This window comes from Chionomys nivalis, chromosome X (genome assembly GCF_950005125.1).
Source record: "Chionomys nivalis chromosome X, mChiNiv1.1, whole genome shotgun sequence".
Lineage (NCBI taxonomy): Eukaryota > Metazoa > Chordata > Mammalia > Rodentia > Cricetidae > Chionomys > Chionomys nivalis.
In genome coordinates this window covers 70,995,868-71,228,709 of record NC_080112.1, presented here as the reverse complement: position 1 = coordinate 71,228,709, position 232,842 = coordinate 70,995,868, and the positions used below count along the sequence as shown (strand labels likewise).

At 41.8% G+C, this 232,842-nt stretch overlaps 1 protein-coding gene across 4 annotated transcripts; it reads left to right on the top strand.

Moving 5' to 3' along the window:
* The first annotated feature begins 6,248 nt into the window (after positions 1 to 6,248).
* Positions 6,249 to 226,393, top strand: Hdac8 (histone deacetylase 8). 4 transcript variants are annotated; one of them, XM_057759660.1, is made up of 11 exons: positions 6,249 to 6,628; positions 7,152 to 7,204; positions 11,360 to 11,490; positions 13,445 to 13,586; positions 76,812 to 76,924; positions 80,702 to 80,779; positions 81,324 to 81,432; positions 104,143 to 104,315; positions 107,380 to 107,474; positions 203,364 to 203,469; positions 225,939 to 226,393. In XM_057759660.1, the coding sequence occupies exons 1-11, from the start codon at positions 6,404 to 6,406 to the stop codon at positions 225,959 to 225,961; spliced, it is 1,248 nt and encodes a 415-aa protein (XP_057615643.1). In that variant the 5' UTR covers positions 6,249 to 6,403; the 3' UTR covers positions 225,962 to 226,393. The 4 variants fall into 4 exon arrangements, with proteins under 4 accessions (XP_057615643.1, XP_057615644.1, XP_057615645.1 ...); XM_057759661.1 differs by lacking the exons at positions 203,364 to 203,469; positions 225,939 to 226,393 and adding exons at positions 116,170 to 116,208; positions 118,439 to 118,814; XM_057759662.1 differs by lacking the exons at positions 104,143 to 104,315; positions 107,380 to 107,474.
* The last annotated feature ends 6,449 nt before the right edge of the window (positions 226,394 to 232,842 follow it).

Below are 232,842 nucleotides of genomic sequence, written 5' to 3'. Positions count from 1 at the left end.
TCATGCTGGTGCATGTGTATCATGCTGGTGCATGTGTATCATGCTGGTGTATGTATCATCATGTCAGGTGCATGTGTATCATGCTGGTGCATGTGTATCATGTCAGGTGCATGTGTATCGTGTCAGGTGCATGTGTATCATGCTGTATGTGTATCATGCTGGTGCATGTATCATCATGTCAGGTGCATGTGTATCATGGCAGGTGTATGTGTATCATGGCAGGTGCATGTGTATCATGGCAGGTGCATGTGTATCATGCTGGTGCATGTGTATCATGTCAGGTGCATGTGTATCATGTCAGGTGCATGTGTATCATGCTGGTGCATATGCATGTGGAGGCTAAAGGTCAACCAGGGTGTTATTCCTCAGAAGGCCTCCACTTTCATCTGTTTGTAGCAGTCTCTCACTGAATCTGGGACTCACCAGTTAGACGAGGCTGACTGGTCAGTGAGCCTCAAAGATCATTCCGCCTGGGTGCCCTGCACCGAGGTAGATACCAGACATGTGCCAGCACCATGCCCTGCTTTGGCTATGGCTTCTGGGGTTCCAGTGCAGATACTCATGCTTACGTGACAAAGCATCTCCCCAGCCCCTTAGTCTTTACTTTTTGTCCTGTTGAAGTAACTGCAGATCTTGGTTTGCTCAGTAGAGCCCTTATTTATACTTCCTTCCTTGGCATAAATGTTCATATCACTTTATGTCATTCTCATAAGTGTTCTAGGGTCAATGATAAGACCACCTTATATTTAGTAGAAGTCTGATTTCTTTTAAGGCTGTACCTCAAAGCCAAGAACTTGTCCTCAAATCACTAGAAGTACTTTACATCCATCAATTTAGGATAGCAGGTAAAATTTGGCATGTGTATTAAAAAATGGTTGACATAATAGTCCTTAAAACAAGTAGTATGTGAGTGCTTGCCAAATACAATAGAGCAGCTTCCCTTCACAGTCAACACTAGAGGTGGGGGAACTCACTCTAATAGTTGAAGCAAATTGCACAAGGTAAATTAGCTAATAAGTCACTCTTCTGGAATTTGAACCCTTGTACTAACTTTAGAGTTCTCATTCATAACAATTGTGTTCTTCAAGGAAGATATGTTAGGAGATGATGGGAAATCAGGTCAGTATGTTGAAGCATCAAAGCCACTGGGGAAGTGCTTTTCCTGCCTCTTCCAGCAAAGGGAGGCAAGGGAGACCCACAAAAGAAACTGCCCTATCCATTCTGACCTTGCAGGTTCAAACAGTACCTTTGGCAATAGCAGGAGAAAGCCAGTCAAGTAATTGTATAGGGCCATCACCCAGGCAAACCTCAGAGCCAGGCTTCACCCTCCTTTCTCTTCCCTTGAGTCCAGTGACTCCAAATTCAGTGTCTTGAGAAGGTCTCACTCCCAGTTCCAGGACAGTATAGGCACTAAACAATTAGACTTATGGAATGCTTTTGAGCTGAGTTAACCATAACCAAGCATCCAGTCACCCTGTGGGACCACTGCAGGAATTAACTGTCAATTCCGGAGCATTAAGCAACACTTCACCGTGCTCCACAGCTGCATCACCTGTGGCTTGTTTACCACAAGCCGTTTCCAGTTGGGAAGAGCTTGTGTGCTGGAGAGTGCAGCTGTCTCTGGATGGGAAAGCATATAGAACAACCCATTTCCGTGCCATCCGATTAGAGCTTAGAATGTAGGGCTTCAGTCAGCCAGTTTTTCCTTCCCTTGCCTAGCCCTGAAGGCCCAGAGCAAGAGTCACTTCCTCCCTACACTACCAGACTGTCAGTTTTACCTCTTAGTCGCTACAGCCTCAGGCTCCTTCCGTTCTGTGTGCGAACTGTGTGCTGTTCTCTCTCTTCCTAAAAAGGCAATTGTGGACTTGAAGATCCTCAGCCTGGTATGGGAAAGGTCTTAATGACATCCCCTTTCTCCTTCTCTCCTCCTCGCTCTGGAGGGGGGGTTGCACACACATATGCATGGATGGAGGCCAGAGAGCAACGTCAGGTGTCCGTTTCAATCACTCTCCACCATTTTTAGAGACGAGCTCTCTTACCGACCCCGCCCTCAAGGAGATCCACCTGCTTCTGCCTTCCGAGCACCTAGATGGCAGGCAGCCGACTTTTCTGTGGGCGCTGGGGATCTGAGCTCAGGTCACCATGATTGTACAGCAGATACTTTACTGACGGAGTTAATCTTCAAGTCCTAGTTTACTTTTTAATTTTTTAAAAAGAAAATGTCTCTGCTGCTGAATCTAATAGGCCGCTGGGCAGTAAGACCAGGAGAGGACTGAGACACAGTTCAGTCAGTAACATGCTCGTTGTGCCTGAACTCAACCTCAGATGCACATTTAAAAAACTGGGCACAGCCGGGTGGTGGTGGCGCACACCTTTAATCCCAGCACTTGGGAAGCAGAGGCAGGTGGATCTCTGTGAGTTCGAGGCCAGCCTGGTCTACAAGAGCTAGTTCCAGGACAGGAACCAAAAGCTACGGAGAAACCCTGCCTCGAAAAAAAAAAAAAAAAAAAACTGGGCACAGTGACACACACAATTCACAGAATTCACAGTTCCACTGATGGGGACGGGGATGTGGATCCTGGGGAATTGCCACCCAACCAGCGTAGACTACTCAGGTTCCAGGCCAGTGAGAGACTATGTCTCCAAAAACAAAAACACCCCTGAGAAGTCATACCTGAAGGTATGCACATGTACCCTTGTTGCGTGACATACTTTTCCTGGGAAGACAACATATAGTCTACTCACCCCAGATAGGGAGCCCACAGCAGACCGAAGTACGGATACCACCAATGTCCAACTTTGGGAGCCATCGAGGTTTTTGAGGTTACTTACAGGAGTAGAAATGACTCAAAGAAAACTGCATCATCAGCAAAGTCTACCCCATCATGGGTGACAGCTCACAAAAGCTGCTGAAAATCTGGAGCACACAAGTTTGAGAGTGTCCTACCAGGAGCCTCAGCAGGCTCAAGCCTCTTCCAGGCCACTCTACTGGTCTTTGATTCATCTAGGCAATTGGGCTGGTCTCTGCTGCTTTCAAGAAACTTGACTTGTGGGAGACTCAGCAGTGTTTACTCTTGGGGAGTGGGCAGCAAATTGATCTGGTCAGTTTCAGGGAGTACCTGAATCATTTTGACTTGCTTGCTTTTTGTCTTAAGGAACTTCCCTGCAGGATAGAATGTTTCCATCTCAGAGGAAACTTTTACGCAACAACCTTGCATACACACACACACACACACACACACGTAGAAGGAAAAATCAGATATATAGTTATGTAAGTTCAGACCAGAGGTAATGGTTGCCAGTCTGGGGTAGGAACTGTGGGAGAAGCAGGTGCCTTTAAGGTTGTCTTGGAGATGGAGCTGATTGAAATTGCTGATGGATTGAATCTGCAGCTGAAGGAATAGAAAGGTACAGAAATAGCTCTTAGGTTTCTGGCTTGTGCAATAGGGACAGGTGTAAAAATGGGGAAAGGGTGTAAAAAGAGAAATAGAAGTTTAGTTTTGAAAACATTAAAGTTATATCCAGATGTTCTGTTATATCCAACTGTTTCATTCATATTACCCTGGCTACTTTAGCCACTCATAACTTCTTAATTTTTTTTTATTTTTTGACACAGGGTTTCTTTGTGTAACAGTCCTGGCTTTCCTGGAACTCACTCTGTAGACCAGACTGGGCTCAAACTCACAGAAATCTGCCTGCTTCTACCTCCCAAGTGCTGAGAATTAAAGGCGTGCGCCACCACCGCCTGGCTCATCTTTATTTTTATATGGAAGTGTGTGTGTGTGTGTGTGTGTGTGTGTGTGTGTGTGTTTGAGACAGAGTCTTGACACATAAACCAGTAGACCAGGCCAGCCTTGCCCTCACAGAGATCTGCCTGCTTCTGCCCCTGGTGCTGGGATTAAAGTCGTGTGCCACCACAGCCAGGTGACCCATTGCTTTGTGAGATTTAACACTTTTTAACATTCCTTCTGTATACTCCAAAGTCCATCCTGCCCCACCTTTTCATTTCTTCTTCCTTATGGCCCTTTTTCTTTTTGGTGCTGCACAGATTAAGCACACACTCTTCCACCGAACGAAGGCCCTGATTTCTTCTACCCAGAATCTTCCACTTTTCCAGGTTTCAGCTGTTCTCTTTCATCCCCTCACTCTCCGCCATGATCCAAGTAGCCAAAAAGTCCTGTTGAGCTCCTTCCCTATGCACTGCAGCTCCCTTTCTCTTCCCACTGCTGCCAGCCTAGCTTAAATCGGTGACTACTCCTTATCTGGACTTGCCAGTCTTTCAAATAACCAATTTTCATACACACTACTGTTGTAGAATTTTTTCTGAAGATTCTAAGGGCTTGGGGTCTAGCACACTTTCCTGGCAGCCCCCACCCCCACATTTCCAAGAGAATGAAGTGTGTGTGTGTGTGTGTTTGTTTGTTACTCTAATACTTGAAGCCTTTCATGATCTGATCTGTTCTGCTAAAATAGAGTTACCTTTATCCACTGAGCCATCTTGCCTGTCACACTTTATTTATATTTAAAAAAATAATTTGTTTTATGTGCATTGGTGTTTTGCCTGCATGCATGTCTGTGTGAGGGTGTTGCATCTCCTGGAACTGGAGGTATAGACAGCTGTGAACTGCTGGGAGGGTGGGTGCTGGGAATTGAACCAGGGTCCCCTGGAAAGGCAGCCAGCGCTCTTAACTGCTAAGACATCTCTCCAGCCCCAGTTCTTTGTATTTTTATGTAAGCTGTTCCTTCCAGTCAGCATGGCGTCCCATCCTCACCAAGCACAATATTGTACATTCACTAAGATTGTCTCAAATGCTACTAAGAACCCTACTTAACCATTTATGGAATACTCATTATTTAAGTACTTAATGCTTATTTTGTTAGGTAAGTTAAGCACCTTACATTCATTATTGTATTGACATGGTTTCTTTTACAGTTCCCTTATTTTCTGTATAATAATGCCGATTCCTTGAGAGTACATACATCTTTGAGTCCATAGAGTTGATGGAAATACTTGAGTAACTGAGCGATGACCGCGCTTTGAACTAGTTCCTATGGAAGAAGACAAAGGAAGCATGACTGGATCCATTCTAACTGGAGAACACATGTACACACCCCAAGATTGCAAGAATATTAAGTATCAAGGAGATAATAAATGGAATACTGACCACAAGTGTAGCACAAAGTCCACCTGGAAGAATCAAGTTCATGTAGTAAAAGGAGTATTTCGATTTTCATTGTCAGGTAGATCTGATTTTGGATTGTTTTCCTACTTCAGTGTGTGGCTAAGAATGACGTTTTCTCTTCAGAATATGCTGTAAAGTAAGCACATTACAGCTTCCTTCACAGAACTGTTGAAAGGATTCACTAAGATAATAACCAAAGTGCCTATCACAAAACATGTTTAAAGCAAGCTAGAATTTTAAAGAAGTTACACACGTGGACTTGTTTCAGAGGCCTCAGTAGGTCAGTTCAGGATGGTGTGAGTGTTGGGAGGTCTGGGAACTGACCAGCTAGGCTCAGATCATGGAGGCATCCAGAAACCCAAAACTACACTACCTGAAGGCACACTAACACCCTGCATGTCAAACCGAAAACATTCGCCCTAAGCATTGTTTAGCTGCAGAAGCGAACGAAAGGAAATGTGGGAGGGAGCTGCGTTTTCCAAATTTTGGGGCGACGTCCCGCACTTTCCGTCACGCGAAAGATCCAGGAAGATGCTGTTATTTTTCTTTGGTTAGATTCTACCTTACAATTTTCACAATCTCAGTCAATTTCAGGAAGGGGTTAGCTGATTTGTCAGAGTAGATTACTGGTAAAATTGTTAGCTCTTAACGGATAGTGAGGAAAAGTAGAAATAAAGGTGCAGCACGAAATTTGCTGTGTAAATTTTCCAAAGCAGTCAGTGAGTTAACCCCACAGCCCCTCAAAGCCTGTTCTTAGTACAGGTAGCTGATGTAGCTGGATAGTGGTGGGTCTTATGTGGCTATTAAAAATGTATTTAAACCTCTAAACATTTAAATGGCTCTATTTACAGACTGAAAACTTAAAAGAGTTGAAGTTCCTTTTTAGCGCCAAAACTTGAAATCGCAGCGTTTAGTGTTCAGCTGTGACTCTTCCGTTACCTTACTCCCTTAAAACTACATCTCCCAGCATGCTCTGAAGCTATTCTGACCTCATTTCAAATGGCCCCGTAGGGCAACAAGGCTGGTTAGTTTTGACCGTGCTGCTTGTGCCTTGAGAAAAATCGATCCCAATTGGCAGCCATTTGTGCTTTTATATCTGTCAAGCTCTTTTTCTGAACTGTAGTCATTAAATGAAGGGATTTGGTCTGGGAGGGCCCATCCATTCCCTCAGCTAGGCGAGGGACCAGGCAAACTGTCTCCGGCAATCTAAATAAGAGGGAATGTTGAACAGGGAACACCGCTGGGGCCGAACAGAGGAGCAGGAACCGGAGCCCAGGCTGTGTCCGCAAACTGTAGGATCCGGACTTTGGCTCAGGGACGGTCGGAAGTGGGAGATGGAGATGCCAGAGGAACCGGCCGATAGTGGGCATTCGCTGCCCCCGGTTTATATTTATAGTCCCGAGTATGTCAGCATTTGCGACTCTCTCGTCAAGATCCCCAAACGGGTAAGAGGTCTGGATGAAAGACCATCGTTTTGGGGGATGGGAGTGGGAGGGTGTGAAAGGGAGTATGTTCGGAAACCAGGAAAACTAGACTTGAGGGATACCTTAAACAAAAAATTAACTAGCCGTTTCAGGTACACCAAGCTGAGGCAGAAGGAAGTGGTTTGTTACCTTTGGGGAGCACAACGGGACATCCGAGCCGAGGGTGAGGGCGGGAGGGCTGAAGGCGGGGGAGAGAAAGAAACGGTGAAGAGGTGAGTGGAGTTTCTAATAGGATGGGTTCATTGAAGTCCTTGACCACATGCTGTTGGAGGACAGTATGCCATCACTTGTGTTCAGTATACTGGGTAGCCTGGCGATTTTAAAGCTTTGTATTGTTTTGTCTTAAGTTTTTCCCAACTGATTAGTGACAAGAGAGAAGATATAAAGTAGTTAGTTCTTCATGCAGGATGTTGTTAATGGGATTTCAGTAAATTGAGCCTTGAAGAGACTGTTTTGCCTTTCTTTTTCCATGCTGATATTTCAGGCCAGTATGGTCCACTCTCTGATTGAAGCATATGCCCTGCACAAACAAATGAGGTATGTATGTTGACCTTTCTCAACATTGTCACCCATGAAGCCATAATAAATACCCGATCACGTAGTGGGACTAGCCAGGGAGAAATGGGCCTTTAAAAAAAGCTTTTGTGGGAGTGTTCATGATATGTCTGTAACTCGGGAAAAGTGTTTGAAGAATTGAGAACACTTGGGAAAGGCACACAAGCAGTCAGGATCCACTAGAAGGGACTTTGCTGCTGGATAAGCACTCGCCAGATGCTAAGATCTTTTTGATGCGGGTGGGGAGGGGTTAAGCAGGGAAGTGTTCAGTGTGTTTTATATTTGCTTTGGGTTTTGTTTTATTTGTTTTCTAAAGCTGGATTTGAGGATGTGGGCTCAACTTGAGACTTTTAGATGTACTACCCTACTATCATCGCCAAACTTTACCCCAAGCAATCTGTTGAAAAAAAGCCAGAACTTAAAAGCTAGCTACATGCTTCTCAAAAACAAACCAAAACCAACTTTCCATTGATTTCCCATTCTTTGTATAATATCATAAATGCAACTCTTACGGACGTGGCACATGCAAGTCAGGTTTTCTCATGACTGAGTGAGTGACTGTATCATCTAATGCTTCATTTCCCTCCCAGAAAGTAATGTAATACGTTTTTAGATTTTATCCTTAGTATTATTAGTCATTTTAATATGTACATTTATTGTGTGGTTTTTCAAGACAGGGTTTCTCTATGTAACAGTCCTAGCTCTCCTGGAAGTCAATTTGTAGACCAGGCTGGCCTCGAACTCACAGAGATCCACCTGCCTCTGCCTCCCAAGGACTGCGCCACTACCTCCTGAGAGCGTGTACATTCTTTAGGAATGTTTTGCTGTTTGCTCTGGTGTAGCTCTGTCTGGCTAGGGACTGTTAGATTCACTAGACTGGCCTTGAACTTATTAAGATCCACCTGCCTCCGTCAAAAGGTGTGCATCACCACATCTGGCTAGGAATGTTTTTCTACCATTGCTTAACTCCTGTGTTTGTCAAGATAATGCTTTGCCTTTCCTTAAAGGATTTTAACACTTTTCTAAGCCAGGTGGTGCTGGAGGGATGTCACAAATTCTAAGTCAGGCTTTGTGACTTAGCCAGAATCTGTCTCAAAAATTTTAAAGAGGTTTGGGATATTGTTCAGTGTGTAGAACACTTGTCTAACATACCTGAGGCCTAGATTCCCCCCCCCCAACACAACTAACACTTAAAAATATTTTATTGCAAATAAGATGTTAAAGCAAGACTCGTTAGCTTGCTGGTCAGGAGAGGCTGTCAGTATTCTTTAGTCTTAGGATTCAGGGAAATAAGTAATAAATGTAAGAGAAAACATTTGGAGAAGCTGGGAAACATAATCCAATATGATTGTAGTTGTGAAAAAAATTGAAACTGGCCCTCTTACATAGTCTGTCCCGAAACTAGCTCTGTTTGAACTCCCAGAGATCTGCCTGCCTCTGCATCCTGAGTGCTAGGATTAAAGGCGTGCGTCATTACACCAGGCTTCTTGATATTTTTATTTTAAACATTTTTATTAACATTGCATTTATTTACTTTGAGTGTGTGAGGGAGTGGTCAGCCAAGTGCGTATGCGGAGGTCAGAAAACAACTTGGCGGGAATTGATTCTCTCTTCCCCCGTGTGGGTCCAGGAATTGAACTCAGGTCATCAGACTTGGTAGCAAGTGCTTGCACCTGCTGAGCCATCTTGCTGGCCCTGAGATTTTTATTTTAATGGACAGCTTTTTCGCCTCTCATGGTATAGATGAGTACTTGAAAAAAAAGCAAGAATCCTTGATTTTGACTCTAACTTTTAAAGTTGAACGACAGGATTTCAAACACCTTGATTATACTAGTTGCCTAAATATCCTACCTGTATTAGTTCACGATAACCTCATGGCTCTACTCTCATTTGAAAAATATACACAGCTAGAGTGGTGCTCCTTCAATTTAAATGGGCAGTCATCAGGTTAAGAGTGATATTAAGCCAGCAGTAATGGTGCACACCTTTAATCCTAACACTCTGTGAGTTCAAGGCCAGCCTGGTCTACAGAAGGAGTTCCAGGACAGCTTACACAGAGAAACCCTGTCTTGAAAAACCTGTGTGTGTGTTCTTGTTAGAATACAAATTGTGGTTCATTGGGCCTAGATTCAGACTTGAGCTTTGCTTTTCTAAGAAAGAAACACCATGCTGCTAGTGTGTTCACTACCTACCCATTCATTGGCAAGGGTTAGAGAACTTAACTGCTGCGGAATCCAGAAGTGAAGATGGAGACTCAGCAGGTTCGAGGCCAAAATCCCCATGTAACTTGCTTCCTTTATTCTCTCCTTTCCTCCTTTTCTCGCTCACTGTGGGGAGCAGGTTGAGAGGTTCTAGCCGTTTGCTCCTTCTGTCCTTCCTTGGGAGACAGAGGGAAGAGAACAAGTAATAGAAACTTTATGTTTGAGGACACTGGAAGGATGAAGCAGAAAGTAAGAGCACTTGCTATGCAAACACTAGGACCCAAGTTCAAGTCCTCAGAATCTAGAGGAGAAACTGGGTTGTGTCACACATCCATGTAGCCCCAGTGTCTTGGCAGGGATAAACAAGAGTCAGAAAAATTGCTGGGGCTTGCTGGTCACCAGTCTAACTCCAGGTTCAGATTCAGTGAGAGAGTCTGTCTCAAGGGAATACGGTGAGAGTTACAGAGCAGGATGTGTGGCCTCCTTTGCTGGCCTCTGTGCATGTATGGGCTTGCAAAACCCCATGCGTTTGTGCCCATACAGCCCCCCATAAATAAACACTTTTTACATTTGACTTCTCATTTTTTTTTGAGACACTGTCTTATAGAGCTCAGTCTGGTGTAGAACTTGTTGTGTAGCCTAGGCTAGCCTCACACTCATGATTCTCCTGCCTCTCAAGTGCTATGATTACAGACATTTGCCACCATATCTAACATATTACCTTTTTCTGCAGCTTTTGGCATCAACCATAGGGCCTTGCCCATGTCAGGCAGATGTTGTATAACTGCCCTGCATCCCCCGTTCAGTTTCCCGCCTTTTTACTCTAATATTAATGCTAGTTGTCCATGAAGTTTTAAATATGTTATTTCATCTCCACATAAGTCCACTAAGCTGAGATGAGAAAGCTGAGGTATAGAACAGTCAACTCACCTGAAGTTAACAGAACTAGTAAGTACAGAGTTAGGAAAGGAATTCAGTTCTCTGTTTTCAAATTCTGCTTGATAACCCAGCTGCCTATTCAAATAAAGACACAGAGGGATGCAGGGTAGGGGAGAGGGGGACAAGGCTCAGCACCAAAACTAAAGCAAGTGACTACACTGAAAGAATTGCCTGGTCCAAGCAGAAACTGATTCAAACGTGACTAGCTTTCCTGCTTTGTCATGAGATGTAACTTACAGAGTAAAGTTTATATTTCAGCCTTCTAGACATATAGTTTTATGATTACTTATTTTATGTGTATGAGTGCTTGGCTTGCGCGTGTGTGTGCATGTGTGCCTGGTACCTGTGGAGGTCAGATCTCGAACTGGAGTTCCACGTGGTTGTAAGTCACCATGTGGGAGATGGAAACTGAACCCCAGTCCTCTGCCAAAGCAACAAATTCTTTTAACCCCTGAGTCATCTCTCCAGCTCCAGAGCTCTTTTAATTTTTTTCAAAATGATATGTATTTCTTTAGGGGATGTGTGTACCACAGAGCACACATGGAATTCAGAGGGCAACTTGCCAGGGCAGTTGGTTCTCTCCTCTACAATGTGGGTCCCAGGGATTAAACTCAGGTTGGCAGGCTTAATGGCAGATGCCTTTACCCCCGGAGCCATCCGGCTGGCCCCGGGTTAATGGGTTCTATGTGGCTAAACCAGGGACCTTGATCCATGATTATCTATTTGAGTTAAATATGGTTTTTCAGTATGATCTCCTACCTAAAAACCCAAAAGGAAAAAAATCTGTCCTCTTGTCTCTTATTATGGGGTCAGTATCATAGATGGAGGAAGTGAAGGCTGGACAGTGCAGTGGAGCGACAGAGTGTGTTTATGACTTCGGCTCACTGGAACCAGAAGCTGGGAGTTGTCTTTTCTGTTCACGTGTTGGCTGCTGTTTCCAGCTCCTTGCGTACTCTGAGTCTCATGTACTTCTGTATGTCCACGCTGTTATTATTAGGATAGTGAAGCCCAAAGTGGCCTCCATGGAGGATATGGCCACCTTCCACACTGATGCCTATCTGCAACATCTCCAGAAGGTCAGCCAAGAAGGTGATGAGGACCATCCGGACTCCATAGAATACGGACTAGGTAAGGGTCCCTCGCGCAACAATGGGACCCCAGCTTGTAGATTATGGTACTTAATTTGTCTCTCTGTGTTTATGTAGAAGGATGTGTGTATGTGCAGTAGTGTGCTTGTGTCTGCTGGTACACACGTGGAACCAAAGGTCAGCACTGGGTGTCTTTTGTTTTGTTTTGTTTGAGACAGGGTTTCTTCTGTGTAGCCCTGACTGTCCTGGACCTCCCTCTGTAGACCAGGCTGGGCTTGAACTCACAGAGATCCACCTGCCTCTGCCCCTGAGTACTGGGATTAAAGGCGTGCGCCACCACCACTTGGCTCTGGGTGTCTTCTTTAATCACTCCTCACCTTATATTTTGAGTCTCTCACTGAACTTGAACTTCACCGTTTTGACCAGGTTGGACGGCCAGTGGTCTCCAAGCATCTACTTGTCTCCACCTGTCCAGTGCTGGGGTTACACATTCATGCCTCGTGTGCCGGCTTTTACATGGATGCTAGGAATCTGAACTCAGGCCCTCATCCTTGTGTGCCAGGCATTGTACTGACTGAGCTACTTCCCTAACCCTTAATACTTGTTTCTTTTCTTTTTAATCTTTATTTTAAATTTTATGTGTATGCCTGTGTGCCTGGGTGTATGTATGTGTGCCACGTGCATGCAGTGTCAGTGGAGGTCATAAGAGGCCTTAGATCCCTTGGACCTAAAATTAGAGATGTTTGGGAGCTGCCATGTGGATTCTGAGAATTGAACCCAGGTCCCCTGGAAGAACAAAAGATGCTCTTAACTGCTAGCCACCTCTGTGGCCTGATACTTTTAAGTTAAGAAATAATATAACTGATGCATGTGTGCGCATGTGTATGTGTGTGTCTGTCTGTCTGTCTGTGCCTGTGTGTGTTATTGAGGGTGGAACCCAGGTCCTGGAATATGCTAATGAGGTACTCTGCCTTACCTACATCTCAAGCCCCAACTGTTCATTTTAATCCCTCAGTCTGGTCATATTGTGAACACTCTATGAGCTGAACACAAGAGAACCATGAGCCTGATGGAGAAGAATCGCTCCGTGCTGAGATTCTAACGGCAGCACTTGGGGCTGCTCTGGCTGTTGTGATCATATATTTTAAGTATTGACTTATTTGGTTTGAGTTTTTTTTTTTAATTTTTCCAAGACAGGGTCTCACTCTAAAGCCCTGGCTGTCATGGAACTCACCTGCCTCTGCCTTCCAAGTGCTGGGATTAAAGGTGAGCATCACCATGCCTGGCCTTAGGTAAATGTTTAAATTCTGGCTAAGTTTCCTGCCTTATCCTTCATCAACAGATGCCTTAAAAAAATCACACTGCCGGGCGGTGGTGGTGCACGCCTTTAATCCCAGCACTCGGGAGGCAGAGGCAGGCGGATCTCTGTGAGTTCAAGACCAGCCTGGTCTACAAGAGCTAGTTCTGGGATGGGCACCAAAGCTACAGAGAAACCCTGTCTCGAAAAAAAAAAAATCACACTGAATTGTCAACAGCATGGTCTAGTGCAGGTGTGTCCAGCTTGCAGCTCATGGGCCGCATGCCTCCCACGATAGCTATGAATAGGGCCCAACACATTTGTAGGCGACAGCAGCATACTGCGATGTCAAAGGCACCGCTCTTCTAGAGAAACTGCATGGCTTAAAGAAAGATACTAGATTGGCTATCAAAAGACCCAGTCCCAGGCCTGGCTCTGTGTGACCACTGGCAAAATACATCACCTCTCGGGCCTTGATGGACTGCTGGTGGGATATGAGAAGTTCATCTTGAAGGCTTTACCCTTTCTATCTCTAACCTTTGAAAGCCTTCCCTGTCTAACATTGGAGATGCTTATCTGTCCCCATTGGAGCTGGTTTTAGCCCAGAACCTTCTTTAGGCTGTGCTGTTGTTACAGCTTAACCTATTCTTCCTTCCCCAGATCTTCTTTAACAGATTTTTCTGGGTTCTGCCCCCAGGTTATGACTGCCCAGCCACAGAAGGAATATTTGACTATGCGGCCGCTGTAGGAGGAGCTACGATCACAGCTGCCCAGTGCCTGATTGACGGGAAGTGTAAAATAGCGATTAACTGGTCTGGAGGGTGGCATCACGCAAAGAAGTAAGGAAATGCCTTTCTGCCTTCTTACTCTTTCCCTGGTCAATCTCTCAGTTAGATAAACTTGTACACTTGTTATACTGACACTCAAGGGAACCACGAATGTGTCTAGCGTTTTGTAAGGTGTTCTGAAAAGATGCAAGGAAGATAAATGACCTAAGACAGAGAAAAGCACTCGACTGAAAGTCAAGGCATCTGCGCTGTATGCCTAGTTTTCCTGCAAACTTGCCCAGACCTCCCTAGACCCCAGTTTCTTCATCAGTGAAGGAACAGGGAAAAGGAAATAGCTAGACAACCTACGCATTCCTTGGAAATTCCCTGTCTCGGGGATCTGGCTCTAGGAACAGGAACAGAATTAGAATAGTTAGAAGATAATATAAATTATGGTACTAAGGGAATATGTGTAGTATATAAGATAGATTGGCAGTCGGGAGAAGTTGATCATGGAGGTGTTGGGAGAGGAGCATGTCAGAGCCATTACTTGACAGAAGTGTTTGAATAAGTAGCTAATTGATGAGACTAGACATAGAACAAAAGGCTTCAAAAGAATAGAGGAAAGTGACAAGAACGACAAGGTCTTCTTCCACATCTGCCATCTCTTTTGCTCTGTTAGTAGTACTTAATACTTGCAAGGGAAGGGGGGTTTTGAACTTACCAGTGTGCCTGCCGTCTGAGTGAAAGAAAGCGGCTGTCTTTCACAAATCGGGGTGCAGCCAACCAAGACCTTGATCTTCAGTAAAAAGAACCCAGCATTTGATTCCTTCAGACTGGAAGGCACTACAATTGTAGCATGTGCAAATCTGCATAATAGTATGCGATACTATTCTTTTCCAGATGGACAGATTTCTTGGCCAAAGAAGTCCTTATAAAACTAAATAACTACAATCTACTACCTAGACAATAGAAAACTGACGTCTTAGTAATGATTTCACATGGTCTTAAACAAAGAGAACAGCCCGCTTTTGTTAGCTTTTTTTTAAGTTCAAAATTAAAACAGGATCTTTTCTTATTAAAGCCAAAGAATAAAAAAGAAGAGCAAGATTTTCTACATCCAGGACTTCTCTGTCCTTTGGGCACAGGGAGTAAGGGAGCCCTGTGGCTTCACAGAGCAGACTTGCTCTGGCAAGTGCGCTGTCATTTCCCTGTTTCCATTTGCTGCAGAAGACCTGCTAGGAGTTGGGGCACTTTCATACCTTACCACTTCTCACCGCTGTGTTTCTGCCAGAGGCTGTACTTCTAGTGGAGTCAGTTGTGGCTGCAGGTGTGAAGGTGCTCGTGTCATTAACTGCTGAAGACAGCTTTCTGCTGATCCTGTCTGGAAACAGACAGACTATAGTGATCGTAAATTAGTTTTTGGGTATTGACTTAAGTCAGGTCCGAATTCCAAGGTGTTCTTGACACCCCTAGAAGCTCTCTGAGCTGGGGCTACAGGCTTATTAGTTTAGAAGCTAGGCGCTACCTATTGTTGTTACTAGGAAATTTTGGGGAGCCCAACCTGGAGTGCCACATGTTACTGGGCAAATTGAGGTTTCCTCTTGAGTTTTAGTCCCACTAATTAAAGAATTTAAGAAGAAACTCAGGCCCCTGTGCCTAGGAGACAGAACAGGCAGACCTCCTAGTTCTGGTCTTGCTAGAGTTGCTTTGTGAGACTCTGTCTTTAAAAAAAGACTCAGTAGGAAGCCCAAGGACAATGACAATTTAATTAGTCTTTAAAAGAAAACCCTTAGGGCTGGAAAGCTGTAAATCTTGGTAGCTGCCAGGGAGCAGGATAAAAAGGAAGAGAGAAAAATCATGCCTTTTGTAAACCACCACATGGAAGAAATCAGGGCTTAGGAGTCAGGGGTAGGAATAACTTCAGAGAAAAAGAGTGAGAAAGCCCAGAGTATCAGGAGAAGCATGTCTAGATTATGGCCAGCATCTGGGTGTATATGTGTATGTGTGTATACATATTTTCTCTCTCTCTCTCTCTCTCTCTCTGTGTGTGTGTGTGTGTGTGTGTGTGTAGAGGGAGGTGAGGGGAGAAAAAGGAACAGTTATACTTGTCTAAGTAATTCAGAAAAGCAAGCAGGCTTAACCCAGGGAAGGCTCCAGGAGCAATCATACCCAAGTGAGGTGGGAGGGTGTGATTTCTGGGATGGAAAAGGAAAAGTACATCTTCTCATTAAGGGTGGGAATTGTTCCTCCCATTTGTTCAGCATGCCTTTAGGTGGGCTCTAGGCCTTACTTAATTGCCTCTTTCGTTTTAGTAGCTTGGACTGTTAAGTCTCGTCCCAGAGCCAGAACTTCTGGTTTCTTATCTCCACCAGATATCCCAACAGTCTCTGCTCTGAAGATGAAACCCTGACATCATTTAGGAGATAGACTGAAATTAAGGACTGGGTAGACCCAATATTTCCATCCTGAAAATCCAGAGCTCCAGTTCCAGAGCTGTCTGCCAGAAGCCCTTTATAGAGTTCTGGAGTTCTGCTCACACCCACATGAAAGCAAGGGCACTCACTAAGAGGAGATAAGAAAGCAGAGCTCCCTGCCAGCATCTGGGCATTCCTGGAACTGCTGCTCGAGGGTCCCTGCCCTAAGCTGCCCGTCAGGTTTCCACGTGCTCTTCTCTCCATGGCGGTCACACTGTTTAAACGTCCCGGATACACGCAGCACAGATTCCTAGATCCCATTCCTTAAACCAGCATTGACTAAACCGTATGTGGCAAGCACATGGTTTTTCTCTTTAGTAACGGGAGGTAGGGAAATTGGAGCAAAGTCTATCCCCCCCGCCCCCACACCCAACTGAAAAAAAAACTTTGATTTGAAACTATTCAGGTGCTGACAGGGTTCTGTTGTAACTGGCTTCGTGAAAACTTTACTACTGTTGAGAGTGGGAAATATGTTCATACAAAATTCTTAGAAGTCTATTCTGAGGAAATAACCCAATCCTGTCATCGAGAAATTGATATCTTGGGGATGATACAAGAAATCACTGCATTTGAAAGTTAAATAAGGGTTCTTTTAGAAAATCCTGCAAAAAGACTAGTGCTACCAAATATTCAGTGTACAAAGCCAGAATAATGGAAACACTGGCATAAGATAGTATGCCCCTCTAAGAGACCAAGTCTGACTAAGTTTAATAGGTCGTAAAAGATGCCTTGGGAAGGTCCAGGTTAGCGCCTGATGAGGCTGAGCTGCTGCTAAACTCTTTCCTGTTTCTCATTTTCTCTCATTGTCGACCTAGGGCAGCTGGCCAAGTCCAGTCAGTCAGTTGATACACAAATCCAGGCCCTTTGGCCACAGGGTAGAGCACACAGCAACAGTATCTAGGAGGAAGCGAGGGGCTCGAGGCATTTTCGCTATTTGCCATGTGTTTTCTCCCCTCAGTCCCCGTCACATGTCTCCGCCATTCCCCCAGAAACTCCTTATTCAGTAGCTCTGGAGGCTATGTCATCGTCCGTCATCTGGGCTTCTCAGTCTCGTTAATAATAAGGCGCCAATGTATATATGAAAATGAATAAAATGATTTTTCTCTGGTTAATCAATTATTATGCTAACTCGTAGCCCAACCTCAACACTAGAAGGGGCCTTATTCCTTGCCCAACACAGACAGCTGAACAGACTGTCGCTGTTACAGACTACTTCCCTCTTCCTTAAATGTCTGCAGTCCCAGCTTTCTGTGTGAAAGACTCATCTACCTACGGTGTCCTGGGAATTTAGTAGCATTCTTTGATTTCAGAACTTGGTTTTTCCTCCATACTTTGCTGTGGGTCAAGTGCCACCTGCTGGCAGTCAACTGTTATGGCACTCCTCCCCTCCCCCCCCCCTTTTCTGAGTAGCCCTGGCTGTCCTGGAACTCATTCTGTAGACCAGGCAGACCTCGAAGTTGGAGATCCACCTGCCTCAACACCTCCCAAGTGCTGGGCTTAAAGGCACGCACCGCCACTGCCCAGCTGCATATATTTTTGATTGATTGATTGATTGATTGCCTCAAGCTCTCTTTGTAGGCAAGAATGACCTTGAACTACTGATCTACCTCAAGTGCTGGTGTTACAGCAGGTCTGGTTTGTGCAGTATGGAGGGTTGAACCCAGGGCTTCCTTCATGCTATGCAAGTACTCTACTGACTGAGCTCTAAAAGTTTCCTTGCTGGGAACTGAACCTAGCACCTCAAGCATGTCAGGCAAGTGCTCTACCACCGAGATACATCCCCGACCTGATATTTCATCTTTATATGCCTGAAGTCTGTCCATTTAAGGTGCTCAGTCTTGTCTAAACACAGTTTAGTATTTTATCTATGCATTTGATGATGTACTTTACTTTGTTTTCAAAGAGGCATTTCTACTGGAATCTCTTTACTAGTTAATAAACCTGTACTGATATTTTCCCTCACCTAATGACCACTGTCAAATTATAGTCTGTAAAGTATGCCTCCATACATTCTTTTCAAAGGTCATTTTAAGGGCTATCCTTCACTTGTTCTGTCTCCTCGCAATCTAATGTGTACATAGTTTCTCCAGGATCTGGAGGACAGGGGAGCTTTAAGAACTTTGAGATTATGTTCTGTTTTGAATAAAGCCTGAACAGGGTAGGAATGTATAGCTAAGAAGCAGTATGGAGATCACAGGTGGGAACCTAACGTTGCAAAGGGGTCTAAAGAGGTAGGTCCGCGGATAAAGAGCTTGCTGTGCAAGCATGAGAACCCAAGTTCCGATCCACAGATCTCAGTCAAAAGCTTTGGCAACTATGGTGGCTTCCAATAATCCCCGCACTAAAGAGGCCGAGACGCAGGACTGCATTCCCAGGGCAAGCTGGCTAGCTTAGACTAGCCAGAATCGATGAGCTCTGGGTTTGAGAAACCTTGCCTCAAAAAATGAAGATAGTGAGTGATCGAAGCCTTGCAGGGTCCAGCTGTTTCCACTTTCACCTTGCGCTCATGAGCAACGCTTAATCATGTGTGGAAGAATGAAGAACGTTAAGACCAAAAATTCACTTGTCCTTGACACAGGACCGGAGTTTTAATGGGGATCAGTGTGTACTGATAAACATACTTATCTTGCTGGTATGACACAAATGATTCTTTCCTTTTGTTTTTTGAGATGGAATTCCACTGTATAGCCAAAGCTGCCCTAAAACTTATGGTCCTCCTGCCTCAGCCTCCTTAGAGCCAAGATTATAAATGAACATCATGATTGGAGCCATAATTTCTTGATCTACTTTGCATTGGAGGATGCATAGTAAGGATAGAAGGGCTGTTCATCAGATCACGCTGTGACAGCTCGTGGCACTTACATGCTCATCTCCTGTTGTAAAATAGGTGGCAGTTGGACTGAAGAGTTAAATATAAAAAAGCAAGTTACAAAACTATGATGAATGAATATCAAGCTTCTAACAAGGACTAAGTTTCCAAGTTCAGGAGGTAATAGGAAATATTTTCAAGGGAAAAGATCAAAATTTTATAATTTAAAATTTAAAAACCAATGTAACAGAAATGTTTTTTAAGCCACAGTAAAAATGAAAGATAAACACAAACGGACAAGGTCCATGTGGCCTAAAGATGACAAAGTGCGATGGGCTTGTGTCATTTAAGGCACACATGCATTGCGATGTAGAAGCAGAGACATGGAAAAGAGCACCGACAGACAGTTTACACAAGAGTTTGAGTGCAATCAGAAGATAGGAGATGTTCATTACTAACCAAAAATGCAAATTTAAACAAGCTGCTACCGGGGCTACAGGTCAGTGCAGAGCCTGCCTTCTGTCCCCAGGACTATGGACAAGCAAGCCCAATGCAGAAAGCCACTTTAAGCCTGTATGTAAAAATGTAAAAAAATCGAGCATCTAGCAAGACAGAATAAAGGAATGGTGAATTTACTCCGTGAAATATTATGTATGCTATGCTTTTTTTGCTTTGTTTCTGTGTGTGTGTTCTTTTGTAAGGACTGGACCCGAGGCCTACGTGCATCACATGTGCTCTACCGCTGAGTTACATATATCCCAGGCCCTCGTGCTATTATTTTTAATGGCGGTTATGGAAATGATAGGGTATTTCAAAAATGATTGTATATATTTTAAAAGCAGTATTTAAAATTGTATGTATATGGTAATTAGCTCGCTCATTGTACACATGAGGAAAGCAGTGGGGATGAGTTCACTGGTCATCTTACAGTGGCAGAGGTACTCCTAAGTTTTGTTGATTTTGAGACATCTTCTCCCTTTGTGGCTCTGGCTGGCACAGGACTAACTCTGAAACCCAGGCTAGCTTCAATTTGGCAGAATTCCTCCTGTGCCTGCTTTTCAAGCATTACAACTACAGGCATGCACCGGGATGCCTAGCTCATGATTTAAATGTGTGTGTGTGTGTGTGTGTGTGTGTGTGTATTTCTCTACAAAGTTTCGTAGCTATAACTGCTGTGAAAGCTGAGATTTACCAAAATAAAAAGAGGCAAAAGTACACTTTAAGCCTGTATTTAAAAATGTAAAAAAATCGAACATATAACGAGGAGTTAAACTCATTATTCTAATTACTTTAACACTGGTACTCTCATAGATAGACAAAAAAGACACAAATATACAAGTGATAGAAAAAAGAATACTTAGCACCACATAGAGAGACTGAAATATGTATTTTTCCTTCCTGCCAAATTTCAGATGACTCTTGATAATCTATTCTAAAAATAGATATTCTAAAATAGATAATCCAAAATATGATATTTTGTGTATGACTGTGTATGACAGTGATACTTTCTCACTTATTTAAACCACCCCAAGTCAATAATAAGGCTAGCTAAACATTCAACAATAGCAGAATGGTCAGGTAGCATTCTCTCTGGAATATTATATAACCATTAAAAATGCTGGTTAGAGCTGGGTGTGGTGGCAATTCCAGTACAGGGTAGGTGGAACTCTGTTAGTTTAAGGCTAACCTAGTCTACATAATGAGTTCTAGAACAACCAGGACTATATAGTGAGGCCCTGTCTCAAAAAAGCAGAAAAAAAATGGTGGGTGGATGACTGCATAAGTAGGGAAAAATGCCTTTCATATAATGTCAGTTTTGTTTTTAAAGGGCAAATAGTTATAGCATACATTCATTTAGATTAGACTCATAAAAAATTTTGTACACCTGGAAAAATCTTAAAATATAACAAAATAGCTGACTTCGCAAATATAATATGGGTATGCTTTATATGTATATGTATGAGATCAATTTTACTTTTTCCTTTTAATATTTTTTATTTTATTGATTTTATTGAGCACTACATTTTTCTCTGCTCCCCTCCCTACCTCTCCCCTCCCCCTCAACTCTCTCCCAAGGTCCCCATGCTCCCAATTTACTCAGGAGATCTTGACTTTTTCTACTTCCCATGTAGATTAGATCTATGTAAGTCTCTCTTCGGGTCCTCATTGTTGTCTAGGTTCTCTGGGATTGCAGTTTGTAGGCTGGTTTTCTTTGCTTTATGTTTAAAAACCACCTATGAGTGAGTACATGTGATAATTGTCTTTCTGTGTCTGGGTTACCTCACTCAATATGATGTTTTCTAGTTCCATCCATTTTCTTGCAAAATTCAAGCTGTCGTTATTTTTTTCTGCTGTGTAGTACTCCCTTGTGTAAATGTATGAGATCAATTTTAAAACCAATACAAAATACAAGTTTTCAAGGCACTTTATGTTTGTGTGCATATACACTTATCCCCACATCTATTTCTGTCTCCTCTCTTTTCTCTGATGTACGACGTTATTTTTATGAATGGGAGGCAGTGCTAATGTGGGGTAGTGAGTGTGTGTACTTGTAATCAGGTACAATGTAACGAGAAAGGAGTCAGTTTCTCTCTCATTTGGTAGGGAAGGAATTGCCAAGCAGAAGGATTGATGGCAGCCTAGCAGCAGTATGCTGCAGCTGGAGAGCCACAGTAGCGAGACGGCCAGAGGATGGGGACAAGTCAGGCCAGCGTCACTAAGTTTTGTGATTCGTGCTAAGGAGTAGGGCTTTTTTCCTGGTGTTGGCGAGGACTTATTGAAGAATTTTGGTATATTTCAGTATGCTATTGAGTCAGGGGCAGTCATTCATTTAGCAAACAGTAAGCCCTTGCTGTATGTCATACGCTAAGGAAACAAGCATATGGGAGGTTCTTATTTTTCAAGTGAGACTAGACAAGTGGTCACCTAGTGAAGCCATTTTCAAGGGGTACTAATGTGACATGGCAGTGCATACCTGTACCCTCAGAATTTTGGAGACAGAGACAAGAAGATTGCGAGTTTGAGACCAGCCTGAGCTACATAGTGAGACTGTAGCTGTAAAAAGGGGGAGGTGGGTGTGGAAAGATGGCTCAACGGAGCACCTGCTGTTCTTGCACAGGACCTGGGTTCAGTTCCTAGCACCCACGTGGTGGCTCAAGACTGTCCATAATTCCAGTTATAAGGGATATGGTGTCCTTTTCTGACCTTCACTGGCACCGGGCACACATGTATACACATGCGGGAAAAACACCCTCACACATAAAATGGACACAAACATTTTTAAAGGAGGGCTGTTTGGAGCCTGATTAGGCTGCGAGGCCGAGTAAGGAGAAAGCTCCGTTAGTTTGGTTTCCTTGTTTCGTACAACTGAGCGTGGATAAAACTATGCACTAGTTCCCCCAGTAAACAAGCAACATGTCAAGGGTTGGTGGATTTTGTTTAAGGTCTATTTTTTTAAACAAAATTGCATGGTATTTCAAGGTGATGCATTGAATCCTGTGAGATTCTTGCAGCATGGTTATTAAGAGCTGATTTGGGCCAGGATATTCAAGGATTTCACCTGTTTTCCTGCAAGCTTCTCCTTAATCTTCTTAGTATTCACAACAGCTTCTTCCAAACTACATTTAAAAATCATGATCCTGGCCGGGCGGTGGTGGCGCACGCCTTTAATCCCAGCACTTGGGAGGCAGAGGCAGGTGGATCTCTGTGAGTTCGAGACCAGCCTGGTCTACAAGAGCTAGTTCCAGGGCAGGCTCCAAAACCACAGAGAAACCCTGTCTCGAAAAAACAAAAAAAAAAAAGCATGATCCTTATTTATTTTCTTCTTTTTCAATTATGAATTATCTTACCATACTGATATTTTCAATTTTGTGTGCTCACTCCCTGATATCCTGCATTTTATACAAGATTTATAGCTTTACTTGGTGATAAATTAGTGTTGAATTGCTAGGTGATGGTTTTGATGAAATGAACAGCTGGAGGGGCTGGGTGTTCGTGCACAGTTAAGAGGGTTGCTTGAGTCGAAGTCAGTGCACTAGCAAACACATTCATAGCTTTTGCATTCCTAGGAAGTCCCGAAATCTTGCAAATGCTAGGACTAAGATAATAGCTGCACAGAAATGAGAACTCCCTGTATCAGCAAAAGACTAGTGCAGCATTTTTAATACTGATGGTGGTAACTCATTAATGGAGCATTATAACTTAGTGGACTGCAACACTGGTATACATATCTATGATATATGAGATCTACACATGAGAATTGCAGGAAACTTGTTTTGGGTGGGAATCTGGTGTACTTGTGAGTACTAAGAATGCAAAATGTCATGGCACTGTAGAATTGACTGTGAGCTCTGAAGTAAGACCTGGATGCACATCCAGACTCTACCACTTAGAAGGTATGTGCAACCACAAGGTTGTTTCAGAAAGGGAGTGCAGAAACAGAGAGATGGAAAAGTCATAGGAACTGCTGTGTCTATCCTTAAGCCTGGAAGCGTGGGCTCCTGCAGACAGGTGTGTGTGTGTGTGTGTGTGTGTGTGTGTGGAGAGAGAGAGAGAGAGAGAGAGAGAGAGAGAGAGTCTTTATATGCCAAACTAAATAGCTTGGATTTTGTCAACTTGGTCCTTTCTTTAGTGGTTCTTAACTGACTTTGTCCTTGAACACCTCAGAAAATCTAATGAAAGCTGTTTCTTTGTTCCTTGAAAATGTAAATAACACAAATTTTCCTTATAGTTTCAAAAGATTTCCTAAACCCTGTTCTGGATGCCAGAACCCTCACTTCAACATTGAAGAGTCACTAAAAGGAATTTAGCCAAGAGTTCCATCTCTTTCAGACTTGTAGCTTAGAAATACATCTCTAACTGTAGTTGGCCAACAAATTCAGGGGAGAGAGACTATGACTCAGGAAATCTGCTAGGCCTTCAATGGTAATCTACCTCAGAGTGGATGAAAGCAATAGTGATTAGCATAGAAGAGGAAATAGAGTCAAGAGCCATCTTCTAGTAGAACAGCTAGGAATGTGACCAGGTAGATAGAAATGACATAGAAGAGGTGGGTGGCGTGGACTCTGTGTGTAGACGACTCTTCTGTTGAGGTACATGAGGATTAATGTGCTTATATCTTATTAATAGTGTCCATTAGAGAGCTGGTAATAGGACACAGCCCTGGGCCTTCTTTATCTTTAGCATGCATACAGAATATCTTAGGAGCTTGTTAAAATGCAAACTCTGGTTCAAGAGGTCTGGGACAAAACCTGGGAATCTCCATTGACAGAAACCCTCAGTGAAGCTGCCCACCGCTAGCCTATAGACCATGCTAATAACAGCAAGAGACTGGAGCTAAGGGCAAGCACTTTAGTGAAATGATAGGCTCGGACTTAATAGCATCATAGATGGTTATTAAAACTACGGAAATAAACCATATCTGGAAAGAATGCATAAAATAGAGGAGATAAAACAAATATTGAGCCTTGTAGAATGGCAGTTATTAAAGGAAACTAAGGTTTATCTCAGTGTAGAGCACATAGTTACCATGTGTGAGGCTTTGGACTCCATCCCCAGAGGACACACACATGGGGCAGGGCATAAAAGACTATGGTAGGATTTTGAGAAGGGATGGTCAGCTGGGCATGGTGGCACACACCTTGAATCCCAGCACTCAGGAGGCAGAGGCAGGCGGATCTCTGTGAATTTGAGGCCAGCCTGGTCTATAGAGGGAGTTCCAAGACAGACCGGACAACAAAAAGAAACCCTATCTGGGCGGGGGGCTGGGTGGTGTCAAAGAAATAGGAAGTCTCAAGAATGACTTTCCCCGCAGAAAGCAACGGTGAAAATGAGCTGCAAAAAGACACATTCGAATAGTCGTGTTTGACCCTGTTTTGCATACATTTACCACATGGGTGATGGTGTCCCGGAGGAGCAAAAATTCATTACTGAAGGTGAACTAACTTTAGTGTTAGAGTAATTTATAGTCATCCAGAGGGACTCAGTACATAAACAGATGTACAGTGTATCTACGATATTAAAATTTCATGGCAGGAGGAGGTGATTAAGGAAAGCTGTCTTAAAGGGATCCTGGAGTGGGAGCCAGGCACAAGTAATGAGAAAATGGTTGAGAAGCAGTACTGTGGAGAAGATCTGTAAGGGGGTAGATGAAGCTTCAGAGGGTGAAAAGAATCGGGCCGGGCATCTAAAGAGGTAGGGAAAGGGTACGTCAGGAAGCCTCAACAACATTTGTAGAGGCAGAGCAGCATAAAATAAGACGTGAAATCAACATCAATTGAATGTGAAGCAGTACCTCAAAAAGCAGGGAGGCCTCAGGTCCAGCTTAGAGCTCATATTGCCGGAGGTGGGGGCGGGCTATAGTGTAAACTGAACAGTGACAGAAGATGAGGTAGGTTCGTGGAAAACAGAATCACACAGTTAAACAGTGCTAATTTTGCCAGGGAGAGTCACCACTGGTGACACAAACCAGTAATCTCAGCTATTTGGGAAGCCAAAGCAGGAAGTCTGCAAGTTCAAGGCCTGCCTGGGCTGTCGTCATAGATGACTGTGGCAGAAATGTGGGGGTTACCTATGAGCAAGGGGAGAAGCCTGTCAGGCTGCCTGCTTCCGTGTGAAATGACTCACTTTTCTATTTCATTTGCCCATGAACCTCTTTGAGTCATTGGATTCTTCTGAGGCCAGTCTATTAGGAACTTACTTTGTTCCATCCAGATTTTCTTAAAATGGAGCTCACCCTACCATTGTAAACAGCGCTAGAGGATTATTAGAAGCTACCACAGGACAGTGACTCAACTTCCTCAATTTGTCTCGATGACATTGGGATGGTCCCTTTAGCTAGTCCTCATCCCTTCACCTGCCTGGTATGTCTGTCTCCATTTGGTTCTAAATCTCAGCTCCCAACATCTCCCTTCATCCTGTTCTGACAGCACACATAAGACCTGCATCTTCAGCTCAGCTACACTTTTCTCCAGCCCTCAGTTCTGTCTTCTTCCCTCTCACTGCATGGCATTGCAGCCTTCCACCTGGCCACATAGAGCATCTTTGCCTCCTCCCCTGTAGGAAAAAGAGATCATTGTCCAGGCAATCGTTCCGGATGTTGTTGTTTCCCGTGTGTTCCACCAGGGGGCAGTGAATGATAGACAGAAGGCTTTGTTGTGTGCGGCCTGGCAAGCTATACAGGACTGTGCAGAGCCAGGCTTCTAGCTTGTACTTACTGTCTAGTTAAGGTCAGTCTGCAAGAGTTGGAGTCCCAGGAGCCCCCATCTTTTTATACATGAGATGGAGAAAATCAAAGTGACTGTACTAGAGGCCCAGTTCCCTGAAGAGCTCTGTACATAGCAGAACGTGTTACCGTGGCAGCCAAACGTTCTCCTCCACCCACCTGTCCTCAGCTCCAGCCTTACCAACATGTAGATAACTACATGAAAAGGAGACCTGGATCCCAAGACAGCCACGTCATCTCACCACCAAGGCAGACACCTCATTTCATCCGTGGGTCCTTGTCTCTTGCTGCTCAGACCTTTCCCATGCTGGCACCTACAAAACAAGCACAGTACCAGGGAAATCAGTGGGAAGCCCAAACTGTTCTGTTGATACATGCCAACTGATCAGGGGCCAGTTTCTCCATAACAAAACTGTCACCTGGCCACCAGAGCAGTAACCAACTAAGTCCCTATGCACTCTCCCCTATCCTCCAGTGGACGAGGTATGTTCCTATAGTCGCTGTAGAGCTGGAACAGACACTATCATAGTGGATCCAAGTTCCATTAGTTCTGAACACAGCACCTAAGAATTCCCAGCCATTCTGAGCCTCAGTAATTCTTAGATCCATCAGTTACTACCTCTCTGGGCCTCCACGTCCTCATAAATTACAGGTAGTAATAATATCCACTTCATGGGATTATAAGGATTAAATGCGATAATCACATTAAAGATCATGGTATTTAATAAGTGTTGGTTAAAAAGTCATTTACCATACCCACACTGAATTCTACCCTGGCATCTCAGGCAACCTCTCAGACAAAGCCCTTGGTTCAGTAGCTCTAGCTGCTTGCTCAGCTGAGACCAGGCCTAGTACACTGGCATTTCCCTTTCTGATTATACCACTTTGGTCTGAAATTTGACTATTGTATTACCCATATCTGAGTTTTATTTCAGGGTATGGCTACCAGCAAGCCTCCACCCTCCTACACCATGCCTACTCTTGCAGAGAGTCCCCTTTTAACCAACCTCTCACTCTGCTACAGTTCAGCTCACACCTTTGAAGCAAATAAAGAAACTGACAGCAGTGATGACTTAGAAGCCTTGATGTTCAAGATTTACCAGCAAAGGCGCTTGCTCTCTCAGCTTCATATCAAGGCGTTCTATAAAACCAAAGTCTGGTCAGTACCTTGGAGCAGGTTTTATCAGATCCTCTATCTCTTCATCTTGATCTTGAGCTGCTTTCTGAAAAAAAAATGGGGAGGGAGGAGGGGAATCTTTCTGTTGGTATAATCCTGTCAGTGTAATTACTATCCAGAAAATCCTTTCCATGATCTGAAACCTTCTAATCAATTCCTAACTTTATGGTCTTCACAGACCTTACATAGATCAGGAACGGTAATGAACAGAAAGTTCCTGTACAGCACTCCCGCCTCCCTGCAGCAGATGAGATGTTGAGCCCCTCGTAGAGTAGGTGTGATTCTCTTGGCAGTGTTTTTATAAATTCACCTAATGTGATGCTAGGCTCTCTGGGCGAGGTGCTAATGCAATGATTACAGCGGCACTTTTCCCAGGCTCATTCCGCAGAAATGAACAGAGCGCCTCCCTCCAAACTACATTTTTGTGTGTGTGCCAGAGTTTGCATGAGCTGGATGTGAACCTTTGTGAAATGAAGTTTCCTAGGTGCCTGAAAACGGCAGCAGCTCCATGGTCCCTCTGCATCTTTAGCACCCCAGTAACTATCCTCTTAAGATAAAGTTATTTAGTTCTCAAGCACGCATACGTGTACACACACACACACACACACACACACACACACACACAAGACCTTCCAGTAACTTAAGGTCTCCATTTACTTCTGCTCAACTTTGGGCTGTGTGGTGGTTTGAATGAGAATGCCCCCCGTAAGCTCATATGTTTGAGTCCTTGGTAGAACTGTTTATGAAAGATTAAAAGGTGTGGCCTTGTTGGAAGAGATGGGTCACTGGGGGCAGGTTTTGAGATTTCAAAAGCCCGTGCCATTCTTTGTTTTTGTCCCATGCTTGTATATCAGGTATAAGCTCTCAATCTCTGCTTTAATGCCATGCCTGATTACTGCCATACTCCCTGACACAATGGTCATAGACTAACCTTCTAGAACTGTGTGCCCACATTAAATGCTTTATAAGTTGCCTTGGTAATGGTGTCTTACCATGGCAATTGAAAAGTAGCCAAGACAGCCTGTAGTCTTCACTGTCATCAGCTTGCAGAGGTAGGGGTACTGTCCCCTCTTAGAAGGATCAGGATATTCTGATCCCTGTCCTTGTACCAATTCTTTAGGAAGCTGGACCCAACCAAGGTCTTTTGCCCCAAGTAATAACCAGAGCTCTTAGTGATCAAGGCCACTTGGAAGATAGGGAGGTACTTCCTTAAAGGGAAAGAGGCAGCTTGTTATTAGGAGTCCAAACCATTACCTTCTGGAGCGGCCAGGGCAGACTTGGAGACTAGATTATCAGGAAGCAATGGAACTGGTTCCAGCCCAACATTGTAGTCATTCGCCTCCAGCAATAGCATAGACAGCAGGCAGATGTTATAGTACTCAAAGATTCAAATCCATCGTGGTATAGCCCAAAGGTTTATGTTCCTAGATGCACCATGCCCAACCATGGTTCCTCTTCCATCAGGCCCGCACAGCCTATTCACACTTTGCATATAAACTGATGGAGTATCAGCAAACTACCTGTGCATTCATCCTAAAGTGAATACTCTCAAATCAGACCTGCTAGGGCTGTAGCATAAACGCATTCAGTTGGAACCAGTTTCTCTCTGGGTTCTTTTGAGGGTCAATACTATTTGAGAACTCTGGATCCAAAGGATCTTTTTATCTGCCTTGTACCTGGCCTAACCTCTCGTATGCCTCTGTTATCCTTCCAGTTGAAATAAAGCAGACTAAGGGTAGCCTCCAGGCCCTTGGACCGCTGTTAGAATGAACTTCATTGAGGATTTTCCTCTCCCCACATCTATAACGTCTTTAAACTACTGTTCGCCCAGAACAAACTAGGTGCTGCTACCTTCTTCCCCGGAGAGTTCCTTCCCTTTCAGCAGTACCCGAGCACTGCTCTGTAGTCCAACTGGATAAGCCAGCAGGCACACCACGATCAGACTCCAGAATTTATCCTTAACCACTCCCTCCAGCACACTTCCCCAGCAAACGTCCTTCATGTCTGCTCTAAGCATCAGTAACCAGGGTTTGTTAAGTTCCTAGACAACTCGTGCGTGTGCAGTCCCCAAGGACACGTTCAGTTGGTCTTTACCAACAAGGCATAAGGCTTAAACATAGGGGACTCTGAAGCCACACTGTCTAGGTTTAAATCCCAGCGCTGTCACCTCCTACACTGACCTTGAACAGCTTAGGAGTTCTTTCCTCAGTTCCCTCACATCTAAGCGGTGATGATAGTCCCCATCTCAGGAATACTAACCGTGGACTGTGAAGAACAGCAGCTCCTGTTCCACACTAACCCCCAGACAGTGCGTGCTGTTAAGTTCTATATGAATTCTGCCGACTGGAGTCTCTAGCTGTGTGACACCAGATACATTGCCTTTCAGCACAGATCCACTTCCCCAAGCCCAAACTTGAAGGACTCTTGCCCAGAAATCTTTGAAATGAATTTTAGTCGTCTACCCACTGCCCTCCTACCGCAGAACAACTCCTTTACCTTTGTGCCCTTCCTCCGCCATGGTCTCTCCTCTCAGTTCTCACTATCCCATGGTGTAGTGCAGCTACATTGTACTCTGCAGTGTGCTCCAATAGACCTGAAATCTGAGAGAGAGCAGTTCTTTTATTTTTCCTATTAATTTGTTTATTTTAGTAGGATATTAAGGGAACAGTTGTATCATCACAGAGAGCCAGATTTCTAGCAGGTTCACAATTGGCCTACTGCCTGATTGACTGGCAGAGCTGTTGACCAAGAAAGGTTGGTGGACCCAGGGGACACTGTTCTGATAATCCTGTTACAGCTATGCTCACCCCAATCAAGTGTGAGTCTGGTAGTCCCTTTATTTAAGGCCCAAGTACCAGGACTGGGAGTGAATTATACTCTTACTTGGGCCCTGCCCCTTCCTCCACCCCTACTTCCTGACCCTGGAAGAACTGAACTCCTCTATCCATCCCTACTGATGAAGGCGGAAAGATCACAGTGTTCTGCTCAGTGGCCAGCTCAGGGGTCATGAAAGCAGGAACAAGGATAGCAACGGCAGATGTGAAAAGGAACGAGTGCTGGAGCGGTCTTGTCGGCATCGCCAGCAGAACTCAGTGACGGAGCCAGTCTCCTTGGCACATGCTTGTCCTCCCAGTATGTGGGGAATGAGGCAGGAAGATTGCCATAAGGGTGGCACCAGCCTGCAATATTTAGCAACTAAATAAACAACCCTTGGTGATTAATTGGCTGCTGAGCATAAAAAAAAGGGGGAATGGCAAAAATATCGAGTTCCTTGCCCAAGTAGGTGGAAAATGTTGTTTTCAGCTGAAACTGGAAACTGATCTAAAAGCACATTGAAGCTAATGGCTCAGTGGATAAAGCACTTGGTGTCAAAACATGAAGATCTTGAGGATCAAGGTTTAGATCCTCAGAATCCATGTAAATACAACGTGGAGGTGGCAGCCCGTTTGTAATTCTAGTGCTCAGAAGGTAGAGACAGGATCTGCAGAGCAAGTTGGCTAGCCTGTATCACTGAGCTCCTGGGTTCAATTTAGAAACCATGCTTCAGTGAGTAAGGTGGAGAAGAATGAGGAAAACTTCAGATGTCAACCTTGGACCTCCATATGTGTTGTCCACACACATGCATGCATACATACTTACACATCAAAATAGAGAGGTGCTGTAATGGTTAACGTTTTAACACTTTATCAGTTTGACAGGAAGTAGACTCATCTGGGAGATAGACGGGCTTCTGACATGCCTGTGTGAGGTTATCTTGGTTACATTAATTGACGTAGGAAGACCTCTCTTACCTGTGAACAGAACATTCCCAGAGGATCTTGAACTGTTACCTGGAGAACAGGAACTAGGAAGCAGCCATGCGTTCATTCCTCTTCTGATAGGGTGTAAGGTGACCAGATGCTTCAAGCTCCTGATGCCTTGGCTTTCTTTCCCACCGTGATGGTCTGTGACATGGAATTTAAGCTAAAATAACCACCTCCTTCCCTTTTCATTGATTTTGTAAGAGGATTTTATCACAGCATCGGGAAAAGGAACTAAGGCAGAAATTGGTACCAGGACATGCTTCGTGGCTGGGATAAACCTGACTGCTTGGTCTTTGGGTCTTTGCAAATGTTTGTGGCTGGAATGTGGACACGTCCAGTGCTTTGGGTTTAGAAAGGCCATTCGATGCCGGAAGTAGAACTTAATGGGCTGTTCCGGTAACTTGGAACACAAGCATGCTAAGAGAAATGTGTTCTGTGAAGGCCTGGTTCATGAAGTTTCCGAGGGGAACAAAGACTATCTGTAAGCCAGATAGAGTGCATTTGTGTGATACTCTGGCCAAGTATCTGGCTTCATTCTGCCCGTATCCTGAAAGCTGTAGAGAAGCTGAGTTGAAAGATAATGTCCTAGTTAGTTAGTTTGACAGGTTGGTGCTGAGAAGGCAGCAGGAGTTAGTAATATGACTAGACGAGAAACCCCCTGTACTGTGCTGAGGTAACCGGCAAAGTGCTCCAAGGGGACCCTAAGCTAAGGGAGTCCCCTGCCCCTCAAAAGTGACTGCCTAGGACAGAGAATGGTCAAGTGTAAATTGATTGTTGGGTATCGAGTTGACATCCTGAACTCAGTATGTTCAAAATAAAACTACCCCATCCTTGAGGCGGTAGAAGCCAAATATGTTGGAGTCATTCTTGACTCTTTCTATTCATGATTCACATCCAATCTCTTAGATGATTTTTCAAAGGAAAGTAATTCTGTCTTCAGATGTCCAGAATCTGTCATGTCCTTCTACCTCCTGCCTGACATCCCTCATGCGAGCTCCTAACGTTCCTCTTGGTTTATTGCAGCAGCTCCCCAGCTAGTGAGTGTTCTTGCTTCTAGCTTTGTCCCTTTTGTCTGTTCTCAGGACGGCCACAGTGACCCTTTTACAAAATAAGTTAGATTCCATCACTCCTCTGCTGCATTGGCTGGCTGCCTCCCTGTTTGATGTAGAGTAAAAGCAAAAAAAGCCCATCATGCTGTGGTCTGTTCATCCCTACGAAATACTCCTGTCTCCGTTCCTTGGTAAAACTATTAATCTCTTCCTTCCTTCAGTGCTGTCTAGCCACTGGACTCCTTGTGCTCACCCCCAGGCCTTTCCCCTTGCTGTCCCCACTTCCTCCTCATTCAGAGAATGCCACCTCATTCCCTTAAGGTCCTCTCATAGCATTTTCTCTGTGTGGCCTTTCTATTCGTGCCTGTAGCTCCACTGCCTAGAACTGTACCTAGGATATAGCAAATCCCCAATAAAAATGCTTGCAGAGACAAATGAGCGTGAAAGTTGGAATAGACGGCAGAAAGAAAGGGAGGAAATACTAATTTCCAGCCATTGGTGCGAGTGCTACCAGTCAAGTTATTGATTGTCAATGTTTAGGATAAAGAAAATAAAGTAATTAAACTGGTAAGATTAGCAAATGCCTCATCATCGTAGGTTCTCAGTATGTGTTGACTGAATCAATGGTAATCTCTTAACAGACTGAATGAAATTATCAGAACAGAAAGAGTGGGGAGGGGAGGAAAGGGAGGTTGAGGTTGGGGAGAGGGGCAGGGGTGAGAGAGAGATTAGAGAGATTATCCCAAAGTTAGATAAGCAGTCGGAGTGTAGTTGAGTTCATGAAACATTAACCCGCTGAGCTGTTACATAAGTGTTGCATTTTAATGAAGGAACCACTAGAGGGAGCGCAAGGTTCAGCAAGAGTGTTCTCGATGAACTCATACTCCAGTCATTGGCTTTTCTATGTATCCATCCCTTCTTCATCTGCGCTCTTTCATCAGTTTGGTCTTCTCCTGAACTGATTTCTTTCATGTGTCTTTAATAAATAGTTATAATTTAAATGGAAGTATGACTGTTTGGAATCAACACATTGTCACCTTGAAATCTGTTTTACTAATTACTAATTACTAATTTACTAATTACTGTGGCCGGAATTTCCCTTGAGAATTCATGCATCAGTTCCTAAGCTACCGGTAGATATGCTATTCGTGGAACTTTGTTCTTAAATAATAATTAGGCAAGAAGAGCAATGGTCATGGAGTTTGTTTACTTGCAAGAATGCTAGTGTCAGACCATTGGGTAAATTGGGTACTTGGGCCGAGAGTCTTTAAAGCTGGGCTGACCTGTGCACACCCTCCCCCTGCAAGGGCAGACAGCTGATAAAGGCCCTGACTCCCTGAGCTTGTTTGAGTCCATGGAAATTATTAGCTCTACTTCTGCACACAGAGATTGCATTGCTTGAGAAGCCTGCTGTCTACGATGCGCTTTAGGGCTAGAGAGTTGTTTGGGATGAGCAAAGTTTAACAGCCTGCTTTATTGTCTTTATAATCATTGATCCCATTGAAATTTGCAGAAAGGATTTCAGTTTCTGGATTTGTGGCCGAGCTGGATTCCTGAGGAATGTAGAGTCCTTGACCTGTTGGCAGCTCATGGTTGAAGTCTTTGACTGCCCTTAATCTAGGCCTATGAATTAAGCCCTCAGTATTGTGGATTTTTTATTAATAAAATAATTTCAATTGGGCTAAGAAATAGAACTTTTTAATAAACTTGACTTACTAGAAAAAATAGTATTTTAAAAATGAACAGCTACTACAGACTTCCTGAACACGCCACAGTTTCTTTTGCTTGTCACATGCTTGACACAAACATGACACACTTGGTACAGCAAAGGACCAACACTACTGCGTCTGTGTGACCTGCAATCAGGAGCTGCTTCAGATCTCAGCTCGTTTTCCCTCGTGCCCTTTTCTTTCGTGCTAGGAGCGCACTCCGGCCCCCTGGGCGTCGTCAGGTCTGCCCAGGCTCTACTTGGCTGCCAATGCATCGCATACTTCGTTTTCATGATTTTCAGTTTTCAGAAGTACTGGTCATAATCTTTAATACGGTATAGTTTTAGTTTATCTGTTTTATTTTATTTTTATCAAATATTTTTATCTATCACATAGTCTATTTAATGGAATATTTTCAAGGAGAACAAGAAATACAACTATTCTTTTTTTTTTCCTCTTAGTACCTCTTTTTATTTTAATTCGGAGCAGTTCCTGAAGCTGCTCCTTGCAAAAGGAGGGTGAATATCCTTCAGTTTGTGATTTGTAAATCCGGTGTTCCCTCTAGAGAAAGCCCTTCCCTTATCCACAGTCTGTAGACTCATGCTACCGCCTTGTCTCAGGAAAGTTAAATGGAAACTGTAGATGCATATTCAAAATATATATTTCTAATTTGTTGATCGTTTACTTTCTATATTTTCTAATGTCAGAATAGTAAGAACCCTTGTTTTCTATTTTTTTGGTGGTGAGGGGTGTTTGAGATAGGGTTTCTCTGTATAACAGCCCTGGCTGTCCTGGACCTCCCTCTGTAGACTAGGCTGGCCTCAAACTCAGAGATCCACTTGCCTCTGCTTCCTGAGCACTTAGATTAAAGGCATACTTCATTGCTATTGGGCTTTTATTTTTATTTTATGCCTATGCATATTTTGCCTGCATATTTTTGTGCATCACATACATGCAGTACCTGAAAGGGCCAGAAGATGGCATCAGATTCCCCCTCCCGCCCCCCAGGACTGGAGTTACAGATTAATTGTGAGCTGTCATGTGGGTGCTGAGAATTGGACCCGAGTCTTCTGAAAGAGCAGCCAGTGCTCTTAAAGTCTGAGCCATCTCCCCCGCTCTCCTCAAAGCTGAGTTTTATCTTACTGATAATATAGGGAATATTGAAGGCAAGTTAGAGCAGAATATTACGTAAAGGAAAGCTGTGGGACAACACGTGGCTCTGTCCAATATATTCTTCTTTGTAAGAGATAGACCGTTTAATGTAGGTCAGCAGATCTCAACCTGGGGGTTGGGGACCCTTTCACAGGAGTCTCCTATCAGATAGCCTACAGATCACATATCTACATTATGATTCATATGTAGCAAAACTACAGTTATGGGGTAGTAATGAAATAATTTTATGGTTGGGGTCACCACAACGTGAGGAAGTCTATTAAAGGGTTTCAGCATTCAGAAAGTTGAGAACTACTGATCACGGCAATATCATGGAGGTTGCTAAATGCTTATTTTTAATGTCCTGACCAGAACTCTCTTACAGTAAATTTACTAGAAGGTGTATTTATATCCATAAAGAAAGTGATGTCAATTAACTTCAAAGACTTCTGTTTGCCCTCAAAAGCAAAGAAATTTTATAATAAGCAATAGCAAAATTTAAGAAAACTTAAGAAATGCATGCTAATCACAAGAATTATGACATAAATCATTGGGATTCAATTCCCAAGGAAAAAATTTTATGGATGTTTCTGAATGCTCAGATTAATAAAGGATATTTGACTCTTATTGGGTGCAACTTGGAATAGGCTCAATATTGAACGCAGGTCTGAGATTGAATGATTTATCTGTGTTATGTCCTTAATTGCATTTTTTTATTTCTGATTAAAAATTGGTTTTCTTCCAGGGATTATCTGTAACTCGGGCAGTTACAATATATTACAAATAAAGGCCAAACCATGATTTTCATCCTTGCATAAACCCATTAGTTTTCATATGCTAGAATGACACTACTGGCCACACCATTTCCCTTGGCCAGCCATCTCTCTAAAACTAGATCCTCAGTCTCAAGGAAGGTCAAGCCAGTGGGTGTACTGATAAATGCAAGTCTGCTGTAAAATAGCTGGGGGAAAAGCCAAACAGCCGAAAATCCTCTTTGTGCAGGTGCTGTGCCAGTGGTGTGCCTTTCCACGCTGCTTTGCCTCACTGTGTTGTTGAGTACCCGGAAATGCAGAACTATGGCCATTGCCTACTCTGTTTTATATTCTAATAGCTCAGGGAAGATTTTCATTCCATTGAGCACCAGACTGTGGGGTATATTTTTGGAAGCAAGTGTAGGTGTACCAGAGCCAAAAAAGGTTGGGAACAACTGTAGACAGACTGATCTCACTGTTCCTAGGGCTGCCAATTCTAGGCACGGAGCCCTTAAAGTGGACTATAAATGTCGAGTGGGTGGTTAAAAGAAAACCCATTATGTGGGGCTAATTTCTAATTTCCCATAATCAGGTGCACGTGTTTTGTGTACATGTGTATTTTGTGTGGTAAGAAGCAGGTGTGCATATAACTGATTATTTAGCTGTATTAAATCAGAATTGGGGTCTTATTGAAAGAAAAATATGAAGTATATAATTAGAATAGGTAATATTTTATTTTTATAAATGCCTTTTAGATATATTGTGCTAACATTTGTGTTGAAGGCAGTAGGTTCGATTAGGAATTTTATGGTAGAAAAGTAAATGAAGCAGAGACCTAGGTTTTTTGGTTCCTATCCCAGTTTTTAGCTTACGTTTGTAGAACATGTACACCTCTAAGGCTTGCTGAGCATAAATGGGAACTAAAGTAACAGAACGAGCTCTGGTTTTTCATTCGCCTTTGGTAGAGGAAACAATCAGTTGTAAATATTAAAAACTGATGTGTAAAGGCCATTGAGTCAGTTCCCACAGTGCTGTGCATTTGACAGCCATGTCAACTGCCCTGCAGGGGTAGTGAAGAGGGGTCAGGAAAGAGTCCTTAAAAAATAGCACAGCAAGGTTTGGACATTAGATATGGAAACACTGGAAATTTTAATATATTAACCATTCCTACCTTACAACGATACATTCCCTTATCTTTCCTTCTATAGATCCTGAGTGGGGCAGGGTGGGTGTGTAAGACAGGGTCTCTGTATATAGCCTTGACTGTCCTGGAATTCACTTTATAGACCAGGCTGGCCTTGAACGCACAGAGATCCAGCAGCTTCTGCCTTCTGAGTGCTGGGTTTAGAGGTGCGACAGTGCACACAAGACCTGCACAGCTGTAAACCGAAGTCCCAGCACTGGAAAGGGGGAGTGGACACAAAGTCCCACCACTCACCAAAAAGCTGTTTGCAGATGGTATCTTCTGGTCAAGGGAAAGGCCGTTTTCGCCAATGAAGTGCCTTTGGACCCATCAACCACACTCCAGGGCAGACCCAGGAATGTTGGCCAACCCAAAATGGACTTCATGGTTTTTTTGTGTGTATTTTGGTATATTTTCGTCTTACTGGGTTGTTTGTTTTGATTTTAATTTTTTGTTTTGTTTTGTTTTTATGGCTGTTGTGCCTTACCGTGGGGAAAATATTTATTATGCAGGAAACAGTGATTACTCTCAGTTCATCGAACAAAAACAATAAAGCTTATTATGGCATAGATGTTTCAAGAGACAAGGCTAATATAGTATCCACCAGGTAAGAATGTGAAGATGGATGAGGAGACAGGGCAGGAAGAGCTAGGAGGAGTTGGGGGAAAGGAAATAATATGATCAAAATATATTGTATGAAAAACTTAATTAAAAATTTTAAGACATGCACTACCACACCCAGCCCCATTCTCTAAACCCTTATACCTGGTAGCTAGGAAAGCAAGCAAGTGTGCTCCTGTGGTGGTTTGGCACTGTCTTTAAAGACCAAGTGCAGGTGTGCTTCAACTTAAGAAAATTCTGGAAATAAAATGATGTGCTGCTTGCCAAAGGATAGATACAAAAATATGATTGAAAGCATTCACTTTATAGAGGGACTTTCGTTGTGACTGCACGCCCCTACTGACTACCTTAACTTAACATCCCTGACTAGTTCAAGATTGATAGACAGCATCAGCTATCGCCTGATTCTTCAGCAATACATCTATCACGAAGCATATCTTGGTATTACTACTTGAAAAATGCAGATATCAAATAACTAGTCTATACACTCACATAAACTAAAGAGAGGATTTCAGGGAGTTTGGTTTCCGTGTTTTGTGTAATGCCACCCGAGCTGTGTGGATGTGCGTGTAGGAGAAAGCATAAAAGCAGGATAGCAAGCACTATCTAGAGAGAAGAGCCAGGCACTACATATTAGAATTAGATGGGCAAAGGATGTTTTTAAAAGAGCAAATAACAGAGAAAAATTGGCCGTTGCTAATTTCTGGGAAAGCCATCTTACTTTCCATCTCTGGTACGCCTCACCCCTGACCAATCAGTTGAGTTTTCCCCGCTGCTGATCTCTTGTAACCATTCCTGCTCTCAAGCAGAAATTACCCATAATGGCACAAATGGCATCATTTAATGAAGCAACAATAGAAGTACCAATACCATATTCCCAGAACAGCTTAAGAGGTTTAATCAGCTGCTACTGGAAGTAAACGGAATAAAATGTACCTTGTTTGAAAATGCGAGTGCACCTTATTAAGCACAACCTTGGATGGGGTGGGGGTTCTCTCCAATGCCACGGCTACAGCTAGGAAAGTGGCTTTGTTCTGACCTGGCAATGGCCATGGAAATTCACAGGAGGTTCAACAACTGCAGTTCTGTAGAAAATGGTAGACAGAAATATTAAAAGGGTTACAGAGCTTCTAGCTCATTAATTACAGCTAAGCACCCAAAACGTCTGATGTGCATGCACTTCTAAAAGGGCATCCTCCTCATCAGAGAAAGCAGCGGCAATTCTCCTTATCTTTTCAGATCATAATCCACATCCACCAAGTTCTGGAACTACCATCCCTAACTGCAAGTGCAGGCCGTTTGAGAATGTGCGTTCAGGAATTATAACTTTCCCCCATTTATTTGGATTATAGTTTCAACATTTGTAATTTTCATATTATATCCTTTCCCTTTTTAAGATGTAGACCCATGGATTTTATTCTTTTGGCACTATTGTAAATAGGATTTTCTGATTTTACTCTTGCTACTGTACAGAAATACTATGAGCTTTGGGGTTTTAATTTTTTACATATATTCTTTCGGGGGTGTGCTGCCACATTTGTATGGAGACTAGAGGACAACTTGTGAGAGTTGGTCTTCTACTTAGTGGGACCCAGGGGTTGAACTCAGGTCATCAGGCCTGGCAACACATGTCTGCACCTGCTGAGCCATCTTGCTGGCCCTGGTTTTCTTTTTCTTGTCTAATTACCCTGGCTAGATCCAACAGGGCAGTCTTGAGCAGAAGTGGTGAGTGCGGGCATCCTTTGTCTGCCCTGTCCTGTGAAGAAAGTACCCAGTCTCCCGTCGTCTTAAGTACAATGCTAGATGCGAGTTTTGTAGGTTCCTCTTATCTAGCTAAGGATATATCCCACTCCTAATGAGTATTTGTAATGTGGATTGGATTGGATTTTGTCAAATGCTTTTTCTGGATCTACTGAAATGATGACTTGGTTTCAGTCCTTGATGCTATTGAAATGGTAAATTTTGTTGTTTTGCAGATGTTAAACCAAACACTTTCCTGGGATATGTCCCACTTGCTTAAGGAATATAATCATCTCCCAATACTTGTTGAGGATTTTTATGTCTATAAGGGACATCAGTCTGTGTGGGGTTTTTTTGTTTTTGTTTTTGGTTTTTTTTTTGTGTGTGTGTGTGTGTGTGTGTGTGTGATGTCTTTGTGTTACCAGGATAATAATACTGACCTCATGAATGAGCTGGGATGTATTTCCTTTGCTGCTTCCACCTTCTGGAAAATATTTTAGATAACTGGTATATCTTTTCTTTAACTGGTTAGCAGTGAATCCTGGTCTTCCTTCCAAAAATTAGCATGATCTTCAAATGCATGTGGGCTTATAGAGGATGCAGAATATCTAAAATGATCCTGAAAAGAACAAAGGGGGAAAGACTGCGCACTGCAGTAGTAAGAGCGGCCTGCCGCTGGCATATGAATAGAGGGGACACAGCTGCACAAAGCTCACCTAGGCGTGTCGGTGCACTCCTCTCAGGAGGCTGTGACAGGGAGATTAGACTTGAGAACTGCCTGGGCTACATAGTGAATCCCAGGCTAGCCTAGGCTAGATAGGAAACTGCAAACCAGCCTGACTACTTACCAAGGCCCCGTCTCAAAACAATAAAAGAAACCTATACATGGCCAGGTAAACAGCTCAGATGTAGAATACTTGAATAACATGCAGAAGATTCTGGGTTCAATCTCTACCACAAAAGCCAAAAACTAAACAAACCTCCTCCAAAAAACACATATCCATGGTCATTTGATATTCGTCATAGTATTGAGACCATTGAATGAGGAAAATCAATGTCTCTTGAACACACAGTGCTAGAATAACTAGATATCACATGAAAAAGAATGATGTTGAATCTTAATTTACACTTTATATTAAAGTTAACTTGAAATAAATCAAAGACCTAAGACCCAAACCTAAGACTCTCTGCAAATAACTTAGGAGTAAATCTGCATGACCTTGGGAGGGAAAGTGGTTTCTCAGAACACAAAAACAAACAAACAAACAACAATACCCTACAACTAGCAAAAGAAAAAGATTGCCATGTATAGTGGCGCAGACTTGTAATTCAAGCTGCAACTTAGCAAGACCCTACCTCAAAAAATAAAAGACAGGGTTATATATAGCTCAGTGGTAGAGCATTTTCCTAGCACATGCAAGGCCCTGGGTTCAATCCTTAATATCATAAATAAATAACAAATTTTGATGGCCATGATAATGTGGGCCTGTAGTCCTAGCTCTGGGGATGCTGAGTCAGGAGGATTTCCAGTTCAATACCTGCCTGGACCACAGAATGATACTCTTTCTCAAGAGTAGAAGAAAAACTTTGGAACTACAAATGATATCTTTAAATAAGTAGAAAGATAATCAATATAGTGGGGGTGGGAGAAAACATTTGCAAGTTCTTATAGCCAAGAAAATTATACATAACTGATACAACTTAACAACAAAAAGAATAGTTGAAACATATACAAAGGACATGAATAGATGCTTTTCCAAAGATGACATGCAGGTCACCAATAGTGGCATAAAAGATGTTTGACATAGTAAGTCATTAGAGAGATGCACTACTTCATGCCCACTAGGATAGTTGCAATTGAAAAAAATTATCGACAGGCATTCACGGGAGCATGGAGAAGTTGGAACCCTCACATATGAATGGTGTGGCTCTAAAATAGTATAGGCACTTGGAAAACAGTTTGGTAGTCCTGCCAAAGTTAAATACAGATTATTGGCCAAGCAGTGGTAGCACATGCCTTTAATTCCAGCATTCAGGCAGGTGGATCTCTGTGAGTTTGAGGTCAACCTCGTCTACAGAGCGAGTTCCAGAACTGTTATACAGTGAAACCCTGTCTGAAAAGAAGAGAACTATTAAATATAGATTTATCATATGACCCAGAAATGATATTCTTAAAGGGCTCTCTTCTCCCACCCCACCTCTCACTGTAAAAGCACAAAAGATAGATGTCCATGCAGTTTATATGCCAGTGTTCATTGTGGCCAAAATGTGGAAACAGCTCAAATGCATATTAACTGGCAATATGAACATAATGAGCTATATTCACACAGTGGGGTATTTGTTTCGCAGTCAAGGAATGAGGGGCAAGAGCCATCGCTCAGTGGTAGAGAACACTGTGTTAAGAAGAAGCTAACCAGAAAGACTACAAATTATAGGCTCTGTTTGTATGAATTATCCACAAGAGATACATCTATCCTGGCACCCAGGGCAGTGTTGGGTACTGGAAGAGACAGAGAGTAGTGACTACTGAGGAGTGGAGAGCTTCTCTGCATGATGGTAAGAATCTTTTAAAATTGGTTGTGTGGATAAGCAGTAGAGCTGTTTTCTAAAAAAGAGGATCAGAACTAGCTGCTCTCATAGTGGACCCACTGTGTATTTTTAGTCCAGGAAGGATAATGATTTGTTTCCTGAATAATCAGCATTTGGGTTGCTTCTAATCAATGGAAGAAAAGAATAGGAAAACAGAGTTGGCACTGCAATTTGTCAAATTCACATTTTTATTCTTCTAGATTTATAATATGTATATGATTGTTGTCCCTACATGGATGTATGTGTACAGTGTGCATGCCTGGTGTCCTCAGAAGTTAGGAGGAGGCATTAAATCCCTTGGAACTGTAGCTACAGATGGTTGTGAGACACCATGTGGATGCTGGAATTGAACCAAGGTCCTCTGCACAAACAACAAGTGCTCTTAACCACAGAGTCATCTCTCCAACCCCCAATTCACAGGTTTCATAAAACTCATTTTGTTTGTTATCATTATTGGCGTTTCTGACACAGGGTTTCACTCTGTGGCTCAGGTTGGCCTCAGATGCACAGGCCTCCTCCTGCCCTAGTCTCCTGAATACTAGGATATGTACTATCACACTGGGCTATACAACTGAGGGGTTTTCCCTTTTTCCTTTTAATTTATTTAATTAAAATATAATTACATGCCAGGTGGCAGTGGCACATGCCTTTCATCCCAGCTCTCTGGAGGCAGAGGCAGGCAGATCTCTGTGAGTTCAAGGCTAGCCTGGTCTACAAAGTGAGTTCCAGGACAGCCAAGGCTACATAGAGAAACCCTGTCTTGAAAAACCAAACTGAAACTAGTGTGTGTGTGTGTGTGTGTGTGTGTGTGTGTGTCTGTATACACATATTTATTTTTACACACCATCCCTTCCAAACTAATATTGATCATTGTTTTTTAGTTCCTTATTGGTGTTTTGCCTGTATGTTGCCTGTAAGAGGGTGTTGGATCCTGGAGTTGCTGACAGTTGTGAGCTGCCATGTGGGTGCTGGGAATTGAACCCATTTCCCCTGGAGGAGCAGTCGGTGCTCTTAACCGCTGAGCTATCTTTCCAGACCCCCATTTTTAGTTCTTTGTGTAATAATTCCATAACAAACACATTCTCTTTGCATTGCAGATTTTCAATGTGGAGGTGTACTTCACATGTATTATATATAAACTAGGCGCCCTTTGCATATAACGTACAAGTCCAGACACTCCTGCGTTCAGCCTCACAGCCTAGACTTACTCCTCCCCACCAAGCCCCCAGCCCTTCCCTGCCCTCACTCATTCTTCCTTTTACAACTCCCGAGCTTTCCCACGCTTTTCTAGAATACCCAGTACACCTCTTCTCCTGGAAAGCTGCTTCTCCTTTGAGGAACAGTTTAACTGTCACCTTCGTAGTGTTCTTGGTATTCCTCCTACTCTGTAGCAGAATTAATTATTTTTGCTTCCTTTTCCCCAGTGCTGAGGATGAAACCCACATTCCAGGCAAGTATACTATCACTGAGCTACTTTCTAAGACTTTGACACTGTTGTAGTATATTTTTGCTTATATATATGTATAGACACACATACATACATGTTTAATATATGTTGTCTACTATACAATTTCTTAAGTTTTTAGTAATCTTTGGCCATTGAAAGTAGAAGGTAGAAAGCACATATTCTCATTGTTCTGTGTTCATTGACTGTATCAAATATGAGCATGACCGTGGTAATATCCCAGTCAGTAATCGGTAGAGCTAGACAGACAGGTTCACCTAGCTGTTTATGGCCTGAAGAGGAAGCACAAGGAAACACTCCTTGCCTTCCTCTACCCAGATGGCTGATGTTTGGTTGATTGGTTAGTCGGTTGGTTTTTCTAGACAGGGTTTCTCTGTGTAGCCCTGGCTGTCCTGGAACTCACTCTGTAGACCAGGATGGCCTCAAAGTCACAGACATCTGCCTGCTTCTGCCTCTGCCTCCTTGAGTGCTAGGATTAAAGGTGTGTGCCACTACCACCTGGCTCTGGGAATGTCTAGTATCCTAAAAAATTCAGAGACATAATATCACTACCATTAAAGATTTTAAGAGATTGGTGCTAAGACTCCAATATATGCTATGATTATAAAAGAACACAAAACAATATACAGTAAAGGACTACAGTTTAAAGCGGCTTCTAATTGCTGTCAGAATTCCATGAGGAGGCCCTCTCTCCTCCTGTATGACATGCAGGAGGGCTGCAGGGGACTGCACTTCAGCAATCGACAGCCCTGGCTATGTCCCCCATAGAGAGTTCCAGTGTGACAACAGGAGACTAACAGCTTTCAACACGCCTTGGACAAGCGGTAAATGGCATTGCCACTCCCCAAGGTGGCCCAAGTCAGGGAGAAAGCGAAGCAAGGGGAAAATGAGCCAAGGCTCCTTGGAGCGCTTTCAAGGCTTTTAGGCTTTTTCCACTCTGTAGGGAATTTCTGTGTCTTTATCTCTTTCATGGAACTGTAAAAGAATATCAACCATTCAAAAATGTTTCTTGAATATTAGTTTCCCATCGCTGCTTTAACAAATCACGGCCAGGATCCTGGCTGAAAGCCACCGAAACTTATCCTCACACAGGTTTGGAGCCCAGTGTCTGACTCCTCTCTGGGTATGGGGGAAAGCCTGCTTCGCTGCCTGTGCTAGGCACTCGAGCTATTCTTTTCCCCAGCCTCTTTCCCCAGTGCCACCAATGCAGCCTCTTTGCTTAGTTCTCTCACTCCGCTTCTGTCCCATGTTGAATCCCCCTCTGCCTTCCTCCTTAACGATGCTTTTGATTGAATTTAGGACCCACCTGGATAATGCAAAATAATTTCCCCATCTCAAGACCATTAACATAATCACACACAGAGTTCTTGCCACATGCACCACACTAAAATAGAGTCCAGGGATGGAGATATGGACACCTGGACTGGGGGATAGTGGAAGAGCGCTTGCCGACCACATGCTAATCCTAGCACCATGCATAGCTGTTTAGCCTTCTGCGGGTATTTACAGGCCTGTGCTCGACCTGTGCTATCCTTTCTGTATTCACAGCGTCACTGTCCTGCTACACTGTAAAGTCCTGGAACACAAGGCCCATGTTGGTTTTCCTTTCTAATTGCCTTGTTTGTGACCTTGCCTGCTGTGTATGAGAGCTACCATATGAATCATTAATGAATAGTATAAGCCAAACCTTGTCCGTGAACATGAGGAACGAGGTTTGGTATCTGACTAATCAGATCCAGGTAATCAGACAGCCACTCTGCTCCTGCTGTGTGCCACGCATCGTCCCACTCAAGAGACGGTTGTGAGGCAGGAGCAACCAAGTGAGCCTAGGCTGGCCGAGAATGGTGGAAGATGGCAAAGCAGTGGTCCAGGGCACAGGTACCACTGCAGGGATTGATGACTGTTCATTCATCCATTTATTCGTTCACTGAATGCTTCCTGAACATCCTTTGCATAGTGGGCACTGTGTTCATGATTTTAAAGAGAGTCGAGCGGACAAAATTCCATCGTCAAGGGCATCCCAGTCTAGAAGAGGAGTGGTCACGTAGATAGTCTATTGCACCACTGTTCTGGGAGAAGGAGAGGATGCCTAGTGGTAGGCAGCAGTAATGCCAAGCAGCTCTAACTAAGGCTAAGAGGTCATGAAGGAGCTGCCTCTGTTTGGCTTCAGTCAGTCATTCAGTACTTATTGAATACCTACAATGTCCTGGGCGATCTATTAGTCACCTGGAATTTTTACCAGGCATAGGCTGCTAGGCAGTGATCAACATTTGTCAAGTCAAAATAAATTAAGTTGCTGTGTTTATGTTCCAGACAGTGATGTCAGATACTAGAATACATATAGGACATGTTGGTTAGGCTATCTTTCACTGCCAGAAGCTCCTGGTTGGCTGGCAAAGACTGAAACATAAACTAACATGCTGTCATAATGTGACGGTCACCATGGGGAGATGGTCCAAGGGAAGCACAGACAGAAAGGCACTCGAGTCTCAGCTGCAGCTGTGGGATCTGTGTGAATTTTTGGAAGTTCTCCCAGTGTCGTGGTGCTTGGACTGAGTCTTAAGGGGCGAAGAGGCCTTTTTCAGGCAGATGCAAAAGGAAAGGGTTTTTTAAAGGGCAGTAGACATCCAAAGGCAGGGAGATACAAGAAAACAGGACCTGCATCAAGAGTTTAGTATGTCTGGGTCAGCGGCACGAGATACAGCTGGAAACTCAGGGGAGGGCTGGCTCCCCAAGGACTTTGTGTACTGCATTAAAGTGTTTGGACTTCTCCTGAAGGCAGTGGGAAGCCAGAGAAGATCATTAAGTGGGGGAAGTGACACAATCAGATGTTTCTCTGACAAAAATAACTCTGGCAGGAGTGTAGAGGATGAAATTCAGGGGTGGGGAGCTCAGGGGCAGGAAGACTGGTATAGTCTGCCAGGGGGCAGTAATGAGGAGGAGAGGCTAGAGGGAGCCCTGCTGCAGCAGACTCAGGAAGGCAGGCAGTCCAAACTACATTCAGGTTGCTGGCTTGAAAAGTAATGGTAGCAATACAGGAGGAAAAGCATGTTAGAAAAGTGACAATGAGGGCCTTGTTGTTTGTGGCGTCTGTTACCCATTTGATAGAACTGTTTGTTGCTCTGACAGAAGTGGTCAAACAACTAACTTAAAACGAGAGTTATTTTGGCTCACAATTTCAGAGGGGTCAATCCACAGTCCTTGGCTTTATTAATCATGGACTTGTGATGGACAGAGGCAAAGTGTCACGGCAATGGGAATGTGACAGAGGCTACGCACTTAATGGAAGACAGGAAGCAGAGAGGGGTCCGGGACAAGGTGCAACACCAAGGAAATTCCCCTGGTGATTTACTTCTGCTACCCAGACCTTAAAGTTTTCAAAACCTCTCCAAATAGCACACCACGTGAGGGCCAAGCATTCATTGAGCCTCTGGAGGGGGAAACTTCTGAACTAAACCAGAATGCAGCAGAGAGGTGGCGGAAGCAGAGTGCAGAGCAGTTAGAGCAGGAGGAGGCATGACATGGAAACAGCAGCCCAATAGTGCTGAGTGCCTAGCATGCATTGTCCACTGGTGGGAGTTTCTGAGGCCCTCAGATACAGAGATGCAAGGGACTGTGTTTGCTCTTCAAGAGCATGGCCTGGGAGTAAACAGAGGCTGCAGAGGTAAGGCTGGAGTACCGTGAGGGCTGCGTGCAGAGATAAGGCTGGAGTACCATGAGGGCCGCGTGCAGGGGTAAGGCTGGAGTACCGTGAGGGCCGCGTGCAGAGATAAGGCTGGAGTACCGTGAGGGCCACGTGCAGGGGTAAGGCTGGAGTACCGTGAGGGCTGCGTGCAGAGATAAGGCTGGAGTACCGTGAGGGCCGCGTGCAGAGATAAGGCTGGAGTACCGTGAGGGCCACGTGCAGGGGTAAGGCTGGAGTACCGTGAGGGCCACGTGCAGGGGTAAGGCTGGAGTACCGTGAGGGCTGCGTGCAGAGATAAGGCTGGAGTACCGTGAGGGCCGCGTGCAGAGATAAGGCTGGAGTACCGTGAGGGCCGCGTGCAGAGATAAGGCTGGAGTACCGTGAGGGCCACGTGCAGGGGTAAGGCTGGAGTACCGTGAGGGCCACGTGCAGGGGTAAGGCTGGAGTACCGTGAGGGCCGCGTGCAGAGATAAGGCTGGAGTACCGTGAGGGCCGCGTGCAGAGATAAGGCTGGAGTACCGTGAGGGCCACGTGCAGGGATAAGGCTGGAGTACCGTGAGGGCCACGTGCAGGGGTAAGGCTGGAGTACCGTGAGGGCTGCGTGCAGAGGTAAGGCTGGAGTACCGTGAGGGCTGCGTGCAGAGGTAAGGCTGGAGTACCGTGAGGGCCGCGTGCAGAAATAAGGCCGGAGTACCATGAGGGCCACGTGCAGGGGTAAGGCTGGAGTACCGTGAGGGCCCCGTGCAGAGATAAGGCCGGGGTACCGTGAGGGCCACGTGCAGGGGTAAGGCTGGAGTACCGTGAGGGCCACGTGCAGGGGTAAGGCTGGAGTACCGTGAGGGCTGCGTGCAGAGGTAAGGCTGGAGTACCGTGAGGGCTGCGTGCAGAGGTAAGGCTGGAGTACCGTGAGGGCTGCGTGCAGAGATAAGGCTGGAGTACCGTGAGGGCCGCGTGCAGAGATAAGGCCGGAGTACCGTGAGGGCTGCGTGCAGAGATAAGGCTGGAGTACCATGAGGGCTGCGTGCAGAGGTAAGGCCAGAGTACCGTGAGGGCTGCGTGCAGACTGCTGAAGTGGCCTAGCTGAGAAACCCCTAACCCAGGTGCAAAGAGGGAGGTTTTCCAGAACAAGGGCAATCTCAGTGGAGTCTTCAAGAAACACGAGCTCACTATGGAGTAGAGAGGGCAAGGCATTCTACACAAAGGGGACAGCAAAAGTCACAACAGAGAGGAAGGAAAAAAGCACAGTGGGGGCCTTTTCAGTATTACTACTGCCCCGGAGACAGAAGATGGAACTTGGCAGGTTGTCCCAGGGAGGCCTTTGATGCCATATTGTGGTGGTTTAGATTGGTAGGCTAGTAGATTGGTAGATTGATAAATTCTAATAGATGTGGAGATAGCATTTTGAAGGGTAACATTTGGCTACATAGAAATAGTCCAGTCAGATGGACCCACTTCCCCCTCCTACAACATACACAGGATCCAGGAGAACAGGGACTTCATTGCAGAGTTTAGAACACAGCCAACCTTCCGAAGGTATTTGTTGAGAGTGAAAACTAAGATCAGGGCTAATGTGAGAAGCCAAGATCAGACTCAAGAAGCTTGTAACAGCAGTGCGCAAGGCAAACTCTGGAGCCGGCCCCGCAGTGGTAGGAGAAGGCACAGAGGTGTTCAAGTCCAGAATATACCAAGTATCTGTCTGGGCCAATGATGATTACTGCGATAAATGTATCTGTGCTTTAAGTATCAGAATGGCAGCCAGCTGTCCTGGGCACTTCTGGACACCAGGGATGCAAAGAGAAATAAGGCACGTAGCCTGTTCCTAAGAAGCTCTCACCTCATGGGGCAGACAGACAAACGTATGAGAAGATAAATATAGGAAGTGTGAGAGCGCAGAGCCGGCAGAGCCCATAGAGGAAACAGCTACTTCACATGGAGGTGTGGGGGAAGGCTTTATGGTAGTGACATCGGAGCTGTTGTCAGACACGGAAAGTGGAGCTGGTGGGCAGAAGAGGGTGCAGACTCGCATAAAGGAATGTGGGGTTTTGAAATGGCTTGGTGAAAAGCTCAGTGTGGCCCAGCTACAGGGACGAGAACTAGATAGTGGATCAGTGCACATCCGCGTGCCCCATAGTAGCTGGCTGCAGGTGAAATGAATGATGAAACCCGCTGAAATGTAGACGCACAGACCTCCATTCTCTCCACATTCTGCTGCTTCTATCTCCTAAATAGCCTTGACGCCAGCTCCATAGTGTCTTCTCCGCCAGCGTCAGGCCAGGCCTTCAAAAAGGCTGTATTATGAAAGAATTCAAGGCCTCGTCTGGGCTTAATGGGCAAAAGTAATGACAGCTGCCGTGGGTGGGAAAGCCACATCCCAAGGCTAGAACATAGGGTGCAAGATAAAGAATGACAGGGGCTGCTGCCTTCAAGTCCGCTTTTGAGTGTACGAAGATGAAAGGAGTGGAGGCAGGAATACAGGTCAGTGACAGGACATTTGCCTGATATGCTCAAGATCCCCACTCTAAACCAAACCAAACAGATCTGGCTGGAAATACTTAGTCAATAGAGGAAGTGGATTATAGGTCAGTGCTACAGATGTAGCTATTAGCAAAGGTCTCTATACACATCAGAGGTAGACAAAGTCCTTTCCTAAAACTGTCCAGTTAGCGTTTTAGGCTTTGTAGACCATAAGACATCGGTATTCCAATAAAACGTTATTTGTAGAGCTCGCCATGGTGGCACATGGCTTTAATCTTAGCACCTGGGAGGCAGAGGCAGGCAGATCTCTGGAATTCTAGACAAGATTGGTGTCCAGCAAGTTCCAGACCAGTCAGAGCCACATAGTGAGACCCTGTCTCAAAAACTTAAAAAATGGCATTTGCAGAAATATGTGATAGGCTGGATTTGGCGTGTGAGCCATGTTTTGCTGACTGTGGAAGAGATGGCATGCTGCGTGCAGCCATAGGGTCTAGAACTTGAGTTTCATCTCTTACACACTAACGTCATGACCTCGAGTGAGTTGTTCCAACCTTCCTGCCTCCTTTCGTCATGTAGAAGAAATTCATAATAGCACCTCCTTGTGGGCTAACTGAAGGAACAACTGGCCTGTTTCCCATAATCCCGACATAGCAAATGCTCAGCAATGGCGGTGGATTACTAATAGCACCATCACCATCGAGACTATTAATGTTGTTATAGGTTTAATTTTAATTAAGATCAGAAGAGTAGGCGAGCTCACTGGAAAATGAGTCACGCAGCTAAGGGGCAAGTAGGTCACAAAGCTGTGGAAAGCTGAGCACGGGCTGCAGCACTACAGAGTGTCCGGATGTAGCAGTGTAGTGCTTCTAAGGAAAGAAACTGCTAAACAAAGAGACTAAGGTCTTCCATATTTACCAAGCAGGCCAAGGACGGGAAGAAAAGGCAGCTATTCAAAGGCCTATGCATGGCCTGTAACTACGAAAAGAGGGGCAGTTTCCTTAACAGTCAAGCAAAGACGTGAACATCAACCACATGTTCCTGGCCTGCCACAGTGTTATGTCATCGGTGCAGATGGGAATGTAAATTCTTTGGACTTCCCAAAGGACAGTTTAGCAATATGTATCAGAACGAAAACTAAGAGAGTCTATTAGATTTCATCTTCTGAGAATTAATAAACCTCAAGGATACAGAAGATGATACAAATGTGTTTTTAGAGGCATGTAATGACATTGTCTTCAGCATCATGATAGCAAGAGCAATCTGTGGTATTCAACAACAGAATTGCTTACAGCTGATAAATACAGCAGCGTTCTATACAGACATTAACGTGATGCCACTGCTCTGAACTTAGGGAGGGACTACCATCTGGACATAGCATGGAAGGGTTATAAAACAGCTTCCTAGCAAATACTTTTTGCTTGTTTGTCATCCTGGTGGTGGGATTTCAGATAACTGTGTTTCTTGTTAGAAGTCTGAATGGCTGAATATTTTCTCCTGAGTGTGTGTTGCTGTACAGAAACAGTAACAAGTACTATAATGACAACGTAGCTTTCAGAGAAAGATAAAGCTCCAATTTAGAATAGTTGCCAATTTGGGTGTTTTAAATACTCCCAAGGACATGCAGAAATTCTTTAATATTTAGTAACCAGCCATCAGCCAGTTCGGCACACCAATGGCATGAACTCTGTTTCAAACAAAAGAAAGAATTCATATATGTTGGCTGGTGCCAAATGCTAATCAAGTGAGGGGAAGATAAAGCTGCCCAGCACTGGTGAGGTTAAGAACAGTGGAACCAGTAGGACAATTGCAGGAGAGATCAGAAACCAGTGGAATGCCAGGTATTGGTGTCTTGTAGCACACAGAAGGGAGGAAATGGGGAATTGCTTGTGGGCAATCCCCAATCAAGAGTAGTTGAATTTGCATTGGAGGGGGGAATACCAAACAGAAACTGGTTGTGATGGTGCCTGCCTGTACCTGGAAGAAGAATCTGGGAAGCAGAGGCTGAAGGACCAGAACTGAAGGCCGTCCACTACTATATGAACTCTGCTCCAAAATATATAAAATAAAAAATACATACCAAATAGAGATATGAAATAAGCTTTTTTCTTTTAACTCTTGAATAAGCTTTTTAGTTCACAGTGTATAAATACAGAATATTATTTTTAATTTTCTTTAAATTTACATTTTTTGTGTGCATGTATATGGTGTGTGCACATGCAAAAAAATCCACTATTTTGCAAATCTCTACTTCTGTGTGCGTTTTGGGATTGAACTCAGGCCATCAGTCTTATTATAAATCCGTCTGGATGTATCTGAAACCTGAGGCTCTAAGGAGTGTAATGGCTTTCTGTGGGAGCCAGAGAGCGTAAGCCACATCTTTGTGTACCTACTGGTCCTCCACCCACTGAACCTTAAGATCACCAAGATGGATAGAATGTGCCCACTAACACACACACACACACACACACACACACACACACACACCAGCCATTCTCCAAACCAGATTCCCCTCTCCCATTAGCTTTTGGTTCCTTTCCTGCTTGTCCTGGCTTCACAGTGAAGCCAGATGTAGATTCATCCTGGGTCAGATGAGAAGACTGGAAGGGCAGTGGTTATGAGTGACAGTGAGGTTAGTGTGTTGAGGACTTGGGAGGTGGTCTCTTGGATTTGGCTGTCAGATTTCTAGTTCATTTTCAGGAGTATACAAGGAACAGACCAAGGGGCAAATAAATGATGAGGAAATAGAGAGAGGGAGAAAAGGAGGGGGAGAGGGAAAAACAGGAGAGGAAAGAAGAAGAACCTAAAGAAATCTGAGGCATATTCAAAGCACGTTTTACCGTTCGAAGTGTGGCAAATTTGGCCAAGGAGAGCCCCATCAAGCCAGCTCCTGTGTGTTTGATGCCAACCTTCTGCTTTTTGGGTTTTGTTTTTGCATCTTTCCTTGAGGTGAGTATGGTTGCCACAGCTCTCTAGCCCTGGACCTAACCATTTCTCTCAAGAGCCCTGGTTCCCCTCAGTAGGGAATGGCATGTCATTGCCACAGTCCAGACACTAATGATGTTCATTGCTGCTTTCACACGTTACTTTTAGGACTTTACTGTAGACCAGCCTAGAAAGTGTATGCATGTATGTATATGTGTGTGTGTATAAGAATCATGTAAATCAATAGATGGAAATGGATTGTATTGATAGAAAATCAATTACAGTAGTTTTTTTTATTTGTGTCAATAGTGATATTCTGAAGAAAGAGAAGGAGGGCTAATAAATGAGTAATGACGATAGGATAGAAAATCACTATTTTGCAGATCTCCCCCTGTATAATGATTGATTCTGGCAAAGATCGTTGAGTGGATGCTAAAGCCGTTGAGCAAAAAGTTCTTTAGAAACAGGAGATTCACACAGTCTCAAATAATCACCCCACGAATTCCATACTAATTACAGAGGGGAAATGCACATTTACAATGAGGATAGCTTCCCTCAGTGGGCCATACAAATGATTCAACCCAGTGTTGTCAATAGCAGGCCAGCTGATATCATGCCTCCTGGTGTGATGTAACAGGAAGCACACAGCACCACATAGAAAATTGGTGCGGGAGAATTGTCTGTATTCTGTCAATCATGGTATAAATAAACGCTGATTGGCCAGGCAGAAAATATAGGTGGGAAAACCAGACAGGAAGTAGAAATGATGTAATAAGAACAGGAGAATTCTGGGAAGGAGGAAGTTGATTCCTCCCACTCCTGCCCAGACCACCAAAGCAGCAGGATGTGATCTGCTCCACTGAAAAAGGTACTGAGCCACATGGCTAACATAGATCAGAGAAATGGGTTAATCAAGATGTGAGAGTTAGCCAGTGAGAGGCTAGAGCTAATGGGCCAATCAGCTTATAATTTATGGAGACCTATGTGTGATTTTTTGGGGGGCTAAACAGTTGAGGGGTACCAGGCGGGGCAAAAAAACAACAACAAACAGGACCCTTCATGTTACAGAAAATATCCTTCCCCAAAATTTCTACCCTGAATCTAAGTATGAAGAAAGAAGTGGAGAAAGTGCAAGTTTGCAACATTTAGTATGCAGTTGGAATGCACTACCCAAAGCTACTGTCCTGAGAGGCAAAAGGGGGTTGAGGGAGGGTCCTGGGTTTGATATTATTTTATGTGTGTAGGTGTTTTGTCTCTGTGTGTGTGTGTGTGTGTGTGTGTGTGTGTGTGTGTACAACGTGCATGCCTGAATCCCTTAGAGGTTAGAAGAGAGTATCAGATCCACTGGAACTGGAGTTATAGATGGTAGTGGCGTGCCTTGTCAGTACTGGGAACGAAACCCAGGTCCTCTGCAGGACAACTGATACTCTTAACTGCCCAGAGGTTCTGGATTTTAGAAACAGTGAGTGCTAATCAAATACAGTTGTCAACTTTGAAATGGTTCCAAATTGTGTGGAAAATCATAGACCACTAATATAGAAAATACTTTAGAACAACTGGAGGAGATATAGAAAATATAGTATTATTGAATGAATGTTTATTTTCTTACGTGTGCTAATCCTTTTTCCAAAGAGGTGTATGATAAAGTACTAAAGTGTACTATATTTGTGGATTTCAAATAATTCTGTAAAACCAGGGAGCATGGATGGGAATTAGTAGCAATTAGTGAATGCAAGAAGGTGTACATGGCTGGTTGTGGTTCTTTTCTCTTACCTTTTCTCTAGATTTGGTCATTTAAAAAAATAAAACTATTTTTTCAGAGTTCTTGTTAAAGTCCAGGAAAATGTGTGGTAAGAGACTACAGATGTACTGAGAGAACTGTAAAATAGATGAAATTAGATGTTCATCTCAAACCATGAAAAATGAACAAAAACTAAACACAAGAACTAAACCTATAAAACTTTTTTTTTTATTTTTTGGAGACAGGATCTTGCTATGTAGCCCAGGCTGGTCTGGAACTCTATGTAGACCAGGCTGGCATCAAACTCACAAAGATCCACCTGCCTCTGCCTCCTGGGTACTGGGATTAAAAGTCTGTGCTAAAACTTTTAAAAGAAAGTATAGGAAACAACCATTGAGACATTAATTGGGCAAACTTCTAAGGGCTAGCAACAAAAGTATGATCTATAAAATATGATGAATTGAACTTTATCAGAATTAAAATCTTGTACTTCAAAATGCATCATTCTGAAGATGAAAAGATGAGCCACCGACTATGAGAAAATATCTACAAACCGTAAATCTCTCATGCCTAGAATATACAGAGAACTATTGCAACTCAGTTATTAAAAGATATCCTAATTTAAAAATGAGAGAAATATTTGAGCAGTTATTTCACTAAATAAAATACATGATTGGTTAATAAAATCCATGAGATGTTCCATGTCATTAGCATTTAGGAAAATACAGATCAAATCCACCGTGGTATACCATTTCTCGTTCACTAGAATGGCTGTGATTAAAAAAAAAGTTATACTATAGAAGTTGGTGAGGATGCTGAGCAACATTTTCATATCACTCGTTGCTGGTAGGAATCTGCAGTGTTATAGATGTTGGAAAACAGTTTGGTGGGTTTTTTTTTTTTTTTAAGAAGGTACATATAGGCCGGGCGGTGGTGGCGCACGCCTTTAATCCCAGCACTTGCGAGGCAGAGGCAGGCGGATCTCTGCGAGTTCGAGGCCAGTCTGGACTACAAGAGCTAGTTCCAGGACAGGAACCAAAAAGCTACCGAGAAACCCTGTCTCGAAAAATCCAAAAAAAAGATTAAAAAAAAAAAAAAAAGAAGGTACATATAAATGTGTCATCTGTCCCAGCATTCCTCTCCTAGGAAATTCTCTCAATCAGAATACAAATGGACATGTTCACGAAGATTCACACACACATGTCCATAGCAGTTCTCTTCACTGCAGTCAGAAAGCTGGAGGAATCCTATGTCTGTTAACTAGCACAGAAACAAGGGGCAGTTTATACGGCGCAGTGCTGCTCAGGGATTAAAACTGATGAAACACTGATATACACACATGAATAAATGTCAACACCATTGAGGAAGAGGAGCAGATACACTCTTAGGTTGAAAACTTGCATCTATATAAAACCTACCCCAAAATATTAGAGCAGCTTTAATTATAATCGCCTAAATCTAGGGGCTAGAGAGGTGGCTCAGTGGTTAAGAACACTAACTGCTCTTGCAGAAGACCTGGCTTTGGTTTCCAGCACCAACATGACAGTTCACAAACATCTGCCACTCCAGCTGCAGGAAATCTCACAATCTCTTCTGGCCTCTTTGGGTACCAAGTACATACTTGGTGCACATACAGACATGTAGACAAAGTATTCATACTCATAACATAAAAATAAATGAATCTTAGCACACACCTGTAATCCTAGCACTTAGGAGACAGGTAATCCAATCATTGTGAGTCAAAGGGCGGCCCATGAATAGCAGAGTAGGTAAACACACTGTGTTATGTCCATCCAACGGGAAATATTCAGCAATTTAAAATGAACTATTAAGCCATGAAAAAACACAGCAAAATCTTAAATACACACTGTTAAGTAAATGAACACTACCTGAAACAGCTATATTTGGTATGATTCCCACTCTCTGACATTCTAGGAAAGGCAAAACTATAAAGACTGTTAAAAAGATTAGCGGTTGCCAAGGACTCAGAGGAGAAGGTGGGAGAGGAGAGGAGGGTGAGCAGATGGTACACCAAGACTTTCTAGAGCAGTGCAACTATTCTATATGACTCTGTGTCAGTAAACATATGGCATCGTATATTTGTGAAAAATTAAGGAACGTGTGATACTAGGCGTGAACCCTAATGTAAACTATGGGCTTTAATTAGTAATAGTGTCAATATCGCAATAAATGCACCATGTTAATGAAAGATGTGAGGAATACTGTAGTCTCCCAGGAGAAAGAGGTGTATATGGCAACTCTATTCTATCTACTTGGAATTTTTGTTTGTTTTCTTCTGTTTTGTAAGTCTAAAACTAGTCTATAAAATACTCATAATTTTAAAAAATTTTGTGCCGGGCGGTGGTGGCACATGCCTTTAATCCTAGCACTTGGGGGGTATAGGGAGGTGGCTCTCTGTAAGTTTGAGGCCAGCCTGCCCTATGGAGCAAGTTTCAGGACAGTCAGGGCTGTTACACAGAAAAACCCTGTCTTGAAAAAAATTATGCTAGGAAAAAAAGATCAGTTAGGAAAAATCAGATAGTCTATAATGGTATTTATAGGAAATGTACAGAAAGACAAATCCTATAGAGAAAGAAAGTAGATTGGGGATTTTCCGAGACTGGAAATAGGACTAGAGATTAGCTGTTAATAGGCATGAGGGATCGTACTGGAGAGCTGGAAATGTTCTAAATCTAGTTTATAAAGAGGATTGCACAGCTTAGTAAATTTATTAAAAATCATTATGCAATTCATATTACTGAATTTTATGGTCCTCAATAGTATTTCTCCAATTCAGCATGAATCCTATTACAATTCTAGTTCTCTGTTTTGGACAAGCCCACACGTAGCCCAGTCTAGCCTTGAACTCAATATATAACTGAAGCTGACTTTAACTGATTCTCTGGCCTCCGAGTTCCGGGAGTACAGGTGTGTGCCACTATACCTCACCAGCTGGCTTGTTGAACAAATTGACAAACTGGTTTTAAAATTCATTTGGAGTATCAAAACCTACGACAGTAAGGCATTCTTGGAAAAGAACAAGTTTGAAGGATTGGTGCTGGCCTAAGAACAGAAATGCAAACTGATGATATGGAATTAAGAATTGTATGCGTCTCTGCTTGTCTACTGGCTGGAATTTAGAATTAAGAATCCAGAAATAAGTTAGAGCATTTGCCTAACAAATATGAGGCCCTAGGTTCAAACCACAATACTGAAAAAGAAAAGAATCCAGAAATGCACCTTCACATTTATAATTAATTTTCTATAATAAATGATAAAGTTTTGATTAAAAGACAACAAAACCCCATACAATTCAAATATGGGCACAAGCCAAGTGCAGTTTGTGGTGAACACTGGTAATTCCAGCACTTTGGAGACCAGTAGGAGGATTTTAAATTCAAGGGCAATCTCCAAAAAATAAAAACAAAATATAGGTAAGGATTTGAATAAGCTTTTTTTCCTTTTTTTAAGATTGATTTATTTATTATGTACACAGTCTGCATGTGTGTGTCTGCAGGCCAGAAGGGGGCACCAGATCTCATTACAGATGGTTATAAGCCGTCATGTCATTGCTGGGAATTGAACTCAGGACCTCTGGAAGAGCAGTCAGTGTTCTTAACTGTTGAGCCATGTCTCCAGGCCCATAAACTTTTTTTTCAAGGAAAAGGCACAAATGGTCAATAAACACTTGAAGAGATGTTCAACATCATTAGTCATTAAGCAAATGCAAATTAAAATGACAGTGAGATCCCTCTTCACACACATTGGGATGTTAAATTCAAAGACATAATAATGACAAGTGTAGGTGAGGATAAAGAGAAGTTGGGACAACCGTGAACTGCGGGCAGCGGAACTGTGAAATGGTCCAGCCACTTCAGAGAGTGCTTGGGAGTTCCTCAGCAGCAGATGTAGAAGTTAGTTGCACAGCACCATCCCCTTGACATTTGTAAGACCAAAAAGTAGGCCAGTGTAGCTGGAGTAAGTATCAGGGACAGTGAGTGGTACAAGAGGCTAGGGAAATTGCTAGGAGTCATGCTGCAAGGACTTGTAGATCATGGCCGTGCTTTGGATTATTTTCTAGATGTGACGAAATTTTGAGCGGGGGGGGGGGGCTTTGGGTCTTGATAAGTTTATAATAGGCCCTGTACAGGATGAGAAAAGCAATCTGAGAGAGGTCAAAGAATTTCTGAGCATCCTTGAAGGCATACCCATGAGGGAGCCCTAACAGTTTGACGGTGCGCCTCCAGTTAAGTATTTGTTTTCTTTCCAGTGTCACTTGGCCATTTTAGCTTTGGAGCTGGGGGGAAAGAGGCAGCTACATTTAAGGCTGTGGTTTGAGAAAACTGACTGGGGTTGCTGAGTGTGGCCAAGTAGCTCATGAGTATACAGGTAGGCTCTGGCACAGAAATACAGAGGCACTCTATAGAAAGGAAACGATACTGCCTTTTGCCATCTCTTCCTGGGCGCAATTAGAAGCAATTAATTGAGTGAAAAGGACCTTCAGTAAGAAGGCTCAGCGTGAGCTCTCAGTGGCTGTGACAGCAGGGGTAAACTGGCAAAGCTGACAACTCCAAGTAATCTGGAGAAAGCCTCCTTCTGGCAGTTTCTTTGGCTTTATATCCTCAGGGAAACTCCTCACCCTTTCTCGGCAGTAGTTCCGTCTCCCGAATTCTCTGCCTCCCCTAGTTCTTTCCTGGCACACTTCAGTTCATTCTGCCCTGTACTGAGAACTTAGACAGTAACCCCGTGTGCCATGGTCAGCTTCCTTCAGAGCTTCCCCTTGCTCCTCACAAAGCCTTCCAAGGCCTTTGCATCTCCCTGGGGAGTCGAGACTCTTTGCTGCCTCCAAGCCCCATTGATTTGGTCCTGCACACTCTTGTACTGCTCTGCTCACCTTCATTTCCCGAGCTGCACTGGCTGTCTTCAGCCACCTATGCAGACCAGGAAGGTTCAAGAGCTTCCGAGCTCCTGCAGGCCCAGTCCCACTGACTAAGAGCCTATTCCATCTCAAAGCAGCTAGTTTCTTTCACTCTTCTCATCTTAGTCCTGGTTTCACCTCCTCAGAGAAGCTTTTCCTGACCAAGCTGCCTAAGCCCTACGTCACCCTGTTATTCTTCCATGTTTCTGCATTATTTTTCTCATCAGTGTCCTGTTTCCTTGTTATTTTTGTAACCTATTTACCATCTGTTCCATATTTCTCCTATATGATGAGGTCCTTGAGAAGAGGGCATTGGTCTCGCTTGTCCATCATTATTTTCAGAGTGCACTCAATACAGATTTGTGTGTTGAGGAAGGGAGCAAGGGGAGTGGTTCATTTGTTCCCCAGGCCCTACTGTTAAGTAACCCCAGTTTGCCTTCAAAATTACCCCTCAAATTTGTATATCAGTGTAATACAAGTAAGCCATAAAAAGAAGGAAACTCAGCCATCTGCAGCAAACATGGGTGGATTTGTAAAATTAGCCAGACACAGAAAGACAAAAGACAAATGTCACACGATCTAACTTAAATCCAAGAATCTGGGCTAGTGAGGCTCACTGGCAGTGTGCATGCCTAGTACATATGAAGCTCTGAGCTCAATCCCCAGCGCCATCAAAAAACCACTTAGAGTCTAAGTCAACCTGGCAGAAACAGAAAGTGGAATGTGGTTGCCAAGGGCTTAGGGAGTTGTTGGATAAGGGACAAAAAGCTGCAGTTTCTACAAGATGAGCAAGTTCTGAGATCTAATTCATAGCACATCGACTATAATTAATAATTTATTGTATATGTAACTTTCTTAGAGTACATCTTAATTGTTCTCATCACACAAAATAAGCGATAATTACTTCAAGTGATAGGCATGTTATTAAATTAATTGTGATGATTGTGTCACAATGTATATGTATTTCAAGCCATCAAACTGTATAGAATTTAAAAAAGTACTTCCCAACCCTTCTACGGGTAGAATAAAATCCTGATTTTTCAGACTGGTCATAATGAAGGGGGATTGTCATATCAATTTCAGAGTCAAAAAATAGCTTCAAGTTACCTGTTGTACCCTGTCCCACGTATCCAAACCTTTCCCACAGCGCCTGCTATAGGCATTCCTTGAAGGTGCCGCCATCAAGCAGTTGGAGAAAGTAAGGGACCGCTGAATAAATAGAGTTCTGGACCCGAAGTGTCCACGGACTTCTCACCAGTCCTACCTTTAACTGCCGATGCTGTTTTCTGTTTCGTGTGTCTGTGTGTTCGTTATGTATGTATGCACAGATGTGCTACCATGTGTGTGGAGGCCAAAGGCCAGTGTCAGGTATTTTCTCTACTTGCTCTCGGAGACCTTAAAGGGGTCTCTCGCTGAACCTGTAGCTCACTGATTGGCCAGACTGGCTAACCAGCACTGCCTTTCCAGTGCTAGGATTATGGTCACAGGCTGTGTTGACCAGCTATTTACATGGGCCCTGCGGATCCAAACTCAGGTCCTCCTGCTTACAAAGCAAATGCTTTAGTAACTGAGCCATGAGCCTGTCTGTTTCATTTTCTGTGTTGGAATTCCACATAAATTTTCTTCTGAAATACTTTTGTATTTATTTACTGGGTGTTTTTAAAGATTTGTTTTTATTTTAATTATGCGTATGCATGTGGGTGCATTCACATGAGGGCGGGTGCCCCCTGAGGCCAGAGACAAGTTAGAATTACAGGTGATTGTGAGCCACCCAACATAGGTGCTAAGAATCGGAGCCATCTCTCCAGCCCTGGGGGATGGGGTTTTATCTTTTTGTTTTGAAGCAGCAACTTGCTCTGTGGTTTAGGCTAGCCTTGAACTTGCTCCATAGCTTTGGTTGACCTGGAACTTAAGTTCCTCCTACTTCCACTTCCTTAGTACAGGTGTGTGCCATCACACGTGACTCTGTGCTACTTTTTTGTGTCTTCATCATCAACACAGGAAGTTGATGTGACTAATAGCCATAGCCTCATCTACCTTCGCCTGTCACTGCAGACACCAATATACCAAGAAGCGGTGCTTTCTGAGCTGCAAGCCTGACCATGGCATTCAGACAGCAGTGCTTAGTTGAAGCAGCTGATGATTTCAGAGATCAGCAATAAGCTGTTGTGTTCAGGCATCCAAAAGTTCATGCTGCGCTGTGGGTCAAGGAAGTCTTTCCAATATGGCTTTTCAGCTTAGTGCCAGCCCGCCCACACTGCTTCACTGGAACCTTTTGGGTTCTGGCATTAAGTTTCACCAGAGTGACATCCACTTGTTTCCCAGGTAACTTCAAATCATTTTCATTTTAAGTGTGTCTACCAAACAACACTGCTATAGCTAACTTATTTTTAGTGATATTTAATTAAACATGTCCTTGTCTTTCACTTTTTTTTCATTTTAAGGGTTTATGACATGGCCCTCCAGACCCGGCCAGCAGCTCAGCATTCTCGGCCTGGACAAGCAGCCGGATCAGGGTCTGCTAGGCGAGCATGGCAGATTCCCACCGCCATACACAGAGATACTTCCAGGCTGCTCAGTGTGCAGCATGGCAGGTTTAACTTTTACTCAGATAAAAAGGGTTTGTGTGGATGTAGTTCCCCCTGGAGCCATTTTGTAGTAGGAGACTGCTCTTTCATTTCCCCAGTGTCCAAAGCCAAATAATCACCCAGAAACTATATTAATTACAACACTTTTTGGCCAATGACTCAGGCATATTCCTAGCTAGCTCTTACATCTTAAATTCACCCATTTCTATTATTTTGTGTATTGTCACAAGGCTGTGACTTAACAGAAAGGTTCTAGGTCCTTCTCCTTCAGCAGCTACATGTTATCTTTCTGACTCTGCCTACTCTCTATATCTCTCCCAGCCTGGCTATATTCTGCCCTGCTATAGGCTGAAGCAGCTTCTTTTTCTAACTCATGGTAATAAAACATATTCACAGTATACAGAGGGGAATTGCACATCATCGGCCAGCTTCCACAAAAATCCATGCTTTGTTTCTCTACTTATTTGTTGTAAGGGGTGGGCATTTGGGCAGTGAGTCACAGCCCTTAAAATTTTCTAATCTGGGTACTGACCAGTCTATTTCTTAATGATCTGTTCCAGCATTTTCCTGGTTGGTCACATTTATACAGTGGAGGCTTTTTTTCTCCTTTATTGAAAGAAAACAATAGAAATAATTTTTATTTCTAAAATTTTTGTTCTGATAAATTCTTTGAAAGTAAGAGCCATTTGTTTCAGACTCCTCCAAGTGCCCAAGGACTGTTGTAGGTAATGAGGGTAGACACAGTCCTTCTTCCAAACAGTGTATGGTCCTAGTCGGGGAGATGGGGGCAGGAAGTAATTCCCGTAATCAGGTTTGAGAAGTGCTGTGGTAGATGGCCCAATAAATTCTTGAACCATGTACACAGAATCGGGGAGATCAGCTTCTTCTATCTGGGAAAAGAATGCGGAACTTCTGGGATGTGCTCACAGCTGGGTCTTCAAGGATGAGCAGGGGCTTCTCAGAAAACAGACTGTGTATGTACAGAGGCTCAGAGGCATGCTGTTATATTTAGGAAACAAAAAAAAATGGTGTGGCTAAAGTTTGGAACAGAGAGATCAGGGGCCTTCTTGAGAAATAATAAACCTAGGCAAAATTATGAAAGACCTTGTACTATAGGACCCACCGAGGGGCTTTTCAGCAGGGCGGTCACACTGTCAGACTCGTGCTTAAGAGGCTTTAACAGGCAGTGGGAAATATGTGTGCAGAGAGCACAGGGGAAAGAGGATAGGCCTGCTTGAGACTTTGCAACCTTAAGCCTATTTTTTAAGCACCCAGGGGCATAAATCATCTTGTTTTTCAATTGTAGAAGAAGAATAGCCTTTTCCTCCCTTACTTCAGTTAGAGCTAATGAGAATACATGAGACCACAAGTCCACAGAGACGCTTATAAGGGAGTTCCCAGGTTAGGGCCGGATGCTGGGAGGCTGAGAAAGCATGGTCTATTCCATATAGCTGAACACTCATTAACTATACATGTATGTATGTATATAGATAAATATTGTCTTTCAGCTCAATTCAACTTCATTGTCAACATTTTAAGAGCAAGATGCAGGACATGTGTTGTCTACAACCCCAGAGCATGGAGAAAGATGCAGGACATGTTGTGTTGTCTACAACCCCAGGGCATGGAACAAGTCCTCAGCATCTACCTGCAGTTTGATTGCCCGCCTCTTGGGCCTGCTGCCTGAGACTGAGCTATCATGACAGAGCCATAGTACTGCTGGGGACTAGTGGCCTATTCTCTAGGAGTAGCCAAAAGGATTTCAAGCCTTGTTCCATCAACCATTTGAGTACCAGGCAAAGCCCTTGACTTTCTGTCTAGAGCATGATGCCTCTCTTTAAATATGAGGCTACTCGGGAGAATTCCTTAACTGTTAGATTGAACTAATTACCATTTTTGCTAGGAAGTCACTATCTGTATATGAAAGATGGTAAGTAGGTAGGTGCAATATTATGAATATTCTTCTGGAATTTGGCTACTTATTTTCAGAAAACTTATGGAAAGAGTATTCATAAGTTTTAAGTTGGGCTTGGAAAATATATATTCAGTGGTGGTATGTTTACCTAGCATGCACGAAAATCTGAGTCAAGACCCAGTATCATAAAAAGGAAAGTTGTGGGGTTCAGAGCATTTTTGGATTTGAGGGTTTTAGGATCAGGGATACTTAACTAGTAGTCTTTAAAATATCCTCAAATGTGAAAAACTCTTAAGTCTGAAGCACTTCTGGTCTAAGCATTTTGAATAAGGGATGTTCAACCTGTGTTCCATCTAGCTAGTATCATAGTCCGTGTAGCTATAACAAGACCCTACATATTTTTAATCCAAGTCTTAAACAACTTTATGATCCGTGGCCAAACTTTGAGGAAGAGAATAGTCCTATGAGCAAAAGGATATATGAGGAGCATCCATATGTTTTTCTTGTATGTCAGAAATTACCCTAAATTTGCATCAACCAAAGCCAGAAAGTCTGAAAGCCTTCCCTGCATTTTTAAAGCAAGCGCTTTTCTTCCTCCCTTGACTCAGCAGAAGTTGTTATAAGTTCAGGGAACACAATGGCGTTTCCTCCTATCCACACCTAATATGAACTCCAGTCAGTTTAATTGGGTTTCTTATGTAGGTTGGGGGTGCAAGCACATAAAGTCTTTGGCTCTTGAGACAGCCATCTTGTGTGCCAGGACCAGGTGCAGAAGTACAAATGCATATGCATCGCACCTGGGACAGCTGCTTTGCCGATGCTTTTGTGTTTTCTCTAACTAGAAAGGTTAGCAGGCACAATTTCCATAAATTACACCAAAACGTTGTTTAAATCCTCCATCCAGTGCTCCTAGCTAAGCCCCTGAGTTGTTGAGTTCATTAAATGAGTTTAAAATAAAAGCTGATGGCTAGCGAGATGGCTTAGTGAGTGAAGCCTGAATACCCGAGTTCAGTCCCTGGAACCCACGTGGGAGTTATCCCATGACATCCACACGCATAGCCCCTCCCCAGCAAATAAGGGAATGTAATAAAATGTAAAAGCCATTAAAATAATAAGGTAAAATAAAAACTAAGAGCTGGAGCGAGAGCTGCAGTTTGTACTCACTTCACAAATGCGAGGGTCGGTACATTTGTGTTTTAGTAAGCGCAGCAGAGCGAATCTGGTATCATCTTGTTGCTTCTCTCACTGAGAGTTAGTTATATGGGCTTTCAGCCTCCTGGACTCTGCTGAACTAAGAGCATTAGAGGTAGGCATTGCTGAGTGAACAAGGATAAACTTGAGGTACATCCTAGGAAATGGCTTTAATGGATTTAGAAGCTGTGGGGGGTTCTTCTTTGCTTCTTTTTCTTTCTTTCTTTCTTTTTTTTTTTTTAAAAAAAGCAAAGTACATAAAAAAAAATTTCACCAGCCAAGTAAATACTTTGGATCTGCTAGTCTACATTTTATGAATAAAAACATGTTTTAGAGCAGGAAAATTCTATTTGCCATCTGAGGAAAATGTCCAAAAGAAGGTTAGAGCCAGAAAAACAAGACCTTCTGTGCCCAGTGAAAATGACTAGTAAGTTTCAGTTCACGATGACTCGTCTGCTCAATTCATTCCCTGGCCCACGTTCATCTTAGAGCAGTGTCCATGGACCCACTCAGCACTGCAACTCTTCTGTTTATGAACTATCTAAGCTCTCGGGTAGGAACTAGAACTGTTCACACCTTTGTATTGGATGGCATAATTATCCAAAGGGAAATATGGCCCAATTTTAAAGAGGACCTTCCGGCACTTCTCACTATAATGGATTCAGAGTCAGTTTTCTTGATACATTTCAGGCAAATATTACCTCCTTCCTACTCTCTCAAGCCTTCATTTGTCTTCAGTGGTGACTGCCTATCATACCAAATGGTACAGAAAGGAGGAAAGTGCAGAGAATTATGCTGCTGCCACATCTATTTTATTTTGTGGTCACATTTTCAGTAGTTTTCTCATATGTTTAATGAATTTGTTTGTATTCACAAGAAGGGCCTTCTTGACCTAATCATTTGTCACACATTCCTGTATAAATTCTAAATATGACGATTCTAGATCAGTGGCTCAGTTTGGTTTATAGAGGCAAAGATCACATGGAAGTTTGTGCAGATCTAGCCCTGGGTCATTTACCTGCCTTTGGGGAGAATTTCAACAACTCATTAATCTCAAATCCAAGTAGCTTACTGAAAGCTAAAGTGATTAAAACCTTGGTGGGAGGAATAGGCAAAACCTTGAGGTATAAGTTGCTGCTGAAAGATCAGTAGTTGGCCATTTCAGTAGTCAAAAAGCTCCAGGCATGCAGAAAATGGCCAAGGGCACAGAGACAAAAACCAAAAAAAAAAAAAAAAAAAAAACAGCAAAAATGTTCATCAGAAGGATAGTCCAGATCTTTGGGAAATCATAGGAAATGAATGAACTTGACCTACATTCACCAGACCGAAATGGTCAAAGGGAGTAGACACAAAGGAAAAGGCTCAGAATCACATGAAAGGAAATGAGCAAGAGCCGAGATAGAATGATACCAAAACTATTTATCACGATGACTATACATGTAGGCTAAAGATCCAGACTACTGAAACGTGGATTCAAGCATTTCCGCATTACCTTCTCCACCTGACTCCTGGCAGCCACCGTGCTACTCTGCTGCTAAGATTTGGGCCACAGAATTTTTCTGATATAAATGGTATCAAATAGTAGTTGTTCTTGAGCGTCTGGTTCATTTTACTAAGTATAATGTCCTACAAGTTCATCTATATTATTGCAAATGGCAGGGTTTCCTTTATTAAAGCCTGAATAACAACACTCTGCTCTCATATGTATACTACATTGTCTTTAAACATTTATCTACTGATGGACATTTGGAAATCTAATGTCCCACAAAACACCTATAGTTAACAACAGCAGATTGTATACTTGGAAAATTTGCTATGAGGATAGATCTTAAGTGTTCTGATCATAAATAATAAAGATGAAGATAGGAAATTTTAGAGACTTATGGCACTCATTCTAATTATTTTTCAAGTGTATGCTTATTTCCAAACTCAGCAAATGTATTCAATGAAACATATATAGTACAGCTCTCTATATGTCAATCATATCTCCATACAGTGTTTTCACAGTTTCAGTTTGAGCTCAGCCGCTTCCTAGCTGTGTGACCTTGGGCAAGTTACTTAATTTCTCTGTGCTTTACTTTCCTCATTTGTAAAGTAGAAATAATAATAGTCTCTACCTCACGTGACCGTTGTGAGAATTAATTGAGTCGACACCACTGAAAGCATTCAGTGCAGTTCTTGGCACAGGCTAACACTCAATAAATGTTGGCTGATATTTTTGTTGTATACCAACAGAGCCAAACTGTATTTTCAGCTGATTCCAAAATAGCTATAACGAAAGCAAAGAATGTTAGGCTGTATGCTAACACTAAAAGAGAAAACAGACATTTGACTAAGTCTTTTTAGAAAGGTTCAAATGGGAAAACACCACTAGAAGTCTATAATGCTAACTTTCCCCCCATTTTTCCACTTATTATTTTATTATATACATGAAAGTTTGCTAAAATGGTAGTCACAAGTATAGACTCCATGCAAGGTAGTTTTGCGATTTTAATTGAATTACAAGTGAAATCTTTGGTTCAGGGATTATTCATCTATTAACAGTCTTTGATATATATTTGTACATATTCAAAATGGCATATTTGAAATTCTCTGTTTTAGAATACTTACAAAAGGGATATATAGTGAATACTCTAAATGACCATCAATAAATGACAGCCCCCCAAAATTTATAAAAGATTGTTGCAGAATCTTTGAAGTGATAGAACAGTGTTGGCATGGGCCTTTGCCACAGGGAGAGAGCCACCTGATGTTTTACCTCAAAGTTTTCATGTCGTGACTCAGTGTCCCTGGCACTTTTTATTTTTCAGGGTTGTTTTTTAAGATACAGTCTCTCTGTGTAGCCCTGACTGTGCTAGAATTCCCTATGTGAATCAGGCTGGCCTTGAACTCAGAGATCCACCTGCTTCTGCCTCCTGAGTACTAGGATTAAAAGCATGAGCCACGATACCTGACTGTCCCTGACCTTTAATGGACATTAGAAACTAGCAAATGCAATTGCCTGAGCATTATGGTTCTGAGTCGCAGCTCATCCAGGCATTTAAACAGGTAGGTGGAGCTCTGTCAAGGCCTTGCATGTGTGTGCTTATTTTTTGAAGCAACTGCCTGATCACTAAACTGCATACTCATTCCTCAAAGTGTTCAGAAATACGTATGTTGAACCTGGTCTCTCTCCTGAACATGTGTGCCGGTGGTGTGAAAGAGAAAATGCAGGGGATAGCTAGGGGAGTTATTTCTTCAACCATCTCAGAGACCAGGAAGGGGGCCTGGGTGGTCGCAGTAGCAGACTAACAGTGAGTGATCTGGAAGTCCCGTGGGTACTCTAAGGGAGAATGAAGATGGATTTTATCCCGGAATAATGTGCCAAGGGAGAGTGAACCCTCTGGTTAATCTTACCTTGGAGAACAAAAGGTGGAAGAGATTTCATAGCCATCTCAGCCTTCTAGGGTAAACAGGGCTCAGAGAAACTTCAATACTGTCATTTCACCCCTTTGTTTAAGACAAATATCACTCATACCTAAGTACTTTAGGTAGTCATAATCCTGCTGAGTGGACCAAAGCAGACGTGTGAATGTCTGTCAGGTACTGTCATTCCTGTAAACTAAGTAAGTCATCTGTCAAGCAGTAATACCAAAGGTCAGTTGTTTTCGAGCCAGTAATTGAGGTGTCTAAATGATGAAAAGAATGAGGTATGGTGAAAACATAATCCCAGGACTTTTGGTGGTGGTGCTAAGAGTGGGTTCAATTTTTGGTTTTGGTTTTTGTTTGGTTGGTTTTTGGTTTTGAAACTATGTAGCCTGGGCTGGTCTTCAACTCATTATATTGTTCAAGTCCAGTCTGGACTTGAACTCATGGAGATACACTTGCCTCTGTCTCTGCTTCCTGAGTTCTGGGGCTAAAGGCGTACACCACCATGCTTTGCTATAATCCCAGGATTTTGGGGGCTGAGGCAGGAAGAGCACAAATTCAGATCCAAGCTGGAGTCAGGCATAGTAGTGAACACATTAATTCCAGCACTCTGAAAGCAGAGGTAGCCAGAGCTCTGAGATTTGGAGGCCAGCCTGGTCTACACAGTGAGTTTCAGAACAGTTAAAGCTACACAGTGAGACTGTCTCAAAATTCCAAATTAATAATAATAATAACAACAAATTTACGGTGGGTATCTAATGATACCCCATGTCAAACAAGCAAGCCAGATGTGGTACATAGTTGTAACCCTACACACTTAGGGACAAAATATTTAAAAAGAGATAAACTTAAATTGATCAAACATAAAACCCTTTTAATCTCTCTGTGTGTGTGTGTATGTGTGTCTGTGTGATGTGTGTGGGTATGTGTTCCACGGTGCATATGTAGAAGGGTCAGAGGACAACATTGTGGAGTCAGATCTCTTCTTCTTTACTTACATAGGTTTTGTGGATCAAACCTGGGTCACCAGGCCTACATGGAAACTGTCTTTAGACACTGACCCATGTCTCTGACCTCAAATTAAAAACTTTTATGTGTCAAAAGACATTAAGAAAAATGAAAAGAGAACCTACATGATGAGAAAATATTTGTCAGTCATTTGTCTGATAAGGACTTACTATGCAGAAGATGTGAATAATCCTCACTATTCGACAGCAAAAAGACAAATTCCAGACTACCCAGAGGACTTGAGTAGGCATCTTTCAAATACACACACATACACACAGAAAGAGAGAGAGAGGGAGGGAGGGAGGGAGGGAGGGAGGGAGGGAGGGAGGGAGAGAGAGAGAGAGAGAGAGAGAGAGAGAGAGAGCCACCAGAATCTCAAAAGATGTCTGGTATCAGTTATCAGGGAAACACAAATCAAATCCTCAATGAGATGCCACCAGCCCTGGACAATACCAAGTGGTAAGCAAGGTGTGGTGCCTCATACTTGTAAATCCCAACACTCAAGAGGCAGAGGCAGAAGGACAGCCACAAATTCAAGGCTAGCCTGCCCTATAATAGTGTGTTGCAGGCCAGCCATAAGACCTTGTCTCAAAAAACAAACAAATATTCCAAACAGAACTCCTTATCATCCTTCATCAGCTCCTTGAGGGGTCTACATGATTAATAGTTATGGCCTTCAGGCTGGAATTAGGCATATTATTAGCTCTCCTGCTTTTCAATTAGTTTTCAACATTTCAACTTAGTTTGCTATTTACTAGTGTGGCTTCAAACATGTTTAAATTTGTTCAATCAGGTCTAGGGGTGTTTCTCAGTCCTAAAGTGCTTGTCTCACATATGTGAGGCTGTAGGGTCTGTCCCTGAGGCTGAGAAAGAAAAAGAAAGAGAAAGAAGAAAAGAAAAAGGAAGGCAGGGCTGGGGCTATAGATTAGTGGTAGAGCATCTACCTAGCATGCATAGGGCCCTAGGTCCAATCCTCCGTATCACATAATAAAAGAAAGTAAACTACCCAACAGAAGCTTGTGCACAAAAGCACCCAGCACAGTTCTTTCCCGTGAGGCTGTCAGAGCTCTCAGAGGGTATTTTGTTGAGATGGAAGCCCTCTAGCTTATAGCTGGCGGTAGGTACTTTCAGGGAAGCATTGAAAGAAAACATAAAAAGCAATCTGTAGATGACAAAAGACTTACAATAGCTGTGGTTACCTTATTACTGCTCATTTTCAAAAGGGAAAAATCTGATGAGAGTTCATTACAAGAATAATAATGCAGCTGACAAGGAGATGTAGTTGTTTCTATGGCATGCAAAACAAGATAAAAGCCAATCCAAAAATTGTCAACAAAATATCTGTAAACATAATGATTAACTCTTTTCAAAGAAGACAGGGTATTGTGTCTAATTTATAAAAATGTATGAACATTATCTTTATAGGGAAAAGACTCAGAAATCGCATATGAAAATCTGGATCTAGTGTAAAATAAATGTATCAAACATTTAGTTAGATTATACACAGAATCTATCAGGGAAGGCTCAATAAAGAGATTCAGTAATCTAGACTACATCTTAAACATTTGTATTAGGTAAATGATATGAGTCCCCAGTTGAAAACCAGTGACTAGGAAGATCCAAGATTCAAAATCAAGAAGCACAGTTATGACCGAGTTAACACTGAACAAAAATCTCCTTAAATTTTGAGTGAAAACATTGTGCAGTAAGCCCCTGTGCTGGCTAGTGTTCGTCAATGTGACACAACCAGAGGGCACCTCAGTTGAAAAAATACACCCACCAGGTTCAGGTTCGCCTGTGGAGGGCCTACGCCATTACAAGTGGTGCCACCCCTGGGCAGGGGGTTCTCGATGAGCAAGCAGAAAGCAGGCTGAGCAAGCCATAATGAGCAAGCCAGTAAACTAAGCAGCACTCCTCCATGACCTCTGCTTTGGTTCCTGCCTCTAGGTTCCTGCCCTGACTTTCTTGGATGATGAACTACAAGCTATAAAATACAATAAACCTTTTCCTCCCCAAGTTGCCTTTGGTCATGGTGTTTTATCGCATCAGTAGAAACCCTAACTAAGACAACCCCCATTCATGATTCCACATTCCTGTGTTTCAGTTCCTCATAATGAACCATGATCAGTCCAGCACATTAATATATTTGGAGGGGGGCTGGAAAGATGGTTCAGTGATTAAGAGCACTGGCTGCTTTTCCAAAGGACCCAGGTTCAAGTCCATTACCCACATGGTAGCTCATAACTTTCTGTAACTCCAGTTCCAGGGGATCTGATGCCCTCTTTTGGCCTCCATATGTGGTGATAGGTATGTGGTACACAGACATACATGCAAGCAAAATACCTGTGCACATAAAATAAAAATAAAGGAGAAAAATGTTTAAAAATATATCTGGAGAGACAGAGAACCGGACTGCATTCATATAACTTTTATACTGCACATTTATCATTGTTTTGTTTTGATATTATTGTTAATCTTTTATTGTGCCTCACTTGTAATTTGGATTTTATCATAAGCTATGTATCACACACACATATGGTGTGTGTTTACATACACACATACAGAAAAACATGATTACAAATTGCTTTGTACCTTCCAGGGTTTCAGGAACCCACTAGGGGTGTTGGCAAGCAGTCCTCACAGATGGCTGAGGGCTGTGGTCCTCTAGTTGTCTAACATTTGACAGAGCAGCAAGCTGAACTCTGACAAATAGAAACATATCATGGCCTGTGGTGACATGGATGATCTCATACAGCATACAGCTTATGAAATATTTATATTGCTACCATTTTGCCATTTTAACCTAGGAGAGGCAAATCACGACTTCTGACCTGACAGCTCCACCTATGCGATGCTGCAGTAGTAACGCCACACAAAGCCAGCAGCCATAGGTGCCTCTTTCTTTATGAAGTCAGACAAAAATCCTTTGTGGGTTTTTCCTCCCGGCCCTCTGAGACTTGATTAAGATAGAGTGATGGGCTGTTAAAAATAATGCTTGGCTCTCTGTTCTAAGTAACAATAAAATATTTCCATATAAGCATAGAAGTAAGCCTAAAGCCCTTAGTTCCTTCCTAAGTGAGAAGACTTTGCTTTCTTAAGTAATAGAGAAATATGGGAATATATCCCAAAAAAGAGGGCTTGTTTACCATATGCGAGACCAGTGAGAGGGAAAAGGAGGGAACTAAGGAAGGTAATTCTGGGAAGACAGAATCTTTGTTATCTAAGAAGATCTTCCAGCAGGTAAGGCAAACCATTCCCAGCTTGCTGTAAGAACAGACTAAGAATTCAAAATCCTTTGTCTTTTAAATACAGAAATAACAAAACTGGCTTTTTCATCAATATGCTTGAAATTAAAGTTCTTGTCAGAAATGTGATAAATTACACACCAAAATTTAGCCATCTCTGATGTAAACAAATATAACTCTCTTTTGTGAAACCTCTACAACTTTCTGTATCCTTTTTAACATACTTATATATCGCTTCCTGTAACTTCCATAAATAAAAGCAGAGCTAGGGAGTGGATAAATGCTTACTACCTAAGCATCAGGACCAGAATTTGGATCGCCAGTCCATATAAAAGCCAGGTAGACTCTGTGGGTCGCCTGTAATCCCAGTGCTTAGGAGGTGGTGACAAAGGAGCCCTAGGGCAAGCTGGCTGCATCTATGAGGGCCAAGTTAAACAAAACACTTCTTTATTAAATAAGAGAAAGATTGACACACCCAACATTAACCTCTGACCTCCACATGCAAGTGCACACATGTGCAGCCACATGCATGTGATCACACATAAACACATAAATGTACCATATATTCATACACGCGTGCACAAATGCACATAAGCCCAAGGTTCTGTGCTAATGTGTCAACATTTCCTTAGAAATAATTAAATTAGGCATCAGCCAGAGTTTTCAGTTACCTTAAGATCTTACAAATTATCTTAAACTGGTAGAATACAAAACACAATTACTGTTGAAATTAGTTTGCCATAATAATGGCTCGACTTGGTTAAACAAATGTACATTTTGCATACTATTAAACATTTGTTAGAAGTAATGCTAGCTCATCCAGTCAATGAACCTGTAAATATTTAGGAAGAACATATCTAAGCAGACTAAAAATACTCCTGTATATTATACGTGCAAATGATAAATAAGATATAACTGATTTTAGTACGTAAATTATTAAATTAGTCTTAATTATTAACACATTTGCATAAATTATATGACCTTGAATTCTTAAAATATTTTTCTTTTCTTTTTAAGAGAGAGTCTCACTGCCCCCGTTGCCCCTCGACCCTCTCTACCTGTGGCAGATGAAGGAGCTGACCCTCCTGTGAGAGTGGGATAGCTGGCTATGCCCCTCCCCTGTCTGCCAGGTGGTGGTGAGGGCAAGGGAAAGATGCCCTGCCCCCTCATCCCTGCCATCTGCGGCAGGCACGGGGCTGAACCCACCCCCCCCACCCCCCCACCCCCCCACCCCCGTTACCAGCTGCAGCACTCAGAAAAGCTGGTTCTACACCTCGCCCAGGCAGCACAGTAGAGCGGACCCTGTTGGCAGGGTGTGGGTGAACCAGCCCGAGAATATGAGTTTGGGAGATCTGACCTGCCCCTCGACTTCCAAGGGAGGGATGCTCCCCCACCCCTTCGCTGCCCGTGGCAGCTAGGAGAGTTGGCCCTGAGGTCATTAGCACAGGAGTGCTGTCCTTGCTCTTCACCAGCTGCAGCACTCAGGAGAGTGGCCCCTGCACCTCCCCTGGGTAGCGCAGTAGAGCTGGCCCTGGTGATGGAGGTGGAGGTGAGCTGACCCTGAGAGCAGGAGAACTGGCCCAGCCCCTTGCTCGTTGCCTCACAGGACAGCTGGGGCAGTGCTGGAGAGTTTGGCCTGGTGGTGAGGACTGGGGAGAACTGTCAGGATGACCAACCCTGCCCAGAACCAGGGTTGTGAATTGGCTCACCTCAACATCCACCCCGTCTATGAACTGCTAGAGCATGCGAAAGGGCTGGACCTGCAGGTCCAAAGCTACAGGATCTCCACAACACAGGACAACAGGATATGCAAGAGGAGTCCCAGTGAGGGCCCAACATCCACAGTGTAGCAGAAGCCAGAGGCCTCAAACCAGACCCATGACTCTTTGCAATGAACGTTCGCAAGTAAAGGTATATGGGCTAAAGGGTTTACTGTGTGACTCACTGTCATACACTGCAGCTTCCACAGTGAGATTTTTCTTTTCTTTTCTTTTTTCTTGAATTTTCTTTTATTTTATTTTGGGGGGAGATAGTAAGGGCAGAGGGCGGATGTGAAGTGATGGGGAGATGAATGGGATTGAAATGTATGATGTGAAAGCCACAGAGGATAAATAAAAAGGAAGTTCTAAAAAAGACTATGTAGTCCTGAGTAGTCTGGAACTTGCTATGTAGAACAGGCTAGTCTTGAACTTACAAAGATCTTCCTGCTGGCATTAAGAACTTGCTCTACCATGCCTGGCATTTGGATGGAGTTTTTTAATATTATTTTTTAGCACTTTGAAAGTCTTGGAAGTTCAGTTTCCTCATTTTGTGGGAATTTTAGCAATCTTATCTAAATGTGTATTTATTTGTATAAGCCTATGAAAATAAATGTAAGCAGCAGCCCACTCCTCCCCCCACGCCTGCCCCATGGCCTCTGTCTGCATCAGCTCCTGCCTCCAGGTTCCTGTCCTATTTGAATTACTGTCCTGACTTTCTTCAGAGATGGACTGTGATGTGGAAGTGTAAACCAAATGATCAGCCCTCCACCCCCACAAAACTCCAAAACTCCCTTAATCTAAGAGCTTGCTTGCTTCTTGTTAGTTTAATACTAGGAATCAAACCCAGAGCTTTGCGATGCTAATTGCTCTACGTCTGAGCTTTATTTCCGCCCTTGGTTTTATGAGACAGGGTTTTGCTGTGTAACCCATGCTGGCCTACAAACTTATGATTCTGTGTCTGCCTACTGAGCGCTGGGATTACATGTGTATGGCATCACTTTATGAGATTTTGATAATCTAATATGGTAATTCCATCCAGAGGTAGGAAAAGATTACACATTGCTACAGAAAATAAAGAACTAGAATTGTCAGTGTTGTGGCCATCGTCATTCATGACCATCTTCTCTTTCCTCCTTTTACTAGCACTTACTGTTCCATCCCCAAACTGATGCTTATCAGGATAACACACTAACTCTTCCACATATTAAGACAGTAGATTTATAAAATGTAAACTTTCAGAACTAGAAAATAGCATGCACATGCAAGAACACTCAGAGCTACACATTTAATTCTCACAGAGAATTCATGCTTGAACTTATCCTTGCTCTCCTTGGTTTCTTCCCTGTTGCATACCTAATAACAAGCCAGTTAGCTAGAATAATTGCTGTATTCCCTCGGTGAAGCACAGGCAGTGTCCAGTGATTATTTTTTTTTAACCAACTCGCTGCTCATCATCTTCAGCATGTGAACCAGGGCATCATTTGGAGTGTGGAAGATTTCACGAAGCTTTCTACATTACGTAAACACTAGAAAGGTTTCTCACAGTAGCAATGGTGCCATTTCAAATGTCTATGTGTAGAATTTTGTGTCAAATAAAATCTCATGGAAATCAGAAAGGAGGCAGGGTCTGAATATTTGAAGTATCTATGGAAACAAAAGAAACTGGCGTTTGGAATGATGTTTTAAAATAAGTTCTAAGTTCTAATACACTCTTGATAAATAGTGTTCTTTTATATCTAATCAGAAAGGCTCCAATAAAAGTGTAATAAAAGAGCAAGTGAGCCGGGCGGTGGTGGCGCACGCCTTTAATCCCAGCACTTGGGAGGCAGAGGCAGGTGGATCTCTGTGAGTTCGAGACCAGCCTGGTCTACAAGAGTTAGTTCCAGGACAGGCTCCAAAACCACAGAGAAACCCTGTCTCGAAAAAAGCAAAAAAAAAAAAAAAAAAAAAAAAAAAAGAGCAAGTGAATGTTGATAAGAGGCTAAAGTGATAGCACCAATAGAGAAAAGTCACCGGGCGCCAGTGAGACCAGTGACAGTGGGTTTTGTGAGGCCAGATACCTTTAGTAGAGGCTTCTTCACTCCTCATTGTAAACTTGCCTTCTTAGAAAGGCAGCCACATCGCTGTGCCCCAAGTGTTGTGCATTTGTCTGTTTTACTTTGAGTTCTCATGACTAACAAGTGCCAAGGCATATTACAATAAAAAATAACCAACCTGTGGGGTATACATAGAGTCTGTTCAAAGAACCCAGTCTCCATCTTCTGTAAACTTGTCTTTAAGAACCCAGCGAGGTCTTAGTGAAATCAGTGCTTATTGGTATGACCTCAAGGGACCATAACCCCCGGGGACCATGACCCCAGGGGACTACAAGATTGTTTTTTTTTTTTAAATGATCCCCTAATTGTCATAAAAATATCGTCTTATTCAGTATGACTACGATAGTCTGATCTTTGGAAACCACTGGAGTTGTGAGTAGGAAAACACTACCAATCATTCTGAATGTTTACTTGTTGCAGCACTTCACTTTCTGATCATCCTGGGCCATTCACTATATAATCCTTATAGGTGAAATTTGTTTTTCTTAAAAGATGGGGGATTTTATGGGACTAGATCTCAAAGGTTAGATGCTTGGCTGTAAAGACTCCCTTGGACTGCTTCTTGGTTGTTGGCTGTAGCAACATGTTTTCTTGCAGAGATGAAGCATCTGGTTTTTGTTATCTCAATGATGCTGTGCTGGGAATATTAAGATTGCGACGGAAATTTGACCGTATTCTCTATGTGGATTTGGATCTGCACCATGGAGATGGTAAGCCCTCAGTTTCAAAGATACTTTACTACTAGGACAGCAGGCTTTGATCAATAAAGCTACTTCTAGGCAACTAATAAGAGGAGAATTGCCTAATGCTATTGAAATATCCCTAATTGTCATTTCTGGGCTAGGTGGTGCATAGATTCCTCGGACTGAAACCATTCCTTTCTCCTGCCCAAGCCGGGCAGGCTCCTGTCATTTCCTCTCTCCTGTCTCCTGAAGCTAAACTTTATAATAGAAAATGGAAGGATGGGAGGATCTCACTTGTGTTTACTCCAATGTCCAGGAAGCACTTTGGGGCCTTTGAATGGGTTTTTAGGGGAGGTCTTGGGTTAGAGGTGAGGATCTTCTCTCTCAAGGTACAATGGCTATAGGAAGGACCAACATTTGGGGGTTTTCATTGCAGGCTATCAGTTCACGAATTGATCACTTTCTTTGTGTTACCAACATATATATAATCCTGGGATAGGAGTACATTGCAGAAACAAAGAATTAAAGATAACAGAAAAGGATTAAAAACAAACACCACACACACTGAGAACCGTTCTCCATGAATTTCTCACTACTTGCCAGGGTGAGACACAGCCTTGATTTAAAATGTTCAAAGCCTCTTCAGTACCCATTACAGGGGGCAACATGTCACAATGGCTTATTTTTATATGACCAGTGAGCCAAAAATGGGTTTCCATTTTTATTTTTGTTGTTGTTGTTTGGGTTTTTTTTTTTTTTTTTTTTTTGAGACAGGTTTTCATTATGTAGTTCTGGAACTCACTCTGTAGACCAGGCTGGCCTTGAACTCACAGAGATCCGCCTGCCTCTGCCTCCTGAGTGCTGGGATTAAAGATGTGTGCCACCACCTCCTGGTGGTATGCATATGTCTATGTGTATATAAATGTGTGTAGGGGCCATAAATCATTTAGGGTGTCTAGGATGTTTACCGTCTAGCCACATGTACTTTGATGACTCCTAGCCTAGAGAAATGGTTCTCATGCATGATTGTGCATCTAGTGGCCTGGGGGAGTTTATGTGCTGACTGCTGTGCCCCAGGTATCACATACTCAGACTAAGTACGTCACTCACGTAGTCTGTACTCTGAAAGTACGTCATTTGTATTACAGATCACACCTTGAAAACCACGTTCTTTATGGAAAAGTAGACTTTTTTTCTTCATTTTGTTTTGTTTTGTTTTTCAAGATAGGATTTCTCTGTGTAGCCCTGGCTGTTCTAGAACTCACTCTGTAGACCAGACTGGTCTCGAACTTGATCTTCCTGTCTCTGACTCCCAAGTGCTGGGATTAAAGGTGTGCGCCAACCACTGCCTGGCTTGAAAAAGTAGACTTTCTTTATCTCACCCTTCAAGGCCTCAAATCGGCCTCCCCTCGTCTTTCTAACCATTTCTTGCAATTTTTCTGTTCAGCAAGCACATCTCAGTGTTCCAGATATGTTTCTCTAACTCTACCTCCTTGACTTTGCTTCCTTTTTCCCTAGTTTAGCCACCTCCTCCCTCACTGCACCCCTAAACTCTACCCTATTCATTCAGGTTCCAACAGCAGTGGGTTATCCTGACCACTCCAGCCCAAGAGCATGCTGTGTGGCTGAAGCCCTGTGTGTTCCTATTGCTAGTCACTGTTTCGTGTTGTACTCTTCTTATTATTCATTTAAAGTATCCTTTCTTCCTACAGAAAGCATAAGTTCTCCCAGAGCAGAGATCAAATTGTCTACTTCTTTCTGTCAGTACTGTACATATAGTAGCAGCTCAATAAAATATTTGTTTTGTGAATGAATAAATGCTTATGGAATTCAGGGTATTAGTACCAGAGTTCAAAAATAGACCCCACTCTGCCAAACCATGTAGAATGAAATAAGACTGTCACCTGAAACCGTTCTTTGCGTTCGCAGTGTTATTCCTACACCATTTCAAGTTTCCTGTTTCAGCCAACTTTTACGGGGTGTTTCATTTCACTTTATTTCCCCTCTTCAGCACCTCCCTTCCAGTGACCTTTGCTCTACCCCAGAATTCTTACACATTTGCTTTATTTTAAATCTCCCATGATTCTACCACTAGTATCCTGCGGGTGGCTTCACCGGCTCCTCCTACCCCCACCCTCACCTTTCCCTACCTAACCTCCCTCTTCTTTGATACCAGCTCCACATCCCCTGCCTCTCTAGGTCCTTTTTAAAGTCCATTCTTTTTAAAACCCCACCTGGTAGCTTTTAGTGTGAGACAAGATACAAATGGCCACTGAACACATGAAATGATGTGCAGTGCCCTAATACTAAGAGAAATGCAACTTAGAGCCATTCCTTTGCCTAGGAGTTAAAAGAAATAACAGCTGCCAGCGTTAGTCATCGCAGGAGAAAACAGAAATTTGCATACAGGATTGGTGCAAATGTAAATTGCTCCATTTCTGGGTGTATAAATCATTAGCAGTTTCATAAAGTGCTCTTGTTTAGTACTTCTGCCTCTGTTGAAATGGTCTTTTCATTTATTTTATTTTGTTTACTTAATGCTTTCTGCCTGGAGTCTTTAACTGGTTTTAACTACCTCCCTAGGGCAAAACACAAGGCTTGGGAAATTCAAACATACCTGTTATATACAAATAGAGTTCATATTTTTTTAAGGTCTCTGTTGGCCTCTAAAAAAGACTTAAATACATTTAAGTCAACACAGAGACAATATCTTTGTTTGAAATATAAAGGAACACAGTACCTGAATTCGCCAATAGTCCTTCCATTTCAGAGTGTCTGAGTATGAGTGTGCGACCCCGAGAGGAGAGGGTAGCACTGGGCAGCATGGCCAACACATAACTAGTGGCTTTGGAGGGTTACTTTGAATCTCAGCTTTTATCTCCCAGGCATCTAGTCATCTTCTGACTGTTAAAGAAGAAGGAAGACATCTGTCTACAAAAGCTCCCCCCACCATCTTCCTCCAGGCTTTAAAACGGTTTTAAAGCTGCTATTAACAACTGAAGGTGCCCCCTACTCTGGGCACACACCAAACCAGTTTGAAGTTGGCGAACAGCAAGCTCCTTTAAAGTTTTATTACTACCCTGGGTTTCAAGAATTTAATTGTATTTCTCTCACTTCCTTTAAGCAGTTCCAAAATACAAACATTTGTTTTAGTAAATAAATAAACAGAAGGCAACATCCTCCTATACAGGAGCTGTTAAGGGACAGGACTGTGACTATTTTTCAGCAGGAAGATGGAATGTAAGTTACTTGGTGCTCATGGGACTTTGGGTTACCCACTTTTATAACCAAGTCTATATTATAGAGAGGCACCTCATCATTAAGTTTTAACTGAATAAAGTTGAATCACTGATTTATTAGTTATATTTGAAAGGATTACCATATTATAGTTCTTTGAAAAAGTCCCAGGAATTTAACTAGAAACACTTAAACAGAACGGACCATGAACCTGCCTGGCTGGTGCGACTTTTCTCTACTCTGTTCTGTGGATAGAGCCTTAGTTCTGGACTCTTGGTTCTTTCATAGCGATTCGAATAGATGTCGGGGTGAACTTGGGCATTCTATTGCTTGGAAAGAGGAAGCTCAGTTCCAGTTTGTCATGGATTGGGGCTATATTCTACCTTGTCTGTAATTACTGAAATCAGAAACCAGCAGCTTGTGTTCTCTTATTTCTCTGTCATTATGTATGACTATAGCTGCCTTCTCCTCTCACCTCCTTCCCATAGCTACTTGTTTAGATTTGCAGGTGTTGAAAACAGAAGTTGCAGATCTGATGTGATCCTTTTGACTTTTTTCTCTTGGTAGGTGTCGAAGATGCCTTCAGTTTTACATCCAAAGTTATGACTGTGTCCCTGCACAAATTCTCCCCAGGATTCTTTCCAGGTAAGTCAACTGCATGCTTCCCGTACATTATATGTCTAGATTCTACAATTCCATTACATACTTCTTATATCTTATTTTTATATGTATCCATGCTGTTGGCACCTTATTTGTGCTAGTCTGTGTGAAATTTTAACTCATATCACTTCAAGTGACAGTGAGAAAGGGAATGACAATGAATAGATTTTTTTTTTAATTCCGGGTGATTTTTATGGTCTGTGAACAGACAGACCACTTATTATTTTATCACATACCACATGTAATTCTGATAACTGCAAATTACATGTGATATTAGCTCTTACTGTTTTATCTCACATAAATTACTATTTCTCAGTTTCCTTCCTGTTTTCCTGCTTCCCCAAACATTGTTTATAATAAATATTTCTCTAGATTGTTTTCATAGTTTCATCTCCTCAGGAACAACCAAGAAGTTAGATTGTTCTCCTAATTGACCATTTTGCTGCTCTAAATTGCTCTTGGACAGTCCTTTGTGTTTTCTAGTGCTCGTGTTCCTGATGCCTGATCATAGTGTTCCTGTCTTTCACAGGAACAGGTGACATGTCTGATGTTGGCCTGGGAAAAGGTCGGTACTACAGTGTCAATGTGCCCATTCAGGATGGCATACAGGACGAGAAGTACTATCACATCTGTGAAAGGTATGGCAGTGACGCCGAGCTAGTTGCAGGTAGATTGGATCTCAGAAATGTGCAATGTTTTTCAGTCTTCACAATTCTTGTTTTCAAGGAATAATTGGAAACTAAAAATCATCGTATGCTCACACACCTTTTACTTGGGTTTTTTTTTTGAGACAGAGTCTCTCTACATAGCCCTGGCTCTCCTGGAACCCTCTGTGCACACCAGGCTGGCCTCAAACTCAAACTCCCAAGTGCTGGGACTAAAGGCGTGCGCCATCACCATGCCTGACTCACATAGCTTGTAGATACTACTCACTATGCTTATTTAACATGCTAACCATGCTGTTGGAGAGCACTAAACAGTTGGGCCAGAGACCAGAGGTATGACATAACCTCCTTTACAGTATGATAAAGGCCATCCCAACATAAAAGCTTTTAGACTGTCGCATGGAATCCCTTCACTGGTCCTGTCTTGCATGTGTGTCATCTCATCAGACCGACAGGGTATGTTTCAGTTTCTCATGGAGACATGTGCTTTTCTCCACTGGCATGAATATTAGAGTTGACAGTAGTTAGTTACCATTGATTATTGCCTTCTACCTCTACACGCCCTTCCAAGTGTAATCAGAAAGCAGAGCAAGAGGAAGAGATGGGGGATTGGAGAGGAGGGACTGTTTCTGTGCCAGAGATAGAACCCAGGGCCTTTTATACACTAAGCTATATCCCTCCCCAGCCCAAATGTCTTTTTAACCTTGAGTTAAGGATCAAATAACCAGCATACACATATATAGGCAGACAGTTTGGTTTGAAGGCCATTGGGGTTCAGAGTCCTACAGAATGGAGAGAGGTTAAACTCATATTCATAAAAATTAAGACTGGCCAGGTATGCTTTTACTGCTGATAATGGGAGTGGACAAGGTAAATCTGACTAGAAGTCCACTAGGCAAGCTCACTGAAAGTAAGCAGTATGGATGGGAACACGTTTGATCCCTACCCCCACCCAGCTCACATTTCTCCCAATTGCTGGTGGAAAACAGGGACTTCCCAGAGGAGCCTGCCTGCGCTGGCCACCATCCCTGGCAGTTGTGTAAACAGAGTAGAACCATGAGAAATAAAAACTTCAAAGGCGCCTCTTAGCTCAAGAGATAGAGTGAGGCAAGGGATCGTGCATTCAGCAGCACTAGCCTCTTCCGCATCTTCATCGCGTCCCTTGTCCCTCGGATAACTCTGGATTGTCAGGCCTGTCACTGGTGATTTAATTGCCCTTCTTTGTTCCCCTTAGGCTCTGTTCTGTCCTTGAGATGTGCAGATCAGAACTGCTTATGTAACATTACCAGTGAAGATGTCCTGTGGTTCTCTGTAAAAGGAAATTTATTTTGTTTGTCTTTTAACCTCCTTCTTGACAGCGCCCAACATTTTGTTGGCCTTTTTTTAAAACCGTAGCAGGACACTAAGTTGTTCTCTTCGGGGGACTGTCCACATGGTTTCTTAGAGCTCTTTCCTGGGTCTTAATTGAAAGATCATCATTTTACCAGCCCGCAAGTATACTCTGGAATATCTGACCCTCTCTAAGTGGATCACCTTACATGTGCCCCTATTGAATCATCTGCCAATCATAAAACCTCCTGAGATTTTCCTTTGTCCCCCCATCAGCTTGGCATTTCACTGCCTAGGGGAAAAAATGGAATATGATGTGCAGACTTAAGGATTTCCCAGCATCTACTCTCCTGAAGGAAGGCTACTATTTATCCTTCAGTCATAAAAATGTCTTTTTCTCCTCTATATTTCTTTGTTTAGTACACCAATTCCCTCTAAATGATTTTTCAAAAAGTTAATGCCATGGCAATTCATGTTTAATATAGCCTTGGTATTAAACATAATTAGAAGCATTTTAAAAGTAAATATAGCCCCAAGGTTACATATGATTTCCCTTTACAGAGTCCATTCTGCCACAGGCATCGTGGTACACTGATGGCTTGCATTCATTAAAGAGTCTTCTGGCTTGTCAACTAAAGAACCAGACATTCATCAGTTTATAGAGGCAAGGATTGCCCTTTGAGCTTCATGAGTAGTATAAACAGTGATCACCCAGAATAACAGGCTCCAAGTTTTCATATGAATCATAATGATGATTTCCTTTGCCTTTCTTCAGAAGTCAAGTCTGTTGAGGGCACCATGTCAAGCCACCTTTCACTCCAGGGGTGCCAGGAAGACCGCCTATGCCAAATATCTGCCCTTCCATTGTTGGCTTATACCTGACATTCCTGTAACAGGAAGGAGACTTTCTATAATAAAAAAAACAAGCCCCTAAATGAGATTTTGGCACAGTCTCCTCCCCAAGCCCGCTTAGGATGAGGCATTTCATTTGATGGACAGCAGACTTGGCAAAGGTTGGAGTGTTGACCCCCTGGCTGTCAGGCGGTCAGATAATAGAGTACAAGGGGAAAAATATAGAGAAGGTGAAACTGTTTGACATCTGAATGGCTTTGCATAGTTTTGTAAATTCTAGTAACCATGCTTCTCAATCCCAGCAATTATCCTCTGAGTACTTCTACCTAGCGTGCTTTGGAACTAGAGTCCCTAACGCAGGCTATTGTTACAGCTGACCCTTCTGCCTACCCTAGGAAGAATCTTAAAAGGAATAGCTCATCTTTGGGGAAAACCATGCCACCTGTCTGTTCTGTCCTTGTCACCTGTTTCGTTCCGAAAGCCCACTGGTTCTCTGGCTCACCGCTCGCTCCAGAGATAAAAGAAGCTGATTAGCGGCAAACATGGATGGCGTCTCTCAATTGCTAGTTTGTTCCTGAGCTGGTTTTGTCTGTGGGATTCATTGAAACTCTTCCCCTTCCTTCTCTCCTCTCTCTTTTCTTTCCTCTTTTTCTCATTCTCTTTTGTCTGTTTCTTTCTTTCTTCCCTTCCTTTAAAATAAAACAAAAACAAGATAACCTTTTCTTGCTTCTAACCTTTCATGCGTTGCCAGCTGGTCAGGCAGGGACTTAATAGTTTCATCACAACACTGAGCCCCACATTTAAAATTTCTTCTTATAATAGACTGGATATGAAAATAGTACATGAATATTTTCTAATACCATCAAAAGATCTGGAGGTTTTTTGATTTTGTTTTTGAAATGACAATTTCTTATTAGATATCCCTGGGTCATTTCATAGTAACAACAGAGGTTCATTTCATAGTAACAACAGAGGTTTGTGATTTCCATAAGCTTCCTCTAGGTTTTATGGGAGTTAGTAGAGCTGGCATTGTAAGTAAAACCCTTTATCAACCAGCATAAAGGAATAGTAGCATTACTATTGCCAGCATGTCTCTTCCCTCAAATGGAAGCTTATGGCTCCAGTATAGAGATTTTATATGAAACAAGATAATAATAATCCCACCAAAATCACTCCTAACTCAGAAAATCCTGTATACCATACTCAAAAAGTTTGGAGGAAAGAAATATTAAATATTGTCATCTAGAAGTGCACATAGGGGTGTGGCTCTGTGGTAGGGCACTTATGAAGCATACATAAAACTCTAATATATATATATATTATACACATACACACACATATCCATGAAGCGTTGGACTTCATCCCCAGCAATGCGTCAAGTAGGCATGGCGGCACATGTTTATACTCCTAATACTCGGGAGGTAGGCATAGGAGGATAAGTCAAGTTATCCTTTACTACATAGGGAATTTGAGGCCATTCTGGATACATGAGACATGTAGGCTACATGAGACTACATGTCTCAAAGAAAAAATTGTTTTATTAAGAATATTCAAGTGTGGGACTGGAGAGGTGGCTCAGAGGTTAAAAGCCCTGACTGTTCTTCCAGAGGTCCTGAGTTCAGTTCCCAGCACCCACATCGTGTCTCACAACCATCTATAGCTGATTCTGGTACCCTTCTCTGGTGTGCAGGCAATACATGAGGACAGAAACACTATACACAAATAAATAAATCTTAAAAACAAAATATTCTTCAACTGCACTGCATAAATGTATTATCCAAAGGAGACACTGATGAACAAATTCTTCACTAAGAGGACTTAGGAAAGATTCTGTTAAACTAGAGTTCTCACTCAGCAGCAATCTCTATCTATATATGAGGATTTTTGCGAAGAAGAGATATCAACCTATCCTGAGAAATATTCTTCTTCTAGTAAGCTATGGTTTTTATGTTATTCAGAGTTGATCCTCGGGCTATTACTCTTTCCTATAGCTTATATTATGTAGTTCAAAACTGAAGTAAACCTTTGGTCACAGTCAAAGACCACCGACCTAAAGAAACTCAATCATTCAAAGACTGAATGAAATTTTAAACTCTTAATCTCTTTTAAATATGTATTTTTATTTCTAATTATGTGTATGCATTGTGTGGGTATGTGCATATGACTGCGGGTCCCTGTGGAGGTCAGATGTTGAATCCCCTGGAGCTGGAATTACAGGTAGTTATGATGTATGGGTGCCATCTTTCCAGCCCACCCCAATGTAATGTTTTTGCCTCTTTCCATTCATAAAAGAACATTAGATTTTTCTATTTTAATTTAAACTCTTTTTGCAGTGTGGGGGAATTAAATTATTTTTTAAAGCTTATCACTTGCTTTTCAAGAACATTTGTGGTCAGCCGGGCGGTGGTGGCGCACGCCTTTAATCCCAGCACTTGGGAGGCAGAGGTAGGCGGATCTCTGTGAGTTCGAGACCAGCCTGGTCTACAAGAGCTAGTTCCAGGACAGGCTCCAAAGCCACAGAGAAACCCTATCTCGAAAAACCAAAAAAAAAAAAAAAAAAAAAAAAAAAAAAAAAAAAAAAAAAAAAGAACATTTGTGGTCCTATTCTGGGCTAGATGGAGTAGCCAACCCAGAAAGTACTTGTTGTTCTTTAGGACAACAGCAGGGTCATTAAAAGAATACCATATTTCACCATAAGCTTTTATTTCTCATGTCACTCACATCCAACAAAAAATGGGGAAAAACACACACATCATTGATTCTTAATCTAGTATCTTTACAGCATGTGCTTACAGGATAAAAACTGTCCTCTGACTTGAGCATCAACTGGGAACTAAAAGTCCTTGGCGTTTTAAGTGCAGCATTAGTTCTGGGAGTCCAGGACCAACATCTACCTCTCCAAAGCCTCTCTGACCTTTCTGCAAAGGAACTGAGCAGCTCCTCACTTTATATTGTTTATGAAACATTAGTTAACATGAAGGAGGAGGGTGGGGTGAGGGGAAGTTGCCTGTGCATACAGGTGCTGTGCTAAACATCTGACCTGTATTTCTCTTGTGGGCATGTGTGCATGTTTAAATATGAAGAAACTTTTATTCGTTCATTCTACAAAAATGTACCATGTACTGTATAACAGATACTACAGTAGACACTGGGACAGGAAATAACGCAGAACCTTGCAACTTGTAGCTTGATCTCTAGAAGTGCACTTAACTGGGGCAGGAGTAGCTCTGAAAGTATGCATTGTATCATTTGATCTTTGTGACATTCTACACTCTCTGAAAGCAGGTATGATTATTCTCATTTTTATAAGGAAGAAAACTAGAGAAAGTATTGACTTCTCCAAGGTCATACATTCAGTAAGTAATGAAGCCTAAGTAATGAAGTCAGACTTTGAACCTGTGTCTTTCTCTAGCCATTGACTAAGTTGTCTCTAAAGTATCTCATGAAGTGTGAAATTCAATTGTTACAAGCATTGAAAAGGTAACATCCCTTTGATTTCTTAGAAAACTGTATTGTAGGCATTTGCAGAAAGCATTTTTAAAGATAAACCATTTAGCTTTATGCAAATTAGCCACATGACGTCTGCAATACACATCTATTGTGTATATGAACATGCAGCTGTGACTTTTGCCAGAAAAGAATCCTCAAGATTCAATTTCTAATTTTATGGACAGAAAACAAGAGTAAATGTTCCCAAATTTACATCTTCGCTATAGAATTCTTGATTTAGGTCTGAACATGGAGGCTCTGAGTTTTCCTTTCCCTTCATTTGTCTGACTTCCTCCTGTAGAAGGTGAATGGTGTCATCTGTCATTTTATAGAGCTCTTCCTAGGGAAGTGTATCCTTTTCATGTGCCTTTTTTAGACCAGTATTGTGAAAGATTGTTTACTTCTTTGCACTGAATGACAACACTTCTGACACCTCTCAGTCCTGGCGTATAGGGTAGAGATTCTCCAGCCACACCCTGAACTACCCCATCAGGAAGTAACCTACTAAATAAAATGAGAGAATCAAATGATATCTCCAAGGGAGATTTGATGGAAGTGTTTCCTTTCAATGTTGACTTTGGATGTTAATATTTAAAGAAGAGATGTTTCAATGATGATAGGTTTTTCGAGAAATTACCTTCCACTTAGACTTGCATCTGGCACTTGGCCCTCCGTATCATTGAAATTTAGAAACAGATAGATTCTCAGAGAAAAGAGGGCCCAGCAATTTTAATTTACTTCTTTGGGTTTCATGATGTGGTAACAGAAGTACATCACACAGATATTCACACATAAATATTTTAAGCAATACGAATTTTTTAAAGTCTCTTTAGTTTGATGAAAAGGGACAGACTCTCCAGAATTTGTATTTGAGTACAAATAATTACATAGACTTCCATCTTCATCTCCATTTTCATTACAATTGGAGAACTGGCAGAAACTCACCACGCAATTACCCTACCTCTCTCATCATTTGGGTCACAGCTATACTGCCTGGATAATCACTAGTCACTTTGGTCCAGTGACAAAGGTAACAAAAGCTGCCAATTCATTCTGTAAGCCTTGCATCTGGATCTTGGCCCTCCGTAAGTAAGGTATTTTTATTACATGCTTTTGTTCGATTTGATAAACTTCTATCCTGCCTCTCTGTAGTGTAGCAGATGTAAAATTGCCTATTGTTTCTGGAAAATAGATGAGTCAGACACTAATTAAATTCACTGATAATGTTAGCCACAGGTGGAAATGAGGCCAAAGTGGGCCGTTCATTTATTCTTCCTGGCTTGATTTATCTTTTAAAATATTACATTCAGAAGGCTTTAAGAGCCTCACAATGTAGGATAATTTGGAGGGGGGAATCCTGTGCTTCATTAGCTGAGTTGTCCTGAGCCAGTGAGCTAACCGTGCATGCCTGGAAGACTTGTATGAGAGCATAGTGGGAGCCGGCATCTGCCTTCACCTAGTCTTTAGGACCTGAAATGCATGCGGTTAGAGGGGCCATGCAATTTTCACTTCCTTCGCCTCTCATCCAGACTTCACCAAGTAGCCTAGCACACTCTGTGAAGCAATGAAATCTTCAGAGGTAATTGTAATTGTTTTTTCCATTTAAGTCAAGGAGGACAATGTTCTGAATTCTGTTGGGGGTCACTCTGCTACTCTGGTGCACATTGTCACTGTTCTTTCCTTAGTGATGACTGATCCCTGCCCCTGGAGAAAGTGATGTGATTCTTTGGCAAGAGTTTAATAGGTTCCGATGCTAGAACATATTCTGAAACTGCTCAGAGGCAGGAAGACCTTGTCCTAAATGGAATCTTGATAATCATACCCTTAAACACCGGACTTTTCTGAAAAGGATCCCAAAGGATCTGTACTCAATGGAATGTTCTAACGTCAAAATTCACTGCTCCCTCCACCATGTGACCCCTACTTCCATTGTAATTCTACCCTCCCCTTAGTCTATAGCCGATACCCTGCCCCTTCAGTCCTGCCTTGGAAAACTGTTTAAGCTGTACATTAATGGTACAACTTTGAATGACTGCATCTAACACTGCCTTATGCCTAATAGCTACTTTGATGCATGAGCTGTCTAACTGGCTTAGGTTTACTTGGACTATACAGAGGTTGAGTTAACACTGGATTCCTCTACCTGATGAAGAAGCCCGGGGCTGAGCTTGGGCGGACCTTCATCTGCGTACACTGTTGCCTATTATGCTGTCAGGAACAAGCCATATCCACTAGTACTTAATAAAAAGCCCTATCCACGAACCAACTGAGTTAACAAGTGAACAGGGGTGGGGGCTTAGGGGAGGAGCACAGAGAAAGGGCAGCGTTTGCCTGGAGATGCTCTGAGAGCAGTTGTGTGGGAGCTTGGGGTGACAGAGTTGTGTGCGCCAGCTCCATGCAGGAGAATCCTGAGGAGATAGGGAAATGGGGAGGGGATGGGGGCATCTTAAATGTATGAAGGGTGAAGTAGAAAAATATCTATCCTATTTAAATATAGGCAAGCCTCACTAACTCAGCCTAATTAGAGGAAAGCCAGTCTGAATCATGGAATATTTGAAATGCATTTTTATTACTTTCAAGCATTGGACATGCTAGTAATTCAAAATAGACTAACAGCATAGAACAGCACCTCAGGGAAGGGGTTTTAAGAATCATTTGTAATTAGCATATCAATTATTTGTATGTAAGTGGATGTGCACAAAGTGCATAAAAAGTTTATTCTCCTAAGTAGGACAAACATTCCCCAGTGCAATCCTGTTTACACTATTAATTTGCTTAGCCAGCCCTTTTTGTGCCAAGATAGATGTATGTAAGAAATGCTTATTTCCTCAGGGAAGAATGAATCGCTTCCCTGTGTTTAGTCCAGTAACTAAGAAGCTGAGCGCCACTTGATTGGTTTGGGATTTCCAGGATATGGAGTTTTAAATTTGCATACAGACTAGAGAGATTTCATATGGAGAAGATCTGGCAGCCATTGCCAGAGACCCAGTTTCCCCATCTGGATTTCATTGAAGTGATCTGGATTTCATCAAGCAACAGGACACTGATCCTAAATGATCCACCAGACACTCCAACATAGACATGTTTAAAATACATCCTGCCTGAGAAAAATAACTGCCAAAATATGATAAGTTGGAATTACTCTATGTGCAGTACTTAAAAGTAATAAAAATGCATTTCTTTTTAAGTCCCACAAAAAACATGCAATATCAAGTTAATGATGAAAATCAATCCCAAACTTTTTCTTGAACACCTCATTGTGTGACAGCATCGCACAGATTTCCAATCATCTGGGAGAAGATATTCTATTTTGAAGAGCTATACCAGGTGCTAACTATATGGTGGGATTTCGGCTTTGAATCTTAGTGAGGCCCTCCTGAGTAAAAACGGGTGAGGGAAGGGCTAGGAGCACGTTTATTGTTAACAAGTCATTATTGTCCACATAAGTTTGAGAAGCTGGGCAATTGCATCGAAAAAGAGGTTTTATAGGGCAGGAAGAAATATGATTAGGAAATGAGAAGCAGAGATATCTGCCTGTATTTTACCCTACACAGATTAAACTGTGCTCTGGGTAAATGGTGAATTTTCCAAGTCTTAGCTAGACAGTAGAAGCAAGTGTGGAGGACATAAGCATGAGCAGTAAATATACACACCAATGTTGCAACTACAGTTTGGAATGGCTCCAGCTCTCCCCTTTCCCCCAAGGGCATCACTAGCCAGGGTCTGCAAAGGCCAAATAGCTCTTTGGCTTCCAATCTGATTTTTTGCCTAAGAAATCAGAGAAGTTGGTCTCAATTTTAATAATATATTCTTCGAACCTCTATATAACAGAAAGGCACTTGTGTTTCTGCCCCCTCTTAAAGTGAATTTTGTGTTTGGTGAAAGGTAATAGATTGGCAACACTGGAAAATGAATTACTGTATTCCCAGAACAGGTATAACCAGGCAGTGACACTATGAAATTTCTCTCTGCCTTTGGGGACCATTAGAGTACTACTCAGGAAGTCACTGCTATAGTGTGCTGTGCTGAACTCGACAGTATCCTAGTGGGCTTTAAGAATTAACATAGCACTCGAAGGGCCTGACTCAAGGCCATTCATTTATTCATTCAGCGTTATACAGTGCTTACTATGTGCCTGGTGCTGGGAGAAGACGTTCACGAACGTTGTATCATTTAATCTCCACGATAACCTGTGAGCGGGAGAGTATTATTCTAGTTTTATAGTGGAGGAAAACAAGGTTCAAAAAGCAAAGTGGTCTGTCCATGTCGCCATGCACACACTAGATCCAGGCTTCCGACCCTGTGCCAGTGTTCTCCCTGAACTGCATGATGTGGAGGTTACAGAGGGGGACGGAGGAGACATGTTCAAACAATGTGACACACAGCTGAATGTCATTTGGTCCGTGAGCACTCCTGGTGGTTTCAGAGCAGTGAGCTAGCCCAGATCACATAAAGGGCTATTAGCACAGTGAGCTTTAGGATTCATAGCCTTTCAGTCTTCTTTAGACCCGCCTCTCCGCCCAGCCCACCACCTGCGAGATAATGTATACCTTGCTTGCTGGTGGGTCAGGCCTTTCGGGATGAAAAGAGCCTGAGAGTCCTGGGCCTTAGTGATGATACCATCGAATTCAAATTGGGATTTTTATACTAATTCTAGCTCTGACAATTCACTCCAGGCCACTAGTAGGTCCTTTAATTCTGTATGACTCACTTTCTCTTGTGTGAATGAGACTGGTTTACTTCCAAGAAGTAGAGAGAGAGATAAGTAATAATACCCTAAAAATAGTGCACTGCCCTTTCTGTTGCCAAGGTGAAATATATTTAATGAGTAGAATTGCTTACTACAAGGCCAGCTAGAAAAAGATGCCAATTAGAATCTACGTTTTTATGTAATGCTTCAGCGATAACAGAAAAGATAGCTCTTTAAAGTGCTACAAAATACGTCATGAAAGGTAAAAGAGCAGAAGTTCTGAGAGGTTGTGTGCTGCTTGGTGGGCTTGGGGAGTTTCAGGTTCAGCTTTTGTTTTATAGGTTGGGTGTTTTAGATGTCTGAGGAACCAGTGCAGCTTGTCTGATGCTAAAAGCAGAGAAAAAAAATCATAGGAAATTGAATGCCTTCTGGATGTGTTCAAGAGGCCCCTATGGCCCCCAATGAAATGACACATCACCTTCACTGCAGGGAGCCCCCACTCTAATTCCTTCCTCCCACAACTATTTGTAATAGAGCTGAAGTCCCTGAGGCATTTGCCATATGCTAAGTCCCCTGACAGCGCCGAGGCTTTGCAGAATGAGTCAGCAGGACCTGAGCCGAGATAGGGTGGAAAGAATGGAGAAAACACATACATGGAAGAAAAGTTGACTGGCCTGCCATTTGGGACTGATGAGTGACTCTTTGGGGCCTTAACACAGCCCTCTTCTGAATCCCATTAAATCAGTGAGTTTAGTGTTTATTTATAGCTCAGAGAGGAGCTTGGCTGCTGGCATGAACTTCTCTCAGGCTGACTGGGGAGAGCTCAAAGCATTGGGAATACTCTCCTCTGTGGTCAGAGCTTTTTCAACTTTTAAGTTTCTTGGTTTTTTTCATTTCTAGTGAGGGAGTCTCTACGGCAGAGGCTCTCCAAGTTTCTCATGTTGTGGTGACCCCAGCAGTACAGATATTTTCATTGCTACTTCATAAATGTAATTTTGCTACTGTTAGGAATTGTAAATATCAGATATGCAGGGTATCTGATAGGTGACCCCTGTGAAAAGGTCTTCTGACCCCAAGGGGTCATGAGGCACAGGTTGAGAACCGCTGCTCTAGAGGGTGTTGATAGTACTGGTTAGAAAACATGGGAGATACTTGGCTGGCTGAGCTGAGGTATAAACTAGAAAGTCAGGAGATGGAACCTGCTGACAGCCTGTCTCTATCACAGGCCTGGCTAGGCAGGCAAGTTAGGGTTACCATGTCCTGCCACCAGCCATGATCATGACTGTGACAGTCAGTCTAGCATTCCAAAGCCTGGAGATGAGATTTTAGATTCAAAATTCCTTAAGAAACTAATAATAAATACATATTCTCCACTCCTCCCCCCCCCGCAACACCGCCACCGCCTCTCACCCCATTTCCCCACCCCAGTGAATGATGTCAAGTGTTCAGAGCAGAAACTGTGGGTGAATATTTCCAAGCTTTTGAGGCTTTTCTTTTATCTCAAAGTATCACGCCTGTCATCAACCTTAGCTGTTTTCCTCCTCAGCCTCCAACACCCTCCCCCAGATTAAGGCCTGCTGAAGTCTCTGTGCCTGCTTCTCCTCATTTGCATAGCCCCCTCTGAAAACCAGACTGAAGACTGGGGGATCAGGTTTCTCATCAAGAAAACTGCATTTCAAATGAATGTCTTGTATGTTTATAAGGAAGTTACTAATGTAGTGTAATGAGATGCCTGTCTTCCCCCTCCTTTCTGGGGAAGAGATTTTATACTTTCATAAAAACCTAAAATGAATGATTTACAGTGTAAGAAGTAGCACTGTTACTGCCATTAGGAAAGGGTGGCATTTCATCCGGGTATCGTTTAATGACTATTTATTGAATGCCTACTATGTCTAAAGTCAATTTGATTCTACGTTCAAGAAAGTTAGGGGAAATTTTAAAATATTAGATAAAGATTGATTTTCATATTCATACACATTTGAATAAAATAAAACATGGAAAGTTGCAAGAACCATAAAATTTAGGAAGCTGCAGGCATTCAGAGGAAATAAATACTTCAGAAAAAGAATTAAGGAGGTAACATTTGATCTGGGTTCTAAAGGGTACCTAATTACTCTGTCTTTACAAAGTGTGCAAATGCATGTGCATATTTATAAAATCTGGGTCAAGTTTGAATATACAGAAATTGTAGGGAAGGATGTTCTGTAGAGAGGAAGCAGTAAGAACCAGAGTTGGAAGAAGCCGCCTTGTGCATGGAGGATAACAGTGGTTCAGTTTGACTGGACTGGAAAGTGAAGAAGAGGCAGAAGTTACAAAGACTGGAAAAGGAGGTACGAACTGCAGCCTGGATGAGCTCGAATTCATAGTTCTAAAAGCATTAGGCAAACCAGTGAATGTATTAAAATGAGGAAATAATAAAATCAGAGTTTAGTACGCAAAAGTAATATTGTATCTTGGCACTGCTATTACGTGAAACAAGGTGGGTGACATTGCTGGCACAGGACCTGCTACACCATCTAGTTCCGGAAGTCATGGTAGCAGCTAGACTATAAGAATTTAGAGGTTCTCTGCTGCCAAGCTGGAGCTATGCCACTTAACAGATGTATGACACTGTATAGACTTCTGAACTTCACTGTGCTGCAGTTTCCCTGCCTGCCTTGTAATTGTTATGAGGGTTAAATGTGCTAATACATACCAAGTATATAGAACTTGATATGTCTAGAACTCTGCTCTGGATAAAAATCTTCAAAAGAATGTTAGCCGCTCATATTTTCTCCATACATGGAAGAGATGGAATCTGAGATATCCTTCAAAGAATGACTATGGCTATAGACGTAGAGAAAGATGACTTGTAGCCACAGGCAGCATGTGACAAAGGGCCTGCCTGGATGGAGACGCAAAGTGAGTGAGGTAAGCATTTTGCCTGTGGGATGACATAGGCCAAGTGGCTATTGAGTAAGAGGTTCTTAAAAGTAAGCCAGAGGTAGATCAGGAGGGACCTTGAGTCATAAGCTAAAGTAGAGGGACACTGAAGGATTTGGGGAGAAAGCAAGTGACTTGTTCAAAAATTTCCCCTAAGGAAAATTAACTTATTGGCAGTTTATGTGAAAGATTGGACAAAGAAGAGACCTGATGTACGGCAAGATGTTAGGAAGGTATGGGCGGATCCCCTGTGGATTCAAGTGTTCAAGGCGAGTGAGAAGGATGCTAATGATGAATAATAGGAGAGGAGCAGGGTGGGGGACCTCACAGAGGTTCTTAACTCATGTACAGTTTTGTACATGAGAGGCTGAAGGTGTGGCCATCATTAATAGACACAGGAATTGCAGGAAATAAGATGGTAGGTTCAACAGGGTCCAAATGGAGCTGAAAATCACTGCGCCTCTGCACAAGCTGGCAGGCTGGTCCCAAAATTTATATGCAAATCCAACCAGGAACAGCCCAGACAGTCTTGAAAAGAAAGGAGAAAGTTGGGAAACTCATAGTTTCTCATTTTCAAACCTGACTACAAAGTTGCAGTAATCAAGAAGTGTGGTGGTGACTTCAGGGTAGGCCCATAGATGAACGGAACTGAGTTCAGAGAGGAGAAACCAGCCTCCAGATTTACAGTTGTTTGATTTTATATAGCGGGGCTGAGATCGCTGAGTGGGACAACTGGAAAGCAGCATGTAAAGCAATGACGTTATAACTTTACACCATATAAAACAGACTTAGATCCAATGTAAGTGTAAATGCTAGATACTGTAAACTGTTAGCATGAAACAGATTATGACCTTGGATTAAGAGATAGTTTCTTAGACATGACATCAAGAACATAAGCAACAACAGCAACAATGGGTAAAACCAGACTGTCAAAAGTTAAAACTGTTTGTTTAGATTATAATTACAACAATACTCCCTTCCCTTTCCTCCCTCCAACTTCCAACATCCCTCCCTTGCTCTCTTCCAAATTTATGGCCTCTTTTTTCACTAATTGTTATTACATGTATGTGTGTCCAGGTATATATAGAGATATTCCTAAATAGAACCTGTTCAGTCTGTATAGGTTACTCGTATGTATGTTTTCAGGGCAGATTTGTACTTCAAGTGGCACTATCACGGAAGTGCAAAGGTAATCCACAGAATGGGAGTGAATCCTTGTCGGTCATGAACCTGAACATGGACTGGTGCCTGGGATATACTACGAATTATTACACCTCAGTGGTAAAAAGCCAACCCACTTTAAAAATGGACAAAGGACTGGACTAGACACTGCTTTGATGATGTCCCCATGGCTGATAAACACAAAAATAGATACTCGACTTCATTAGTCATCAAGGAATTAATTACAAATGAGGCCACAGTGACAGGGCTGTTCTGTAGCTCCATGGCAGAGTTTAGGCAGGAGGCCTAAGGTCTCTGGGGTTGGATAAAATGGGATAGTATACCTTACCCATTAAGGTTGTATTTCTGTATTTAAGAATATATATTTATATGCATATATACATATATGCATATAACAACAGTTAATGAAAAAAAGAAGCCATGAATTTGAAAGAGAGCAAGGAGGGTTTGGAGGCAGAAATGGGAAGAGAAAAATGACGTAATCATATTATAATCTCGATAAATAATACAAAAAACTAAAAGAAAAATCTAAGTTTTGACAGAGAATCTTATAGTAAATAAATTAAAACAAAGCACAGGACAGCGTACATGAAATGCAAATAAAGTAAATACTAAGTATTTGCCTTATTTCTTTAAAAAATTTTAGTTCTTGAAAATGAAGAATAGCTATTTTAATTTAAAATAAACCAATACAGAAGATAAGTGTTGACAAGAATGTGAAGACGATTTGAGCACTCAAACAGTGCTGGTGGAAATGTAAAATGATGCAGCCACTGTGGAAAAAGTCTGGCATTTCTCAAATGCTTAAACATAGAGTTATCACATGACCCAGTAGATAAGCACACACACACACACACACACACACACATACTCGCACATATCTAGGAGAATTAAAAATATGACCACCCAAAGAATTAGGCTTGAATGACCAGAGTAGCGTTATTCATATTAACCAAAGAGTAGAAATTATCCAGATACCTATTAGTTTATGAATAGAGAAGCACACAATGAAATAAATATTTGTAGATTAAAAAGGAATTAAGAGCCAGGTGTGATGTTGCCTGCCTGTAATATCAGCACTTGGGAGGTAGAGGCAGGATCAGGAGCTGTTCAATGCCACCCTTGGCTACATAGTGAGTTTTAATCCAGCCTGAACTACACAAGACCCTGTGTCAATCCCTACCAAAGAAAATACGATACTAATTCATATAACACAGATAAACCTTGAAAACACTATGCTAAGTGAAAGAATCTAGACACAAAAGACCACATATTTTATCATTCTACTTTTATAAGGACAAAATTAGATAAACCTCTAAAAGTAGAAAGTAGAGCAGTGCTTTCCAGGGTTTGTGGTTTGGAGCATGGTAGAATGAGTAGTGACTGTGGTCACAAGGTTTCCTCTGTGCCTCATGGAAAAGTCCTAAGATGCCTTGTAGTTATGGCTACACAGTTCTGTGGTTACATTAAAAAATATTGTACACTTTAAGTGCAAGAATTGTACGATATCAATGTTTTAAATATACTGTGTGTGTACATGTTACATGTATATAGCTGTGTGTTTGTGTGCACATGTGCGTGCGTGCCTGCTAGAAGTCAACCTATGTGTCTCATGAGCCCTTGTGGTTTAGAGACAGGTTCGCGGTGAGCCTGTAGATTGAAAATGAAGCTAAGCTCCAGAGATCTTCCTGTTTCTGTTTCCCCAGCACTAGATGACAAGTACATGCCACCACTCCTGGCTTTTTCATGAGTTCTGGGGATCTAAGTCAGGTTCTCATCCTCACCCGCTAAACTGTTTCCTTAGCCGCTGTCTTAATTATACTTTCAAAATAGCTGTTACTGGAGCAGTCCACGCTTTAAGCCACTGGAGATCTTGGTAGAACCAGCTGCTAGGTGCTTTTAAGACATTTCGAAGGCTAACAGAGAAAAGGCTTTTGGACAGGTAACTCAGCCAGCTCTCTTCTGAGAACAGAAAGTAGACTGCAAGAAGCATAGGGGCCCTGACATGGGTAAAATTTTGACAGTGCTGACAGGAAGGAAGAAACACAAGCTATTTCTTATCCAAAATAAGTGAATCCTTTGAGATGCAGGGATAGACCATGAGAGAAGGAGCAACAGGAAAGAGAATCTAGAAACCAGAGAAGGTAGCCTCATGGAGAAGGGATCAAATGGAGGTCATTTTCCGGTAGAGACAAGAACTATGGGAATGTCCTCACTCACTACACAGAGCCTCAACCACTTACCTCCAGTATGAGTTTAAAAGATTCACCTCAAACTTTTTATCAGTGACGAGTTACCCATGGGGAGAAAGTGGAGGTGAAGGGGGAGGTTCTCATTTATTTAATAAATTTTATGTTTGATATTTGGGGGCGGGATGGTTTTGTTTTGAGACAGGGCCTTCCTGTATGCCTCTGACTGACCTGGTGCTCCCTGCGCACCCAGGCTGGCCCCACCCTGGCGTAGCTCTTCCTGCCTCTGCCTCCCACATGCTAGGATTACAAGTGTGCACTACTACACCATCTGGTGTTGGATTTTTTTTAATGTATCAAGAATATCCTTTCATCCCGGTTTGTTTTTCTTTTGAGGCAGGCTCTTACCACGTAGCTCAGGCTACCCTACATTCACTACCCTGCTGAGAGTTTTATTTGAACAGACAATGTAAGAAATGCAATTGTTTATCAATTGGAAATAAAGGATTGCCGAGTTATAATAACTGAGTGGTCTTTAGTAATCTATAAATGTTTATGGAATTTTATGATCTGGAGCTGTAAACATAAACTGTAGTGAAAGCAATTCTTTTGAATTCTCAGCTTGCTATAACAGAGGAAGACAGATAATGTGGATACCATGGTTTTAATTCAAAGGCCTTACTTATCTTGGCAAGGCAAAAATGACCATTTGTGAGGCAGTTAAGGATTCTTGTCAGAGTTTCTGAAATCATTAGCCATAGTCTCTGGAAGAAAACAGGTGGACTGTTGGCTTGAAAACAGGAAGTGATCAGGCAATCAGTTGTTTTGTTTGTGGTTTTTGTTTTGTTTTGCTTTGTTTGTTTTTGTTTTTTCGAGACAGGGTTTCTCTGTATAGCTTTGGAGCCTGTCCTGGATCTTACTGTAGACAAGGCTGGCCTCGAACTGCCTCTTCCTCCTAAATGCTGGGATTAAAGGGTGTACCACCACCGCCAAGCCAGAAATCAGTTTTAACTCGAATAAAGAGCAAGCACAAGCCAAGCAGTGTGACTCTGAGTTACAGACCTGCCAGATCTACAGCGTGAGTTCCAGGACAGAGAAGGCTGTTACACAGAGAAACGATGTCTTGAAAAACAAAGAGAGACAGAGAGAGAGAGGAAGGAGGAGGAGGAGGAGGGAGAGAGGAAGGAAAGTAGGGAGGACGAGGGAAAGCAAGCACAATAAGGACATGGGAAGACAAAAAACTGTAGCAGCGAAAGTCGTTCAGAGTCTTAAATGTAAAATCATTCCAAGAATTTGCTTTTCAAACCTCCAAAAGTGGCCATGCTTAGGAATAACTAAAATGGAGTGCAGACAGACACCGCTCTTGTTGTCAGAATGAAAGATAATGTCAGAGAATTAGGACAGTCCTTGGAGACAGTGAGGTGGGTTCTGTCTTTTTTTTTTTTTTCAACTCTGTAAACCCATTGCCAACCTTGTACCTGCCTAGCATATAGTAAGCATTCAATTAGCATTCATTTGTTGGATGAACGGACAGACGGACGAACATTATAGCACTTAGCAGTGTTTTGAACGTCCCTGTCTTCTACCCTTACTGAACCATCAACACCATCAGGTTTAGGTCTTTGCCTGTCTTCTTTTTACCCCCCTTGGTTTTGGGAGACGGGGGTCTCACTGTGTAGTTGCAGCTAACCTGCTAATTCACTGGTAGCCCAGGTTGGCCTGAAATATTGGGCAATCCTCTTGCTTCAGTCTCCTGTGTACTAGGGTTAGAAGTATATGTTATCACTAGTATAGGAAATAATAGGTACTTGACTCTGGGTTTAAGTGAGTGAACAAATCCTGAACCCCAGAGAATAATGACAAGGAAAGAAAAAAGTTAAAAAAAAAAAAGAACCAGAAGCTAAAAGCCTCAAGGGAGGTGAAAGACTATTTCATAGGTCTATAGACAAGAATTTTAATAGTATTTGTTTAATATAAGCAAATGATGTTGACTTCAAAGTGGAGATATGAAGGCAGGCATACTGGCACAAGCCTATAATTTCAGTGCTCAGGAAGCTAAAGCAGGAAGTTCCCAGACCAGCCTGGGCTACATAGTGAGACCATATCTCTAAAAACCAAACCAAACAAACAGTGTGTGTGTGTGTGTGTGTGTGTGTGTGTGTGTGTGTGTGTATCCCACACCAAAAGACAAGCAATGAGAGGAGGGGTATGAACTTGGAAATGGTAATTTGTCCACATAGCCCATTCACAGTCCCCCTCACCCCTAGCCATCTGCCTACCGCTCTCAAGTTTTTCCAGACTGACCTGGTCTTGCCTCGTTCTCATATTGTCCTCATGCCTAGAGAGCTTCCATGTCCCTTGTGCCATTCCCTCTGCTGCTAGGCTTTGTGATTTTGTTCTTACATGCAACATCAAAAATCAGTACAACTTTTAGCAAGATCAGTACTTATAGATCTCCAGGGCTCCCATTTGACCGTCAGATCAGATGAAAAGCTGCCTAGTTTTCCATGTCCACCATCCAGCTTTCTGTAAACTGAGGTGTGTCCAGTGTACGAAATGCCTTCCCTTTTTCAAAGCTTCTGATTACTGTTTTCTTTACCCATCCAGAGCCCGTTTCATCTGAACTCCCTGAAGACTCATTTTCCCTACAGCTCTAAGGAAGACAACTGTTCCAGACACACCTCCCTTCCTTTCCTTCCTCTCTCCTAATTACCAGTCATGAACATTATAGGTGTCTTCTTTTCTTGGGTATCGCTCCATGTTGCTCTATTAATTCTGGCATGGAAGTTCCTCTCAAGTCCCTGTCTTTCTTGTGGCCGTGGCCTGTGGATGGTTGTAAAATCAGCCTTCAGTGTATTCCACACTAGAGTTCACTTATCTCTAAGATGAACTTCTAATTGTGTCACCAACACACACAGCATGCACATTGCCTGTGTACATGCACACACATAATGTTTGCGACATTGCACACACTTTACATAAAAAGCCAGGCTCACTTATTTCTGACTTTCTGTACCTCCACTCGCAGTTTGTAGCCTGTATGACACATAGATTCTCTTCTCTGAACTCCTGTCCTCTTCGTGCCCTCCAGAACCATTCTGCAGCCAACTCCCCTAACTTTATCCCACCAGCCTTCAACTTCCTTTTTCTGCTGTGCTTTTTGTTTGAACATTTCTGGGGATCAAATTCAGGTCTTATATCTGCTACCTTCCATGCCTTAAAAAGATTTTTAAATTTTTTAATTAAATTTATTTGTGTTATTGGGGGGAGCACACATGTGCCATAACCGCTTGTAGAGGTCAGAGGACAACTTTCAGGAGTTGGTTCTCTTCTACTATGTGGGAACTGGGGATTGAACTCAGGTCCTCAGGCTTGGCTGCAAACGTCTTTACCCACTGAGCTACCTCACTGTCTTTAACAAAACATTTATTTCAAAATAATCACACATTCACGGGAGATTGTGAAGGGAAGTCCTGGGCACTTTCCTCTAGCTTTCCCTAGTGTGACAACTTGCACACAGTTAGAGTACATCATCAAAATGAAGAAATTATTTTGGTATAGTTTATTGACTTCATTCACACTCCACCAATTATGCATACATTCATGTATGTGTGTCTATGAAATTTTATCGTATCTGAAGCCTCACATGACAACTATAATCAAAATACAGAACTATGCCATCACATGGTTATGTCATCACACCCCTGTCCTATCATAGCCATCTGTCACTACTGGCAGTGACTAATCTCATCCCTCTGTAGTTAGGATTTTACAACATTTATGAATGGAATCACACAGTGTATATATATATATATATATATATATATATATATATATATATATATATACATACTATATATATACAATATATATATATATTAGATTGGCCTTATATACTCAGCATACTTTCCTTCTAATCCTCCCAAACTCTTTGCATATAATAATGGTTTGTTTATTCATATTGATGAACAGTATTCTACTGCTGTGGATGCTGGTTTGTTTAACCATTTGCCTATTTAAAAAGTACGTTTGGATTTTTTCCAGTTAAAGCTATTTTGTGTAAAGATGCTACACACATCCATGTACAAGTTCCTACATGAAAATCAGCCTTAACTTTCTGGAATAAATTGCCCAAGAGTGCAATTGCTAGCTCATATGGCAAGTCTATTTTTAGTTTTGACAGGAACTGCTAAATTATTTTCCAGAGTGGCTATACCATTTTACATTCCCACTAACAAGATATGTGTGATTTAGTCTCCACATCTTCACCAGGAATTATTATCACTGTTTCCTCCTAGCCATCTTGAGAGTTGGCTCATATGTGGCGCGTCTCATCTTTCAGGACCTAAAGAGCCATTATAGCTCCTGTAGAGCCTTTTCCAGCCTCACCTGGAGAAGCTCACTTCTCTCTCCCTTGTGCCAAAACTGTGATACTTCATTTATCATTGCATTTTAATTATTTATTGTCAGAGTTTATGTAATCCCCTCTTATGAGCTACATCTTATGATGATACAGATCATGCCAGATTCCTCTTGACTCTTGGAGCAGCTGGTCCAGTACCATTCTGGGCACCTAGTGGGTACTCAGTAAGTGTGTGCTAAGTGAAAGGAAGGAGTGGAAAGAATGGTAGCCCTCCCCTGCTAGAAACCTTTCTAAAACAGACATCACGCCTTCCGCTGTGTCTCCCAGCAACAGTTAATGGGGTGCTCTGTTTGTGTAGATGCTCAATAAATGTTGCCCAAACTCTTCAGGTGGCTTATCTTCCCTCTGCACCCATGAGATAAGCACATGAAAGAGAGAATAGACCGAAGAATCCTTGCATTAAGGATCATATGTCATAAATTTTGTAATATTCTTATAATCTTTACAATCACTCTGCATTCATCTGTGTGATGAGAAATCAAAAACAAAATAGTCCTTTAAGTCAAAGAATGCCTCTGTGACCATCATTTTCTTCCCTGGTTACATATGAATTGGGGAGGGCAGTGTTTTATGTTCCTGAATTCCTTTTGCCATCTCAGGAGGATCTGGGCTTTTTCTGTTTTTCTGCACTGGTGTAATTTGACATGTTGATTATGAAAGGGTCATTAACTTCAACATTTTTGATCACTTTTTGACTCTGTATTTTCTCAACTCTGAAGTCTGTTAATTTGCACTTGTTTATATGTCTCTGTAAGAGTCACTCCGGCCCTTAAGGACTGGACTATGTTTTGTCTGGAAAGTAGATTGTAAGCCCCTTGAGAGCAAGGACCTTATAATTCCTAGGAATGCATTCTGGATATTGTCAGTGTTCAATTAATGATAATATTGGAAGCCTGACTAAGGTTACCTGTCACATTGACATTTCCCTTTTCATCTGTAAGGCTGCATGCCCTCGGTAAATAGCAGTTAGGCTGATGTGATAGCACTGATTCTACTCAAAATTACACTATTACCCACCACAACTTGTTCTTTTGGGTACTTTCAAATTGTAGTTTTTGATCAGTTGATACTGTTCTCCTTATAATACTGTGAATGCATATGCACTGGGGAGGGCCATATTTCAGAGGCCTCAAGTCCTTTGCAGAACGAAAAGTAAGCTGATACCGTCTATGCTCTCAAGGCTTCTTGCCCCCACTGATAATAGGTGATAAACTCCAGGTGTGATTGCTGTCTGACATTATCAGAAGCAAACCTTCATAACTATTCAATGTATATGTTTTATTTCTCTAATTGTAAAATGGAATAAATGTGTATACTATGCCCCGTGGCTATGAGAGTTAACTAGATATATATGAAGTGTTCAGTGAAGTCTAAGTTCCGAAATAAAAAAGGCAAATTTGTTCATTGGTGATGGTGGAAGTAGAGGAATTGTCATTCTAAGTCAGGTTTATTAAAGTATGGCACACATACAGCCAGGCTCACCCTTTAAGGTCGACAGTTTGATGTGATGGATAATTCAGCTATCCCTCCAACACACTTCACTACCACCGCATAGCCCTAACTAAAGCAGATCTTTTTCTGACAATTTGTGTCCTTCCTCTTCCCAGTGTACTAAAGGAAGTGTACCAGGCCTTCAATCCTAAAGCAGTGGTTTTACAGCTGGGTGCAGATACCATCGCTGGGGACCCAATGTGCTCCTTTAACATGACGCCAGTGGGGATCGGCAAGTGTCTGAAGTATGTGCTTGAGTGGCAGTTGGCAACTCTGATTTTAGGAGGAGGTGAGTACAATGGAAAGTCACCAAGAGAACTTGTCAGTCCTCCTCCACACTTATTAGCATAGACGATAAGTCGATTTTTTGGATGGGATAGTACTAACCTGCCTATGGCCCAGAAGCCTAAGTCTATGAAATCGATTACTTCCCCAGTTGAGCATAGACTCTGGCCCATCCCTAGTCAGTTTGCCATGTGCTTTGACACCTAGGCACTCTGAAGTTTGTTTTAATTTGGAAGTAAAGGTTAAGAGTAGAACATTTGCCTAGCATACACAAGACTCTGTTCAAACCTGAGTACGGAATAAGAAAGAAGAAGCCAGACAGTAATGGCACACGCCTTTAATTCCAGCACTTGGGAAGCAGAGACAGGCAGGCTGATTTCTGTGAGTTTGAGGCCAGCCTGGTGTAAAGAATGAGTATCAGAATAGCCAGTGCCTCACAGAGAAACCCTGTCTTGGAAAAAACAAAAACAAAACAACAAAAACAAAACCAAAAGGAAGAAGAAATTATCTCAAATAGAGGATCAGTCCCTGAAGACTGTGAACCCTCTTCTGTCAGAGAAGCCATTATTCTCTTCTTACCCATTCTGTTTCAGAAACATCAATGAAATTCTATCTCTACTCATTCATGAATAGTAAATACATGAATTAATTGAATATCTAAGATGAAGTCAAGAATTACTCGTTTCCCCTAAAGCATGATTTTGTTATAAGGAAGCAAACTTGAGAGAACCATAGTCTCTTGAGCATTCTTGCACCCCTCTTACTGATGTTAACATTCTTTAACTAACAGAATGCTAGGTCTGTTTGATAGAAGCGTTGATGTGTTTGGAACCGTGCCCAACCTCAGTCACCTTTATAGATGCTTTAGGATGAGATCTTTCTTCTGTCTCTTCACCAGCCACAATATTGATTTCATTGGATCAATAAATTGGTGTATTAAAATATGGTCATGTGAATTGAGATTAAAATGCACATATATGTCACCAGGTATAGTGGCACATGTTGTATAATCACAGAACTTGGGAAATAGAATCAAGAGGATTGGAAGTTATGGGCTATCGTGGATTACACAAGACCTTATCTCAAAAATGTACCAAAAAAGTGCATATATGTAGGTTAGAGAGATTTCTCAGTGGTTACAGACGCTTGCTGCTCTTGGCAAAGGGCCAAGGTTTGGTTCCTAGCCCCCAAATGGTAGCTCAACCCTTCATAACTCCAGTTACAGGGTATCTAATACCCTCATCTGGCCCCTGTGGGCACCCAGCATATACATGGTATATGTACATACATGGAAGCAAAATACTCATGCACATAAAATTTTTGTAAAGAAATTAAATGCATAGATGATGACCAAGCTAATAGTTTTATCACCCTCTCGAAAACTCCAAATCCAGGTAAACTCTGGGCATGCCTTAGGTCAACAAGTGAGCATACAGCACAAATAAAGCAACCTGGTCCTTTGGCGTCTTCAAACCTCAGAGGGATCAAAATTAAAACTGATTACAAGAGACGCTCTCTTAGGAAAAGCTGGCAAGAAGCTTATTAACTTCACCTCCAGAAAAAGATAAAATTGATAAGCATTACATGGCATATTACTTTCCATAACAATACTAAGGATGGAGATTATGATACAGGTCCAGCTGGGGGGAAAGACCTTTCTCCAACAGATACCTGGAAGAATTTAACTTTTGTCTGAGGCTACAGCCTTCTCTTGAAGAGTCTTACCATTAGCTCAAATCCTTTTGCTTTTTTAACCGAAAGCTTGGCTCTTGAATATGTAAGTATAACTCTTCTTATGCAATATGTGTATTCCTGAAAATGCCTGCACATGAGTGGTGTGTTTGCAGATAAGTCATATCATGTGTATACTAGAGATAACATACTCCTTAAATAAAACCTATAGTGATTCTTTGTTAAATTAATAACTATGCCAAATAGGTCTGCCTTGCAGACTAATTTCCCATGCCAGGAATGTTTAAAGTAATATCTAAACCATACAGCTGAAATTCTCTGCTCTTAACACATAGACAATTAGCAGAGGTGGCTGCATTCTTAAGCTTCCTCAGATCAGTCCCACTGAGGCCGGAAGGACACGCTCCAGAAACCCTAGCCTCCCTAACTTTTGAAATAGTAGGAAAGCTCAAGAAAAGGGTAACAGCAGGTTCCAGTTTATATATGTTAGCCCGTTGTGACAATGACTAGTGTCCTCTATTGCTCTTCAAAGTGCATCCTTTTGGATGATAATGTATATGGGCACCCTACTTAAAATAGAGCTGATTTTATTTCCTGTGGTCTGCTCCGAGGTTAGGAAATCATTCCATTTTACCCTTAGACTCTTGGAATTCAGCTGAAGGCCAACGTGCTAATGCTTGCATGGCAAAGCACATCCATTCAGCACAAAAATATGCTGATTATTAACCAGTGTAATATGGCTGCTGGGTGACTGTGACAGGACCTGACGCAGCGGGTCAGGGTGTCAATCATCAGTCCCTTCCTCGGCTCACTTTCTTTGATCTCTGCCACCAGGCTTGCGTTTTGTGGTGAAAAGGACCGCTGATATTTAAAGAAGGAAGTCTGTTTCTGTCAGCACTTTCCTTTCCTTTTTCCTGGATGCCTTTAGGACTAGATCTGCCAATAGCTTTAAAATACAAATCACAGCCAGCAGTCACTTTATAGAATTGTTGCAAAATTCATCTGAGAACCCATCACATTGGGTAGGTCACCTCCAGACATCTGGGTTCCAGGGTTCTCAGTCTCCCTGATGTCTCTTGGTGGAACTGAGGTGCTTGCCTTTCTCAGGTGCATTATTGCTGCGAGATAAGAGCCGCTTTAATCTGTGTTGCCCTTGAAATTGTGAGTTCTACTCTGTGCATGATCTGGCTAGTCTGCTAAAGTCTACCCACTAGGTGGTTTACAAATACCATTAGGGGATGCTTAAGGAAGATTCTGCAAGTTGGAGTTGTCTTTTTAGACCTTTTATTAAAACAGTTTTCTCTCCTTCCTTACCCCCTTCCCTCTCCTGTTTTGTGGCTATTCTTTCCTAACTTCACAATTCTTGATGGAGACAGGAGGCTATAACCTTGCCAATACGGCTCGTTGCTGGACATACTTGACCGGGGTCATCCTAGGGAAAACACTATCCTCTGAGATCCCAGATCATGAGGTAAGTAAGGCTCTGACAAGTCCTCTCTTCTTTAAGGGGAAGAGCTGAGTCATTCCACCTAATCAAAATCACGTCCTCACGACTCAATACCGTTCTGTTGAGAGACACTTCAATAACAATAACACACTGTTTTGGCAGAATAGTGGACTCTTGTTCCAAAATAGCCAAGACCTTCTGCCTTTTTTTTTTTTTTACAAAAGCTCTCAAAGGCCAACCAACTTTAATTTCTCAATTAATTACAGAGACTGTGGGAAGGGGTCACCTGTTCCACAAAGAACTCTTTGGAATATGTGCATATTTTCAGCCCCTAGCCTCAAGAGGGAAGGGGCTCATTTTTAAATATAAAAGCTAGGTTTTGGTCTGATTTTAAGGGTGCCATAGGTGAGATGTGACACATATTCTGTTCTCTCAATTGTCTTTGACTAATATAGAGTTCAGGAAGTATAGTCACTAAGAAAGTCAGGTCTGGTGGGTTTCCAGCAATTCGAGGTACAGAGATTGGGGCTGGACCATCCAAACTGTGAAACGCGTCAGCTGAACCGTTGCCATTTTCTCTAGTCATATGAGATGGCCTTTACAAAGAAGAGATGTCTGTTTGAGTTTTCTCAAAACAAGCAATAAAAGCTGTCTGGGACCTGTGGGTGTGCTAATAATCAGTAATTCAAAGGTATATGCCATCTATGTACCCTATCGATTCCCATCTACTTCTCCCCCTGGTGGAGAGCACATTATCACTGATGAGGATGTAGCCACAAACCTTAGACTGTGTAGCTTAAAATAACAAAGCAGTCTGTGAAGCCCTCCTTCTCCAGCTGTTTCCCAAAGATGAGGGATAGTGCTTTGCTTGTAATGTTATGATTTCTGCCAAATGTATTGCTGTATACTTGAGAGCATTATGCTTTATGAAGTCACTATTATTTTTTTAAAATTAGAAGTAACTTAAGCTAATTTGCTTCCAATTTTCTTCTAACCATAGGTGAGGTATAATATGTAACTCAGAGAAACCACTCAATATGTCTAGAATACAAATAGAAGGCATGCTGTAATTTGAGACAATTTGCTAGTGTCAGGGTTAATGGAAGTCTCTTTTCTTGACTTGACTTACCTTTATTCAGTATTTGGAAGCTTAATGAAATATAAAGGTAAGTACTGTGAACAAATGTAATTGCTGTTATTGCTGTGGGAATATCTCAGATTGCATTGTAATTTAGAGCACCGGGACTCTAAAAACTGATCAGGTTATGTCAGAAAGCAGCCATAAGCTGTAGAAGTCTGAATTGAGAGTGAGTGTTGTGTTCCTCAGAAACAAAAGCAAATCTAATGATTCATCTGTATTAAAAGAGTGATAAAATTTTAATAAACACGAATATTGCCTTTGGTACCTGGAGAAGCTATGCGCAAGAACAGATGCAGGTTTAGCCTTATGGATTCATCCTGCAAGATGAAATGAGATGTGATGTGTGTCAAGTGCCTGAGACACAGTACGTGGCATGGAACAGACATTGCAGAAATGCCAGTTCTTACTTCCCTTTTGCGTGTTCCACACTTCTTATACCCAGACATTTATGACTCTGTCATTCAGAAATCTGTCCAAACCCTTTGTGAATCCCTTCTGTCATATTCTTCTGGTATAAGAGATATGAGTCATCCAAGAAGGAACAAAGAAGAAAATTGAAATGACAGTATTCAGGTACAATGAGATATCATTTTAATGAAAATTGCCAAAAATAGACCACACAGTATGAAGGCATATATAAGTTTTGTGTCACAATACACAATTGCGCACAAATATCCTTGTGGTCTTCTGCAATTGGATCAACAAATGGCAGATAAAAATACTCTCTGTGTATCCAGTATTTGCTAAGAACTGTATTACTCTGTGTCTTAAAAGATGCAAAGGTCAGGAAGACCTTATGCCCTATCTTATGTGCCTGGAGAAGGCAGCTATGTGCATGGGGAGCTGTGCCAGTGCACAGATATGATAATGCAGAACAGAGTGGGAGCTACAAGGTCAGACAGGCCTGTTCACACCCCCTATCATCTCAGCAGTCTGGCCACATAGCAAGTTCCAGGCCAGGCTCAGCCATTTAGGAGACCTTGTCTCGGTTTTAACAAATAAGTAAATAAATAAAAGGTAGGGACTGGAGAGATGGCTCAGTGATCCCAGCCACTGAAGACCCAGGTTCAGTTCCCAGACACCCATGTGGTCGCTTCAAGCCAGCTATAACTTCAGTTCCGGGGAATCTGACACATTTTTCTGTCATCCACGGACACCGGACATGTCAATGGTGCAGAGACATACGTGCAAGCAAAACATCCTTACACGGAATTTTTTCAAAGTAACCAGAAGGTAGTAGGAACGGTGACTATGGAGATGTGCGTCAACTGTGAAGGGCATACAATGGAGAGCACAAAGTACCCTGCCCTCCTGGAGCCAAAAGAGGGACTTGAGAAATACAGTCAGCACAGTCACAAGGTCAAGCTATTGCAATAGCCAGCTACGGCGCAGCTGACCTCCTCACTATCTCTGCTCTCATTCTTGGACTTTATTCTTCCATCTCCTAGGACAATAATCATCCTCATCCTCTAAGTGCCCTTTCCCCACTTCTGTGCTGTCTTCCTGGGTCTAGCTGCAATCCCCGTGATTTTCAAAACCCTTTAGCCTAAATCAGCCAAGCCCTTTTGACCTATTCCTTTACTTCATCATTCATTTAGCAATTCATGGGGCCCCTACTACCTACTACTTGCCAGGACGTTTTCAGATCAGGATTCATATACACAAACAAGGTAAACCCAGTGTCCTCAAAAATACTACCCTCTAATCAAGGCTGCAAAGCAGTGTATTCAAATCCCGGACAGGCATGGGGCAAAAGGGAACCCTTAACAGACCATTGAACTAAGTTGGGAGTTCTGGGGCACTCAGCAGGCTGAGTCAGGAGGAGCACAAGTTCAAGGGTAACTTGAGCTACCTACATAGCAAATTCGAGGACCAACCAGTGAGACGCTGAAACTTTGAACTGAATGTTCAGAATTGATTGAGAGTTTGCTAAGTGATGAAGACAGAGGTCTGTACAGTACACAAAGGGGACAGAAATGGAAAAGAACAGTAAGAAGTGTACTGTGTATAACAATATGCAAGCGAATGGCAACACTTGGGACTTGGGACCAGAAATGAAGAGTCTTAAATGCTGCACAAGTGAACCTACATTTTTTTTCTCTGGAAAATATGATGCACTTGGTTTTTAGAGAGATAATTTGGTGCCAGAGAGATGGTACAGTTCAGTGGTTTTAAAAGCACTTGCTGTTCTTAGAGAAGACGGAGGTTTGGTTCCCAGCATCCATATTGTAGCCCACAACTGCCTAGAACTCCAGTTCCAGGAAGTATGGCACCTTCTTCTGACCTCTACAGAACCCAGACATGCATGTGGTATACATACAGTACATACATGAAAACAAAACACATATATGTAAGTTATGATAAGTAAATCTAATATTTTAATTGAGAAAGCTTATTTCTTAGAAAATAGGAGGTAGGCTGCTAAGGGGATAAACCTGAAAGTCATACAACTAAGTTAAAAGGTTCAAGTATACCCCTAGCACATTTAGTCACAATGTTTGTGAGCAGAAGTATCACAGATTCGGGTTGTCTTGTTTTTTTTTTTTTTGATAACTAACAACTGTATATAAATAATGAGATTTCCCAGGGTATGGAAAAGGAATGTAAAGAATTCATTTGTTTCAAATATACCATCTACATAGAGTTTGAAGATAACTTTACTGAATATTTAATTGTTTTTGCATAAAACAATATAAGGTATGGTTATTACCGCATCTGATATCAGATTAACATTAAAAATATTTTAGATTTTGGAATATTTTGGATTTCAGATTGAAGATTCTCAAACTATACTCTTTTTCTGGTCACCTGTGTCTGGTTGTCTATTTTGGGTTTTTTGTGTGTGTGTGTGTGTGTGTGTGTGTGTGTGTGTGTGTGTGTGTGTGTTTAGCAAAGTATTAAGCACCCACCTAACTGATTTTCCATCATTAAATAATTAAAAATAAATAAGCAAGAAGGTATTTTGATAATTATCAGCAGTCACGTAAAAGATTTGTTTTCAAGATGAGAGGAATAGAAATATAATATAGTCTCTCTGGGAGTATAAGTCAACACCTAGCACCAACTTCCTGTCTTTTTCAAGAAGTGCCATGTATCCAAACCACGAGAAAGCCATCTATCCCAAGAAAATTCTGTATTGTCATGCAGGGAAGGGATCTGAGAAAGCAAGCCCAGCACAGATTCTCCAAGCTTTTCTGGGTGACTCTTGGCACACAACCCTATGAGATATAAAATGGGTGATGACATAAATCCAGCAATCAGGGAGCTGACATCAGTCTAGGAAATGGGAAACGAGGTTGGACAGACAAGCTAGGAGTAAAAAAACATCAGAACTGGGAAAGCTTAAGAGAAATGGAACATACGGGTATGATTGGGCCCTGAAACTCTACCATGGGAAGCCCAAAGATGACATGAACCCATAAAAAGGCCACTACATGGATAAGTAGCGCTATTACATGGAAAAATAGTCCATAATCTAGTTTTACTATTTAGATCCCATGGTCTATTTTTGAGTAAAGCAGTTTTATGTACAAGTTGGACATTTATAATCCAAAATTCTGAAATCTGAAGTAACTTTTTAAGCACAAACTTAATACACATAATCATCAAAATAATACACTGTTTCACCAGACTGCTTTTCATAAAATGGTTAGGAAACTACCTTGTTCATATTAAGAAATACATGTAACTATTAAAATAAATTAAATTGATTTATATACAAATTGATGTTACCAATGTAAAAGTCTTTTGATAAAGTCCACTGAATTTATATGTATTTATTTGGAAGTAATAATGTCTTCATAGTTAATCTAGTCTTTGAACCCATTTACTTATATAGTCTTAAATTTTGAATTTTAGTTTAAACTACAATAGACAGGCCTTCAACAAATTTTGTTAAATTTACTCTTAAGTCATTTCATGGTACTGATTTTTTGTGCATAGCATATCCTAAAAAATTTCTAAGTGTTGCCAGAATATAGATCTTAAGTAGAATATTGATATTAAACAATATAACCTTAATCTTTGTTTCTTTCTTGTAATTAAATAGCATGTCCCTTGTACATGAGCATGGCATCTATGAATTTAGAATTTTAAGTCCATTATACAATCTTTATACATTTTCTTTCTTTTTTCTTGTCTTACTGCACTGCTTGGAACTGTGGGTTAAGACCATCAGTACAGTGTTGAGTGGGAAAACTAAGTGAACATCCTCTTCTTTGCTTGTTTCTATTCAAAGAGAGGAAGCACTTAATTTTCTCCTGTAAAGTGTGATGTTAACGACAGTGCTGTTTTTCCAAGCATGTACTTTATTAGGAAAAGGAAGTTCTTCTCCATTTCTAATTAAAGATGTTTTTCTCACAAATGAACATAGAATTTTGTTAAATGTTTTTTCATCGTCTACTAAAATGATCATCTAGCATCCATTATTCTGTTTTAGTGACTTGCACTGACTTTTCTCTTGTAAAATAACTGCATTCCTGGGATAAGACCTACATGGTCATGATGCATTTGTTATCTTGTTGTTTATTTAGTTTGCTGAAACTTGGTCAAGGGTTATCATGTCTTTTTTTTTTTTTTTTTTTTTTTGTGGTGGGAAGATACATGCCTTTAATCTAGATCTTGAAACAGGAAGACATGCCTAGGCCACATACTGTTGGAAGCCTATATAAGGATATTGTTGCATAAATTCTTTTTATTATTTTTATTGATTTTATTGTATTTCCAATTTACTCAGGAGATCTTGTCTTTTTCTACTTCCCATGTAGATTAGATTCATATATGTCTCTTAGGGTCCTCATTGTTGTCTAGGTTCTCTGGGATTGTGATTTGTAGCCTGGTTTTCTTTGCTTTATGCTTTAAAACCACTTGTGAGTGAGTACATATGATAATTGTCTTTCTGGGTCTGGGTTACCTCACTCAATATGATGTTTTCTAGCTACATCCATTTACCTGCAAATTTCAAGGTGTCATTATTTTTCCCTGCTGTGTAGTACTCCATTGTGTAACTACCACATTTTCTTAATCCATTCATTGGTTGAGGGGCATTGCTCTGGCTATGATAAATAATGTCATATGTCCTTGTATTATGATTGAACATCCTTTGGGTATATATCCAAAAGTGGTATTGCTGGGTGTTGAGGAAGGTTGTTTCCTAATTTTCTGAGAAATCTCCACACTGACATCCAAAGGGGTTATACCAGCTTGCATTCCCACCAGCAATACAGAAGTGTTCCCTTTACCCCACATCCTCTCCAGCATAAGTTGTCATCAGTGTTTTTGATCTTGGTCATTCTTACAGATGGAAAATGGAATCTCAGAGCTGTTTTGATTTGCATTTCTCTGATGACTAAGAATGTTGAACATTTCCTTAAGTGTCTTTCAGCCATTTTAGATTCCTTTGTTGAGAGTTCTCTGTTTAGGTCTGTACTCTATTCTTTTATTGGGTTATTTGTTCTTTTGATGACCAATTTCTTGAGTTCTTTGTATATTTTGGAGATCAGACCTCTGTCTGATGTGGGGTTGGTGAAGATCTTTTCCCATTCTGTAGGCTGTTGTTTTGTCTCATTGACCATGTCCTTTGCTTTACAGACTCTTTTCAGTTTCAGAAAGTCCCATTTATTAATTGTTTCTCTCAGTGTCTATACTACTAGGGTTGTATTTAGGAAGTGGTCTCCTGTGCCAATGCATTCAAGTGTACTTCCCACTTTCTCTTCTACAAAGTTCAGTGTGGCTGGCTTTATGTTGAGGTCTTGCACTTGAGTTTTGTGCATGGTGATAGATATGGATCTATTTTCATTCTTCCTACATGTTGATATCCAGTTATGCCAGCACCATTTGTTAAATATGCTTTCTTTTTTCCATTTGATATTTATTGCTTCTTTGTCAAAAATCAGGTGTTCGAAGGTGTGTGGATTAATATCCGGGTCTTCGATTCAGTTCCATTGGTCCCCCTGTCTATTTTTATGCCAATCCCAGGCTGTTTCCAGTACTGTAATTCTGTAGTAGAGTTTGAAGTCAGGGATTGTGATGCCTCCAGAAGTTCTTTTATTGTACAGAATTGTTTTGGCTATCCTGGGTTTTTGGTTTTTCCATATGAAGCTGAATACTGTTCTTTCGAGGTCTGTTAAGAATTTTGATGGGCATTGCGATGAATCTGTCGATTGCTTTTGGTAAGATTGCCATTTATGTTAATTCTACCTACCCATGGGAGCAAGGGAGATCTTTCCACTTTCTGGTGTCTTCTTCAATTTCTTTCTTCACAGATTTAAAGTTCTTGTCATACAAGTCTTCCACTTGTTTGGTTAGAGTTTGGTTAGAGTTACTCTGAGATACTTTATGCTATTTGTGGCTATTTTGAAGGATGCTGTTTCTTTGATTTCTTTCTCAGCCCATTTATCATCTAAAGGAGGGCTACTTTTTTTAGTTAATCTTGTATCCTGCTACATTACTGGAAGTGTTTATGAGTTGTGAAGTTTCTTGATAGAATTTTTGGGGTCGCTTATGGATTTATCATATCATCAGCAAATAGTGAGAGTTTGACTTCTTCTTTTCCAATTTGTATCCCCTTGATCTCCTTCTGTAGTCTTATTGCTCTAGCTAGGACCTCAAGAACTATATTGAATAGATATGGAGAGAGAGGACAACCTTGTCTTGTTCCTGATTTCAGTGGGATCTCTGTGAGTTTCTCTCCATTTAGTTTGATGTTGGCTGTTGGCATGCAGTATATTGCCTTTATTATGTTTAGGTATGTTCCTTGTATCCCTGCTCTCTCCAAGACCTTAATCATGAAGGGATGTTGTATTTTGTCAAAAGCTTTTGCAGCATCTTATGAGATGATCATGTGGTTTTTATTTTTCAGTTTGTTTATATGGTAGATTACTTTGACAGATTTTCATATGGTGAACTATCCCCACATCTCTGGGATGAAGCTGACTTGATCATGGTGGATGATGGTTCTGATGTGTTCTTGGAATCAATTTGTCAGTGTTTTATTTAGTATTTTTGCATCAATGTTCATGAGTGAGATTGGTCTGTAATTCTCTTTCTTAGTAATTTCTTTATGTGGTTTGGGTATCGGTAATTGTAGCCTCATAGAAAGAGTTTGGCAATGTTCCTTCTGTTTCTATTGTGTGGAACAATTTGAGGAGTATTGGTATTAGTTTTTCTTTGGAAATCTTGTAGAATTCTGAGCTGAAACTATCTGGTCCAAAATGGTTGGGAGACTTTTAATGACTGTTTCTATTTCTTTGGCAGTTATAGGTCTGTTTGATTTGTTTATCTGGTCTTGATTTAATTTTGGTAACTGAAAATTATCCAGAAAGTTTTTTTATTTCCTTTAAGTTTTCCAATTTTGTGGAGTACACGTTTTTAAAATATGAACTAATGACTGGATTTCCTTCGTGTTTGTTGTTATGTCCCCCTTTTCATTTCTGATTTTGTTAATTTGGATATTCTCTCTCTGCCTTTTGGTTAGTTTGAATAAAGGTTTGTCTATTTTGTTGATTTTCTTGAAGAACCAACTCTTTGTCTTATTGATTCTTTGTTTTGTTTTCTTTCTTTCTATTTTGTTGATTTCAGCTCTCAATTTGACTATTTCCTGCCGTCTAGTTCTCTTGGGTAAGTTTGCTTCTTTTTGTTCTAAAATTTTCAAACGTTCTGTTAATTCACTAGTGTGGGATTTTTTCAGCTTCCTTATGTAGCCATTTAGTGCTATGAACTTTCCTCTTAACACTGCTTTCATTGTGTCCCATAAATTTGGGTATGTTGTGTGGTCATTTTCATTGAATTTTAGGAAGTCTTTAATTTCTCCCTTTATTTCTTCCTTGACCCATTGATGCTTCAAGTGAACATTGTTTAATTTTTATGTGTTTGTGGGCTTTCTGGAATTAGTGTTGCTGTTGAATTCTAGTTTTAAGCCATGATGATCCGATAAGATACATGGGGTTATTCCAGTTTTGGGGGGTTTTGTTTTGGTTTGGTTTGGTTTTTGTATCTGTTGAGGTTTGTTTTGTTACCGAGTATGTGGTCAATTTCTGAGAGGGTTCCATGAGGTTCTGAGAAGAAGGTATATTCTTTTATATTTGGATGGAATATTCTATAGATGTCTGTTAAGTCCATTTGAGTCATAACATCTGTTAGTTCCCTTGTTTCTCTGTTCATTTTTTGTCGGACAGACCTGTCCAGGGCTGAGAGTGGAATGTTAAAATTTCCCACTATTAGTGTGTGGAGTTTAATGTGTGATTAAAGCTTTAGAGGTGTTTCTTTTACATATGAGGATGCCCTTGTATTGGGGGCATAAATGTTCAGTATTGAGATTTCCTCTTGATGGATTTTTCTTATGACTAATATGAAATGTCCTTATTTGTCTCTTTTGATTGATTTTAGTTTGAAGCCCATTTTGTTAGATATTAGGATAGCTACACCAGCTTGTTTCTTAGGACCATTAGATTGGAAAACTTTTTCCCAACCCTTTACTCTGAAGCAATGTATGTCTTTGACATTGAGGTGTCTTTCTTGTATGCAGCAGAAGGATGAATTCTGATTTCATATCCGATCTGTTATCCTATGTCTTTTTATAGGTGAGTTGAATCTATTTATATTAAGGGATATTAATGACCAGTGATTGCTATCTCCTGTTAATTTAGTTTTTGTTGTTGGTGATGTTAATTTGTATGCTTTTCCCTTCTTTGGGATTTACTGCTGTGAGATAAATTGTTTATGCTTTGGTTGATGTAGCCAACTTTCTTTGGTTGGAGTTTTCCTTCTAGTACTTTGTGTAGGGCTGGGTTTGTAGCTAGGTATTGGTTAAATCTGGTTTTGTCATGGAATATCTTCTTTTGTCCTTCTATGGTAATTGAAAGCTTTGCTGGATATAGTAGTCTGGGCTGGCATCCATGGTCTCTTAATGTCTGCATAACGCTTGACCAGGACCTTCTGGCTTTCATTGTTTCCATTGAGAAGTCGGGTGTAATTCTCATAGGTCTGCCTTTATATGTTACTTGGCCTTTTTTTGCAGTTCTTAATATTCTTTCTTTATTCTGTATGTTTAGTATTTTGATTATTATCTGGCGAGGAGCCTTTTTTTTTTTTTTTTGATCCAGTCTGTTTGGTGTTCTGTAAGCTTCTTGTATCTTCATAGGCATATCTTTCTTTAGGTTGGGAAAGTTTTCTTCTATAATTTTGTTAAATATATTTTCTGTCTTTTTGAGTTGAACTTCTCCTTTTTCTATACCTATTATTCTTAGGTTTGGTCTTTTCATGGTGTCCCATATTTCCTGGATATTTTGTGTTAAGTTTTTGTTAGATTCAATGTTTTCTTTGACTGCTGAGTCTATTTTCTCTAGTGTATCTTTAAGCGCTTGAGATTCTCCCTTCCATTTCTTGTATTCTGCTGTTAATGCTTGTGTTTGTGGTTCCTGACCATTTTCTCATGATTTCTGTTTCTATAATTCCCCTAGCTTGCGGTTTTTTTTTCTTGTCTATTTCGGCTTTCAGGTCTTAAATAGTTTCTTTCATATGTTTCATTACTTTTGTTTGTTTGTTTGTTTGCTTTAAGGGATTCGTTGATGTCTTCCATTTTGTTTGTTTGTTTTTTCCTCCATTTCTTTGAGGGAATTTTTCATTTCCTCTTTAAGGAACTCAAACATTCTCCTAAAGTTATTTTAGGTCATTTTCTTCTGCTTCATCTATATTTGGTTGTTCAAGTGTTGCTTTTGAAGGGCCATTAGTTTTTCCTGGTGTCGTGTTGCTTTTTGTGGTGTTGCATGTGTTCTGACCTTGTCTACCCATCTTTTCCTATGATTGGTGTGGTTGGGGCTGACTGTGACTCTGGTGATCAATCTTCCAGGTGCCAGTGGATGGATCCAAGGCTCAGATGGTTGCTCCTCGTGGTGCAGTCAATGCCACAGTTCCAGTCACCCCATTGGTCACTCCGTGTCCTGGAGGTCGCTTCACGCTCCTGGGGTTTGCCTGCTCCGGCCTAGGTTTATGGTTGCTCCTCGTGGTGCAGTCAGTGACACAGTTCCAGTCACCTCATTGGTCACTCCGTGTCCTGGAGGTCGCTTCGTGCTCCTGAGGTTTGCCTGCTCCAGCCTAGGTTTCCAGCTCAGTCCTGTTTCTGTAAATGTCCCTGGTCTAGATCTGCTCCTGTGGAGGTCCCTGTCTTGAGGTTGGTTCCACAAAGATCTCTGGCTCTGATCTACTCCCTGGAGGTCCCAGATTTGAGTGCGCCTGAACCTGCAGAGGTCCTGGCTCAGGCCTATACCCTCAGAGGTCCCAGACTCATACCTGGACCTGCAGCAGTTTCTGGTTCCTGACTACTCCCTTGGAGATCCCAGACCGACGCCCAGACCCGCAGAGGTCCTAACTCAGGCCTACTCCCTCAGAAGTCCCAGACTCATGCCTGGACCCACAGAGGTCTCTGGCCCTGGCTGCCCCTCTGTACCCGCTCTGGCGCAGGTTGCTGTCTCAGTCCTGCCTCTGCAAATGTCCCAGATCTGGATCCGCTCCCCTGGAACTCACAGTCTCAGGTCTGCTCTGGCCTGGGTCACCAGCTCAGTCCCATCCCCATGGAGCTCACCACCTCAGGCCCACACAGGACTAGGTTGCTGGCCCAGTCCTGCTTCTGCAAATGTCCCTGGTCTGAATCCACCCGTTCCTGTGGAGTTCACCTTCCCAGGCCAGCCCCAGTCGCTGACTCAGTCCAGCTCCTGTGGAGTTTGCTGTCTCAGGCCTCATTATTGTGTCTTGATGAGGAATGTTGGCCTATTGTTTTCTTGCAATATATATATATATATATATATATATATATATATATATATATATATATATATGGTTTTGATATCAGAATAATGGTTGTCTTAAAAACATTACTTAAAAAACTTTCACCTCATCTTTTGCTTTCTGAAAGAGTTTTGTAGGATGGATATTATGGCCTTCTAAACTGTTTAATAGAATTAACTGGTTTCGAAAACCTTTGAACCTAGACTTTTCTTTATGAGAAAATTTTGATTTGTAATGTTTTATAAGATTGATGATGATTTCTTGATTCCACATTGGCGATTTGTCTTTCAAGAAATTTATTCATTTACTCATTATTATTTTTAACTTCTACAGAGCTGTACAGATGCCTCTTCTCTCATTTGATGTATTGGTTACTTCTATTTTTTATTATCTTAACTCATGGTCTATCAAGAACCCTGAAGTGTAGTTTTCCCTTTTTCTTTTGTGTATGTGTACAGTGTGTGTGTGCACACATGTGAGTGTAGATACACATGTGTAAAAGTGGGAGTTTGATGTTAGCTGTCTTTCCCATTCACTTTCCACCATATTTTTTTTTTTTGAGACAGGGTCTCTCTGTGAAGCTAGGACTAACTGATTGGCTAGGACATCTGGCCAGCAAGCCCCAGAGATACTATTGTCTCACCCTCCCCAACACTGGCTTTTCAGTGACTTTTACACTGAACTTTTACAACACTGACTTTTACATAGGTGCTGGAAATCAAACTTAGGTCGTCATGCTTGCCTGACAAGCAGTTTGCCAACTGAATCATCCACCAGCTCTTGCTTTTGTGTTTGTGAGAGACATAACCTAGGATAACATATAACCTGCTATGTAACTGACGAAGACTGAATTCTTGACCTTCCTACCACTCCCTCCTGAGTGGTGAAATTACAGGTGTGTGTCAAAATGTCAGGGTTGTAATGCTTGTTGCTTTTTCAGAGAACTAGCTTTTCATTTCATAGACTTCATTTTTCTTTTCAATTTTCTTAATTCTGTTATTTTCTCCCTTGTCTTTTTTGTATTGTTCTTAGTACTTTTTCTAGTTTCTTATGATAGAAACGTAGCTCATTGGGCCAGGTGGGATGGTACATGCCTTTAATTCCAGCACTTGGGAGGCAGGGCAAATGGATCTCTTTGAGCTTGAGGTCAGCCTGGTCTATACAGCAAGCTTCAGAGCAGGTTAGATAGTGAGAATCTGTCTCAAAAACAAAATTTAGCTCATTGATTTTTAATGCTTTTGACTAATATGAGCATTTTGAGCTACAGATTTCTGTGTAAGCACCAATTTAGCTGCTTCTCACAAATTGTGATGCAAAATATTTTCTCTTTAACATATGACTTAGTTTAAAATATAGAGGCTTTGTTTTTAGTTAACTCTCAAATATTTAAAAGCTTTTCTATATAGTTATTTTTGGAATTGTAATATAATTACATTTCCCCCTACCCTTTTCCCCCCTCAAATCCTTCTATATACCACCCTTGTTTTCTTTCAAATACGTTGCCTGTATTTTTCATTAATTCTTGTTACATGTATATGTGTATATATACATATATTCCTAAATATAACCTGCTCAGTCTGTACAGTGTCACTTGTATGTATATTTTCAGGACTGACCACTTGGGATTGGATAAGCAATTGGTGTGCACTTCCCTAGGGAAGACGATTTCTCCTGCTCTCAGCTTTCCGTAGTTGCCTGTATGTAGTTCCTTGCGTGGGGCTGAGGCCTTGTGGTCTTTCCACCTCCATTTTAGCACGTCTATTGTTGTTCAGCTCATGTTTGGACAGTCATGTTGGTGACACTTTATGGGTACAGCTTCTTATGTTACTAGGAGTCACATTCTCCCAGCAAACACCCAGATCCTCCTGCGCTTACAGTCTGGTGCTTCAGTGGTTGTGAGCCACCATGTGGATGCTAAGATCTGAAACCAGGTCCTCCACAAGAGCAACAAGCGTTGATAGCCACTCAGCCATCTCTCTAGCCCCTATTTTTATTTGTATTTAATTTAGTTTTTACCAGAGAACAAACTCTCTGCATCATTTCAATCCTTTTATGTGTATGGGAAAATTTTATAGGCTGCAAATGATTTATCTTAGAAAACGTTTACTATAAAATCTGTAAAGAATATTTGGTCTGCTGTAATTGAATGAAATTTCCATCTTTATTAACTAAGTCAGATTGACTGAGTATGGCTTACATCTTCTATTAACACTACTAATTGTTATTGTTTCTTCTGTCAATTGCTGAGAGAGCTGAAATTTCCAACTATGATTTTAGAGTTCACGATTTTTTCTTCTTCTTCTTCTTTTTTTTTTTTTTTTTTTTTTTTTGGTGTTTCAAGACAGGGTTTCTCTGTAGCTTTGGAGCCTGTCCTGGAACTCACTCTGTAGACTAGGCTGGCCTCGAACTCACCTACCTCTGCCTCCTTTGATCCTTATGCCTTTAATCCCAGCATAACATTAAAGGCATGCACCAACACACTTGGCTCTGTCCCTTTCTTTTGAATCAAATGATCTGGGAGTTTTTGTTTGTTTTGTTTTGCTGTGTGGTGCTAGACATGGAACCTAGGACCTTTGTGCTGCTAAGCTTAATTCAAAAGAAAGGGACAAAGAACAGACGAGATAAACAGAAAACAAGCAGAAAGATGGATATAAAGCTAAATACTTTTTTAGGATTTTTTTCCCTCATTACTTGCTTACTAGCTAGAATTTGGTTTGACTTTCTATAGTTGACTTGGCTTTTATATCATAATTTTATTTAGGTGTGTGTGGAGGTGGGGGGTGTTTATGTGGGGTGCATATGTCAGGGTGCATGCACATGTGGAAGTCAGGAGACAAGTTAGGGAAGTCTGTTCTCTTCCTTCCACCATGTGTATCCCAGGGGTTGAATTGAAGTCATCAGATTTGGTGGCAAGTGCCTCTACTCTAGAGTCATCTTACTGGTCCCAGCATGAAATTTAATTTAGAGTTTGCTTTCAAATATTGTTACTTTATTTCACATAAAGCAAGGTTCTCCCATTTCTCCCTTTCCTTTCCATAATTGTAGTCAGGTGCTTCTTTTTAATGTTGCAAACGCTTAGATGCATTGTTATCCATTTTGCTTTAAACAGTCAGTTATATTTTTATCTTAAAGTGTTTGCTAATTTACTTAAAATAAGAATAATAAATTAATTTGTCCTACTATAAATAACATGTTTTGATGAAAAAGAACTATTTTCTAAGACTTCAGTTCCATGAGAAGAAAGGCTATCGCCATAGACTTCCACCAATCTCTTTGCTCTCTGGCTTAGTAGGCAGCAGTCCATTCCCCACGTGCGCTTCCTCTTTCAGTCTGCGCTGACATTGTTCTAGTTAAAGTATTTGACAAAAATGCAGCTCTGTGGGTGAAAGTGAGGGATCTTTAGCTGGAAAAGGAAGGAATGTTGTAATAATCTTTTCTGATAATTATGTGGATTCCTTGAATGCACCAAAGCTCTACAGATGGTAGTGTCTTTAAGGTTAATGCAGTATGGAATCTGAAAGTATTTCAATGACTTTTTACATGCTGTTTGGTTAAATCTATACTTTGAATGGATATTTGACCCCTCTTATAATACAGTATTTGGAAAATATCAGTTCACTGAGTTATAAAAACATTCAAAATGTTCTCACGTTTTATGCAGCATAAAAAAAAAACATTGATATCATCCCTGAATTCACTGGGTTCGGAAGCTTAAGTTTTGAATGCTGTCATGCTCACAGTGGCAGAATCAAGTTTTCAGAAATCAGTTTCACTAAAAACCAGGAATTTGTTATCATTGGCAACAAACATGTCAGTTGTTTATCATAAAATTAGAGGCTCACCTCATTTTTTAGAAAACATTAATCACAATATTGAATCATAATAATCCATCAGTTGTTCTTTTGGGCAAAAATAGTATTCCATGAAGATTTGATCACAGATGAACTTTACCTCATGGCAACCATTGTACCACAGTGTACAGTCAAAGCGCCTCCTCATGCCGCCTATTCTGTCACATAGAATACCACATCCAGCAGCAAGACTTAAGACACTAACAATTTTAGTGCTTCAACAAAGACATTCTCACGTAAAGTTGGATTGTTTTAGTGTGAGTTTATGACAGTAAAGAATACAGTCCCCGGTGGTGTGCCTGGTGCTACTGCCTTCAGCTGTACGTGGTGCCAACAGTTTTCCTCACCATTGCTTTTGAACTGCCATGTAAGTATAAACAACATTGTTCCAACATAAACCATGAGCTTCAAACAAGCTATTGAGCTCTTTGAATACTGTAGCACCACTTCTGTTTGTTTCCAATCATCCACATAAAAGAAAGCCTTCTGCTAAGATGGCTTAGTACTGATACCATGTGACAGAGGCACAACATCAGATGAAGGCACATTGACCGGGTCTGGTGGTCAGAATACAGTTTAGAACATGGGTTGCTGTCTAAGTTTCCATGTTGGCAGTTATATGTTTCAGTCAACAAGCTACTGAGCCATTGAGAAAAGACAGGGCCTCGAGTATTTTTCACCAACTTTTCATCTAGTAGGCAGTGAGCAGTGTCAACTGTTCAAGGATTTATTGACCTCTGAGTTTGAGGCCTGAAGTTCTCTGATCAATAAATGACTTATTCATAAGATGCTTCAGTGGCTTTTCTTTAGTTCTGCTTCAAAAAGTGATAACAATGTTCAGTGTTTATTTATTTAATTAGTTATTGTTTTTTTTTTTCTGTTAAGTTCGGGTTGTACTACGTAGACCTGACTGGTCTGGAACTTGTATGTAGATCAGGATAGCCTCAAATCTGCAACAGTCCCTCCTGTCTTTGTCTCATGAGCTACCATGCTAGCAATGTATAGCTTTAAATGAGCTTATGATATCCACACTTAAAATACTCAGCTCTTAGCCAGGCATGGTAGCTCACACCTAGAATCCAAGCAAACAAGAGGCTGAGGCAGGAAGATTGCTTCAACTTCAGGTTCAACCTGGACTACACAGCCAGTTCTAGGCTATCCAATGACTTAGACTCTGTTTTAAATATGTATGTACACACGCACACACACATTCACATATATGTTCATTTTACTTGATGAATCGTCTGAAAATTCTATAACTTAAATGATGAATTATAGATATTTAGAAAATGTGTTTCATGTGAAACTATATCGTAAATTAGTAACAAAATAACTTTCATCATATTTCCATTTCTTATTTATAATTTCACCCAGGTCCTTTGAAGTAAATCCCTTCCTTCCATGAGTCAGACCCCTCACTGATGCTTCAGCTTCATCATTTTCGGCTTCTATAAAAATAGATGTTGCAGCATTGGTTTGAAAAAGCAATGCTTTTCATCTTCCTTTGTTCAGCCAACAACAGCACAGTAGGGTGACTTCAGTTCACAACAATTTATTATATATTTCTAAAGAACTAGAAAAGAGGAATTGGGATGCTCTCACTACAAAGAAATGACTGTTGGAGGAGATGAAAATGCTAATTACCCTTATTTTATCATTACACATTGTATACATGTATCAGATTATAACACCACTATGCCTATAAATATATAGTACTATTATCTGTCAATTAAGATTTTTAAATTAACATTTTAAAAATATGATATGTAAACAGTAATCAAGGGATATCTTAATATCTGTCCCTTCTTTTTAAAGCAACTATCTTTCCCCATTTAATCTAGCAATTACATTCCTGGGCATTGTTCCCAGAGAAATGAAAACGTACATCCACATAAAGTATAAATAAATAGCACAAATTGGAAGCAATCCAAATGTCTTGTAATGTATAAGTGGTTAAATAGATTATGATCCATCTATGCTATGGAATACTATTCAGCAATAAAAACCAATGAACTATTCATGTATGGAATAATTCAGACAGGACTAAAGGGAGTTACACTGATCAAAACTAGCCACCCTGACCTAAAATTGTACTACAGCATCATAGTAACAAGTAGAGCATGGAATTAGCACAAAAGCAAAAATATAGACTAACAGAATAAAATTAAGTACCTAGGAATAAATTCACACAACTATAGCCACCTAATCTTTGGCAAGCTGTCAAAAAACACATTGTAAAAAAGACAACAGCCTATTTAATTAGTGGTATTTTGTATGCTGGATATCCACATTTAAAAGTAGGAAATTAGATCAATGTTGTTCATCCTGTACAAAAAATCAATTAGAAATGGATCAAAGACCTTAATGATAAACCTCAGACTCTTAAACTACCAGAGGAAAACATTAAGTGAAACATTTCAAAATATAGGCATAGGTGAGAACTTTCTCAAAAGGATTTCGGTAGCACAAGTAGTAGCCCCAAGAACTGAAAAATGGGATTATATGAAATTTTGAATCCTCTCCACAACAATGTAATAATTGCCAGAGTGAAGAGACAGCCTATGGGATGAGAGAAAGATCTTTCCCAACTACATACCAGACAGGGCTTAATATCTACAATCTAGGGAGAGTGCTAAAATTTAATCATAGTAAAAAAAGGAAATAATCCAACCAATAAATGAGCTGTCTCAAAAGAAGCACAGAACTAGGATGTGGCTCAGTTGATAAAGTACTTGCCATACACACATGAGGACCTGAGTTTTATCGCCACGTCCACATAAAAAGCCAAGTATTATAACACATGTGTAGTTCCAGCAATGCAGATACCTGGGCCTCTCTCACTGGCCAGCCATCCTAGCCACATCAGTGCATCCCTAGTCCCTATGAGACTGTCTCAAAGATACAGCTACAAAGGAATGAAACCCAAAGTTGACCTCTGACCTACACACACACAAATCTATACATACACACCAAAAGAAATGAAAAAGTCCACTATATATAATATTTTGAAATTGTTTGATATCTTTAGGCAGCAAGAAAATGCAAATTTAAACTGTTTCTGCAATCCTATCTCACTCCACTCAGAATGGCTCTCATTAATAAAATAACAGTTTACCTGAGCTAATGGAAGTGCAGCAACTCCAGCTGGAAAGGGAAGGAAGCAGCATAGGTCTGAACTAGTCCCTCTGAATGTGATTGACAGTTGCATGGCTGGGGCAGACTGCGGGGGTCACTGGCAGTGGCACCAGGATTTATTCCTACTGCTTGTACTGGCTTTTTGGGAACCCATTCTCTTTGGATGGATACCTTGCTCAGCCTAGATATAGTAGGGAGGGCCTTGGACCTTCTCTAAAGCAATGTGCCTGACCCTCTCTGAGGAGTGGATGGGGGTGGGATAGGGAGTAGGTGGAGGGGATGGGAGGAGAGGAAGGAGTGGGAACTGGGATTGGTATATAAAATGAAAAAAGATAGTTTGTTTTCTTTTTAAAAAATAAATTAATTAATTTAAAAAGAAAACAAATAAGCACCAGTACTGGTGAGAATATGGGTGATGGGAATATAAACTGGTGCGATCAATGCAGAAAATACAACTGCCACTCCTTCGTGTACAGCCAAAGGACCCTGAATCATCGCACCATAGCTATACTTGCACACCCATGGTTGTAGGTGGTCTGTTCACAAGAGCCAAGATACTCATTGATACATGAATGGTAAAGAAAATGTGACCTATATATACAAAGAATTGTGTTCTGCTGTAAAAGAGAATGAAATTATAATACTTGCCAGAAAGAGGATGGAACTGGTGATCTTTATATGAAATGAAACAAACCATACCCAAGTAAATAACGTTTTCTCTCATGCATGATCTAAATTTAAATTTTAACATGCATGTACATATGTATGCATATATATATATACATACATATGTGTAGGACATGGGAGCAGAGATCTGTAAAGGAGAGAGATCTAAAGGGGAGTGAGGCAAAGAAAAGTTAATGGAATATATCTGACATGCAAACCAAAGGAGGGACTACTTGAGAGAGGAAGAAACCAGTGGAAGAGGACATGCCAGGGAGAACAAATAAGAACAAAGGATAGCTGAGCAGTGGCTGCGCACGCCTTTAATCTCAGCACTTGGGAGGCAGGGGCAGGTGGATCTCTGTGAGTTCAAGGCCAGCCTGGTCTACAGAGCGAGTTCAGGAAAGCCAGGACTATTGCACAGAGAAAGCCTGTCTCGAAAAACCAATATCAAAACAAAAAGAACAAAGAATAATGATATATGTGTGTTTATGTGTGTAAAAATGTCACACTGAAACCCACTAGTTTATATATTAATTAAAGATAATAAATTAAAGTTTGAAGTGCCATATACTGCATGATTCTATTTGTATCATGTCTAAATGGTAAAAAAAAAAAAACATAGAAATGAAAATCATTCTAATAATTTCCATGGATGAGAGATGGAGTGGGGCAGAAAATGTGACTTCTATGTAAGGGGATTTCTGTGGGGGCCGACAGATGCAGTATTCGAACTGTGTGATGTTGCACCAGTCTGGACACATAATAAAATTACATAGGAGTGAATGTGCTGTTTTTCCTCCATCTTCCTACGTCATTATATTTCAAGGGGGTTTTTGGCCAGGAATGGAACCCAGTGCCTTAGAATACCACTGAGTTGTCATTATAGTTGAACTAAGTTTTTTTTAATTTCTGAATATAATTTTATTTTTAGTGTATTCTGCCAATCTCTAGTCTTTAGTTTAAACATTTGGATCATTTTTTAGAGTTACAAGAATGCGGGGTTTTTATTTTATTTTTATTAGTGTGTGTGTGTGTGTGTGTGTGCGCGCGCACACGCGTGCATGTGAAGGTCAAAGGACAACTTTGTGGAGTTGGTTCTCTCCTTTCACCTTTATGTGGGTTCCAGGGATTGAATTTGGGTCACCAGGCTTGCATGATAAGCATGTTATCCACTGAGCCAGGTTTATGTCGTTCAGATTTGTTTTATGGGTACAGAACTCACTGACTCATTAGTTACCATTCATTGCCTGCTGTTCTCCTACCCTCCCCCCCAACACATACTTTATTTTGAGACAGGGTTTCTCTGTGTAACCCTGGCTGTCCTGGAATTCACCCTGTAGACCAGGCTGGCCTCAAAATCCATCACCTGCCTCTGCTGGGGTTAAAGACTTGTGCCACCACCTGGCATGCCTGCTGCTTTCTGGGCCATTTTTATAGGTTTATTTTTATTTAAAAAGCTACTGTTTCAAGACATAAATACAAATGAGAAAGCAGTACAGTTGGGAATTGTTTTTAATTGTAGTTGTTGACATGTCAGGTCTTAACGCTGCCATTTTAGTGTGCTCTATCTCTTCCTCCTGTCTTCATGTTGTTTTTGCTTGCAAGTCAGGGTTTCTCTGTGTAGTTCTGGCTGTCCTGGAACTCTATAGACTCTATCCACCCAACCTCATGTATGCTGTTTTTAAAGGATGTCATTTACCTATTTATTTGTTAATTTGTATAGATTTTGTAGCATTTGGTTTGGTTACTAGATTATATACACATAGCAACATGGTCTCCCCATATTACCATTTACCCACTTTGAATGAAGAAAACTTCTCTCCCTCCATGTCCTTTTACCCACTTCCCTTTATAAAGTAGTTTCCCTAAATCTATTGAGAGCAGTATCAGATAGTAGTATAATTTTTATTTCAACCATTAAGCATAAATTTCATTCTTTCTGTTTTCCTTTCTTCCTTCCATATGCTCAACTATTTCTTCTTTTGCATTTTTCTTTCTATTTAAAGAGCATTTCCAACAAATTCTCTTTATTTTTCTTTATCTGAGAGTGTCTTGATTTGCCTTTTGCTCTTGAAGGATATTTTCTCTGGGTATAGAACTGTATGTTGGCAATCCTTTTATTTTAGTAAATGTGCCTCCTGTATCCATAGCTTTGGATGAGAACTCCCCTGTCATTCACGTATTATTCCCATATGAGCAGTACATGATTTCCCTCTAACTTCTTTCAAGACCTTCTTCATGTTTTTATGGTGCTACCTTCCTTCTTTCTCCTCTGGAACTCTGATTTTTTTTCCACTAACCTGAGACATTTTCACCAGTTTATTTTCTCTGTTGTTCAGACTGCACACTACCTTGCTTTCAAGTTCACTAATTATTTTTCTGTCATCTCAGTTCCTCTGTTTGGCTCATCTTGTGTGTTTACTTGGGTTATTGCATTTTTAATTCTAAAATTTCCATTTGTTTATTATTTTCTTTAATCACTAATTGTTTTTTTTCTTTTTGTTTCTAGTGTGTTTATAGATGCTAACTAAAACATTTTTGTGATGGCTACCTTAAGTTCTTATTAAATAATTCTGCCATGTTCATATCTTGGTATTGACATGCTCATTGAAATTGAAAATTTTCTGATTATCTTTATAACTAATGAGGTTTTCTTGAGAGTTTTAGGTTTTGAATCTCATTTTATACAACTATGTCAACACTGAAGTCTACTGTGATGGATGGCAATTTTGTTCTTGAGTGCAGTCACCAAACACACAAAATGCCTAAAATATGATTCTTCAGTGTGAGTCAATAGTAGAATTATTTCTATTTCTTCCTGGTTTTGAATGGTTTCTTAACTTTCAAAAAATTTTATCATAAGGATTAGTCTTCTGGAAGCTAATTTCATCACTAACAGAAACCAGTAGTCCAGTCTTATTGTTCACTATATACTTTTTGATACCTTTTGAAGTATCCACACACGTATAGGACATTTTAAAAAGTTAACTGTTTATAACCACACGACCCACCGAAAACTATGTTTATTTATCCGATAGGTGTGCTTTTGTTGGTCAACTCCAGGAAGGAATCATAGTGCCAATGTGTACTAAACAATTGACAAATTATTGAAAAACATTTGCTTAAATTTCTTCATCCATAAAATGGAGGTTGATATGCAAATTAAACATATAAAGTAACGTGCTTTGGAAAAGTAGCTGAAGTAAACATTCAACAAATTGTAGGCCTGGGAAGACAGGTTAGTCAGGAAATATATTTGCCATGTAAACATGAGGTCCTGAGTTCAAGCCCATGCAAAAAGTCGTGGAGACAGACAAATGGTGGAGACAGACAAATCCCTGCGAATTGCTGGCCTGCCACCTACTAAGTCAGTCTCAGGGCCCAGTGAGAGATTCTGTTTCAAAGAACACATTGACGGCTCCTGAGGAGTGACACCCCAGATTGATTTCTGACCTGCACACACAAACATCTGTACATTTATGCACCTAAATAAATTTTAGATATTAATATTGCTAATAAAACTGGTGGCACTTGCTTATACTCTCAGCATTTAGGAAGCTGAGTGAGGCAGATGGATTGTGACTTCATGGCCAACCTGAGCTTATAAAGATAGTTCCAGGCCTTACACTACATAGTGAGGCCCTGTCTGAAAACAAAGAAAAAGATACATTAATAAAACTCCTCTCAACCAAGGACCTATTTCTTCTTGTGCCTCAGTGCTGATTCTCTGGTACCCAGTGGATGCCTAATTGAGAAACTGAACATGGCGCTATACTGGATGGATTATAAATTTAGGCAAATTCCCTTAGTTACTAAGTTTTAAACTGGCAGCTCATGGACTAAAACGTTAAATACATATTTAAGGTGAAGTATTATCACCTTAGCCAGGCAGTGGTGGCACATGCCTTTAATCCCAGCACTCGGTATGCAAAGACAGGCGGATCTCCATGAGTTTGAAGTCAGCCTGGTCTACAGAGCGAGTGCCAGGATAGACTCCAAAGCTACAGAGAAACCCTGTCTCGAAAAAAAAGGAAATATATCACTATATATAAATAAAGATAGCTTTAAGGAAAGACAGATGCTAAAATGTGAATATTTGAATTTTCTGCTTTATCAAGTATTCAGGGAGCTATCCTATTACTGAAAGAGTTTATATAGGTAGGATTTATGAATTTTTAATGAGAAAAAGAGCCTAAAATTAATTTTTAAATTTATGTGTTTGATGGGAGGGTGTATGCCATGGTGTACACGTAGAGAAAGGACGACTTTGTGGGGCTGATTCTTTCCTTCCACCTTCATTTAAGTTCCGGGAACCAAACTAGCATCATCAGGCTTGCACTGCAAAAGGGCTTTTGCTGACAAAGCCACCTTGCTGGCCCCTTTAACATTCATTAAACATCAAATATATATAACATATATATATTAGGTCTTTCACATATATTCATGCCTGTCTTTTTATGCATGCGTCCTGGCCACCCTGGCCAGTGGCATTATCCATTTTTTACCAACAGGAAAAGTAACTTGCCAAGGATCAGCCAGTAAATTAGCAGTGCCACAGCTGAAACCCAACGCTGTCACATTTCGGGCTTATCTTCTTTTCTCTTCTTTCAGTGATGGGACCCAGGATTTGGGCACAAAAAAAAAAAAAATACAAACATTTGCTGAACATGTGCTAGTGGCCATACAGTGTACATTACTTTCCAGTTCTAGTCTAGCCTCACAGTAATCCTAGAAGAAACATAATGTTCATTTTGTGTCTAGTGTGTGCCCAATGCTTCACTGGAGCTTATATAAATTCCCACTCACAGGCTCTTCACAGCCAAGTGAAATGTGTTACCCAGACAACTATGAAGAAGCTTTTACTAGCCTTCACTACACTTGCCTGCTACTTCAGGAAGCTCTACAGGACACCTTTCTTACCAGAATGTTATAGAACACACATTCCATAAAACATAATTTTTTTTTTTTAGGTACAGACTAAAAACACAAAGGTCTTTCCATGTCAGTGTTTTTGGCCTTTTGGGTGGTCCTGAGCCCCTTTGAGAATCTCATGGCTCCTCTTCCCGGATAAGCACTTAAATACATATGGTTCTGATATGATTTCACAGCAAGTAATTCCCTAAAACACATCAATAGAATCTTTGTTTAAAATTAACAGAAACCTGCTTGGAAGAACAGACTAAGTCTTAGTAAACAAGAATGCATGTTGGTATTTCAGCCCCTGTTTATATTTCCAAGACGAGGAAACAGAAGCCTGCAGCCTTCAAGGAACTTGCCTTGAATCTCATAACTAGTTGCTATCAGAACTCAAATTCAGACCTGCCTAATTTCAAAAGGCCCTTTCCCCATGCTGTCTCTGTTACCTCTTGCTCTGAGTTCAAGCTCCGTTCCTCCCAGCGCTCTGGGGCCTCCTCACAGCACATCCTTCTGACTCTTTTGCCTCCATTTAAAAAAAACTACATCCACTGTGGATCCTCATTCTCCAGGCTTCGTTTGACTCTCTTGCTTGGCTCTGCTCAACTTCCTCTCCCATTCTCATTGCTTACCTAATATTATTTATCAGGTACTATCTGAAGTGATTTATATGCATTAGATTTCTATTTAAATCTCAAGCAATTGACGTTTAGAGATGTATAGGAATTAACTTGCCAGTTGTCATTTAGCAGGGAAGTGGCAGAGCCCACAACACAGAAATTTATACAGATTGGGTCCAGTTATGATTTCATCCCTGTGATATAATCTTTATCTTTGTGATTCTATTTTTCAAAATTTCCCTTGTGAGTTTGTTTTTAATGGTTCCTTAATGAAGTTCTCCACAATTCTCTCATTGGCCTATGGCCACCCTTTCCCACAGCACCCCCGGATAATCATGTCCACCCTCGTGATTGTAATTACCTCCCGCACGCTCTCACTGTCCGGCTCTACACCCACTCATGACCTATCTTGAATGAATTCCTTCGGGCGTCTTACTGGCACTAGTTCTTGGCATGAAAAAATGCTTTGCTTTTAAGTGCTCTTCCTTACATTCATTATATAGTCACATCATCCGGTTACCCAAACCAGAAACCATGGTGACAGTCTAGATTTCTCCCTCTCCTTTGCCCCCAGAATTCAATTAATCACCAAGTTGTGCGAATCCAACCTCCTAAGCATTTCTTAAATCTTTTCCTCATCTCCATCCCTACTTCAAGCTCTTTCCCCTACTTCCCTGATATATTGCAACTGTCTCCAGCCAGCGGGGCCTCTCTAAATCATCCTGAGTCATCTCACTGAAACACAGATCTGACCACGTCACTGCCCTTCCATGACTCAGCCTTGCTAACAGGTACAGTCACAGTTCTTTAACATGATATTTCAGATTTACTGTGGTTAAGAGCTAAACTGCTTGAATTGAATCTCCACTTTGATACTGTGAAGCTCTGGGCAAGGTATCCAGTACCCCTGTCTCCATCCCCTCGCTGTGCTACAACTGTGAGGATTAAGACATCCATCTAAGACTCCTAGCATGGTGCCTGACATTTACGTGCTCGGTAATTGCCAGCTGCTGCCAATTTTACGTATCTAGTCTTATTTCCTATTCTTTTCTGTCTTCCAATCTGTGCTCGAGGGATAGTGTGCTGTTTGGAGTTTCCTAAGTGCATCAGCATGTCTCAGTGCTCTGAGCCTTTTGAGCTCCGTTCCCTTCATTTCCTTTGTTTTCGCACATTTTCCTGGCTAATACTCATTTCAGTCTTCAGCTCAGACATCATGTTTACAACATCTTTCCTGACCTCTAACCCACTCTCCAGCCCAAGTCAGACTAATTGGCTCTCTTCTATGACTTTATAGTCTTTGTGCATGCTTCTGAGCATTTAACACAGTCAATTGAAGCTGTCGGCTTATATGTTTGTCTTTCCTGCTGAGCTGCAGGCTCTTTGAGCAAATGATGGGTCTTTTAATCCTTTATAGCCTCAATAGGTACCACAGTTCCTGTATACAGTAGGTGCTCCATCAATTTGTTGAACTGAATGACTTCCCATTTCATTGGGTAACGAGTTAGGTAGTCATTGGGTAACTAGTTATGCAGTCATAATTGAGGTTCACTGGACCAAGGAAGGAATACCTCTCTCCTGTTTAGTAACCCAGTCTTTCTTGCCCACTTCAATACATCACTCACTGTCCTTTGAACTGCTTAAGTTAAAAACTCTTCCGTCAACATCTGCAAAAGTCATCAACACATATGTCAATTCTGGAACTAAATTATACCATTTTCCCCATGCTCACTGCCATCAACATTATTTGTCAATTGGCACCACCCTCCCACCTGGTCTCCACACTTCTATTTGTTTGCCTTGGTAGCCCCATCCAACTCCATACAACAAGCAGTTTTAACATGTATATTAAATCAAGGAGAATTGGAAAGAGAGCATGGGAGAGTTTGGAGGGACGAAAGGGAAGGAAGAAATGACATAATTATAACCTCAAAAAGGTCAACTATGAATCCCGTTAAAAGCCTTCAGTGGCTTCCCAGTCTATTACGAATGAGATTCAACTCTTTGCCATGGCCTACAGTCCCCACAGCATCTGGTTTGTTGTCTATCCCACCTTATATCTCTAGTCCCTCACCTGCCTGCCCCAGCCACTATGGTCTTTCTTGAATATCCAGAATAACCAAACTCTTTTCAGCGTCAGATTCTGTGGCCATGACTGCGGTACTAGCTCCTAATTCTCATTCCTGTGATGAAATGCCTGAAAAAAAGCCAAGGGAAGGAAGGAAGGAAGGGAGGGAGGGAGGGAGGGAGGGAGGGAGGGAGGGAGGGAGGGAGGGAGGGAGGGGAGGGGGGAGGGAGGGAGGGGAGGGGGGAGGGAGGGAGGAAGGAAGGAAGGAGGAGGAGGGGAGGGGACGGGGGAGGGGAGAAGGGGGGAGGGAGGGAGGGAGGGAGGGAGGGAGGAAGGAAGGAAGGAAGGAAGGAAGGAAGGAAGGAAGGAAGGAAGGAAGGAAGGAAGGAAGGAAGGGCATATATGTTTAAGAAGGGATACAGCCCATCTTGGTGAAGGCATGGCAGCAGAAGCAAGAGGTAGATGCTCATACTGCCTCCACAGTCAGGCAGCAGAGAGAGATGAATGCTGGTGCTGAACTCTTTTCCTTTCACTCGGTCTGAGACTCCAGCACTTGAGATGGCGCTGCCACATTCAGGATGGATCTTTACTCGTCAATTGAATCTTTTTAGGTTTATGTGCTAGAGGTATATCCATGGTGATTTTAAATCTGGTCAATTTGACAATTAAGATAAACCATCACAATTGGCTAATCTGCTTAAATTATGTGCCTTATAGTTTTTTTTTGGTGGTGGTGGTGGCAGTTTTGTTGTTGTTTGTTGTTTTGTGTGTGTGTGTGTGCATGTTTAATTGTTCTCAGCCTTTAAGTTCTAGCCTTAAATGTCACATTTTCAGAGTCCTTACCCTAGTCTCCCAATAGAAATCTCTGTTAGTGTGTACTCATTATGCCTTCATTACATTTACTGCAGTCCAGAATTTTTTTAAATTACACATTTTTATTAATTTTATCTTATTTACGTGTGGGTGGGTGTGTGCACGAATGTGCATGTGCACGTGTGTTGAAAGGGGCGGTTTCAGATTGTGGACTGGATCTGCCCTTCTACCATGTATGTCTCTGGGATTGAATTTAGATAGTCAGGCATGACAGCAAGCACTTTTACCTGCATAGGCATCTTGCTGGCACCCAAAATTTCTTCAGATTCTTTTCCCCTTGTTATTTAGTATGCTTTTCTTACTGGATTTCAACTTCCTCAATGTGGGTACCACATCTACATGTCTACCAGTATAGCCCCGGGACCTGTCACAGTGTTCAGCATTCTATAGTCACTGAGTGACTGAATGGATTTTGAAGTCAGTTGAGTAGGGCAGTCTACATCCAATTTCCTTTGTTGTTTTAGGTAATAAAAAACTTTACATATTTATCTAGCAATTTAATTGAGATTTTTCCTATCATGCTCAGTGTAGCTAAACTTTATGGGAGATTTTAGTCAAGAAAAAGACAGTTTAAGAAAGTCTGGTATTTAGGCTTCTGAGGAACTCAAGAATGATCATTATAAGAGGGCAACTGCTCTGTCCCTCAACAACTGGCAATGTCTGGACATATTCTCAGTTGTCAGATCAGAAAGGAAAATGTAGAGAATGTGCTACTGGTCTTTAGTGTGTAGATGTTCAGCATCCTCACCACCAGAAATGCCAGTAGTACTGGACGGAAAAAAAAACAAAAAAGAAATATGACTACCAGCTACTGCTACATGGTCATGCTTCAAGAGCCATTGTCCCCTTCTGTCCCACTCAGCACTTACGGAACACCTAATATGAAAATTTCTCTTCTAGGGACACTGAAATCAATGCCATTTGGCCTCTTTTCATGACCTCATGAAACAAAAGAACACAAAAATCTAAGTTCCGCTGTAAAGTCAATAGATGAGCTCCCTTCACAGTGCCGAGTACAATTCTAGTGGTGCTGCGAGAGCCTGGCAGTGATGGCTGAGAGGAGTGAGGGAAGGCTTCGCCGTTATGCTATTCACACCCCAGTTTTTAGTTTCTAGTGTTGCGAGAAAGTAGCAGGAAATAGGGAGATGCCATTTTAAGGGAAAACGGCAGACACTTCAGCTTTTATTTTCCTAGTCAGTATCCCAGGGGTGTGATGTTCAAGAGAAGGTGTTTGTCGTAGGGAAAATGACTTCTACAAGATTGTTAACTGAATGAAGTAAGAAGTATTTTAGGTGGGTGAGAGGAATGGAAAGAGTCAAGAGTTCAAGGTAAGAGAGGGAGGTGAGATCCAGAACCCAGGTTAATTGTCTACAATAACCTTTTCTCTAAAATCAGGAGAAAGGAAGGATAGAAAGCCAAAATGGATTATTTCTATCGGAAGGAAAAGTAATCGACTTCTCAAATTGTAATCTGTATGCATTTTCTTGGCTTTTATAGAATGTTTCCTTAGTGTTTCCCAGAAATGAGTGTCATCTGTCTGGGCGGTGGTGGTACACACCATTAATTTCAGCACTTGGAAGGCAGAGGCAGGTGATTCTCTTTGTGTTCAAGGCCAGCCTAGTCTACAGAGCTAGTTCCAGGACAGCCAGAACTGTTACACAGAAAAGTCCTGTTTTGAAAAAAATCAGCAATAAGAAAATGAGTGTAGTCTGGAGAGCTGATTCCTCCAGTTGATGATGCTGACAACTTAGCAAGATGGAAGCAGCAGTGATAACAACCTCCAAGCCCTCAGCTGGGTACCTGGACAAAGGAGGGGCTGACTGCTGGAGCCCGTGACTGATGGAGAAGCAACTGCCCTACGCTTGCTTTCATCGTCAGAGCTAACCTGGTTCCTAGATAAGTCTCCTTTCCCATTCCAGTCTTCCCATTCATGCCCCCAGAAAGTGATTTTCCAACCCCAGTTTTACCCATGCAGAATAGGAGAATTGGCAGTCCATGCTTCAAAAGACCCAAAAGTGTTTGGCAGTATCATGCTCTATTCTGACCTTTAGGGCCAGCAAGCATCCCCCACTTTTTAGGACAATATCCCACAGTTATTTCCCAGGAGTATGCACTTCCATGAAAGACACCTTCTAAAATGAAGCTTCCTGGCCTTGGTCTAGAGAACCAGCTTTCTCGCAATTAGTACCATAGCAGGGGACAGATTCAAACCCTGGCAGCTTACCAGAGGCTCGCTTCTTCACATTACACCATTTAATAAAATCCCAAGAATTGGTTGAAAAACATTGTAGAGACTTTCTCTTGTCTGCCAGTTAACTTCTTCTGCTCTAAGTAGATGTCAGGGAACAAAATTTCAATACCAATTGAAACCAGACTCATCCATTTAACTATTAATTAAAAAATAGCCAGGTGGGCATGGTATCACATGCCTATATCCCAGCAAGCACTGGGGAAACTGAGGCAGGATTGTGAGTTTGAAGCCATCTGTGACTGTGTCATGAGACCCTAAATCAAACGTCAGTCCTATAAACTTTGCATCTCCAGGAAAGAGATTCCCAGGGAGGAAGAATATCCCTTTAAGAAGATGGAATTCTTCTAAGGTGAAAAGAAGTATGTCTCCCTAGAGAAGTCCAGCAGAATAAGGACATGAGAAAATGAGGAAACCCTGTCTCTTTAAAGGGAATTAGCAGACCTCACTGGAGAAAGGAGAAATGGCATTTATTGAGCACCTACTGTGTATATGTTATTTTGCCAGATGCCTTCAAGGGCCTTCATTCATTTAACCCTCCTCATAACAACCTGAGTTCCCCATCTGTAAAAGAAAGAATCCCTAGTTCCTCCGTGGTCCAGCAGCTACTGAGAGAGTGCTAGATGGGGATGAGAGAAACTCAGCAAAGCTATGTGAAAAGTTCAGGAGGCTTCTGCTGCACTCATTTTGCAACTAGCATGTTGACTGCACTTACGGGCAGCCCTTTTTTTATGCTACCAGTGACTGCAGAACCCACGTTTCCCTCTCACTTTGGCTTCTCCCCTCAGTCACTCAACTCATGAGAGGCACTCTCTCAGAGCACCCACTTCCTCAGCTCCTGGGCACCAACCTGATATTTTTTTTCTTCTCATTTGCTGGTTCATTAGTTCAACCAACAATCATTCATTAAATGATTGCAATGTGTCAGGTTTCTTCCAGGCACTATAAACACCGGGAATATTCAGAATGGGGGAAGGGAGACATAGAACTATAGTTTCAGTCTTAACATAGAGGCAGTGACAGACCTGAGTTTTGGCAGCCTGAATTTACGAAGTTGTACAGCCAGAGACAGGGGAATATATTTAAAAAAATTTTTAAATGTGAACATAAAATTAGGTACAAGTGGGTATTTAGGATGATAATATGAAAGCTCTAAAAAAAGCTCTTAAAAAGCTGAAAGTTACTATAAATACCACAAAATCCAAAACAATTCTAACATTTTATTAACGAAATGTATGGTTCATCTATGCTACTTTTTCCTCCTGTTTTGTCTGTATATGCTCTAATCACCACTACAACTGACAATAATTTTGTGATCTTGCATATATAAAGAATAGCATCCCAGCACTTGGGAGGTGGGGCAGGGGGATTAGGATTTCAAGGCTAGCCTTGGCTACATAGTGAGTTTGAGAACAGCCTGGACCACATGGGACCGATCATAAAGCAAATCAAGAATGGCTAATTGAATGGAGCCCTACATCAGATGGCTTTTCTGCTGCCGTAACAGAATATCATAAGTGAGGTCACTTATAAATAATATAATTTGGCTTACAGTTTGAAGGCTGAAGAGTCCAGCACCATGATCCCATCATCTGGCAAGGCTCTTTGCTTTGTGATTCATGATAATGTGGCAGAAGGACAAGTGGACATAAGAAAGACAAAAGTTAGGCTAAATTCGTCCTTTTTATCATGAACCCACTCCAATTCTAACCAGCCCACTGACACAGTAATGTTACAATCCTTTAACAATGAACCCCCTCTCAATACTGTTAAAATTAAAGTACAGGATATTTAAACCATAGCAACCCCCCACCATGTGTGTGCTAGTCAGTTTTGTATTGTTTTGACAGAACACCTGGAGTAAGCAACTTAAAGGGGGAAAGATACATTTGGCTCATCATTTTAAAGGGTTCAATTAAAGAGCTAAAGAAAAATTATAATTCTATATCTAACAAAGACATAAAAACAATTATAAATCTGTTATTGTGCATACAGTGTATAGACTGTGAAAACAGCATTATCATGCAGAAGTGGATGGAAGTAAGCAGGAACAAAGTTGATCTCAAAGCTAGATTATAACACATTGGAGATATTAAGTGTAATACTCATGGTACATACTAAAATGTACAAAATTTACCAAAATGATTTTCTGTGAATAATCAACTATTAAAACTAATGGAAAACGAGACCAGCCTGGTCTACAGAGCTAGTTCCAGGACAGGCTCCAAAGCCACAGAGAAACCCTGTCTCGAAAAAACAAAAAAAAAAAAAAAAAAAAACTAATGGAAAAGATGAGAGATAAAACTAGGTAGAAGATATAGAGCAAACAAATCCTTCCTAATCAGCAAACAAAATTAATATAAGTAGAATAAAGTCTCCAATCAAAAGACAGAAATTTGAAGAATAAATTTTTGTTTAAAAGTTAAATAATAATGGGTATGATGGTATACACATTTAATCCCAGCAGACAGGAGGCACAGGCAGTTGGATCTCTGTGAGTTCAAGGCCATCCTGATTTTATAGCAACTTCAAGGCCAGCCAGGCATTTATAGTGAGACCCACTCTCGAAAAAAGAAGTCTAAATATATGTTGCTTATGAAACAACCACTTCTAGATTCAATGATGAATTTAGTTTAAAGTGACAAAGAAGAGAAAGGTATTTCATACAAATGGTAAACCTAGAAGAGCTAATGTCAGACAAATAGACTTTTACATCAAAAATTGTTAGGAAAAAGACATTACATATTAATAAAAAGGTCAATTCATTGAGAAGATGTAACAGTTATATACCAAACAAGAGTGCCCTAATATATGTAAAGTAAACGGTGGTACAATTGGAGAGAAGTAGTTCTATAGTGTTGAATACTTCAATCCATGAGTTCAATAATGGAGAAGTCATAAAGACAGCAGAGAACTGTAACATTCTCCACAATAGACCAAGTACTAATACATTTTAAAAGATTTCAGTTCGGGAACAGAGGGTGTGGCTTAGTGACAGAGTGCCTGTCAAGCAAGTATGAAGCCCTGGCTGTGGGAAGGAAGGATCAGGAGATGCCATGTACAGAATACCATGGAATTAAGCTGTTAAAGGCCTTTTAAAATCAACTACAGAAGGAAAAGAGAAAAATCTTACAAATTTCTTTAAATTACACACTACATTTTTTAAACAACCAATGGGTGCATCTTATTGATTTGAGCATTGTTCTTGCAGAATTTCAAAACTGATGGTACATTATGCTTGTGTTTTTATTTGTCCCAGGATATTTTCCAATTTCCAAATAGGAATGTGCCAGCAGTTTTGAAATTCTGCAAGAGCAATGTTCAAATCAATAATCTGCCTGATTTTGCACTAGAAAAACCAGAAAAGGAAAACTAAATCCAAAGTTAACCAAAGGGAAAAAAGATTAGAATGGAGGTAAATGCAATAGGGACTAAAGAAAAAAATAGTAAAACAAAAATTTATGTCTTTAAAAAAAAGATCTTCCGGCTAGTATGACATAATAAATATACAAATAACTAAAATCAGAAACTGTTGCTCTGGGGTGTAAGAGCTGACTCATTGGTAAAGAGCCTTTGCAGCTCTTAGAGGACCGGAATTCAGGTCTTAGCACCCGCATCAGGAGACCCACAGCCACCTGGAAATGCAGTTTCAGAGGATATGGTATCCTCTTTCTGCCTCCATTCATGTGTACATACCCATATTCAGACACACAGATACATCCAAACAAATAATTAACTAAAGCTATCTTTTTAATAGTTATTGATCTCATCCAATGGACAGTATTAAGATAAAATACTGTTAACAGTTGTAAGCTAACAAATTGGATACCTCGAATGAAATGGACAAATATCTAGACAAATTACCTCATGAGATATATAAATTTTATTTTACGCAAAAATAAAATGCACTCCTAAAGTGTATGTTTATTACCTTTCTCATAACGGTGAGCGAAAATCTGACAGAGACCAGCTTACAGAAGGGAGGATTTATTGTTGTTCACAGTCTGTAACAGGGAAGTTGCGCCAGGTTGGAGCAGATCATGACTGTCAGTAAGAGGGTGGGGTGACTGTTTAAATGTGAGCAGTCAGAAACAATGCTCTGACAGGCACCAAGCCATAATACACACCCTCTGGTGACCCATTTTTTTCTAACTAGGGACTACCTTCTAAATGTTCCAGGCAGGTGGATCTCTATGAGTTCAAGGCTAGCCTTATTAAATAGTGATTTTCAGGAAACCAGGGCTACATAGTGAGACCATATCTGGGATAAATAATAACACAAATACTTAAACACCAATTTTATAGGTCATTATTCACAAACAGCTATCAAGAGATGAGCAGATAAAGGAAATGTGATAGTAGCATGGAATTAAATATTATCTCAACACTAAAAAGAAATGCAGTTTGATGTACACAGAGAGACCTTAAATATATTACATTAAATAAAGCAAAGCAGCAGGCACAAAACTCCAAACAATGTATGACTCCACTTATATGTCTTATCTACAGCAGACAAATTCATGAAAATGAAATGGAGATTAGAAATTGCCAGCAGCCAGGGAACGGGTGCGTTATAGAGGATAGTTCTTAATGGATACAACACTTCTTTGGAAGTGGTGGGAGAATCCAATAACTAAATAGTGATGATGTTTGCACAGCATTATAAATGTGAAACATACTGGGGAAGTATACACTGCAGATGGTTACCATGACATACTTTATGTTCTATGTATTTTAGCAAAATAATAGAAAAATGACCAAATCTTTTCAAATGAAATATATCATGATTCATCAAACAAAACCCGCCAATTATAAAGAACAAAATCAAATAGGGTGTATTCTCTAGGCAAAATGAAATCAATCAGAAAATCAATGAGGAAAAGGAATGGTCTTTAAATACTAACAAACCAAAGAATATACTGCTAAATAGTCCATGGGGCGAAGAGATTTTTGAAGTAGATTAAACTGAATTAAAATGAGAATACACTATGTCAAAATTCGTAAAATACAGCTGAAGCAGTGCTGAGCAATTTATAAAATTAGATCTTTTATTGAAAAGAGGATAGTCTGGTCAATAGTTTTAAGCAGCGTCCTTAACAAACTGGAAAAGAAGATCAAATAAACCTGACACAAATAGGAGGAATTAAATCACACAGAGAAGAAATAAATGAAACTGAAAACAATAAGAATAATAATGAGAATAAACTTGGTGAAATCAAAATGCTTCCCTGGAAAAAAATCCATTAAATTGATAAATCCGGAGTGAGGCTGATGAAGAAAAAGCAGAAGACACAAATTAGCCACATCAGGAATGAAAAAGGTTACCACCCTGCAGACACCAGAAGAACACTGTCAACATGGCCAGCTACTCTACGTGCACGCACCTGGCAACTTAGATGAAATGGACTACATCTTCACAAAACATAAACTACCATAATTCACCGAATCGGAAACAATTTCAACATCTCTAGTGCTTAAAGACAGAACGTATAACTTTCTCATCCCCCAAGGAAGCAAGCCTTCAAGCCTAGATGCTCTCACTGGAGAATGCTACTAAACATTTAAAGAAGAATTCACACCAATTCTACCCAGTCTTCCAGGAAATAGAGGAAACACCTTCCAACTTTATTAAGATGCTATTATCCTGACACCTAGACCAGACAAAGATAGCACAGAGAAAGGAAAAGAGACCCCATCCCGGCTCTCAGCCTTGCAGATCTGAAAGACACAGCAGGCTGCATCTCGGGAGCACACCAAACAGAAAGGGAAAAATAACTCTCTGTTTGTAACTGACAGGATTGTGTACATAGAACATTTCAAATAATCTACGAAAACCTCCTGGAACTAATAAATGAGTTCATCAACGTTGCAGCCTACTTCAGTATACAAAAATCAATTCTGACTCTGCACGACAGCGCTCGCCTGTAGACCCAGCACCTGTGAAACAGGAACAAGAGAATTGCTTGAGCCCACCGAGTTTATAGGCAGTGTGGGTAACGCAGTAGGGCCTGTCTCGAGAAATGCTCTTAATTAGCTCTATGTATGAACATGGTTTTATGTCCTATCCAAAATTTTAAAGAGTTTTCATTTTACAGTCAGTTTGGGGAGTTCTTTTTATTTTGTATTTAGGGTTCTATGTTTATTTGTTTTGAGACAGGGTATCACAAGGTGGGCCACACTGGCTTAAAACTCACTATATAGCCCCAAGCTGGTCATGAACTCCCAATTCTCCTGCCTCCTCCTCAGTGCTGGGATTGCAGCCCTGTGCTACTGGATCTGTTAGCAGTAGGCATGACCCTCAGCGAACAGGTACTAGATTTGTCTGCTGAAAGCCCAACCAGGATGATTTAGAAGAATCAATGACTCTAGCTCCATGGAGAGATGTGGTGTTCAGAAATTGGAACTCAGTGTACGAAAGAAGCCCAGTCTCCAATTTTCTGTATGGATTTAGCACAGCTGCTGACAAAATTCTCACATGACTCTTTGAAGATATAGACAAAATTATAGTAAAACTCATTTGGAAAAACAAAGGAGCTGGAGTAGCTGAAACATTTTCTTAAATAAGGATAAAGTGGGAGAAATCACTCTACCAATTTTGAGACTTAATAGATAACTACAGTAATGAAGAATGTATGGTATTCAAGGAAATAGACACATCAAAGGAACAGAATAAAGATCCCAGGAATAGACCCACAATAGATATAACTAAACTGGATTTTGACAAAGGTCCAAAAGCAGTTCAGTGAAGGAAACCTTTTTAGTTGATAGCACTGGAGCGGGTTAGCTATCTACCCACAAATTTGTAAAAGAAACAAACAGATGTTTGTAATGCTGCTGCTTCTGCTTTTCTATAGATTTGAAGGTCTTCCAAATTAAAAAAAAAATGAGGGAAAGAAACAAATATATTTTAATTGCATTAATTTGCGGGAGAGGATATACTTGGCAAGTAATCAATCAAATAATAGTCTTATCTCTTCTTGGGGCATTTCTTTCCCAGGCTCAAGAAAGCCAGGCAACTTAAGTTATTTGATGGTCATGGACTTAGAATTGAAGGAAGCAGAATGACAAAGTGCACACACAAAAGCAGACTTCTGCTTCTTAACTGAGTCTGCTTGCTTAGGGAACACCATATGCATGGTTACCTCGTCTGCCTGGCTCTGTTTACTGTCGAGTCACTGCTATGATGGAGAGAGAGCGAGAGAAGTGGACTTCCCTCCCTCATCCTTGCCTGCTCTTCTGTCCAGTTGTGGATAGGAGGGCCTGAACAAACAGTGACATATGTTAGCTATCTGTTTTTCAAATAATTTGCCCCCCATCCTCTCCCCGTGACATGCTTTCCTTTAGCAGTTTCCAGTGAGCCAATTGGATTACAGCTTCTCCAAGTCTAGGCTGGTCCTGCAGGCCCACCTTGATCGCTGGGATTACCTGTGGGCATTTCCTAAGGCTCTGTCAGCAACATATTTACAGCCAAAGCTTGGTGGGTTTTTCCACACCCACAGTCATTCTAGGGCTAGCTCCAGATTCTGAAGTCCCCTGCAGCACCATCGACTCTGGCTACCTATGTTTTCTTAGTTTGTTCTATTTTGCCATGACCCTGTCATAGACAGTTGTTTTGTTCCTAACATACTCAAAATATCACTGCTTCTTTGTGTCATTGGCACTGCTCTGCAAATGTATTTTGCAAGCAGTGTGAGCTAAAGATGGTATAATAGATAAAAAGATAAAATTAGATAATTTATATAAATGTACTTTGAAAGTTAAAAGCACTGAACAAATGTAAGGGACTAGTTTTGCCATAATGTAGTGGGTAAAGCCAGTAACTGCTCCCAGCCGGTCTTTGTAGGAGACCAGCACCAGAAGATCCTCAGACTCATCATTTTTATTAGGTTTAGGGTTTTCTGTTTCGTTTTGTGTGTGTTTGTAGTGTGTATATATGCATGTGTATGAGTGTGTGTGTTCACGTGCACTCATGTGCATGAGTGCAAGTATCCACAGAGACTAGAACCTCCGTTTCCTCTGGAGCTGGAGTTACAGGTAGTTGTGAGCCTCGCTATGTGGCTTCTGGGAACCAAACTCAGGTCCTCCATGAGACCGGAATGAGCTCCATAACACTGAGCTGTCTGTCTCTCGAGCTCCCTGCTCTGTGGTTTTGCTGCCACTCATTTCTCTCCCATTCTCAGTCTTAATATGAGATCCTCATCTCATATTAAGTCTCTGGGGAGCAAATACTCCCACATACTGCCACAGCCTCAAAGTGGCTATTTATAGTTGGTGATATATGTAAGACCAGACCCTTATCACTTGCATAAGGCCTTTCTAGATGATAGGAGGTCTTCCCATTCAAGAAACCGGTTACAAACTCAGAAGCTGTTTGGTGAACATGTAATTCAAGCAAAGAAATTGGATAGTCACAATAGATTTTTTTTTTAAAAATCAAATGTAGGTACCTGATACATCGTCCTCCTTAGTGTTTGGAACAGTCCTATCTAGAGATGTGCAGAGTCATCATCTGGAAATACACAAGGCTTTCCATGGTCATCCTAGAAACATGCTGACATGTATCCTCTCCTGCGCCTAGCTCACTTTACTGCTCATCTTAAGCATGACGTCATGTTGCCCTTTCCTACGCTGTAGTATGTCTTCCGCTCAGTAACAATTTCCTGGTGTCATTTCTGAACACCTTCACATCTCCACTTCCCAGTAGACATGCAGGATGCTGTTCCCTGCTTCCGAGTCCACCCACACCTCAGTCGGTCAGCATTTTCACTCACCTTCCCCATCACATGAGTAGTTCAGGGATCTCCTAGTGCCTTTTCTCCATCACCAAAGGCTGCTCTGTTGTTCTCACACAGAAGTGTGGCTGCTGCCCAGAGGCAGAAAGAAATAGCTGCAAGTCTGAACCCAGGCAGCGCCAGTTGTTTTTGTGAACCAGAAATCTAAGCCAGTAATTTTCAAAGACGGAACACTAAAGCTTAGGAAAATAAATGATTCAATAGGATCGCATATGTAAAGTACTTGGCACATAGTAGGCCTGCAGCAACCATTTGTAAAAAGAAGAAACCAATTGTCCAAGGTCTCCCAAATGGTAAATGGCAAAGCCAAAACCCCCAAGCCCACTTGTCTCCCTTTAAACACAGTGCCTCTAAGGTCATCTCAAATATTTTGCTTTCGTCCTTTGCTTATGAAGTATTTTGTGAGGAAGAACAGCAGGGACTGTCTGTGCTCTTCTTTCATTGTGGACTGGAACTTGTTGACTTCAAGGTCAGAGTAAATTTCCTTGAAGCTTTTCCTAAACCCCTGCCTGGGAGGCCTTTGTTTGATTAAATTCTGCCTTTTATTTTCATCTGTGCATCCTTATCTCCTTTTTCTGACTTCTTGAATGCAAACTGTTGAAGTGTGAACTTGTTCATCTTTCTGTCAGCCACAGTCAGCGCCAGCATAGAGCCTAGCACACAGTAATGTTTGGCGAATTTCTGGGGACTGAAGCTGAATTCCTCAGTCCCTAACTTCTGCAGTGTTTGCACGTCGTCTGGCGACTGGCTGCAATCCTATATGAATTTTTTATACCACAAGCCAAGGGAAACTAGGCTTGCTAGTCTCCAAATGCAATGGAACTAACTCTTCCTACAACTCCATCTTCCTCTTCCTTCACTACCCTCTACTTCCAAAGGGCTCTACTTCAATTACTGCTTTCATTTATTTATTCATCCAGACTCATTTGGTGACATCTGGATACTAAAAATGCCACAGTCAAAACGCTGTTGCTGCCTTACAGAATTCATCAATATCTGGTTGGAGATGGCCCCCACAACAGCCTTAAAATCAGTGTGGCACACACACCTGTAACTCCAGCACTCAGGGAGATCAGAAGTTCAAGGTCACCTCAGCTACAAAGTAAGGTATAGCCCAACACGTACTAGATGAGACCCTGTTTAAAACAACAAAAAGGAACTTGTGCCGGGTGGTGTTGGCACACGCCTTTAATCTCAGCACGCAGGAGGCAGAGGCGGGCGGATCTCTTGAGTTCGAGGCCAGCCTGGTCTACAAGAGTTAGTTCCAGAATAGGCTCCAAAACCACAGAGAAACCCTGTCTCAAAAAAAAAAAAAAAGGAACTCATAAATCTACTAGAAATTTTACAGTAAACACACAATTAACTAGTTCCACATTGAAATACATGCTAATAAGGAAATGAACAGATGATACAGAGGTTAAGAAGGATCTCTGGGACAGTCAAGGAGAGGCCTGGAATATGAAAGATGGGAAGGATCCCAGCAAAGCTAAATTCCAGTCAGTGTGTGAAAAGAGCCGGCCACACTCCCGGAAAGGGAAAGATGCTCATGCGCATCTTTAAGGAGAATGGGCGGGATGAACTCAAGAAGACAGGAGCCTCAACAAGTGCAGGCCACTTTGGATGGACTGATGAGCAGCAATCTGACTTCAACTACACTGGAAGCCAAGGACTTTTTCAGCAGAGTAGTCAGATTGCAACAATGTGGATACATTCTCAACAGTGTGCCATTAGGTGAGTTGATGGCTGAAAGCACTTTATACAAATACTTATACAAATACCTGGTTAGTTTAAGCCAAGCACTCCATATGGCCTCCTAATGCAATTGACAGGTTCAATAGATATGAGACAGATGAGGCTTCTGCTGCCTCTGCTTCTGTTGTCCTTTTGTTTTGCTTTGATTTTGCTCATGTGTTTTTGAAACAAGGACTTGCTGTATAATCATAGCTTGTCTGGTACTCACGATGTAGCCCAGCCTGGCCTCAAACTTCCAGTTATCATCCTATCTACGCCACTGAGTGCCACCACACCCTGCTAACATACTGTTTTAAGTCAATTTTATTCCAAAATATAGTCACAGTGAGGGTGCTTGCTGTCAAGCCTAATGATGCCTTGAGTTCAGTCTCCGGGACCCACATAGTGGAAAGAGAGATCTGACTCCCAAAGGTTGTCCTCTGACTGCTAGGTGCACCCTATGGCACATTATGCACACACAGAAATGAATAAATGTAAAAAATCAAATACATTCTTATCATTTACATATAGGTAGCGTTTGTAATTGTGTGTGCTATGCTTTTGTATGACTGGTAGCTCAGAGTGATGTGTTTTCCACAACGTGACAGCTACAGGGTCACTGGTCAACAGGAAGTTTCCAGTTCTATTTTTTTGTCTGTGTTCATGTGTGTGTTTGTGTGTGCAGGTATGTGCACATGCGTACTCATGCATGTGGAGAGCAGAGGCCATTGTTAGGCGTCTTCATTCATCACTATCTACCTTATTTTTTGAGACCAGCTCTCTGATTTGACCCTGGAGATCAGTGATTCTGCCAGGCCGGTTGTCTAGTGAGCTGCAGGGATCTGCCTCTCCTCATTTCCCCGCTGCTGGAACACCAGGCCTGTGCTAGCCACCACACCCTACCGTAACATGGATGTGGAGATGCAAATTCACGTCGTTGTGCTTATGCAAGCTCTTTAACAATTGGGTCAGCCCCAGTTCCCCTTAATTTTCTTTCTTTTTTATTCTGGAGTTGAACCCAGGACCCTGTGCATGCCTAGCAAATGACTTACACTTGACTATATGTCTCCAGCCCAATTCCACTGTAACCTTACAGTACGACTGTTATTCACAGAGAGAGAGAGAAGGAGAGAGAGAGAGAGACAGGGAGACAGGGAAACTGTAACAGACCAAAGAAGCATTATGCAGCACAGGGGTATAGTCATACTGACATTTTTAAGATGATACCAATTGTCATTCAGATTGCATGGAATAAAAGTGATGCAAAGTTCAGTACAGTGACCCAGGTGGCAAGCCATGAGGGGCTAGGCTAGGGTGATAGAAATAGAGGCAGGGAAAGCAACTCAGGAGGCATTGTGAAGATGGACAGATTTCTTGATCATTTCCATGGGTGGCCTCTTTGTTTTCTTGCTTAGGAAATTTGACCCTGTGCAGCAAGAATGACAAAAAAAATCATTTTGGTTTGGTTTACTTGTTTGTTTGTTTTTTTTATTTATGTTTTTGAGATAGGCTCTCACTATGAACCTCTGGTAAGCCTTGAACACACTATGTAGACTAGGGCTAGTTTGTAGCAGTTCCGACCCTGCCTCCAAGAGATGGGATTGCAGGTGTGCACCAGCATTCCCGCTGACAAAAGATAACATGTGTACTACAATTGAGCCTTGATTTCCCAGCCAGTGGTCTCCTTGTTCTCCACATCTACTCTACTTTTGGCAATTTTGTTGCCTCTGTGGCTTCTTCTGTATGGAATCACTCACCAGGTCCAACCCCTTCATTTCTCTCCTGTACTGCTTTGTCCTGCCATGACCAGCATGCTTTAGGTTATTGTAGCTGTCTGCTAGCCGGCCTGGTCTCTCCTTGTGGCCTCGCAGCATAGGCCGTCTGTAATGGCATTTCCACTGTGCCTCCACTAACTCCAGCAACTCCCTGCCCATTTGAATGGGAACCCGGACTTGATGCAGTGGCTTTACGGTGCTTCCTCTGCTCTGTTTGCCTAGCCCTTCTTGTCCGTTCTTGTCTCCCACTTTAGTAGAGTCCAAGCCTTTAGTTCCAAGCTTCTCGCAGCTCTCTACCGACTAGACTAGCCATCCTGAGCACAAAATTCTGTCTTTTGCTTCGTAAAACTTGTTAAATAACAAAAAACTTAACAAATCCCAGAAATATTGATCAAGAAAAATAGAAAACATAAATACTGGCACAACCACCAAAATTCAATCAGAAGCAGCACATGGTGCCACGCACCCAGAGTCCCAGTGCTTAGGAGATGGAGACAGGAGGATCAAGGTGTGCCAGGTCAGCTTTAGCTATTAGCAATTTTGAGACCTGGGCTTTTTCCCCCTCAAAAATAGAAAGAAGTTCAGTCAGTAATTTAAACTATTTTTACGAGGAAAGAAGAGTATGTGTAGATAGTTTAACCAAACAGTCAAAGATGAATTAATTCCAGTCTTAGAAAAGTTCTTGCAAATAGAAAGAAATGGAGCACCACCCAGCTCACTCGATGGAATTACTAAACTCCTCAGACCCAAACCACACAAAGGCATCATTGGAGTGTGCCCTCCTTGAGGGACAGAGAAGGAGGTGAGTGTCTGAGCAGAATGAATAACAGAAAGAATAGCAGGTGATGAGGTTTTACCAAGTCAGAACTATAGGGCTGTTAAGGAACCTGTGAATGAATTTGACGGGACTGAAGAGAAAACCATGCTCTCTCTGGCTACCGCTGCAGACTAGTCATTGGAAGGAGAAAAGCAAAAGCAGAAAGATTGGTGAAGAGGCTCTTTCAAGCTCTGTTCACCACATCTACTGTGAAAATGAAGCCGTTCTCAGCAGTCAGACTGCCGACGTTCCAGGAAATGTTGAGAGAGCTCAAACGGGAGGTGCAATTATTATGAAGGGCCCCAAAGGAACCCTCTAGAGGGACTAGAGTCATAGCAATGTGAATCTGCGTTTCCTTGGAAAGAAAAAAAAAGAGACTTGGTTGACAAATGGTGAGGAAACAAAGAGACTGGCTTCTACATGGATTATCTGCAGTCATGTTCAGAACGTGATCAAGGGTGATACACTGGGCTTCTGTTACAAGAATGAAGCCTCTGTATGCTCACTTCTCCCATCAGTGGCATTATTCAGGAGAAGATTTTTCTCGTTGCAATTGAAAATCTCTTGGCTGACCAAATTCAATGGAAGGCTGGAGAAATGACTCAGAGCACTTATTTCTCTTCCAGAGGACCCAGGTTCAACTCCCAGCACCCATGTGGTGGCTTACAATCATCCATAACTCCAGTTCCAGGAGATCTGGCATTCGAGGGCACCAGGGACACATGCAGTGTACATATATACACGTACGCAAAATATTCATGGGCATTAAATAAAATAAATATAAAAATTAATTCTAAGAAATGAATAAAACTGCTAAGCTATAGGGAAAATGCATCTGCAGTACTCAGACAAGGACGGATGTTGCTTGTTCTGTCTCTCAAGGACGGAAGGACAAGGTAATCTCCGAAGGAAATGATAGTGAGTGTGTTTCAAATTCAACAAGCCACAATCGTTAAGAAGACGCTATCAGAAAGTTTTGGGGTGGTATCTATGTGTCTGAAAATTAACAGTGCAGATAAATGAGACCTAAGTCACCCACCTTCAAAATCAGGATCCTGAACTATAACTATGATTTGGGATTTCTTTAGAGACAATGAAAGACTAATAGTGAAAAAGGGGGAAGCTGTCTCCAAGTCCATATTAAAAAAAAAAAAAAAAAAAAAAAAAAAAACCTTAAGTCCAGGTTAGAGACTTTCAGGTGGAAGAGTTAGAATCTCCGAAGAACCACTCCAAACCAACAATAAAAATTAGTGATGACTGCCCAAACAACAAAGACCAAATAAATAAATAAATAAAGCCCAGGCATTCAAAGTCTCCAGAAATTGTTCCTAGGGCATATGGCGATTGGCAAAAAAAAAAAAAAAAATCTACTGACTCTCAAAAAGGACAATGATAGCCTTGCTATCCCATCTAGGACCCGTTCCCCCAGGACAGCTTCCCCGGTTCCGCTTTACACAAGTCCTGTTCTACACTCCTCTGAGCAGTAACAGCCAAGAAAATGAAGCTTTTTTTCCCCTAGTTTCCAGGCTACATATGATTTCGCTCAAAGAAGAGCAGGTAGCTGTATTTCTTAGCTTTCACAATCCTTTTGCAGAAGTTCTAAAGCAAGAAATCATCTGGTCAAGAGGACCAGGTCTCTCCCTTTACCCATGTTCCCCTTGAAGGACACAGCTCTGCTCTAGGCATGGCAGACTGAGAATGTAAAGGCCCTGACATTTCTAACCTCAGCTCACTCACATGCAGAGATTGCACACAAAGAAGGGTGTGCCAAGAAGACAAGGAGCTGATAGCCTTCAGAGCCCCGTGGATGTAGGATGTCACTGGTAGAACAATGAGCTGCCATCCCTAGCTCTGGGGCAGTAACATAGGATAGCCATCAAGACAATGAACTGCTAGACCTGTTTGAGGGGCTAGATATTTGGACTGGGAAACCCCATGCCTAAGGACAGTATTTTTAAAATCGCAAAGTGTAGTGGAGAAAATTTAAGAGAAGACAGACTGGTAGCTCTATGATGCAAATAAAATAGCCCAACAGCCATTTTAGTGGAGAGAACCAGAGAAAAGACAACAAAGAAGCCTCCTGGTATCACACAGTCCTCTCTAGGAGCTGAGAATTGTGCTTGAGTCTTAGGCTACACCCACTCAGCAGCAATCAGCTCAGGCCTTAGGGCAGACTTGAGCAGTCCCCGAACGGCACACTGACCCATCGACACAGGGCACAAGAGGCTTGATGATGCACTTCTGGCTAAACATTGACTGAATAATAACCTGCTCTAGCCCAAGGGCACTCCTGGGAAACCAAACTTAAAATAAAAACCAAGCCCAACCCCGGACAGTCTGGAGGCCTGCACTCAAGCCCCAAGGCTTTTCGTCCTCCAAACCTATCAAAGAGGAAACTGCCAAACTGCTAATCTCTGGATGAACAGGGAGAAAGAATATAAACTCCTGAACCGTGTTAGTAGACACCAAACCAAAACCATCAGTGGGAAAACTTTTAAAACTTAAAACTGGCTTCTGTGGCTTAAAGACGGCCTCTGTCAGTGGCTTGTACAACCCAAAAGTTAAAAGAAGACTAAACAAAGGGGCGGACCTCAGCAGCGACATCAGTAGCTTCACACTGCAGGGGGAGTAGACTTCACAGAACAAATTCATTCAAATCAGTAAACAAATAAATGTCCAAGAAGTTAACAGTACAATGATCTCTGGTGGAAGGTTGGTAAAATCACTAACCAAAGATCCAATACCATGTTTTATTATTTTTTGTTTGAGCTCTTTTTTATTCATTTTTTTTCATGTATTTTACCTCCTGACCAGTTTCCCCTCCCTCCTCTCCTCTGGTTCCCTCCTTCCACCTGCCTTCCACTCCTCTCCATCCAATCCTCCGTCTCCATTCAGAAAGGGGCATGGGAGTCAACACAGCATGGCACATCAAGTTGAAGCAGGACCAAGCTCTGCTCCCTGCATCAAAGTCGGGTAAAGCAACCCAATTTGGGGATTGGGTCCCAAAAGCCGTCTCAAATGCCAGGGACAGGTCATGATTCCATTCCTGGAAACCCCACAAACAGACCAAGCTACACAGCTGTCATACACATGCAGAGTGCCTAGGTCCCAATATCATATTTTAAATAATAGGTTTTAACAAAAAAATTATGGCATATCAAAAAAATAGCAAGTATTCCTCATAGAAAAAAGGGCATTCCGTGGAATCTTGGAAGGGGCTCAGACAGTGAGTTAACGCTTCATTGCAATTACTATAACTACACTCAAAGAACAAAAGGTAGAAATACTTAAGGAAATGAGGCAAGAGACAGGCTTTTCTCACAGATGTGATGTTACATGCTAATCCTGCATTCTGTAGGCCGAGGCAGGAGGGATCACGAGTTCAAGGTTACCCTTCATTACATGGCAAGACCTTTTGTGGAAAAAATAGAAATTCCGGAAGATAGGATGCCAGTAGAAACTGTAAAGGAAAAAGGAACCACATACATTATGTTTTTGGTTTGGGGGGGTTGTTTGTTTGTTTTCCTTCCTTTCTTTTTTGGGGGGAGGGAACAGGATCTGTCTATGTAGCTTAGGGGGGCCTGGAAAGCCTGTGTGGCAGTCTTCTTTGCTCGGCTTCCAAGTACTGTGATGGCAGGTGTGTGTTACCTAGCTCCAAACAAATACTCTGGAATTGAAAGTTCAATAATTAAAATGCAAAGTTTGCTACATAGGGGTTGACAATAGATTAGAGTTGGCAAGGGAATAAATCAAACGTTGTGAAGATACATGAATAGCGATTATGCAATCTGAAGACAGTGAAAAGAATGAAGCTAAGCAGGCTCCGAGAAACGTAGGATGTAATTAAGTACATCAGTGTACATGAGTGGAGGACTGGAAAGAACGTAGAAAGGACAAAGAAAGATAGTCAGAGAAATAATTGCTGAAGCCCTTTCGCATTTGGTGAAGATATTATCTACATGCCCAGGTTCGGTTAATTCCAAGTAAGGTAAACAAAGGTCGTAACAGGTAGTGAAATGCTGGAAAGCAAAAGACACTCAAACACAAGAAGAGACAAAAGACTCATCACACATACGGGAACCCAAAAAAGATTAGCAATTGACTTCTCATGAGGCATAATGTAAGCTTTTTTTCTTAAGGCACCAGGGGTTAGAGAGTTGGCCCAGCAGTTAAGATCACGCGCTGCTTGATGGAGAGGATCCAGGTTCTGTCCCCAGCACCTACAACCTATTATAACTCCAGTTCCATGGATGGATCTGATACACTTTTCTGACTTTTGGTGACTCCTGCATGCATGTGGCACACACACTTAGGTATATACACACATACACATAAAATAAATATTTTAAAATTTCAAAGGCACTAAGAATTATCTAGTAAAAATATCTTTACAAAATAAAAGTAAGCATTAGCCATACCAGTTATGCAAGAAAAAAAGACATGCAAATAAAAAATCTTCAAAGCCAGATGTGGAACTGCACACCTTTAATGCCAGCACTGGGGAGGCAGAGGCAGCTGGATGGATCTCTGAGATGAAGGCTAGCCTGGCCTTCCAGGATGACAGGGCTACACAGAGAAACCCTGTCTTGAAAAAAATCTGTTTTCAGATGGCATGATTCCATATAAATGAAAACCTTAAGATTCCACAAAAAAAGACATTTAGAACTAATCAACAAATTGGTAATCTTAAAAACTATTTGAAAAAAGTTTTTTTAAGAAAAAAGCAGTAGCACTTTAGTGTGCCAGAAACAAACTTGCTAAGAAAGAAATCATAAGGGCAATCCCATTAATAATAGTTACAAAAAATAAAATACCCAAGGAATAAATTTCACCAAGGAAGTAAAAGACTTGTAAATTGACATTAGACATACTGATTAAAAAGACAAAGTGAGCGGTGGTGGCGCACGCCTTTAATCCCAGCACTCAGGAGGCAGAGGCAGGCGGATCTCTGTGAGCTCGAGGCCAGCCTGGTCTACAGAGCCAGTTCTAGGACAGAGAAAGCTACAGAGAAACCCTGTCTCGAAAGAAAAATAAAAAGACAAAGTGATTGAAGAAGATGTGAAAAATGAAAAACTTCACTGCTCATGGATTAAAAGAATCAGTATTATTAAAAATGCCCTTAAGCAGGTGAGATGGCACTTGCCACCAAGCCTGAGAACTTGAGTTCAGTGCTTGGAAGCCAAAAGGCAGAGCAAACTGACTCCTGCATGCTGTTCCCTGACCGCCACACATGCGCCACTGCATATAAAATACAATTAAAATGGAACACAGTTTAATACTGGAACAATTTACAGAGTCTCTGCATTCCCTAGCAAATACTGACACCATGCTTTATAGAAGTAGCCCCCAAGACCATGGGAGAGGGTAGAGGAAGGGAGGGGAACAGAGAAAAATATATAGTTCAATAAAAACAACTAAAAAAAAGTAGCCCCCCCAAAAAACCCTTCTGCCTCTGCCTTGTCAATATTTGCCTGCCGTCATTCAACAAGTAGAAGGACAAGTACTGGGGGCAAAAGTATAAGAGGGGTGGGGGGAGGATGGGGGGAGGCAGAGCGAGAGGAGGAGAATCAATCGAAATGAAGTTTGAATGAAAATCCCATATCAAACCTGGTATGTTGTAACATAATTTTAAAAAATTAAAATATTAAAAATTCTAAAAATAGAATGGTAATTACTAGAGGCTAGGAAATGCAACAGATAGGAAGACAGGGAGGTTAGGTAACGGGTACCTTCAGAACATAGTTAGAGGAGAATAAGTTTCAGTGTTCTACGGTACTGTTTCACAGTTAGCAAAAACTTATTGTATATTTTATTAAGAACTAACAGACAGCAAGGTGACAGTGTCAAACGTAAAAAAATAAATAGATGGAGATGCTAGTTACTTCAGTCTTATCAGTGCAGGTTGTATATGTGTTTTGAAATATTGCACTGTACCCCCATAAACAAGTGTAATTTTTCCATTAATTAAAAGGAAAAGAAAAATGTAGATAAGCAAATATAAAAGTGATAAAGACAGTCCCAGTTTAAAAGAGAACAGAGTTCACTGCCAGGATACCTTCTTTTAAAAATTGCTAAATGAGGTTCTTCAGAATGCAAGCAAGTAACTCCAGGCAGTAATCGGAATCCATATGAAAAATATAGAATACTAGTAAAGGTAATTATGTGGTTAATATGAAAAGATAATAAAATTGCATATTTCGTCCCCTTTTCTCTCTTGACTTATTTAAAAATTAATTGCATAAAACAATTATATTGTTAGGATTATAAACAGAAAAATATAATATAATTAATAATACTATAACACAAAGGAAAAGAATAAGAGCAAAGCTCTGTTGCAATAAGGAAATGACACCAGATGGTAACTCAAATCCAGAGGAAGAAATGAAAACAACCTAAAGAGTAAATAAGAATATTAGTATAATGAACACTAAAAATACATATTCAATCTCCTTTCTTCTCCCAACCTTTTAAAAAGGCATAAAATTGTATAAAGTAATAAAGAAGTAATGTTTTGTTAGGCTCATAATTTACATAAGTATGTGCGTATGCATATGTAGTAATAACACCAAAAAGAGGAGGGTGCAATGAAGTTATATACAGTGCTTATATTTCAGTGAAACTTAGGCAGCATAAATCTAAAGTTCTTTCTAGTAAATTAAAATGTTAATTGTGAGCCCTAAAGAAGTCACTAAGAAGGGAACTCAAATTTAACCTTTAAATGATGAAAATAAATTTTAAATCATATAGTAGCTACCTAATGTAAAAAGAAAATAATCAAAACTCAGAACAGGCAAATATGGCATATACAAAACAAAAATCAAAATGCAGTGGATAGTATGTAGGACTGGAGAAATAGTTCAGTCTGTAAAGTACTTGTCATGTAAGTGTGAGGACCTAAGTTCGATCCCCAGGACACATGTAAAAACGAAAAGCCCAGTATGGCTATTATCAGGGAGATAGAGACAGGAGGATCCTAAGGCTCACTAGACCCTAGCCTACTCAGGAAGCTCCAAGACAGTGAGTGACCATGTCTCAAGAGACAAGATTGATGGTGCCTAACAAATAATACCTGAGTTTGACCTCTAGCTTCTACATGTGTGGGCACCCGTATGCACCCACACACTCATATACACACAAATAAACAAAATGGCAGAGAATGAATAACAATGGGTGAACGGTCTAATCTAAAGGCAAATATTGTCAGACTGCTATTTTATAAAGTGAAAGCCAACACTTCCCCAAATGATACAAATATATTGAAAGTAAAAGGAAGGGGAAAATGATGAGCTATGTAAGCAACAACTCTAAAAAAACCACATTGAATAAACAAAGTAAAAAATAGACTTTAGAAGAGAAGTATTGCTAGGAATATAAATAAACATTTCACGATGATAAAAAGGGTAAAGCCAGCCAAACCTGGTGATGCAAGTCTTGTTATCCCAACTATTTCAGAAACTGAGGCAGGAGGATTGCAAATTCTGGGCTCCACAGTGAGTTTAAGGCCAGCCTGTCTTACATTTGAAGATGAGAAAAGAGTGCTAGGGATGTAACTCTATGGTAGAGAGCTTGTCTAGCATGTATGAGGACCAAGATGCAATCGTGGGTACCGCAAAGAGAAAAGGTCAGCTCATCATGAACATACAGTCAGTCCATGATGGTACACACCTGGAATCCAAGCACTGTGGAAGCTGAGCCAGAAGTGCCACAATTCAAGGCTGACCTGGGCTACATAGCAAGACTATCTCCAAAAAAAAAAAAACAAAAAAACAAAAGAAAACAACAAGCATACAAAAACCAACAGCAACAACAACAACAAAACAACATGTAGGTACCTGACAGTGAACCCTCAAAACAACCTAATAAAATAACTGACAGAATGGATAGGGAAGAAAGAAGAAAGATACAAACAATAATGTGAGGATTCAGTACCCTATTAATGGTTATCAAGTAAATATATATGTATATTTATATATGTAGATAGAGGAAATAAAACACTGAGCAACACTGCCAACTAATGAGACCTGGGACGTCTGTGGACACTCTACTAGAAAACAAAATAGACAGTCTTAAGTGTACGTGGAACATTCTCTAGAATGCACCGTAGGGCTAAACCATAATAATACAGCACAGAAGAATGAAAGAGCCACTGAGATGCCTTAGCAAGTATCTTGCAGCCAACCTCTTTGAAATTTATCTATTTTTACTTTAACTTATTTATATTTTATACATTATGAGTGTTTTGTCTGCATATATGTCTATATACCACTTGGATGCCTGGTACCCAAGGAAGCCGGAAGAAGGTGCTGGAACTTCTAGACCTCTAATACAAAGTGCTAAAGACTGAACCCAGGTCCTCTGGAGGAGCAACAAATTGCTCTTAGCCTCTGAGCCATCTCTCTAGCCTTACTTGATGCCAAGTTTAATTCCTCATACCTACATGGTGTTAGATTACAGCAAGTTGTTCCCTGACCTCCACATGTGTGCCATAGTATGGAAGTGCACAAATACACATAGATAAATAAATAAATAGATAAATATTGACAATTTTTTAAATTAAACCAATGAAATTATACAAACTATGTTCTCTGCTCCAACTGAATGAAGGTTGAAATCAGTAGCAGAAAAAAATATGAGGAATTTACAAATATTTGAAAATTAAGCTACAAATTTCTACATAATGTGTCAAAGAACAAATCATAAAAAAATTTAAACTATTTTCAGGGAAATGGAAATGAAAACATATAATATTTATGGGATGCAGCTAAAGCAGAGTCAGATATTTGTATCTATAAATACTTACGTTAAATGGGGAAATGGAGTGTTGGCTCAGCAATTAAGAGCACTGATTGCTCTTGCTAAAGACCTGGGTTTGATCTCCAGCATTCAAATGGTGGCTCACAACCATCGTAACTATATTCCCGGAGAATCCAGTGCCCTCTTCTGGATTCCACAAGCACTGAAGATACATGATAAACAGAAATACATAGCACCCCTCCAAGAAATTATAAAATAATTTTTAAAGTTTGGTATGTATATATTTAAAGAAGACAGGGCTGGAGAGATAGCCTAAAAGTAAGTGTGATTATAGCTCTTTCAAAGAAGCCAGAATCTGTTCCGAGGATCCATATGGTGTACAACCATCCTTAACTCCAGTTCCAAGGGATCTGATGTCCTCTTCTTTCTTCTTCTATGTAGTATACACACATACATGCAGGCAAAGCAATACATATAAATAAATATGTTTTTGAAATTATAAAAATATATAAAATAAATAAACCTAAGAAAAGTTTTAGAGCCAGACATCAGATTAATACTTTACTTCCATCTCCAAAGTCTCTAAAAGAAGAACAAACTAAACACAAAGCAAGCAGAAGGAAGGAAATAGAGATTATAGGAGAAGACTGGTAGCAGAACATTTGCCTGATATCCGCAGGGCCCTGGGTTTGATCCCCAGCACCACAAAAATAAATAAGAGTAGAAATAAATTTTAAAAAATAGAAAACACTATAAAGAAATTCAACAAAACCAGAAGTTCATTATTTTATAAAACTAACAGATTGACTAATGGAAAGAAGACCAAAATCAGAATCAAAAATAAAGACATTATTGTGAGTTTACAGAAATAACCAAAGCTAAAAGAATGTTATAGACAATTATAAGTTTACACCTCCTATTGCCTAGATAAAATGGACAAATTTCTCAAAGGACACAAGCTAACAAAGCTCAGGACTCAAGAAAAATAGAAAATCAGGCCAGGCAGTGGTGGCGCACACCTTTAATCCCAGCACTTGGGAGGCAGAGGCAGGCGGATCTCTGTGAGTTCGAGGCCAGCCTGGTCTACAAGAGCTAGTTTCAGGACAGGCTCTAAAGCTTCAGAGAAACTCTGTCTCGAAAAACCAAAAAGAAAAAAAAAAAGAAAAAGAAATAGAAAATCAGAATAGGTGTATTCAGAACTGACTATTAAAGAAAAGCCTCCCTCCAAAGAAAGGTCCATCCTCTCTTTCCAAGGACAGGCCATCCCTGGTGTATCCTAACACATTTACAGAAGAATCAAAACAGTCCTTATGTTAATGAAGGGAGATTGTTTCCTAATGACTTTCATGATGCCATCATTACATATAGATTTCAAAACCTATAGTGCTACTGTTATGTCATGAGGGGGTCCTAAAGAGCAATACAAAGAACTGACAATCCACAAATAAAGTCGTAGTTAGAGTCAGTTGGATTTGAAAATAGATATTAAGATTATTCAGCAAAGAGAAAATAATATATTAATAAATGGTACTCATGTAAAAAAAGTGAGTTGGACCATGGCTTCACATCATATTTTCCAAATAACAGAAAACATATCAAAACTCTAAATGTAAAAGCTGAAACTGTAAAACTCAGAAGAAGCTATGAATATGAATCTTCATTGCTGTATATTACACTGTAGTTTTAGGCACAATACCAAAAACATAAGCTCTAATAAAAGATAAAATAAATGGAACTGTACCAGGATTCAAAACGTTCTGGTTACAGGAGAGAAGTAGGGAGGAGAGCAGAGAAAAATGTAGAGCTCAATAAAAATAATTTTAAAAAAGGAAAAAAACAAGTAGTATCTTTAGATAAATAGAGATTCAACCTAGAAACTAGGTGGGAATATTTAGAAATCATATATCTGTTGTGGGATCTGTGTCTTTGATATGTAAAGAACTATTACAACTCATTAAGAAAAGAAAAATAATTCAAAATGATGAATAATCTGAAAGAGATCTTTCTCAAAAGGATCTATACAAAGGGTTGACAGGATGGCTCAGCAGGTGGGGGCACTTGCTACCAAGCCTTACAACCTGAGTTGACTTTCTGGACCCACATGGCAAGGACCACCTCCCACAACTTTTCTTTGATCTCCATACATGCACCATGGCACATTTGCACATGCGTACACACACATACAGATGAATGAATGAATGAATGAGTAAACAAAACTAATAAAACTTTAATCAATCTATTCAAATGGCCAAGAAGAACATGAAAAGGTGTTAGTGGTGCCAAACCCCATGTGAGATATTATTTCACATCCACTAGGATGATACAATCAAAATGAGAAACAGTAACTATTAAGAGCCCAACATAGGGGAAAACAGAATCCTCAGGTGCTGCCAGTGGTAACATCCTATCACAGCTGCTTCGGAGCAGTCTGGCTGTTCTTCCAAAGGTTAAACCTGTGAGTCAGCAGTTCCACTCCTAGCTGTTTACCCAGTGTAAACATGAGGACACCAAGAAAACAAGACCCTCTAAGTCAACATGAGCAAAGCTCACATGAGCCCACATACTGACTCAGCAGGCACGGGACCTTCATGGGTCTACACCGGGTCCTCTCTGTATTTATAATGGCGTCCAATTTTTGGTTTTTCAAGACAAGATTTCTTTGTGTATCATTGGTTGTCCTGGAACCAACCCTCAGACCAGGCTGGCCTGGAACTCACAGAGATCCCCCTGCCTCGGCCTCTGGAGTGCTGGGATTAAAGGCCACCACCACCAGGCTCTTTCCTTCTGTGAGCTTCTTGTCCAATTCTGAAGTGATAGTTTTTGTCTTATCTCACTATAGTTTATTTTGCTATATATTAAAAAATGAATGAATGACACTTGGGTAAAGGTTAACAACTGCACTGTCGCTTATACTTGCTGGAAGAGAAAATCAGTTTTCTCCAATAGAGTGACACTGTATATATCAGCCACTTCAGACAGGTCTCATGTTCAGGAGTAGTTGAGCAACATAAAATGGACTCTACATTTTTCTTTGCTTGTTTGTTTTGGTTTGGTTTTTGTGGGTGTGAGTGGGTACACAGATCTGCCCTTATTTGGTTACAATTTGGTAGGTTGTGATTTTTCCGCTGTTGCTGTTTTTCCTTTTGGACATGGTTTTACTTTGTTTTCTTGGGTTTTGTTATTGTGTTGGTTTGTTGGGGTTTTTTTGTTTTGTTTTGTTTTGTTTTGAGAAAGAACTTAGGTGAGTAGGGAAGGGGAGAAGATCTGGAAGGACTTAGGGGAGAGGAAGAATATAGTCAAAATATATTTAAATTTAAGAATTGCTTTAAAGTATAATAGAAAAAGAAAGCATTCGTACACAAATGTTCACAGAAGTACTATTCATGTTACTTAAAAAATGGAGATAATCCAAATATCACAGATGATGAGCATATCAATAAAATGTGGTAGTGCATAGTCATACAATGGAGTGTTGTGGAATGGTAATAAGGAGTAACGGAGCGCTGTGTGGAAAGACCACATACTTTAGCAACGGTAGATTAGGATTTGCCTAAAGCCATTCGGGCCAGAGAGAGGTACATTGAAGAGCGACTGCTAATAGATGCTGCTTTCCTTTACAGGAAACCAACATAGTCTCTAATTAGGTTGTGGTGAGGGTTATACAGTGCTGTAAATACATTAAAAGGCTAAATGAATGAGTTTTATGCTGTAGAGATTATATCTTAATAAACTCACTTTTAAAAAATTATGATGTCTTGAACTGGGATAACCTAAGTACATCGTGAGAAGTAATGGGGATCCGTACATATTTTCAAAGGTAGAATGAGTAGGATTTTCTAACACGTCGTATGTGGGCTGAGGGAATGAAAGGTCTCAAAGATTTCTCTGAGCAACTCGAATTATGGAGTAAGCAACTGAGCTAGAGAAGACTGTGGGAGGCACAGTTTCAAATGAAAAGTTAAAGAGTTCAGTCTGGACATACTGAGTTGGAGATGTCAAGTTGGTAGCAGGGAGAAATACAGCTATCTAGCTATTTCCTGACAGTGAGCTGGACTAGCATTATAAAATTGGGAGTTAACATACGGATAATTTTTAAAACGACTAGATGAGCAAGATCACCAAGGGCTATGTAGAGCCAAAGAGGAGGTGATGTCTAGAGACTGAGCTCTGAGATAGTCCCAAGTCGAAATGTTGGAGAAGAAATGAGAACTAGCAAATCAGACAGAAAGAAGAAGAAGAAAACAGGGAGAAGGAAAATCAGGAGTGTAAAGTTCTAGAAGCCAGGTGACAGAAGTGTTTCAAAGAGGAGGTTGTGGCCAGCTGTGTCACATGCTGCTGAGAAATCCAGCAAGATAAGAACTGAAAATTGACTATTGCACTAAGCAACAGAGTAGTCACGGGGGAGCTAGATGGAAGTCTGATTGATATACATTTCAGAGAGAATGTAAAGAGATCAGTGTCATGTCTCTACAGCAGCCACGAGAATCAAAAATGAAATTAAAACTGTGACAGCAGTGAAGATAGGAGGGTGCCAAGAATAAATCAAACAAACTATGTGCAAAAGATCCTTTGTGGAGGAAATTATAAAACGTTATCAAGATAAAGAGCTGTGTCTTGTTCAGAGGTAGAGAGACTCAATATTGTAATGCTATCCTTTACAATCAATAGATAGTCTAAAGCAATCAATATAGCTATTGTAATGCCTATCAAAATCTTACAGAGCCTTTCATGAAATTTGATGAGCTGTTTCTAAATTTTGTATAGGTATGCAAAGAAAAGCCAAGGCATTCTTCCAGAGCAGTAAGAAAGGACTTCCTGTATCAGATATTACATGTTACCATACAGTGTGATGGGGTGAGGGTAGGATGTGGGGGAGCGGCTACTTCAGTGTAGTTGGTCATAGTCATTTGACTGCCAATGGAAGGTTTACAGCTACATATTCTACTATTAGGCTCGATGATATACATATATACTAAGTGTTTAATGTAGAAATTACATACAAATATGATTTATATATATTAAGCATTTGTACATATCCATTATATCTTATTTTAAAATGAGAACTGGAGAGGAATTCTTTTCTTCTAAGATTTTCAGGTTGAATCCTGCAGAAAAATTATGATGAAAACATTTCAGATTTGCTCTTCTGGCAATTTCCAAGTACACAGCAAGTTATTGTTAAGTTAGAAATGGTGTTTTTTCCTCCTACCTGGCATGTACATCCTTTGGCCAGTGTCTCCCTACTCTCTCCCAACGCAGAGGATATGTTCTTTAGCTTGATTCTACAGTGCGTTCATATGAAAACAACACCTCATATACTAAAAATATATCCAGTCTCACAGGGCAGTGGGGGGTGGCTGCTGGAGATAGAACTTAGGCTTCCATGAATGCTGGCCAGTTTACTACCACTGAGCCGTACCTTCAGCCATTACACAACTTTTGGTGAAAGAGGTTTTTATGAAGAAAGTGAAAAAATAAAGTGTGACTTGTGAGCAGCTGTTCGCCTTCACAGCAGCCTTGCTGGCCTGGATGCATGATTCTTCCTGTTTCCCTTCCATTTCCTGCAGAGCCAAGGACAAATTACAGACACTGTGGTCGTTCCCAGGAAGCTCAGTAGTACAAGAATAATCGCGGCCTCTCTAGTGGTCAAGGGTGTGCTCCGGCACTGAGCTTCCCAACGTTGCCATAGGATAGCAATTGAAATGAACAGACTATGACATGGTAGATACCTTTGGAGCTCTCTAAAGGTGCAGGGCTGGAGGATGGACAGAAACCATTTGGCTAAAGCACCAGAGACCTGTTGTTTTTTTTCAAATGTAATTTTCTACCAGCTCATGTGACTCAAGACAACATCCAATTCTTCCAGAGTCCTCTTCAAGGTCTTCAGGGTTTAACTAGAATACACTTTGTAGTCTCCTCCAGTCTAAACAGACAAGAATTCTAAGTCCACCTGAGGGGAAACAGCTTGCACATTTACCCTCCTAGTCTCCAGGCTGGTGAGTAATTAACCTCCCTCTATTGATTAGGGCTCCTCAAAGTATTGCTGAGTCGGCTCTCCGGAAGTGTAGAAAACAAACCCACATGCATCTACAAATGGCCATTCTTTAATCAGGGGCTCCCACTTACATATTTCATTTTGAGACTATAAATAGAAGGTGTAAGTGAAACTCTCCATGCTGCCTGTAACCAAGTGGCTTCTGGGTGCTGGGCAGAGCCACCCTGTGTGTTATTCCTCATATGGACACTTCCAGAAAGGAACACCTGCAAGCCTCTTTACAGATGTGTGCCCCCACCGGACTTCCCTTATCATTACATTTTTCCTGTGCTTCATGGCAACCAGAGCAGTGACCAGAAGAAACCTCTATGTGTGCAAAATGAGCCTGCTCATCGAGCAATGGACTAGTGGTGGCTAGGCATCATCTGAGCCGCTTCTCCCTTCTCTCCCTCCCCATTTGGGGACTGCCTTCCCTCTGCCAGGGATGCTGAGCCCTTGGATTGCCAGCCAGTGAGCAAGGCTGAGCTGAGCGGACTTCCTCATGTCAAACCTTCCCTTGGACATACGAGGCCCGGGCCTCCAAATCGGAACTGGAGAGGAAATCTGTAAAGTACAAAGCACTTGCGTGCCCTGCAGTCACATCTTCATCCTCTCCTTGGAAATGGGCTGGCCTTGTTTCAGGCGGCCTTTGCAGTTCTCGCTTGCTTTGTTTCCTCAGCAGCACTTTTGAGGAACTAATTTATGAAGGCAACAGGGACTGTGTGTTACTCTGGGTGAGTCACTGGCCTAGAGTCAATGGTGGGGAGAGTCTCGGAGATGAACAAACACTGCCAAGGGTGGCTTCAGTCCAGTACCCAAATGTTCACATCATTCTCCCACCCTTTCCATTTTAGGGTGAAAGTAATCAGGGACAAGAGGGGGAAGGGATTTATGGGAATAAATAAGATACTGTCTCCCAGCCAAAGCAACATTCAGATTCTCAGCTGGCAGAGGAATTCCTGAGCCTGATCTGTAGTGAAAGCATGAGCAAACTGCTAAATGGAATGCAAAGAGAACCCAACTTAATCTCCGATCCAGACCATCTACAAGGAGTCTCTCCCGGGCGCCCAGTACTATTCCTGGAAGGCACAGCGCTCGCCTCGGTGGCCCCGCCCTGGTGTGAGAAATTCAGGCCTCTGTCAGTGCCAACTCGGGCTCTTATTTCTGCCGTCCAGTTGCTTTAGTGAAATAGGAGTGAACCCTGCCTATCCATGAAAGGGCAACTCTGAAAGCGATTTATAAACTGTAAAGTACTAGGGAACGTCAGGTGGCCCTGTCACTCATCCATTTCTGTTATATACTGCACTCCTTCAGTTGTCTTTTCTCATTATAGGACAAAAAGCACAGAATTTTGTGGTAGGAGGTCAGGCTCTGCATATAATCAATCATGCACAAGTCCCACCGCATAGAAGCATAAATCGGCCTTAATTCTAGATTTCCCCGTCAACACATGGAGAGCATTTGCCAGTCAGCGACCTCACAAAGACGTCACAGAATGGTCAAGAAATGACCCCAGAAAAGCTCTCATTGGGGGAAAGCCATAAAGCCTTTTGAAGGCAAACTTTCCATTCCAAAGGGCGATTATTATTTCTGCATTGAAGTAAAAAGCCCGTGTGTTTATACAGCCTTTGATTCTGATGTCAAATGTCGGATGGCTCCTCAAACTCTGCTCCCAAAGAAAGAGAAGGCAGTCATGCTGGGGTCCCTGTAGCTAGTGGTGGGCTCTGCCCAGAGTGCCTGGCCGGTGAGATCAAAGAGCTGAGCCTCAGCACTTTGTAGGGTGGGTCACCCTGGGGCTGTATGAAAGAGCTTCCATCTCTGGCAAGCACCTCACCCAGGCTTTACATTTAGTAAATAAAGGAACTTGAAGTTTATGATAAATAAAAAATTAAGATCATCATTTTATTCATCCCTCTCCCCATTGTTTATTTTGAATGTATACTTAATAGCACTTTCCAGAAGCGAGCAAGCTCTTGTAGAGACAAAGAGGGCTCTAATACCAAGCTGGCAGGGAGGGAGTAGGCATTGCATTCCTTCCCTCCCCATCCTCCTTTTCCCAGAGCCCATCCAGCTGACAGGTGCCAGAAGGGAAGAAATGTTAGTAAATGTTAGTTTCCAGCCCCAAAGAAGCTGTCACAAAAGGGAGACAGAACAAGAGAGCTCATAAAATCCTTCAACTGAGGGATGTAGCGAGACCTATCTAATTACACAAGATTAGAAACGGTTTAACTTGTTGAGAATGTGCTACATGTGGAATGAAAGAAAATGACACCTCCAGCGCCCTGCAATGATACTGTATTGGGAGGAGAGCACAAAGGGTTTGTTCACGCTATCAGTAACACCAGTTTTTCTCATCCAGCAGTTTAGCCACATCTGGTTTTAATATGGTGGTCTAAGCGAAGTCAGTTAACTTTTCACCCACTGTTCTGGCCCTCCTTTTGCTTCCTTTGCGTATAGTTCCATTTGTATTGGCGTTGTCCTTCTCCCGCCCATGCCTCTGCAAGCTGACCCAGGCCGGAGGGGATTCCACTGAGAAACTGTGCTTATCTCGGGACTCTAGAGGCTTTTACTGTTCAAATAGCATGTTGTTTTGAAAGCAAGGCCCAGTCTTTGTTTTAGTTAAACTCAACAGAATTTAGAAGTGTCCTTCTACCTAATTCGTTCAACCACCAACACTAAACAAGAACTCACTCAGATGTCCGTGAATTGTGAAACATCCTGGGTTCTTAACAAGAAAGTCAAAGGTCGCTCTAATTACTTTTCTTTTTGGTGCCAGGGTTCAAACCTGGGGCCTTATACTTGCTGGGTAAGCACACTACCACTGAACTGTGTCCCTAGCCCCTCATCCCAGTTACTCCTAACTAGAATGCTTTGGGGAGTCTGGCACCCATCTAATGGGTTTCTAGCAAATATAGGATCGATTGGCCATTTTTTTTGTGCCTATGTTGAGGGGAAAGGATCTTTGGTGACTATATACTAAAGGGACTATAAGATAGGCATATTTCTTATAAAAGCAGAACTTTCAAACTATAAAACAAGTTATTGTATACATCAGTTTTTAGAAGGAAAAAGAGGTTTGCTCCCCACATTCAGAAAACAGGAGATTTTTCCAAGTGGCTATGACTAAAGGCCATGTTTCAAAATTATTTAGTTCTTTGATGTTAATTAATATTTGCTAATCTTTGCCTTATTTACATTTGTACCACATAGTGCCTTCGTGAATAGCAAATTAATAACCCTGAGCTGTTAGGAATTGTCCTGCTGTGATTATAAGGTACAATTTAAATTGTATTCTTTTGGTTCTTTTCGGGACCTTTTGTTATGTTCTGAGTCTCATTGGAGTCCAGATCATGATTGTTAGGGAAGTGTAAGAATTATCACCGAGTCCTCTGAAAGGCGCAGAGTTTCAGGTGGCCTCTGGTATATTTTTCTCTCATCCGAAAGCACTAGACAAGGCACTTCCATAGCAAATTCCTTAGCCCAAAGAAGAGACTGCCAGTGGACTATTTTATGCCCTCTCGTAGGGCAGCAGAGGTGACAACTTTCAGGCACACGTAATGGTCTGTGCCTGGAACATTACAAAGACATTTATGTAGGGCTGGTGCCTGCTGTCATGGCACTATAGAAGGTCAGCCAGAATCTTGTGTGTAGCCTTGACCTAAGAGAAATGCCATATTTCCTGCATTCAAAATCAACAAGACTTTTGTGAGCATATACTATGTGCAAGGCCTTGTTAGGTTCCTCTGGCATGCTCTGTAACATTAGTAGATGTCTTTTTTATGTTGACTAGACAGCGTACAGACTAGTACCACGTACAGGCATTGTGCTGGGGATACCAAGAAGAATAACGGGGTTGGTCATTACTTAAAAAGGGTAAGAAATCACAAATAGAGCATGTGAGTAGCGAATCCTTGCAAAGAGATCTGTGCGCGTTTAAAGGAGAATGATTCATTTGCTCAGGGGGTGTCAGAAGGGTTCACAAAGGAGATGTTATTTGAACTGTATATGACAGGGTAGGTAGGATTTCAGGAGGCAGACGGGAGAAAGGGAAGGGAATTCCAAGCCAATGGAACAGGCTGTGCAAAGCTCATTAAAGTTTGCGGTTCTTTTTATCATCAGCGGGAGAAGGCAAATACAAGTTGCAGTGGTGTTGCATTTGGATTTGCTTGTCATGATTACATTGTCATTTTCAAATGCACAACATGATATTTTAAGGCAATGACAAGCAAAGGCCTGGTGGATTTGAAAATTCTCCTTATTAAGCTGTGATGCTTATCTAGTGTCCTGCACATAGCAGGCCCTCAATACATGCTTGCCGAATGATGAGACCCATATCTCTTTCCATTTATAAATTACTGCCCTGTCAAGGATCAGCTTACAAAGCCAAACTTCCGCCTGGGAGTTAGGAATGGGTGTTCACAGTTCTGTTCTCTATCACCCCAGCCTTCCCTGCTCTCGAGAAGAGTGACTGCCACTGGACCTTAACCGTGCTTGTGCACAGCAGGGGGAAACTGCCTTGGCTTTCGGTCCTCACTGACACTTTCTGTTTGGAGGGCCTGTCGTTGGTTGGATTCCAAAGACGAAATGCCATTTGAATGGGCCAGTCCTAGTGAGCATGACATAAAGCATGGTGTTCTAAGAATGTCAGTCATTTTAGCTAATATGGATAGGTAGAGCTCACATTTTAAGTTTTATAGTAGAACCTAAACATGATTGATCAAACATTTTAGATGGCAATAATAAAGATAGGAGTTGTCTGCACTGAACAGCCTTGACAGTGAAATGCAGTAATGCTTAGCCTCTTTTTAAGAAGAAGAAGATAAATTTTTATTATTTTTATAAATTATGCAATAACCTTTAGAGAAGTAATAAATTTTTTGCCTTGAAAATCACCAGGGAATAGATAACAGAGAATGTCACTCAACGTAAACCATTTGCAGGTCCACTTGTAGCCCTTTTATTGGGTGTCTGAATCAAGTCTTTGGGAAAATTCCTCTCAAAGAATCTTATTTCATTGTAGACTAGGAAATGTAACAAAATTTACTTCTTCAGTTCTAAACCTTAGCAACTATGCAACGGGTGCTTTCAGGCCTAATCCTCCATGGCTACTCCTTTCTGGTGACCACAATACCAGACCACAGACTAGAAGCTCGTTCAGCCCCTGAGCTACCTTGGGTAAACTCATCTCACAAAGCTATTGAGTGCCTCCTGGAGCTGCTCACAGTGTGGGGTGCTACAAATGCAACAGTAAATAATGCTCCTCTATCCTTGCCCTCGCCCTTAGCCCAGTGAAATAGTGTGTTATCTTTTGGGTCAAGGTCCGTTCTAAATAGCTGATTCTAACCAGCCTTGACTTACTTAAGCACTAAGACATTAGGTTCCTGTTTTCCCAAAGACAAGCAAGGACTTTTTTGTCCTGGTGCATTAGAGTCCTGTTAAGTCTCATATAGGAAGTTAATCTTTCTAGAGCAATAGTTCTCAACCTTCCTAATGCTATGACCCTTTAATACAGTTCTTCCTGTTGTGCTGACCCCCATAAAATTATTTTTGTTTCTACTTCATAACTGTAATTTTGCTACTGTTATGAATCATATTTTTGAAGATAGAGGTTTATTAAAGGTGTCGTGACTCACAGGTTGAGAGCCACTCTTCGAAATGCTAAGCTTTATCCTTTTGGGAAGACTTGTAGTATGGCACAAAGAACATGGACTTTTGCTAAGCTAAATTATCTGGGCTTCTTGAACGAGCAGGATGACTCAGCTCTCTCTCTTCACTCTCAAACCATCAGTGCTCCTCAGAAGCACTTTGCAGGGAGGCTATGATGGAGTGTACTGTGGGTAGAAAGTACCTCGTGCCAACTTAGTGATGGCAACTGGGGTTAGGAAGTATAATGTCTAGACTTTGAGCCCAGGTCCTCCTGCATCAAAAAGTTCAGGTAGGTTCTGTGCTTCGTCACAAAGGTTCTGAAATGACCAGATTCCATTTTCTCTTAACTAAAACTCCATAAGGGAGGAAGAAGCAACACAGTAAAGAAACAAATGGATAGAAAAGAAGAAACATGTTAATTTGTTTGGAGACACAGGGCATCTGTGACAGCTGACACCAATTCCAGGCCCTTTCACTATGAATACTGAGCATATTTCCTGTGAGGTTGTGTCTGGTTTTTCTGGAAGCATTCACTGATTACCACTATGGCCCCAACTTGGGTGTAGGTGCTTCCTGTTAGTTAAAATGCATGATCCAAGCCAGGCAGTGGTATAGTGCATGCCTTTAAGCTCAACATTTTGGAGGCAGAGGCAGGTGGATCTCTGAGTTAGAGGCCAGTCAAGGCTACACGAAGAAAGCCTGTCTCAAAAAGGCGGGGGCATGATTCATGACTTGAAGGAGCTTGTGGGCTAGTAGAAAGGCAGAAGCTGCACCAGACAACCCAACCAATTAGGGAAAATGACACAACATAGTATATAAACCACTGTCAGTGATGGAACTAAAACCAAGTGTATCACCATCTCTGGCTGCCATAACAAAATGCCATAAGATGCAATGGCATAAACAACAGGAATTTGTTTACTTACAGTTCTGGGGGCTGGGAGTCTAAGATCAAGGTGCCAGCATAGTCAGCTTGCTCTCTAGCTTACAGATAGCTGCCTTCCCAGTGCATGTTCCCATGGCCTTTCCTCGGTGCTATGTGGCAGAGTCCTCTCTGCTCTCTCTTCTTATAAGGACATGCATTTGTTTCTGAAGACGGGGTCCTACTATGCAGACCATGCTGGCATGATCTCAGAAATCTACCTGCCTTTGTCTCCTGAATGCTGGGATTAAAGGTGTATGGCATTCTCAGATCACATGCCCCTTATTAACCTCATTAGCCATCCTTACTTCCATACTCTAAAAATGGATGCACAAAGAATTAGGACATATGAATTCAGCAGCCAGGTACATGGGGATATAAATCAAGTCCATAGCAGTGTGTGTGTGTGTGTGTGTGTGTGTGTGTGTGTGTGTGTGTGTGTGCTCACTTTGGGGTTTTATAGAGAAAAGATCAGAGAGGGCAATACCACTGAAACCAGAAAGAACAGGAGAGGGGCTTTTATGATCATCTAGATTGCTGATGAATTTTGGAGCTAGAAACAACAAAGCTTGATGGTAGTAGTAAATACCAGAATGAAAGAGTAGGAAGTGTCACCAAGGATCCCAGTCATCCAATTGGGCAAGTGGGTGAACAAATGATCAATGGGGGTTGTGAGGTGAGGATGGGGAGGAATCAGGGCAACTTGATTGGCTTCCTTTCCGTTTCTAATATAGAACCCATCCTTTTTGTCATTTACTTTTGAGCAACACAACTTGAAACATGTTCCCCCTGCCTCAAATACCAGTGTTTACACATGTACACATACAGACATTCCCAAAGCTCACAGGTTCATAAATATTTGCAAAGAACACAGGCTCCTCTGTATACTTGGACCCTCATCTGTTCTTTCCACTTTACTAATCGAGTGTCTGCCCTGAACCATAGTTCCAGCCATACCTTTGACCAAGACGATCCTTTCTGGGAAGTCTTTCTTCTATTTGGTTGTCCAGTGAAACTCTACTCTTCATTCCCTTCAGGCTCCAACTCCCATGTCCTCTGTAAAACTCTTCCCACACACCCAACCTCTCAACAGTTTATCATTCTTTTCTCTGAGTTCTTATAGTTACTGACACACAAAAAAAAGACCTTGATATATGGCAGTGCAATCCACACACTTACCTTTCTCCACAGCTGGCCTAGATTGAAGGACAAAAATTGTCAGATGCTTCCCTCCACCCCCACACCATTCATACAACAATGCACGAAAACAAGGAGGTGCTCCAGAAGCGTGGTGACTCACAAGCAGTCACGGAAGGATTGCTGTGTGCCTATCACTCTTCAAGGCTTCTTTAATATATTTACTCCTCTGATCCTCCCAGCACCTCTATTATTGTCCCCATTTCACAGATGGCTTGCCCAAGTTGACAGAATGAGTAAGTGGCAGAGCCAGTGTTCTTAACTCCTGAGCCATCTCTCTTGTGTCTGGTGTTGCTTTTGAGATCTATCCATATAGGTCTAGTTCTGTTTGCCCAACAGCTTGGTAGTATCTCATTGTAAGACTATTCTGTGTTCTCTTTTTCTCTCCATATCTTTGTGGACCTATGGACTGGTCCTGATTTTTTTGCCACCTCAGTCCATCACAGTGAATATTGGGTTTTATGCTTCCTTTTGCATGTGCATTTTTGAAGACCACAGATTTGCTAATGAATTGCAGAGGATCTGTGCCTTGTCTGTTTTGCTAGAGTAAGGAAGTTGACAGAGGCAAGGGAGTACAGTGCCTAAGAGCAGGATTTGATATACCGAATTCAAATCACTAGAGTGTAGGTCTCTGAGAAATTGTTTAACCCTGTTTTCCCCACCTGTAAAATGAGAAAGAAATACCTGATAGAGTCAATTGTGAATTAAATGGGACCAAATATTTCACACAGGTTAGTAGCCCAAATGTGTTAAGCTATATTTTTTGAGGGAGGGTCTCACTATGTAGCCCTGGTTAACCTACAACTCACTGTGTAGACTAGGCTGGCCTCAAACTCACAGAGATCCACCTGCCTCTGCCTCCTGGGTGCTGGGATTAAAAGCATGTGCTACCATGCCCAGCCTATTTCATTTTACTGTTTTATTGCACAGTTCTCCAGGAAATTTGAAACTAGGCCTTTGGCAATATATATACATATACATACATACATATATATATATATATATAGTACTATGAATAAATTTGCCAAACTACTCACCATTGTTTGAAATGTGAATGATCGTTTTTCTTTGTGTTTTAAAAATACTTGCCCAGTTCTCTACAAATGGAATGTATTACTTTTATAATTAGAAAGCAAGAGTAATAAGTATAATTTTTAATAAGGAGAAAATAAAGAATCAGATTTTTTAAAAATAAAATAATGAATTTTCCTTCTGGTGATCAGGAACACTGCGATAGTGAAAGGTCTATTAAAGCAACATTAGAGAAGTTTAAAAACAGCCTGCATGATTTTTCACCAGTAGAGGATTGGTTAAGTCTAATACATTGTGAAAGGATCTCCAAGATAATATTTGAAATGAAAAAGGCAAATACAGGCATAGAGTATGTTACAATATTGTGTTAAAATGTTATCTTTCTGCTTACATATCCAGGCTATCTCTCCAAATGAGGTGGGGAGAGAATTGTTTAAAAAAATTAGATATCTAGGACATAATAGAATCATATTTCCTTACTAAATATCTTTTTCTTCTGGTGGAACTTTTTACTTACATAACTATTTTAAAGAATCTTATGCTAAAAAATGACTTTTTATAATGACTGTCAATACCTTAACAGTAATTAATCTGGCTTCTGAAGCCAGGGAAGACAGGCTAACTCAGGAGCCTGACTCCCCACCCCCCCACCCCCCCACCCCCCCCACCCCCCGGCATCTAGCCCTTGAGCCTGTACTTGTGTCAGTTCTGCTGACCCCATTCCCAATGCAAGAATGACTCACATGGCCCAGGCCCAGAAGGATGGCAAGTGATTCTCGGAGAGTATAATAACCCAAGTGAGGAAGTGCATGTGGGTGTATTTCTATGCAACTGAAAAGAATCGATCATCTGAAGGCAGGTAGGTGGAGGGCGAGGAGGTACAGCCAGAGAGCGTATGGAAGCCAGTCTCTGAAGCCAGCCTAGTGAGTCATGCTAAGGAGCTTAGACCCTACTGTCAAAGATATGCTATCACTAAGCGGTTTACTGTAGGAGAATGACACGCTTTTATTTGTACTTTGGAGAGTTTACCCGGCTGCTGCATAAAGGATAAATTGGAGAGGGAGGTAACTGAAGACAGGAAGAGGGGTCCTGTTAAGAGATGATGGCCTGAATCAAAAATGTGAGCTGGGATTTGAGGCCAGGCCTGCCTCACTCCAAAGATCAAATGTTATTTCTCTGTCCAACACACTGTCTAAAGAAATGAACAATGAATCTCCTGTGTACAGCTTTTCCCACAGTAAAAAAACAGAAATATTACCAGCAGATATGTGTCTTCATCTGCACTGAGACAAAAACGCTACCTCCTAATAAAGCCTACGAATTCATAGAGGCGATGCCATTTTAAGGACGAAACCCCAACATATAGGCTGCTTACCTTTCTGCTTTGGTTATTTTTGTCCAGAATTCTTGCTTCCAACATCTTTGGGAAACAGGAAATTTGCATCTTTCCTTGTTCTTTAAATATTTATTAGTAGTATAAATTACCCAGTAGACTTCTCACTTTGAATATTCAAACATTTACAAAACTATATCATCTATGAATTTCCATTTTCTAAAAAAGGACTGGAATAGGAGTAATACAAACATTGTAATTCCTACCTTTCATCCCAGGAGGATCCAGCTGGCAATTCAATTGTCAAGAATGTCTCAGAGTCAGTGTGAAGAGCATGACTATCACAGGCTCCTAGTACAAAGAGCGTAGTCTCCTCATGCTGTTTCTCCAGTAGCTGCCCACAAAGAGATGAACAGATAGAGGGCAGAGGACTATTGTAGTATTCCAGCTAGATTCTTCTGGTCCTGTGACATTCCTAGTACCAGACTGCATACCTGTCTTTCCCCTCATTCTCCTATAAGAAACATACAGAATAGCAAAGCTGAGAAATTTGCTCAATGGGAATATTTTTAGGGAAAAGGTTAAAAATAAATCATGTAGTGACCCTTTAATTCTTTGGCCATATTGGAAGGCATGCAGTGCTTGAACTGGAGCCTTGTGCTTGCCAGGAAAGCACTCTATCACTGACCTACGCCCCTCCTTTAGGTTTTTTTTTTTTTTTGAGACAGGGTTTCTCAGTAGCTTTTTGGTTCCTGTCCTAGAACTAGCTCTTGTAGACCAGGCTGGCCTTGAACTCACAGAGATCCACCTGCCTCTGCCTCCCGAGTGCTAGGATTAAAGGCGTGCGCCACTGCTGCCCGGCTTCCTCCTTTAGTTTTTTAAAACAGAGTTATTAATACACAATTCGTGTACCCTACCAGCAACCCACTGAAAATGTGAAATCAGCCAGCGATGGTGGTGCATACATACCTCTAGTTCCAGCATTCAGGAGGCTAAGATAAGAGAATTGTGAAGCTAGCTTGGGTTACATAACAAGTTCAAGGCTAGCCTAGGCTATGTAATGAAATCCTATATTGGGTTTGAGAAGAGAGAGAAACAAAGGATTTTATACACAAAGTTTTGCAACCATTATCACTACCTAATTTCAGTACATTATCCTGTGAAAGAAATTCCAACTCCTCTAGCGGTTAAGCTCCTGCCATCCAACTTGTCTACTTTCTGCCTCTCCAAACTTGTCTATTCTGGACATTTCCTATAAATGGAGCCTCACAGTGTTCTTTGACTGCTGGTCACTTTCACTTAACATGTTTTGGGGGGTGGTTATCCATGTCCCTTCTATTTCTTATTGTATAGGAGCTCTCTGAGCCAGTAGTTTGTGGTTTGGGTTATCACAATGTTTTGTATATTTTGGACAACTGAAGGAATTTGTCTGAAACAGAAGAAAAGCCAACATGAACACAACCCGGAATGAATGAGATTGTAGCCATCCTTGTCGTTGGCACGCACATAATTACGCAGAGCCAAAGATCTGTCTTAATAAGATGCAGGCCCCAGTTGTGTTTTGTGACCTCCTTTGGCACTAGTCTCATCAAGAAGAGCCTGTGGGTGCTGGTATAGCCGGGTGAGGCAAGTGCCTCCTAGCTTTGTCTCTGGCTTAGGCAGAGTTTGGGTGCAATTCCTCATCTTCAGACGTCTGAGAGAAGTATGTCGGGGATCTCCTGGTTCCATTTGTTCTGTTTGCCAGTGGGCAGAGCACACCACACTGTGCAGACAGGTTAGACAGTTTATTGTAGGCTGGTGAAAGCAGATTAAAAAACCATCAGCTTGGTGGGAACCTTGCTAAGAATCCAATCCAAATGTCAGATGAAATATTTACACAGCCAGGAGATAAACCCAGGGAAACAGTGTGCCCTTTGTGTGTGCCTCTGAGTGTTGCAGGCACACACAGAGCCACCGACCATTTGTCAACTTCCAAGATTTATTCTGCTGCTCCTGGCAAGGGACAGCCTAATGATTTAATAGCTTGTCAACACCTACATAGAGAAACAAGGACTGGCACTTCCTCATTTCTTATTTTCTTTGCTTTAAATAGGAATTCCTATTCTAAGTCATTGGAACCTGGAAATCAGACTGTCAGGGTTTCCCTTGACTTGAGTGCACAGTTCCTGAATCTGAGCATGGTAAATGTTATAACTTTCCCATTATACAAACACACGGTCGGCACCCTTTTAGAAGAGCCATTGAGTTCATGTCCTAAAAGCTCGAGTGTTTGCTCCAGACCATTGCCATGCACCAGATCCAAATGGAGGGCAACTATTTTGTTTCTGTCCCATGAACCTCTTGAGTTGAATGCTGCTTGATCAATCTCGTGCCTGGTTGTCACATTTCCATCTGAGAAAGGACCACTCTGTAAAGGACTGTAGTGGGGAAGGAGACTAGATTTCTTGTGCAGAGTAGTATTTTTCAAGAATCCTTGAATAAATGAACGTTCCCTGACATTAGAGACCTTGTATCTCTTTAGCTCAGTGGATCCCACAGTATCTGAGCCACTGTCAACTTTAGCTCATGTTCAGACAACTCAACCATGATCTATGAAGAGAATGACAAATTAAACAGAGTTATATTTTATATTCAAACAGCACCTTAGGTGTCCTTGGCCTTTATCCCAAAAAGATAGTACGGCAGTGGAATTCACAACTGTATATATGTGTTTTAATATGCGCCTCATTAACTTGTTTGATGCAAATTCTGATTCATTAAGTTTAAGATGGAGCCTGAGATGATATTCTCCTGGGTGATATATTGTCACTGCTCTAGGGACCATATTTTGAATAACAAGGCGGTAGAGATATATTATTCAATAGTCTCACTACTAGGCACTTGTTGATAGTAAGGATTTGATATATGCCTAATGCACTTCAGATTTCAAAGCCTTAGTAAAAACATCAAATACTCTATTCATCATTTTGGATTCACTGTATGCTAAAATGAAAAATTTTTGAGTGTACTATATAAGATATATTCTTGATCAGGGGTGGGAGTATATCCTTTAATCCTAGTGCTCAGAAAGTGGAAGCAGGAGGATAGGAAGTTTGAAGGCGTCCTCAACTACATATCAAGATGCAGACCAGCCTGGGTTATATGAGACCTTGTCACAAAAAAAAAAAACTAATCCTACCAAATAGCACTGGTTTAGAGCAGGGATTAGCAAACATTTCCAATTAAGGGATGAATCACAAAAATTATGGTTTTTCAACCATACAGTCTCTGTTCCAACTACTCATTTCCATCGCTGCCACTCAAAAGCAGCTGTAAACAGTATGTATGTGAATGAGTATGTTTGTTCCAATAAAATTTTACTTACAAGAACAGGTTGAAGCTGGGTGTCTTTGCAAGTTCTATAGTCCCAGCACTTAAAAAAAAAAAAAAAAAAAAAAAAAAAAAAAAAAAAAAAAAAAAAAACCAAGTTGAAGCCGTATCCTTAAAAACAAACAGCCTACAATCATGGTGAAAACCAATAGCTTTATATTTACCAGAAAGGGGAAAAAATAGCATTAGAACCCCTTTAGGGCCTCATTCTCAAATAATTACTTGGCATTTCTAGTGGTTCCTTCAAAGGCCCCAATTACAAGAATTTCTTTATAGATCTAATTCAGGAGCACAGACAATATGAAAAAGATTTGCTTGTAACATTTGTTGAAACCAATGAGAGGAGTCCTATGGGATGACTCATCAGATAAAGGCACTTGTTGCCAGTCTTCATGACCCAAGTTCAAAACCCAGAACTGACGTGACAGAAGAAGAGAACCAACTCCCAAAAATCCTCTGGCCTCTATACATGTACAGTGGAGTGCATGCACACACAAAAAAATATTAAAAACTGAGATACTTACTAATCCTAAGAATACATATATACTCTTTAGCTAGCCACTAAACTAACCAAGCAAAGACTTCAGTGAACACATAAGAATGTATAGTCAATACACAGGAGAAGGGGAATAAATCCACATACTTTCCTGCAAACCTACACTTAACTTAGTAGATCAAAACTTTAAATTGGGTATTTAAAGATTTAATCTTATTATTTTGTACTTATACACATATGTGTAAGGGCCTGTATATCTGTATGTCCAGCACATGCATGCAGATGCCTTTGAAGTCCGGAAGAGGGTGTCAGATTCCATGGAACTGAAGTTACAGGGAGTTGTGGGCACTGTAAACTGAACCCAGGTCCTCTGCAAGAACAGCAAGTGCACTTAACTTCTGAGCCATCTCTTCAGCCCACAAATTAGGCACTTAAATATGTGCAAAAAATTAAAAGTATAAGAAACATGTCTTACTAAATAAAGGACTGGCTGGGACAGAAATTGTTTTTTTAAGTAACCACATAATAGAAATTCTACAGTCAACAAGTACACCACTCGTAATCAAAATTCGCTAACGTGACTCCCAGCAAATCTGAGCAGATAGAAGACAGAATCAGCAAATTTGGACAGGTCAATTTATATTATTCAGTCTAAGTTACATAAAGAAAAACTTAAAAATAAACAAAGTTTTAGGGATCCATAGGACAATATCAAGCACTCTAACAAACACACAATGAGAATCTCAGGAGAAAGGGAGAGATGGGGGGATATTTGAATACATAATGGCCCAGAGCCATTTAGTAAAAGATGTATATGCCTAAGTAGCCCAACAAACTCCAAGTGCAGTCATCTCAAAAATATCCACATTGAGACGTATCATAAAGTACCAAAGCCAGAGAACTTGAAAGAAGACAAAAGCTTAGCGCATGCAAGCAGCTTTCCATAAGATGCTGACTTCCTATAAACTGTGCATGCCAGAAGGCCATGAGATGACTTATTTAGAGTGCCGAAAGGGAACCAAAGATGTTAGGTAAAAACTCTTTGTCTGGCAAAACTACTCATCACAAATGAAAGAGAAATTAAAGTTTTAACAGAGCAACACTGGAGATTGTGTTGGTATTAGAAATACTCAACCTGCTCAATAAGAAAATACTGGGAGGTGGAGCTGTAGTTTAGTGGTAGAGTGGATGTGGCATGTGTTAGACCCTAGGTTCTGTCCCCACTACCAAAGGGAAGGGAAGTACTAAAGAGATTTCTTAGGGCTGAAGTAAACAAATACTAAGGAATCATTTGAATCCACATAAGGAAATAAAGACCACCAGGAAGGATGACTACAGAAGTGAATATAAATGTCAAAAATGTAAGTTAGGCATGGTAGAATTATGAATTCAAGACTGGGCTACATAGTGAGATCCTGACAAAGAAAGAAAAAAGAAAAATGTATTTTCCTTTGCAATATTTTTTGCTATATAATTTAAGAGTCGGATGCCCCAAATAAGAATTAAAATCTGCTTTGATATGTTTACAAGAAATAAAGACATGGTTTATATGTCAATAGCAACACAAAGGAGGGTGAGGAAATTGAGCTATATAGCAACAAAGTGTGTGTATGCTATTGAGGTTAAACAACTGTTATGAATCCGAATTGTGTTATTAAAGGTTACGGTAAGCCAGAGATACACAGTAGACCTGTTTCAAAAAATCCAAAGGGGGAAAAAGGTAAGGTACTAATTGTAATCCCTAGGCAATCACTAGAAAAATTGTGTGTGTGTGTGTGTGTATGCACATACAAATACACATTTACATTTGTTTAAAACATATATTTAATAAGACTTAAATTCTATTCTTGAAGATACCTAGTTAAAAAGTAGGCAGAGATGGGGGAATAGAGGAATAAAAACTCTAAAAGTTATAGAAAATGGGTTATAATGTGACATACATAGACTATGTTTTACCAATAGTTAATATTAAGTGCAAATGAGTAAACATTGCTATTCAAGTTAGAGATTGATGAGGCTAAGGATGTAGCTTAGTTGGTAGGATGCTTTTCTAGCACCCATTAAATCCTGGGCCCAATGCCCAGCACCTTATAAACTGGGTATGATAATCCGTGCCATTAATTCCAAGCCCTTAACAGGTACAGAAAGGAGAATCAGAAGTTAAAGGTCATCATCAACTACATACATAGTGAGTTTAAGGCTATCCTTAGATACATATGACCCTATCTCAAAAGAAGTCAGAGATTGGCAAAATACATTTTAAATAATCATCTATATACTGTTCATAAGAAAGATGCTTTAAACTCAAAAATATACATAGGTTGAAAGTAAAGAGATAGTGACAGAAACATCATGTGTAAGTAACCAAAAGTATTAAAGCTAGCTATACTAATAAAATCGTAAATATTTGCAATATAATAACAAGACAACAAAATAGATTAAATTAAAACTATAACTGAAGAAAGAAATAAACAATGCAATAATAATAGTTGGAAATAACTATAGCCTACTTTCAATAATGTATTGAATAACAAGACAGAAAATCAGCAAGAATAGAGATTTATGAGAAAAAAAATGAAAAGACAACCAGGGCATTGTCTTCAAGAATGTGTAGAATATTTTCCAAGATATTTCATTGTCAGGCCACAAAACTTGATTGAAAAGGATTGCAATCATACAAACATACCTTGGAATTATCTGGAAAAGAGCCAGTTGTGGTGGCACACACCTTTCATCTCAGCATTTGGAGGCAGAGGTAGGTGGATTTCTGAGTTAGTTCTAGGCCGTCCTGGTCTACAGAGTGAGTCCCTTCTAAGTAGCCAGGGATACAAAGAGAGACCCTGTCAAAAAACAAACAAAAAATGAAATAAAATGGAAAAGAATGAAATTAGAAATCAATAGAAGGACACCAAAGGAATTCATTTACAAACATGTAGAAATTAAACAACACACTTCTGAATAATATAAAGAGTTAATTTGGGAAACTGTATTTGTTAGGGTACCTCAGAGAAAGAAGACATGTGTATATGTATGGATGGATATATATCCAATCTGAGGGCAGAAGAGGACTAATTTCACAGTTCAGCAGTCAGGCTATAGAGGAATGGTCAGAAGTGGTTAAAAAAGAAATTTCATGAAAAGTTGTAGAGTAATTTGGAATTGAAGATAATATGTTAAAACTTATGTAATAAAGCACACACATACATACAGTTATGCATAAAGAATTTATGTAACACAATGAAAGCAATTATGTGAGGGAAATTTGTAGCTGCAAATGCCTATTTAACAACAAAAAAGATGTATAGCAATTTGAAACCTAGCCTTTCATTTTCAGAAAATAGAGTGCTGGGTTGCATCAGAAAGTAGACAAAGGGTTTCTAACTAAACCCAAAGCAAGCAGAGTAAAAGAAACAATAAAATTTTGATAAAAAAAAAATAAATTAAGGGGCTAGAGAGTTGGCTCAGTGGTTAAGAGCACTAACTGCTTCTCCAGAGGACCCAGGTTCAATTGCCAGCACTGACATGGCAGCTCACAACTGTCTGTAACTCCATTTCCATGAGATCTGAAATGGTTGGTTGGTTTGTCCTCCAAGGGCACCAGGTACACATGTGGTACACAGACACACATGCAGGCAAAGCATTCATACGTAAAAATAAAGAAATACAAACCAGAAAAGATGGCAGCAGTTTGAGACAAGGTCTTATTTTGTAACCCTGGCTATTCTGGAACTCACTAGACTGGCCTCAAACTCACAGAGATCTATCTGCCTCTGCCCCCTGAGTGCTGGGATTTAAAGTATGTGTCACCATGCACAGCTCCATAAAAACATTTTTAATAATTTATTTTTATTTTATGTGCATTGATGTTTTGCGGACATGTATGTCTATGTGAAGGTGTCAGATCCCTGGAACTGAAGTTATAGCAGTTGTGAGCTGCCATGCGGGTGCTGGGAATTGAACCCAGGTCCTCTGGTCAGTGCTCTTAACCGCTGAGCCATCTGTTCAGCCCCCAGAAAAAATAGTTCATAATTAATGAAGTTAGTTCTTTAAAAATTTTATCAAAATTGACTGAAGTTTAAATAAATTCACAAAAGAAAAAAGAAAAAGTGAGTCAAATTATGTGAGTAGGCCATCAAGATGCCCAGGAATTTGGTTAAACATTTCTGGTTATGTCTGAAAGCATTTTTCTGTACGAGATTAGCTTTTAGGTCAGTAGACCAAGTAAAGAGATTGCCCTGTGCAGAGTAAGTAGACATTATCCAGTCCATTGAGGCACTGAGTAGAAGAAAATGCAAAGGAAGAATTCTCTCTCTTCTGACACCTCTGCCTCTCCCTCCCTAGTCTGACTGCGGAGCTATGACATTAGTCTTCTTCTGCCCTCAGACTGCATATGCATGCATGCTTTTTCCTTTCTTTGGAGAAACCTAACAAATACAACTGCCCAACTCATTCTGAGTCCAGCATTACCCTGATACCAGACCCAGCTGTGAATAACAGCAACAGCACCCACCAAGAACCATATAGTATAATGTAGCTTAGTTTTAGAACATCTGCTTAGCATGCATATGCCTCTGCATTTGATCCCTGGCACCACAAAAGAAGAAAAAGAAAGATTCAGAGCTGACTGTGGGGTACACAACTGTAATCCCAGCACTCTGGAGGTGCACCTACATATACACATGAACACATGCGTGTGTGCACAGACATGATATACACTAGCAAACATTCACTGTAAACATGTAGGAAAAAGTAAAGCCTTCATGTATTGTTAGCAGGAACCTAAAATATTGTTACCACTTTAGAAAACAGTCTGGCAGCCTCTTAAAAGTTAAAGTTACCAAGTAACCTAGGAATTCTCCTCTAAGGTGAATAACCACAAATGCTCCCATGAAAACTATATACAGATTCTCATAGCAGCACTGTTCACAAGAGCTTAAAGCAAAAATAACCCCAAGTGCCCACCAACTAATGTGTGGATAAACAAAAAGAATATCTAAACATGCATGCACACACACAGACACATTCCTTGGTATCCTTGGTACATTGATTCCAAGACCCTCAGAATACCAAATCTCAAGATGTTAAAGTCACTTATATAAAATGGCTCGGTATTTCAATATAGCCTTATGTACATCCTCCTGTATAATTTAAATAGTATATATTTTACAGCACCTAACAAAATGTAGGCACTAGGCAAATAGCTGTTATACTGTGTTTTCTAGACAATAGTAATGAAAGACTATATGTTCAGTGCAGATTTGTTTTTTCTGAATATTTTTAATCCATTTTGTTGAAACTGCAGGTGTGAAATAGGATGGATGGAAGGAACGAAGGAAAAATAGATCTGGAGGATATCAAGAGGCAACTCAATGTGTGTGTGTGTGTGTGTGTGTGTGTGTGTTTAGATTTTCTCTATTATTTGACTGTTTCTTCTTTGGGCTCTTGTAAGGATAAGCACAGTCGTAAACATAATAAGGTACTGATACAACATAGGTAAACCTTAAAAATCTACATCGAGTGAGGAAAAGACACAAAAGGCATTTATATAAATTGTCCAGAATCTGCACATCCATAGAAACGAAAAGCAGATTTATGGTTGCCAGGAGATGGAAGAAGGGGAAGTGAATGCCTAATGGACATGGGGCTTTCTTCTGGAGTCATGAAAATGATCTAGGATTAGATACTGGTTGCACAGCCATGTAAATATACTTCTTGTAAACGTACTAAATCATGTATGTAAAAGAGTGAATTACGTTTCGAAGGACAGAAGAACAGATTTGACTCATGGGTTGTTATTTGCTGACTCTGGGTCTAAAACAATGGCTTTTGAATCACACACAGCAGATTGGAGTCGAATTTTCAACCTACAAGCTCTGTGGCCTTGAACAAGTTACTTAATAGCTTTAAGCTTCACTTCTTTATATAATGGGACTATGTCCAGTACCCCCGTCTTATTGTGTGAGGATAAAGTTGAGTCAGATATAACTCTATGAAGTTAGTCTTCTCTCCAAGGCCTTGAGCTGGCCAGCTTTCAAAACACACAAATGAATAAAGGACTTAGCTCTGCCACTGATTCAGGATAACAAATAACAACAGCAGACCTTTTATACACATTTATTGTATATCAGATACTAGTCTAATTCCTTTTCAGCAATGTATCATATTCAACACATATAAAGTGTTATCAGCCTCATTTTCCATATGAAAAACTGAAGCATAGAAAAAATCACAGAAATAGCAAAAGGTAGACCCAAAATGAAAACCCAGGCAGTCAGGATCTAAGTTGACTGTGAACCATCATCATCAAGTTTAAAATAAATTCAGGGATATTAGTCCCATTTTTCCCTTTGATGTTTAAGTACACACTGACAACTCTGTTTCCTAGTACTTCATTGAGGGTGCATCCTAAGTCTCTAATGATGCTCTGCTAGAAAGCATATCCATCCATCTGTCCATCCATCCACTCCCGTATTCATCAACATGTACAAGCCCCCACCATGATCTCGGCCCTGTCAGAGATAAAAGACACATTATATCCTCCAAGACCCTCATGTATCAGTAAGTGAATTATAACCCCCAATGTTCTACACTTTAGTAGAGACTGTATGCAAGGGCGCAATGGAACATGAGAAGACCCCCCAGATGGCATGGAGTTAGGAAGGGAGAAGGGCCTGTCATCACTCCATGGAGGAAGCAGCAGCTGGAGATTTCAAGAGCCATGTGACTTACTGAGGTGAAAGAGGTCAGAATGAAATCAAGAATGAGGTTAAAGTATATATACAGGCTAAAAGGCTCGGGGTCCCTTGATAAAATGCGGGAAACATAGCTAAAAGCCTGGTTGCAGTAGGCAGGGGACATACCTGAAACAGCCCATAAAGACCCAAGTGTCAAGCAAGTTTGGTCCTGAACTCTGCAGCACTCCCTATCCCCCTTACCCTACTTTATTTTTCACTGCAATACTTATCAGCGTCTGCAGTGTTCTACAGCTGCTTGTAATTTACTGCATGTCTCCTCCCGCTAGAACAGTAGTTCTCCACCTGTGGATCGAGACCCCCTTTAGAGGTCACATCAGGCAGTCTGCATATCAGATATTTACATTACGATTCATAACAGTAGCAAAATTCCAGTTATGAAGTAGCAACGAAATAATTTCGTGCCTGGGGGTCAGCACCACATGAAGAACTGTTACTAAAGGATCACAGCACTAGGCAGGTTGAGAACCACCGATATTAAATGTGAGCTCCCTTGAGGACTTTACTTAGTGCTGTATCCCTTATGCTTACTACTGGTATTCTTTGGCCTTGGCAAGCTAAAGATACTCAGTATATATTCTTTAGTAAATGAATGAGTGGAATAAATGCACAAATTCATGTCCTAGGAACTCCCGGAAAGACAAAGACAGTTAACAAACATTGCCCAACCTCTGGGGGCACAGGCTAGCAAGAGACCTAGTAGACGGACGTGAACACCTATTCCTTGCTCTCTCTCCTTGTTGACTTTCTGACTTCTCTTTCAGAACTTTTGCACTGTCTTGTAACCATCCAAAATACTCTATCACTTCCACACATTTCTCTATGCCAGGCAGGACTTCTGCTTTCCAAAAGTGTCTCATGTCCCAGCATACACCTCCCACCTAAGTCTCCCCAAGCAAAATCCCATTCTCAGAGGTTCCTGCATGTGCTAGGTGGTAGTAACATGACCAAATTAATTTTTACCATGTGTGAACCCATGCCAGAGCAGTCTATGATACATAATTTTTAGTTTTTATTATGGTAACTTTTAAGCATATATGAAGGAGAGGAAAAATAAGGATAGTGGACCACCATGTACCTGCCTCCTCCTGGTTTCACCAGTTATCAACATCCACCATTTTTATTCTGTCCTCCATTTTTTTCTGCAAAGGACCAGTAAATGTGTGTTTCTAGTAGATAAGCGTCTAGGGTATGCTAGGAATTGAATCCATGACACATGCACTCTACCACCAAGCTACATTCCCATTCCAATAATGACCTTTACTTAATATAATCACAATACAATTATCAAATAGCATAATTAATAATATCACCTAATATTAGTGTCTGTCACATTTTGCCCAATAATCTAGGGGAAAATAACATTTTAATATAGATTTGTTCAAGCTGGAATCTAAACAAGACCAAAAAATTTTAGGTTCAAGGCTGGTTGGTAGAATTTCCAACCTCATGGAAAATGAGACTATTCATCTTGAAGCCTTGTAAACATTCCAGATTCTCTAACCTCAGGGGGCAGCCACCCGTTGGCCAGAGAAAACAGCCATTCAAGATCCACACTCCTGTTCAAATATATCTTCTGTTCCCTACCAAGGGGTAAAGGAACAGGGTGAGGAAAAAAGGGGGAGTCAAAGGAACACCATGCCTCCTGCTCACCCAACCCCAGTCCTGACCCCCAACTGGCTGACCTCAGACATCTCTGGTTTAGCTGTATAAAAATAAATCATAATCACACTCATTCCTGGGGGTGCTTGCCATTATGTCTAATTACACTACAGTACAATAATCACTATGAATATCATTAAATATGTGTCAGATTGACTTTGTCATGAGTGTTAGTTGATTTCAATACTAAACTGCACAGTTTTCAGAACTTGCAGCTCCTGGTCCCTCTTGGGAAGCAGGAGATCAGCTGTCGGCCAACCCACAGCCAAGCATCCCTTTCTGTAGTTTTCAGTCCAGTTGCCTGCCATGTGTGTCCACTTTGGGCAACCTGGTTCAGAGGTGCTGGCCTGCCCTTTCTCCCCAGGGACTGTAACACAGGAAGCTTCACCTGGCCTGGCTAACTCAGTCAATAGAGCACGATACTCTTAATCTCAGGGTCATGGGTTCAAGCCCTATGTTGGGTACCATTTGTTGGTAGAAGTTTCTGTCCTGCCCAATCCCCCAGCCATTCAGTCCCAAAGAAGCACACAGAGACTTATATTAACTATAAACTGTTTGGCCTATTAGCTATGGCTTATTAACTAGTTCTTACAATTTAAATTAATCCATAATTCTTGTCTATGTTTAGCCATGTGACTTGGTACCTTTTCTCAATGAGGCATTCTCATCTTGCTTCCTCTGCATCTGGCTTGTGACTGACTCTGTCCTACCTCTTCCCAGAATTCTCTCAGTCAGGTCACCCCACCTATACTTCCTGCCTGGCTACTGGCCAATCTGTGTTTTCTTAAACTAATATGAGTGACAAAATTTATGGTGTACAAGAGCATTCTCCCACAGCAACTGTACATCTAGGCTTGAGGCAGAGTAAGTTACACAGAAAGAAATGGCCAGACTAGCAAGAGCTTACAAATTTCACCAATACTACTTTTCCCCATCCACAGGGATATAAGTCAAGTTTATTGACTCATCTCATACCATATTTTCATTATTCTTCCCATTTTGGAATGTGAAATTAGCTGCTATGTCCAAAGCCATTGAGTTCATTGTTAGCAGAGTCAGACGAAGAATCTGAAGTTGCAGGTGATGAGCCAGAGCTGTAGAAGCCACAGCCCCATCAGACTCCACCCACAAGGCATTCCTCTATGGTAATGGGTGCATTGTAAATTTTCAAACCTACTCACTTGTGCTACTGGGCAACTCATAAGAATCAAGCCCTGGGAAGTTGAGTTGAGAGCCGGAGTGGGGAACAGCACTTTCCAGCTCACATTTGTTAGCTTGGAAAACTAAGTCGAGGCCTGTGCCAGGAAGCTGTCTAACGCTGTACCTCCTTGCATATTTTCTGGCCACTCCAGCAGAAAATTTGTCATTGCTTGCTGGCACCAAGGTAGTCACTAATCAGGTACACCCAGTGTTGAAGCAGGGATAATATAGCCGGAGGCCTAATGGGACTTCCCCCTGGATCCTGTACAAACCCAGTGAGTGAGTTCAGGCCATCTCTGTGTCCTGCTATGTGCTAAGAGAGCATCTTTGTTCCAGGTGGTTCTGGCTCCTAACAGCTGCACTCCTGGCCTAATGGGGAAGAAATGCCAGTAAACAGTAAGAGAGAGTGAAGCAGAGGGCTGCAAAAGGCCTTGTGGGGGCCCAAAGGAATAAACAGGGAATTATGCCTTTGGAGACTCAGTGAAGACTTCAAAGAGGTTACGATTGAGCTGAGTCTTGAAAAATGAGTTGTAATGGTTTAGGTGGAGAAGGGAGGTATGGGCATTCTTTGGAAAGGAGATAGTCAAAAAGCAGGGCGGTATGACAAACCATGAAGGAGCCCAGGATCCTTTTATAGCTGGAGAATAAAAAAGTGGCCATTAATGTACCTAGTAGCGTTAATAGTTTAAAGTCAGACTTCAAGGTGGACCATAACTCCTGCTTACTGGTTCTCTGTGAACTTCGCTTCCCTGCCTTGCTTTTATAACTGTCTGTTGTCCTTTTCTCAGGAAACTTAACTCCAAAAGCTGATCTAAAAGATGCTATTTCATTTTGATCATTATAAAATTGTGTGACATCACACTGGCCCCCTGAATGGCTTAACTCTGTGCTATTCCAGTTTTTTTTTTTTTTTTGAATTGCAAAAGAACTTTTCCCCCTTAGAGTCAAACCCAAGAAAGCTAAGCCTACTCCGGAAAAAAAAAGCATGGAATCTCTGCAGCCTCTGGACTCTGTGCTCGACTTTGGCTGCTTGCGTCTGTTTACCAAATGCTATATTTGTTTAGCTGCTAACTGTCATTTTCATTTGAGGGACATTAAAACTCTGTTGGTTGAGTGTGGCAAGGCAATGAATCATCCTTGTGTGGACTCTTAAATAAACCTAGGGGACAAGACTAAGTGTACCTTCGCTAATCAGTTGATGAGCAATGCTATAGAACCTTGAAGAGACACGACAGCAGACCTGCATTAGAGGCTTTTGTCAGGGAAGCCAAAGTCCTTCACTTGGCTAACCCCCTAGAGATTTTCTCCAGGTTTCTTCCTTTGATCCTTAGAAACAATTCTTGAAGGATGATGAGGTAGAGATTCATGTCCCCTTTTTATCAGTGAGGAGACTGAACCTTGAAGGATTAACTGATAGCAAGTGGCTCCCATGTTGGAAACCGAACTCTGGCAGCAGTTCTGAGGAGCCTTCCTGCAGTGAGTGGACCAGGGCACTCCTAACACCTTTATAGGACAGTCAGCCACACTAAGGCCACCTCTCTGGACCGGATTCTGCGTGCTCTTCACAGGGAGCTCTCCTTCAGTGGTACCTCCGGATGTTGGCCATGTTTGTCCCCAACCCATGCAGCAAGGAGATAAAGAGTGATAAAGAGCAGCCTTGGCAAGCAAATCCCCCTCTAAGACATAAGCCACTCACTCCCTTCTCACCAGCATGATCAAGTTCACCCTGTATAAATCTATTTTAGTGTATTTTAATTGCTTGTAAACTGAGTGTTTCCTGGATATGCCACTGACCATGAATAATGAGAGTCATTTCAGTGACTGGGTTTTCGAAAGTGAATGGGCAAGCAGACAAGAAGGGCTGCTGCTCAGAAGTGAGAGTCGTTTGTTAAAACCCGAGCAGGAGGGTTGCTCTCAGCCTTCCCCAGACTTGTTATGTTTTTGACATGATGGCACCAGAGCCGCCTGTTTTTCCGCTACTCTGGCTGCCCTTCATTTTTTTATGCATCTCTCATGTTAAGTAATGCCAGCTGTTGTCAACAACCAGGCACAACTGGCCACATGTCAGAGTCATTCATTCACCCAGCAAAACTAGACAGGCTAGTACAGATGTCAGGAATGCACCAAAAGCTAGGGCCCAGTCCCTCTGTGGGGCGGGCAATGCCTAGTAAAGGAAAGAGATGCATAAACAAACTGGCGCGCTGAAATGTGGTAAGTGTAGAACACTGGCCAGCGAGCTGGGAGATGATGGGAGGAACTGAGTCTATCATGGGACCTGGAACCATGTAGCAGAGAGCTAACCTTCAGCAGGGGATCAGGGGAGGCAGTGGAGTTGAGCAGATAAAAGAGTGGGAGAGACACTACAGTTCAATGGGTCCACAGAGAAAGGGCCTCAGACCAGCCTTGGTATAAGATAAGGCTTGAAAAGCCCATTGGCTGGAACAGACTGAAGGCCTTTGTGTGTCTTGTTTTTGCATTGGACTTGGCCTTGAAGTCAGTGGTGGAACCTAGGATAGTTCTTAAGCAAGAGGAATGACAAGATCAGTTCTGAATTTGTGACAGAAAACTCAAAGCCTGTGGGAATATAAGTTACAGGCTGACTCCAAGTGTATGATTTTATTTGGCTTCGTCTTCCCTATGGCCTACAGGAGCCCTTTGCCTGCACCTCTGCGGTAGCACTTCTTAGATCACAGCAATTGATCGTTCCGTTCACTCATGAGGACAGGACCTGAGTCTCATTCCTAAGCATATATGGGCATGCTTAGGAATCATACCTTACTCATCCTTTTGAAGACAGCTCTACTGCTTCCCATCTCCTCATGAATCCTTACCTATTGTCCAGTCCTCGCGCTCACAGTCTCCACTTCCCACTTCAGAATTCTCATCATCCTAGACAGGCAAGTGCCCTCTGCCATTCCCTTCATGTAGGTATTCTTGCCAATGTCTGCATTCCCTACTGCATGATACACCTTCAAGGCCATAAGCCTTCACCACCATTGTATCCTAGCACCTAGCACAGTGCATCTGCCAAGAGATTAGTATCCAGTGTTGTCAGAGTCTACAAAGTACATCAGGAGAGGATGGCAGTCCTGGGTGTGTCCCAGGCTCGTTCTATCTCTTCGCACACAGTTAGACAGAAGGGATTTATTTCATTTGTTTTTTTTTTTTGGGGGGGAAAAAAATCATTGTTCATCAAACAATGAAAAGATCACAGTGAGGGATATCTTGTAAGCCAGAGTATTGAAAGTATTTTGAAAGCAGAAAACCTACTGCCTCCAAACAAAGCATACGGACACTAACCTGGTCAGGGTCATAAATTCAAATCCTTGCTAAGGGGCCTGTTGCGTGGTGGGACTCACCCATGGTGCTGAGTGAACAAAGAAAGGTGGGCATTCTCCATGAAGGGAGTTAAACTGAATTAGGTCTACTTGGAACACATTAAGCTTTGTAGACCAAGAATTCAAGTTTTCCAGGTGGAAATATTGCGTGGATAATTTTAAATGCAAGTCAGAGAAGGGGGCAAATTTCACTGGGGCCCAGAGGTGCAAGGTCCCTGCCGAGATTTAATCAAAATGGCAACAGAAAATGTGTGCTCTTGCAGAAAGCAAAAGAGGCTGAAGATATGACCGAGAATTGAGCTGGAGATACAGATGAAGGGAGATGGTCTAGCCTGAGAAGGATGTGGAAGCAATGATGAACAGGGGTGAAGAGAATAGAAAGCAGAGGGGAGCTTGGCATGTGATGATAGGAGATCAAACATGATGAATAACAACTGAAAAGAAAACCTTACATTGAACAATTAGGTCACTATTGGTCCTTGATGCCTTCCCTCACCCTGCCCCCACCCCTGGCACAAGAATTAGAGACCATGCTCAGGAACGCACTCTACCACGGAGTTCTATTTCCAGTCCCTTTCAGCATGATTTTGAGATAGGATCTCACTAAGTTGCCCAGGCTGGCCTGGGACTCATTCTGGAGCCCAGGAAAATCCTGAGCTTGCAATCCTCTTGCCTCAGAATCCTGAGATTATAAGCTTACCATACCAGGCCTGGCTAACCACCAGTCTCCTAATACAATAATAGCAGATATAGATAGTACCAACTGACTTAAGCTCCACCCTCCCCACCTCACACCCCCCCCCCGTTTGTATACAAAAATTGAGTATGGTACATTTTCCTGATGAACCTAGACCCAGCCTCAGAATCCTCCTTAACACAGTGACTCCAGCAGCTCCTATCAATTAATGAGACCTGCCACTAAACTGTAACTTACCAGGGTATGGCGAAGAAGCAAAACTGCAGTGTGATGAAGTGTCTAAGAAATGAAGGGACCAAGGCATTGAGGAAAACGTATCAGGTAGCTTAGGGATATAGAAAGGGCAATTACTTGGCATAGTGTAAGGATTCAGCCAAGGTAATGGTTACTTATCCTCCAGCAGAATAAGTTTCCAAAGTCATCTCAGTATTTGTCCAGCAAACAAGCCAGATAAAACAATACCCCTATGTATTCCCATCTTTTATCCCCATCCTCGGCCAAAGGAAAGCTGAATGTAAAAAAAAACAAAAAAAGCTTCATGTGTAGGCTTGTTTCCAAACTATTCATTTGATCAGCAGAGACATATGCTATAACCAGAGTTGGCCCGGCATGTATTTATGAAGGAGGAATTCTCTCTAATAGTGGAAAGTTGAGGATCCACAGTGATGCAGGAAAGATATTAGTCTTGGCCAGGGTTCTTCCCCTAAAACCACGCCCTGAAGAAAATTTTGGCTTTCAGGGAAAACCCTAGAGAGGTACAATCCCCTACCTTTGTCTCTTCTGCCTGTTCCTCTCAGGTGTCGCGCATTTCCTATAAGCCAAGCACTGTTCATACTTTATATGAATTAACTCATTTTCTGTCATCTTGTCCTCCTTTCTTCCTGCCAGTTCCAGTTTCTCATTCCCCCTGCCCATTTTTCGTAGTTACTTTCACTTGATCCTTCTCTTGATCTCCCTGTCCCTCTTTCTGACTTCAGAGTTCCTGGAGACAGGCTGAGCTCTTCTGAACTCACCCACTTTGGTCAGACTCTGTACAGAAATTGATTTCACTCACTATCCATTCCGTTCAGAGCTCTATTTCTTTATGTGGTCGAAAGGCCTAAGAAGAAGGAAGAATATCTAGCACTAAATAATGCTGTTTGTTGAGAATTTTCTGGAAGACAGGTACTGTTCCCAGTTCTTTCTGTAAATCACCTCATTTATATTGTTGCAACAACCCTATAAACTGGCTTCTGTTATTTTCCCCACTTTGCAATCGAGAAAGCCAAGAGATGGAATAGGTGAAGAACTTCCCTTAGGTCACACAGTTAGGAAAGTGTACAACTGATGTTAAAGGTTAATCACACATGACTCCAGAAGTTTCTGTCTTTAGCTAATTCATTATTTGTGAACAACCCACTGGGCTGAAAGTCTGAAGCTATGGGTTCAAGCTTACAGCTGTGATGGCGTGAATAGTATTATCATTAGGATCTTGGACAAGCCACCTAACTGGTCCAGTGCTCCACACACTGAACATTTATTACCAATATTTTTTACATTGACATTTATTCCTGTTTCTCCTGTTATTATATCATTCTCTAGATTTCCATCTTAAGAACTGTCACTGAATCTTACATTTACTCCAGCATTTCTAGGGGCCATACATATAACAATGTATGCTTATATGTGTATACACATTGCTGTGCATTGGCTAGTTCAGGAACTCACTAGATAGTTCATTATGCAAACAGGCTATAGATACTAGCACAAGTCGCTTCTAAGTTCATTAGCTAATGAACTTGTTACTATTGGGCATATTCTCTGATTAAATATAAATAGTGCTCTAGTAAGATAACGTTTCTGAGTTTACCTGATGATCTTGCTTAATAAACTTCTTTCAATAGCAAAAGTTTTTTAAATTAATTTAAAAATTAATAAAAAAAAGAAAAAAGTGACTTAAACCATCAAAGTAAGGGCTGGGATAGAGGCTTATTTTGCATGTGCATGGTCCTGGATTCTATCCTCAGTACCATAAGAAAAAATATTGGAATAATAAAACTATTTCCATAACCTATTCACTCACCCTATCATTCATTCATTTAAACACACAGTTTTGGGGTATAAGCCTCAATATTAAGTGGCCACCAAGTAAGGTGAGGAGTGCAAATGGGATGTACCTGAAGTTGAGGTGCAAAACAGGTTTTCATTCTAGCACTAACAATCTGCCTTGTCTTCCATCCTCATGTCCACCTAACACCTTCTCTACAATAGCACATTTCACCCTAACCTCTGGGTCATGCTCTGGGTAGGCCTACCTTCCATCCTCTGCCTGCTACCAATTGCCTTTGATGTTCTGCTTCCTGCTGGTTCAATCTAGCAACTAATGGAGTTATTATTTTTGTTTGTTTGTGTTGAAAAGCCATGGCAATAAAATTTACTCCCAATAATACCACTGCAATTTTATGTCCTTAAAATGTACCATCAATGACATATGTAATAACCGAATTTCCTGTAAACAGAAATGTTTTTCTGGGAAAAAGCGGGCTTTTTTTGTTTCCATCCATGGTTGGATCTAGGTTCTTTGATGGAGTAATTGGAGATACAGGAAAGTTTGAGATGCATTTTATGAGACTGTGTTAGAGTTCAAAGTGCTCATATTATGTTATTCTGGTTCAGATGAGTTCTGTGCACAAGGTGATGCAGGACAAGAAGTGCTCTTTCTGGCCAAGGCCCAGGTTACAGTCAGAGGCACAATGTTCCCCAATGGAGAGAGACAGACAAAAGCCTCCGGTCTGTAAGAAAGATTGGCACTAACCCTAATTTGTCTTGATAGAATTAAAGATAATTTTTTAGAAAATGGTGGAATTTGAGTTAACAATTAGAAGTTTGAGAGTCACTCAGGATATTCCAGGAAGAGGGCTAGACAGAAGCAGTACCATTATTTCTCCACCTGGCTGGAAGATGAGGAGGCTGCTCTAGCCCCAGGGATGAGTTGCCAGTATAAGAAGCTGTAGCCCTTTAAGCATCTTCTTTACTGCTTCTGATCTGAGATTGCAAGAGGCTTCTGTTCACTGCGCCCTTTCTCTCTGCTGACTTTTTTGTCCTACTGTTCATGACTCTTCTCATCCCCCAAATATCCTTCTAAATATCACTCTTCTTCCAACGTGTGCCTTGCTCCTGTGTCGAGACTTCACTCTCACACACCACTGTCATGTCTTTAAGCCACCTGCCAGACGTCATGACCCAGGCGATACCCCCATTGTCATGTCAACCCCAACTGACACCAAGCCCATCTTCCCTTGGCCAGTCTTTCTCTGCTTACTAATTTACCTCAGTAACTCCGTTTCTGTCGGTGTCACTGAGATTCACCCACTCATCCTGACTCAAAATCTAGGAGTCAGCTCCACTCCTTGCCAAAGTCCCTTCCTCCACAGCCAACAAACTGCCAAATCCTGTTGAGTTTCCCTTTGGGGTATCTATCCTGTCTACTCCACCCCACAGCAACTATATGGTTCAAGTCCGCATTGCCTCTCCCCGAATACCACTGTGCTCACCTCTACACTAGTCGCCAGCCTTTCTGTGCTTGAACCTGCCCAGTGCTTATCACAGAAAGTTCTCTCTCCTCAACCTGAAGTCAAGGCTCTCTTTTTCCAACACTGGTGAGCTCATGGGCACTTGGTGGTCCCCACATACATCTTGATTCCATTTAACTAACCTCCACAATATATACCTCTCCACTGCCTATCTGCTGTCACCCCCATCCTTCAAGACCCGAATTCTCCCACAGGATGTGAACCACTGTGAAATCTCAGGCACACTTTAGTCTATTCGTGCAACAAATACAAATTGAGCACCTGTTTTCTGGCCTTTTTGCCAAGAGGCGTTGGTAATATAAAGATGCATGAGACAGTACTTTCTGCCTGTGATTCTTTGGTCTAGTGAGCCACAAAACAGAGAACTAAATCCAAATCTCCCTCAGGCTGCTCATGCCTCCATGTTGTAAGCTCTTTCCTCAATGTCTGAAAATATACTCAACATGTTCCCATCCTAAGTTTCGCTTCCCTAGCACCAGATCAAACTCCTTTTTTTTTGTTTGTTTGTTTGTTTTTTGTTTTTCGAGACAGGGTTTCTCTGTGGCTTTGGAGCCTGTCCTGGAACTAGCTCTTATAGACCAGGCTGGCCTCGAACTCACAGAGATCCGCCTGCCTCTGCCTCCCAAATGATGGGAATAAAGGCGTGCGCCACCACCGCCCGGCCTCTACCTCCTTTAAAATACACAAAGTCATCTTAATTCTCCTCTCCACTTCCTCCTGTCCAATCCTTACCCTTCTATGAGCAAGCCTCTGGCCACACCCTCCTTCCTGTGGACACATGAGGAAGATAATTTCAGCCTTCATTTCATTTAAACTCTCTGGGAGTAGCTAGAGAGATAATTCGTTAGTTAAGAGCACTGGTGCTCTTGCAGAAGGACCCAGGTTCAATTTCCAATACCCAAGAGGTAACTTACACTCCAGTTCCAGGCGATTCAATGCCCTCATGTGGCCTCCAAGGGCACTAGGCACACATATGTTGTACATACACACACGCAGGCAAAACACTCATGCACACAAAATAAAAATAAAATCTTTAAACCCTCTTAGAGATTTGAACTTGCTACCAGATCTGTTTCCACTCCCTCTGCCCACCCCAGACGTGTTCTGGCATGACATGATTTTTATCCTTGACACTCATCTCTCTTGTTGCAGGGCCCCCACCCTACTGGCCAAGGCAATCTTCTCTGCTTCCTTAGCTTTGCTGTCACTGTTCGTCCCCAAATCTGTAATACATGTGGCGTCAGAGGTCTAGCCTCCCCTTACACTGAGCCTACTATCTTACATAGACCGCTGTGGCTGGGATCCTGACCCGGCATGTGCTCCCTACTGGAATCACCCCTCACACCCCCAAACCTTCTGCTGGGTCCACAGGCTGGATCTTCTTACTGTTCCTCCCTGGAGGCCAGAAATCTTTCACTCCTCTTTTCCTTAGTCCCCGCATGCAAGTTACTGTTTCATCCTGGTGATATTATCTTTGAAGTTTTTTTTCCCTTTTCATTCCTCCCACAGTGTCCCTGTCCCAGTTCTATGAGCAGCCCTCAGGGCTGTAGCACCAGCTTGCTAACTGGTGACCCTACTCACATTCATTCCTCAAATTCCAACAGTCTCCACATGGGAGCCAGTGAGCCCTCTCATGCGCACCGATATCCCATTCACTTCCTGTGTCTCCTCCAAGCTTCTACTCAGTATCCCACAAGTATTTATTTACCGCCCATGAAGTGCAAGTATTGTTTTAAGAACTGGCAATATGGCAGGGAACAAAACAATGTTCTGCCTTCATGGAGCTACTAGTCTGAGGTAAAGGCATGACTTGGCAGGGCCTACCACGCAGTTCTTGCTCGCCTCCTAGTCTGCTGGCCTACAGATAATTATACCTAATTTGGTGTTCTTCTGCTTCAGGCTCCTTGCCATTGCTGGACTCTGCTGGGGACTATCTCCTCCCCACCTGTATCCTCCTTGGCCAGACCCTCCACATGCAGTCCCTCTGGTGCACTTTACAGAGGTGATCTCCAGGAAAACATAGTCTCAAATCTTAGCTTTGGGCACAATATCTGTGCTCTGATCTCATCTTAAAATGGAAGCAATGATACATACCATATAGGTTGGCTGTGAAAATGGAGTTCCGTCCATAAGAATGCTTAGGTACTTTAGGTGCATGACAGATAGTAAGCCTGTCATAAACACTGCCTGCCATTACTTTTATTTCAGCATTGTTATTGTCATGTTATTATTGTACCACTCATCTCACTGCTCTGCAGTTCTCTCCCCGATTAAGCATTCCTTATTGTCTTTGTACCCTAGTGACTAACCTACTCCAGCATATTACTAAGTCGGAGTTACTAAGTGTTAAGGGGAAGATAGAAAGGTCAGCTGATTTGGGTCTGTGGCTTGGGTTTCCTGTGACCAAGCAGGATTATGGTAGAATAACAACCTCAAAGGCTCCCACTGCTATCTTTTTGACCAAGGATCTAATTGTGTGCTGTTTTCATTGTGTGCACAAGAGCTGCAAAGGATTGAGCAAGAATGGAGAATTAAATTGGGTTGAACTGAACTGGAGACAAACTATTTACATTCCTTTATTCATTGACTCGTGGGGTCAAGACTCAGACCCTTAAAGCAGCCATTACCTTCAACCCCCCAGCCCTTTGCCCCGCTGCATACCTTCCATTTGCCCTGACTCCACACTACCATGTTCCCCTCAACTGTTTCCACTGCAGCCCAGGAAGCAAAAGGAGTGCTGCAGGAAGAGGGGAAGGGGTGGAGAGGGGTTAGCACCTCCCTTCTTCCTTTGCTGAGATCAAAGCCAGTGTGTTCCCTTGAAGGTCGGCTAGCCCCTTTCATCTCCTGCCCCACCTGCCTGGTTGGGACTGCAGTGTGCCCATTTCCTTTTCTCCTGGAGCTGGAGGGCAGTTCTAGGGTGGGGTCATAAGCTATTTCCAGTGCTAGCCAAATCCCTCTACCTCAACATCTTTTCTGTGTACCATGATCATGTTTCCTCTCCACCTCAACAATCAGTAAGAAGCCGCAAGTAACTATGAGGGAAGTCAGTTCCTCGGCTGGCCCTAGGCTAACCCAATGGCTGAAGCAAGTGAGGGGGCCAGAAGACTTGGTCTGGAAGAAGGAACAGGCTCTTCTTTCTACGCCTCACCCCTGAGCACTTCGCCCCACATTCCTCAGAATCTAGAGGGGACAGAGTTAAGCAAGGGCCTCTTGCCCCCAGGAGAGAAGAATTCACATTTATCAGAGTCTTACTATATCCCAGGCTCCAGGTTGGGTCCTTTGATAGATATTATCTCCTAACAGCCCAAACAGGTCAGTATTTATCATCCCTGGGGTGGAAATGACGAAACAGAGATTACCAAGCTTACCCCAGGCACACAGCTAAATCCAGGCGCCAAATTCCAGCTGTCCCTGACCCCAACGCCAGTGCTCACCCTGTCACGTTGTCTCTAAAGCCCAGGAAAGCTGTGCTGAGGTGACTCTGAATTATTCCACACAATTAACCAGACACCTAGGTAAACCCTTGGCAAATTAGCTTGACTCAACATACATCTAAGGGAAAGCATTGGCAACTTGAGTTTGACTCTCTGGGCTGTGCAACGAGAACATGACAGAGTTGGTAGTCTAGCAGAGAGGATCTAACAAGTGCAAAGAGAACATGACAGAGTTGGTAGTCTAGCAGAGAGGATCTAACAAGTGCAAAGAGAACATGACAGAGTTGGTAGTCTAGCAGAGAGGATCTAACAAGTGCAAAGAGAACATGACAGAGTTGGTAGTGCAAAGAGAACATGACAGAGTTGGTAGTCTAGCAGAGAGGATTTAACAAGTGCAAACGTAGAACACAGGAACAGGGGCTTTAAATACAGCCTACAGTTTCAGTTGGCCTCACCCAAGCAAAACCTCCAAGACTGGAAGCAGCCAGCTGCCATGCATAACTGGCTTCCAACTTTCTTTCTTTTTTTTTTTTTTTTTTTTTTTTTTTTTGAGACAGGGTTTCTCCGTAGCTTTGGAGCCTATCCTGGAACTAGCTCTTGTAGACCAGGCTGGCCTCGAACTCACAGAGATCCGCCTGCCTCTGCCTCCCATGTGCTGGGATTAAAGGCGTGCGCCACCACCGCCCGGCTAACAGGGATTTTCTTAAACCATCTGAGTTGCCCTGAGGCCAAGAATAGTGCAATTTAGCAGGACCTGAGAATGAGTATTTGATTGGCAAAGGTAGAGAGAAGTTTAGGAACCCAGTCTTGGGTCTTGGCTGTTACCTGCAGTCAGTCAGTCTGCTTCAGCAAAGACTGTTTTTTTTTTTTTTTTTTTTTAATGACTATGTCCCATGTGTGGCTCAGTCAGTTAAAGCCAGGTGCAAATGAAGCCAGGATAAGAGGCTTAATCCTAGTAGAGCTGTTTTGTCACAGGCCAGGTAGGTCTGGCCCCAGCTGACCAAGTGGTTAGCAGCCCTGTGCTATTTGCCAAAGGGGACTAAAGTGTGGGCAATCACAGTAGGCGTTCAAGTGAGAACGTGCTGTTCCAAACCGGGGTCTGCAGACAAGCAGCTTACAGCCTGCCTTGCTGACCAAGGAGCCGCTGTGTCAGCCTTGCATACGGAGGCAGCAGTGGCTCCTTTTATATCTTGCCTAGGCACCCTGCCTCATATTTTTCTAGTGCTGTGATGCCAACGGTGTGGGTCTCCCTGAAGAGCTGCTTTGATGCAGCTGCCTGTATTCTGTGGCTCTAAGCCTGTCTTTCCATTCCCATGAGATGAGCACATCACTTGACACTCCTCAGGAGAAGAGGCCGCCACACCTGTTTAAAGCCTTCTCTTCTACAACTTGAAGTGAGGGGCCCTCCTTGGCTAAAAATAAATGCTTCTCGAGTTTCTTCAGCCGCGATGGGAGGGGGTAGTTTCTGCATGTGTCCCCTACCGTACCCCAGGTAACCCTGCTTTTCTCTTTCATGTAGGGATTTGATAAAGACAATCTCTACTCAAGGTAGTTTCCCTCTCCATAATTTGTCAGGAATCACAGAGTAAATCTCTCTGGCAAGGGCTGAATGCCTGTCCCTTTCTGGGCCAATTCACATACATGGTGCGAGAAGCACTGGCACAGTCTTGGGCCTTTTCCTTTCAATTAAACGTGTAGAGTATTCATTCTTCCATGGTATGCAAAAGCTATCTTCCCCATGAAATTAATCTCATGGATTCCACAAAGACACTGTTAGAATCTCCAGATTGTTCCCCAACATCTCCCACGGTGCCAGATGTATGTACAGCCAGACTTCTAACAAGAATAATGTAAATGACAGTAGCAATAACTGTGGGTTCTTTGAATGGCAACAAAGTCACAGCATAGCAAGATCCCCGTTTCCATGCCTGCTATATATACTGCTTGAGGTTTTGTTTTATTTTGTTTTCAGGGAATTTGGATTCCCTGGTTTACTTACAACCTAACAATGTCACTATTGAAACACATCGTGTTAAGGACCATATGCTCTCTCTCCAGAGAGTGCACACAAATACTACTTCTGTTAAAAAAAAAAACACACACACACACAAAACAGAAATCGTAGCTTTGCATATTTCCCATTCAAAGACGGATCCCGTTTGAATGGTTCCCTTTGTCACAGAGTTTTTCCCCAAGTGGGCCCTAACAGAAGCTAAATCAGATATCGCGACTTACCAAAGGTCACAAGGGGTCATCTAGTGAGCTAGAAATAGAATCCACAAGCCTTTATTTTGATTCCTTGACTTTAAAAACATAAATTTCACTATAAAGAAAGAAAAACTTAGTAGACTTACTTGCCATTCCTGGAGCAAGCATTCCAAGGCTAATGAATGGGCTGTGAGGGTAAGAGATTACTAAAACTCTGCCTGCCTTCAGAGAGTTCTTCACAGTGGAGAGAGGGGAGGGTAGTCACTGTTGAAAAGTCTCTATCCAGTGCATATGAATACCTAGAGGACCCTCCATGCAGCTGCCACCATGACCTGCATATGACATGCAAGCCAGCACTGTCTATCTGAAGGGGGGGGGGGTGTAAGAGAGGCACCGGCAGAATGCTCTGGCGGTTGGCAGAGAACGAAGGACAGCTTTATGAAGGAAGTGACATTTGAGCTGTGCCTGGAAGATGGGGAGGTTTTTCCACAGGCAGCATGGATTGGGGGTACAAAAAAAGCCATGAGTTCTAAGTAAGAAGAAAGCATGGAGAGAGCTCAGTGGGCTAGCAGGCTAGAGCGTGAAGGGCTATGGCTGGAGCAAAGCAGCTGAAGCGTAAGCAGAGGGGCCCTTGACAACAAGCTCCCAAATTACATTGTGGCTGTCACTGAAGGGCTGAATGAGTGAGCACTGTGATGGACAGAACTTCCTGCCACATCATGCCACTCTGCCCTTAGAGGCTGCCCTGGCCTTGTCAGGCATGGTGAGCTTCGTTCGATTGTCCTGTTTGTATGTGGTTTGGTTTGGACATTTTATGTGGTTTTGTTTGGGTTTTAGCCTTTCTCTTTTCCTTACAGTTTTTCACAGCATATGGTCCTGATTATGTGCTGGAAATCACGCCAAGCTGCCGGCCAGACCGCAATGAGCCCCAGCGAATCCAGCAAATCCTCAACTACATCAAAGGTGAGCGCCACCCTCCAGTCCTGCCCTCCTTATTCCACCCAGTGTGGGGTGGCCTGCCGCTGGGGGCTTCCTCAAATACCATTTGTCTTTTGGCAACTAATCATTCCACTTCTTGGAAAGGAATCCTCTTTTTGGCCTGACATCTTGTAGCCTGAATTCTACACAAGCCACTCTGGTTGAGATTGTCACTTGGCTGGCTAATGTCACCTTCAGAAGAACAAAAGGTTCAGCTTTAAGACACTTCCAAGGAAAAATCAGTTCTAAAATATTCTGGGAGCCTTTTTCTTTGAAAAGGCCAACAGTAAAACCATCTTTAAGGGCTAGGGTTATGTGGCTCAGGGGCAGAGCATTTGCCTGCCATACTATCTCCGACACTGTGAAAAAGCAAAGCAAAACAGAAAAACTCTTTAAGTTTAGGGAAGTTCAAGTGAATTTAAACTTGAGGGGTTGAGATAGCAAAGGAATTTCTCCCCCAGACGTTCTCTTGCAGCATGGTCTAGGAGAGCAATGAGAGTCTATGAAAGTCCAGTGATTAATCAGTAGAGCTGCTGCCCTCTACCCCTCCCCCAAGTTATTCTGACCCAGGATAGAGAGGATGGTAGTCAGGCTCTACAGTCCACCAGTTCTTTGGGGGTTCTTCCCTCAGCTTTGCTTTACAGCGCCCCTCCCCGCTTCTCGGATGCTTCTTTAAGACTTGCTTCTCATCTGTCGTTTGTTTTACGTATTTAGAACAATCATTTTTCTGTTAACTGAGAGAAAGTGTGTGTGTGTGTGTGTGTGTGTGTGTGTGTGTGTGTGTGTGTGTGTGTTTGAATCTTATTTGCAGAGTTAAGAGGTCATGGATATCATATTGCCTATTCCAAAGAGTGAAATTCTCTTGTTTATTCATAAAATGACAACGACAGTGCCAGATCTCCCACTCTGACTCCTCCTGGGAGTGTAATCGTGTCTGAAGAGGCCAGCTAAAAGCTGGGGTTCATCTAAGGGAGTGTGCCATAGTCTGAGGGTCTTTGCTGAAGGCTGTGCTCACTAGCAGAGTGTACTTGGTGGCAACAGCAAAGCCTGTGGTAAGGACTATATTTCCTAGGCTCTTTTGACCTGAAAAAATTTTCTGTGCTAATGAGCCTTAGACCCTCAGTTACGCTCATAGCTCTCTGCCTCTTGTAATATCCTGCAACCCAACCTTCTTCTGCCTCTAATGTTTGAAATCACCTTCCTCTGATCTCCCAATGGCGGCTACCAATTCTATACGTCCTTACTGTCTATCAATCTTCCTCCCTTCTCCAGTCTTTTTTGTTTTTTTGTTTTGTTTTGTTTTTTTGCTTTTCTTTTGTTTTCTTTATTTTTTCAAGACAGGGTTTCTTTGTAGATTTGGAGCCTGTCCTGGAACTAGCTCTTTGTAGACCAGGCTGGCCTCGAACTCACACCACCGCCTGGCCCTTCTCTAGTCATTAAGGCTTCTAAATTCCTTCTGTTGCTGACTCTCCTCACTGTGCTACAATCTGGATGGAGACTGGAGATCTGCGCCCTTCCCCCTGGTTTCCCTCTGCTCCTCTGATCCAGAAAATGGTCCCCATTTCCCTTAAGATTGAATGTGGACTAGTTTCTCTTGTTACTCTTTCTCCTGCCTTACCATTTTCCTATCCAGGCTCTAAATTCTGGGAGCACCCAGACAAAGCACCAAAAACAGAAAGCACACACACACTACCAGACTTCCCTGCTCCTACCTCAGCTGTGTGCGTGCATGTATGCCCTGGCCTCCCTACACACACTCCCAGGCACGTCACTCCAGACAGTGGTGACGTTTGCTGCTGTGGAAACGAAATGACAAACAAGAGAAGACGTGAGAAAGGTAATGTAGATGAGCTAGAAAAGGAACCTGAGTGAGGAGTAGGTGAGGGTGGATCGAGATTAAAAGTGATGCTAAGGGTTAGTTAAAACAAGAATAATACAGTCCAGAGGACACGGAAGTCGCGTTTTTGAACTGTATTAGCCAATGAAGGCAGTATTGGGATAATAACACAATGAACTTCAGCAGGGAGAAAGCATCTAATCCAGGAACTGGGTTCTCAAAAGGGGCTGCATGCAAGCAAAACGAGATGTAGCTTTAACAGCATTCTGTCTAAAAGAGAATTAGAGACAGTCGTTGACACAGAGTTCAGTATGAGTCACCGGGTCAAGGTGGCCTCCAGAGATGCTAATACAGTATAGACCTCACTTTAAAAGGGCTCTAGACAAATAGGAACAATGTTGCAGGAGGTCAGCCAGTCCCGGGGAAGCACTGGAGCCCAAACTCCAAGAGGTCTGCTTAGAGGAGCTGGGGCTTTCTGGAGAAGAGAAAACTCTAGGGGGGACATCAACCCTGCCTCATGTCTCTTGACAGCGAGGCTGTCACAGAACAGGACAGGGCCTAACTGGCGGGAGGGCACAGGGGTGGACGCACGGATGGATGTCATAAAAGGACTGATTTTCATTCAGAAGCAGGAGGAGTTTGCAACGATTAGAGCTATCTAAAATGGAACAGGGTGTCCAGAAGAGAATGAGGGCTGTCATTAGAGATGGAGGGAGGGGGGGGTAGAGGATGACTTGGCTAGGAGGGCCCCTACCTTGGGAGAGGGCTCCTTCGGATGCCAAGATCCAGGACATTCTACATTGCAACCAGCATAGAGAGAATGAAAAGGATCTGGTGAGAGCTTAGCTTGGCTGATGAGTCACTGTGTTGGGTTGGGAGGGGACGCTGAGTGGAGGAAAGAACTGACATGGAGAGGCGAAGTCAATAAGAACAGGTGACAAGGAACCAGGAAGGTGGGCGGCAAGGACAGTGAATATAGAATACCAGAAGTGTTCAGATTTTCTTCACGGTTCTGTCCCTGTTACAGAGTCTTTGTGTCCCTAGCCGTGCAAATTAACAAAGCGCAGGAATCCAGAACTGAAAAGAAAATGCATCTCAGCCTAGAAGAATTGAGGCTAGAAAGAAATCTAAATGCTGTTCAAAATGGCCAAGCTAACCTGCTCTACTGATACTGTGCCCCTCAGCCTAGTGACGCAGGCTGCCATCAGATAGTGTGTTGCCATGACAATGGTCAGTGTGGAAAGGCTTTTGAGTTTTCTGTATTCTGAAAGATTTCCTTAACCTGCCTTCAAGACTGTCATTTGTTCTTGCATATAAAAAAACCTCCGTGACGCTGGCTGATCCTCACTGTGCCTCCCCCATCCCATTAAAAACCAAGAGCAGGGTACAGGTCCCGGGCTGTTTAGGGAAGGTGAGAAACCATGGAGGGGGTAGACGGATTCAACCGCTTTGCAAGGGAATTTATCCCCAGCATGTCTGTCTAGTTGAACTTGTTCAGCCTTGGGTGGTTTTTTTTTTGTTTGTTTGTTTGTTTGGTTGGTTGGTTGGTTTGGTTTGGTTTTTCTGTTTTCTCACTACAGCACTTAGAAACATGGATAATGCGATTTTAGCCTATTGGAACTCAAAGCCCAGAAGATTCCTCTTTACTGAGTTACATGCATTCTACATACCACAGGGGAACTGAAGGCAGAAGCAAATGTAGATTGCACCTAGCCCATCTTTTCTGCCCTTCAGTTCTAATGAAAGAAAGAAAAAAGACAAAAATAAAAAAAAAAGAGAGAAAGTCAACTTAAGTTACTCACTTTAGACCCAGCATAGAAAAGGTCTGTTTGCTTGAGCTTCTTGTGCCAGTGAACATCCTAAAGGCCTACTTCACTGGTCCCAAGAAAGTTCACATTAGAGAGTGCATGACTGAACATAGCTCATGACTGCTAGTGTGAAATCGTCCTTGCCCCATCTCCACATGCTTGGAGTTGTTTGCCTTTCCTCTGGTTAACATACTCCAAAGGAATTAGCTCATAGTGAACCTTCCAGAGTTGGAACAGTGCTGATGTGATCAGTCCCTAGAGGGGCCCAGCTAGCTCTGCACGGGGAAATGGGCTAGAGGTAGGAGCTTTGCTGCACTGTAGTACCAATGGCATTTGAAGCAAGTAGGGGCCACTTGGGGCCCTGAGCTTCATGTTTCAGCCAGATTCAACTGGCTACAAAGAGGGGAGGGAGCACTATGCGCTTGTATGTGGAGGAATTAACACTGGAGGTTTCAACACATGCTTAGGGTTCCCAGAACTTGTCTTGAGATACAGGGGAAAAAATGAGTGGGATCAAGAGAAAAGGAGGAAGAAAGGGAGAGGAGGAATGTACGAGAGGGAAAAACAAGGACTTTGTACACCTGCCCTTTCCAGTCCTTGCTGAAGAAAACAACCACCTCTACAGGGCAGGCTGGGGCGGGACCAACAGACGGGTCTAAGTGTGCAGAGAGAAGGCACAAGTGAAATAATGAGAATAATGGCTACTATGTCTCTTCTAGATGAAGAAACCAAGGCTCAGGGAGAATAAGTGACTTAGTCAAGCTCCCTTTGTTCAGCAAGTTCTTACTAAGCACTTCAGTGTGAGTCACATGCTATGAGGGCTAGCACAGACATTTGAACCCAGGGCTGTCTTAGCGGGAACTTAGGAGTCAGTCTCTGGCCTTTTTGGATCCCCTCCTCCACTCGGCGGCATTGCCCTGTCAACTCTACTGGCCATCCCTGTGTGCTTTATCCAGTGGCCCCACCCCCAGTAAACCCCGCTCAGTGCACACTGCTTACCCTGCTCCTTCCGTGCAGCTGATCCACAGCACCCGAAATCACATGTCTCCCTAGAAACAAAAGGAAAATGCCTATGAGCAGCCCCGAAAGTTCTGACCCCTGAGCCATGCCTTTTGGTGCTCCCCAGACCTCCACCCACACCATGCCTCCATCAGCTTCACCAAGCTGAACTCTGGAGCTTTGAACTCCATTCTGAGTTAAGTAGAGAAGGACAGGGGACAGAAGGAGCTAGCGCCACAGCTGCCGCCCCCTCCAGTGTGCTGTGGTGGCCGGCTCTAGTCCGCTGTTTACAGCTCCACAGCCCCATACTGAGACCCTTTGCACATCTGCTGCTAATGTCCTTCGGAGAGCTAGTGTATAGGGGAATCAAGGAAAACGCACCCCCTGTTCAGCCTGAAGTCTGGAGGTAGCATCCATCTATGGGTTGGCAATGAGGCTCAGACTTCAAGGACTGCTGGAGCCCTCAGCTCAAAGCAGCTCAGCTCTGCCTGAAGAGACACTACCCCAAAGAAATAAGGCTTCCCCACACACCCATTCTTGCTGCCTGGAGCAGAAAGAGGGGGTAGGAGGCAGAGTTGATTCCAAGGATAGATTGAGCATTTGCATTCCAGTTTCTTGGAAGAACTTTGGAGCAGGATTGGTGGAAATCCTGAGCCAGTTTGTCTGGTTTTAAGTAAAGATCTCTGACATCTAGGCCTTATCTCCCCTTCCCACTCCCTCCCCACCCCCCACTGTTGTTTCTTCTCCAGGAGCTGGCCACCTGCTTGCACTTTCCCACTGAGCAGACTCCTCTCCTTACTTCACTAAACAAAATAAGAAAGGGACGCTTTATTGTGGATTTTATTGCAAAATAAGTTACAAAAATGGCATGCAAAATTTTTCAAATTCTAAAAAAAAAAAAGGAGGCTAATCCCCAAAGTTACAATAAATTAGCAGCTTAAATTCAATATGCAATGAAATGAAGGCCATTGGCAGATTGCTTATGAAAACTGGAGATTTCTACCTAAAACCGTGAAGGAACTAACTGCAAGTGTATCACACACTCATTGTGCTGGGTATTTCACATATACTAACGCATGTTATGTCCTTATGGGGCAGGAGACTGATAACCGTGGGCACAGTATACCATGCTTGTGATCACATAACACCAAGTGGTGAACACTCTAAATTTGAATCCAGGCCTGGTAGCTGGCCTCTACTTTGATACCAGTGCCTTGTTGTCCCTACCAATCATCTCCCACCTGCTTTTTCCCATCATTCTTTATAATCCCTTCCTATCCTTCATGGGCTCCCCAAATGCATCCTGAACCCATTAAATTTTAAGAGGTACAATTCTGTCTTCACTTTAAAGCTCAACCCAATCAAGTTATTTTTGAACCTCCCACGGTGTCATGAGCTGTAGGGGTGGCTGAAGACATGATCTCTGCTTCCGGTGAATAACTGAGAACGCTGGAGGACGACACAAAACCAAAGCCCCTTGGGTGGATGCAGATATCCTGGGGCTGACACTGCATAGAAGCCACTGAGAGTAAAACTTGAGGGAGATGGCTTCCTGGAGGCTGGAGGATTGGAGTAGAGCAGGGTACACGGGTGATGTTCTGCAAGGGACTCTCAGAAGCGTGAAGACAGAGCTGGCTGCCCTGGATTTCAGGCTGAATAGTCTAGATCACATACAAAATAAGTGGAAGCCATTGCAGTTCTGGAATGAGGATATAACATGATATAGTCACGCTTAAGATGGATCATGATGGTGTGGTCTAAAGGTGGACCTGAGTGAACCGGGACGAGTGCTGAGAAGTGCCGTGGAAAGAGTGTCACTAGTCCTTGAGGTAGATCATTTATAGGGAGAGGATAGAGAATAAGGGGAAAAGGACAATGGCTCTGGGGTTTCCTAGGTAAGCACAAACTAGGACTTGGTAGCTGCCAGTACAGGAGGCCTAGTTTTACACACACATGCTTAAAATACCTTATTCTGTTCATAACATATTCTGTTTCGATATACTGAATTTGTGGTATAATGTTAATTCCATCTAGTGTTTTTATGTGGAAAAAATTTGTTGCAGCCAACTACAAAGAAAAATTTTAGAAATAATTTGGTAAGGCAAGTATTATATGTTAAGTAAAGAAAACTCAAAATGGTTTAATGCCATCAAGTCTCGATTATATATACATATGTGTGTGTATGTATATATGCATGTATATATGTGTATAATGAATGAATGAGTATGTGGCTATGCACAGAAAAACATTCAAAAGAAATGATAGCAGTAGTTATCTTCAGGAATAACTTTTTGAGACAGTGTTTCACTGCTTAGCCCAGGCTGGCCTCAAACTCATGGTCCTCCTGCCTCAGCCTCCCTAGTGCGGCAAGTGCTGCAATATCCAGCTATCATCATCTTCAATGATACTTTACCAGAGTACTTTAACAGTAGTTGTCAAGGATTAAAATTATGGATAATTTTTCTTTCCTTTTTATTCTTTTTCTATATTTTTCAAAGTTTCTAACATAAATATATATTGCCTCCCAGTCAGAAAAGAAGTAACATGTTTTTTGTTTAAAGAAAAAGACAGTAAGAACTGGGGAGGCGGCTAAGTAGCAGAGCAGCTATGTAGCCTTCCATAACATCAATAAAACTTTATTCCTTAATTTAGATCCTATTTTCCAATTCCAGATTATAAAATATGACTACCACACCTACCTACAGACCATTCCAAGGACTTGTCAGGGGGAGTGTTTTAAATACTCCATTTTCTCTAGGTACCTCTAGGAATTCTAGGGCATTCCATTTACCTCGGAAAACAGATCATCCTCTGTCTGATGATGTAAATCCTCTTTTGTCCTGGGTAGGAAATCCAAATGTTTCCTTTTCCAAAATGCCTGTACCTCCTAAAGCAGCTATTTCAGTCTCTCTGGGTTTTGCCTTCTAATCACCTGATCCTCTGCGGTCGTGAGTGCAATAGCTACATAATATGTCCTACACTCAAGTAGAATGACTTCTCATAGTTTCTTCTTCTCAAAATGATTTCAGATAAAGGCCAGGGGTTGTGGCGTACAGCTGCAGTCCTAGTGCTCATGAGGCCGAGGCAGAAGTGTTGATGGTACATTGCCAGCATTTGCTTTATAGTGAGACCATGTCTCAGAAAAGTAATTAGGGCTGGTCAAATGGCTCCGTAGGTTAAGATTCTTGCCACTGAGCCTGATGACCTGAATTCAGTCCTCGTGACCCACGTGTCTACCAAATGGGAGGACTGATTCCTACAAGTAATCCTGACCTCCACCCACACATATATATGCATACACACACTAGATAAATAAATGTAAACAAAAAGTAAACAGAATTAGTTCTTTTGTGCTTTTCCATGTGAACTTTGGAATAACCTTGTCTAATTCTATAAAGTGATTTTGTTAAGATTTAGAAAGAACTTGTGTTAAAGCCTATACTTCTTTTGGATATAATTGACATCTTTACTATGTTGTTTTCCTACCTATAAATATAGCATGTCTCAACTTTGAGATTTAGGCCTTCTTCCTTTTTGTTAATTTTGAAGTGCTGAAGATTGAACTTTATGCATCTTTTATGTATGCTAGAGCAACCACTATACCTCCAAGCTACATCTCTAGCCATTTTCACTTTTTTTTTATTTTGAGACAGAATATTATTAGGTCACCCAAGGAGGCCTTGAGCTCCAATCCTCCTGCCTCAGTCTCACACATCCCTGGGATTACAGGTGTAAGCCACCATTCACAGCTATATTTTTATTTCCTTCATTAACATTTTGTAACATGTAGTAAAAATATCAATCTACCAAGATACAGCAATCCAAACTGTGTATGCGTCACACATCAGTGTATTAAAAAACATGAAGAAAAACTGATACAGTTTTACGGGGAAATAGAGGATTCATCACTGAGGCTGAGAAGATAACCCAGCAGTAGAGTGCTTGCCTCGCATGTGCAAGGTCTTAGCTCAACCCTCATTTCAGCAAAGAAAAAAAAAGTCCACAATTAGAGACTTCAGCATCCCTTTCTCATCAACAGACAGAAAAGAGCTAGGATATAGAAGAGTTCAACAGTGCTACCAATCAATAGGCTTTAACTGACATTTATAGGCTACTCCAAACAACAGAACACACGTATTTCTTAAGTTTTAAAGGAACATATAACAAGATAGGACCATATGCTCAGCCATAAAACTAATCTCAACCAATTGAGAATAATTGAAATTACGTAGAATATATTTTCTAACTGTAATAGTGTCAGCATAGAAATTATAAGCCTCTTGCAAAAAAAGACTCCAGACCTACAGAGCTTCACTAGATAATACTAATTCTACTGGAATGAAGAATGAACACCAACTCTATATTATCTCTCTCAAAAAAATTGAAAAGAAAAATCTGGTTTTTGCTACTGTTGTTGTTTGTGTTTTTTGAGAAAGGTACTCTCTGTCTCTGTCTGTGTGAGCATGTGTCTGTGTGAGAGAGAGCCAGAGACGTGTGTACATGGCCATGTGTGTGAGTGCAGGCACGTGTGCCAGAATACACATATGTAGGTCAGAGGACACCTTGTTTGAGACAGTGTCTCTGTTCATTGCTGCATATGCCAGGCTAGCTGGCCTTTGAGTTTCCAGTCCTTCAGCCTCTGCTCCCCCCACGTCACAGTAGGAGCCTTGGGGTTACAGATGTATGCTACCACAGATTCCAGGGATTTGAACTGGAATTCTCGTGACTGGGATAAGTGCCTTACACACTGAGCCTTCCTCTCTCCAGCCCGACAGGTTTTGCTATGCAGTCCTGGCTGTTCTAGAACTCCCTATGTAGACTAGACTAACCTGAAATTTGTGGTAATCTTCTTGCCTCTGCCTCTTCAGTGTTTACTTCAAAGGCATATGCCACTACATCTCCCTGCCTCAACAGGGGAAAATCTTAAAAAAAAATTAATCCCCAAAGTATACACTGCTATATGATACTGAATGAGGAAATGGAATGTTTTCCCTCTAAGCTCCAGACCAAGGCAATTTTGTCACTCTTATTCAAGATAGTACTGGAATTCCTAGCCAAACAATAAGGTAAGAAAAGGAAATTTATAAAAAATATCTATCAGAAAGGGAGAAAATAACATTATTTCTATTTTATTATGAATGACGACTTATGTCAAAAATCTAGAGGAATTTATCAAGAAAATACCTACAACTTTAAAAAATATAACTTCATTAAGTCTTTAAAAAAGAAAAAGTATTGAGCCAACCATGGTGGCTCACCCTTGTAATCCCAGCTACTGAGGCAGAAGGAATCCCAGTTTGAGGTTTGCCTGGGTAGCTTAGTGGGATTCTCTCAGTATTTAAAAAGGTGGGGGCTGAAGGGATGATTCAGCAGTTATGAGTACTGGCTGCTCTTTCAGATGTCTTGAGTTCGAATTCCAGCACCCACATGGTGACTCCCTGTGCCCATAACTATAGTACCGTGAGATCCAATTCCCTCTTCTGGTATGCCAATGTAATGCAGACAAAACATCCACATACATAAAATACATACATACATATATACATACATACATGCATGCATACATACATACATCTTTAAAAAATAAAAGCAAAGAAGGCCATCAAGATGACTTGGCCAGTAAAGACACTTGCCACCAACCCTGATGATTTTAGTTAGCCCCCTGGTCCCACAGTGTGGAAGGAGTGAACTGACTCTCAAAAGTTGTCCTCTGGCCTCCACACATTGCACACATTATACACACACACAATCATTCTGTATGTTCTGTTCCTTTAGAGAACTCTAACACAGACCCTACCTCAAAATAGTCAAAAGAAAATGTCCATATGCATGTATGTGTGTATATAGAAAGGGGATTTATTAGGCTGTGGTCCAACTGGTCCCACAGTGACCGTCTACCAATGGAACATCCAAGAATCCAGTAGTTGTTCAGTCCTTGAGGCTGATTACCTCAGCTGGTCTTCTGTGTAGTTGGAATCCTGAAGAAGTAGGCTCTAATGCCAGTGAAGGAATGGACTTGCAAGGGAGAGTGAGGGCAAGCAGGCAGAGAGAGAGCAAGCTTCCTTCCTACATGTCCTTCATATAGACTGCCAGCAGAAGGTGTGGTCCAGAGTGAAGGGGGATCTTCCCACCCAAAAAGATCTGGATTAAAGGTGAATCTTCCCACCTTAAAAGACAGACTAGAAATGGATCTTCCCCCTTCAAATTATTTAATTAAGAAAAAAATCCCTTACAAATGTGTCCATCCACTTGGGTTTTAGTTATTTCCAGACATAGTTAAATTGACAACCAAAAATAGCCATCACAGGGTCATATTAAATTACCCAAGCTAAACTTTAACTTCCTATGTAGCCCAAGCAGACCTTGAATTTACAATCCTCCTGCCTCAGTATACACCAGTGCTGGGATTTACAGACCTGTGCCACCAAAGCCTAGCTTCTACTGAAATATTTTAAAGTTTAGTTTCACATATATATTTCAAAGTCTGGGTTCCATAGTGGGCCACCATTGATAATTTAAGGACAAAGAAAAGCCCCTCATTGCTGCTTAGCAGTACAAATTAATGCTCCCATTAGACCTCCAATGGTATACCACCCCTTGGCAGGAATGGAAGTAGCATATTTTTTTAGACAGAGCCTTCTTGTATAGCCCAGGCTGGCCTCAAACTCATAACCTTCCTGCCTCGGCCTCCTCAGTGCTGGAGTTACAGGCCTGCACCGCCACATTTGTTCCTTTTTCACTGTCCCCATGTGACCTCTACTAATACAGTAGCAGGTGAGTCTCCTTGGTATTCAACTGAAGTGGGAGAGGAGGCCAGATATTGCTAGGCTAATTTTTGATTTCAAGTTTCCTATAAATACATATTAGGTGTTAATCTGTGCCAAAAGCTGCCCTGGGCACAGTGATAGACATTGCCGATCATAGAGCTCCTATTCTCTGGAACAGGATACACTATGAGCAAATAAACATTTAGTGATGAGTAGCAGTTAATTCAGAGGAGCACCATTTAGACCCTGGTCATTAAAGTCTCTCTGAGGAAATGTGTTTGAGAATCTCGGTTTAATGAAGTGAGTAAAGTTGAAAAAGTGAGGTGAAGGGAAACGTAGGGTTAAAGCTCCATGGAAGGGATGGTCTCAGTGTTTACTGTAAATGTTTTCCTGTATATTAGAAATACAGATATCACATGAAACTCTTTTAAGTTAAAAACATTTAATGGCCGTGCGGTGGTGGTGCGCACTCGGGGGATAGAGGTAGGAGGATCTCTGTGAGTTTGAGGCCAGTCTGGTCTACAGAGTGAGTTCCAGACTGGCTCCAAAGCTACACAGAGAAAACATGTCTCAAAAGAAAATTATGTTTTAGTTAATGTGTGTGTGAAGAGGACAGCTTTTGAGGATGAGTTCTCCCTTTCAATCATATGGGTCCTGGGGATCAAAACGTGGTTGTCAGTCTTGGAGGCCGGCACCTTTACTTGCTGAACCATGTCACCAGCTTGAAACTTTTGAATTTCATAGGTATTATTCTTTATGATGAAGCTGTTTAAAATAAGTTTATATAAGAAAGGTTTCTGCTGTGGTGTGTAAATATGATAAAGCTCCTGGCAGTGTTGAGCTGAGAAGTACAGCTGTCTCTGGAGTATTTATGATTTCCAGTCAATAGGTGAAAAAACCGAGGCTTTCTGAGGTTAATCTAGGCCACACAAGAGGAAAGGGGGGGGGATTCCACCTGGAAAGGTGAGGATTATGCTCAAACTTAAAAGAGGAAATAGACATTTTATTCTTCTGTCTGGTGAAGCTGATTATCACACAAAACAAATCAAAATTTTTTCAAGAGCAGCCGGCAGTGCCAATCTGTTGAAACATTTTTGCTTTTGTTTTCCCAAAGCATATGCCTAAAGCATAATACTGCACTCAACGTCCTCCAGCTCCTCGTGCTCAAATGAGCAATGAGCGAAAGGAAGCTAGGCATTTATTAGAGAAAATAAGGTAAGGCTCTCAGAGTTCTGGAATGTCTAGCTGTTGACAATTTTTAGTCTACACAGAGACCCTTTAACCATCTGAGGTTGGGAGCTGTCTAGAGCTCGGCAACAAGCACTGAGAGTCATTTGATTGCAGAAGTAGCAGGCCCTGCTCCAGAGCCTGGCTGCCTGGGGGCAACTGATAAAGGAGTCTCTCTAAAAAGTTGCTACAGACTCCACAGACATGCAGTCCCCTGCACTCCTCTGCTCTACCTGAATGGGGACATTCCAACACCACCAGCACCAAAATGTCACAACCTTTTGAGAAAGAGAAGCATCTTTATGGGTTCTAGTTTGCCCACATCCTTCTGCCTCTTTGCAGCTCCAAGTATGTTTTGGAAGGGGATTTCATAAAGATTTCTAAATTGAGTTAGAATTTCAAGTCTATTGTGACATGCAAATTAGTCCTGCTTGCCCGTTGGCAGCAAAGCAGCTGAAGTGCCTAGAGACGGGCCATAAAATGAAAACATCAAAGTGATTAAATGTGCCCGAAGAGCATAATTGAGTGCATGAATAAGAGAAAATAAAACAAATTGATTTTCTCCAGTGCCAGAAAAACAGAATAATTGAGAACAAAATAATAGACTTTGAAGTAATCAAAGTGAGGAATGCTCCATAGTGACACAGAAACAGCCAGTTGTGGGGGAGATTTATTGTGTTTCTGTTATCATTTTTACAACTTTAATTTCATTAGCTAATAAATACAAATCAATTGAAAAATCAGTCAACCAGAGAGGAAGGAGTCCCAAGCTGAAGAGGTGATCCTTAATCCACTATATTACACGTGTGCCAAGGCACACACACACACACACACACACGCTGCAAGCAGAACAAGTTCTGGAAAGCCTCATTTGGAGGTGGTGACTGGCTGCCTCTTATGCCTGTCACTTGCCAGATATGGTTTACAGATTGAGCCATAAAAAGGGTAACTCTTATATGCCACCAAGATTGCCATCGGAAAGAATGGCCTGAGTATAAGCATCTTGGTTTACAAAAATGACATTTTCATGACACTAACCACACCTGTAATTTTGCCTTGCATCATATGACTTCATTTAGTGGTGATGGTGGTGGTGGCAGCTATGAACTACAATAGCAGGAGCACCTGCCACTCTTGGATGGTGGCTTGCTGCCTCAATCACCCCCCCAAAAAAATAGTGGCATTGAAATCTAATGTCAAATTGAGAGGACCAACCCTTTGGCATCCAGGTTGGTAGCTATGATGCTGGACAGGACCAAGGGAGGAAAGCTAGATGGAGGTAGACTTGTTGTGTTGAGCCTGACAGTAGAGCATCAGGGACAGCAAGCCATGCTGGGACCAGGTGCTGGAAGATCACAGAGTAAACATGAGACTGCTTAGAAACTATTTTTATGGCTCCTCCAAGAAAAGAATCCCTCCACCCCACTCCTCAGCTGTTCATAGCTCAGTGGCCCTTCCCTTCAAGATTCACAGCATGGATGTTGTGACCTGAATTGTGGGTTTTCCTTCATAGGCCTTTGAGCTACTCCGGTAGGGACTTCCAGATGTTCGTGGCACACCCTGTCTTCAAGGCTCCATAGTTAGTGGCCATGCCTTTGGCTCTAGTAAAGGTCTTGGGGCCAATGGGACTGTAAACCAGGGTGTGCAAAAGAAGCTGGCATTACTGAGACTGGCACTACTTACTGGCTACCACAGGACGGCATGGATAAGAGACTGGCCTGCCAGACCATTTTGTCCCCTTGAATCCATCTTCTAGGAAGAACCAAGATGCTAAAGAGGGTCTCAGACCTTCTAGTAGCATGCAAGGCCTAGCTAGAATATGCCTTAAAGTGAGTAGTAGATATTAATATTTTGTATAAGACAGCAAAAGTTTGTCTCCAGTTGAAGCTGAAAATCTCAGCTTCATTTCCCACTGGTGTTTGGGTGGAGCAAATCATTTTGAAACTCTAAAGCATTATACAGATGTAAAGCTGAATTATCCTTCCTACTTCTGTTATTCCCATTATCCTTGATTTCCCAGCACAGAATTTTTGTCTGGAGAAAAATGTGGAGAAGGAACATGGACAAAAGAAGCTGGGAGCTGTGACTCCCAAATGCCTGGGAGGCAATACCCAGCCCAATAGATGGACAACTGCTGAGGCCAGCTCCACTCGCTGCCTGGCAAGCACACAGTTCGCTCCTGTGATGTCACCCCTACAGTTACTTGTGCCCATCCTTCCGCATGGAGCCAGTAGATTTAGGCACAGGAGGGGAGATAAAATGAATCATAGGCTATTTTAGAAATTGCTTCGATTCCATTTGAGCCTGCCGTGGTGCCTCGCAAGCTGAGCAGAGCACCTTAAGTCACAGGGTAATGGGCTTTAAGTGCTGATAGCTGGGAAGTGCCGGAAGCCTGGTGGGATTAATCCACAACCCCGGGTTCTAATTCAGGTGAGAGAATGACAAGTGGCAAATGGTGATTCTACAGAATTGACATTGAAAGGCTTTATGATGACAGGAAAGATTGACATCCCAAGGCAAGCAATACAGTTGACAATCGCCAGCTGAAAAATTAAATCAGTCTTTCGTGTCAGCAACATGCCCAAGGCTGGATAGAATTCCTTTGGACTGAGCCAGGTGTGCTGTCTCTCATCCTAGCATTCTGGAGGCTGAGACAAGAAGATTGCTCCAAGTTCAAGGCCAGTCTCAGCTAATTCAGTGTACTCCAGGGCATCTTGGCCTATAAAGTGATGCCATCTCAAAAGAGGGCTGGAGGATGACTCAGCAATAATAATTCATTTTCTTTTAAGAAAAGTAAGAACTGTTGGGCTGCCATTGCCCCCAGTTAAGAGAAAGACCCTCACAACTGTCATCAACTAGAAAACCCACTCTAGATCATACAAGTCACCCCTCTCCTCCCTAAAATCCTGGCCACTTCACTCTCTCCTTGCCCACCATCCTGAGCTCTGGCCACAAAACCTTGTGCTTGTCTATATACTTACTACTATATTCCTGCGGCCTGCAACCTCTTTCCCTTTTGCCTCCACAATGCCATCTGCTGTGAGACCTTCTGTTCCTCTGAGGGGCAATTCTGCCTCCAGAGCTCCTAGGGGCACTTTGGCATTCCTCCAGCCTGCTATAGTACTGTCTTTGCAATTATTTGTTGGGGAAGGGAACAGAAGAGGTAACTAGAGTGAGTATAATAAAAGTACATTATGCTCATATATGAAAGTGTCACCATGACGCTGGCAAGTAACCATTCTTTTTGGTTTTTCGAGGTAGGGCTTTCTCTGTATAACAGCCCTAGCTGTCCTGGAACTCGCTCTGTAGACCAAGCTGGCCTCACACTCACAGAGATCCGCCTGCCTCTGCTTCCTAAATTCTGGGATTAAAGGCGTGTACCACTGTACCCGGCTGAACCCCATGTTTTGTACAATTAATTTGTACTAACTTAAAAGAGGGCTAAAATCTCATTTGTCACCCAGCCCAAAATGTTGAGTCTCCACTTAATTGCCATGTATTTGCTTGCCTCAACCATGTTTATAATGAGGTCCTTAAGAGGAATGAGCCAAGTTTCAGCCTCTGAGGTGAGCATGAAAGCACTCAGTCAGCTGCCCCATGGCTCGACAGGCATTAGTTCCTTCAGTGACTAGGACTTGTGGCCCTGCTGTGTGCCAGGCTCTGTAAAGGGTGCTGGCGACAGAGAAGTGAGCACGGTGGACACTGCTGCCACCTGCAAACAGCCTTTGGGGAGAGACAGGCTGACAGCAAGTAAAGAAACACGGATGCTTCTAGTGTGCTGGGCGCGTCGATGAAAATAAAACAGGACCACGTGGCAGAAAAGTGACTGGGGTGGCTATTTAACTTGGGTGGTCCTAAGGCCCCTCAGAGGTGACTTTTCAGTTCAAACCTGTAGACTCAAGGTGACGGAAGTGATGAGATGGGTCAAATATTAGACTATCCAAAGACAGCATCCAGAGAGAATGAATGGCAAGTTTGAAGGAAGGGCATGCCCTGTAAGGGGAGACTTGTGTTCAAGCCATACAAGAAGCCCATGTGGCTAGAACTCATGAGGTCTGACCTGATCACTAATAAAAATACCTGGCTAATACATAGTTGAGTATAGGGGACAGAGAGAGAATCAGGGAGCCAGCTTCGAAGCTACCAGAGCTCTCCATGCAAAGGGTAGTCGTGGTTCAGAGATGTAACAGTAGTGAAGGGGAGAAGTGCATGGATTTGCCGTCTGTTTTGGAATTGAATCGCAGGACTTAATAATGGATTGAAGAGGAAGGTTATAAACAGAGGAAGAAATAAAATCCTCGATTCAGTCAGTGCCATGACAGAAGGGACAAAAACACCAGTGGTCTATGTTTATATTCTAAGTACTCACTACTGTCAGCTACCTCGCTGGGTGGCAGGACGTTTCCACCTTCCCAGAAAGCTCTTTTGGACAACACTAGTCTATATTTAAAAAGACTAAATAATCATAGAAGACAAGTCTTAGACTGGAGAATATATTCACTATATTAAGAACCAGCTCAACAATAGGAAAACAAAGAACCCAAATTGGAGATGGCAACAGATCTGAAAAGAAGCTCGTGCAAGATATACAGATGGCAAGAACGTGTATGGGTAGATGGTCAACACTGTGTGCCACAAAGGAACTGCAAATTAAAGCAACAGCATAGCACGGCACACCTATTCGAACAGATGCTGCCAGAACCAAGTGCTAGAGGAGACAAGGAGCCATGGGAACTCTCAGTCTTTGTTGGTGAGGACATAAAATAGTGCAGCCCGTTGGGAGGACTGTTTACCACTTTGTGCCAAAGCTAAGCAGTCTTGCTGTGTGATCCAGCAATGGCTTCCTTGGTATCTGCCCAAGTAAGTTAAAACTCATGTCCATAAAAAGCTGTACATGAATGTTTAGAGCATATTGATCATTATTCATAATCATCCAAACATGGAAGTAACCAAGAGGACTTTCAGTAGGGGAGTGGATCAACTGTGGGATCAGGAAGTTCAGGAAACACTTACATGTCCCTTTTCTCCCATTAACGTTTTGCATTAGTTGTGTGCACCGTGCTCAGTCTTTCTGCAAACCTGAAACTGCTCTAAGTCTATTAATTAAAAAGGAAAGACTAAGAAAAAGCGTACTAGCACCTAGCAAGGGACATAGCACAAGGGAACCACTACATATATGTTCACTGAAAAGCTGGATAGGCAAATGAGTCTGTCAGTGGACTTGGGAGGCTAAGGCAAGAGAAGCTTCAGTTTAAGGCCAGTCTGGGCTACATAGCAAGACATTGTCTCAGAAAAGCAGAAAGAATGAACCAATGAATCAAAAGAACCCAGGCCTCCTGAGTCTTGGTTCTGAAGGTCTTCTTGTATATCAGAGGTGAAGACTTAGTATAACTAATTATCCAGACAAGAATATTGAGAAGTAAATGGAGTGTCCTGAGTGTAAACTAGAAGTTATGAACAGCTCACAGGCTACATTTTGCTTCCAAAAGTAATTTGACTATTCATATCTTCAAAATTTTCAGTAACCCACACTTAACACTGTGGATACTTTGCATTAAAATATGTATTTCTGTCTTCACTTGGGAAATGAACAAATCTAGACTCCTGGGGCCTCTATGCCTGCCTAGTAAAGAATGGCTGGATCCACTTGGCATGTGCATCTTGTTTGCCACAAACCCTATCCCTCCCATTTGTATGTCTCACTCTAGGCCAAGCATGGGTTTCTGCTCACACTCTGTTAGTTTTCATTATTTTTATAGTAGCTGAGCAAAAAGGAAAGCGTTTTTGAGATACAGTCTAACTATGTATTAGTGTGGGAGAATTGTCTGTATTCTGTCAATCGTGTTTTAAATAAATGCTGATTGACCAGGAAGGAAGTATAGGTGGGAAAACCAGACAGGAAGTAGAAATGATGTAATGAGAACAGCAGAATTCTGGGAAGGAGGAAGCTGATTCCTCCCACTCCTGCCCAGACCACCAAAGCAGCAGGATGTGATCTGCTCCACTGAAAAAAAGTACTGAGCCACATGGCTAACATAGATCAGAAAAATGGGTTAATCAAGATGTGAGAGTTAGCCAGTGAGAGGCTAGAGCTAATGGGCCAATCAGCTTATAATTTATAGATACCTATGTGTGATTTTCCTTGGGGCTAAACAGCTGGGGGTACCGGGAGGGACAAAACCCCAACAACAAGTAGGCCCCCGTTCATGTTACAATGTATCACTAGTTGCCCTGGAATTCACTGTTTAGACCAGCTGGCCTCGAATGGGGAGGTCTTCCTGCTTCTGACCCCAAGTGTTAGGATGAAAAGTGTGTATCACCACACCCAGCATGAAAGTATTTATTATACTGGTCATGATTCAAGGTGGGAAAATGATAAAAGCATCATAACAGCTCCATGTCTTGCCCTAGTTGGATTTTGCTCACATGCACTGGATTCTCTGGCTCTCTGGGCATCTAGGTTTGCTCCCTCTAATCTGAAGCCTAACCTCAAGATGTCTCTGAGTTAGTTCTATTTGGAACTTTCCCTTGCACTGTCTCCCAGGCCTCAAACTGTGTTGGCCTTAGAATTTCATCAGCCTACCACCTACTGCTAGAAAAGCTGGACATCGGGAGAAAAACAATGGGCATTATTTAAGCTTACATATTTTTGGTTACCCAAATTCAACGTTGCTCATCATCCACTTTTGGTGGAAATAATTTCTGCTGTTTTACATAATTCCTCCAAATGTAATGACAGAGGAAGTCAGGTGTAATAGAATACAGCACCAGCCTTTCCTCTCTGTGGTCATCTGTGGCTAAATCACAATGACCCAGAGTCTTATCCTTTCATGTATTCATTTAGTCCCCAAGCACTGGCTATGCTTACAAATGGAGGGATCCTTGCTTCAGTAGTGGGGTTCCCCGTGGGCTGTCCTCAGCAGAGGCTCACATGTATGGACAGGGCCTACGTATGAAGTCCTGTCTAGATAAAGCTTTAGGCTTTACTCCCAGATAGTCAGGGGTGGGGCCACAGTTGGCAATGAGCAAGAAGCAGCCCTACAATCAAGAGAAGCATCAGTGAAGAGACTGAGGCAGTGACCTGAAGAAAGAGATGTGGCAGAGGTTAAGGTAGTGCAAGAGAAAGGAGAGAGAACTCAGGAAAATCATGAAGTTAGGCTTGGCAGCCCATAAGACATAAAGGGGCATGAACGAAGACATGAAGAATCAGGCATGGTCCAAGGATTTTGAGTTAGTTTCAAACACCAAAAACATGATCCAAAATATAAAAAAAAAAAAAACTGCTGAATTTGGCCTCATCAAAATTAACTTTAGCTTTACAAAAGACTTGCTAGCAGAATGCAGAGATAACAAATGTACTGAGATAAAATGTTTGCAAATCATATGCCCAACAACAGATTTGTATCTAAAACATACAAAGAGCTCTCCAAACTCAACAGTAGAAAAACTGCAAATTAAAAAATGGGCATAAGACATAAAAAGGGAGATACAAATAGCAAATTAACACATAAAAGTTTAACATCATTAACTATCAGGAGACATCAAAATGAGATCACAACAAGATAGCACCATATACCCATCAGAATAGGCAAAACAAACAATTCTGCATGCTGGCAAGGGTGTGGAGGAACCAGATCCCTGGCAAGAGTATAAATGACACAGTGACTCTGAAAAACACTTTGACAGTTTCTTATAAAACTACATGTATTTGGGAGGCAGAAGCAGGTAGGTCTCTGAGTTTGAGGCCAGTCTGGTCTACAGAGCGAGTTCTAGGACAGCCAGGGCTACACAGAGAAACCCTGTCTCAAACAAAACAAACAAGACAATTAAATGTACACTGTGTTTACTCAAAACCCTGTATGTGAAATAGAAACTTTATTCATAATAGCAAGAAAGCTCAGTTCTCCTTCAGTGGGTGGTGGTTAAACATACTGTGCCACATGCACAGGTATTTCGTGCACACAGCAACTTGGATGGGCTTTTACATTTATTAATTATACAAAATAATGTGTTTCACTGGTGTTTTCATGCTTATGTGCCATATGCATTGATCACATTCAGCCTTAGAGCCTTCTCTATCCCCCCTTTGGATAGATCTTAAGGGCAGTGGAAATGGCAGTCACAAAATTTTATGTACTATAATAGCCCGTTTATGTAACATTCTGGAAATGAAACTGTTTTAGAGATGGAGAACATTAATGGTCACCAGGGCTTAGAGAAGGTGAAGGGGGAAGGATGGGAATGACTGGGTTTTAAAAGGGTAGGAAGAGCAGGGATGAGATGCCATAGTTCTGAGTCATGTTTGGAATAAAGATTATATGAATCTACACTTGTGATAAAATTGGATAGAACTATATACTTATTAACATATAAGTACAAGTTAGAGTCATGAAATACGAATAATATCGATGAATTACGCGAATGTCAACTTCCTAGTTTTGATGTGAACAACAATCATGTAAGATGCTAATTGGAAAAAAGCTGGTGAAGGCTCCATGGGTCCTCCCCTTACTATGGTGTTTATTGTTGCTGTTATTTGCAACTTCCTATGGATCTGTAGTGCTTGCTTCCATTTATATGGCATTCTTTGGGTGGGGGGTCGAGACAGGGTTTCTCTGTGTAGCCGTGGCTGTCCGGGAACTCACTCTGTAGACCAGGCTGGCCCTGAACACAAAGAGATCCACCTGCCTCTGCCTCCCAAGTGCTGGGATTAAAGGTGTGTGCCACCACCATCTGGCTCTTATATGGCACTCTTGAAAAGACAACACTATAATGACAGAGAAGACATCAGTAGCTGCCAGGTAGGCAGGAGGATGTGACTTCTAAAAGATGGCGCTGAAGGCTTTAAGGGTTAGGAATCTTCTGTATCATGAACAAATATGTATGTTCAGAATCAGGTCTGTGGATTGAAAAAGTCAATTTTACTGTAATTTTAAAATTACAAAAGTAGAACTCAATCGTAGACCGCTTTCCTAGCACTCACAGGGATCAGGATTTGATCCCCAGCACCAAAACCTAAGTACAATTTTTAGAAAAGCTACTTTTTTTTTTCTGATTACCTCCTTCTCCCTCTCCACTCATCCGTCATTCTCCATCCACTGTATGCCTGCTGGCGTGAGGCACCCTGTAGCTTCTGATGCTTAAAGGAGAACAGTATCCTTCCTGTTTAAAGGACAAGCAGGAAGTAGAACTTGAACTCTGGTGTTCTGCTCAAGGAAATGGAGCAAAGAGAAGACTGAGCAAGGAGCAAGTGAACAAACTGAGCACTTTTAGAGCTGGGTTCTGTGTAATGCTTTTCCAGCGGCACTCTTGACCCAACCTTTATTGACTCCATACTGCATAGGTACCCACAAGAGAAAATGCCAGAAGGGTTGTGCCCTGCTAAGGGGGACAAAAAGGTTGGGGTAGAGGAAGATTTGATGCAGTTAACTGTGAACTCTGAAAAGTGTTACCTGGACGTGTGTGTGTGTGTGTGTGTGTGTGTGTGTGTGTGTGTGTGTGTGTCTAAAAACATTTGGACTAGGATCAGCTGCACGATTGTTCTGGATTGGCCTGAACCCACCCGGTCTCAGCAGTCAGCTGGTGATCAAAAATCCTGATTTGTATACTGCTTTCTAGGATAACAAGAGTATCTAGGCCCTTTGTCCCTCATCATTTAAGGCTTATTCACATAAAAAGGGTCACCACATACTCATTCTCAGCAGGAGAACTGGCCCCAAAATATAACCACTTCTTTTCTTCTCCACAGTTCCACTGAGGTATGTCATTCATATATGTTACCTGAATCTGAGTTCTGTTTTTCTCTCCTGTTTGCAGGGAATCTGAAGCATGTGGTCTAGTTGATTTCCAGAGCTGGGAAGCAGTGCCTATAATGAAGACAGTGTGTTGATGCAAGCAGTTTGTGGAATTTGTGACTGCAGGGGAAATTTGGAAGAAATTACTTCCTGAAAATCTCCAAGGGGCACCAAGTGGCAGCTGGCCTCCTGGGGTGAGGAGGCAGGCACCCCAGAGCCAGGAAGATATCCAATGTTTAAAGTGTTTATTTTAAAACACACACAAATGCCGTTTTTAATGTTTCAAAATTATTTTTAAGCAAATTGGGGGGGAGTATTTTTATCTTCTTAAAGGGGACAAGTCACAAGCTGCAGAAAAGTGGGATGGGGTGCAGCAGACAGGCAGGTTTGGACCCCAGGGCCATTTGGTAGAGCCCTGTGGGGGGTGCTGTTAGCAGACTGGGGAGAAGAGGAGTCTTGCCACTTTTGTTTTAGTATTGTGCACTCATGTTGTTTCTAATAAAAATCTTTCAAAACCTAGCTAACCTCGCTCTTCTCACTGAAAACTGCCACTGAGAGCACACACCTCTGCACTTTTCCTGTCACCAAAGGTCAGCCATGACCCTCTTACTTCCATATTCTGCCCTGGCCAGCCTAGGACTCCCACCCTAAAACTTGGACCCTCGTGGGGAACTAGTGTATCCCCTTCCCAGATGACACACTCTGTCACGTGCTAGGGCCTGTCCATGAAAAACAAGGTGCAGGGTTACAGACTCTGTGTCCATGAAAAGGAGCCTGTTGCACTCTGAGGAGGTGCCTGCCCTGCCAAAGATTCGGGGGTAGGAATGCAAAGTCTTGGGGGGGGGTCGTTTCCATGCGTTAGACAGGCCACTTCCAACTCAGGTGTAGACAGTTGAGACGCATGACCGCTGTCTGGTGTAACCCTGGGAGATGGTGCAATGGTGATGAAAAGACAGCCATTCAGTATGATTTTAGAAGCCGAATGACCAAATATTTATTAAGTTCTCTCAACTACTGTGACAAGTCTAAGAGACACAACCACAGCCCAGACCTGGCCTTGGGCAAAGGGAAGAAAAAGCAAATACATGCTCAAAGCCAAATTGAGAGCAACTGGCGCAGCCCACAGGCCCCCAGCAGCATGTCTGAAGGGATATTTAACTTGAATTTCCCCAAGCAAGCAAGCAAGCAAGCAAGCAAGCAAGCAAGCAAGCAAGCAAGAGCATTCCACAGAAGGGAGTGAGAAAGCCCTGAGTGTGTCCTGAGCTGGGAATAGCCATGCTTTTATTAAACAGTGAGGGTGTCTGGTGGACAAGAAGTACCAGTCACTTCAAATGTCCACTATTCTAATTATTCACTCTGGCCTTAAGGCAGTTTGGCTTACACTGCAAAGAATGGGGATTTCAAAGAATTGAAGAGTTGGGAGGTGCTGAATGCACTGGTGCCAAGGTTGGCCCTCTCAAAGATTTGTTTATGCCACTTTTAGTTTCCCATTGCAATCCTTTCAAGGGGGCCTACCTCCAAAGTCCCCGTGAAGGCAACCGCCTGGTAAAAAACAACGGATAGCTAGTGCCCTATGGCCTTCTCAGTGAGAATGGACCTGGTCAAAGATATGCCTCCAATATGGAGAGAATGGGGGAAGATTCTGAGGGTGCCAGGGGAGCCTAGCTAGGCTGGCACTACCTGAGAACCAGCTTGGCCTCAGTTTTGGTCCAACAGGATGACCTTCTGCCAGGCCAGAATGGCCACTAGGCTGACATTGATGTCATTCCTATAGAATATGCTAGCCTGGAGTGCAGTTCCGTGGCAGGGCAGGTGCCCAGCACACACAAGGCCCTGGGTTCTGTCCCCTAACACATCAAAAACAGGAGAAGAGAGGACAAAAGAGAGGGAAGAGGAGAAGGAAAAGAGGAAAACATTAGATTAAAAAGAACTACAGGTAAAACCAGGAATCACTTAAACTTTACAAAAGAAAATTGAAATACCCAAAGGTAGACCCATCATCCACCAAAGCAACACAGCAGGCTAAGACCTGCTGTGTCCGGAATTATGAAGGCTATGAGGGAAAGTACCACAGCATCAGCTGGGACTAGGAAATTACAAGATCCTTTGTTTTGCCTTTGAGTTTTTTTCCCCTCTATTTTTTCAGATTCCTCTAGTGAATTACATTTTAGTTTGACAATAGAATAATAATAGGTTTGGGTATAGCTCAGTGGTAGAATGCCTGCCTACTAGCCAAAAGGCCCTGGGTTTCACCCCTAGTTCGACAAATCAAGTAATAAGCTAAAAATGAATTGCTTGTTTAAGCAACACTAATTAAACTCAGTAGCCAAGAAAAAAAAAAGACATTGAGGGTAGGAAGAGACTTGTTTGTTAGAAGGGGTTCAGTTGGAGGAGATGGGGAATAAGAGAAGGTGATGGGGTGAATGTGATCCAGATACATTTATGTACATGTATGAAATTGTCAGGATAAATTTTAAATTTTTGCAAATGGTCTTTCAAGCCTGTGAGATAAAGATCAAAGTCAGTTGGAACCTCCCACAGTGCAGACTTGTGCTCAGCCTCAGGGCTGTTCTTACTGCCCAGGAGACTCTGAGCACAGACCCAGAAGAAATGGGCTCCAGGGCAAGTGTATCCTGATGTGAGCCTGCCCTCCCAGCAGCCAAAGGCTGCTGTCCACCTGGCTACTGTACTACTAAGTTCAGACCTAGTGACTCTAATGACAAACAAGAGGCAAGCATTAGAACGCACCCCTTCTTACAGGCCATTTCTACTGAAAGTATGGCACTCTCTTTCCTGCTGGCTAGGTATTATCGCACCCACTTTAAGAGATGAGAAAACTGAGGCTCCAAACTGATGAGACTTGCCCAGTAGTGAGTGGGAGAGAACAACTCCAGCCAGATCTGCAAGCTCCCTTACTTTTTCCCACAGCCCCACACTAGTGTCACTAGAATATTTTTTAAACTGACTTTGGAGTAAACATCTTTCTTGCTGCTACAAAGTCCATGCTGGGTGAAGCCACACACTCCTCCCAGCCCTCGCCCTACCACAAATACATGAACTGTTCCTGTGCTTTTCAGCAAGGTGCTTGGCCTTGCCGAGTCTCTTTCCACACATGGAAAGTAGACCAAAGTATTTCTGTGCTTCATGGGCTCTTGTGAGGGGCTACTGACTTTTCAAAGATGGGAGCATCTGAAAAGAGCCCCCAAAATTGTGGGTGGTAGCACACGCCTTTAACCGCGATGCCTGAGAGGTAGAAGCAGTGGTTCAAGACCAGCCTGGGCTGTATGGGAGCCTGTCTCAACCAAAGCCCAAATATTGTGCATATGAGGGCTTCCACTAGCCCCCAGGCACACACCAGGGCCAAAGAGACTATAAGAAAACTTTAGGCTATGTCTACAACTTGAGGGTTAAGAAAAACAGCCATCTTAAAAAGAATATATGTGTGTGTAGCCCTGGAGCCAATTCCCACCACTGAAGAAAAAGAACATATATATATGTATGTATATTGGATATGCATGTATTTGCATAAAACATCTTTGAAAAAATACACAAGAAACTGGGACACTTCAGTTGCCTCCAGGCAGTGAAACCAGGTGGCAAGTGGCTGGGGAAGTGAGGTAGACTTGCACTGTTTCTTTTTGTACCTTCTGATTTTTTAACCATGTGAATGTATTAGCTGGTCCCTGAGAAAGTAAATAAATAAAATTTAAAAATAAGAAAAAAGCCAACAGAAAATTCCCAAGCCAGCTTACCTTCGGGGAGAGTGGCTGTACCTCTGCTACATTCATTGTGAGCTGTCGCAGAGAGAGCAGTGTATTTCCAATTCTATATTTTAAAGACTTTCTCAGGCAGAAATATTTCTTCATTAGAAAATCAAATATTGTCAATCAAAAGAAAAGGGAAGATATAAAAAGAGGAAGATGAGGAGAATGAAGGAAAGGAAAGGAAGCAGCCATCAGACTGAAGCCCTTGGCAGACAGTTTCTGCAGCCATTCCCTTGATGTATTTGCCATGGGCAGGTCCTACACCCCATGCTCAGTGCTGGGCCCACAGCTGCCCAGTAGAGCCTTGGCAAGCAACACATCTCATACTGCCTACATTTGAGCCTCTCTCTGACACCCATTAGCTCTGGAACCTTATCCAAGTAACCCACTCTCTCTGAACCTTAGTTTGATATCTATCAAACTGGCCCTCCCTCCAGGGAATTGCCTGTGAGGGGCACAGACGTTAACAATAAATAACAATAACACTCAGGCCAGGCGGTGGTGGCGCACACCTTTAATCCCAGCACTTGGGAAGCAGAGGCAGGTGGATCTCCGTGAGTTCAAGACCAGCCTGGTCTACAAGAGCTAGTTCCAGGACAGGCTCCAAAACCACAGAGAAACCCTGTCTTGAAAAACCAAAAAACAAAAACAACACTCAGGTACAGTGGTACATGCCTACAGCCCCAGTCACTCAAGAGGCTGAGGCAGGAGAATCACTTGAGCCTGGGAGTTCCAGCTAGTCTAGGCAATACCACAAGACTGTGTCTCCTTAAAGAAAAAGAAAGAAAGCAAAAGGGGGAAAGGGGACTGACAAGGTAACTGAGATGACAGAGTCTTGCCTAGATGTATGCAACCCTGGGTTCAAGCCCCAGCACTGCATAAACCCTAGACAGCGGGACACTTCGGTAATCCCAGGAATTCAAATCATCCTTGCGGATATAGTGAGCATGAGACCAGTCTGAGCTACAGACTCTATCTCAAAAAGAAAAAAAGGCAAGAAACAAGAAGAATGAGGAAGAAAGAAAAGAAATAGACAGGAGGAAGGAGAGAGGAAATGAAAAAGGAAGGAAGGAAAAAACTGTCAACGATCTGCAAAGCACAATAACAACATGTTGGTTTAGGGGTTTTTTTTTTTAAGTCTCATCTGCTACAGATACAAAGAAAACTGTTGACACTTGAAATAATATATCTTGGGCTCAGTTTTAAGGACTCTGGAGGAGAAGATGTATGTTGAGGGAGATAGACGAAACAAGATATGCAGACTGATCACTGTTGAAGTAGGTTGCATTATACTACACTCTCTTCTTTTGTAATTTGGTTGAGATGCTGGGCGTGGTGGTACATGTCTGTAATCCCCACACTGGAAGGCAAAGACAGGAGGATCCTGAAGACTCACGCAGTGGCCAGCAAGCATAATCAAAATGACAAGCTTCTGACTCAGTAGAAGACCCTGTCTTGGCGGATGGTAGTAGCACACACCTTTAATCCCAGCAGCACTCGGGAGGTAGAAGCAGGCAGATCTCTGTGAGTTCGAGGCCAGCCTGGTCGGTCTACAAAGCAAGTTTCAAGGACAACAAGAATGTTATACAAAGAAACCCTGACCTGAAAAAACAAACAAACAACAAAACAACAAAAAAAAAGACCCTCTCTCTCTTTTTTCGGTTTTTGTTTTGTTTTTCGAGACAGGGTTTCTCTGTGGGACAGTCCTGATTGTCCTGGAACTCACTCTATAAACCAGGCTGGCCTCAAACTCACAGAAATTCGCCTGCCTCTGCCTCCAGGGTGCTGCAATTAAAGGCATTTGCCACCACCACACAGCAAGAGCATTCTTTTGTTGTTGTTAAAAAAAGGAAGAAAAAAAAAAAACAAGGAGAACCCTAACAGAGATATACATGGATACCCTAGGGAAAGGTAAGTAGAAAAAATCTCCTTAGTAAATTGGCAGTGTCAGGGAGGGGTGAAAGGGAACAGGGAGGAGAACACAAGGGATCTGGAAGATCCAGTTGGATAAGAGACAGAGAGGGAGATCAAGAAAAGAGATACCTTGAAAGAAGGAGCCATTGTGGGGTTAATGAGAAACCAGGCAGTAGGGAAACTCCCAGGAATCCACAAAGATGACCCCAGCTAAGACCCTAAGCAATTATGGAGAGGGGGCCTGAACAAACTTTCCCCTACAGTCAGCTTGATGACTACCTTAATTGCCATCATAGAACCTTCATCCAGCAACTGATGGAAGCAGATGCAGAGATCCATAGTTAAGCACTGGGCCAAACTCCTAGAGGCCACTCATTGAGAGGGAGGAGCGATAATATGAGCAAGGGGACCAAAACCATGATGGGGATAAGTGGTAGCTCACTGACTCTGGACTGACACCTGGGGAACCAGCCTAAGACCATACTAGGCCCTCTGAATGTGGGTGACAGTTGTGTGCCCTGGGCAGTTTGTGTGGCCACTAGCAGTGGAAGCACGATTTATCCTGGTGCATGAACTCACTTTTTAGAGCCCATTCCCTATGGAGGGATACCATGCTCAGCCTAGATACAGGCGGAGGGCCTTGAAACTGCCTCAAGTGATACACTAGACTTTGCTGATTCCCCGTGGGGAGACCTCACCCTCTCTGAGGAGTGGATGGGAGGTGGGGTGGGGAGAAGGTGGGAGGAGTGGGAGGATAGGAGGGGGAAGAAACTGGGATTGGTATGTAAAATAAGAGGTTTTTTTAAAAAAAAAAAGTTAGAGAAGTGGTAAAGACATCCCAACAGCAGCCTCTAACCTGCATGTGTATACATGTGATGAGTGCCCCCATAAATATGCATATGCACAGAGAGACACATACACCACAAAAAGAAGTGTGTAAACACCACACTTGTTGCTGTACTTAGCAGATTATTGATAGCTTTTCCTACACACCCTGCTTCAATGAGGTTTATGGCAAAGTCAGTTCTATTTCCAGCAAGCCAATGCAATCGTAAGCACAAAGAATAATGCTAGAGGTACCACCATACCTGATTTCAAGTTGTACCTACACAAACAGCATGGTACTAGCAAAAAAAAAAAAAAAAAAAAAACCCAGACATGTAGACCAATGGAATAGAAGACTCATATAGCTATAGTCACCTGATTTTTTACAAATATATACATTTTTATTTTGCCAAAAAATATACA

What these genes read in the sequence shown, in the direction of transcription:
- Hdac8 (XM_057759660.1), top strand. Translation starts at nt 6,404, where the DNA reads ATGTTGAACAGGGAACACCGCTGGGGCCGAACAGAGGAGCAGGAACCG. An exon ending in CTCCCCAGGATTCTTTCCAG is followed by an intron (nt 80,780 to 81,323) that starts GTAAGTCAACTG and finishes TGTCTTTCACAG; the next exon opens with GAACAGGTGACATGTCTGAT. An exon ending in CTGAGATCCCAGATCATGAG is followed by an intron (nt 107,475 to 203,363) that starts GTAAGTAAGGCT and finishes TTTTCCTTACAG; the next exon opens with TTTTTCACAGCATATGGTCC.